Source organism: Megalops cyprinoides, chromosome 17 (assembly GCF_013368585.1).
Source record: "Megalops cyprinoides isolate fMegCyp1 chromosome 17, fMegCyp1.pri, whole genome shotgun sequence".
Taxonomy (NCBI): domain Eukaryota; kingdom Metazoa; phylum Chordata; class Actinopteri; order Elopiformes; family Megalopidae; genus Megalops; species Megalops cyprinoides.
In genome coordinates this window covers 22233291-22521648 of record NC_050599.1, presented here as the reverse complement: position 1 = coordinate 22521648, position 288358 = coordinate 22233291, and the positions used below count along the sequence as shown (strand labels likewise).

The 288358-nt window shown below is 45.4% G+C and overlaps 9 protein-coding genes across 13 annotated transcripts in view; 4 read left to right on the top strand and 5 right to left on the bottom strand.

Moving 5' to 3' along the window:
• Positions 1-17362, bottom strand: part of LOC118792579 (alpha-(1,6)-fucosyltransferase-like) — a 69142-nt gene extending 51780 nt beyond the window's left edge. For both annotated transcript variants that reach the window (XM_036550456.1, XM_036550457.1), the window contains exon 1: positions 17228-17362. The gene's annotated coding sequence lies outside the window, so the exon portion shown is untranslated. The remainder of the gene's footprint in view (positions 1-17227) is intronic.
• Positions 17363-32584: 15222 nt separating this feature from the next.
• znf395b (zinc finger protein 395b) lies at positions 32585-44017 on the top strand. Its single transcript, XM_036550555.1, has 10 exons — positions 32585-32621; positions 36816-37048; positions 37673-37875; positions 38013-38125; positions 38868-39073; positions 39442-39542; positions 39911-40133; positions 40749-40832; positions 41954-42072; positions 43876-44017. The coding sequence occupies exons 2-10, from the start codon at positions 36878-36880 to the stop codon at positions 43985-43987; spliced, it is 1332 nt and encodes a 443-aa protein (XP_036406448.1). The 5' UTR covers positions 32585-32621; positions 36816-36877; the 3' UTR covers positions 43988-44017.
• A 3550-nt stretch (positions 44018-47567) lies between these two features.
• Positions 47568-65202, bottom strand: pnocb (prepronociceptin b). The gene is made up of 3 exons (XM_036550518.1): positions 65124-65202; positions 50436-50590; positions 47568-48252 (listed from the first exon to the last, which is right to left on the bottom strand). Exons 2-3 carry the CDS (start codon positions 50556-50558, stop codon positions 47650-47652), a joined length of 726 nt encoding a protein of 241 aa, XP_036406411.1. The 5' UTR covers positions 50559-50590; positions 65124-65202; the 3' UTR covers positions 47568-47649.
• Positions 65203-76839: 11637 nt separating this feature from the next.
• On the top strand, positions 76840-84292 carry si:ch211-63o20.7 (uncharacterized protein LOC566836 homolog). The gene is made up of 3 exons (XM_036550327.1): positions 76840-77463; positions 82797-83022; positions 84060-84292. The coding sequence occupies exons 1-3, from the start codon at positions 76840-76842 to the stop codon at positions 84290-84292; spliced, it is 1083 nt and encodes a 360-aa protein (XP_036406220.1).
• Positions 84293-92309: 8017 nt separating this feature from the next.
• Positions 92310-120263, bottom strand: elp3 (elongator acetyltransferase complex subunit 3). Its single transcript, XM_036550044.1, has 15 exons — positions 120103-120263; positions 118618-118717; positions 117606-117744; positions 117196-117266; positions 116735-116798; positions 116445-116513; positions 114480-114634; positions 109766-109927; positions 109201-109327; positions 103244-103437; positions 98833-98923; positions 98669-98734; positions 96373-96600; positions 95202-95283; positions 92310-93255 (listed from the first exon to the last, which is right to left on the bottom strand). Exons 1-15 carry the CDS (start codon positions 120122-120124, stop codon positions 93179-93181), a joined length of 1647 nt encoding a protein of 548 aa, XP_036405937.1. The 5' UTR covers positions 120125-120263; the 3' UTR covers positions 92310-93178.
• Positions 120264-122401: 2138 nt separating this feature from the next.
• On the top strand, positions 122402-169360 carry kif13bb (kinesin family member 13Bb). 3 transcript variants are annotated; one of them, XM_036549432.1, is made up of 41 exons: positions 122402-122435; positions 123858-123959; positions 130159-130252; positions 138553-138565; positions 138987-139047; positions 139653-139745; positions 140026-140206; positions 140843-140930; positions 142376-142510; positions 144318-144430; positions 144970-145081; positions 146544-146756; positions 147133-147243; positions 147398-147532; positions 148285-148415; positions 149317-149403; positions 149874-150067; positions 150804-151071; positions 151438-151600; positions 152066-152212; positions 152985-153134; positions 153298-153423; positions 154105-154278; positions 154580-154737; positions 155035-155167; positions 155554-155700; positions 155909-155938; positions 156207-156306; positions 156433-156559; positions 156886-156941; positions 157738-157862; positions 158378-158554; positions 159204-159296; positions 159597-159749; positions 160132-160209; positions 161345-161398; positions 162677-162770; positions 163578-163711; positions 167179-167241; positions 167790-168705; positions 169122-169360. In XM_036549432.1, the coding sequence occupies exons 2-41, from the start codon at positions 123890-123892 to the stop codon at positions 169358-169360; spliced, it is 5736 nt and encodes a 1911-aa protein (XP_036405325.1). In that variant the 5' UTR covers positions 122402-122435; positions 123858-123889. The 3 variants fall into 3 exon arrangements, with proteins under 3 accessions (XP_036405325.1, XP_036405324.1, XP_036405326.1); XM_036549431.1 differs by lacking the exon at positions 122402-122435 and adding an exon at positions 122967-123621; XM_036549433.1 differs by lacking the exon at positions 122402-122435 and having other exon boundaries at positions 122967-123959; positions 163614-163711.
• Positions 169361-180247: 10887 nt separating this feature from the next.
• hmbox1b (homeobox containing 1 b) lies at positions 180248-203200 on the bottom strand. 2 transcript variants are annotated; one of them, XM_036549705.1, is made up of 10 exons: positions 202989-203200; positions 189778-190367; positions 188571-188656; positions 188133-188243; positions 184819-184972; positions 183554-183636; positions 182210-182305; positions 181566-181660; positions 181020-181103; positions 180248-180416 (listed from the first exon to the last, which is right to left on the bottom strand). In XM_036549705.1, exons 2-10 carry the CDS (start codon positions 190353-190355, stop codon positions 180273-180275), a joined length of 1431 nt encoding a protein of 476 aa, XP_036405598.1. In that variant the 5' UTR covers positions 190356-190367; positions 202989-203200; the 3' UTR covers positions 180248-180272. The 2 variants fall into 2 exon arrangements, with proteins under 2 accessions (XP_036405598.1, XP_036405599.1); XM_036549706.1 differs by having other exon boundaries at positions 181566-181657.
• Positions 203201-203449: 249 nt separating this feature from the next.
• On the top strand, positions 203450-221412 carry ints9 (integrator complex subunit 9). The gene is made up of 17 exons (XM_036550509.1): positions 203450-203522; positions 204386-204513; positions 205061-205121; positions 205228-205290; positions 205707-205846; positions 206762-206848; positions 207745-207865; positions 208401-208535; positions 209341-209452; positions 211159-211339; positions 211883-211943; positions 212203-212374; positions 212818-212942; positions 213099-213266; positions 214313-214411; positions 215613-215750; positions 220699-221412. Exons 1-17 carry the CDS (start codon positions 203514-203516, stop codon positions 220873-220875), a joined length of 1977 nt encoding a protein of 658 aa, XP_036406402.1. The 5' UTR covers positions 203450-203513; the 3' UTR covers positions 220876-221412.
• A 4258-nt stretch (positions 221413-225670) lies between these two features.
• Positions 225671-258499, bottom strand: extl3 (exostosin-like glycosyltransferase 3). The gene is made up of 6 exons (XM_036550391.1): positions 258292-258499; positions 230317-232997; positions 228524-228651; positions 227407-227551; positions 226492-226620; positions 225671-225985 (listed from the first exon to the last, which is right to left on the bottom strand). Exons 2-6 carry the CDS (start codon positions 232483-232485, stop codon positions 225776-225778), a joined length of 2781 nt encoding a protein of 926 aa, XP_036406284.1. The 5' UTR covers positions 232486-232997; positions 258292-258499; the 3' UTR covers positions 225671-225775.
• Between the last annotated feature and the right edge of the window lie 29859 nt (positions 258500-288358).

Below are 288358 nucleotides of genomic sequence, written 5' to 3'. Positions count from 1 at the left end.
AGAGGGTAACAGCACAGCTCGCATAATGTCTTGTGATTGTGGTGAGAGTGGACAGGAAGCGGGGTGGAGGCCGGGAGTCCTCGTGAGCGCTGAGGAGCGGAAGGAGGGGACGGGATGAATGGAGCAGGGCCGCGCCGCGGGAGAGGCAGGACACTGACAGACAGGCCATCTGGACGCGCTCACTCCACACTGTCTGTCACCCCTCTCACACACGCCAGGGAGGAACGCCGTCCAAGAACCCGGTGTGCAAATGTGTGTGTGTGTGTGTGTGTGTGTGTGTGTGTGTGTGTGTGAGCGTGTGTGTGTCTGTGTCTCTGTGTGCACGTGCGTGTATGTCTATGTGTGTGTGTGTGTGTGTGTGTGTGTGTGTATGTGTGCATGCATGCGTGTGTGTGTGTGCACGCATGGTTCTGTTGGCATGTGCATGTGTGTGCATGTGTATATACGTGAGAAATTCTGTAATTCACCTGAAATTCCAAGCCAGTCTCCCTTCCCAACTATCCGAAGGCAACTCTTCTTAGCTTCCTAGATGAGGGGAGGGGGCGGGGTTCAGGGAGAAATGCAGGTGGTGCTGCAGGTGATACATGCAAATAAAATAAACATTACTATAATTAAACTGCATGGTATTTCTTTCGCTTTTGTGTGTGTGTGTGTGTGTGTGTGTGCGTGTGTGTGTTTGTGTGCTTTTTCCTGTGTGAGACTGTGGTAGAGGTTCTCTCTGTCTTCCCCTTTAATGTTCCGCTCAGTAACGGCTCACATGGACGTGTCAGTATCCGTGAGATCAGATTGGAAGCAGTGAAGGCAGTGCAGGCTGATGATAAAGCCTTCAGAGACACGCACTCTGACTGGGGCTTTAGTCAGCACCATAGAAAGCTCCAGCTCCTAACCCACCAATCACCTGGTGTCAACACCCATTGACACTTTCATTTAAAGAGCTGGTCCCCGGTTCCTGCAGATGGATCAAATGAACACTCTTGGTTTTTGCTACAGCTCAATAGACACTTCCCCTTCCACTTGTGAGTGTTTTTGCCTTCAGAGCCATCTCTGCCTTTTTAGGTTTTTTCCTCCGTGGCAGGAAACAGGTGCCGGGACCCTATATTACTGTTTGAGAATCTTTCATTGGCTGCTTCAGGTCCTCATCAGCACAGCTTGTGAAACCCGACACCAAATGACACTCTGGCAAAGACGTTCATACCAGCCAGAAAGTCTGGGCTTATACGTGCACCCAACAGCAATTAGCATTGCTTTTAAGTCCCTTGCCTGACATACTATAGTTTAAAGATCTGGACTATTGAACCAATGTACAATTGCAGCGTGTGCATGGTAAATGTGTGACACCACCTTATTAAATTCATGACAGCTTCCATCAGGGCTAAGACAGGGCTAAAATTGTACCCTTTGCTGCTCTTGGCTCTGGGTCACAGCTCCCCAGAATGACCTCGGCCCCAGGAGTCCTGCTGATGGACAGTGATTTGCAGATGAGGCCTGTAGATCCACAAGGACAGACCTGCTGACACGCCGGACCCGAGGACCAGCAAGCTTGCCAGCTCTCGTCCTGCATGCCAAGCTCCACGCCTGCAACCACAGCACTTTACATTCCGCCCAGCGCATCGAAAGGACAGCGCGGAGGCGGCGGGAAAAACCGGGCCCAGTCACCACGGTGACCGGGCTACTGCCGACCATCAGGGGCTCCCCGGCTTCTGGGCCACAGCCCAGCCCATCAACTGGAAGTTCTCGCTGAATCTAAGGCCATTTTCCTTTCATTTAAAGTGAGGCGGTTTTGCCAAGATGTTTTTTTTTCCTCCTGCTGACTATGAAGTGCACCGAGAGATGAGCAGAGCTTTTAACCCTGAGCGGTAAAGCGCTGTGAGCTTTTAGAGTGCGCTGCACTCTGGCCTGCTGGGGGGGGACTTTGGGCCACGTTTGTTTTGAAGTGCGGAACTGCTGCTATCTCAACCGGCAGAAAGAGATCTTCTTTCTTCCTTAAATAAGTTGTTCTTTGAGATACCTGTCCAAGCCAGCAGATGGTACATTATAACTTGAGGAGAACAAGCATCAAGGAAATTTGGCAGTCAATAAATCAGTCAATCAGATTTTATTCACTACAGATTTTGTAATTACACTGTCACAAAGCACTTCCCAGTGGGAATTTTCTAGAGGTAAAGCTTTCAGCACCTAAAATCCCCAGCCCCCCAACCCCATATCCCACCCCCCACCCCAAAAAAAAAAAAAATTAAAATTAAAATAATAATAACCAGGCCTTCTACTTATGGGTGGTATGGCAGGAAAAAATCTGTATGGTATTTGTACAGAAATGTATGCAGAAACATATCAACCCACACACAGACTATGCAAATATACTTGCAGACATAAGAATAATAAAAACTACAACGCAATTATTTGATTTTCTTATTTTTTATTGTAATACCAGCAATACAACATATTCAACAAGACTGAGATTTATGTTATGTCAAATTTGCAATTTGTTGAGCTGGAGGGAAACCCAGGAATAGAAATGAGCTGTTCAGCCTGAGGGATGCAAGGGCAATGACCAACGCTTGACTCGAACATCAGTAATGGCTAAAACGTACTGAAACGCAACGATGACGGTAGTTAGCTATGGTAGCCCAGACTCCAAGAAACTGACTGTAAATTTTCAGTGTTTACACCTATCCTAGTAACCTGCCAAACAAGGATATTTATTTCTTTTAGGTATTCCTTTTGAAAGCTACACTTCATATATTGCTATCATTATTAGTATAAATAATTCATTTCATACCAGCTTAAGAACTCGGTTCTTACCACAGTGACTTTTTACTGCGCATTTGCAAAATTTCCAGTGTCACTAAGAAACCTCAAGGCATTTCAAGTCACTGCTTATACCATCAGCTAAAAATAAAGGCTTTGAAACACGGAGCGTGATGCCGGCGCATTATGGGCCGTGCCTATAAAAGTTTAACGCGATGCTAAACCTGACAGAAACGCAATTACCACTGTTTAGTAATGCATACTGGGAGGCTTTCCAGCTGCTCCGACGCTGGCTACCAGAGACGGCAACGGTGTCAAAAAACACCCCTGTTCCCGAATTCATTAAAGAGATGCATCCAAAGGAAACGGCCCTGCTATTAACCTCGAATGCGAATATCTGGCCGTGTCTGGTCTTGACCCACAGGACAGTGAGTTAAAAAATGCGTAAATGCCACGCATAAATACGACCTGTGTGTTTTACTCACTGTCGGGGTTTACTGGTTATTTGAAATAACGCCGCGTGGAAATGGTTGTAAATAGAGTCAACAACGGCCACCGCGCTTCTGCGCACTCCCGGAACGCTGGCTACGACCGCTGTTGTGTTGGAGGACGAAGCACAGAGCGTGGCTGCTCTTTGAGCACTGAGCGCTCTGGCGTTACGAGCTGGGCGTGCCATCTCTTCACGGACATCACTTACAATTACACTACAGCTGCTTAGCGGACCACTCTCATCCAGAGCGACTTACACAACTCACAGCTTTTTTTTTTTTTTTTTTTAACGTTATCCATTTATACAGCTGGATGTTTACCGAGGCAGTTCGCATTAAAAGTATCTCACCCAAGGGCGCAAGAGGCAGTGGCCCACCTGGCAATGGAGGCGGCAAACCTTTGGGTTACGACCCCTGCTCCTTACCGCTATGTCACACTGCTGCCCGTCAGTTCTAAGAAAGCTCTGCACCAGCCGGCTGATATCATCTGGATACAATGATGCGGCTATTACACTGGCGCGTCCATGAGATGGAAAGATTAGCAGATCTGCGCTGAGCTTGCTAAAAAAGAGATGCCCGTGAAGGGATTGTTGAAGGTCATTTGGCATTGGCTTTGTTATGTAGATACTCAATATTATTGGATGAAACAAAGAGATCTTTTCAGTCTACTGGCTGCAGCAAGACTTTGTGGTGCTGTGTATTTATGCACCATTCATTCTTAAAGTGACATGACATAAGGGCTCCAACTGCAGGATGCCAGGGAGTTTTAAGCCTGCACCACGACCCTCATTGCCTGAGGGTCATTGGTCATGCTGAATAACCACACGGGTTGCGGCACTCTCCGGCCAGCCACAGTGCAGATCAGTGATCGGGGCACTGGACTCTGGACCTGCGGGTTCAAACCCTGGTGGGACACAGCTGTCGCACTCTTGAGCTAGGCAGTTCGCCCTCATTGCTCCATTCATTAACATAGATGTAATGGATTGCAGCGCTTCTAATACGTACATCGGTCGATGAGTACATAGGTCTATGAGTCCTTCTGAGAGCAAATGAGGTAACTACCCTTGAAATTCATTCAAACAAAACAAGCTTTGTCTCTCGGTGCGGGTGCCCCACCCACGGTTTCATGCCATTTCTGGCTCCTCGCGAGCAGTGATGGTAACTACCCAGGGTTAATGCGACTGCCTGGTGAAGGTTAGTCGGGAGCGTTTGTCCCCGTCTTCACCTCGCCCGTGTCTAAACGTTGCCTGGCAACGCAAAAAGCTCCTCCGCTATATGCGAATGCGTTTGTATGACACGAATGCGTCTGTATCACGCCGTGCGTGTTGTGTCACGTTTAAGAGACGCGAGCATCAGCGGAACGGTGATCTGGCGCAAACGAGGTGAGGGCTTGAGACGGCAACCCCTCTATGAAGGGCCTGGACGCACACCCTGGCCAGTACAACATCCGCGGCCGCGAATAAACCCGCGTGATAAAGCAGGGGTGGGCCGAAGGGCCGCAGCATTAAGACGTTTCCACAATCTGATCTGACGGCCAGGAGCCGGCGCTGGCTAAAAAGTGTTGACCGCTCCTGGTAGGACAGTAAACAAACAGCAAACAAACCCCGGACGCTCATTTCCAGAGCAGATCTGACGAGATAAGGAGACATCAGAGGGAAACGCATCTTAATCGGCCCAATCTGAGAGGTCTGTTTTATGTGAACAGACACACAAAAAAAGCCCAGTGCGCATTGCACAAAGGGGCCAGGCAGGGGTGAGAGGGTCACTGACATAAAGGCAAAAACGGGGGCCGTCCTGGCAATTACCCTTCACTTCAGTAACTCAGTCAAGGCAGTGCCAGAGATGGGGGGGGAGGTGGGGGAACAGAATGAGTTGACTGTTTCAGACAAGCTCCAGGTGCCATTGCTGTCTCCCCCCTCCTGCGCAAGTCACAGAGCATCTGAGGACAACGCTGAGCATGAGCTTAAAATGGGGGAAGCGGAGGGTGGGAAGGAGCTGGGGGGGGGGGGGGGATTTAGGACAGAGGTGAACACTTCAAAGCTTAACGTCCAGTCGGTAAAGCCTGTGTAATTGCCTCTGATTGGGAGCGCCTCCTATACAACCGTTCAGAAAATTGCCTTTGGGTTAGGTAGCAGATTAAAAAAAAACACTTGGCACCGATAGTTCTATCTGTTCTGAATGGAAAATGAAAAGAAGACTTGTTGAACACGTACATGGGTTTAAGCCGCGGCCCTACTGACTGCGTTTTGGTGCGCTGCACCATAATTTAACTACCTGCACTTATTCTGGGGAGAACGCGCTCAGTCAAGGACAGTCAACTGGGCTGAAAGTGAAGAGAGGTCTCCTTTAAGGCTTGACAGGCAATACTTTTGACCTCATCCACAGAACCCTGAAATTCCATTTCCACACTCAGCCACTTGTTTGTGTAAGAGGTCCCCTGTGCTTTCAGAAGTCCTGACCGCAGCAATCGGTCATGGCAATGGCCGCTCTCCATGCTGGCGGTGCTCTCGCCGCGGTCGCCTTCTCCCCCTGCCTGCCGCCGCCGCTTCTCTCCCGTGGAGCACGCCGATCACCGCGCACGTTAGCGTGCGCCGCGGACGCCGCTCTGCTGCCTCTGCCTCACAGTGTTCCGCCAGTGGGGTCGGCGCCCGCCTTGCCCGTGCGGAGCCGTTGGCGGACATGTTGTTTCCGCCACCTCTGTTTCATGGCCTCTCCTCTCCGTGCGGCAGGTGCTACGCGGGCATTTGAGGGGATCACGGTGTGGGGCACAGCTAAGCCCTCCACAACAGGCTGCACTCAGGCCCAAAACCTTGCCCTAAAGCAGGCAATTATAACAGGTACACCGTATCTGCAGTGATTGGCTGCTCCAGCCTGTTTAGAGTTTGCCTCTACAGAGCTGCCTGCAACGCGGCAAGCAGCTGTGAACTTGCTGCAAGAGCGATCTCCTCTAATGTCTTTGCCAGCCTTCAAGTAAAAAGCACAGAGCCCCGAGGAGGGCGAGGGAGGGAGAGGGAGAGGGAGAGCGATTCCCCCGTGAGAGCGGCAGCTCTGCGGAACTGCTCTGAAGGTGCTTTAAAGACACTCGAGAGGAGGCGCGCTCCCCCCCGAAGCTGCACACGGTGTGTGCACGCTCACACAGGCCACCGATGCCTGAGCTCTGTTTGCAGTTTAAATGAGATTAAAAGTTAATCTCTGTTGTCTGACACACACAGGTGATACCATACAACCTCCTCCCCTAGACTGCGTGGTGCCATACCTGCTGCTTGGGTCACCCCCAACGCCACATGTGCTCCGGCCCGAGTGTGAATTACATTATCGTAAGTCTTGGGGGACTGTGTCCATCTAACTGAAAGAAAGACTATAGCGACAGTGCAAACGATGTCATGTGACCAGGGAGGCAGGGAGAAACGTCCGACAGTACCCTGTACAACCTGTGTGTTACACAGTCATTCCAGCTACATCCAATGGCAACGTGTGCAAGCTCAGGGCTGTGGTGAATAACCTGTTACTGCAACTTATGAACAATGTCAGACACAAGGCTCGTTTGGATGTACTTCTTCACAGCCCCCAATGTCCAGCCCAACCTCCCACACTCCAAATAACTGGGTAGCAAACATAAAGGGACGTGTTACCGTTAAGAGCAACGGTGTAAAAACCATAACAGCAAATAAGGGTAGGCAGCGGCTGTATAAGAAAAGCAGCTCATGACTGGATAACGCTGGATGCTGAGGTCTGATCGATTAGAAAAATGTGTTTTCCCCGTTGGCAAGGCCATGTTTTGTTACACTCCAAATTGGATTTTCCTTTAGCCTTACAACGCTTAAGCATTCACAGAAATGATCAGCTTCACAAGCCTCACTTGGATGACCTGGCAAGGTAACTGCACTGCAAAGATAAAACAATCATGAGTCTGATTGCAACTCAGAGGTCAAGCGTCATGTCCTATAGGGCAAAGACTACCTACATTGACAGTTAATGATCTTTTACTAAACATCAGCCAACACTGCAATTCAGTCAACTGTTAGCCTATGATATGTAAATGCATACCAATGCATAAATAAGAAATGCATGCACACTCAAGTACAATGATAAAACAAACCTATACGTTGCAACATAAGGCAATGCAATGTCCCATGACCTCACTGGCTTGTGGACAGTCTGGTTTTTTAGCTATATATTGGTCACATATGATTAGAGTTAACATTGGCACAGCACTTTTGTGCTGTATAGCATAAAACAGGACGGGGACCAGCTATCTGTCTACTGTAGACACAGTAATGGAGAAAGAAGTACAGTACACGCTACAAACTAACATTGCTACCAACGCTTGTCAGCAAAATCTGTGAAGAAATGCAAAAATATGCACACAGAATTTGTAGTGCAGGCGAAAAGGTCTAGGTGCTAAAACTCATTTACCAGTGTCACAAGTTTTTCTTATTTTTTTCATGCTGTAATATAAATGCACACCAGGACAGGACAGGAGTGTGAGGCAACTTCTGTATCAAAATACATGGGCAATTTGTGTTTGCTTTTTTCCTACAAGTACACAAAGTATCAGTTAAGCATTGATCAAAAGATACCAGTAAAGAAGAATCTTCCAACAGATTCACCAATATATTGCTGTAATTAATGTATTATTTCAAATGCATTGATTTCCCTTTTAAATTCATTTCAAATGAAATATGCAAATGCTTCTGTCTGTTATTTCCTTTCAAGTCCAAAATATGACTTTAAAACTTCAATTTGTCACTTACACCGTTGATTTCCTTATTTCAGTAATATTTTAATTATGCGCAGGTTGCCAAAAGGGAAATATCTGAGTCTGAGTCAGTCCATAATTACTTCATCCTGCCAAATTTGGTCAGATTACAGCAGTGTTAGGCAATTAAATGGAAACGTTTAACATGGAAACATCTCAAAAAAGGTGAACGAATGCTTCTTAAATGCTGGGCTACTCACAGACTTCTGGAAAATAATAATCTAATGATCGAACCTTGAAAGCGATCCAAGTCGTCAAAAAAAACTTGCAGAGGCACCTCACGACAGGGAAGCCAGACTCTTATTTACATTTCTGAGCGAGGGCATAACCTCTTCCGCTTCGGCCTGCTCGAAAGTGGAAAGTGGTTTCGTTTGTGGTCTCCATCGAATCTCTGCGGAGGGGAACACCGCCACCTGTCACCTGGCGATCGCAGCTTTGACCAATCAGCTCTGTGGCTCTGTGGTGGCGTTACAAAAATCCGAAACAACAGCGCTGATTGGACTAACACTGGCACCGCAGAGAGAGAAAGTACGTGGGAGCATGAGCTGGATTGCCTTTCAACATGGGGGCGAGAAGCTGTCTCATTGTTAATCCCAGTTAAGACAACCAGAGGCAATCTGATATTATAAAGGGCTTTGGCCAGAGTTTTGGTATTAAAACAAGGCCGTCCTTCCTCAGATCAGTTAATCCCGAAAAGAAAGCTCCTTCATGACCAGTTTTCCTGCCGACTCAGGCTATAATTAGTTTCATTAATGACACAGCACATGCAGATTACAGAAGAGTATAACCCCTACACTTCAACAGACTACAAAAATTAAGCAGAGGCATATTAACTGGGAACAGGATACAGAACCCATTTTGTAGCGCTCAAAAGTTCACTTATACCTAACTAACTAAAGTATCAAAATGAATAAAAATCACATATTTAATCACATCTGGTGATGTCAGTATTTGCAAAGATGCAAAGTATTAGTAGCACAGTATAGTTAAATGTTAACATTAATTACTAATGCCTTCTAGTGTAAGTATATTATATTTTTGATGTACATATAAATCACTGGAGGACAACAGGAGGACCATCTTAGACAGCAGTGGTAACATGGCACAAAACTCAAAGCAGTGGTAGTTGCCAGCTAGTCCGTTCGCCTGTGCCACTTCACAGACATCAGAGCTCAGCGCAGACCGTTTTTGCACTGCGGCATGAGCAAAGATTTGCACAGCGTTACCAAACACATTTTCAGCATGCACAGGGGGAGAGGGTTCATCTCTATTTAATTATGCCAGACTTGATTCAACAGCGTGGCTCGGGAAGATACGGCGCACTCGGTTCACGCTCAGCCGATTTCAGAATCAGCCAGCGCCACGAGGGCTAGCTCGCAAAAAAAAAAAAAAAAACCTGAGGAAGTGCGACCTTCAATGCTATGACTCCCACATGCGTATGTACCGTAATGGAGTATGTACTTATCACGGCGTGTGCGGTCATTGTGCACCTTATCTGGCGTGGGACAGTTGAGGTGTGGCTTGACTCCTCCTTGTGCGGATGTCTGAACACTGCACTGGCCATGCTGTCTCTCTGACTGCATGCTGCCTGACGGGCTTGTTCTTCCGGAAGCAATCTGGCCAAGGAGCCTTAAGGAAACCCAAGTTTCTCGGGAGCGAGGCTGTCTACCAAAGGGCTGGAAGGGTACCGGTGGAGCGCGATCACAGAGAGAAAACAGCAGCCGCTTCGATCAAAACACTTATTCGCCGCCTTCAAAGTCTACAAGTTAAAGTGCCAAAAAAAAAAATGCCTAAAGTGCTCTAACCTTATATGCCTGGGCTGCCGGCGACGCTTTCGGCTCTTCTCTTTAGTTCGAACACCGCCAAGTGAAAAAGGGGCCCCATTTTTTTGCAGATTCTTTAGTGCTGGTTATTTGCGAACACTCTGCCTTCCATTATGCTGAAATCGCTTTGGCCTTCAGCCGCCCCAGCGCCGGCACTCAAAACGTCGCTTCATAAAAATTCAGAGACGAGAGCCGGGACGGCAATGTATCCGTGATTCTGCTGTGACCTGCGCTGTATTCACGGTTCTGTTGCAACCCGCGTGGTATTCACAGCTCTGTAATGAGCCACGCTGCCGTATTAGCTATTCAGTAGTCAGCGGTGCTGCATTTGTGGGCCTGCAGCGAGCTGTGCTGTTTTCATGGTTCTGTGAAGTGCTAAGTTGTATTATGCTCCTACAGCCAGTGGTGCTGTATTAGTGGGTCTGCTGTGTTGATTCAGTGGTCTGTAAAGAGCTACGCTGTATTTATGTTCCTATAGCTTATAGCCCTATAGCCAGTAATGTTGTACTTGTGGGGCAGTAGAGAGCTGTGTTGATTCAGTGTTCTGTATAGAGCTATGCCATGTTTATGTTCCTATAGGTTATAGCCCTATAGTCAGTGATGCTGTATTTATGGGTCTGTATTAAGTTGTGCTGCACTCAGTGTACCATACAGTCCTTAGAGGTGGGAGTCAGGGCTGGTGAAATCCAATCAGGCCAATCTAACTGGATGTCTATGAATCCTCTCAACATGCTGGATCCCCCGGGACACTCAAATGACTCTGCAATGACCTAGCTGTGACAGACTGACCCCCCGCCACCCCCCCAGGCCCCCCCCCCCGACCCCCCCAGCCATCTGTCCAGCTGCGACACAGAGATCCTTCATCTCGGGACGGCTCTCTGCCCCCAAAAATCCCACCGCTGCTGGTTACTCAGCTCCATGTCAGTTGACCCGGCTTGAAAGGGTGACATCATCCCCCGGAAAGAGGAGACAGGGTGAGTCGGTGGATGCCTCGGTTTGTCGTTTGCACCGCAAAAAGCCTGATTATCTCTGCTGCTAGGGCCATCTCTGAGACAGCCATCCTGACAGGGGTCTGAAGCTGCCGCCCTCGGTCCGGCCAAGCCCAAAGACTTATCTCATCAGGACTCTGCGCTGCTCCAGATTATAGGGTCTGTGTCCCTGGCTCTGATGTCATCTCACTGGCACAAATCTTCCCCCTCACCTGTTTCACCCTCGTTCTCATTCGCATTCCCATCCACCTGCCTGATCTCCACCAAATCGTCTTTCCTCGGCGCCGGAGAGGTGAGAATTTGGGGCTACGCCAAGGGTGTTGCGGGAAGCGGGTGAAAGCCACAGCCTTGACTCATCTCGGTGTTCTTCGGGGAACTTTGCCTGAGGAAGGGCTGTTTGTTCTGTCACAGGAGAGAGGCTTGGACTGGCGCACTCCTGCCACTGACACCACTAGGATTCAGAACTGTTCATTCAAGGCTTGGAAATGCTTATTTGTGTGGATACAGTGTAAACCTTATCATAACAGGAGTTTAACAATGTATTCCTGTCCATCTGCTGAAATCCTTAATGTTCACAACTCTTTATGCGGTACAAGAGCAGGCCCGTAAGTCTGTAATGGCTCAGGATATGAGCAGAGTGTATTTAAAAAAAGCGAGCAATTTTATCCAGCGGTTATGTGAGGTCTGATATCTATTTCTGGAGTTGCTTTTACCCTAAAGATGTCACAAGAGCTACTTCCCAGCAGCTGCAAATCTGGCGCTCATCGCTGTGTAGCCTCCGCTACTGTCTAAAAGCCTGCACCCGCGATAATGCAGTCGGCCACCAGATTTTACTGACTTTTTTTTAGATCCAAGGAAAATTTGCACATTCACAAACTCTTACCAGAAATCAAGACAAAAGAGACTTTGTTTCTTTTTTAAATGCAGACTTCACACATGGGTGATTCAATAGGCAATAAAGAAAAAAGAAATCGAAATTTTAAAATGCCGGGTTAAACATAGGTGATTCAATACAATTTGCAGTCCGGCACAGCACAGTAATACATTTCTAAATGCAGTATTGATGATTTTTGGGGAGGGAATAGGTGTGAAAAATGGGAATTCCGGCAATCCCTGCTGATGAGTTTAAAGCTATCTGGAGCAGAACGGCCCTACCCGGACGAGTGTAGCCGCGCATCTCGGCATCATCCTCACGTCCCCCCACTTTATCAGCGCAAATATTCAAGGCAGCGGGCCTGTTGATAATTTACAACTGCGCTCTTATGAAACCCTTCCCGGTGACTCATTCCCGTGCACGGCACCTCTCTCTCCTCCGTGTTCTTCCCCTCGCGATCCATCAGACGCTATCCGCCGGCTGCATCTTCCAGAGACCACCTATTACAGGCAGAGGACTGCTGGGAGACTCAGAACCAAATGTAACCAACCTGCACTTCCCCAACCCCGCTCAGTTTGCCATGGAAACCCCCCCCCCCCAACAGACACACACAATAAGCCGCGTGATTGGCCGACGCCACGAGCAGAGAACAATGGGGGCCCTTGCTCCCCCGATATGAGTGACAGCCCGGCTCTGGCACGGCGCGGCACGGACACACAGCGAGTGCAGTGAGGAGGGATGAGCACACAGGCACAGGGGAAGAAGGGGAATTACATTCCGCTCAGGAGTCTGCCATTTGGGGTTTATTACAGCCTCTGTCCTGACCTTCACAGCGATGCGGGGAGAGGCCGAGGCACCACGCTGCCCCCCTCCCCCAATCCAAACTCCGGCGCTCTGCCAATTTAACCCACCTTCTGCTGGGTCAATCGCCCCGACATCAAACACCACACAGGGGGGTCAATACCCCACCATCAAACTTATTTGTTTGGGGTTTTTTTTTGCCTGTGAACTGGCATGAAAGAAGCCGTGAGGTGCGAGGAGCCAGGTTCGCTCCAGATCTGCCCTGCTCTCCACGAAAAGCCATTTGATCTCATCTGGCCCTTTCACACACCCGCCGGATCCGCGGCCAGCGCACCTGTCACCCGAGCACAGCCTCGAGAAACTCCAGCTCATGAATTTTAAGACTTCCAGATTCATCAAAGAATTCGGAGAACAAAGAACACGATAGGCTTTCGCTGGGGGAATTGATCTATCCCTCATGCAAAGCTATAAATAATTCAGAGATGAATTATATATATAGGAGAGACAGAGAGAGAGAGGGGATACAGAGAGAGAGATGGATAGATAGGTACATAATGTAAAATGATAGCTCTTCCAGCCTGGTCACAGTCACTAGCCTAGTCTATTTCTCACTAGTAACATTATTAGCGATCAATGCATTCCCACTGTCTCCTTGACCTCAAGAGGACAAAGGTACTGCATGCATCTCAAGCCTAGTTCTCAAGATGCTTCTTCAAGCGTTTTAGTCCCTGTTTCTCTCCTCTTCTCTTCAGCACTGTTAATTCATCTACAGATCTGTATCTGAGACAACAGTGCCCCTACACATGTGGAAATGTACCCCAATCATAATGATTGAGCAAGTTCAGAAAAGCACAAACACAGACCCATTAAGGTCGGTGACACTAAATATAAAGCACTGAACGATTCTAAAAAAATAGTAAAATACATCACTGAGTCATATTGCATTTCAGTTCCTTTCCCAGTGAACTCTGACTCACTTTTACTAGGATTTCACATCACTTTCCAGTCACACGGTTAATGATTCAATACAATCCATTCGATTGCTCCTGTAGTACATGTGGTAACATTACAGTCCTACTAAAAAAAACATTTGTTTGCTGTACTGGCAAAGACCAGTGTACCATCTGTGGTATGCGGCAAGGCAACCCACCATGCACCTGTCTGGTGGTACAGTTTGTCGGGACAGTGCAAATAAGACAAGCCCTCTCTGACAGCCTTCACAGGTAACGTTTAACAAGCACTTCAAGGCTTTGCAGATAAGACTGTCAAACCCCAATGCCTACTGTACACTCACGCCCCGGGGGCACACCAAACCGGCCTCGCACACATATCAATCGAACGACAGGATGTGTCCCTGTGGAGCACACAGCGAGGCAGCTTCGCCTGTCTCACGCTCACCTCGCCCTGCCAAGAGAGAACAGCCACCTCTGTGCTGATCTCTGTCCTCATATCTCTTCCCCTTAAGCAAGAGATGGAAAAGCGCTCATTGGAACAGTCCTCCAGAGCAGACATACGCCGGGGGGTATGTAAGGTGTCTGGGCCCTCATTACAGCTCCTTTGTAAGCCTGCACTCACGGTCTCCTGACAGACTGGTTGTACACTTGTATTACGCTTGTAATACATTACATTTGCTTAGCAGCAGCTCTTATGCAGAGCCATTGACACAGCTTACAGTGTTTTTCCATGTCATCCACTTATACAGCTGGATATTTACAGACGATGTTTTGGGTTAAGCACCCTGCCAAAACGTACAACAGCAATGCCCAGCGCAGGAACTGAACTGACAGCCTTTTGTTTGGGCCCTGCTTCTTACCATCACTCTGCTGTGTTCTCCTCACACTCTCCTGTGGTCTCACAGGCACAGTGTACACCACTGCTGGTGTTCTCACAAACATGGTACCATGGTTGCATGGTAACAGAGTTCTCTGTCATATTGTTCTATGGGCAAGGTCAGCTTTCGTCAGTCACTGAGGGTAACGTCAGTCAACACCATTCTAGCCTTTCCATACTCAATTCCGTCTCTACAAGACCAGTGAATATCAGTCTGAAGGATACATTTTCTCATATTATGTATGTATTTTCTCAAATCAGCAATGCTGTGACTGGATTTGCAACAAACATGTACACAGTTTTGTCAAAAGTAACACCGCATTACAAACCACTTTTAAAAGAAACAGGAGATGAAATTGGTAATTTGACCACAAATTTGAAAGAGACAAAGACTGTGTCTTTTTTTAGTTCAGTCATATTAATTTTCACCATTGCTGCCTGAAAAGCAGAAGTCCAGCCAAACAAAATATAAATAGGTGTAGAGGTGAGGTCAGATGCTGAAAATGTTCAAGAACGCATAGGTGGAAGCTAGATGTCTGTAAACAGTAGTGTTTTTCCCCTCAGGCCACATAGTAGCTACAATTATGCAAATGTTTTCCTATCCGTCACACAAACAGAGCAGCATGACATACCTGTCCCAGCCACAAGTCTAACAGACAGTATACCTGTATCATAACTAGAACAGAAGCAGTACTGTAGTTTCCAACCACTTCCTGGACCCTTTATTAGTAACTTATCACCGATGCCAAAGAACTCGTCTCCAGGGTACCTGTAGCTATGAGCTTGTCTCTAGGATACCTGCGGCTATATGGAGAAAGCAATTGTGGGAACACAGAATTTACACAGGAGTTAAACAAAACAAACACCAGTTTGGTCAAAAATTCCACACCAACGAAACAATAAAACTATAAATACGGCGGTCATGGATAAATTCCTCTACGTGATCTGTCACAACGACATTTTGGTGTTTACTTATTCATGTATGGATTAGGGCTACTTAATCAATTAAACCCCAGGCTTCGTTATACGAGACGAAATTAAAGATGTATGAGTTATCTAAAGGTATTGAGTTCCGCAGCCCTCGGAAGCCGAGGTCTTGGGGGAAACCGTAACAGCATTAGATACGACGGTCATTAGTGTTCACGCGTTGAAAAGCATTATATTGAACGTTTCATAAAAGGTTAACGCGTATGATTCATTTCAGTGATCATTCCACAAAGCAAATTTGTCACTGTTTCGGTTTCATCCAGGGTCAAACAGCTGTCACCATTTCAGTTTCATTCAGGACTGGTTACCAAAGAGAAAAGCCACAGCTAAAATGGGTCAAGAATCAGCAATGCGAGCTCCCCCTAGCCGGGCGACAAAAGCGCCACTGTGAAACTTTAAAAGTGGCTGCGATTGCACAGAATGTGGCTAGGCAACACAGACGATTGCATTAATTGAGTGTCAGAGTGGAATGCAGGCACAGTCGTAGACAGGTTTACATTAGAGCGGAGCGAGCGTGACCAGTGGTCTGGCGTACGATCGAGGGAGGCTTTCATACATGTTGTCTCTATGCGCATCACATACGTCTTTTTTGTGTTAAAAGTCACAGTCCGCCTAAGAACAAGAGGGAAAAAACCAGGATGAAAAGATAAACAGTCTGGAATTGCATGTCAGTGGGTATTAATATTTAATGATCACTTATGACTCAATCCTTTACCTCAACACCCATGATCAAAACGCGTCCACATGAACGATTCTCTTTCTCGCTCGCTCTCTTCCATGATCGCGGCCGGTTAATCGGAGCACCGGAGCGTTTCTCAAGATTAACTGAGTAGAAATGAAAACAAATGTGTTTGAGAGGATTTGGCTTGACTCGCGCTCTGCACAGTATCGAGCGTTTGAGATTCGGTCTCCGTACGATAACAAAAGAAGCACGATGGACTGATACCACTGCTCGTGTCGCACCGCAGCTCCGACCTCGCAAGAACAAAACGCCACCCTATTGTCGCCGCCAAGTCACCGCTGCAACATTAGGGAAGGGTCACCGTAGTATTAAGCCGAGTCGAAGTCACAGGGTATAGCAGCACATCGACTAAGTCGGTATTATGTTTCATCTCTGACATCGCACGCGCTCCACATACAGCAACACATTCGCAACCTGGACTCGTGTTTCGCACGAACACTCACAAAAGGCATGTATAATTTCCCTCTGAACCGCTTTCTTTGTGATAACACGTTCATTTCAATATTTCTTAGCTATATCCATTTCTTGGATCCCTGACGGATTTTCTACACGCCTTACGGAGTGGAGTCGGTGCACATCGTGTAAAGATAAGGGATTCCCCAGTTGAGTTTTCATAAACCCGTCAGGGCAACCACCAGTTTATGAGAAGCTCTGATTTGTACAAGAACGTCACGGTGTACTGGCACGAGATAACAAAACGGCGGAGCAGAACCATTCCAGTCCCGCTGTCACAGAAAATCTGAAGATTCGCATCGTTACGAGAGCTTTTGTCTCCCGCTTAATAAAATTGTCAGCACTGTTGTGTATTGCGACCATGCACGAACTAGCTAATGCATTGCATTCACTGAATAATAATGGGCGAGCCGCTAAAGTCGCAGTTCGGTTCTAACATGTACATTGTGCCACATCGCATTCAATTCGGCACATTTGGAAAAGAGGAATGGAAAACCTCGCATATGTGCTTTCCTTTTTCTTCCCGCTCATTTGGACCCTAACAAGGTTCATCAGGACCTAATTTAGTTCTAACGGGACCATGTATGTCTTCCATCTCTGACCGCTATTTTGTCATCGTGATCTCAGCAGCGACTCAGGCAACAGGCCGGGGATGGAGAGGGATCACAGACGGTTGAGACACAGATTCCTATGCCTTTCTAGATACACAGACTTGAAGGGAAAATAACCTTACCTTCACTTGGCACAGAAGAATTCCAGTAGATCCGCAAGGGCTAAGACGATACAGACTGATGCCTCAGTAATGTGGTACAAATTCAGCCGAAAAGCCGTGGCGGAAACAGGAACTGAGGGAAGCTGTAGCCTGAATAGTCACTGCTGCCCGCAGCTCCGGAGGAGACTCGCACTGACATGACGCTACAGTGCGCATGCTAGTGTCAGACTGCGGTACTGCAACCATTTTGCTGAGCGATTCAGAGGTACCAGGCGGTGGGATCCTACCCCCGCATAGTTTACCCCACAGCCTGAAAAATCATCCCGTAAATAATAGACGCCACCACGAAGCGATCCACGGCACCCTGCAGAGCGCTATTTCATGTTGAAGTTGCCCTGTGAAATTGTCGTAAAAACGCTAGATTAAAGAGTTTCTGCGGTCGCTGCGCAGAAAATGGTAGGCTACCACGGTAAGTAAACGGTCACCATTTAACGACGGGTTGAAACGTTCTCGGTGCACTGCTCTGCCATAATAATCAGTTGACTTAGACGGTATAACGTAGTAGTGTTTATCATGGTTTTAAAAGCAATGCACTTGTGTATTTCAAAACTAAGCAGACTTCAGAAGAGCGCATCAATTTACCTGCTTGGGGCCTGAGGAAAGTCAATATTTCTCCAACCCTCGCACTGAGCTGTAAACCACAGCAATAAACCCATATCGCATTAACTCCACGCTCAGGCCTCTCTGTGAGCAAACACTAGCCTTCCCACTAAACACAGGACACAAGGATTAACAGCCTGGCGAAGAGTTAATCAGGGAGCATAAAACTGCTTGACAACTTGGTGCGGAGACAGCATGTGCTTATAAAAAACTGAGAATGACATCAGACGTGTGCTCCTCATAATCAGAGCAGTAAATGCGCTGTGGCCGTATGCACTACATTACACTTGCAGCAGATACACCAACAAAGTGGTTATCAAAGCTGTAATAAACACTGGAAATTCTGTTTTATGAGTTTCATACGTCTCTGATTTTATACTCAGGAGGTGAACAGAGCTTAAAAGCCGTCGTATTTTCCTCAGCAAGGCCCCAGATTCATGTACGTACCTTTTAACGGCATCCTACTCCAAACTGTGTATGCCTTCTAATCATATGCAGACAGTCATGTCATGGGATATTTCAGCATAGGAAGTGTGGAAGTCTGCAGCTCATTCACTTACCTAGGGGATCATTCAAAGTGGTTTTCTTCACCCGCCTGGTTTGCTTGTTGGCCTTGCACCACAACACAGCCATTGTGTTTTACAGGAAGTGAGTGTGCACTATCACTGCCGCCTTATCTTTTCACAGCATCTCTGCTGCAGGTCAAAAGAAATGACTAATGGTAGATACCTGTGGTATAAGAGATACAGATGCTCCTGGCAAAAAAGAGTCTATATTATAAAAGCTTGGGGCAAAGAAGCATGTACAAGATGGCATGTACATTTAGCAGACAGAGGGAATTAAAAGACTTGACCCTCTAAAATGACAAAGAGTTGTCTCTATGATGCTGTTGTTAGATAAAGGTGAAACTGTAGAGCACTAGCCCGTTTTTTCAGCTAATCAGTTATTGTGTAGGCTGTAGAATGTAAGCTAGAGTGGCAAACTATTTAAAATATCAGGAAAGGTGTAATGTTCAATGAACACAGGAGATAATGTCTGCATCTGCATCTGCAAAACACTGCAGAGTGTTTTTGTATGTGACAGATTTTGATGAAAGTGAAAATCACAAGGAAGGAGAAACATCATGTGTCAAAATCATGTAAAAAATCATGTAGCATACCTTTAATACTGAAGTGTATGGTAATAAATGCATTGAATACTCTGAGGGTGGCAGGAGGAGCCAATGGTCATGCATAGTCAGATAGTATGTCACTTCACCAGACCAGCGAGAAGACCAAAATAAAAGGCAGCGGCATGCTAATGTATGCCCCTGTGCTGATTAAACAGTAAAGAGTTCTTTATAGAGTGACTTCAGAGGAATATCAGATTGCTACTTATTGCTCCTTTTTATTGGACCAAGAAGATACCAATGCTGCAGTGTCACTGTGTTCATTAAAAAATCGTTGACATTTATCACTATGACAAGGAAGTTAACCCTCATAAACTGGATGGGGCACAGAGCTTGCAGAATGATTTAAGGCCTAGTTTATCCCCAGTAATAGCTGTTATGAGTTAGCAACCGGTTTCCTGTGCATATTGGTGAAATTCAGTGTGATGTTGAAGTATTGTAAATTAATTTAATAGCAAAACCTTGCAGAGCATCAGGCATGTATGCTAATTACTCTTTGTAGCGTCTAGAGACAGCTAAACCTGAGCAGGTAAGAATATTTTCACCAGAACTGTGTCGGGTGTCAAGGGGCAAGGTGACAAGAGAGAACTGACAGCCAATGAAAATTGATCGTACAACAATGCAATGTTCCAGGGCTCCAGTAGCCATTTCCTGTAAGAGGCAGGAGTACAGGAAGAGAGGAAACGCCATAGCAACGAGGCACCAAAGCAAGAGCCACATTGGAGTTCTGTCACAGATGCTCCCTGTGCTGGGAGGGGGTGGAGTGCCGCAGTGGTCCCCCAGGGAACACATGACATCGGGGTAAACGAGAACTCATCTGAACTCAGTCCCTCCAATGCAGGTTTGCCATAGGGACTTTACCCCGAGACAGCAATACAAATCATGAAACAGTAATATGTGTAATCTAACATATGAGGAATGCACATTGTACATATAGCAATGCATACGACACTTGTCTTACATTTTTCGTTTCTTGTATGCATTTTTTTTAAGTGCAGAATGCATTTTACAGTCTGTCTGACATTGTGTTATATGCACATAAATTTGGCAATAGGGGGTGCATTTTTAAATTTGTGCTGTATAAGTTGATGTTTATTCAAAATATATTGGCTGGAAATTCATTTTGTTGTTTTGACATTATATTTCTGTATGATAATTTCTTTGTGAGGGCTTGTCACGTCCAGCACATTGAGTCTTTGGCAGTGCACAGTGGGATTGATCTACCTGTCTCCTTAATAAAGGATGAGGGAACACTAAACTACATTTGCCTAAATTGTTGATACCGGGCACTCATTAAAAACACATGAATCTCAATGTTCAGCAGTACAGAAGAGGAGTCATAGCACACTAACCTGTTATTATATTCCTGCATTGTACGCTGTTTTGTATTACTGAGCACGCACTGTTTGCTAATGACTAAGTGTGAATTGTCTTTAAGTGTGGAGAGGAATCTTGACTTGTAATCAGAAGACTGCAAGGTTAAATCCCAATTTGTACGCAGCTGTTCCACCCCTGCACAAATATACTTTGACCAAGTGCTTTCAGTCAGTGTGTTTAGCTGTATAACTTGTTAAATCTAAACCATGTAGATCACTCTGGAGAAGGGTGTCAACAAGTCAATGAAGTAATAACAATGTCATATGGTGTTTTGGGGTCATTTCATAATCACTCAATTGTGTCATATGTTACAACCAATTTTAAAGGATTATCCAATTACCTTTTCCACAGAAGACACCCCCCCCCAACCAAACCCTGTCCCTCAAGCACCGCCCCGGTGTCACCTCAGCTGCAATAATGCCCAGTCTTTAATGATGGGCAAGAAGAACAGTAAGAGCCGCTGTCCAGGCCACAGTGAAAGGGGGCCATCGTTCCTTTGCAGTTTAACCTGGGGTGGGGGGAGGGGGTGTCAAGAGGACCACACTCCAATCAGGAGCAAAAGCAATATGATTGCAAAGCCCAAAAGTTTCAGGTCCAATGCCACCGCGTCCTTGCTCGAGACACTTATCCTGAATTGCTTCAATAAATACCCATTTATATAAATTCATAATATGAAAAAGTCTGCGTTACGTAACTCACTCTGGATACGGGTGTCTACTAAGGAAATAAATAATGTTTAATGCGAGTGAAAGCGGAAGGGGGCAAATCACAATTCTTGTGGTGCCACCCAGTGGTGAAAATACAGTACTGCCACAGGCATCCACAGGTGGTTTAGTAACAAAAAATATTTAATCTTCAGACAGACTATAAAGAAAAATATTTAACTGATTATGCAATATCCTAGTATATGCTTGAATAGCACTGTATGATTATGATCTACCTCATAAAAAAATTGTTTAACATTTAACTGTTATGAATAAAAGTGAAGGTTTCCATGGTAGACATGGTAGTCTAATGCAATTACTTAAAAATGAGAGCCACAAAAACACATAGGTGAGACATGTAGGATGCTGCAAAATTTGTTCCACCATATTGGTGATGTGCTTCTGTTTTGACACTGGTCTTTAATCAGAGAAGGAAGTGCAATCTTTGAACATTTGTGTGTGCTTCTCAAGTGCAAGTTAGAAGAGCGAAAATTACTTGACAAACATTTCTAGTTCAAACCACTGACAATTTGACAAATAATGGTTGCTAACAAGAGAATAACCCCTTCTGTGGTAAATTCTGTTACAAGATAATTTTATGATTCACCAACCCAAAAGGACTGACACTATGACACAGCTCTGTAATTGAATGAAGTTTTATAATGTCTTTAAAATCTGCTTCAGTATGACAAAATGTCTGCAGTGAGCACAGGAACTGTTTAGTGAGATGCCAAACACCTAAACATTATGTCTGATTTAGCAACACTCCAGTCTATCAGAGTAAAATGTGCATTGCAGTTTTATTGTGCAGAACAGACTGCCTGAGGGTCAGTAGCTTCATTTGTCCCTCATTGCCAGTTTGTGTACATCAAAATAATATGAATTATATGAATGCATTCATTGCATACTTATTTTTTACTGTGTTTTTTCTTTTTTGTTGGACAACAGCAAACTGTGAGAAAACTAAAGTATTTTTTAAGAACTGTGTTGATTAGAGTGGGAAAAGATGAACAAATTATTATACTAATGCCAATATTCTTGCAATCTCTCAAAGTAAAAATATGCACATTTCAGCATGAAAGCGGTTATGACAGCTTCATTCAAACGGCGGCTGCTTTAAGGTCTCTCGGAGTCAAAGTGATTTTCTTCCTATTCAGCTGTTTTCCCCAGCCTGCTCGATCCCTGGACCGCATTCAGTGGTCCTAGACACTAGGCCTATACATCAAGGTTGTCAAGGTTACTCTGTGCCTGGGAAAGGACTACATACTCCTCAATCACTATAATGTGATTTTCAAGTTCAAAGTGTGTAGAACAACTCAAAAAAAACTCTGGACTTTATGATGGCCATAAATTAACATGTAAGATGATGGCAGTAGCCACACGCTAATGTGTTCCGTTGAAATGCCCCCAGCAGCCGTGATAAATGCAACAGCAGCCTTTTGCACTTATTCTGAGAGGTTTATGTATGCCATGATCCACCTGGTTGTAGCATATTGCATTTTGTGCACTAGCTGTTGTGCAATATGCAGTGTGGGAGCGGACCATATGTGCTTGTGTGGCAATGCTGAATCAGGGAAAATATTTTCTGCTGCTGTAGAAATGAATATACCCACACATACTGTTCCGTATTCATCCCCACAGCGAGTTATTCTCCATTAGTGCTTGTAGAAATCTTGGGGTGTGCAAGCGTTCTCATTTTTTTTTCCTGCCCCCACAAACATAATTATGCGCGTTGTCAAATCATCCCTGACGCACCGATAAAGTTTCGCAGTTAATCAGCCCGCGTTAGCACATGTCTGTGCCATCCAGAGAGGCAGGCACGTGATAAATCTCTGAGTCCTAATTAAATGCTTGACATAAGTTTGATTGAAGAACGTTGGGTAATGTGAAATATGTGAAATACCTCACAGGCAGACTCCTGTAACACTCAAATCATATCCGATACAGTGATGTTGAGCCCCGTGTAATATCTGAGACAATTTCTACACAAGCAGCTTCTATTTATTTCTTGTTTTGTGTATGAAAGGAGATGAGCATGTCTGCACAAGGCAACCTGGAGCCAAAATTCAATTGGTTGCTGACTGGAGATTGTGAATTTCCCATGATCGTGCAGGTAAGAATAACTTGCTAAAATATTTTACTGTCACCTACAAAATTGCAGCTTCCCAAAATTACTTTCTGCAATTTTACAAATTTGCCTGCAAGATATCACTGGCCTTCTTATCACAGAACAGCCAGTGTTCTTCTAAAACATCTTCATTTTCCCCTCTGAAAGCACCAGCAAGTATTTTTGGAATCAAGTGGAGTTTCATAATGTAGTTTTGGAATTTAACCGCCTGGCACAGCAGCATGAACATACCTAAGGTTTGAAAGCAAAGTGCAATTTCCCAAGGTTTTTTACAAAACCATGTTCCCTAATGGCTGCAGTGGCTCCTTCATCTCCTTGGTGGACCATAAAGAGCCTTATGGTCAACTTATTCACAGGGATTATCATACTGTAATCGTATTTACAGGGCTTCCTAATCACCAGGAGTTTGAAACAGATTCATAAAATTGAATAAAATCAGAAACAGCTATGTGCTCACATTGACTCCTTTGAAAAGTGTTATGTTTTGCTTACATACCATTGATAGTTCTCTCTTGAAAATAAGCTAGCATTCATCTGCTGCTGACATGTATGCCAGACCCACATATAATCAGCGAAATCTGTCACTGTATATTTCTTTTGTGGTCTCTCTAATGCAGGAACAAGAAGAGCAGGACTTTCAGGATTTTGTCTAATTCATGGGACAGGACTTGTTCCTCCATTATTAGATACAGCAACACTGGTCGATGTAGGCGGTGTCAGGGAAGTTGTTGAAGATGCTCCATAGTCGTCAGGAATGCACAATGCTCCATAAGGCTGCAGTGCAGGCTGCTGTATAGGGCCATGTCTGAGGGGCTCACACACAGCTGAGAGTGGAGTCCAGGCTACAGGTACAAAACTCACCTCACTTTCCATTTGCAGTATGGTTGGGGTTGATTTGGCCTTTTGTAGGGACCCCAGTGTTTCATTGTCAAGAGTCATGGTAAAACACAAATAGGCCCATTCCCGTGTTTATACATGCATGCAACGGCATAGATCCATTGCCGTTTTGCCATTGTTGGATGCAAAAAAACATGTATTATGATGTGGATTCATATACCTAATATAATTTGTACGCAAAATATGTTTACGCAAAATATGTGTAATACAATACTATTCAATAAAAATTCTGTTTCAAGATCCAAAACCTTAAAGATCTAGCTTATAGTTCCTTGTGTAATGTTTGGTTTGTCTGGGCGTTCTCATATCAGTTGTTCGGAAAAGAAAAAAATACAATACAATAATTTCTCTCACTGGTATCTTATCATACATAGTAATACATTAAAGCATAGAAGTAGAAGCAGACACATGTAGGCATTCAGCACAGTGCATATAAATGCTGAACATGCACCCTGGAGAGTATATAGACAACAGTGTTGCGCATACAGTCCCTCAGCATTCCTCTACCCCCAGATCAATGCAGGATACGAAAGACAAAACAAAATGAAAGCTTTATGCCGTTAATCTGGTCTCTGGTTTTAAAATGAGGTGCATTTGTTTAAGAGGATAAAATAGAGGATTATTCATTAGATCTAAACTACTGGCTGCGCACTGAAATACCTGAAAGTAGGCTCTCAAACTGGGAGTACAGGGGTTGAAAGGAGTCACTGGTGGTGGCCCAGGCTTTCCTGTGGACTCAGGGGTTTTCTCTGTCATGAAGCAAGCTTTTTGGGCCACCCATCATTTTGTCTGCTCTGTTGACAAGTCATGATAATTCAACATTTTTTCCCACCTTAGGTATCCAACCCAGGTTGTCATATTAACTGTAATTAAGCTCTCCACAGGAGTCTTGTGCATGCATTTTAATGTATTTTGGCAAACACCAAAGCCCTGCAGTTTCCTAAGCTAAAAAACAAATGTTGCGTTGTCTTCTTAAAAAATGAAACCAGTGTCCCCACCACAGTTTAGTTTGGAATTGACGCGCGTGCCCAGGTATTTAAAGGTTTCAACCAGCTGAACAAGTTGCCCATTTACACTCAGAGATTAAAGTATCTTAAACATCTGAAATGTTTTCTTGTTGCTTGGGACCAGCTCTTTGGTTTTTCAGGCATTTGGAGTTTGTTGTTTGGACAGAGGGCCTACTGGAGTCACAGTGTCTACACACTGTATTAACCTTGGTAATCCATTTTGGATCTTCTTCTCATCAGTATTTATGGGAAAAAAAAAACAATGGCAAAAGGACACAGGCCCTGAACTACGCCAGCGTTTAATATTCTCTGCAGCCTGTCAGCGAGGAAGTCTCTTATCCAGTGGATAAGGCTTCCATCATCTCTCAGATCGAAGAGATCTCTTGCTTTCAAAGAATGTGGGTTTGCAATGTCTTAAAAGCTGAGCCTCTAGACTGTAAAAAGCACTCACACGGAGGCTTGTGGCTGTTGTGGATGCTCAGCAATTGTGTTGAGTGGGGTTAGAGTGGCATCCTCCGTTCCCCTGTGCCTTTTACAAGCAAACTGAGAGGGATCAAGGCTTACTGTGGAGGTTATGAGACGATCGCAAACGACTCTCTCCATGCCTCCGGCCAACAGAGGGGTGGGGGGCAACCTTCACAGTTATTCTGTGATTTTGGCAGCCGTTATTTTGTGCTCACGTATGCAAGCCGAGACATTTCATGACTTTGGGAAAGAACAGGTGCTTGACAAAAAAAAAAAAAAACAGACAAGAGTGTGAGAACATTTTTCAGCTAAAGGGCACGCAAGTTGAGGAGTCTATCAAGTCCACCAAGGGCTTGTACTTTATTTAGTGAACAAGACATGCTACAACCTCATATTGTCTCCTGTACAAGAGGACATTCACATTTTATCACATTTCCTGAGTCTTGATTCATAATCAATTCACCTTTTATCACATTTCCTGAGTCTTGAGTTATAATCAATCTTTTTATGTAAAAACAAGCTTAAAGTTTTAAGAGAGTCTAGGGAGCTTGTCAACTAAATTGCTCAATGTCATTTGGGTAACAGTGTGCCATGAGGCCATATGCGTAAAACATAGTTGAATTTGTGAATTAAACATGACTGCAATTGATTTAGATTGTAATATAATCAAATGCAATGCAAGTAGAATTATTGCTCATTTTTGATGCTCTACAACTGTGTGGTGCATATTTCAATATGCCAGTGATTAGTGTTTATTTCTTCCTCATATTTTACTTGTAGTTTTGGTAAACTCAATCGATATCTCTCTCAGGTATCGATTGACATAAATGCATACAACTGTAATACCTTCCCAGTTAGGCTCCAAATGTATTACTGCATGAGAAAAGCATGAAAAAACTATTTAATTTAATCATTCTATATTTAATTTACAAAAATGAACACATTTGGGGCCATGGTTATTTACAATTACTCACTGTTCACAGCCTTACAAATATTCATTTCTGTGGAATGTTTCTTAATTCCTCATCCTTCTTTCCCTTAAGACCGAGGATGTCAAACTTAGCTTCAAGCATATCAAATCGCCACCCCCTCCCCTAAAACCCACTCCAGCAGAATTTACAATATAACCTATAGGAATCATTTGTGTTAACACATGCAGGCTATGCACACATTTCACTTGAATGAATTCTGAAAATACGAAACTCACTGTCCTCGTTCCAAAAGCTTCACCTCTGGAATGGAGATAAATGGCATGTAGCTGTTGGTGGCTGCCACAGAGCTTGTGTGATTCGGTTTCCAGGGCCTTGGCTGCGATGCAATTTGTAGGCATAAAAAATGTCAGCGCTACATTTTCACCTCACTGAATTCACAGCAATGCATTTCTCTCTTGCTTCTAAATCTCATCTGAAAAATATGCAATCCTAATAAAATTAAATGATTTCAAATCAATTCTCATTATTTCTCATCATTTGTTGAAGGGGGAGGGAAGGATTTCGAATGCAAGAAAGAAACTTATTTACTGTATGTAGTGTGCAGTATATGGTGTGATATGATGTGACGTGATGTGATATGATATGATATGATATGATATGATATGATATGAAATGATATGATATGATATGATATGATACGATGTGATGTGATATGATATGATATGATATCATATGATATGATATGATATGATGTGGTATGATATGATATGGGGTGAGATGTACAATGGTTTGAATAAAAATGTGCATTAAGGTCAAGAGCTAAACAGAGCTTTGACCGTACTGCACTGCTGTCTCTCATGATAAAGCAGTAGCATTTCCACTACTCTCTCACTAACCAAAAGACCATTAAAAATAGTTGATTTAATAGAAATTCACATTAGGTGGCAGCATTTCACAGGGAATAATAAATGTGTCTGTCTCTGAAAGTCAGAAGAGGCAGCAGGCTTGCAGCAGTATTTAAGGTGCAGAGTACACTGTAGCATACAGTATGCAGTCTGCGTTTTGTTGGTGCAGCCAACAGGCAGATCCTCTCATCCTTAGAATGCTACCCGTCCAATGATCACGCAGCTGTGAAATTCACGTACTCACTATTGGTCAGACCTCACCAAACTGTCATTCAGTAGCTGCTGGAGCGCTGATTGTTTCTTGTAGAAATAAGCCATAGAATTTCCAGTTAAGATCAGAGTAATATCTCGCCAGCTGGGATTAGTCCAGCTGGCACTGGGCAATTTCTATGGACTCACGGAAGCAGCGCTGCCAACTTGGCACTTTTATCACTAAATCTATCGACTTTTTGGACCCTGTCAGTGCTTTTTTTTTTTTTTAAAAAAAAGCACCTAATAACAATCCTAGAGCTTTTCAAGATCACTTTGAGAACTTTGGGAAGTGGATTAACTAAAAAGGCATGGTGATTATTTTTCCCCCTGCCCATCTGTGCCAGTCATTGTGGTTTGTGTTGCCCGTAAGAACAGGTGTCACTGCATGCTGTGCACAGCTGTGTACCTCTAGGGCCAGGCCCCTCCCCTCATTCAATCAGCATCAGTTAGCGGAACGGCGGGCGCCGCACTTTGATTATGCCGCTCGCTTAGTAACATCATCACGTTTAATGCGACTGGGCGTGCGACAGGAGGCAGAAGGCGCAATGCAAGCTGGGATGCAGATACCACAGCGAGAGACGACGCCACGCAAAGGTCAGGCACGTTAGGACACGTGACCAAAAACAAGTCAGATGTTCACTGCAGGTCGGTAACAAACATTCTGCTAAGGTCACTTTAAATCCACTTTTGTCACCGCAATCCTTTCCAAAACCCCCAATTAAAGTTGGGGTCTTTCAGTCTCAATGGCAATAGTGTTTAAATTTCCTGATGCCCTCTGGAGGAGACTGATGTTACACCATCATGTTTGGAGCACAGAAGGCTTAATGTCTGTTTCACCTATGTAACAAAGTTTGTCATAAATCTCAGATCAGCATAAATACCAGCATACACCATAATTATTAATGATTGAGATCTCATGCTGCATTACTAGTGCATACTGTAATTAACACAATATTAAACTTATTAAGATTTTCAATAATGAACTGCACATAACAGATACAGTCAGGAAAACTCATTAATAAACAGTAATGATTTAAAAAATCAATGATATCAAAATTTCATGTCACAGTGTTTGGCTTAAAATACTTGTCTCTTATTCAGACATTGATCAATAAAAATTACCTGTTGGTGTGGACAAATGGACTGCCACGAAATATTTAATGTCAGATGCTGACATTTACTCTAGTTAAATGATCATATTTTGATATGGATGGTCATTTGAATGGAACTCAGATTTATTTTCAGTCACTTCTTGACATTTAAAAAAGTTGTTTAAAAAAAATTGGGAGGGGAATTCACATGTTGCATAGTAAATTAATGTTGGTATGGTTAGAAACTACTTTCCATTAGTTCTGAAAATAATTGCATTTTCATTCATTAATTCATTCAGTAACCTCAACGGTCCTTTTAAACCAACTCTTGTATTAAACTAACCAGTCCAATGCCTCCATGTCTCTTTCAGTTGACTATTTAAGGTTGCTGAACTGTAATGGGCCAGGGAAATTGTGAAAAAAGGCATTTTTCCATAGTTTGGATTCTCCATCTTTGAGAATCCTCCTTACATGATGTACTTAAACAAAACAACGCTATTAAACATGCTGAAGTCCAGATGAATTTACCTTTTGTAAAGATCATTCGAAAGACAAATACCATGGCGGTCAGGTTTCACGGCAATTCCAGGGGGCTGCTTAGCCCACCAGCCAGCCAGTTTCAGTGTGGAGTGGAGCTGGGGGAAATTTTTTTGGCACTGAGATGCCATTTTGCAGAGCCAGTGGAGTGCAGCAGAGGCGTAACACGAGAGCACTATAACAAACTCGGCACAGTTTTATTTCATTCACACAGGACATTAACTGCGTTTCTACCGCCAGGCCGGACCAGGCTGTGCCAAGGCTTGATCCTGACTTTTGCTTTTCTGCTGTCTTCTTGCGGGCCTCAAGAGGGGTACGAGCGAGGCTAACTGCTTTAAGACTTATCCCAAGACCTGTTCGTTCAGTGGGCTAACAGGGGTGAGGGTGGGGTCAATGTAGCTGTGTCATTCTGGACCTTTTAACCCAAAGCACAGTCGCCATTTTATAATTTTGCTTCAGTTGTGAAAATTCCCAGCTCACCTGTGTTTTGTACTCGGTGTATATAAATATTTCCATAAGAAATGCTTTCTGTGTACAAAAACATTCACATGTGTGAAATTCTTATTATCTGTAAGTCAGAGGAAACACTTGCAATATGGAAAGACAATACTGGAAAGACATTTGAAAGCATTCCTTTTGGTCAGATGAAACAAAATATGAGCTTTTTGGGTCATGCTCATTGGCACAATGTTTGCTGTGAAAAGCTTACATCGAGAAAAAACAACCACCACTATGAAATATGTTGAGAGAGTTTGTTGTATTCTGTGGTTGGTTTCCAGCTACAGGTCTTGGCGCCCTTGTGAAGGCAATGGAGGTCATAACCACCAACATGTACCAGGATATTTGGGCCAAAATCCTGGTTCCCTCAGTCACAGCACAGTCCTGGCAATAAAAAAACAGACATTCCAGTATGATGATGATCTAAAGCATTCAGAATCTACCTCAGATAACTGGACTCGGAATACTCCCAGCTGGACAACTCGATCTCCAGATCTCAATCTATTCAAACAATTGTGGTTTGAACTCAAGACAGCAGTTAACAAGCGAAAACCATAAAATATGAATGACCTACAGCTATTCTGCCTAGAAGAATGGTCATAACCCTCCCCCCCCACCATCACCACCACCAGAATCATAAAACACTGCAGGACACAGACACCAGTACATTGTCATTGTATAATAAATCTATGTGTATATATAATCATCTCAGCATCTCACCTTAACAATTGAGGATTCAACATTTGCATAGATTTGGGTATTTCATGCTCCTGGTTCTACTCTTCACTCTCTGTCCCCAGGCTGCATAGCACCACAGCAACACAAATGCGTTTGCACTTACTTAATATATTACACCTGTTTACAAGTATACCTCTGTTAATGAAGTAGCTGTTATAGGGTCATTTTGCTATCAGACATTTATGTGTCCACAGTTTATGTTCAGCCAGTCAGAAGCTCAACTGACTGTAACACAGCACATCCGATCACTCATTATGCTGAATCAACTGATACATCCTTGGTTACAGTAAATATTAGTATTTGTATTATCAATTATTATCTTGTTCTATAAACACCAAAAAGAAGTGTGTTCTATTCTCATACTCCGGTCCCTTTAGAACAATGTTGTTAGGCTTTTTCTTTCATTGTAAAAGTTTGACGTTTTCCTGTTTCAGAATATGGGCGAGACAACTTTGTGGGCAAGAAAAACTGTTTGCCCATGCCAGCAGTCACAGAACAGTGCTGATCCATTGGCTGCCAGTGTAATTAATTTACACATCATTGTTTCTAGCATTTTAGTGGCCATGATGGATGAGGAGTCCTTATTATGAAAATACAAATAATTATACTATATTATGAATACACTTGCTTATAAATACATATTAATAATATACAAAAGATTGGGACTACTTACAACTCCAGCACAGCGTAATTTTATTCTGTATGATCAGGATACAAGCTCTGTTAGTAAATGTAATCACCCGTTTTACCCTCATTAATGTACACTGTTATTCCTGTGAGTTTGCTTTCCTGATTGTTACTGGTCTAGTTTCCTGATTGTTGCCGATTACATTTGTTGTTTTTTTTAAGCATTGTTTTACCGGTTCTCTAAATTGATCATTCACCACCCTAGAGAAACAAGTAGCAAGGAATGTTGATGCATAATTCTGAAAGCATAGGGAAATCATAACTATGCATATTTAAAGTATGTCTTTGTGTTTACACATTGTACATATTGGTGCAAGGTTTTATTAAAAGGTAATGGAAAAATCTGATTCCCCCATGAAAAATGTCTTGGGTCCGCTTTATAACAACCACTGATTTCAATTAGCAACTGTATTCAAGTCCATGTCCCGCCCTCTGAGACGTTAGGCAACGCCCATTTTTAAGACCCAACCCGCAAAGAGAAAAAGATAAATTAGCTGTCAAACATGCCATACCAAAAAAATGAATAAATAAATAATGACGATAATGAAAGCAGAATAAGAAAATGCTAAGGAAATATAAGTATCTATTACACATTAGCTTTTTGCTTTCTATATGATGTGTCCTTTCCCTTTCATTTTAAACCACAAATGCCTCCAGAACTCTAAATTTCCTTTTCACAGGGTGTGACGCTATATCATTATTCAAACCATGGAGAGTCTGCGCAAATATAAAGACGTGGATTTATTATTTTTTGAATGCACATTTTGCAATACATATTGTTCCTGCCACCTAACCAACCAAATAACATGGTTAAAGGTGTATGTGGTACAACCTATCGCTCGCATGAGGCCGAGCGACTCACGGTGCAGCCCTAGCGCACTTTTTTGTATTCCGAGCGACACACGCAGCTCTTTCAGAAACTCGTGTACAAACACGTTGAGATTGGGGGGCGTGTGCCTCGGAAAACGTGCCTGAGCCAATGGGCGCGGACATCCCTCCCACGTGGTACGGTTGTTTACTACAAGAAGTCAACGCCCGATGAAAGGGAGACAATGAAAAAGTGGAAACATCAGGGATTTCAGATGTTCAACTTAAGATAGCTAACTGGCCTCCGGTAAAGACGCCAGGTCTCGGTCAGGACGCTGTTGTCTTCACGTTCATTTAGAAGAGCGCCTAATTTTGTCCCACTCATTTAACAGACATAATGCGGCAGATTTTGCGGGAAAGAACGTACAATCCAATTGGAACTCCGTCCCAGGTTTTGGTTTATCCGTCACCACAGCCATCACCAAAGCCTTGTGAAAAAACGTTTTCAAGTTACAGCCGGTCAGAATCCAGTTCTGAAGGGGGTGTGTTGAAGATTGGCAAGGTATGTGTCTGGTCATATGCGCTGAAACTTTTGGATTTTAACATAATTAATCGTGTATTTTGCCGTTGTATTGCAAATGTTTTGTGATGCTATATTCCATCTGCACGAGGATATATTATTTCATTTAATACAACATGATCATAACATCTTGGCTATTGTTATTGTGGATCTGTAAAATGTGCAGATACACGTCGCTGCAAAAATAGGCTATCTAGTTGTAAAATTTGCTGTGTTGCTACCCGACTAAATTATTTACATCAAAACATTTCTTCTGATGTGTATTTTTTTTAATGGGTGCAGATGTAGTTCCACTCATTTTGTTTGAATTAAGTATCGAAAGATATTAATCACTGTCTTCTTTTTCACTGTAGTCAGTAAGCTTGCTAGTTAGATGGTGTTAAAAGCACCCCTCTCTGCTACACAGAAGCGGCTTCATTCAACACCTACGAAATGTAAAATGTCATGGAAATGTTGACGCTAAAGAGATAACTGGCAACAAGGCCAGTGAAAGTATTTCAGCTGTATCACCGTATGTGCGTAGAAGGCCTTTTCAGTGGAACTTTGGCTCTCTCGTCTGCAGATTTGGAAGTTTTGTGAGAGATGCTGGCTGCAGAGCGAGGTGTATCCATCCTTAGCCGGCCCAGCAAGAGTCTTGTTTGTAAGAGTCAAGGTTTTTATGGTACAAGCAGTGTAGGCAAAGTACTGTCATTGAGCCCTTCAATTCACTTTTTCAAGTTTACAGTATGTTGAAACGTGTTTTTTTCCCCAACATAGATATAGTGCTAATATAGTGCACGTTGCACTATACTTTATTCTAAACGTTATACAGCTAGAATACTTCATAAGAGAAAAAAAAATCTTTGTGCAATGTTGTATCGTATCAGACTTGATTGGAAATTTTGTTGTTTGTCCCTCAGTGTGTAGCCAAATAGGTCATTCATTATATTATGCTTCTGACCCATAAAGGTATGACTCTCTCAGATAGAACTGAAATTTGGCCCAGGCAGTATGTTTCTGTTAATGAAGTAAAGGCCAATGCAAAGCTCAACACTTGTAACTGAAATAAGTTGTCAGGCTCTGTCTCTTCTGACATTTGCTCAGGCAGGAGAATGGACTCAACATGGTACCAAAGGATTTAGTAAGATTTTGGTGCATCAGTAATAGTGGATACTTTCTGCATTACGCTGAATACCACCTGTTCTCTATCATACATAAAGGTGCTTTACTTTTTATATATATATTTATATATATGTGTGTGTGTGGGTGTGTATGTGTATATTCTGGGTGATCTACATAGTGATGGGTCATATTTCAAAAACAAGTGACTGCCTAATGGAATCAGATGTGCTCATAGAATAGTGCGTAGAACACTTGAGCATCATACCAAACAATGAACAAACTAACCCATAAGTGGTATTTTAATGATATTAATATCAATATTTTATAAAATTGAAAAATGAAAAACACACTGTCAGCAAAACCACACAGGCATTAATATAATTTGTATAGAACAAGGTGGGTTACTTAATACAGTGGTTAATGGCTCTAAAATAGAGCTTGAGGTTGCAAAAATTGCAAAAAGGTAACAATTTCAATTGATCATATTTAAAACAAAAATGCATATACTCGATGTATATGTGTGTGTGTGTGGTATGCTTAAGCCACAAGTGTAACATATTGCTCAAGGAGTCACTCTAACAATATAAATTAATGGTCCGACTGTCAACACAGTGCAAGCGGTTATGCCAAAATGGGTTTGATTTCGCAGGGAAAGTCCCATGCACAGTTCATTATGGTGAGAGTGGTGTTTGCCCAGCCAAATGTTTTGAATTACATTATTGGGTGGTTTAATAATATTGCTGTTTTGTGTAATCTAGTAATATTTATTTGCATTTCCTTGACTCTTTGCTTGCCAGCATAAAAATGCTTGTCCCTGAGGGCATAAAGGCAAACACATTAGTAATTAAGATTGGTGGTATTGTGTTTTTTTTTTGCATTATCCCCTGTTCTGTGTGCTGAATAAAAGTTGGAGAATCACTGTTTAGGAATGATTCGGGATAACATTATCAGTGTTTGTGTTTTTTGGAGAAGAGGTTCCTTCCATTCAATAAAAAGTCACACACTATGGTCATTAGAGAGAACAGGCCCCATTGGTGGCATTTATACTTACAACGTCACCACCGTTGATGTTTGTGTACACTTCGGGGGATTAGGGGTGTGTGTTAGTATGTTTGTGGGGAGGTGTTACTAAGGTGTATTTAAATAATTTTTGGACCAGTTGCTCCAGACAAAATGCAACAATTGTAAACCACCATGAACACTCAGGTTAATGCCCGTTTGAATTTGCCTGTTGAGAGGGGCTTTTTCTGCTTAATTTAATGATCGTGTCTGCAGATTTCCAAGACATTTTTCTCATGACAGTTAATGCAATCATGTGTAAAGTGATACTGACGCCCCCAAACAGCTCGAGGCAGGATGGACACCCAAAGGGTTAGCCGTCCCCTGTGCACCATTGAAATTAAGACAGATTTGTTAGTGACCGCAGAAACTTCTGTTGCAGTCCGTCTGCTGTTGAGTTGGTGAGTCACCGCTCTTACTGGAAAAGTAAACCCAAAAAAATGAGTTGACTGGAAGTCAAAACTGGTGATAAGTGGTCGAGCATGGCAACTACAAAAGCCTATTGTTTTTCCTCCAGACCCCGATAATCAGTCGCAGAAAAGTTTTCAGGCTTTTTTGAGTCTTAATCGAAGACATAGCTCTGTGTTGTGTGTTAAATGAATGTATGTGCTCCAGAGCTTGTGTCCCTTGAGTGTCTGTGCGGGGGAGCTTTGTGCATGAGGGAGTATCTGTTGCGCATGTCCCTGAAGTAAACACTTGTGTTTTACAGCTCAGCTGCAGAGTTACTTCTCAGTTAGCCAGGCAATGCATTGTATGTTACGCTGTCCTAAGCATTAAGCAGCCTGTCTCAGGAAACCCGGAAGAGCAGAGAAGGTTTGGCAGTCACCTACCAAGCCCTCGCCAATCTTATTTTGTCTAGCACCAACGCTTGCTAATTGTGTCAAAGTCCTTCGCTCTAAAAATTGCCCTCGAGAAGAACTTCCTCAAAAAAGGCTCCGATGCCTTTTTTCTCCCATTTCTGCAGTCTGCTGATGCTGTGAGCCACCATGTGATTTGATATCTGCTAAAATTAGTCATCCCCTCTTGCGCTGGGATTTCAGAATTTGCATCATTGAGCATGGTGTCATAACGCGGTGGCAGTCACGTGGCCTCGTGGTCTCGGTGCGAGTGGGAGGGAGAGATGGGGCTGCTCGCTCTCTCATCTAACACAGTTCCCACCAACAGGTGATACGCACTGGTTTCATTAAAAAAGGTCACTTTCCATTATAGGCTGTGGTGTTTTCCACACCGGCCCCCCTGCTGCGGTGGTTTGATTTCTGACACATCACTCTGTGATCTGCTCTAAATCCACCAGGGCTCATGGAAAAAGCTTGTTCTGTGTGTTATATTAGAATGGGCAGGAAATACAGAAAGTCATGGCTATGTCACTAGAGAGGTCTTGCACACCGGCCCCCATCAAAAGGGATGAATCATTCACTGAAAAACTAAACAACTGCCAAGGTTGTAGAGAAATATGAATGCTGTTTTTAATTTGAAAGACATTGTCATGTATGGCTTGTACATGCATTTGCGAAGGGCGCAGTGATCAAGAGAGCATTGTCATGGGCAAACTTTGAGGGTCGTGTAAAACTCTCAATGGCAACAAAAGAGAGGATGGAAAGGGCAGACTGAGTCTGCAGAGCGGAGGTGTGTAGAGCAGCACTCGGAGTACGCTTGTTCAGAACATCAATACTCAAGGTGAAGTGTGAATCATGCCTTTTTCCACTTAAGTGGGTACTTTTCTATTGGAGTATTGGATTGTAAAGTACCCTTTTGCAGCCGATATGTTGTGTAGATCAGTAGTTCTAAAAAAAAAAAAAAAACAAACCAAGGACTGTTTCCATATGTGTGGGTCTGGAGACAGATTTGAAGAATAGTCCCACCCCAGTTAGCGTCATGAATCCCCAAGCTAATTGAACTCCGAAAGTATTGTATGAACCAGTGAAGCCAGCGCTGAGATTTCAGAAAAAGGTAAGTGTTGGAAAAGTATAGTGAAATGGATTGAACATATACTTCTCTGCATATTCTTTTCACCAGCTCTGTCCTTCCTGAGATAACGTTCAGCCCTGCACCGTGTGTTCCGGAGCAGACAGGAAGTGATGTCGGCAGTGCACAAGAGCAGACTGGGGAAGCGCTCTCCAATGGGGGCGCTGGTGTGTGCCGCGGATGGCTTTGTGGAGCCGGGGCACCCGGGGACGGAGGCTGGTGACGGTGTGGGGGGTCCCATGATCGGGCTCGGGTGCCGGGTCAAACTGTACCCAGGACCGAGGGTGAGTGAGAGGTGGGGAGGGTCACACAGAACCGTACCTCAGGGCTATGTTGTCTTTTTCATTGAAGGTTTGAACGTGTTGACTGACAGCAAGACTGTCCATTCCTCTGGGCTTCCTGTAAGTTGTAAGCCTAGTTTCTCTTGTCTGTAACTACAAGGTCTTTGCTGGCCGTGTTCTCATGGACTGCATTAAAGAATGATACCTGCCCTCTGAGTCTCCTTGAAGGCATTTTATGAGTGAGCAAAAAAGAGAATGTTTGGACTACTTTGGTCTTAATCGGGTCAACAGGAAACGGTTATGGAAAATGCTTGAAGGCAAGTTTATGAAGGGGCATGAGAAGTGTTTTCTTCAAAGGCCTGTATAACAGAAACAGAAGCCGTTATACAAGGACATTTTGACAGGCCTACGTTTCCAGATCTTTTATTCGGATTCACAGTGGAAATCTCCTGGATTCTCTGATCTTGTCTTATCGCCCTCCTGTGTCCAGGCTGTTTGCACTTGTAAGATAAACTCAGTGCTGTGATCTGCGCGCCAACATCCTTACAGCCTGCCTGCCTGTCTGTGCGTCCTCTCTGGCTCTGTGGTTTCTCAGTGTGTCTCACTCATACCGCCATGTCCCCACAGGTGTACATCAACTGCTGTGGACAGGAACGGGCGGGTGTTGCCGAGCAACATAACAATGCGGACGGCGAGGTGTCCATCTTCCTGCCGCAGCAGGGTCATCACGCTGTAGGCAGCTTCGAGGAGGTCTGGACCACGCCCACCCGTCCGCCCCAAACCAGTCCCCTGCCCCGCCCAGTGTCCTCCAACGTCAGCATGCCCAACGGGTGAGGCCAGCTCAGCTGCAGAGCAACATGAGACTCCTATTGACTATGTTATCACATGAATTCTTAATATCCTGACCTGGTGGTACTCCAAACCTTGATAAACTCAATGTTTTCCCTCTGTTTTCCTATTCGGTCAGTTACAGCAGCCCTGAGTCGGTGGACATGGATGAGATCATGGCTGCAATGGTCCTCACCAGCCTCTCCTGCAGTCCAGTGGTCCAGAGCCCCCCTCAGAGGGACCCCACCGCAGGTGTGTGTCCTTGAGCCTGCGTCAGTCAGGATGAGGTCTCTGCATCCTCACACTGGGTTATATGGGTCTCTCTGACCATAGACGCCTTGCTGGGCCTCACTGGCGAGGCACATTTGGGTTACCATGGCTGTGCATGAGTTGTTATATCTCATGACTTTGAAATTATATTCACATTCATAGGCATCAGAGAAGTTAATGGTAAAAAAGGGGGGAAAGTTAACGGATTTTGCAAATTATGTCATGACTAGCTGGTTAACATGAACATAATCTTACCTCTGTTTTGTGTTAATCCTGAAACATTCTGCATTTGTAAGGATTTGGCCAGTCATGCTTGTACGATGAATGTCATGTTGGCTAAGCCATTGATAGCTGTGCATAACATTTCATATGAAAAACAAATGTTGTGGGGGGTAGGGAAGTAGTCATGTATGTATGTATGTAATTGACTACACGTGGAATATCAACCAAATTTTCCTGTAACTTTGCCTGCTACAGCTTCACATTGCAGTTTGCTAACCCTACCTCTAGCCTGATAATAACCAGGTCAGTGGCAGACTGCTTGTGAGTTCAGGGGTTCATGGATGGTCCAGGCTCAGATTGACAATGAATACAATGGAAAACCACACAGAGCCACATCTAGGCCAGTGTGTCAGCTTCCAGCACTGCGGTGGAAAAGCGTCACTTTAGGTCTTCCAGGTTCTTTTGTAGTCCAGCATGCTTAACAACCCCGTCTCTGTGGCAGCCTCCTGCGAGATGGAGTGTGGCGGGGGCGAGCTGTCCGACAGCGGCAGCAGCGGCTACTGGAGCTGGGACCGCGGCAACGGAAGCCCCGCCCCTTCCCCGTCCATCCCTGAAACAGACAGCTGCCTGGCCCCCGCAGTGGACGAGGGCCTCGACATGGAGCTGGAGCAGGTCCTCTTTGACGAGCCAGCAAGCAGGAAACCTAAGGTGAGGAGGCGGAGTCAATATGGGGGCCACTTACCCTAATTGGGTACAGAGTACAGCACGTGTGCTGCAGCAGCCAATGAGACTGTTAGAAAAATGAAAAATTGAGGTATGGAAGAAAAGACCACAGGGAAGAAAAATTAACATGTGTGAACTAACCCCATGTGCATAAGCCTATTGTTGATGCTGTCAACTCTGAAGAGTGTGTTCCCACTGAATGGTGTGGGTTTCCTCTAGAACAGCATCTTAAAAGCTAATTTGGCCATACTTATAATCCTGGATTCATGTGTCTGTGGCTCTGCTGAGCTCAGTTCCCATTCTCATCCGTCTCCCCCTGTCCCCCCCCCCCCCCCATCTCTCCTCACCTCCAGAGCTCAGGCAGGCTGGCGTACAGGTGCCTGTGGCCAAGCTGCGGCAAGGTGCTGACCTCCGTGGTGGGGATGAAGAGGCACATTCGGACGCTGCACCTGGGGTAAGGGGCCAGCCGGGTCGCTGGCTTTGACAGCTACACAGTGGGAGTGTTTTGGGTGGCAGCACATGGCATGTCTCCCGCAGCGTAGGATGGCAGTGTGATGCAGCTTGGATTTGTAATGTAGAGGCTGTGGGTTCGACTCCAGATGGGGCACCGCCATTGTGCCTTTATATGCACACTTTGCCTGAATTGCTTCAGTAAATATCCAGCTGTACAAATAGAAAATATGTGAGCTGTGTAAGTTGCCCTTGCATGGATTCCACTGTCTGCCGAGCGAGTATTTTAATGCCTCGGTTCTGTCCTATTTTCAGAATTGGAAATAGGGGAACGTTATCTTTGCTTTTCGACTTCGTGTGTCTCCTCTCCAGACACAGCAGTGAATCAGAGCAGTCCAGGAGAGAGGAGGACTTCTACTACACAGAGATCCACCGTGAACTGGACTCAGCGCCCGCCTCCGCGGCCCCAGCCATGCCCTGCGCCTCTCCTCCCAACCCCCCCACTGACCCAGGATCAGCCACGCCCCCACCCAGCCTGCTCAGTCAGTCTGCCCCGGACAGGTGCTGGCAGGTCCGCTCTGAGCACCTGTACCAGGTAAGGACTCACTCATTCTCTGTGGCTCTCTTTGAGGCCACCCCACCTGCAGGCCAGAAGCAGGGGTACCAGTAATGGTAATGGAATGGCTCCAGCTGCGCTGTGTTAATTCTGTAATTGAGTAATTGAATGATTGGCAGTTAAAAGGGAAATGCCCCGGTCGGCCTTCCTGTTCGGTCTGCAGCTCCACCATTAGCACGCAGGCCTCAGTGAAGGCTGGGGAAGCCGAAAAACACTGACTGCTCAAACCCAGATCCCCTATTCATTTGTGGCCTTCAGAGCGCGTAATAAATTCATAAGGAGCTCATTTTGTTGTGCGTGCACATCTGTTTATGCATATCGCACTGCGGCTCCCGCTGTGAGCACACACGAGCACAGCGCACTGTGACTGTTTCCACTGTCTGTGCCTCCGTCTGTCTGTTCTCCATTAGGGGGATGGTTGGTTATAGCAGTAAAACAGAGGAGGGGAAGAGTTACTAACTTGGCTGCTCACATTCAGAAGAGGAAGAGTTACTAACTTGGCTGCTCACATTCAGAAGAGGAAGAGTTACTAACTTCACTGCTCACGTTCAGACACGTCCTCTTCAGTGACTGTTCCTTGCTCTGTTCCTCCAGACCAGCGCCCCCATGCAGGTGACAGGGTCCCCCAGCGCCTCGTGCCGGTGGACTCCCTCTGTCAGCGTCCTCCCCAGCCCGCAGGTAGGCTTGCGCTTGTGGATATGTCAGATTAATTGATGGTTATATTAACATATCTCACGTCTGTGACAGCTGGCCCATATGGTCTAACAAGACACACTCAATCAGAGAGCCCATTAATAAAGAGAGAGCAGATTTCTTTTTGTATTTCATCAGACGTATATTCAAGGGAAGGTAAAAACTGAGTAGAAAGCAGAATCCATATATGAAACACATTTTGATATACAGATGGATACATATTTTTATGATAGATCTGCTACTTCTCTGGAATGTAAGAATTACAAAGGAACTGTTTACTCATATTTGATTTTGTGTTGCTCTTAGGATAACAAGCGCTTAGCACATTTTGTCGACCCTGTGAGTCATGGTTACATTGGTAGCCCGGTTGCATTCTGCCCGAGGTTTAACCCCATGTCCATCTGATGTGTAGTGTGTATGCACAGAGCCAGCATGTGTCCTCAGGTGACACTCCACACTGTTTTTACCACAAGCATAATCTCGTAATCTCCGCTGTGGTTCTGGAGCTCCTCAGAGTGCAGGTTAGGTCTTGTCCAAAACGTATTTCTAACCCCAATATGTTTAGGCCTACTGTAAAGAGGACAATAAGCTTGAGTCCTTACCTAATCCTTTTCAGAAGTCAACAGGGTAGTATTTTCACAGACCAGTTATTGTATGTATGTACTGTATAATGACAGTGTTGTTTACAAAATTGGTTGGTCGCTTGTCTTTATGTTAAGTATATTAGGTGTTGACTGAAAGGCAAAATTAAGATGTTTTTTCTTTCACAAAGAGATGTAGTGTAGCTGCAAATTTGTAATAAATGCCTTGTGGTTTTCCTCTGCTGCTTGCCGGTACATCTGTTTTTTATACAACTGTACCATCTGGTGACAAATGGTAGCCATTTTGGCAATCTTTTTGTGAAATGAAATGTGTGATGCCTATAGGACACCCATTACTGTGTGTTACTGTGTGTCGTATGCTGTGTGTTGTTCACCTGTTATTGTGTGTTACTGTGATGCTCTTCGTTGTGTTCTTGCACATCTGCTCTGCATCACTGCAAAGTTCTGTGCTGTGCAATGCTGAGCTGTGCTGATTGGTCTCTGCCTCCCTGACCCCGCCCCCAGACCGCCCCGTTCCGAAGCCGCTCCGTCAGCGTCGGCGAGCAGTGGATCCAGCAGCAGAGCGCCTCCCTCAGGCCGCACCCCGCCAGTCGGTCCCCACCGCGCGGGCACTGCACCTCCAGGTCAGGCCTCCTGCATGGCATCTCTTTCCCTGTCCTCCGCATCTGTTTGGCTGTCATCCTCTATCTATCGGGAAGGCCGCGGTCTATTTACTGAAGGGGTGGCGCAACCAAGCTAAGTGTCTGATGCATTCAACACAGCCATTACAGAGAGGACAGTGAGGTAGTTTTTTTTATTGAAATGCTCAGTTTGACAACTTAGGGCCAGCTTATCCTCCCAAAAAACAACGCCCCCTAGGGTAGTGAAGGCAGTGATTTATTAGATGCCCTATTAGAGGTACTTTCAAACATGCGTTTATTAATGACCAAATATTAGACCACCAGTAGAAGAAAATGAATGGAAATTAAACAAGCAGAGCGATTTTAGCATGATGTGGTACATCTTTGAAAGAGATGGTGCTTGGATTTGCATCCTTGTATAGGAAAACAGTGTACTGGGTAATAGCTATGTACTATGTACTTTTGGAACATGCTTTGTTTGCAGGTTATATGGAAAAAAGGAATAAAATATTCAAGTATTCAATAGAAAACATTATGATTCCCATCTAATTGCTGCTATGTTATTGATAAACTACTGTTTTGGAAGAAAAAGCGAGGGGCAGATTGGAAGGGGAATGAAAGTGTATCGATCTGACACAAGCTTGCGTCAGCTTCTTATCTTAAGCCTAGTACACATGTTATGATTCATGGAAATCTTAAGCAAGTGTACTGTGAGCTCACCAGATGCACATGGCAGGAGTGCTACAACTGCAGAATAGGCGGAGTCAGGGCGTAAACACCACACGTGTTTGGTACTCATACAGTCAGGGAATGGTGCTATGCGTATCCCAGGACCACTTCAATGCCATACTGGTAACTGACCCTCCCCTATATTGTTACAAAGCACTTACCATAATATCACGGCACACAAAGTCACTAAGCGTATCTAGCAGGCTGCTACCTAGCTGTTTTCTTTCACTTGAATACACTTTCATTGTTTTTAGTAGTGGCTGTTGTAGTAGTTTGTTCAGCTGATTAAATAAATCCTCTTGCCACAGCTCCATAAATTCCTCTCCTTCCGCTTCTAACCAGTGTTCATTTTTGGCACCTGCATTGTTTTCATTTTGTCTTTCTTAATCCATGGCTCTCTGCAGGAAATGCTAACAGCTTACATATTTTCTATTTTCGGTTGCATTCATTTTCATTAAGTTATTGAATGCTTATTTTTACATTGGCTGTTGGCAGTGCTTCACTCTTCATGGAACCCAATACTGTAAACATTTCAGCACACTTTGGTATTGGCTAGCGGCAAGTAAGGCACTCTGAAGAGCAGTTATTGCTGTTCACAGGACCTGATGCACTGCACAATCTAAGCTTTGAAGCTGAGGTACGATTACCACTGGAACTTGTAAAATTTCATTAGGAATCTTGGTAAACTCCTAGCATAATGATAACACAATGAAGAGCTAAATTACAGCGACAGTAGCAATAGTGTACACTATACCTCACGTGGAGCCAGTTGGGGGTTCAATCAAAGAAACAGTTGGCAAAGTTGAATGCGTGGTGAAGTCCCATATGTAAATCATGGGCCCCAATTCCAAGACTATGGAGCTGGTCTGGACTCTACTTCCCATCAGCCCATCTGCAAGAATGTTTTGCCTCTTGAGCTCACCTCTGTTCTTGCCTTTGTGTCCCAGGGGATAGGGATGTGACAGTGTGAATTTTTGGGGCAGGCTCATTACAGCGCCTTCTCTGCTTCACTGCTTTCGCTCTCGCTGATGTCACTCTCTCCCTCTCCCTCACCCTCGCCTTGTCTTTTCGTCGCAGGAGGGTCAGAGGGGAGGCCAAGAAGTGCCGCAAGGTGTACGGCATCGAGCGGCGGGACCAGTGGTGCACGGCTTGCCGCTGGAAGAAGGCCTGCCAGCGCTTCGTGGACTGAGGGCTGGAGACAGGAGGCCCCAGAGTTCAGAGGAGACGTCACCTCTTTAATAAAGATGGACATTCGGCTCTGTCTGACAACAAGAGCCGCCACTTTTTTTTTTTTTTTTTTTTTTACTTTTGTACCTTTTCCTACTGTTTTAAATGAAGTGACTTGTGTTTTTGTGTCTTTAACCCCTGACCTAAGAACTCTGACGTGGTGCTAGCAGTCAAAATTGTGGTGTGGCGGGTCCCCTCTCTGGCACCACTTGGTATATTCATTCCTAAAGTCCCCCTCAATTCAGGTACAGTCTTCCTGTCTTTAGAGATCATAGACATGTCCTGCTTTACTTCCTGATCTATACCTTAAGGGTTTCCAATCAGCTGAGCAGCTAGTCAACACTGCTACTCTCAATACTCCCAATATGCCAACTGTCTTCACTTCCATCTAAAAACTGTGAAGACAATATTAAGTCCAGGAGTTCCGTCCATAGAAGATGATTAGGCCTCATTCAGCCGATGGCTTGCTGTCATTGCATTAAACTAAGAGCTATGAGTGAATGGAGGGCTGTTTGGAGAAGGACCTTTGGCCATCTGTTTTCTGTATGTACTCCCGAGAGAGACAGATCAGGCCGGTCGCTCAAACTCAGCTACACCCATGAATCAACCAGCACTTTCACACGTAAGCATAAAAAGAAAGCATTATACAAATATTGCTTTTGGTGTTGCCAGTTTTTTTTTTTTTTTTAATTTTGATCATATCATCTTCCATAAGGGTCTTTTAGTAGAGGTGGAGCACTTCACTAGATCTGACTGAAGCCTCGAGACCCCCTTCGAATCTCCAGCACCCCTGTGATCGCGTGTTTATAAAAGTTTTCTACTTGTCTACTTATACTCTTTCTCATTTAGCTACAAGAGGAAAAATGTATGTACTTTGCAAAATCGGAAATTGTGGACCTGATGATTTTTTTTTATGTTACGTTTTGGTGGGAATATGAGAGTAGAGAGAGGCTGGATTTCTAAAGTCAGGCTGGTTTATGCCCTTTTTGTCATTGTGGAAGAAGCGTAAATATATCTTCATAGTTGTTTCTCACAAATATATCATTGTAAATTTTTTGTTTCCAGGACACAGTTCAGTATTCAGTCTTTGAGGCACCATTTTATGACTATACTATTTGCAGTATGTATGTAAACCTGCAAGATACCCTTATGTTGCTTTTTTTATACAAATGTGTACGTTTAACATCCAGAACATGCTGTTTGGGTGATTTCACCCCAGCATGGTCCCATTTAGACTGTCAAAGGACAGGACAGACTGTGGGTTGAGCCTAAGGGATCTCCTGAAAACTGGGTCAGATCATTTGCAGGTGATTTAGCACTAGACACACACGATGCATGGAGAGTAAGAGAGAAGATGATCTCTTTTGACAGTATCTACTTCACCACCTCAATAAAATGTCCATGTGTACCTTTGGGCATGAGTCAGTGTTTCTGTCTTTGGCAGGACAGATGTCAAGTCAGCACACGAAGAAAAGCAGATCGTTCCATAAAACAGCCTAAAAATGCATCCATTATGTAACAAAAACATGAAAAAAAAACTTACATTGTGGCTGCCTTTTATTCTTGTATAGTGGTGCTAATTACTCAGTGCAACTAATTTCTTAAACACTCTTTTTCTAAGAAGCTGTATATATTTTCATGCAGCACTTCATCCAAATGCTTGTTCTCTGGAATGTCATCAGTGGTAACAGAACTTTGAACACTGAATTTCATGTATTTGGCAGAATTTGTTCCCTAGAGATGTCTAATAGCTACTCGTTACAAAAACTCGTGCTGCTGATTGTCCTCTGAGTAGGGTACTTTACCCAGATTTCTCATGTGAATATCCAGCTCCATGAATGGATGATACAGTACATGAGCTATGGAAGTCGCTTTGCATAAGAGAGTCTGCGAATTAAGAGTGAGGTCATGCATCTAGTGAATGCTGCCATTGTGACATCATCAAAAACACCTGTAGTGACAAAGTAGCCTACGTTGCCTACTTTGACTGATGCAACCCTGTTTGCATTCTAAAAGCAAATGAATCCACAACATCAAAATGGGAACTGATTTTACAAACACAGTTTGTATTGTGTGCAATTGGAAACTTAAAAAATGAATGTTTGTGGTTTCTTATGAGTTTGCGAAAAACAAAGTGATTCCTCTGAAACGCATCTTAAGGATATTGTACGGCTTTTTGTCTCATCCCTTGTTTGAATCGTTCTTATTTCAGGTGAACGGGTGAGCTTTTTGGAGACCAAAACCTTTGAGACAAGTAACCATGGAGACCATGTTATGAACATACCTTTTCATAATTGGTCAATTTTTTTTTTTGGATAATTAATCTGTCTTGTTGGAAATTACCAGCATGTGTAACACTTCTGCAGAAACATACTCCTCTGGATTAACCCCAGTGAAATCTTTGGACCGTTGAGACAGAATGAACGAGGGGTCACCAATTCTATCAACATGCCAATACAAAAACCAACAACCACTGCTATACAGCCATATCCTGGAACTCCACCTCTATCTGGGACACAATTAACGCAAAGACACAGAATCAATTTCTGCATGACAATCCACAAAAGAAATAGTAAACTAATTTATTAATGCTTTCACTTCAATTTTGCTATTTACATATCCAAACAAAAGGGTTTCATTCAACAGAAAAGTTCATATTTGCAAAGTACACGTTACTCAAAAAGCAGCTGCGTAAACAAACACACAAAATTGATTACTGAACAGAGATGAGAAACCAGCCAGTGAATTTTGGTAAGGCTAAACAATGATTTAATTGGTTTAAACAAATACTTTTATGTTTCATTCAATGGGTTGACTTTAAAAATGGACGTTGTACGTTTGAGAGATTGATTTAATTACTTCTGTCTTGGTTTACTTGGAATTTAGATCAAACTGAATTCAGCACACACTCCACATGTTGCATTTTGTATATTTACAGGTAAACACGGTATCGTTGATAACATGCACAATCGAATCCTTCTGTCTGCTGGACGATTTATTGTGAAATGCGGGTTCTGACCACAGAGAAATGTTAATGGATCTTGATTCACGACTATACAAATACAGTTCCCTCCGTGAACACCAGATGGCAGCATTACCAAGGGGACAGGAAATATCCCACTCGGCCAAATGGAAAAATTGAGCAAATTAGAAAGAGCACATTTGCACAAACTGGCCATTGTTCATGTGACCAATCAACCGTAAAATGACTAAAACCATAAAGTGCTTTAGCTGACTTTGCAAAAGGGCTTAAACTCAGGAATGGTGCATAATGCTTTTGTTTTATCATGTTTTTAATAGAGTATAAAATGTAACATTAAGACGGTCCGTATTTTACTGTGGGTGTATTCCTAACAGTTATTGATCGAAAGAAAGATAATGACTTTCAGTATATTTCTGTCATGATACAACGTTAACTCCAAATGTCTTTATACTGACTGGACATTGGCTTTTACTTAAATACTCCATTTTTTCTTTTTATAATGAAAATTTTGGAATTTAGAAAAGCAAAACAATTTCTTTTTCTGTATTTTCATGTGGGCGTGGTCATAGTTGCTGTGTTGAGGTACTGCGAGCGGGGGGGAGGGGGGAGGGTAAGTGAGAGCCCTCGGGGGCTGCCAGCCGTTACACCTCGTTCTGCCGGGTGAGGTCCGCGGTCAGGCTGTTGAAGTGGCTGGAGCGGGCGGTCATGCCCAGGTACTGCTTGAGGAACTCGCTGAAGCGCTTCTGGTTGTTCCACTTGCGGGCGGACTTGCGGATGCCGATGAAGCCGCCATAGCGCTTCTGCAGATGCCGCCCGGGGTCCATCAGCTTCCTGTATGCGTGCTTCCCCTTCAGGAAGCCGCCGAAGCGTTTGGACACGTCTACGACGCCCCCCTCACCCTCCGGCCCCGCCGCGCTGTCCGCTTCCTCCTCCCCGCCCTCCTGTTCTGTTTCTTCCTCTTGGTAGTTGCTGTCGAACCTGTCCGTCTGCTGCTCGCCGTCGCCCGGCTGGTCCACGCCCAGGGCCCGCGCCGCATGGTGGAAGCGCTGCAGGGCCTCGGTGTACAGCAGCCCCCTGTCCTCCATGTCCATAGACGGCAGGGCCGGCACTTCCTCCTCCTCGCCTCTCTTCAGCACGTCGCCACCTGCTGGCAGGGAGGGCAACTGCGGTAGGTCCACGGCCTGGCGACACAGCTCCCAGGTGAGGCCTGGGGAGATCTTCCCCTCACACTCGACCAGGCAGACCTGCCAGGAGAGAGACAGCACAAAGTGGCACACAGGAGGGGGTGGTTAGCAAGGTGCTCTGTCTCACAAGCTCAGCCCATGGGCGGCAGTGTAGCATAGTGGTTAAGGAGCAGGACTTGTAATCGAAAGGTTGCCGGTTCGATCCCCGCTGATCCACTGCTGCTGTACCCTTGGGCAAGGTACTTAACCCACAATTGCCTCAGTAAATATCCAGCTGTATAAATGGATGACATTGTAAAGAACTGTAACCTATGTAAGTCGCTTTGGATAAAAGCGTCTGCTAAATGAATAAATGTAAATGTAACAGGGTGTCCAAAATGATGGCAGTGTCATCACTACTGTCAGCTTTGCTACCAAGGGTAGCCATTCTCATTCCCTTTAGCATATGTAAAATCCAGACATGAGATAAAATTCCATTTTTTAGGTTACGCTGAACGGGTTTGCAGTACACAGATTAATGTTCAAAAAATACACAACATAGCTGTTTTATCATAACATGACCGAATATATCTCTGAGGGGATATTTAATCATGCACAGCACTTCTTGTCTTGTCAAGCCTCTTTATTGACCGTTTCCAGAGACAGGCTCAAAAAAAAAAGAGAAAAAAACGCATCCGGTTCTCAGATCAGCTCTGATATGTTTCCGAAAATGCGTTATCTGGTCAACATAGTGCAGACGACACGAACACAAGCCACTCGTGGCAAACGAGAGGGAAGCGGAGGGCTTATTTATTGCTGGAAATTAATTACCCTGCGCAAATTAAACGCGGACGCTGGGGGACCCTCTGAGTCACTCCTACCCAGGGGATTTGGGGCGGGGGGGGTTAGAGGCGGGGAACGTGCCCTTACTGGTCTGTCTCGTTTGCAGAGAGCAAAAAGACCCAAGGGAGGTGCGCCTGTGGCTTGCCAGTGGCAGCACCAGCTCATATGGCGCTGCTGTTTAATTTCATACAGAGGTGATCAAATCAGTGCGGCCGCAGCTGTGTGGGACATAACGACCGCTAAGTACATTAGCGCTGCCGCTCCGTGAGGGCTCCCCAATCCCGCCCACCTGAGTAAGTCTGGCCCGGAAACTTCTTTCTCTCTGCCTCAAAACTTTAGCTGAGATTTAAAAGCCGTGTTATGGCCAGAATTCAGACAGAGACGAGTGTTTCTAACAAAAAGAAAGAAAATGAGTTCAAGGGTATCCTTTATTTGTCTGGTCAGTTAGCCATAGGTACTTGTAAGAGCAGAGCTTCTGAATGAATGAAGCCGTGAAATAGATACAGAGAGTGAACGGTACCAAGGGTGTGGTGTAGCTAGCAGATAGAGTAAGAACTGGAAATAAACTGTTATGAAAATCACTCTTTAGAGTGTGAGGAAAGACATTGTCAATATTCAGAGGGTCAGAGAGTGTGGGAAGCCACGTCATGTGCTGGTAACAGACGCTGTGTGTTATGCACAGACAGCCAGTGAGGTAAGGTAACAGAAGTGCCATGCTGTGTGGCACAGAGCCCAGTCACAGGCACACACTTTTAGGTTTGTTTTCGTATTCGATATGTGCTGCAGATGCGGTGAACCACTAACTGGAAGAAGGAGAGAAATGAGACTAGATGGAGATGTCTGTGTCTTGTTTTTGACGTTTCAGTTTCGGAGCATGCAATTGCTCTTTTGTGGGGAGACCAGTAAACAACATTCACTGAGGCTCACAACAATGTCAGTCGTTTTGGTAAACCCTGTTTGTTTCTGCCAGCGATTCGTTTGGGGCCTGCAATGGCTGCAAGCGCTTCATCGCTTTGATATGCTTTTGTTTAGTTCTGCTGGGACTTGCAACACTGCTTTTTTGGAGTCACCAATTCCCCATCAGTTCCCTGACACAGAGAGTTGGACTGTCGCCTCTGTGCCATCGTTTTTCAATAAACTAAATGGAAAACAACCCAATGCTGTGGCTTCAGCCGGTTTTTGGAGCTGGCACGAGAGAAGATAGCAAGGTTTGATGAGCTCACCTCGGCTACCTTGGTTTGGGAGGTCTGCCTTGTGCCACTCTTGGGTTTGTTAGTTTGTTTGTACACTCACACACAATTAGATTATGCTAGCTGTTTCCCTTTCACAGCCATTAGAATGGCTTGTTTTGGAGCCAGGGGGAGCTAGGGTGTAACGCATTTGCCACATAGTGTGTGTGAAGCAGAGAGGCGGCGTCTCACCAGCGTGTCGAAGGCGTGGTGCTGGGGGAGGAGCAGTCCGCAGGACAGACAGTCCCTCTGGCAGTCACACCGTCCCGGGACACACAGGCACAGTAGCAGCAGGGTCCACAGGGGGGTCTTCATGTCTCACAGGGTGGAGCTGGGAGGGGCACAGCCTGGGGAGAGGGGGGGCGTAGTGTCAGCGGTGTGGGAGGAGTCAGGCAGAGGGGGCGGAGAATCGAAATGATAGACAGAAAGCCAGACCTTATCTGATTTGATTGTTAGCTGTATACTTTTAGTAGCAGCAGTCTTATGAGACCAGTATGGTCTAATGAAGCCCTGCAGACCATAAATCTAATATCTTTATAGCATGTCTAATCTCTGCTAGTTGTGAACACATCACAAATGTGCAAAAAAAATTTTGCATTTTAAATACTACTTGTAAGATTTCATTATGAAAAACTGTTTTTGGAAACTTGCAGCCATATGCATGTATGTGTACTTTGGGGCAGAGCAATCGTTAGTTTAATCCCACATTGTCAGTAACATTTTTTGTCAAGAAAAAAGTTAACAGGTATTTGAATATAAATCCCATGGTGTTAAGTTTGATATATAACAACAAGCTCACAGATATGCTGGGTCTTATTAGAGGTCCTACGGGTGAATGTAATCAAACCCTTATCTGGAAAGTCAGGACCCTTTCCCTGCTATGTGTGGGAAAAGATTGGGGTATCCGTTACTTTCTCCTGCTCCTGCCCACTCCCGGCGGGTGACTTACATATAATTCACAATAACAACATCTGCTTTATATAAAGAGCTCGAATTTGAAGTTCATTAGCAAAACCCATCATCTGCCTTAATTGATGTATGAATTAGCGCTTGTGGCATAATGGGAAGGAAATGAAGGGGGGGAGAGAGAAAGAGGGAGAGGGAGAGCGACGTTCGGGTTTGTCGGGCATTGAGTCACATTGGCAGCTCTGCGCATTAGTCACCAAGCAGATTAGAGCCAAGAGAACACAAAGACGGCACCATGAAAGCCCTGAGACATCTTTCAATCTGCTCTCCCCCGTTCACTGTGGAAACGTAGGAAATAACTGTATTAGGATTTCCTTTTTTAGGGTCGATGGTCTTTTTTTATTATTATTCATAAAGAATTTCTAATAGCAATTTAATTTCTGTGCAGAGATAAGAATGATAAAACGGCCAGGCCATTTCGGGGGAGGAAAAAAAAAAAGATTAAATACGTTCTCCACGGCCATTAAATGTCACGCGCTATAAATTAGCTCGATTAATTTTCTATCCACATCTAAAAAGTTGCTTACTGCCCTAAAATTTCATACAACTTCTATTTCCTCCTTCGCAAATACTTGTTTAATGTGCAAGTTTGTGCTAATGGTCAGCAAACAACAGGCAAACTGCGGGGGAGCTGAGGGCAAGGCTTACACATAAAAACCTACATCTAAAAATTGCCATAGTCCACATACTTTCTAATACATGCAGTCTATTCTGACATATGTTAAAAGCATTCCCTGAATACTGTACTTCATATTGCAGCTAATGCTACTTTTTCATCATAACTATGACTTCAGTATTGGAAAGCCTTAATTTAACTGCATGAAAAGTTTATATCTGATGTACCACGGGTTCATGGTAGGGTTAGTCATTCTTGGAGTCCAATTTGGGACACCACTGAAGATGAGAATATGCATGTTAGCAACAAACGTTTAAAGCAATGCTCCCACACAGGAAAGGAAACCTTCGCGAGCACCAGTGCTTTTTCTCTGGCTGTTGCCGCTGTTCAGGGTGCTGTTGACCATATAAGGGAAGCACGCACATAACTTTGCTCCCGCATAAAAAGGAGATGTGCTGGAGGCAGTGACTTCACGGGCTGGGAGTATCAGTCAGGCAGAGTCCCACTGAGCCCAGCTGCCACTGGTTCGCCAGGCTCTGTGGAACGCTCTAGGGATGACATCTGCCCAGGGTTTGATTTCAGAAGGGGGGAGGAGGGAGCGAATCAACTTTTGCTTGTTCTCTTTTTCAACTGTGTGCTGCAAAAATCTTTTTGAGCTCGAAGATGCCTCTTGCTGTAAGACTTATTCGCCTTGAAATCAGAGCTGTACAAGCTTCTTTTTCAACCTCTCCTTTTCGTCGAATTCATTCCATGACCATACCTCTCGGACACGATTTTTTTCTTATATAATTTTTAACATTATTATCATTAGGAGGATATATCTGACTCAATCACTTTTTTTGCACTTCAGATGAATAAAGTTTGTGCTGCATATGAATGTGTTGCCTGAAGACTACCGATTCAGAAACCCGGAGTGCAAACTGAATTCAGGCATAGGCCTGAAAATGAACCCAGGGAGCAGCAGTGTTTGCATGGGAACATTACCAACGTTCACATGGTGATTTAAGGTTTTCTTTGAGCGCTTCTTAAAGCTCCGCAGGAGAGATCAAGCGTGAGTTAAAAGACATCGCCATATCTCTCAGATCCCATTATCTCGGGGTGTGGTATTTATAGCTTTGACCTCTTGCGGTGGTCATCGACCATTACATAATTACCGCTACAAGAACACAAAAAGCATTTCAAGCTGCTGCTATTGCCACTAAGTGCAAACACAAGAAAGGTACCACTTCACAATTCATTGGGTTATGGACTCAATTATGGATTGTATTATGGGCGCTTATCTGATAAGACACTTCCTTTTTTATGATCGCTCCTTCCATTTATGGACGCTTAGCAATACTGGTTGGGCACATCAGTAATAGAGTGTCGTCTGGGTGATTCAATCACAGCGATTAACTGTGTAGTAACAGTCAACCAGAAAAAACATCTGCTTCTCGATGCTTCTCGAGTTCTGGGATTTAAACTCTATTACCTTTCCTGCCCGCACCTGGAAAAAAAGTGATATTACTGGCTTGTATTTCACGTCAATCAGTCCTCCTCCAGGAAGTGGCTATGTCAGTCCATCCTGCTGGTGCAGAAGTCTAGTTTGCCAGTTTGAGGGGTCTAACCATTTTCCCAACCCTTACAATGTACGTACACAGATACACTGTACAGGTGAGCTTTCATTCTCACACAACACAGAAGCGCAAGGCTCAATTCACCCATGAGGTAGATGACAATGCAAAAAGAAGAAAGAGGCTTAATGTGTTACCAGAATGCAAAATGTCCCCTGTCATATTTTACTTCAGTTACAACCTTTGTTATTTTAAATGGAAAATACCCCACCCACACTCCCACCATTGCTCCCATAAAAGTCTGCTTGCAAATAATCTCCTGAGTGTCTCTGCTGTCCTGAGAGACTCTGCTGTCTTTATGATATTGATTTGTAGGAGCATTACATACATGCATCTTAACATTAGAATAAGAAAACAATGGCTTCTTGTAGATAGCATCAGTCTATGCTGTTCTGAAGTGGGTAAGCAGGAACACTCAGGAGAAATACAAATTTAGGCAGTGCCCCTACCCCTGCTCTCAAGGATTAAAGACATTAAGTGGCAAGGACATTTTTCTTATCATGGATCGGTCCTGGATCAGATATATTTCCTTTTATGGTTAGATCAGTGCGTTGAATGCATGGTGTTTATTCTGTAGGACCGAGTGGTTTTTGATTCATTCTCCACGCTCTGGGAACACTTTCTCCTATCATTGTGCTTTTAAAAAGGAAAACTTTGTTTACTTTTTTTTCCAAAGTGAGGAACATGACATTATTAACGTGCTTAATCCGATTATGCCCATCTGGTTGCTTCCTGAGAGAGTAACCTGATTGTGTTATCTCTGTAGCGAACAGCAGAGAGCCGAATGCTGAAAACTCGGCCTCCCCTACACATATTTCAGGATGACTTTCAAGGGAAAGGAAGGAACTGCTGAAAAAAAAGAGTAAGTAGTATTTTCACTTAAGAAACCAGTGGAAATTCCTGGTGTGGAAAAAGTCAACCTGTGTGACTGAATGAGTTAGGCAGTGCTATTGTAGAGCCAATTCATCATACTTTGATGGGGTGCGAAGTGTAAATTGTAATGCTTTCTATTGTGAAAATAATATTGATCAGTCTTTATCTATCGAGGTTGTTTTGTACAGCAAGTAATTGAGATCTAGTCACGCATGCAGCTCACTGGAAGCATATCATATGACTATGTCAATGATTACGTCAATGACTATGTTGTGCGCAACCCATGTCAATACTGATATGCAGCTGGGAATTACTGTGTGTTCTTCTTCTTATTATTAATTTTTGTTCCTTTTTTACTTTACACAAGGGAGCTTTCTCTTGTTCCTTTCAGCAAAAGCTTGTCCTATACCATGTTCCATGCTATTTTATTACCTGAAATTTGCACTCATTTATTGTAAGTTGCTTGTAAATGCAATCTAATCATTCATCAATTTAATAATCAGTTTAATACTGTATTAAAAAGTGCATCCATGATTCTGTGATCAACTCCCAGGATGTCTGGATTTATCACGCGTTTAAGGACTTTCCCTCCTGCAGACCTCCGTATTAGATGATGTCCCTCCTATTATTTTGGATGGCTCTCTTCCACCGTGGAAACGACAGACCAGCGATGCAGCACACCGGCGGCAGAAAGCACAGCGCATAAAACCAGCTGGAATTCCTGAGGGTCCCTGGCAACAGACCCGTCTCTCAATCGCTTCCATTATCGTTATTTCGCTTCACGCGGAGCGATTCCGTCGGCGGAACAGCAGAAACCTGAAAAGGGTGTTATCGGCACAGAGGGGTGCAGCAAAAACGAGGAGGAAAGGTAGGGGATGATAGGTGTCGCCACACGAGAGCGTTCGCTGTGAGTCGGGGGAGAGTATATGCCTTTTGAATTTTGCATGCTATTTAGATATCGGGGACAAATCCAGATATGGCCATGCTCTTGGTGTGTTTGTCTGCGTTCTTCCTTGTTGCCGTCTGGCAGCAAGTCAAACAGAGAGCAGGGCGACACTGACTGATTTGCTATTGTGCTGCATGAGCCATCCCGTGAGAAACACCCACCCTCAGACCACCTGGTGTCCAACTCCTGATGTTCAGTACACTTCTCCAAGCACAGTGCGGAGCTAAACGAGAAACCGCGCAGCCGTCTGTTTGCGGAGGCAAAAGTCAATGTTCGGTTTCATAGAAAGCTCTGTGATTAAATGGCATATTAATAGGCCAATCGAGATAATAGTTGATTCATTGGTTAATTAAAAGCCGCTACGCACTCATTTGTCCTCCAACATATCACTGGCATGAGGGGATACCACAAGGTGACAGCAGTGTCATCCGAGGTCGGACTACACTGTCCCTTGTTTATGGTCGTCATTGCAAAATGAATACAAATGATTCGTTCTAAGGACACAACAAGACAGAGCGTGGCTCCAGGATGTCGTCGCTTCCATTCATTATTGTGGAAACACACACATCTCTTGAGGTAAGGGAAACACACACACCAGCCGTTTGTTATGCAACCAAACCTGTTTCCACCAGCCTGTGTTTGGTTCTATGACATTGTGAAATATAAGTCAGTTTCTTTAGTTTCCCTGAGTTCTCTGCTGTCAGGGTGTATCCTAATAGCAAACACCACAAAATCAAAATCTATGGTCATATTTCCAGTCAGTAAAAACATACAAAACTTTTCTTGGAGGATTGCCTATTAAACTCTAAACTGCAATATATCAGATGAGAAGCAATGAATGCATGGAGGAGTCTTTTTGGTCTCTGTGAAGGATAAAAGGAATCAAACCCTAAGGACCCTAAGCAATTTTTCATATATGGAAGGGAACTGTTCAAGAATGTTATTCACATGAGCCTCAAAAGATAATGTTTGATGTAAAATCACTCCCACCCTGTATGGTGAGCATTCAGGCCATTAGTTTTGGAAATATTATACATCTGGGCATTGCTGGCATAAACATTATATCCCAGACCATATAAGGTAATTATATGTCTATCTAGATACTGCATATGCACAAATATATAAGGAATATATACAGAAAGTCATAAGCTAAGGCAGGGTTGGGGGATCTCCTGTATAATGTTAGGTACTGTATGTCAGGCTAGCTGTCTCCATGGGTGACAAACTGATTCTTGTACGGGTACAACTTAAACCAGCTGAGGTCACTGCTAGAAAAAACCCAAATAGTTTCCATTCATCTGAGCACAGTTTTATATTTATCAGTATCAGAAGCTGTGCTGAGGTCTAAAGCAGTAGAATGCTGGGTTAGCCAGCAGCTGCAGACATGAGCAGGAGGTCATACAGGGTGTCGTGATCATACAGGCGTGTCTTCCCCAGTGAAAACCTGCACCATCACCTCTGGTGCACCGATGAACTGCTTTCTGCAAAACCCCCAGTACAACATCTTGAAAACAGATCTCACTGTCTACATCCAGGCCTCTAAACAGCAAGAAGCAGACAGCTTTAACATCATCCAGACCATAAGTCCATGCTTTTATAACAGAGCAAGACTCTTGAATCCTACAGCCCTCTTTACCACCATCAACAAGCAGCTTACACCATAGATATGTATATTAACTGGATGGGCTTCTCATGCTCTCAGACAACCAAAGGAATTGAAACCTAGAAGTACAGTACAATCTGGCAGCCTGCACCATGCTCATCCCTGCTCCTGTGTCTAAAACAGTGTAACTTTCTCACTGACACCAATGTAACATTGTGCTGTTTAGGTAGAAGAATAAACCCCTCTGCAATCAAGCTTTGAACTCCAACATTCTAACAACAACAGCAATAATTCTGATTCTGTCAGTGAGAAACGATGTGATAGCACACGAAGGATCAAATCGTGATTGGGGAAGAACTGATTGTACCATCAAAGTATGCTAGAGCAGCATTGCTTTCAGTGGAAGTCCAATGTTTTGGACACAATGTACACAGACACATAGTACAGACTGTCTCCATTTACCTCCAGGACTTTTTTCCAGGATTTTTTTTTTATTCGATTACTGGCCAGCTTAGTGGCCCTCACACCTCTCTAGCTTTTTTTTTTTCAGTTCTCTACCATCAATAATTACTCCACGGTCAATAGTACTGATCAATGTAGTGATTTCCTCATGTTCTTTAACAATAGGATCGAGAACATAAATCTTCAATTGCGGTCCTCCTCTGTTTCACCAGTGTTAGAAACTGGGCCATTTCTGGCTTTATCAGCCCCTAGGTTCTCCTATTTCGAAACTCTCTCCTTAGCACATTACTTTGCATTTTACATCACATTATGCCATTTAGCAGACGCTCTTACCCAGAGCAACTTTCAAATAAATGCATCACGTGTCATTTTGACCCAACTTACTGCACCCTGCCTCAGTTCCCGTCATTATTACCATTAATAGCAGATCTGTAATGACTGGCTTTCTAACCTCTGATGTAAAAGAGAGCCTCCATCATTCCTGTTCTAAAGACAGCCTGGCATTAGTCTTTTCGATTTTAAAAACTACAGACTTGTTTCATATTCGTTTTTTCACATTAGTCTCAGGGCAGGTTGTGTCCCAGGTCTTTATCAGCATCTGATTCCTTTTAGACCTCTATGCCACTGTTTATTTCTTATTATCTGTTTGCATTTCCACTTTGGAACCATTTTGGAGTGGCAAATTGCACAGCATCGAGCTTGCCCCTCCACAACACCCCGTATTCACAGAAGCACTGAAGCAAGACAAATGCAATCCTCTGCAAATTTAAACACTCACATGCAGCCAATATCTATTTTTCAAAGTCCCACCATGCATGACATGAGAGAGAACAACAACTGGAGGATAAGTACATATCCACTGACATCATCCACACATCTCTCACAAGCCACTAAAGGGCAATAAAGGTAGGAGGAACAGGAAGGAAAGGAAGGATAAACTCTCTCTTCCCTGGTGCAATGAAGCCAGTTGTGCTACTATGGACTCCTAGTCTTTGTTGGTAAATGACACTTCAGACTCCAACCCAAACTGGAGGTGTAGGATTCAGACTACACTTGGGACAAGCATCTAAACTAGATGAAGTGCTCATGGCCCCCCAATGTCTCTTTTGACACTGTTGAACAGTCTATCTTATTAAAACATTTAGACACCATAAGATTCCAGTATAGGACATATCTCACAGAAAGGCATGAATTTGTCTCCTTTGGAAGTAGGAGATCTGACATTGCATTAGCTCATTATGATGTCCCGTAGGATTCTGTTTTAGGTCCCCTTGCACTTACATTCTACCCATCAGGACAAATCCTCCCTGACCATGGTCTTAGCAACAGTTTCAAGTTTGTATAAATACCAATCCTTACACCTCAACTCTACTCTGCAGTTACAAAATCCTTGATTACAAAATCCTGGATAACTCAGAATATTTTCACCTTCCCCTAAGTGCTAATTTCATGGCCATGTCCTCTCTTTTTATCTTTTTATCAAATTTTTATCATCTTTGCTCAACTAATAATAATGCACGCTTGATTGCTGCCCCAGCCAATTACCGAACCAAGTTCTGCATGTTCAGAACTCCGCTGTATGACTCATTCCCACACGGAACCCCCTCCCACCTTACCCCTTCTGCTCATGCTCAGAGTGGATACTGGGATATGGAACTCCTTCATCAGCAAAATAAGAAACTGCAGGCGAAATGACCACCTCTGACCATATCCCTTTTACTCTACTTCTATTTAAACTGAGAATATTATAACAACAGGTATTATTTGTAAATATTTGTAGATTTTAAAAATGCAGTTTATTTACATAGTGCTTATAATAATTATTATTATTATTGTTGTTGTTTATTATAATATTTTATACATTAATTCAAATGGACAATAATACAAATGTGTTAAATTTGGGCAATTGATAGTACTGTATCTTGGACATGACAGAATTAGGAAACATGTCCTCGTAGGCTTGTTTTGTAGGCTATAGGCTCCTAGACATCTGAAATTAGGTAAGGCAATGAAAAAATCATTCAGTGGGAAGCTGGACCTGAGAGGTTGAAGTAGCTTATTAAGAGCAGCGAAGATGACTTTGCAGTTATCAATACCTTACCCAATCACAGAAGATTAGCATGAAGATCTCACTGACTGAGGTGCACTTCGGTGGTCTGCATGTACTGACACTGAACCACTGAACAACTGTTTCCTACAGTGTGTCAGAGCATCAGCCAGAAGCATCAAACTGTTCAAGTGCCTCAGGCATAATGACAGGATTAACTGATTATATAGACTGCATAACGGGGCATTTCTTAGGGGGAGGGTAGTACTAGCCACGCAGACATACAAGGTGTACTGGACACCACAGAAGAAGAACATCCAACTGAATTGGCAAGATTCTGAGGTCAAAAAAGCAATCAATATAAATAAAAAAAAAGCTTGTTTCTGAAATGTTTGGCACTGTATCACCTGTGACCTGGGCCATCGTCTGCACGGTGTGTTTTCACGCCAGACTGCCTGCCAGACCCCTGAGGAGGGAGCAGACATAACTCTTCAATAAAAGGAACACCAGCACTGGAAAGAGGCAGTGGGGCTAAGACCACTCATGCGTGGAGATGAGAATCCCAGGTGCCCCCGGGCTAACAGGCTACGGCCAAGTGATCACCGATTGGCTTCCATTAACATAGATCCCTCCCTCTGCAGCACAAGAAGCTTGAACAATCATTGAGAGAATCTGGACTTGCATGCTTCACCAGCAATAACAGCACTGGAAATATGAATTCATTTATCACCAATTTAACTGATTAATCTGGTAATTCACTGATGGCCATACACTAAATTGCATACTCAGACTCACTGACTATGTACAGTACCAGTTTTTACTATTTTCCACATATTGGAATAATAGTAAAGTCATCAAATCTATGAAATAACACAGGTGGAATTAAGCTGTGATCAGAAAAGTGTTACAAACAAATCAAAACTATATTTTAGATTCTTCAAAATAGGCAAAATTTTTCAAATTAAATTTGTTTGGGAAAGAAATTCATACATAGGCATCAACTTCACACTTCATATTTCTCTGTGGAACAAATTTCAAACATTTGAGCATAAATCTTTAGATGTAATTGTCATTGAATGTATGTTTCCCATTATCTTAATCAGGTGTGTCCAAACTTTTGCCTGGTACTGTGCAACCTTTAGAAGTCTGGATGCCTTACAGGGTCGAAACTCTCTTAGTTAAGTGATGTGAGGTAGCTCGATGCTCAAGCACACTGATGTTAGTAATTATATGCCCAATGAACAAGTTCTGATGGTCTACACCAAAAATCAATGCAATTTTCTTTGCAAGTAATGGCTGCATGTTATAATTAATGGAGTTAATGGAAAAGGCCTCCAAAAATACTCGCTAAATGAAACAGCTTGCCTCTAAAGCAAGGTAGCATGGTGCAGGCTAACAAAGCATAAAGAGTTTTACATTTCAAAGGGGTTCCTGAAATAAATACTCTTAAGAGACTTTAATGAAGGCATTTCTGTGGCAAAACCCCACCTTGAGAGAGCATATGTGTGTGTATGACTGTGACAATCATGTTTTTCGTTAACAAACTCTCAAAAAAAATTGTCTACAAAACGCATACTCTGAGTTCCGCCACAAGCTGATGTATTTTGATCACCAGGGAATAGGTGGCACGGCTTACCCACCTGTGCTCACGTTCGTTAAGGGTGAAATTTGATACTTTGAAATCAAACCGAAATTTCCACAAAGAGGCTGTGCCTCTTGAGGAGCAAGCTGCAAGGGGAAGGGGGATTCTCCTCGAGGTGACGCAAATGATCTCAGTCTACCCACACTTTACAAAAATCAAAAGAGCATTCGTCAATCAGCAGGAAGCATAAAATAGCATTGCCCTGAGGCAGAGAAACAGACAAGAACCACACTACTGGTTATGATGGATTTGGGCTATTTCAAACAGCACACACTTAAAAATCTCAACATAAATTGAAAGACCTACCTGAATTTTCTGAGACACAAGAATATGTAAAAAAAAACATAAATTATCCAAATTTTATCAATGAATGAAATCAATCTAATTTTGTCAGAACGCAGAGAAGAAACCAAATGCAAAACTTAAATGGTCCGTCTTTATTTTAGAGACACCTGTCCTCTAAAACATGACAAAATTTATGTTGCTACCTGCGTAACTAATTTTTAACATTTTTAGATGAAAAATGTTCAGAATTTAAGGGCAACACCAACTTTTCCTCTCTTTTAATCAATAAACATTTGAATGGTAAAGGCACAAAAGTGATGCATTTACCATTTTATTGCATCTATTATTGCATTGCAAGTAGGTGACAGTTAAAGCAACAGCAATGATCTTCATTACCGGAAACAAGATATCAAAACTAGCTAGTAATTAGTACCTGAAAGTATAGATAAAGGCACTCAAGAACAAAGAGCTCCTCATGAAAGACAGGATTCTCTATGGAATTCCCTGCTTCACGTCAAATGAACGTTAATTTTGCAGTACAACAAGGGATGCCTCTCTGCAATGCAATTCCCAAAGGATATGAACAACACAGAAACTGCTCTACAATCAGAGGAATCAGTCCTATACGTAATGAAATTTCCATTTTCATAAATAAACTATAAATAAGCTATGACTACATATAAGTTATAAATAAATACAAGCCCTGTAATGATGAAACTAAAAAAAACGTGGTACACATACACAGCCCCTGTTGATATCTTGATATCCTCTTAATAACAGTGTGTGCACTCTGTGCTGTATCCTCAGGGTACATGCAAAGCAAGCAGAGTGTTCAGCACCATGCAGGGCTGGGGGCTGGACTGTGACCCCCCCCCCCCCCCAATTCCCCTGTGAAATCCCATTACATGCACTCTGTACCCACACCACCCTAATTACATCAACGACACAATGGCAGGAACAGCAACCCTCCAAAAAACAAATCTCTAAGTTTTTTTTTCCATTTCCATTTAGATTTTCTTATCAAGAGTGATGAGCCTCCCCCCTTCCCACTGCAGAGCTAGGGATATTTCTGGAAAGCACTGCTAATAGGACACTGGCTCCCTCAGAGTAAAACATTTGGACAAGATCTTTATTGTGGAACCAACTGTTCAATATCTATTCCAAAAATATGCAGTCTTACTTTTTCCAAGGGATGTAAAATTCATCAGAAGTCACTTATTTTTGCATTGTTTCTGGCGCCTGTCTGGATACGTGGTCGCATGGCAAAGAGGCCAATAACCTGCTGGCTGTACAGCCTAACCAGAACACCTTGGCTATAACATTGCACTTTTTCTTCAGGGAAAGATGGATCCAGTCCCTCCTGTAAAGGTAAACCCCCTCACAACATTCCTCTCTCACCCTATGAACCCTGAAAACACATATACACACAAACACACACACACACACACACACACACACACACACACACATACACACACACTCACACACATGCAGCACGCACATACACACACATACACACAGGCGTCAGAGCCACAAGCAAAAATGTGTCTATCTGTCATTACTCACTGCTGCATTACTCATGAACAATATCCCAGCAGTGTCTTTGCCATGACTCAAACATGTGCCATATCTAGGAGAAATGTCATCTTAATGACCTTTGAACTGGTCACAGTTCACTGATGGTAACAGTTTTACACATTTTTCACATCTGAATTAACATTCACTGAAACCCAGAGTGTTGGCGCACATCTGTGCATTGGTCCTAAATACATTCATTGTAATTAAGCTGATTTGTCTTTACAAATTGATTGCTATGATGCCACCCATTTTACATGACATACCCCTGAAATACAGTTAATTGTGTGTGTGCCTTTCCTGATAACATGACAAGGCATGATTCAAAGTCTTTGGCGAAAAAGGATTTATCTCAGAAACTACTGGGTTTTAAGTTCAAAAGCCCATTAACCGAGTATCTGTTTTTTTCCATATCAAGAGAATGTGTTTTACATCATTAATTATTATCATTATCATCACAATCATTATTGAATCCACGGTCGTGAGGGTGGAATTAATTGCTTTTGTGATTACATCTTAATTTCAAACACAGTGCTTTTTTTAATGACAAGAACTTCAAACACACTAGCTTACCTCTCACTCTATCGAAGGAAAGTTAATTCCTTGTATTAGATGGATATGGCAGTGTGAAATTACACCCCAGAGTTTTCTCTGCACTGTTGATCCTCCACACTTAAACTAAATGAGATTAGAGCGAATAAATAATAGAGGGGAAAAATGAGGAAACTCTTCTTTCCGCAGTGTCAGTAAAACCGAAACCATGTCTATGATTAAGCGGATTCTGTGGACTTACGGGCTACGATCTCTACCTGGAAAACCTGAACAAAATAAATAGCTTTCTACCACACATACTGAATAAGCACAACGCCCTCTGTACAAAAAGCACAAAACAAAAGCAGACAAATCAGGCATGAAATAACTTTTATGATCCGGGCTACAGCCATCAATGAAAATGCATGCCATGGAAGGTAAGGAGCCTTGTTTTTTCCTGGCGTACTACCTCAGCACAGTCTTTGAGGTTAGCGAATGGGGACTTTACTTGTCCTCATTCACTAAACTGTGCAACCAAAAAAAAAACACCTTCCACCTACACAACACAGGATAGCTGCAGTACAGTCAGGGACAGTACGGGGAGGAATAAAGACCGTGTGGACCAACAGCTGTGGATAAATGCAGGCAGTAATGATAAGCCGGCAGGCCAGTTGAAAAGAGTGCGGAGCGGAGGAAACGCAGCCAGGGAAGACGGAGGTTTCCTCTGGTGTTAAGGGCAGGTGCTAAAGGGAAGTTTGTCACACCCCTGCCCTCATGAGTAAATATTCCAAGAACAAGGAAAAGCTGCTGTGGTTTGCAGCTTGTTTGGGGAAAAAAATATTAGGGATGTTTTTTATGGGATGCACAACAAGTACGTGAGACAAGAGAAATGCATCCTTGTCATCAGTGCTGACTAATGAGAGACTTTTGTTGTTGTTGTTGTCAAACACATTTAATATACTTTCAATTCAATTCAATTCAATTCAATTCAATTGAATTGAATTGAATTAATATACTTTGCAGTATATCTATCTAGTCACCTAGGCTTGATCTCCCTCTTTAATGCCATCAGAAGGGAATCAAAAGATTCACAAAATATCTGATAATAAAAAGTCCCAGACTTACAGGAATGAACATATACACAAATAAACACATTTTGTTCCTTCTTATGAAGATAGGCATCTGTTTGATGATTTGCCATTTTGTGAGATAAAAAGTATGCAGTATGTCTCTGATCTTATGTTAAACCAGTATACATAGATAAATGGAAAGAAAAAAGATACATGGAGTGTGTAAAATAAATGAATTACCAAAGAAAAGAAGAGAAAATGGAGTTTATGGCTCAAAACAAATAACATTAACTGATTTATGTTGACTGTCTTATTTACCCACTCAATGCTAAAAGAAGAGTAAGAATGTGATTTTGAGACAAGGCATTTGTGCTGCACAAACAATTGAGCCAAACAAGCAAAGACACAGCAAAAGCAACCTGTCATTGAATATCTCATTGTTGTCAGTGAAAACAAACACCAAGAAGGAGTCCAATCTCAGATCTCGACGCGATACATAACTCCCGCAAATAAATGACTAAAGACTAAAAACCCCCGAATTCCAAACGTGGAAGCTCACGAAACACCTCACGAATCACATGGGTGCAGCTCACCTCCCCCCTGAGGATCTCCCCTTGCGTAAAAACGAATAGAAATGGCACTCAGCCTTACCTGTAATTGTAGCTAGGAGACCTGCACTCTGGTGTTTGGGAAGCCGGGGCTTGCGTGGCAGTTTTTGTCCTATCCTCAGCCTCTGGTTGTAACTACTAAGTGGATGCTGTCACGCTCCCTTCTTATACTGACACGCCCCCTCCCCTTAGCCCAGCCTATCCCCTCCTCCCCCCCCCCCTCCACTCATTTGATAACTCTAACACAGCAATGGAGAGGGAGGTTATTACGCACAATGTTCGATGGCAACACATCCCTTAGTCAATGCTGACGTATGCACCTCAGCCTATGTCACTAGTTCCAGGAACAAACTAATGGACCTAAAATTACACATTTTTTGTGCATTACACAGTGTGTAAGTGCTATATCCTGCATTGACCACAAGCCTCAGCCCACCTTTCTCAGTCTCTCACCTGTTCATGTATGGATCTGGCCTTTAAATTTAGAAAAAAAAATCCTTGTTGAATTCCATTTTAGGTACAAGGTCCTTACATCCCGTGATTAGCACTTGGTGGTTAAAATGACCATTTAGAGGAGGGCAAATCCAGACATCTCTCTGCTTTCCATCCTTTGCTGTCTTTAATTCCACAATGAGCCCTACCTGACCTTGTTGGGATAATTAAAATTTGCACAGGCTCTGCTTGTGTAACAATTAATCAATCAATTAATCAATCAACACTATTTGGTAGAGTGCTGTTTACAATTATCTGTGATGAGAATCAGAATGTGGACAACAAGAAGATGATTTACAGTCAGTGAGCAGGCTGGGTAGAAAAACAAAAATTCCCAAAGGCAAAGAACACATCTCCGAGGACCCATGACCAAATGCTGTCTCACCTCCAAGAAGAGGAGGGAAAAAAAGGGTTCAGGAAGAGATCCAGTCCGTTTTAAGTGTGTTGTCATCTGCGATCAGTTAGTTTCAAGATCAAGCCGTCTGTCTGTCTCCATGCGTGACTAATTGCCACACTAGACCCAGAGCACTGAACCCCCCGGGGGGCGGTTCAGAGGCCACATGGTTAATGCGAAAGGCCCACGCATGTGTGAGGCCAAGTGGGCACCAGAATGACAGTGACATAACTGCGGGTCTTATTCACAGATTGGCCAGGCAGACTAAGATGCCATGGCCGCTCTGAGAGACACCATATCAACAACACTTACGTCTACATCAGATTCGGATCGATGCAAAGGGCTGACCGTGCTGCGTGCCTCTTGATTTGTGAACCCATTTTCCGCAATCTTACATATCTGTGAAGTGCTGCAATATCCATCATGTAATCTTCACGCACTGAGCGGTCATGAGGCAGGAGCTGAGGTCTCTAGCGGTGGACTGCAGGTCGCAGTGGCTGGCATGCCTCAGGCTTCATCAGTGTCAGGACAGGTTGTTAGAAGCCAAGCTCTGTAAATCAGCACCCACTGACATTGGGAAGTACTGTGGAGAATGTTTTAGCTCCATTTATTCTACCTTAGTGTGAGTACTTATCTGAAATTTTCTATTTTGAGGGTTGACTGGCAGTGCAACAATTCTTTTTTTGAAACGGTGTTTGTGAAAATATTAATTAAAAGAGCTCAAACATTTGTAAACAGCCAAGACTGACACAGTATTTGTTGAATGAGCCTGTAAACCCGGGAATAATCATATTTGAACGCCGAAAAGTTATTTTTATAACCAGCTTTGATCTTTGGAAACGTCTCCTGTGTAATATATTCCCATTGTAAATGAAAATGATGAAATCCAAAAAATGAAAGGAAATTTACATCTGTGAATAATTTCAAAATGCCACTCAGACACCATCTCTACCACAATTTTAATGTATCATGTTTTAGCATGTTTCTGTGTACTTCTTAACACTGCATTCTGGATTTTCAAACTCATGAACCAATGTACATCTACTAGCATTATAGTCCTTAATGAATCAGAGGTGAATTGTTCCATGTTGTCTCAGATGAAAGTCACCTAAATGAGGCCTAAATGGTGACAAATATGCTTAAGCGGTGTTTTGTGCTGAATTGGAGACATTACTCCCTTTAGACTGCATGATATAATCTCTGGAAATCTACACTATCAACAAAATAATCTTATACCTTGTGATGCATTCAGGTCACTGTGCTACCGAGCATTTCAACACAAAAATATACGGAATGACATAGAGAGGTAAAACTTCGGAAAACGAATTCATTTAGCACCACTAAAGATATATAACAAAGTGCTGCTTAAACAAAAAGTACACATTTATGTAGTAAATGTACAGTGACCATACGTTAGTTAAAGTGTATTAACACTAAAATTTGACTTAGAAAGGACAATACAGTCACTCCTGCCTCAGCTCCAAGTGTTCACTTTCTTGCATGCTGCACAAGAGTCTTCACCTTTTCCGCCCGTTTTAAAATGTTTTTCAAACCTGAATGACTTCTCTCCATTTTGCTGTTCCTTTTTCATGATTCTCCTCTCTGGATCTGCACCTTAGTGTCTGGACAAATGGATTTTACATTTTGTCTTTTGTCCAAGAAAGCCACTTTTAGTACCATTAGATGGTTGTTTGGATGTCATCGTCATCCTGCCATTAGTGATTAATGGTAAAGGATGACGTGGGACAGGAACCGTTTATTTAAGGGGGCTTTGCAAACCTATTTATTGGCTATCGATGATGTAAGAAAACATTATTTGTTCTCATTTGCACTGTTTTGAATTGCTTCCTGTGATTTCTGAAGATGTTGAAAAAATGTGGACTTCATTGCAGATGCTTGTTCACAGAGCTATGGTGCAATATTCAACTTAAATATGTGCATAATTTTCTGTACCATTACACTGCCAATGACATATTGTGTGCTTAGTTAGAAAAAACATACATCATTGGGGTCATTTTCAAATACTGAACATTTCTATCAAAATCCACTTCAAAATATATATGAAAATAACTGTAAGATATACCATTGCTTTATTTTTTGCATGATGCTATAGGGAAAACAGTGAATCAAATATTCCTCAACCCATCTGATGTGGAGACAGCATTAATATGGTGAGGTTCATAGTCTTGGTTCACTAAAAAACCTGTTTCTAGTATGTCAGCATACAGGTGAATCACTGTAAAAAAGTTAAAATTTACCTAGAGGAATATATGTGTGAAGCATATATGTATTATATTTATAATATACTATATATAAAACATTTGGAATATTTAAGTATCAGTCATGTAATTGATTATGATACAAAGCATGACACATGTTTGAAAGTAATGAAATAAACTAGCAAATATATTCACCTAAATTATGCATTACCCGAAGCAGGCTCTGCCAATATCCTACCGTCTCTTCCTTCAGTTTCGGCACACAGCTTTTTATTGTCTTAGAGTGATGAAAACCACTGATGCAGAGCCTGGATCAGTGAGGGCCACACTGCAGGTCTTTTATTGGAGCCCTAAAGTAATCACCTGGCGGACCGAGCTAAAGGTTATTAATTTTGCGGATTTAATGAATTTAGCACAGAAGCTACACAAAGGCCTTAGATGCTCCTGAAAATAATTGCTGTTTATAAGTCAGCGGGTGATCTGGACAAATTCGTACTAACTTGTCTCACCCACCTAATTCTCATTTACACATATGTAACCCTATTTGTCAGCCTTAACTATTCGTCTGTGTAGGCTATGTGTTTATTTATCTTGCTTAATGGATCATCCTGTCTTACTTTTGTACAGGAGACAGAGGTAAATGTCCTCGTTAACTCGAAAGTGTGGTTAAAATGGCAAGTCACCAGAAAAAATACAGATTTTTATAGATTGTGGTCAAAATCAAAATATCAAAAGTGAGTAACACTGGTGATTTTTATCAAGGCAGTGCTGTCTGCTGTGCTTGGTGTGTTTTAGGGATTACGAACTAAACTTCAAACTTTGCATTATATGTAATCGAAATGACTGGTAATGTTACAGTAAACCAATGTAAGTGATGTTGAAAAATAAGCAATGGCAATGATATGACGCCCCCTCCAACTTGGAGCTACTCCAGCCTGTAATTATACATACGTGACTGTTCCTTGACTATGCGTTTGGTGTGAATTAGTTTGCAGATCCTGTGTGTCTGCTATTGTTATGAATTGGCATGATTTGTGTGTGGTTATGAATGAGGCAATGCTGCACACATTATGAATGTTGTTGATAATGTTAGTTTTTGTAATATAGTAGCTAAAGTAAGCATAAGTAGTTTCTGTATCTAGCGATTATTTTAATTCTACTTTGTGTGTGTGTGTGTGTGTGTGTGTGTGTGTGTGTGTGTGTGTGTGTGTGTGTGTGTGTGTGTCTGTGTCTGTGTGCGCGGCATTCTTTGTGATGATGTCATTAAAATAACATTCCCCCTCTAATAAAATCCCTGCTACACCACTGTATATTAACAAAAGTAGAATAAATGTCAAAAGTTTTGTGGGATCTTGAGTTGCCTGAGAAACACTGCTTTTGCACCTGGGGAGGCTGAAACCAACTACACACTGTTCCTTGTTCCCACTAATGCAGGCACACGTCATATCAGACGTTTATAGGTGCATCTTTCAGTTGTGCTACATTTACACAAGAAAGGGGAAAACGCTGGTGACGCAACTCCAGGCGACTCCTCGGCAGTGACCACGTCACATTACGCCCTCAAGAGGGTTTGAGCTTGTGGCCGTGGCGAGTAAGCAGCCTCAACCAAAAAGGCAAGAGGGAGCAATTTCACGTGATTCCCAGGGTTGTGGTAGGGAGCAGGAGTCCGGCGGAGGGGGGCGGCCTGAAAGACAAGGATTTGTGTGTGACGGTGTTTTTTTCTTTTTTTTCTTTCACTGTGGACTGGGGCTGATGGGAAGGTGGGGGTCGGCACTCATTTACTCGACTCAGCGCAGAATGAGAAGAGCCCCACGCTGAGGACCGCAGAGGCTGCGTTGAGGAGCAACAATACGGCGTAATTAATTCACTGCCAGGGATTCCACTTCTCCCCTGCATGCCGGTTCCATTTCATTTCTCCTCGCATTATTAGCCCTCGCAGGAAGGATGTGTCTGATTGTTTTCACCTTGATGCAATAATCACGAGAAAATCACAAGAAAGGGGTCTTGGAAGCCCAGGACGAGCTTAAAAAGATTATCAGAACGAAGCCTGGCCGAGAAAGAGCCCACTCTCGCGTTTGAGCCCCTCGGCTAAGAGGGGGTAGTGCCCTTCGGAATGAACTCACTGAGTTCTCATGGCCGAATGGTCCTCTTTTAACATGTTAACATCACTTCTCATATTGTGTATTCACCTTGCTGCTAAATCTACTTCATACAGCACCGCGGACATGCTGTGTAACACACTGCTTTAAAGTTAGAGACGGAAAACATACTGCTCACTTGGATATGGGGCACTGTGTGAAATAATCAGACCAAATAAAAATGATGAAAATGCTGATACAATCAGAATTGTAAAAGCAGGAGAGTGGAGATGTTGATACAGATGCACATGGAAGATATTCTCATTGGGGTTTGGCTGATATCAGAGAGAGAATGTTTGCATGTGCATTTACTTGCCTTTATAGTATGAAGTCAGTGAGAGATACAGAGGCTGCCAAAGAAGTAGATACAGTTAGAAACAGCAGGCAAAATGTACCATCGACATATAATCACCCCCAGGAACAGAAATATTGCATACTCTGCCTTGATAACAAAAACAGTTACTGTGGGGTGTAGCCAACTCTGCACGTTCCAGCAAATGTTCAACCACCAATCTTATTCGCAAAACTCTCACGGGTGCTGCATATGGCTATTCGAACAACATTCCTGGAGAATTTGATTTCTTTTTGCACTCAGATTTTACTTTCCCTACCCATTTGTCTCTAATATCACAAATCACATCCTGGGTGGACTAATGAGCAAGCAGTCTGTTCACAAAACTGTAACCACTCTTAATTATCTCTAAGCAGATTCTTTAAGAGCCAGTTATCAAACTCACAACTGGTGACTTATCAGAAAAGAACCATTCTGAAATGCACCAATTAAATGCTGAAGGCTTCTTCTCTGCTGTCTCTGTCTTGGGTAGGCTCTCGAAATAAATTAGCAACAGTGACCCCAATTTCAGAACTAATTATGAGCACTTATTTGCCAGGAGACTTGATAATTAACTTTGCCTATAGACGTACGTCATTAACTTGTCGGAATATAACATTAGTGACAAACAAATAATTGCTTTCATAACTCACATCGTTTTTTTACTATGTTACTAACTCTAAATACATGGTCAAGAAATCCCATGAGTGCATTTCCAAAAAACGGCAAACATCTAGACCTGAGGACCAATCCACGTACCCTCACCAAATCATAGAAATCAATTTTTAATAAAGATTAATTGTCAACATAAAGATTAATTGAGCTGTGTGGTGCCCAGCATTTCCCTGAAAGCCATATTTCATTTTTTGCAGCGCCAACTACACAGACACAGTTAATACAGTATTAAACCAGCACTAGCCCAGACATTCTGCACAAATCTCACCAGCAGGTTGCACCATCCTCCTTGTAGATATACTTGGCAGTGGACACCCAGGGACTCCTCCACAGAGTTCATGGCTGCTCACCAATACCGTATGTCAGGGACAATCACTCAGGTCCATTCAGAAGAAAGGCAGACCATATTAAATGCAATTATATTTTGCAAAGTGCATAACATATTGATGTCTGATCAGGCAGATATATGTATGAAGTGAGGCTTATTGCCCAAGTACTGTACAAGCACAGATTAACTTCACCTGCTTGAGACAGAGAACTCAATCCAGGCAGGAGAAGAAATGTCATGTGATTGACTAGGTCTACAGTTTCAGGTGTGCTGTCCCTCCCTGATCACCAGAGCCCGTGCCATCAGAGGTAACATACTGGTTATCAGTCTCCAGTCAATTACTTCTTTCAGAGAATGCAGTACTTCTCTTCTTCATCTTCTTTTAGTTTTTAAACAGCCATAACGGCAACCGGAGGCATTACCCAGAAAACACACTTGGCATAGTCTTGAAGCAACACAGCCCCCATTTCAGGGACAGTTCACATGGAGAAAAGTTCATGTTGCCAAAAATTAAGTACTTGGAATTTACTAAGAATCTGAGACATATTTCTTACTAACACACACACACTCACACACACACGTACAAACACATACATATATGAGAGTAGCTGAGCTGCGCTGATGGCTGAGCACAATACTCTTTAGATCATTGCAAAGAGAATAAATATCAAGTCACTGAAACTCTGATACAGGATAATCCACAAGCTTTGCAGAGTTCGATTTACAGAAAATGCAGATAGAAGAGCAAGACAGAGAAACAAATCCCTGATTATACATTTATACAGTCTTACATTCACTGTCCTGTTTTAGTTCTGAAATAATTGTAATCATCAGTTATAAGTAGTGTCCATTTTTTTCCTGAAATTGATTAATCGTGATATAGTTTAGAACTCTATGGGCACTCAAAGGCGGTAACAACACATTATTTCCAGAAATAGAATTTCCTTGGCAATCTCTGTTAAATCAATGCAGACTTAAACAGCAATTACGGAAGCATGGTTTAGGTACTCTCAAGAGAACAAGATCCATCAAGAAATGGAGGGAGAGCATTGGGCCAGGCTCATGTGGGCGATAAGACAGCTTATCTCTGTAGCTGCAGGTGTTCTGTGTTGATGCAGAATCGGGATTTTTCTCACTGACTCTTAAACTTCAGATTCAACAATATGCATGAGAAGACAGTGCTGCTATCCATTCCTATGAGAGAGTTTCATTTCTTCAGGAGTTTTTTGATTTTTCAATTTGACAGAATATTGACTGCACTGCAATAGCAACATTCCTTAAAAGGCCTGTTTCATTGTTAGAGAAAACCAAACCATTTTTTGTATGTATCAAAGATAATGAACAGGTAAAGATTGTGTAACAGTATCTTATAAATACCCTAAAGATGTACAGTATGTGGGGTTTTAAGGTTATAGATGCCAGTTTCTGTGGAGCTGATATTGGACTGGAAGGGCTTTCAAAACAGTATCACATGAGGAAAACTTCAGCCAGTCATGCATATAAACAGCCAAACCTGGCAACCCCAGTGTGTAAAATGAATCAGAGGAGCAATGTGATGCACATTCTGGTATGCTGTTAAAAGTAAATGTTGACGGGCTTAGCGGGATGGAGAGCGTGCTTACCGAAATCATTAGCAGAACTATTAACCCCTGTAATGTGGGTCTTTCAGGAGGTGGAAAGGTCTGTCATCCTTTACAAGGATGTGCTGTCCTGTCAGCATGAGGGTTGTGGCTGCTCACCAAACTCTGATGCATATTCTGTTTATGGCCTTGAATTATCAGTTGCTTTACAGGTAGAGACCTTCCTCAAACGTGACATGCACAGTTGAAAGACCTGGAAGAGGGGCTACATTGAATAAAACTGCAGTGTACTGATTGCTGATAGAGGCTGTGAAGTTCACTTACCTGGTGTAAAGCATGTTATTCAGGCTGGAATCAATAAACACTAGAGGGGCCCTGTTTAAATCCCATTGTAATACTAGCTTAACTTCAGTTACACAACAGCTTGGCCATGGTTGTTGCAGAAATTTACATTACCTCTGATCTCTATAGCTCTATCCAAGCCTGGAGTGCTTGCATTTCTGCAAGAAATAGCTTCAAAATGGAAGGAAAAGTATAAAGAATGGATTGTTGAATAACTATTTTTATTGAGATAGATTGCAATGACTAAAAATGTCACTGACTACCCAAGAATGCAAAGAGCTCCTTAACAGCTGCATTCAGTGGATGTGCCAATATAACAGCAATTGCTTTAGCAAACATTTAGTGCTTGACAATTATCCTCTATTACGATATCCATCACTCTAATGTGCGTGTGGGGCCATACAATGATCTATAAGTGCAACACCATTCATATCAATGTTCACGTGGTGCTGAACTATGATCCATAACAGCGGCACTAATTTGCATCAAAATACCATATTCATTGAGACTAACAGTGTGGCACACTTCCAAGTTGTCAAGACAAAGACTGAGTCGGAATGTTAGTTAAGGAGTGTAAGCACATATCACAAAAGACTACCAAATGGAGAGTTAATGCATGGGTATAAGGTCAGGTAATGGATTCAGGGTAAGACTGAACTGTGCCTGTCACTGCCTGGAAGGTTAACACCAGGGTTCTGAATTTAATGTACACTGCAACTCAAAGCTAGTAAAGGGAGACAAGGAGAGGTGAGGCATGTGAAAGGTCCTGGGAAAGATCTTTTGAAGTGATATTCTCTGTGTCATCAAGAATAAAATTCAAGGTGCTCTCGAGCGGCCCAGTTGACTGAGGCACTCATTCCGCACACAGACAGAGCCCCACACCTCAGACCTGGGCTCGAGTCTGAGCTATGTCATTTACCAACAATGACCAGGAGTCCAAAGTGACGGAACACAATTGGCTTCATTCCATCTGGTTTGGGTGGGTTTCATTGGCCCGGGATATCTCATCGCATCACTCTCGGCACCCTGTAACTCGTGAAGCACCTGTGAGATGCTATGATAACATCAGGGAGATGCACTTGTCCTCCATTTGGTGTTTACTGTCCTGTTGCATTATGGGACTTCAAAGGAGGAAAATAATCATGGGAGGCATGCATGTGATGGACTAAACTGCACCAACATCGTCACAAGAGAGATGGATGTAATGAAATGGTATTCCATTATGAACAAAAGCAGTACCTGTTTCACAATAAAATGGCTTACAAAAATCTTGTTTATGCCACGAATGTTGTCTTTATTCAGTGAGCAAACAGAATTTAATGCCAAAGATGTGAGTTGCATTAGCGTTCCATCACTCCGCACTGTATTGTAGCGGGACAACCTGTGTAGACTTAAATGCATCCACCCGTTGATAGACGCAGAGAAACTGCCTCAGTTTACGCCTCCTTTCCAGCCCACCTCTGACCTCGGTGGTCAAATCGTTCAGTTTGTCTTTATTCCAGTCGTCTACAGTGCGCCTTGCTCAGCAGCGAACTGAGCAGTAAACCTCCATAACGAATTTTGCGAACAGAGAAGGGCGCTCTGATACATAACTGCAACGAAAATAATAAAAATGTAGCATGCCGTTGAAAAGCTGCATTCAAAGAGATAGCGCAAATTCTTCATGGACTAAATAGCTAAACACTTGAATTCACTGACCATGACGGATCTGATTACTACAAAATACTTCTTTAAAATCGCTCAATTTCAATCCAGTCCAGTATGCCTCGCATACATTTTTACCTTGAGATTTCTCCCTGTATTATTCAGTTACACTGCAAACTCCCCGATTGTTGCAACCCATCCCAACAACTCGAAGTATACAGATTACAGAATGAATACAACCGTTTATGACAGGTGTTGATGAACACGAACTGTTGCACGGGCTATATAATAAACGATCTGATTGGTCGGTTCAAAACTTGAGTGACATCTATCTTGTTTTATGAGAAAATGTGTAGTTGAGGATAGGCTGCTAGACGTTGGTCGATAGCCAATGAGAGGCCGAATTACTCTAAGGTACGCCAAGCGGGAAGTTGGAAAATAAACTTGCGATTTAGACGGAAGTTTGAGCGATGCAGCTTTGTTTTCATTTGACTTTTGAGCTATGTCTACGTTAATAGGCCTGTAATAAACGCACGTATAAAGTTAATAAACTACATTGCTAGTTGTGAATATCTATGGGTAAGTGTATTTCTTTTCATCTATGTTGTGAATCGACTAGTCTGTCGAAGTTAGCTAGCTAACGTTAGCTAGTTAGATTTGCGAAGTCTGGCTCAATAGTAAGCTAGCTAGCTAACAATGTGTTGGGATGTTTGCTAGCCACACGTCCTAAGTTCTCTAACTAGCTAGCTGAGAGAATAAATGTTATTGCTAAATTTGCTAGCAAGTGTGACTACACATACTGTACATATATTGAGTGACCATTATGAGCTCTAGGGGGCCTTATACACATTCAAACTTGTTAGCTGGCTACCTAGTTCCCGTGAACGATTTGACTAGAGATAACGTTAGGTTACGTTAGCTAGACAGCTAAGTAGTAGTTGGGGTTACTAGCTGTACTGCTGGCTAGATTTTCTGCTTGTTAACATAGCTTTAAAGATGACCAGTGTTCGGGCTTTGAAAGGTTTTTATTCCTCCCTCATGCTGTTTGTTTCTGGTTTGAAACTGAAACTAGGCTAGTTATATAACTGACGTTACCTGGTTTGCTGTAACTTAGTATTGCATAACATTTTTCTGAGTGCTGTGATTAATCACTTGAAAATAATAATAGTATGTATCACAGTCTGTGTATGTCGATGCATTGTATATTGTACAATGTGCAGTTTGCAGTATATTGTACTTTACGTGCAGTTTGCTAATAGGGAACTTTAATTAATAGACTTTTAGATATCTTAAACTAGATCCTGTTGTTGTTATTAATTACTTAACACTATGCTCCAGAACTTTTAATTATATATTTTGACTTTATGACCTGTATACATTACATTACTGTCATGTAGCAGGCGCTGTTATCCAGAGCGACTTACACATTGCATATAATAAAGCAATATGAAAAACTATACAAACAGGACACCGCTAACCACATGTGCTGGCTGTTGTTTCTTTCCTTTTACAGCCAACGCACCTGAGTCAAACACTGGATTTAGCATCACGGAGGTGGAGCACCCCAGAGGAGATTAGCACAGTTCACACACCAGCATTGTGGGAGAGCTGAACGGATGGAGGAGGTGTACACCCTCGAGCGGGAGGTCGGACGGGGCAGCTACGGGGTGGTGTTTGAGGGCCGCGTGGCGGAGAACGGGCCGTGGGGCGCCCAGGGCGAGAGGGTGGCCATCAAACGTCTCCCCTGCAGCAGCCCCGAGTGCATCGAACTCTACCTGCAGGAGCTGTGGGCCATGAGAGCCACGGCCAAGAGCCACCCCAACGTCATCGCCCTCCACTGCTGCCTTCTGCAGACGGGGCCCAAGACCCTCCAGCCCCTGCGAGCGGGGAAGCTCCCTCTGGAGCTGGTGGAGAGCGCCCTCAAGGGGAGCGTGGCGTCTGCGGCCGAGGCCCAAAAGAAGGGGTCCGGCGTGGGATCCTCCAGGTCCCGGAAGAGGCCGGCGCGCGCCGAGCCCGTCCCCAGGCGCTGCACGGCGCTCTGGCTGGTTATGGAGTACTGCGACGGCGGCGACCTGAACCGGTACCTGCTGTCCAGGCCGCCGGACACGCGGCGGAACTACAGCGTCATCCAGCAGCTGAGCGGCGCCGTGGCCTTCCTGCACAGCCTGCGCATCGTGCACCGCGACCTCAAGCCCGACAACGTGTTGGTGCGCCTCACCCCTTCTGGACCACTCATCAAGGTACGCGGGGTCGTCGTGAAGCTATGGAGAAACGCGGGTGCTGTGGGATTTCAGCCCTGGAGGATGAACAAGAAATTTTAAGGCATTACAAATTTACAATGTAAAGAAAACAACAATGGAAAAGTTATGGTCTTAGTTACATTACATTATTGTCATTTAGCAGACACACTTATCCAGAGCGACTTATATAGCTTGCAGCTTTACTGAGGCAATTCTGGGTTAAGTACCTTGCCCAAAGGTACAGCAGCAGTGCCTGAATGAGGAATTGAACCTGCAGCCTTTCAGTTACAAGCCCGCTGTGCCCCACCGCCTCTCTCCTCAGTGCCTGGAAGCTGACTTAGGAAGCCAGAGGAAGAATGGATCTCTAAATTTAAAAAAAACTATATTAGTGAGTGTATGGGTGTTATGGCGTAACGTGATCTTTGGCATAGTTTTTTGTTATTAACCCTTTTCATGCCTTTTCTTGTTTGCCGGTGTTCATTGTGGAGGCCTGGTAAATCTAAGCAAATATTTTAAGCATGTTTTTAAAAGTTCTTCCTGACACTGTTTCACCCCCATAAAAATGGAGCATTAATCACACTTAATCAGTTTTGGGAAATTATTCATTAAGCGCCTGGCAACGTGGGGGTAAAGCGTGATGGTGCTGTCTAAACCCCCGTCTCATGTCAGGCAGCATCTCCCCTTTGATGTGACAGTGAATTAAGTGCTGCCCGTGGGCAACGAGGAAGGGTGATTCCCATCAAGCACGCGCACGCCCACACAAAATTAAGTTTTCTCATGAGGGAGCTCTTCAGTTAGGGAAACTCCATGTTCACAATGAGGATCACAGCTTAACTATTAAGACAGGCTTCTGCCTCCCTTTTTAGTCATAATGTACAAAAATGAATAACTATATGGAAAAATCTGCAAACAACACAGAATGTAAAACTATATGAAGGCACTTTTAAAAATATGCACGATATTATAGTATAGTAAAGGCAACATCAATGTAAGGGGCTAGATTTAGCAAATGTCTGTCTTGTCTAACAGATTCAGTAAAAGCCAAAACATTTGAGTCCATTAGGGTATTTTTAGATGCGTATCTGCCAGTTAAATGTTCAAATGCTTTAATTTCCCAGCATTAATTTTGAACATTATATTTCGCAGTATTTTAGCTCGCACAGGTCCATGTTCATGTTGCTGCGTCAGCCTGTGGATGCCTGGCCAACTCATTTCTGTGCTTTTGTTTGTATGTGTCAGTGCTTTGAAAGGAAATGTGTTTCCTTGGGCATCCCTGGCAATTGTTGCATAAATGAGTGATTTTAGGTTACGTTAGCCTTTCCAAAGGCCAGTTAATTGTATAGAGAGAAGTGGATTGAGCGGCCCAGGCATCCAGCAGCACACACACTCAGCTCAGCATCCAAAACCTGTAGTGTGAAGGAACCCTTGATCATCAACAGTCTTGACATTCAACATGTTAGTCACCGCATCACCTGTGCCCAGCCAACCTTTCTGACTACTGAGGTGGCACTCGAGCATCACTCTTCAGTGTATCACTGTTAGTCATGTGTGATCAGTTAATCACATTTAATCATTATCCATAGCAGTGTTTGCATTAGTGCTGTTTAGTGTTAAGGAGCAGTGCTTGTAACCCACTTAAGCTCAGAAGTCTCTAGATACTGTCTGAAGCATACCTTCCTGTAATAAAACCAGTTTGTTTTGCCATGTTTGTTCATGTCAGTATTGGCTTTAGTATCCAGGCCGAACGTGCATTTGTCTTATTCAAGCAACGTAACAGGAGCTCTTATGGTGTCGGGAAATATTTTATAATAATGCCTTAGAGCAGAGATGAATAACCCCTGCCAACATAACCACCCTTACCCCTAGCGGAACGAAGCTAATTTGCTCTGCCGCTGTGGACTCCTGGTCATTGCCAGCTGATGACACAGCTGGGATCGAACCCAGGCAGTAGAGCGCAGTTTGCACTCAGGGCAAGCACCATAACCACTGAGCTTCTCGGTAGCGTATAATCCAGTAAGTCTTTTAACATAAACTTAGACCCTGGCATTAATGCCATTGAGAAAGACTAATAAAACTCATCTGGATACACAACTAAGTCTTGGAATATGTTAAGAAGTACTGGATTCATAATGTCCCAAACTATCTCTTGTACAATAGGAGCACTTAACCTAACTAGATCAGCATTAGAATCTTGGAGCAGATCAATCATATATGAAAAAGAGTTAGCTTCCGCATTTCAATGAGCTGAGGTTCCTGTGTGATTGACCCCTTTGGAGTTTAATCACTGTTTGCGCTTTTTTAAACTGATAGAATTACTGGCTTGTGAAATGCATGCTGGGTTTTTTGTCCAGTGGAAAAATAATCTCTCAGTCTCGGCACAGTCAGGATCCAATTTGGCTCTTGTTACCAAACGTATCCAGTTACCCTCGGACGGATTTTTTTTGTGGAGCTTTTCCAAATGGCACACCTGAGCCTGCAGTATGAGTCTGGCATATGTGTATCTTTTCATTTTTGGGCGCAGTATAAGATCGCAAATGGCCACGGATGGTGGCTTTAACAGTTTCCCAGCTGATGACTCTTGAGAGCCTAATTCTCATGCATGACTCGAGTAATCATTTTGCGAACATTACTCCCGACCCAAAAGGAAATACGCCGCAGCCCTCCAGGTTGTGGTTTTAGGTTTCATTTTTCCCCCAAGGTGATTTCCAAAAGGGCATGTTCTGGTGTGCTTATGGAGTTAATGACACGGTTCGAGAGCAAACGAGGAGAATTATGGGAATGAGAAAATAATCTGACCTAATAGCAATGATGAATTGATTGTCACGCCACAGTGAGCAGATATTCAGTGAAATATAGTTTAGGGAAATGTCTGTCTATTAACTTTTTATCCCATCAGAAAGAGTATGATATTATACTCCACCCCGATATCAGCTCCCCAGGAAAATCTTAGCTCCTACCCCTACACATTTGAATATAGTGAACTGGGAAAATGCCCCACCAAAAAAGTGGCCTTCCATGATGGGTTGATGCAATTTTTCCATCAGGTTTTTTTTCTGAATAATTAGCTAGAGCAAAGAACAAGCTGTTGTTTGATATGCAAACAATGTTCATATTTCAAAGAAAAGAGGACCGTATCTCTGTGAAAATACTGATATACTGTATTTTTGAGGTGGCATTTCGGTCATAGTAAGTCTGGGCAAATGTAATCAAAATTAAGTCTTATGAACATAATGATGTAGCCTATATTGCATATGACCTAAGTACTTACTAGCTACATCATAGGCGTTTGAATAAACCTGCCTTCAGGGCGTATTAATAAGCTTGGAGTGTCTGTGATAGGGACTAGCTAACTGAGGTAGGAGATGGATGAGCGCAGTGGCACAATCACTAGCATGGAAACATACCTAGCAACCAGACAAGCCGGTGTTTCAGTTACATCAATGCAATTACATACATATCTGTAATGAATCAATAGACTGCAGTGTGGGGTAATAGTAACTGCTCTTGTAACCCAGAGTTTGCAGGTTTAGGGCCTGGGTGAGGCACCGACATTTGGGTAAAGTACTGAGTTTAACCTGTTAATGTTTTGCTGATCCAGCTAAATGGATAAGGTGTTTCTGCAAGGATATCCAAAGTTTGACCTTTTAACTCTGTGCTAAAGTCCAAAGTGCAAACGACTGGTTGTCTATCTGTCCTACATGCATTCACTAAGAAAGTGATAAACTTAGAGAATCAATGTGTGTAGATTTGTAAGAGATTAATTTTCTGAGAAAAGTGGACTGTGATTCAGCAATACCAGCATTACTTGTATTTTTCTTGTTTTTATTTTTTATTGGGTGTTTTAAGCCCTAAACACTTTGTTACTAACTTCAAATCAGACAGTTGAGGCTTTGTCAAGTATACACACAGCTGAAATCTAGCAAAACAAGTCTTCGCAGCTTCAAATAAATTACAATGTAGGGATGTTCTAATTGCTCATTTGATGATAAGGTCTAAAACGTTTTATGAATTTGAGTACCACTATTCAATATAAATTAAGCATGGTCAATGAACATGCATATCTCAGAAAGAATGTTCAAAGTCATATACATCAGTCAGAGCTGTACCAGCACAAGACCATTGACTGCTAGTAAAGCAGATGATCTACAAAGAAAATATTGTCATATGCTCAGTGACTATGAGACAGATGACTGCATGGTGGAAAGATTCTCTCCCTTCAAATTATAGTTAAATAGTTTTTTTTGGCTGTGCTTCTTACCTAACGGTGGATTAAGGTGCCAGTCTTTGCTACTGTACCATTGGCTGCATTGACTCGGTTTTATTTCCTCATTCCACAGTGAACAACAGAAATTGCAGACAGAACAATAGAGTGAGACAAAAAGCATCTGTAATTGTTTCTGTATATCATCACTAAAAGCTACAGATAACTAAATTGAAAGTGTTACATTTAGTTCCTAAAATCAATGTACTGTCCAGTCTGGTTCAAAGTTGAGAGATTCATGATGCTAATTCTGTGCGGCAAAGAGTCCAGGTGCAACGAATGGCACAGCAGGGTCATGAATCAAGTGGCTAAAAAGCTTTGCAGATGGCCGAGGCCCCTGTAAATGAGCAGGCAGCAATTGGGCACGATCCACTCGAAACATTTCGCTGTGCGTCGGGAAGGTAACGGCGGCAACAAATTGTGCTCGCGATGCAATTTCACAGAGCATTGATCCCTCTTCCTGACTTCATTTAACATTACCTTTCAAGCAGCTTAGATGGCTTTTGTGCAAGGCAAACTGCAGTCAGAGGAAGGCAAAAGAAAATGCTGAATTTTCTTTTTGACCTTTTTTTTCTGCTCACCCAAGATGAGGACAGAGTCAAACATAAAACAGCCCCTTAATGACCAGCTTCAAAACAAAGGTTTGATGTGAGCTTTCTCGGTTGTACCCAAAACCAGGTTTAGAATTTACATTTAAAGTGCGTTGCATTTCCAGCTAACACTATATCAGGGCTACTAAAACCTGGTTCTGTAAGATAGCAGTCAAGCTGGAAGCCAGTGTCAACCTCAGGCCTGAGGGTAACGATTTAAATCAGTTCAGCTGGTTAATTAGTTGTCCATCAAGGTGGGTGAAATGGTTAATTAGGCCTTACATGGATGGAACAAAAACTTGTAGTAGACACTGGCACCATCAAGGGCAAGGATTGAGTAGCGAACGAGAATGTTTTTCTGAATGCGCACAACTAGTTGTATGTTTATGATTGTAAAAAAAAAAAAAAATCCCATCCTACACCTGAATTCCCAGTTATACGGTCAACAAAAGATCCCTTAGTCATGTCCTTCTGTGCGGCAGGTTGCAGACTTTGGGCTCAGTAAGGTGACGGAGGGCTCGGCCGAGGGGGACCTGACCCGGCAGCATTTCTCCTCCACCTGCGGCTCGGACTTCTACATGGCCCCCGAGGTGTGGGGCGGCCGGAGCTACACGGCGCAGGCCGACATCTTCTCCCTGGGCGTGCTCTTCTGGGCCGCCCTGGAGAGGATCACCTTCCTGGAGGACGGCTCCAACCAGGAGCAGCTAGGTGAGCGCGCTGTCATCCGAGAGGGGAACAGGGGGATTTCGGATACAGCGGAGGGGCATTCGGGCTGCAGGAGGGAGCCGTGGCAGGTAGTATGAGACCGCTGGTGTTGCGTGAGATCAGCTGTCCTTGATCCTGCTGATTCTCTGTGCCCTGTTATTTTATTTTCCCCACCACACATGCTTTCAGAGTGTTAGTGTTATGAGGAACATGGAAGCTCAGTTGCGTTTTTCATATTAGTGCCTCAATGGCGGTATTTAGTGATAGACTGAAGACAAAAAAAATCAACAGCTAAGCTCATTCTGTACATCCCCAAGGTGTCTGTGATCTGATTGTTTCTTCCTGCTTTAATTTCAAGTCTTCTGTTAGCAACACTGGTCTGTACCCACAGATTACCTTTTGGGACTTTTCCACACTTATTTAAGGTGATGTTAGTCTTAATGGGGGGGACATGGCGTAAGGTTTTATCAAATTCGAATGCAAACTGCAGTTGAGGCCCCATTTCCGCGGAGCAGTCGCTGTGCAGTGCAGCCATGCGGAGAGCAGCAGAATCCGCAGGCCGAGCCCACCAGCAGTAAAAATGATTAAATAATTACACTGCAGCAGATCGTCTGCCCCGAGAGCTGCCGGGGAGATGAAAAGGTCAGCTGTTTGGACCTTCATACATATATATATATATATATACACACACACACACACACACACACAGCAATTTGTATTCTCGCTGGATTTTTCCTCTTTTTCATTAAGTTCATGTAGTGCCCTCTCTGTGATTTTTCAAGTGAGTTTGTCTTACTTGCGTCTCTGTGTGCACGTCCTACCTTCCTTTTGTACCCTGTTTAAGTGTGTGTGCCTGTGTGTGTGCCTGTGTGTGTGCCTGTGTGTGTGCCTGTGTGTGTGCCTGTGTGTGTGTGTGTGTGTGTGCGTGTGTGTGTGTGCGTGTGTGTGTGTGTGTGTGTGTGTGTGTGCCTGTGTGTGTGTGCGTGTGTGTGTGTGTGAGACCTGCCTCTGAGCGGCGCCTCTGCTTCGCACCCATGCAGGAGCGTATGTGTGCCGGGGCCGCTGGCTGGTGCCCCTCGGGGAGGCCCTGTGCGAGAACCCTGACCTGCAGCTGTCCATCCCCATGAGGGCCCGACGAGCCCCTCCCCTGCCGGCCCCGCCCTCCCCGGAGCTCTGCGCCCTGCTATTGGACATGCTGGCCTCAGACCCTGCCGCGCGACCAACGGCGCACCAGCTGGAGGACAGGGTGCGGCACATCACACACCCGCAGTAACGTCATGGCGGAGCTCGGAGGCTTCCCAGCAGCCTTTGCTCCTCCTCACATGTGTTTAGGACAAACGGACAGCACTTAAAGGCATCACAACTGAGTTTTGTCAATCCTTCTCTGCCCTGTTGGAGACTACTCTTTTTTTTTTGTTACAATGAGCTTCTTGAGTAAACGTGGCTTTGAAACGTGAATGTGATATTGTTATGCTTTATTCAAAACAAAAAGTAGCTAATATAATTAAATCAGCAACTACACTGAACTGCTTCTGCAGTACTGTTTCCTGTTTTGTGTCTCTGTATCTGTAGCTGTTGTCTTTGCTCTCCATATTTATGTAAAACACAGAGGTAATAAATACAACTTCAAAGAATATCATAGACTATGGCACATTCTTGGCAGTACACTCATCATACATGAACAGTAATATGCCTCGTTCAAATGAGATCTAAGACTTCAGCCTCATTTACTAACTACACAGGATGTCTTACAAGCCCAACCTCAAGGGTGTGTTACTTTTGAACATTTAATTAAAAATAAATACACTGACAGTGAACCAGGTTCAGCTTGACATCTTTATATTATGTGAAGTTCGAAACTGAAGTACACACGCCAAAGTCAGGTGTGAGCTTGGACATTTTCACTTTCTTCAGTCTGTGGATGTTCATTGGACATTGCTTAGCTTAAAAGAAGTGCCTGTTTTCAGAAGGACTGTTCAAACTTAGAAAGGATGATGCAAGCTAGCTTGGCACTACATGAACATTTACAGTGAACAGGTACACATTTTGTGTTGACCATGCTGGCCATGGAGGATAACAAGTGGGGCATCATACGCATGGATTACACTTGTGTTCATGTCATTGTGCACAAGATTTTCTTCCACTGTTTGCCCCAAATCGTCCTATCTTTTCCACACAGTGTAGTTTTCAGGCTTCTTACAGCTGGATTTGGAAAGGTTGTTTATTGTAGAGAGCCAGTGGGTGAAGATGTTCTTCTGCTACTTCCTGATAGACTGAGCGTGACAAATGTCACATTGAGCTGAAACTTCACAGCAGGCCAAAAACCAAATTCGTGAGACAGTAAAACAGATTGCACCAACCTGTCTACTTTTGACAAGTGTCATCACTTGGGAAGTTTTATCCCTACTTTGGAAGTCACTCTGGATAAGAGCATTTGTTAAATGGCAAAATGTAAATGTAAAGCCACTTTGTGACACCATAGCAGTGGTCGTTTTGGTGGTCCTAAAGGGCACCATGTATATCTCTCATCTCTCCCTATAGCTATATACTATATAACATTCTCCTGAGACAGTCATGCTCTTTAGAAAGTGATACTCCACTGATCGGTTACATAAAATTAATACAGATAAATTAATTACACAATAAAAAGAACTCCTGCCACTAATCAAACCAGACACCAGTTAGCGAGCCCTTCCTTCACATCATCTTTTATTATTGTGTTGTAACCCCTGTAGCCTCCACCTGTGAGCCAGCAACGGTGGCGTGCTTTGGTCACACAGCAGAACTGGATGGAGAGGAGCTTGGGGCTCATTGCACAAAGCAGGCAAACTGGAATTGCTTTCAAAATCAGATTTGCGCTGCGCACGTCCGATTGAAAACGGCGGGACAGTCAGAGTGGTTTGTCACCGATGGTTGGGCGATAGAAGCACTTCAACGATAGAGTGATTTGCAGCCTGATTTATCTGCGGGGTTCAAGGGGACTGGATATGTGCTTTCATTCGGCATCTCCAATTTGCCTGGCCGGTAAACACCTCAGCCCTCAAGTCTAATTTGAGTCGGGACTCAAGGAAGGTGAGTTTTATCCTAGACGTGATTTGGGTTCACCTTTTTCCCCTCAACCTGCTTCCGTCTTGCTGAGTTTTATAGGCACGCACACCTGTACACACCAAACTTACCTTTGCGGTTTTCGTTTATAAGTGCGGTTCCAACATGGCAAGTTTAGAACTTTGTCTGATAACTTTGCCAGCTTACACCCATCTGCAGGTTTGGCTCCAGCATTTGGGTCAACAAAACCCTTTTTCCATTGCATGCTGATATCATCATCCACAAATGTTCTATTGGATTTTTATTGTGCCTTTGATGTTATAATTGTATAATTTCAGTAGAGATTTGTGTGCCAGCTGTGGCACAGAAACAGGAAATTCAACCTGGTTACACTGATAGGGATCTGTTTTTAACGGACCGTTCTTTTTCCCTTGAGGCAATGTGTAAATTTCAACCAATCAGATTGAAGGGTGTGAGGCCAACCGATAGACCATGTCCAATAACATGGAGGAGGGGAACAAATCAGTTTCCTGTGAGGCTGGGATGATTCTGAGTAGTGTTCTCTGCATCTGACAATTTTGCTCCTCTGGTTCACCCCTACCATAAATAACATAAACACAAAATGTACAACTAACTTCTGAATTTGAAATGCATATATCTATCAGTGCCATCTTTGTGGCCCTATTTTAATCCTGACTTAGAGTGTTTCCCCTAGTACCGAGGCTTCCAGTAACACCAGTAACAAATAAGTTATGTTAAATAAATTCCAGTATTCTTACATAACATTAAGTAAAACATAACCGTAACTCTTCAAAATATATCAAACCGTATAAATTGACAAGAAGAAATCAGTTTCATGTCTCATATCATGTTCCTAATTTCCTCCATAATTTCAGACAATTTAAGAAAAATCACATTTTAGAATGGTAAGCAACTGAATAGCAGTTTCACAGCCAACCACACAACACATGCAGCTTGAACATCGATTGCAGGGGGCGCTGGTGAGCTCACAGGAGCAGGAAAAGGAGAACCAGTGTGTTTCTCAGTACATTAATTTTTTTATCATCATTTACAGTCACCAGATGTACTATATGATCCACTAGTGAAAGTCTTTGTCCAAATCCAGCTAGGGTGCACAGATCATGTAAAATTCAGTGATTCTATCTTCAGAAATGTACCGCGTTCATGTAGGCCTACATCTCATCTTTATTTGGTAATGCTTTATATTACCTATATTTTTATAACACAAGCTTTGTAATAGTAAGCCTTATTTGTTGTGTGGCTGCTACACACTACACTTAAATCATTCGACGTCAACCAGTCATTACTTACAATAGGATCTCTCATTTGTACTGTCAAGTGTGTATTAACATGAAAGGAACACATAAAGTTGCTGTTATGTCATTCTCATGAATGTACTATGTAGCTACTTTAGGGATGCAGTTGCTTTAAAGTGTTACCCTCTATTTTTCCATGTCCTTCACCGTTTACCCACAGAGAAGAAAGCATCCTGGAAGAAAAGAAAAGGGGCTAAGGCCCTACAAGGGCCTGCGCTTAGCAGGGTTAGCCTGATTGCGTATGCAGAAAGGGTCAATGACTGTGTATTTTAAACACAGTGTGCTTTTCCTAAGATATCCTAAGGAGGGCCACCTGGCCAGCAGCTACACCATGGAAACAGTCCTGTCGATACCGGAAGGATCTCCAAACCATTAGTTCAAGAGGTCAAGCTCTACGCCAGAGTGGTATCAACATGGCAGAAAATACACAGCGCAGTACTCTGTACTCTGACAGAAAGATACATTAACTTAATGGACAGCAGCTCACTGTATTGAAAGAAAATGGGGCGGGGGGGGTAAGAGGAGGGGGTCAGGGATGAGCAAAGACGGATGGGAAACAAACTGAGAAATAGGGGGCAGGCACAGTAACCTTCTGGCTTCCCCTTTGGAATGAGATGACACACTTGAGTGCCTTTTAAATGAATCACATCTGTGACATTTCCTCCTCGGAGAGACCTTGCCCTTTTCTCCATGCTCTGCCACCTTACAATTGAAAGGCCCACCACCTCCATCTATGCTCTTTCTCAGACGTCATCTCTGTCAGCGCACTGGCGACGGTTCGGACAGAGTGTCCTATCTGACATACTCTGAAGAGGGATAAAACAATATTGTTGTTTTTAAACTTAATATTCACAACTTTCTTCAAAGAAATTAGTAAAAAAGGCAGTTGGGTGTTAAATGTGAAATATCCAGTTTAGCCACTGATGTTGTCAATGCATTTGTGCATGCCACAATTTTACATAACTTGTTTATCTCACTTTATAACTTCCCTGTCACACCTGACTGAGAGGACAGCAACTGCATCCTAGATAAAAGTGAGCGGTGTATCATCATCACTCATATACTCAAGAAATAAGATTTGCAGCGTTTTGATAATTCCATGCACCTATACTGTGTGCCAACTCCGGTATTTATAAATCTCTAAACAAATTGGCCCCTCTTCCCCAGAAGGAATTTTCTCCAGTTCCGATCAGATAAAGCTGCCAGCTATTTTACTGTGGCAGCTGTAAGATGTGACTGTCTCATAACTGTGCCGAGTTTCCACAGCCTGCTCTCTTGGCAAAAGTCACTGTGTTACATTACCTTTGCTTAAAAGATGCTCTCATCCAGAGCAACTTAAGCAGCGTGAAGTTTTTACAGTATCCATTTGTACAGACAGATGTGTACTGAGGCAAATTCAGGGACAAGTGAGGGTTTACCAGCGGTGGCCCACCTGAGAATTGAACCCACAGCTTGGTTATGAGTGTTTTTTCAGTCTTGTTCTTTGTAATTCCGGGTGAGACTTTCACCTGTCCAAGGACTGGGATTGGATGTTACCGAAATACAATGGCATGTGTACTCTAGTGCAAACCGGGGAGAGTTTGGCAGGGTGATGTGTGACTAAAGACCTGTCAGAAAGACAGGTTTCACTGGGGAATGGTTACGAAATATCAAACATTTGCGTTAGTCTGTTAGTCCAGACCTACCAGAAAAGTGTAACCAACTATGATAAATACATGAGCCCCAGAATACATACCACAAACTTTGCGTATCATACCTATTTTTAAAAGTCATGCTAAAATGGAGTAAACCAAGAAAGCACTAAAATTACTGTTTGCCATCTTTTTTGGCGTGTGGACAAAAATTGGTATTCCTGTGTCATCTTTCAAAGGGGGATTTCCTCATTAAAACCCCACAATTTACAATTAAATCATTCTGACCCACTTTCTTTGCCACCCGCATGAAAAAAGGCCAAAAGCATTTGAAGATAACTGCCTATCACTCTGCACATAATGACAAAGTTTAAAATGAATCACTTTTCCCAGCAAGTACAGTATAGCCATTTAGAGCATCTCATCAAAGAGGAAATGGATTTTAGTCATGGCTTGCTCACCCCTATGCAAGCGAGAGACATTAAAATGAATCAGTCGACTGAACGAATCGTATAAATCTACATGGTATACGAGGACGAATTGAAATGACAGGAAAGCTCTATTAGTCCTGGGCGTAATTGATAATTACCTCTTGCGACCGTATAAACCACGCAGGTCTGTTACATTCCACTACCGGTGGCTGTTTCCCGGCACGGTGATACAGAACGAAGTGGCCTTCAGGACCGTGACGCACCAAAGCACGCACCGGCTGTCTGAGCCTCCCTCAGCCACAATCCAGCTCTCTGTCCAATCTCAGTTATCGGGCATTACCTGACCTCGACGATCAATGATTGGACAGAGGAGCACCCTTTCCCGCCAATATACGATCAGCGGATGTAATTTTCCAAACTGATTAATCCACCTTTCCTTTACTTTTCTTTTTCGGAACCAGTTTAAATCAGGGGGCATTACCAGAACCGTCACGTTAAAAGGAAATGAGTCATATTTTAATAATGTTATATCTGATTTAACAGCAGGAAATATACAGGAGAATTACCAGGGGAAACTTGTTAATGCCTGCAGCAGAAAGTACAGGTAAAGGGGTTTTACTTGTGGAGGCTTTTCCAGGGTTGAATATGTGTCTCTGTAAGCCACAACTTTATCCTAGCGCAGGGATCTTCAGCAATCTTTGCGTGAGGCTGCCGAGTGCGAAAGCCTGCTCGCTTCCTTTTTCCCCATGGATGAAATCAGCACTATCATCAATGATGGAATATCTCAAGTAAGACGCTCTGCGTACTGTATCATACTACTGCACTTTCCATGGCAACATGAAGAAGGGAGGGAAGGGAGGGGAGGGAAAATAATTATTTCAGACACATTCCATTCAGTGAAGACACATTACACAGACGCATTAAGCGAATAATACTTCGATGTATTAATACACACATCAATGTAATTTGGATACGTTTGGACGAGAACAGAGAATGTAATAGATTTTCCACCGCTCCACCACAACCTTTCAATGATGATAACCCATTTACCCTGCATCTAAGACAATTTTCCAACATAATTAGAACAACAGTATGAGGGACCTCTTCTTTTTGAAGAATGGCTATGTACAAATTATATGGCTAAAACAGAAACAGATTCAACTTGAAATACAACAGCTCCGCCAATGAAACGTCATAACATAGAATACAATTTCCTTGTTTTTAATCTTTTACAGCTTTTATAGAGCTTTATCCACCAGTGCATGTCTACATGCTTATATTCATGGCACATCTAAAGGCATCTGAGCTGTTAGTTTCATACCCACATGTTGGGTGGATGTACCTGGTTATAGAAGTATGTTTGTGGTCATGGGTTTTTATTCAATCTGTACGATGCAACATCTTGTTTTAAAATGCTGTGCATGAGAATACATCCAATCAATCATTTTTACCAAAAAAATCATATTGTATTTGACAGCCCTGTAACAAAGAGGTATCAATCAGAAAAGGGGATTTGGAAAGAAAACATGGTGCTGAGATTAATCTTATTTTCAAGAGTGCGCCAAATGTTACTCTAATTTTGGAAGAAATTCATCTTGAACAAGACCTGGCTCACGCACAGGAACCGGGTGAGCGCGTCAATGAAGATTTCAAAACAAAAGGAAAGAAGCAGATGTGGCTCGATGACACATCGCCCGTTGCTTTTGTCACAACAGGTTAGCACAATAAAGACACACACTAATCCACTCCACGGAATTTACGAAGGTACATCAATCGTTAGTCATCATTACACGGTGAATGAGTGCTGGGAGAGAGAGAGAGAAAAAAAGGAGATGTCTTTACACGCGCGAACGTTTCCTGTTTATTGCGAGCCATTTCTCGGGCAACAAATCGCCCGCAGCGGTGCAGTGACGAGGGCCGAGAGGAGCGGAGTTCACTGGAGCTTAGCGCCACAGCGCAGACAGCCGTCATCCGCTTGGCAGGTACAGTGGCGCTCTTTGCTGCAGCCGAGATAGAAATTTAATTGGGTATTACTGTGTCAAATGAACCAGCGAAGCCCATTAGCAAGACTGTCCGATGGGGTCTCCTGAAGAGTTACTCCGGAAGGCATGTGACACAACATGCAGCCATGGCCACAGCTGGACTGGAACATATTTTTTGTGGCTGTGATACAATTTTGAGCGTATAACCTCGCTTCCCCCGCTTTTATGGAATCAGCGGGAAGAGTTTCCGCCAAAAACCTATTTTTAAAAAATCTGGAAGCAAACTCAGAATGACCTGCAGTTAATTCTTCAGTGAATTCTCATTTTGGTTGATTAATTTTAGGCAATTAATTTGCATGGAAATTGTTGACTGTTTCAATAAACCATGTAATGTTATTAAGAGTTCCTTACAAATTGAATAGTGGGTCAGAGCCCTGATTCACGGCAATTCTCAACGATAAAAATGGTACTTAATCCAGGAAAAATCCCAAAAACAAGACTAAGTATTTGGCTATGTGTCATAAAGTTTTTCACAGAGATTGTGAGTGTCATTTCTGCATTAGAAGTGGTGACACCAGTGCGTGAGCTGGCAAACGTAGCCATCGTGTGTATTCCTGGTGTCTGTACTGCAGTGCCTTGTTTTGCCATATCTAAATGCATGGAACTCGTTATAGTGAGTGTCCAATTGTAATGTCTGATCTGAAATCAGTTCTTTGGATTACTTCTATGTGAACAGGTAAAATACCTACAGTTCTTTGCAAAAGAACTGGTGAATTTGCAGTCAAAAATATTCACTTCGGCCCAAAATGTCTCAGTACATGATTTATGACAATATCAATAAACAACCACGGGTGGATGATCTTCTGGTAAATATACTTTATTCCATAACTTACAAACTTACTCAGTGAGAAAAGTATTTATCAACATTAAAATAAAAACCCCAGCAATAAGGGTGATAAAAAGACATTTATGGAAGCTTTCAGTCACACTGATTTCAAAATGCAGAAATTAAAGGTCTTATGAGAGAACTGAAATGGAAATGGGGCAATACAGGAATAATTGTTGTTCAGAGGTAACTCAAGAGAAACAAACTCATCAGTTTCACTCTGCACAGTAACCCAAACAAATTTCACACCTTTTAAGAGGGCAAGGGCTGAACATGTCAGTAAAATAAGCACAAGGGCTATTTTCCTGCATCTGCCTTCATTGCGGAATGAGCTAATTTGTTTCATGCTTAATTAGCAGTCTACAGACACTTGAATGAAACTGTATTTTACAGGAAACTTTAAGCTCATCAGAGGACACAAGATGCTTATGCTGAAGCTGCTACTCACGCCCACACTTCCTTGGCCGCTGTGTTAATAACGCTGACCGGATGGTGACCGGATAATGACCAGTTAATGTCTGGAAGGCTACAACAGTAACCCTCGTTCTACCATCTGGGGAAAAAAACATGGGTATGTCATACGGCCCCTGGGACAGCATTTTGCTGTCCTCTTGCTACCTCATTTGCTGCCAGAATAAACCAAGCATTCAGTGTATTGCAGTGCATGGCTTCTCCTTACAGGAGGAGGCTGTGTTGAATGAAATACATGTTCTTTAAAATGTTCTCTTTTGGTGTCAGGATAAATTGCAGTTCTGTAAAACAGTTCCCGGTCAGGAGGGAGCGTGGTCCTTGTGGCTGACCCGGTCGGTCCTCTTTGCTCTTAACCCACACTCTCCCATAAACCACCTCAGTTCAGGAGCTTGACCATGTACGGCCCCTCCAGCTCATAGCCCATCTTCCTGTAGTAGTTCCTGGTTCCAACACCTAAAACAAGAACCCGCGTCAGAAGTTGCTCTAAGATTTAGCATCAATTCAATTTAGCGACAATACAGCTTGTACAGTAGTCCTTTGCATATCAGATTGGAGATTCTGAAATGGGACTGATGCAAAGTCACAAGTCACTGAAAAATAAACAAGCAAAACATTTGGCACAAAGTAGAAATTCTGTAATAGACCAAGCTCAAACATAAAAACAGGCAAAAGTGCTTCAAAGTAGTGGCACAAGTTGGTATAAATATTTAATCACTAGGACAATACTGGTACATGTCAAGATATGTACTGAAAGGTGCCCATATTTTTGCTTTTTCCACAATCTTAAAGTGTAACTTATGTAATGCTAAGCTCTTGTCTTTGAGCAACTTAAGCCACTCTGGGTCAACTCAACAGATTCACTTTGCGAGCTGTCTGCCCCAGCAATGAAGGATCATGGGAAGGCACCAGACAGACAGGAATCACCCTGTGAACTCGCCGGCTTGTCTGTCAGAGGGGCTGCTAATCGCAACGGCGGCGGGCAGATGGAGAGAGAGAGAGAGAGAGCAGCTGGGGAGCATGAGGAGGGAGCTAACGAGGGGAGAGGGGAGAAGACAGCAAGGGGGGGTGGCGGAGCGGACCGAATCCTCAAAGGAGCCAAAATGGCGGGAGGCTGCCGGAAATGTCACCGCTCATGAGGACGAGGACTGCGCCAAAGTGAAGCAGTTTCTGACTGGCTTCCCAGTGCACGTGTCATCGCACATGCATCATGTGGCAGTGGAATGAGATGCTGAAAGATGCAAGAACTGGAACCTTCCACCAAGGATGTGGAGCATAACAGTCTCAAAAAAGTACCACACGTCAAAAAAGATGTGACGTTGAGGGTCTTAGCTTATGTTCTGGTGGTTGCTGAGAAAACAGAGGCAGAGGTGGGCTTGTGAGATGAAGCTTTTCCCTTGGTTCCCTTTTCCCTTGGGTGGTTAAGATTACAGTATATTAAGATCTCACACTGTGTTCAAAGACATCTGTTGCAGGCAACGTCCTCCTTTTTTAGGATTGTGTTAACAATTTAATAATCTTCAGAGAAAACTGGCCTCCACAGCCGGTTACACCCTGGACCACACCAGAAATGACAGATATTTTCTTGAAGGACAGACACAGAGGCTGGAACCCCATTTGATTGCATGATTGAGGGGATCACGCAGTCAAGTACGTAAGTTACATTCCAATACCATCAAGAACCAGTTTTCCTAAATGAGACTGCATTTGCATTTTAAACACACATTTTTTTTCCCCTGTGTGAATTTCAAAAACCTAACAGCTGAGGTGAAAGGGTGATACGGGCACCTGTTAAGAACCTGTTGTGACCTGTCACCTCACACGTCACATTACGTTACTGGACCATTCACTAAGAGTTAGTGCCATCTCATTAACTGCACCCTCCCGACGGTACTGAGGCCACCTCTGCTCTTCCACACTTCATTTACTGATATCCGCAGCAACTGCCATGTTGGCAAGAGTGCACCGTGTTGTAACTGCAGGGGACTAAAAGAAAGGAGGTGAAACGTTTGGCCAGAAAGGTTATGACTAGAAGATAAGACATGAAATGTAGGGCCAATGAGATTACAGCAAGAAGAGAGAAAGTGAAACTTGTGACCAATGAGGTCAAGGTGGGCTTGGCTAAGGGTGCAAACTAAGTTAGTTCTGTGCGTCATGCAGGTAATATAATGTACAGAGTTTATTAAAACACTTGAACAACCATGCGCAACATATGCATAGGGAAGACAAACCATAAACTCAAAGCAGTACAGTCTACATTCAGAATGTACTGGCGTAAAAATGTACTGGTGCAATGATCCTCTGTCTCTGTAGTCTCTTCGAGGCTCCACCTGAGATAGGTGCAATACACAAGACACAAGCGGCAGAGAGAGTCCCAGCAGGTGTGCCGAAACACATCTTACCGGAGATGACGGCGAGTTTTCCAGACCCGTGCTCCTCCCTCGCGATTCTCTCCGCCTCCTCCATCAGCATCATCCCGAAGCCCTGGAGGAAGAGAGGGTGAGGGGAATTTCCATGGGATTCATTTCCCTCCTTCGTTTCTGTCATGCAGACTATGATGTAACTGCATGCGACCCCTGGGGTCCTGTAACTGCCGAGGCACTGACTAAGCTCGGCATCTCTGCTCTTGGATCTGGGAAGAGCTACAGATTTAATTACTATCACACATTCTAACAGCTAGCCACACGAGAATATATGTACGGTGTACATATTTTCAGCGCTTCCAAACTTAGAACATAACTGTTCTCTCCAGGTGACCTGAGTCTACTGAGTCTACAGGCAGCGCAGAAGAGATCCCCCTGCTGTAATGTCCGCCTCCACCAGAGGCCAAAGCTGGGGTGGGAACAGGCTGTCTGAGAATACCAGACAACGTAAAGGAGGAGCGCCCCTGCGCATAAGCTTAGCCTCCAAAAGATCACCGATGTGGCCCCTGTCACCGTACTTCGTTATCGCCATGTTATGCTTGTTTGCGGCAGTGTAGCATAGCGGTTAAGGAGCAGGACTCGTAACCGAAAAGTTGCCGGTTCGATCCCCGCTGGGACACTGCTGCTGTACCCTTGGGCAAGGTACTTAACCCACAGTTGCCTCAGTAAATATCCAGCTGTATAAATGGATAACATTGTAAAGAACTGTAACCTATGTAAATCGCTTTGGATAAAAGCGTCTGCTAAATGAATAAATGTAAATGGTAAATGTAATGTAATCTAAAAACATATCCAGCTAATGCTATGAAAACTAAATATCTAGCTAACCTATCACTGAACCTTTACAGCCTTAACAAGCCAACTAGACATCTCTACAAACAAAATTAAAAAGATAAAACCTCAGCATTCTTTTGATAGGACAAGTGAAAATACATTAAATTCAGTTGTGGAGCAACAGACCACTGGAGGTAAGCAGTTGGGCCCTCCATTTTAGCCAGCTTAGTTTCCTTCTGGCAAAACAATAGCAACAAACTCACTAATAGAAAGGAAACAATCAGTATATGATGCAGTTTGTTGTAATGTAAATGTTTCACGATACAAAGGCTGAGCCAAGTTAAGTTAACACTGCAGTTGTGGCCCCCTGACGTACCTGGTGCTGGAATTTGCCGGGGTCCCGGCTGCTGACGGGCACCACGCTGCCGTAGACGTGCAGCTCGCGCACGATGGACACGCCGCCCTTCAGCTCGGGCCGGAAGGACTGCGCGGAGCACCTGCGCAGACGCAGCAGGCCGATCAGGATGTCCTGCTCCGGGTCCTCGTACGACAGGAAGGTCTCCCAGCCCTCGTTAGCCACGTAGTCTCTGCGCACTAGCTCCACCTGCATTAACACGAGCACACAAACACGTCGGAGAGCTCTGAATATTACACCTCTGCATGACGTTCAGAACATTGTAACGGCTTGCCTGACCGCATTCATTAGGTGGTCATAATTAAATGTCGCACCATATCACGCTGTGAGGTCAGCATGAACTTCAGTGGATTTTTTTTGGCCAAATATAATGGAATGAACTTTCTTTCGAAGATATATTCTTATTTAATTAAGGAGCATGTTAGAGGCTTTTAGCTTTTAGAGATGCTTCCAGCTTAACTGTAAACTGTAATGATGTCAGAAACATCAACCATCCATCAAATGTTCATGAGCTTAAGTGGATATAAGGCTGTTTTATGATGGCGGATGCCAAGTTACCAAAGAGGTAACAGCAACCATGAGTCTGAGTGAGACAGACAGGCTGGAAAATTGCATGTTTTCCCCTCCATGGGGCTTTGATTTACCATCTTCTCTTTCCACTGTTGTTATGAAACTGTAATTCCTTTGATATCAATGTTAAAAAAGTGACCACGCTCGTTTCCGAAATAGAAGCCAACCCGCGTCCCATGACAACCATCCCTTCTGGTGGCCCATCTGATCGCTGCCACCGGGGAAAGAGGGCGGCCGACGACCCCCGCCCATTTTAGACATTCGCTTATTCATCTGTCGTTAGCCTTGTTTAGCGACAGTGGAGACTCGTTAAGTCTAGACTGCAACAAACCCTAACAGGGGCCGTACCCTCATCTCGGACCCTCTGCTGCGGGAGTGTTGATTGCTTTTAGCTGATCATAAACACTTTGATTCCCTGTTCACACTTGCCCATCTCATAATTAAAGGGTAGCATCAGTGCACTGCACGCTACCTCTCAAAGGCACGAGTGCAGAATAGCCACTTGATTATAATTGATTGTAATTCCCTGCTACAAATGTATTTTTTTTCCTTTTGTGCCTTCAAGATGCACAAAGGTGGCTGTCCTACAACAGGTAGGCTACTTATTTTTAAATTAATGATGACATTTATCATGGATACATTAATCTCACTATTTCTCAGTTTTCTTTCTGTCTGTTTCATTACCCACAATACACTGAGAGGCTGGTTGTGGCAGCGCCACTTCTGCCTGTTAATGCACTAATAAATGATAAATGGTAAATGAAATTACAATTACAAATTACAGGAAAGAAAAGTCTCTGTCTACACATTAGGTAATGTGTAGGGGGTTGTTTTTATGTTAAATTGGCCAAGAATGTTTTTTTTTAGATGAGCAACAACACCTGGTTGTACTAATGTAATCTCCTTCAATACAAACAGAGAAGTAGATCAATGTATTCTGGTCTTTGCATTAGGGTTAGGCAGCCCAAAGCATGAAATGACGAAAGAATTTCAAATTAGGCCACATTTTTGTTACTGAAAACAAATAAAGACTTTTTCAATCTGGATACCTGCTATTTCACAGATAAGGAACGACATAATTCATTTCACATTTACCCTTTAACATGACTTTCACAAAAGCCAACTCATCAGCAGCATATCCACCAACAAAACTGAAACCTTAAACAAGGGAGCCACCTTTTCTTCTCTGAGGACACTGATGACAAGACTCCTGGGAGTGGGGGGGGTTGTCTATGAACATAAATTATAATGCGTCTACTCCTTCACCTGCGTAAGTCATTGCCTGTGGAGGCAAATCCACCATCAGCACTGCCGCCCCCCACACCCCTCCTCCACTGCTGTTGTGTCCTTATCAGCGGGGCAAGGTGTGATTTCTCCCCACGTCCGCGCTCTGCACCTCCTCTGATCCCTCAGCGGGAGGGAGGGGTTCCTCTCCGCCTCGTGCTTATGTGATCTCTCCCCCTTCATAACAGCATGGCTTGCGTGTTTGAGTTACCCTGGTATTTTTATTGACTGTGTTTTTCTGTTGCCAGTCAGCTAACATTTGACAGAAACATCCAGCAGCAGTTTATTTCAGGGTTACAGGATATCTGCACGCGTTGAAGTTGGGAGTCTCGGCATGGGAAAGCAGCACGCTTCGGTGAACAGCCTCACTCCCGTGTGTAATTCCGTGTGCGCAGGGGTTTACCTGGTACGGACGGACTTTGTGATGGATCTCCTGGATGCCCACCTCCCTGGTTCTGACATCGCGACACTGCAGAAAACGGCAGTAATAATTAATGTGTGGACCTGGGTAAGAGCTGTTGGAACATGTCACCAAGGTGCACTGTAGCCGGTGGCACGGTGACTCACCTCCGTGCCCATGTCCTTCATACGCGCCAGGGCCAGCTCCCTCAGGTTCCCGTGCTCTACCCCGGAGCTCACCAGCGGCATGGGGATGTCCCTGTAGAGGGGGGGGTCAAGGTCAAAGGTCAAAGGTCAGTAGCTGCTAACCAGCAAAGCATTTAATAGGCTATCTGGATTGGATCTGACTGAACAGCACACCACTGGTGTGGAGTTTACTACTAAGTAGCTACTACTCAAATGACTCACAATTTTATCAGCCTGCAACATATGGAGAAACAAAAGACAAAGTGCCATGTGTCATCACTGTACAGCTAGCCAGCCTGCTGCATATTTAGAAACGGTGCTTCACCAGATTGGATTGTGATACCAACAGAAGGGAAGCTTTGGCCAATGATCAGTGAAGTTATTTATGTGTGTGCGCTAGCTCTTATTTAGCTTACAGCCATTACCGGAAATATGTTTCGGCAAGTTTTCTGCAGAATTGCTAAGGCAACAAAGCACTCCTCTTGAGTGCAGGCTGAGCCCAATGGCCCGGAGACCCCACCAATGGAAAAAAACTGGCTACACTCCGCTGGAGATAGGGTCGGGTGTCGGGGAGATGGGTCGGCCAGGGTTCCGCTGTCTGGGAACCCTGCGATTTGTCAGGCGCCTGTGAGTTGCTTGGATGACGTCAGCGAAGTAGCACCTATCGTCCTATTAGCATCCACTTCACTATACTGCACCGTGGGATTTGCAGTGTGGAAAATAGCTGCAATGTCATGCTGATGTATTGGAAGATTACACTCACTTCACCCTGAGCTCCTGAACAAGTGCAGAGGTAGTCTCTCATTGATAGATGAGCTTAAGGAATACAGTTAGTGATTAGCAAATTCGGGTGAAAGAGGGAGAAAAATGCAAAATATGTTTACTAAAGCAAGCTGGCTCATAAGAGGACAGCACGTGGGTTTAACCTGTGCTCCAACTGGTTAACTAATGTCAGTTTGGTCCGCTGGTCCGTTTCAAGGAGGCAGACAGCTCCTCGGTTGGGTCTCGACCTACGTACACAACCCCCCTTGGCGAGAGGCTGAGGGCACACACTGTTCCTTCCCAGCATGTACGCAGAAGCGGTCAGGTACCAGCTGTGAGGCCTCGGCACTGAGCTGTCAATAGCCAGCGTCAATGCTCTGATGTAGAGCAGCTCGGCAGCTGCGGTTCCCTCTGGAAGAGGCGATTTATCGTCCGCCCTTTACAGAGCGCATATTAGCCCTGTCAGAGCTGCTGGAGCCCCAGCGCTGCCTGCCTTACATCATTTCCACTCCAGAGTAACGCGCCTCATTGTTCGTGGATCTTACAACCTGCTAGACCTCGCTTCACACGGCTTTTCTAATTAAACTGCTCTTGAAACTCACAGGAACTTCTGAGGAGAATATCGTCCCCACCTATTGATAACCTTACCGTGCAATTTACCAATTCAAAGCTTCCTTCAGTTCTTCGCGTAATTAAAAAAAAAAGAACAAATGAGCATAAAAGCCATTTCCTTAAACAGATTTCTGAGAGGGGTGGTTGGAGCCGAGTCCTGATTAATACAGACAATTTGCTTTCTCTTTGGTCTTAACGGCAGACGCTCGATTTCTTTGTTTCCGCGCATGCGTTTGCGTGTGTACCTGACTGCACGTCTGCGCATCTTTCTCTTGACGCGTGTCTGAAAGCCCCTAATCCCCTCTCTCCGCCTGCCTGCAGGCAGCTGATAGGGGGACTCTGCAAACCTCAGGCTCAGAGGGCTTCTCTGAGATGAAGGTAACAAGGGTGGCAGGCTAATGGAGTCCATCACCGCCTCGCATCACTCCGCGCCGACACACGCGCTCTTGGCTGTAATCCAAAGTGAGGGATCTCGTTGCAGAAAAGTTCGGGAGAGCGCCCGGCGACTTTCACGAAAGACGGATTGAAGGAGAAGGGCGATTCAAGGCGGGAGTTTGTCCCATTTGGCTGCTTACCTCTCAAAAGCAAGACAGACATCAAATGTGACTGAGCTCGCATCACCGCGGTGTCCTCTGCACTCACGCTGAAGCACAATGAATGTGAAGCTCTGATACGCTCGCATGCAGCCAAAAGCAGTTTTTCCCACACTACAAGTCCCACAGTGCACCAGGAGTGCAGACGCTGTACAGAGGATGAGCGCGTCTCCTTGACGTCAGCCGATTGACTCACAGCTGCACGACAGGTCACAGGGTGCATGACAGTGGTGAGGTGAGGGCACCCTGTTGCCATACCGACCCCCGTCTCAGCAGAACAAAGCCAGCTTTGTGCCACTGTGGGCTCCCACAAATTGTCAGCTGATGATATGGCTGGGCTCAGACCCAAGCCTATTGGCAGCACCACAATGGTGCCCAGCAATTGGATTTATAGGAAAGGTCATAGGAAGGTCACAGCAAAAATGCACCTTTATATATATATTATATATATATATACATATACATACAATGAGATTTTCAAAACATGTGTTAAGAGTATAATCCATGTCATTTTTCAAACTGACATGAGAAAATTCCAAAAGTGTAACTTTTCACTTACAACTCTGGCTTCTCTAACTAATCCAATAACCTGGTGACATAAAGGTCACCTCTTAAAATATCACAGGAAGACAAAAAAAAGATTCACCCAGGACAAACTGTTCACAGGAACTGATGAATGTCAGAGATTACTCACGGCTGGGCAAGCTAGCTGTACTTTGACTGCAGCGAGGATATAGTTATAAAGGTTCAAATTTTATCCAACACATTGTCTTTGAAATGTACTATAGAAAATGAACTTGAGAGTCAAGTGCGACAAGTTTAATGGATTTCATTAGGGCTGCAACGAATAATCGACGTAGTCGACTAAAATCGATGACCAAATTAGTTGCCAACGAATTTAATTGTTGATTAGTTGGTGACATCATTGCGTGTGTTTTTCGTGCTGACTCGGAATGCTCAGACATGTAGCCTAAGCTACGTTGCTTTACCAGAGTGAACAACAGAGATGGCAACACAATCATGACCAAAGACCTCAAAAGTGTGGCAGCATTTCACTCTTAACCCTTTTGCACGTAACTTATTTTTTATGCTCTGTAGCACACGTTATGTTACATAGTTTGTTATGTTTTCATTAGTGTTATTAAGTTTTCAGTTAGCATTTGCTATATTAATTTGCTATGTTAAATAGCCATTTCCTCAAAGATAAAACTAGCCAGAATTTTTCCAATCTAGTTCTCTAATCGCACCGGTTTTAGCATATGCGTTAAACAGCTAATCACACCGGTGTGACCGTATGCACGAAAGGATTAACTCTGCCAAGAAGGTTGTGAACAGCAACATTTGCAAACCTGACCTTGCCTGGCATGGGAGCACATCAGTTATGCTCGAGCACGTTGGCTTCCTGGATGATGAATACTCGTCTCGTTAAGTTAGTTAGTTAGCTGGCATAGCCAATGTTAATGTTAAAAGCCATGTTACTTCACGTTATGAGCTGTAACGTTTTCTATTTTGAAATACATTTTCTCTTGATCAATAAATTATTAATGACGTTGAACATACTATGCAGCAAATAATAGCCTCTTATTCACAACGATCCTGTTCACATTCCAAATGTGCCCTAACTTTACAATGTTAAACCAGAGCCCGTCTCTAAAAGCGTTGCATCGTTGTCATGGCGACGTTTATGGCTGGAGATAGTGTTGCTGCCGGGTGCACAAGCGAACACCGGAGAATTTGATACTTTGTAAATTGCGAAAGATTTCTACAACTCGTGTCTATGCGTGTGGGCCCAATGTGGGTTGCATTCGAATTAGTGAGGTTACGTTTGCGACCCATCCGAGCCTTTTGAACGGGTCCTTGGTACGAACGAAGGGATCTGAGTCGTACTTGAGAGCCGTTCTTTTTATCATTGCGCCCAAATTTCACTGCCTGCCCTAAATTCATTCAGTGTAGCATAGTGGTTAAGGAGCAGGAGTTGCAACCAAATGGTTGCTGGTTCGATGAGAGAGAGAGAGAGAGAGAGAGAGAGAGAGAGAAAGAGAAAGATATTGATTGTTTTGTGGCGGTTATGTTGTAAAGCACAAATTCACACAATGACATCAGGTCTTAATTTGAATGAGTTATGGGTTTGTTGGATCTCCATGGATGGCTTTTTTCAAAGGAAGCAGACTCCCCAGCAAGCAAGTGCCCTCACTGAATTAGTCCAACCTCAAGCTAAATTTAAAAGGCGATAGATAAATAAGAGCCATTGAGTAATTGTGTGCTTTATAATCCGAAAAGTCGATTATTCATTTCAATAATCGATAGATTATTCGACTATCAAAATAGTCGTTAGCTGCAGCCCTAGATTTCATCATTTTGAAATAAATCAAGTAGATCCTGTTTTCTTTTTTACACTCCTTCACCCCAATCCCTCCATCCCTCACCTCTGGACACGGTACACCCGGGTCCACGGCGGAACCAGGGCCAGGATCCGGGCCACCAGGTCCACCAGGGCGCTGGGCGAGTAGCTCTTGTAGCGGCCCGTCTTCCACAGCTCATACAAGCCAGTGCCCCGGATCACCAACGTGGGGTACAGCTTCAGCCCGTCCGGACGGAACGCCGGGTTCTCAAAAAACTCCTGAGGAGAGGGATGGGGTGGAGGGGCAGATCAGTCACAAGAGCAGCGGGGGTCCGTTTGACATTCATGTGATGTCTGCACTTAATCACCCTGCGTTATTGTCATTATCGCTGATATTATTCTGTTTACCTCTGTGCTTTGATTGAGCTGGCTTGTCGATTAATCTCTCTCAGAAATGAAGTTAAATGGTGATGCTGATTACGACCGACAGAACATTTTTCTCCACAAATGATGGCCACTGCTCTCATTGCACTTTCAAAATTGCAAATCAATTTATTAGGCTGCAAAATGAGAGACAACAATATTTGTAGCAAAAAAAGACAAACATTGGGTCCCCAAACATTTTGGTGAAATAAAAGCGATAATTAAAGTATTTAATATTAGTATTAGTATTGTTATTTAGTATTACCTTTGATACTGTAATTTATAAGCAATTACTGCTTGCGTGGTGTTTTTATTCCATTACTTTATGGTATCTCAGGACTAATGACAGAATTTACAAAATGATAAAATTCAATTTTATTGATGTACATGTGCTATCCCTATAAAACGAACAGTATGTCTCCATTCTGATACATACAGTGTGAAATACTGTCACCGTGTTAATTATATTCCCTTGAGCTCAGAATATGCAACACAAATATCCTATGATGAGCAAATAAGGTTGTAACATTTGTAAGGTTGGGCGGCAGTATAGCATAGCGGTAAGGAGCAGTACTTGTAACCAAAAGATTGGAGGTTCGATTCTGTAGGGGTCACTGCTGCTGTAGCCTTGGGCTAGGTACTTAACCCAGAATTGCCCCAGTAAATATCCAGTTGTATAAATGGGCAACATGTAAAAAAAAAAAAAAAAAAAACTGTAACCTATGTAAGTCGCTCTTGATAAGAGCATCTGCTAAATACCAATAATGTAATGTAATAAAATATTGAGAATAGTTACTACGACCATATTATCCCCATTTTAAATGAGAAACTGATGTGACGGTTAAACCGTGTCATCGACTGAGAATGAAACCATTATCTCAACCATAACCATCATCCATTGATTAGGCCTGGCCGTGAAGGCGGCACAAGGAAGGGGAACAGAACTATCGATCTGATACCGCCTGCCGGCCTCGCGGTCACAAAACAGCGGAACCTTTCCCTGCGCCAGGCCAAGGGCGGAACGGCGTCGTCGCTGCGCACCGCCCGTGTTCGGTTTCCATTCGCTCTGCCTCTTCCCGTAGCGGAGGGAAAATTAAAGCACGGCATCACTCCTCCTGGAGCCTGCACCGAGCCTGATAAGTGCGAGCGGGGATTGGGTGCTGCGTAATGGGATTTCTTTATCGCTCTCCTCCTGCCCCCCCCTCCCCGTGTCCCCGCTCCAGGGGCGATAGAAGTGACAAGCCCCCCGCGCTTCAGGTGAGCGAGGAGCGGTGAGCTCTCGGCGATAAACGCCGCTACGAGCCCCGTGGCGCCGGGCGGGGGGGGGGGCAGGGGGGCGAGGCGGCCCCCTTTTACGCATGAAGCTTCGCCTCTCGCTGCTGCGTCAGACCGGCCTCGCTCGCCGCGGCATCTGTTGGAGCCACGTGAACGTCCTAACAGACGCTCGCGCCGATTCAGTGACAATCCAATGGCTTCTCGGAGATCATTTCAGACGGACCACTTGCCACTTGAGCTGATGACTTCAGTGCTGCTCATTAAATACACAAACATCTACCAAAGCACCCCCACCAAAACAAAGGTCATGACAGCCCGAGGGCGGTCTGAGGAAACTGTTGTTTCTGAGGTCATCTGGTTCTGTTTACATAAAAGGAGATCATTCCATATTTGAACCGCATGCAGCCTTCACCCAGTGTAAATTATTTTGCAACATTGCTTTGATGTCCTCTCACCATCACACAGCACACTTCTTAAGGCTTAAGACCCCACATTAAAACTTCGCGGCTCATTAAGCTGGCTTTTTTCAAGCACTAAAGCAGTCCTACAGGGAGAGAGCATCGCGCTCATTTATGGGGTCTGTAATGTCCAACTTTTTCAGGGGGCAAAGATATACGGCTCACGTGGACACAGAAAACAGGCACAAATAAATGGGCTCGATTAATACAGTTTCAATACAACATGCAGTGAAGTTGTGGTACCTGAAAATGGAAGGATTATGTATAAAAATGTTGTAATTTCTGAAAGGTTCATCCAATATAGATGAATAAATACCATTAGACTAGACAATTTGAATTTTAACCCCATAGTAACCCCATGTATCATTCCAAATACAAAGCGCTTTGAACTTTGAGAGTGCACTACAACACTATGACACTGTAGGGGTTCACTGCAGGTGTGATTGCTACCTACTCTTTGGGTAGGAGAACTAATGAGAAAATTTTATGGCAAAACTAAGGTACAGAAAATAACTCCCAAAGATAGAGACACAGATAAGTGAACAATTTTGAAAAAAAGATTTTGAGATAGATCAGTCTGGAACAGTACTGAAACGACTGAATGCCAGATGTGCATTAGCTTCCAATTCCAAGGTTCCCACAAAGGAATATTCACAAAACAAACTCTTCCATTTCTCCCCCTTAAGCAATGGATGAAACTGGAGTTCATTATGATGTGTAAATAATGACTCACAGCAAAGAGATATGCATTTAATCATGCTTACTCTGGAAATATATGAAATCAACGGAATAGCTATGCATTATTATAGACTCTCCTTTATGAAAACTGGTGGTGAAAGCAAATAGTTTTATTATGTGTTAAATTACAAGTGTTTGAGTACTGGTTTGAGGAATCTATTAGTGATATTATGAGCAATTATTCTCGTCCCCACTGGCCATCCTTTGACAGGCAGGAATATATTAGGAATACATATTCTCACTTCAGGACAGCTACCTGTGGACTGGCCCGAGCCCACTCCCTTCTGGTCCAACTGACTACAGTACATCGGGACACGGACGGACCCATTAGTCATAGCTGAACTGCGGGGCGCAACAGACTGACCCCAGAACAGCGAAGGCGCTCCGCTTCAGCAGAGCGTGGAGAGGAAGGGCAGGAGCAGGGCAGAGTTAAAGAACTTACGTTGGACGAGACTGACTAATAAACCAAAGCTCTGCGCTCAGCAAAAACAGAGGTGCCAGCCCCTCCCTTCCTGTCAATCGCCTCTGGGTTGCAAAAAAAGAACAGAAATCATCAACAGGTAATCGTGTGTTGAATGAAATATTAAACCCGTGTTTGGCTTGGCACTTTAAAGGTGTGGAGGAGGACCCCCCCTCCTTTACTGGAAAGGGCCACGCTTATTTAAATGGGACAGCTGGAAATATTTGGACTTCACATGCTCGCCGTTGCCAGACAATTTGCAAATGTGCCGCGCACATAAGGAGACTCATCCTCTCTGCCCTGCAAGATCAACAGCACAGCTGCATTTGATATTCAAATCCGCGTCCTGTGCTGGGCTCTGAAATTTCTGCTGTGCAAATCAATTCATCAATCTGACACATGACCGGCTTTTAAGAAAAAAAGAACATAGGAAATAAAGCAGATCTTCAAATACCAGCAGCAAAGGAAGCTTTGTAAGCACAGTCCAAGTCAGTTTTTGCAATATATTCAGATAATGAGATGATATATATTCTATCAGGATATGCATTTCTTAGATCAGTATACATTCCCTTCAATCTGTAGCTGGCAAGATAGTTTAGGAAATGAACCAAATGTGTAAACAGTAAAGTACCACCATTAGAGTCCAGTTTCAATGATTTTCTTTCCTGGTTTATTATTTAAAGAAATAACCTGTACGTTAGGTCATGTCAATAACACGTACAGCATGAATGTAATATGAGATTTTGCCGATTTGTATTCTCAGTTTATTATAACTATAACAGTCTGTAGTTACACTGAAAGTCTAGCTATTCTCCTTATTAAATAAATTAAAATTCTTACAATTCGTACACATTCATATTGCCTGGTGCTTTTACTAACCCAGTTTTGCTAAGATTGCTATCCCCTCCCCCTTCATTGCCCTCAATGCCTGTTAAAGACTGCAGTGGAAACGCTGGTAACACCAGCAACGTCACCAAGAGAACCGCAAACTCCAGCAGGGTTCCTCTTAACTACTATTCATCTCGCTCGCATGAGCTGGAGCCGCCGAGTGTTTCTTCTTGCCTCGGTAATGACCCCCGCTGTAACGCATAACACTCATTGCACATTATAGATTCCGCAGTAATGTGAGGCAATCTTCCACCACGGGGGCACCGAAATGCCCATTAAAACCAATACTGCAAATCGCATCTCCGAAGCTTCGCTCCGATTCAATTTTCGCCCCGCTGACTGGTTATTATCGGCTTCTGTGCAAACAGAGGAATTACGCTGGAGCATTTTTAATCTGAGGTGCACCGCTGATGGGTACAGGGGCTGCTGACTGTGGCGTGGATGCCTCAGAACCGAAGACAGCAAGACGAGGCTCCGCTCGGAAAATGCCGGTTTGAGGATGACATCACAGAGTACAGCAGGCCAATCAATTACCGGCGTCTGAGAGTGAGCCCACGGCGTTATTCAGTGAGAGTGAGGGACGGAGAGCAGCTGGACACAGCTTGCAACAAAGAACTTTCTTATTTTCTCATCTAAAGCCTAGAAAGATCCAGAAAACACGTTTCCTTTCTCAAGTGCTGTCAGGGATTCAGAACAACTTTATGTGGCAGCAACCTTCCATAATACGTGTTTTCATTTAAATGATGAATATCCTCTGTAAAAATACAAAGCAGCTGAAGAAAAATGGCAGCCATAAAAAAATGTTTTAAACAATTTTAGAACCTACAAGACCTACAAATCCGCACTGTGCTTCTTCTAGTACACTGAATGCCAAAAGTAAACAAGTTAAGTCATTTCCTCAACAACAAATATAATTTTGATGGTAGTGGAATACATACTTTTAATTTCTGGGTAATCACTGTCAACTTACTTTCAGCAATTTTTTTTACATCTTTTTTTATTAATTCTTTAATTTTTACTCCTTGTTCTGCTAGTGTTTCTGTCTTTTGTAAAACACTTTGAACACCTTGTGCTACATTAGTGTACATAAGTTATTACTATCACAAAATGCAGCTGTGTTGTGGTGATAATCAACAGAGAATATGACAATGTACTTATTTTGGGAGTGAGAAATGTATTAGAAACCATTTTTATACTGCAGGTACAAAGGTGAAGGACAGGTATAAGTGAAAATATAGGACAAGGTAAAAGTGAAGGTACAGATGAAGACATAATAAAGGGTAAAGGTAGTGGGAAATGTACATGAGCTAGTATATTACATTACATTATTGGGACTGAGCAGACACTCTTATCCAGAGCAACTTACATAGGTTACAATTTCTACATGCTATCCATTTATACAGCTGGATATTTACTAAGGCAAACTTAGGTTAAGTACCTTGCCCAAGGGTACAGCTGCAGTGCCCCACTGGGGAATCGAACCTGAAACCTTTCAGTTATGAGTCCTGCTGCTTACCACTATGCTACACTGCTACCCCTGTAAAGGTGAAGGTTTGAGAGAGCGTACAGAAAAAGGTAAAGGAGAAGGTGTAAGTGAGGGTATGGGAGAAGATCAGGGTGTAAGAGTAGGAGGGTGTGTGATGGAAAGTCCAGGAGAAAAAAATGAAAGAGTAAAAGTGAAGGTATCGTGTAGGAGAGGGTACAGGTAAAGCCATTGGAGAGGGTAAGGTGAAGGTACAGGTGAAGATACAGGAGAGGACACAGGTGAAGGTGTAGGAGAGGTCTGGATGAAGCACTTACGATGAACTGCTCCACGTCTCGCTCCATGCCCACGTTTGGCAGGTCGGGCATCATGTGGGCCACCACCTTGAAGCCGGCATCCTTCGCCAGGTGGAAGGACTCGCACACCGCTCTCACCGTGTGGCCTCTGTGCCAACCGACACAAAGCCACCGTCACCAAGGGGTAACAGACGGGGAGTCTCAGCCAGACAGAGCACAGCCACATCAACACGCAAACAGTCTGCCATCACAGCATGTACCCACTAACCCGTACCCACAATCACACTGGACCACACAGAACTGAAGAGTCTGGGACTGTCGTATTATAGTATACTTGGCTTCTGTTTAGATTGCACAAGTTAACTTGTGGTAGGGCTTGAAGAGTGTTAAGACAGTCTGGGAGTGCTGTTAGCCTGGTCTGACACTGTCGCTCGTTTAAATTGAATGGATACACTTATGTTCTATTGTGATGGAAGTCGCTCTGGATAAGAGCGTCTGCTAAATGCATGTAATGTAATGTTATGTACAGAGAGCAACCACAGCTGCAGCTCGCGCACAGCCAGGCTCCTGACCCCGGCGCTCTGACCTGTTGGTGTCCCGGGCCACGTCCTCGTACACGCTCTGCACGCCGATCTCCAGCCGGGTGCAGCCGTAGCCCAGCATGTCGCTGAGGTGGCGCTTGAGGCAGTAGTCCGGCCGCGTCTCGATGGTGATGCCCACGCACTTGGTGTTGCTGCGCTCCGAGTACCTGAGGGAGAGTTCGGTCCTGTCAACCCACTGCCATCGACCCACCGCACGCCCGCAAAGGGGTCACCGAGGGGGGTCATCTAAGCACTCTCGATTGCTCTGCAGCAATCATCGCCCGGAACGCAGATGCATCTCATCCCAGGAAACTCCCACTCGCCCTCACTGCACTGGCACATAGCACCCCACTCTGTTATAGACTCTGAAGACGCAAGGTCCCTCTGGGAGCCATATCAAGGGATTGTATTGTAATTGCTTTGGACCTGACCCCAGAGGACAAGCAGGGAAATAACGTCCATTGCTGACACAATGAGGTTCATTTTTGTTAATAATCTGTAAGGCTCATCTTCACAAACACCCCCACTGTTTGAACTTAATGCAGTTACAGAGAACATGATGTACAGAAAAGAGAATTATAAGAGCTCCTAACTGAAATATGGAGCACTCTGCAGCTACTACTGTAATCGTGTCTGTTTGAAAAGTTCGAGTACGACTGATGAACTCCCAGGTAATATTAAACTGTTGTATTTGATTAATATTCATTCGGTGACCACAATAATAAAGACTTAAATCAAAATACCCCCCAGCCTGCACCACCGCTCCTGCGCAGAGGCTCTCTGTAGGGCAAACATCTGGGCTCTGACAGTGGAAAACGAAATGTTGCACTGCGTCAGGCAAAACGGAATTCACTGCTAGCCGCTCAGACAGTGGAACATCATTCAGATGCTTAACTGCCTTCCTGACAGCTGCAGACTTGCAGGTATGGAGATGGAGTGATGGGAACATGGTTCTAATTTAGTCACTCAGTGTTGCTGAATCACAATCTGAGACAGGTACTGATACGTTTTTGCCAGTGCTCAAACACCCCAATGGCAGTGCAGGTGTATAACAGATGTGCCATGTGTGTGACAACACAGAGGCTGACACGGCTCTACACATTTTGCTGACCTCTGCTGCTGAACGTGTAAAGGCAAGTCTGCTGTTGTTTGCGATGCAAGGAATAGTGCTGGATCCTAGTGTTGGACAGCGCAAACAGACACAGACTGTCTGAGGCAGGGGATGAATGACTCATTCTGATAGCATATCTATCTCCTTCTGTGCCCGATGGGCTAAGCCTGAAGAGCAAGGCCCTGTTGGCGAGAGTGCTTCTACTTGGCATATTGGCAAGTCTTTTCCGCAAACTCCTCAAGTGCTCAAGTATATTTCATTGGTAAAAACGTATTTAATCAGAATTTAATCAGAACTGTGTGACCGCGCTGTTCGTCACGCTGTGAGCCTGGCCCTGAGGGCGTTATTGCAGCTGCAGGAGCTCGATGTAACGCAGTGATACCTATGATAGCCATTATCAGGGTCACGGATTCTGTGAGAGGTGAACACTGTGTGGAAAAATGAGGCACAGAGTCCTACTGAAAGTGGCAGTGAATGCCAAATTCTTTTTAAAGTGTGTTTAGTTTTTGCTTTAGCTTCCCCCCCACCCAACTTAAAACTGCTAAAAGGACTGCAGTCGCACTAGAAGTTACTCAGTGTCACCGATTAGAGGAGATATGCATCTCCACTGACATCATCTGAGCATCTTGCAGGCTCCTGATGAGGCACTAGGGGGCGCTACAGGAGCAAGATGAAACCCCATCCTACCCCAGCGGTGTGAAGCAAATTGCGTCACGCTTATACAGACTCCTGGTCAATGAAGTCAAATAAAATTCTTTAGACTCAGACTGGGTCTGAGCTTTAGGGCTTAGTTTAGGCAGAACATGTGCCTGAGCTAGCTGACCCCCTTGGAAGATCTCCAAATATTTAACATTTATGAGTGACTGAAACAGTCCAACAAAGACTTCTGTTCTGCACAAAGTTTTCCCATTGAGATCTGTGCTACAACATGCATCTTCAGAGTTGTAACTTTTCGAGGGCAGATAGACACATCATGTTCAAAGAAGACTGAACAGTAATCTCATAATCTACTGTTTCGAGTCATTTCAATTAAGAACGGGTCAGCTCCCCTTCCAAATCCTTTCTCAGTTCTTGGATTTCTCTTGGTTTCTCAAGTGAACCAGAAAACATATTTGACTGAAGATTCACACCAGCTGAAACGCTCCCCCTTCTGTAGTGAAGTGACTGACAAACAAAAAAAGCAATCTGATCCCCTTATAGCTTGGATTAGTGTTTCATGAGCCTCTGTCTGCCCATCACAAAACAACAAAATGAACACAGACTTCCACTGTGACAATCAGAGGAACACCCATCACTGTCCCTCCCTCCTTCTCTCACACACACACACACACACACACACACACACACACACGCACACACGCACACACGCACACACGCACACACGCACACACACACACAAAGCTCCCTCTAACCCTCTCAGCGAAGATAAGAACGTTCTCTGGAATCGAACCCGTGTCCTCCCGCGTTACTGGCTGATTAGCAGCCGGAACAATTACCCTAATCGTGTCATCTTAACGAAGCTGCTGATAAACAGCGTGGGCCCAGTAATCCGGGGGACCTCCGCCTACGAAGGCCATTGTTTCTTATCAGGCCTGGAAAATAAAGACACTGACAAACAAACAAAACTCAGCCCCTCCGGGGCCGAGCTCAATTTCCCATCTAACAATCTTGTTTCCTTTATTTCTTGTTTTTTTGCTTTTTCATCTTTGTCAAACCTTCCCCAGCTGAGACAAAGTTTTTCTCCCGACCCTGGTGCTGCCTAGTCCCTATCCCTCTGAGTACGGACCAGGCAGGAGGCCAAATTACCTTTACCTGCTGTTACTGCCAACTACACTGTTACTGAGCATACCCACACCAAAGTGTACCCACAACCACTCATCAGAAAGGAGAGGAAGAAAGTTCCAGAAAGTTGCTCTGAAGGTGACAATGAATGCCACTCTTCCCCCCTTTGACAATTGTGCAGTCATCCCGCCTCAATCGCATAAAAATGAGTGTAACAATTATAATATGATAAAGACCGTGGAGGGAGAACTGCTCCAGATGTTTTTTTTTTGCTTCTGTCTCCTGGCAGAGCACGTTCCCAGTTGCGGATCTCCACTTTCGGCAGCTGGCCTGTGTGGGCTAAGAGGGGGCAGATGGCGCGCCCCGTCCCAGCTATCAATTGCATTCAGTTACCTGGAGCCATACCGCTGAGCAAACATGCGCTGGACCATTGAAAATGACTAAAGAGTCGTGCTTCCCGTAAACTAGCGTGGGAATGACATCTGCGCGTGAAACACGCTGCGGTTTTACAGGGGCCCTCTGACGGGGAATGGCGGCGGGAGCGGGCGATGACAGCTTGCGTGGCAAACGCCAAAACCTCCACCGAATAAAGCTCCCACGATTCAGAGCGCCCAGCGCAGCCATTAGGTCCTTTCACGGAGCTTCACAGAAAGAGGCAGCTGCGTCTCCGTCACGAGGGCGGACTCCGGGGGGGAGGTTAACGAAACGTCCGGGGGCCCGTCTCTCGCACCGCACGCCCCTAAAAACGGGGGAAGGGGGCGTCTGGAACCTCCGACCATAATCGTCTCCAGCTCCTTTGTGGCGGGGAGCTGGGAGGGGCCGAGGGGGAGGGCGCCCCCCGCTGCCGCGCTTTCGGGGAGAGGAAGCGCGACTTGGCCACCCTGAATGGCGCCATGGCCTGACTCATGCGCAGAAATGCCAAACCGGCTGCACTTCAAGCTAAGTGCACTTAAAAGCCCCTGTGCCCCGCCCGTGCCACTTCTCCGGGAGCAGCTCTCCCGGCTTCCTGCGCAAGTGCCTCGGCTTTGTGCTCAGCCGCGGCCTTACGTGGGCCGCACCTCCCTCCAGAAGGGCACTTTAACCCTAGCGACGGAGAGCTCTGCTTTTCGGCAAGAGGAATGGAGAGGTATTCCATTAACCAGGTGTAGGACTCTATCTTAGCTATTTTGTCTTTCCATCTCCTTCACCCTCTATGTGGGAAGGATACGTTTTGACAGCAGACAGCGTCAGGCCACTGGGTAAATGATAAGATTATCGGTGTAAACAGCGTGCTCGTTTTTAGCGGTAACACTTTCCAGTTGAATTCCTTCTTTTGCGATCACAGGGGGGTGTAAACAAAACTTTTCTGATTCCTATCTCGGGGAAAAAAAAAAAAACAAGTCTGACTCCGTGGCTGTGTGGAGCATACTGGATACACAGTGCCCTCTAGTGGACAGCTCTCTCCTCGAGGAAGAAGCACTTGCCGAGGAGGGGAATGACAATACCGCACTAGCTCTGAGGAATACAAGTAATTCAGTGTCCCGATAATCCTGATTCACTCTTGGGAATTTTCCACACACTGTGAAGAGAGCTATTTGTGTGGTGATGAAAAAAATGTGACTCAGAGACACTTTTCATGGGCTGCTATGGGCAGATACTTGTTTCTGTTAATAAGGTTCAGGGTAAAATCTGACTACACTGGAAAAACATGAAGGACAAGATTTCAGAGCTAATGAAATGGTGCCTTACGTTTAAGAGCTTAAGAAGTTTAACGGCAGGAACAGGCCACTCAGCCTGATGAGGCCCGTCGCTTGGCCTGCAGCCTGAGAGCGCACCCTCTCTCCTACCTGACGGCCTCGGCCACGCAGTTGGAGGTGTGTCCCGACAGGGCATCGTGGAGGTTCCTGATGAAGTAGTCCCTGTACTCCTCGGGGAGGGCCATGAAGGTGCCGCCCATCACGATGAACTCCACCTTGTCCACGCTGTGGCCCAGCTGCTTCAGCTGCGCAGAAAAGGACACGGAACAGTTAGGGTGCACAATGTTTCTCGATACAACAGGAATGCAGCACAATGCTGGTGTAAAGACATGACAGAGTGCATCGCAGATGGGTGTGAAATGGCCTGAAATACCACAAGGAGCCCCAACTTATCCCCTTTTACCTGACATAAGATACAGAATGCTAAACCAAAAGACATAACACGCTAAAGTCTGAGGAGACCCTCCTGAAATGGATCATTGCTTGTTTTATATGCAGACTAATAAGTGTGACAAGTCAAGACTATTCAAATTTGACAGCATTTTTCCAATACAAAATCTAAATATGAACTCTACAGATTATAAGACAGATATACCAAACTTCACTAAATTACAGTTCATTATCTAACTCAGACTGCTTTTTATGTTTGTTGGTATATTTTTAGTGAGCTATTGTTTTGAATTTGTAAACGCTACTGGAACTTCAGTCAACCCACGCCGCCATCCTGAGGCAACTGCCCGGCCAGCCAAGCAGCTGTTGATTTTGAAAACACTGCCCCATTAGCTAATTAGCCCGGCATCTAGAAAAACCCTCAGGTCAGCTGAAGTACTAATGTTGCTGCTGAGTTCTAAAGTTGTTTGTTGTATAACAACAAACACATTCTTCAATAACTAACAACACACACAATTCTTTGTTGACTTTGTTGACAAAAAAATTCCAGTACCACTTTAGCTATCAACTCTTAGCATTATCAGATACAGAAGTAGCAACTGTAGCCAGCTAGTCAACAGTCCAACTTGCTGCAATTAGCCAACTAGCTACACGTTACTTTCAATATATCCATTATACACTTCCACAAAGGAAGCTAACAGACCCAAGAGAAGTGAGTATAAACACAACACATATCCAAAGACAGTGCTCAGTGCATTGGCTAGACTAGAGGCTTCCTTTCAGCACTGGAAAACGCAGTGACAACAAAAGGCATATATATTGCTTCAGGTCTATTTGTTAATGGAATTAGTGTTACATAAACTCAGCAAGCAAACTGTATAAAGCTGATCATTAGCTATATGGCTAAAAACAGCCATTAGTTATTTTGGTTTGCTAAGCTTGTTTGCTAACTTTTCCCCTTCCATGAGTTTAAAAACAAGGCCCCTTGTTTCTTCAATATAAGTTGCTGAAAAATCCTGCTGTTTGGAGCAAGACAGAAAAGTTCAGACAGGAAATGCCTTGACACCTGGTTATGAGAATTGTGTCATAAACATGAGGATACATAGCAAAGCTTGAGGAGTTTCATCTTAATAATGCCTTCATCAAAGGCTAGTAAGGCACTACATTAAAAAAAAATGTAAAAAAAAACATAGAGCCCGATAATTTGTGTAACCAAACACAGACACACACTCACACAAGTACACACCCACACACACTTGCACAAAATAACAGACATTCCAGCTACAAATTCATTTCCGTCCCGGTACTCCCTAAATTCCAGCAGATCAGTGGAATGTGACAGAGGAAAGTGCTTTAGCACGGTGACCACAAACCACCAAGTGAATGAACACCGAATAATGTCCCTAGGTAAAATTCTGACATTGGGTGTTCTGAGTGACATTATACAATGAACAAAAATGTATTGTATCTTAAAGACTAGGATTTCACAGAATTTACAGCACAAGTGGACAGAAAACAACTTTCTTTGAGGTCTATGGCCCACCCACATGCCTGACTCGCCAGTCACGCCGGTACCTATAGGGTCCTCGAAAAGGAGCGTTCGCGATCGTGAGCACACGCGGGTACCCCCAGGCGGAGAGGGTCATGAGCATGCTGGACACCCACCTGCTCCACGCGGTGCCGGGTCTGCAGGTAGGGGTCGTAGCGCGCCCGGATGGCTCTCATTGACGTGGGCTGAGGGACCGCAGAAAGGACAGGCAACGTTAGAGGGCGGCTAACGGTCGCTAACTCAGACACAAACAACACTCAAGTGTGGGGGACGATGGGAGAGACAGATAAGTGCCATCAAGAGATGAATTAAAAAGCAAGACATTCTTCTTGACGTAGGCTGGACTGATTCAGGGCCTCGTGAGAAGAGCATACAAAGGAGATGTGGTGGAAAGGTGACTGCTTACCTCATAGCCCGTGTACGACTGGGTGGAGTATTCAAAGTCAGAGTCTGGGCCGCCTGGACAGTAGCTGAAACGGGGAGCAAAGCTTACTGAAAAGTCTAACAGAAACGGCTGTTCCACGTTCAAAACTAAGGGTGCAGCACCAAAACAAACAAAAAGCCTAATGCCACTGGGTTTCATTGCTCAAGAATTCAAGCAGAATCCAATCACGATTATCCTAATTACAGCATTTTCCTAAAACCCCATATGTGGGAAATGTATTCACCCACGCTGTCAGCACCCGCTAACAGAGACTACGTCTGTAATATAACCATTGTTTAGGCCAGCATCATTTGCCGTGCCGTTTTCTCCCGTGGCGACGCGACGGCTGAAATAAAGAGTAATTTGCGAGCAGATGAGCGGCGTGCTGGCGTCCCTTGTGCGTGACAGGGAGCAGATGCCCGTTTGGGTTAGGCATTACTCACACACAGATGTTCCCTGTGAAGCTGATGTGGGGGCAGCGGTGGGGCTTGCACATCACGGCGACAACGGCAATCTGTGCGGAGAGACGCAGAGACGTGCGTCAGCCACACACGCGCGCACACCTACGCACGCACTCACACGAAGACACTCACGCACATAGCACAGGTGAACAGAGGGAAGGTACCTACCCCATGCACAGACGCACAGGTGAATGGAGTGAAGGTACCAACCCCATACAAAGGTACGTACACAGATGTGCAGGCGAATGGAATGAGGCGGGCTACCTACCCCACACACACACAGACACACAGGTGAATGGAGCGTGGCAGGGTACCTATCCCACGCACGCACAAACACACACGCAGACACGCGGACAGACATACAGGTGAACGGCGCATGGCAGGGTACCCACCCCGCTGGCCGTGCGGATGGGCTTGGCTTTGAGTTTGGGCAGCAGGGCCCGGCGGTAATGTGGCGGCACGGCGGCGATGATGTCCACCAGGCGCGGCTGGGCCGACAACCCGTACTTGGCGGAGGTCTTCGTCTTCACTCTGAGAGGGGCGGGTACAGAAAAGAGACAGCAGAAAATGAAGGCTGTTAACACTGTCAGGAGAGAGGAAGCAAGACCAGCACTGACACAGCGCATACATGGAAAAGAACCTCCAGTTAATTTCATTGTCTGCTTGTTAATATTAAAGAATGTATCATTTTCTTCTTTATGGCACTTACTCTTTCAGTATGACACTGGTTATTGTAGCATCATTTATATTTTCATGTTCATCTGGCAGACTTGCTTATCGAGAGCATCTTACAAAAAGTACACTCAACAGGGTTCTGCATGCAACATACACATCATTAAAAATAAATTAGATAAATATACAGATAAATCATTTGTGCCATACTTGTAATACAGTGCCATTGTGAGGAACATTTTCAGTCACCAAGCTTGCACTGCCACAAGCTTCTACTGTCACAAAGTTTTGACCACAAAGCATTTTGCTGCAGCAAAGGCTTGTATTGCTTCTCACGCTTGCAGCTTACATCCCACTAGCTTTTACCACAGTGTTAGGAGGGGGAGGGGCCAGAGTTTGGGGAGACAAGATGCAGTCTGAATATGTGGGTTTTCAGCAGTATTATGTGAAGGACTGACATATTACAGTCTATGGTTTTCTGTATGTACTGATGGTCATGTGGCCTTATTATATACACTACTGTACCTTTACACTGTAAGTCACTCTGGATGAGAATGACTGCCAATTTGCAAAATTTACATGTAAATGTAACTGCTTATCTCCCCTTACCTTTGAACTCTCACTGTGTATTTTATGAGGTACACTCAGGCAAACTATCATTGAGAAGGGGGGTCGGGGTGTCACATGACTAGTGCCAATCTCTGCATTGCTGACAGTGTGGGAAATACTCACTTGTTGAGGTTGATGTCCTTCCCCTCCTCGTGGGCTTCCACCAGCTGCTTGATGACATCAGCGATGGTCATCATCATCAGCTCTGCCCGGCTGAGTTCGCCTGAGGAGAAAAGGCAGAAGGGACATACTCAAGACTCCTCCACTATTCATAGCTCTGACCAATCAAAGGCAAAACACTTAGCATAATATTAACCTCTATGGATGACAAAAAACAATATTGTTGTGTCACCAAAAGGTAGTGTTGAGTTCAACTGGCAACTTTTGAGTCGTAAAAACTACACAGCAACAAAACACTTTAGTTATGGAACCTGACTCTGATGATCTCAGCCTATATCCTACAAGGCTGTAGAGTATAATCTGTAGGTTTCATTCACCCCATCAAATCAACTTGATAGCAAGCGTGTTCCGTTGACTTGTTTGTTGTTTTGCAACACTTGGCATTTTGTAATACTTACATTTTATCAAGCAAACTAATCCTGTCTGGTGCAATTACAGGAACCAGTTTTAGGAAACACTGATTCAGGTAAAGAGGACTGACAATCTTCCTGAACTACAACCAATCAAAAGCCATGGGGAGGCTTTTTTCCTATCATATTTTTTCTTATCAGCTATTTCCTATCAGACAAACAACCACAACCTCAAGTATAACTGAGATGGCAGATATGCCAAATTAGGTGTTAGTGGGACATACACAGCACTGGGAGTTAGGAAATTAGGCAAGAGACTCTGAGGCCGGAGTCCTTGGAAATATTTCTTTATGTACAGCCTAACCTTGTTCAAAAACACAGAATTCACGTACAATGACATAAGGTTCTACAATGTATTTCCACAATTACTGTGTATTCTTTTTCATTATATATCATTTCAGGGCAGGTGCCTTGTTGACATTCCCTGGCATCTGAGACTTGAATGTAGCACATAAAGTCTGAGACCACACGGTCTTAACACCGTAGGATGAAAACACACAGGACCCAGTCCCATAGGTAACGTGCAGCAAATTCCTTTATGTAACTTGGCTTCACTTTCCACTTTCTGCTATTTTTATTACTCAACAGGTAATAACTGTTTTGTATATGGATGTAACTTGGTGGCTTTACATTTAATGTATGACGTATGACGGTGTTATTAAGCATTGCTAGAGGTATGCTGTTCACTCTAATTTATAAATGACAATTTAGACTTCACTGACTGCATATCACAGAAATAGACAGAGAACAAACGCTTGCTACCGCAGGTAGCTAATTAGCTGAAATTGATCTCGTTTATCGAAGCTCTTCAGCTAACCAGTAGGTTCGATGAAAGTAAGATGTCATGTCAGCATCTCGACAGCTAGCTAAATGTTGCGAGTTGCAACAAGCCATCATGTGAAAACAAATCCGGATTAAATAACGTTAAGCCTAAAATTACAACAAAAATTAACTAGCAAGCTAGCCTGACAGCTAGCTAGCTAATCCAAATATCTTCTTCCCAGATGAGTTTACTTACTTTTCTTTTTCGGCTTCCCCATTTCAGTGGTTTTCTATATGTTATAAATAAATTCAAAACAAATAATTTAGCGAATATTAGCAAACGAGACACATCGTACTAATATCAGTTTTATAAAACATCCTGCAGTCCAAGCAACATGCTTCGAACCGTAAACTGACAAGAATTGTCGAAAAACGTGTCGATCTGAACGGAAACGTGTTTCACATATTGGATTCGATGGGAAAGCAGAGTTTTGAAACAAGGTTCTGGCAAATCCAAACCACCTGTAGGTTGATGTTGTCCTATTTTATGCATTTATTTTTTAATTATCACTTTTCAAGAAGAAGACAGATATCGACATTGCAGGCAAATCATTATGCCCTCTTGTTTATCTTCTACCGTTTTTATTTACAGGGAGTGTGAGAAGGCAACCTCTAATGTGCTGGTCTGTGTTTTGTCTGAACTTTGAATTTTCACATGAAACCAAGCAGATTTTCAGAAGAAATCTTACCATAGGACTTTAAGGATTTAAATGTAGTCAGGGATGTGTTTATCTGGCATTGGAAGTAGCATGATTTTACATTGATTTCAATGGGTACAGCTCAAAGAGACCTGTACTGTGTTGTGTTTCAATGTTAGTTTCTGTCCTGGGCTACAGCAGGGCTGCTTGGATGGCAGATGTTCCATCCCCCAGGCTATGTGTACAGCACTGACAACAACCCCCCTCTGCTTCTTTTTCTTCCTCATTTTATTCTTCCTGCCCATTACTGCAAATCATCCCATCGGCTTACCTCTAAAACGTCCAATCATTAGTATCTCCTATCTGGAAGGTCAAACTTTTTATTCAGCCTGTAGAAACATGTGTCCATTGCATTTAATTGCAAATTTCAACACACAAAGCAGTATGTTCAATATTTCAAGCACAGCTACCATGCATGTGATAGTAAATTGGATTTTTGGCACAAGAAGTATGACTGGTGTGTACACCAGAATCAGTGAGGCCTGATCACTAACTGTAGTAATAACATATTTGGAAGTGAATGGGGAATGATGGCAGCTGTAGGCCAATACTGAACATTTGCCGTGTAGAAAGCTGTAGTGCCAGTATCTTTTGGGTCCTGATCACCTGGATTATTAATGCATAATCCAAATGCAGTTAGGGGCATATTGTGAATGTGAAATGTACAACAACCACTTTGAACGTGCTGGTTTAGAGGAAGAAGGAAGGAGAATAGAATTAGAGAAGACGCCAGATAACTTTGAGATAGAGTGGGAGGGAAGTATTATAAGCTAAGTAGGCTATTATGAGCTTTCACTCAGGATTTTTTTTAACATGGCATTAGCTGGAAGGGGCATGTGAAAATGGAGGATGATTACAAAATCCAAACCTCATTTGCTTTTGGTTTTTTCTTGGTTTATTAATTAATTTATGTTGTTTATGTATGTGTATGTGCATGTGTGTGTATGGTGGAGGAACTTTAATGGGTGTTAGATGATTTCCTACTCTCTTTGTCTCTATTTCATCAAGGTGGAATTTCAAGTATTTCAGTGTTTTTTAAATGGTGATTTCAAATAATAGTCGCAAAGGGTTTTGTGAAAAACATTGTGATTCCTTGTAACAAAGAACAATATAATGGAACTCATTGGAGCCACAAGTGTAATGTTATTAAAAATGTTAAACTTGTAGAAATGGGGAATGGGTAACTACATATTTGAAAATGTAAGAACTGAGCATATGAAAACAAACATTTTAAGGAGGTTAGATCATAGGCCTAAATGAAATTCTTTTGGACAATCAACCTAACATTTTCCTCTGTCCTCATTAAAATGGCTCAATTATTGTTACTCCCTGTCATTCGACCTTCTTTGTCGGAAGAGGCGGTGGGGATGTTATTGAGGACACAGATTCTACAATGTAACCCAGACTATAACCTTCCCTTTTTTCCGTCTTCAGACTCGTGGGGAGCGGGAGGAAATTTGGGGGGTCGGTGTGCTAGGGGGTTGTTGAATTTTCTTTTCGGCGAGGCCGACAAATTCATAAATTTTGACGTGCGGGTGGTATTTTGCTGAATACTAAAGAAAATTCAAAGCTGATAAAGTTACATTTGGGTATTAAAAGTGATGCACTTGTAGCATGCATGTGCTGAGCGAGGACGAACAGTTCTAAGAAACACAGTTGCTCTCTGCATAATTTATTTCTCGGGGCATGCGTTCGGAGCAGATGATTTCTCTTGCTGAAGACTGGGGTAGACGAGAGTAACTGATCTCTTAGTCATCATTGTGTCTGTGCTTCAGGATAAGATGGCTACAATGACCATTGGAACTGTGTGTGGATTCAGGAAATGAAACAGGTGGAAATTTGTCATCCTGTTGTGGAGCTGTTTTTTCCTAAGACAGAGCTGAGCCTTCGCGCTGCATATGGAACTATATTAAGACAGAAACTATGCTCTAACTTAACTTATTATTCAAGCTCCACGAGGCAAATTTATGTTTTCACAAACTGGGGGAACCTTGCTGGCAAGCAAGCTAGCTACTTCGTTGGCGAACCTTTAGTGGATTCTGGCTATGTACATGCAAGCGGGTTGCTAGCAATAAGATAAGAAGGCAGGGAGAACGCTGAATAGAAGGCTAAGACTATCTTTCGATGAGTTGGACTATTTACTGATATTGCTAGCCAACTAGTATCTACAGGTTTAATTTGCTGCTTACGCTTTATTGTAGGCTACAAGCAAGCCATCAGACCAGCTGCATAGTTTGAGCGCTTGATATTTGTTCAGCTAGGAAGTTGGAACCGATACAAGTTTGAGCTCCTTTCACCGGTAGCTTAAGATAGCGCTGCATAATTCAGTTTTAATTTGCTAGTTTTTGGAGGTAAAGTTGGAGGTTGTTGATGATGGTCAGCAAAAGAGTTTAAATAGCGAACGATGATGTTAGTCGTTCGCGATGTCTCTAACTAGGTAGCTTTTGTGAGTTGGCTACTTAGCTAACGTCAGCTAATTTACATGTAGCTGGCAAATCATAGCCAACTATTTTGTGCATTTTAGTTACTAACATTAACGTAATGCAATCGTTTAGCGAGCAGCTAGCTAGATGGCAGGTTAGCTTACTTGTCTAACGCTAGCTAACGATATTCAATGAGATCGTCAGCAACGTTTAAGACATATTACGGCAAGCTAGCTAGTTTGATCATGTGCTGAACGATCAGTAGCTAGCTAGTTAAGGTGTCAGTCAGTATAGTGCTAGCTAAAGGTATAACGTTAGATAAAGTCAGATTTGCCTAGCTAAATTGCAGACCTGGATTTACTGAAAAATGCGGCGAATACATAAGAAATGAACAAACCAGGTCAATGAGCTGTAGTTGCTAGCTAGTAGGCTAATAAATTCGTTTTTATGTTAGACCAGGGTAGCTAGAATCACCTTACTGAAGTTAGCTAGGTTTAGCTAGCTACCGGTTTAGATGGGAGAGTTGTATGGTTGTGGTTAATTAGTTTGCTACTTTCAAAGAGGAAAGAGTATCAACTTCAGTGACTTGCTAAGGTAACTATATTACCGACTAGTCGGACGGATCGGTGTTGGTTAGTTCCTCACTTTTTAGCTGGCAAATGACGTTACTGCGCCCGATCTTGTGTCGTAACGTTAAAGACACGGGAGTAGCTAGCTTGCCAACTTTTCAGGAAACATGCTGGACGAAAAATTGATGTAAATGAATGTGGTTTCACCACGAAGAGTGTGACCGGGTTTTGTTTTATTGACTATCAATTTATCGTGAACAGACAGACGGGCGGTCTGTCGGTCGGCGAGCACCATGGCTGAAACCAACCTGAATGACTCCAATGTGAAGGTCGCCGTCCGAGTGCGACCAATGAACAGGAGAGGTGAGTGATAACATTAGTTAGCCAGCTAGCTAACCCACCAAGAAGAGACAGTGTATTGTGAAATCTCCGCTGTGTAAATCTCGCCCTGCTTTGTGGTACGTGGTGTAGCGAGCGTTTGCTAGCCCAATGTCCAGGTGGCTGTTTTGAGACTCTCGCAAGACCAAACGAAAATCGATGTTATGCTTGATAAACTTATAATGACCTGTAGCTTATTAGCTGTTCAGCAACTTTCCCCCCGATTTCTCGTATTGTTATATGCAGAGTTTCGGGGTTTTTTGTGTGTAGTGTCTTGTAGGATTGGAAGACTGTGAAAAGTGCTAGGGCTGAGATTTTGAAAAATAGGCAAGTTTTGACTCCCGGGAACGCCCAAACTAGCGCTTTCCTTGCTTTCTCCCATCCGTTGGGGCCTACTGAGGAAACAGCACAACGGCTCCCTTCCCTAATAGGGATTAAACAGACAATTTACATTGGCTACACGTATTTGTTACAGGACTAATTAGTAGGAATGTTCTTGTTAATGCATACAAGCGTAAAACACGCATCACTTTTGATGAAACGGAGAGAACATAATCCCCCTTTTTACAGAAGAATGATAACTTAAACACAGATGTCGCCCCTAGAGAAGCGAAAAATGCCGTGTACAGTAGACGCGAACCTCTCACGTGACTGTGACCGACTTATTCGGTCACAAGGTATTCGGTCTTTTTGTTTTGTCCATATCACTAAGGCGGATTGTAAGTTACTGGATCGATCGAGTTGTCCAAAGCAGTTTTGAAATACTGACACAAGGTAGAATGTATTGAATAGTGTAAATGGAGCAAAACGTACACCGAAGAAAGTCAAAAGAATACGGGAGCAGGTTTTGTGCATCATTGCCTTCCAATTGTGACACGTTACATGCAGTGTAACTTTTGAGTCCACATCGCCGGCCCCTAAAACGAAACGAACTGACGCAGTTAATGCAATTCTCCTGCTTCGTTGCCGTTTATTAGCAAGCCAAACCACACTTTTGACGTGTCCAACACAGTGCAGACATAACCTGCAAAACGAGTTATTTGTGTGTCTGTCACCCAAGGATCGGAATGTCACACAGTCGCTGTGGGAGCTGCCGGCTGTATCAACGTTGTATCGGACCTTTATCATATTAACTGGCGCGGACATATTTGTGTGTGTGTGTGTGTGTGTGTGTGTGCGTGTGCGTGTGTGCTGAAATGCATTTGTCAGTCAGTGCACTACCCTGGAGCTGATTTTTGTAGCCTACCATACTTCACAAAGGCAGGAAAAGAAGCCTGAATGTCCGGCAGTAAACACCGCAGCGACGCGCGCGTTCCCATGCACATAAACACTGTCTACGGGACTTGAGATTTCCTCACGTTTACGTTGTGTTTGTTTCGTATGGTAAAAAAACCAAGCGCAGTGAAGATACACTTAACAATTGTTTAAGATGTTCGTCTAACACAGTTCGATACGATTACACAACTGAATTCATCTGAAGTGAAAAATCTGGAATCTACTTACTCATACACAAAGACTGGGTATAAATTTCTTGGTGATTTGCTGTACAGATAAATAATGTAATGTTAATAAATAATTATGCTGCAAGCTTGGTTTGTCTGGGTCCAGAGAAAGAAGCTGCGCTTCATATGCTGGTACAGTGCTCTCAGTATTCTTTGTCAGCATACCATCCAGGATAAACTGCTTCACCCTTAGGTCCAAGCCCAACCACTTTGTGAAAGAAATGGGTACTGATCAAGGATCATTAGTTGGCAGCAGAAATCTACACCCTCTGTTGCAGTCTACATTTTTGCAAAGGTCACCTGAAGTTCCTTTAGCCTCAGGGTGTGATAAAGACATTCTCTCTCTCCCCTTTCCAGGTTGAGAGTTAAAGACTAATGCTTTTTGTGCTTAAAGTTAGAAGGTTTTCACTAGGTATTTCACAATATCCTTAGGTGGTCCCCATACAATACAGCAGTCTAGTATCCTCTATCACATGACGTGGTTCGTTGGGGTCGTGACCCTCCTGCACTTCCTGTCTCGGTACCCAGAGCTTGCGTTTCAGTTGCATTTCCCTTGCTGGTCTGGGTTGTACAAGGTGGGTAAGGCTGTATTATTCCTAGGGGCATGTTGTATATGTCATCTTTCACTTTTCTTGGAGCATGATTATGGCCATGAACAAGTTTAACTGGCTTTTATATATGTGTGTCAAATCCTATAAAGCAAGTTCTGGGCATAGTACTGTTTCTTAAGCAATTCATGTAAGCCTATATGTCTGTAACTACATGCTTGGAATGTCAGTCCCAGTCAGGGCTTCAATGAGTTATTGACTGAGAACCTGAAAGTCAACATGAACATCATGTTAGCAGTAATTAAGGTGTTGTCATGTTCAGCTGCCCTCGTTTTCATGTGAAAACAGAGCTGAAGTGTTGGCGATCATGCATCAGCAGATAAGATGCTGAACAGGGTTTAAGAGGAACTGCAAACTCTCTGAATGTTATCACCATGCAGTTGATAAAGCTAGCTCTGCTTACATTTTCCCTTCGCCATCAGTTCTCCAACGGACAGCACAAAACGGCCTTTCATATATGATCATAATACAAATGGCTGTCCATTTGCGCTTGGGGCATGGATAGTGAGGCTAGGTTAATTTGGAAACGGAGCAAAACGGAGGGATTTGAATTCTAGGCCTCTCTTGGAGGCAGAGGAGCAAAAAAGTTCTTTAGCAAATGCATTTTGTGTGGAAGGTACTATAGTTCACACTCTGCACATTAGGAGGTGGATTAAATTTGACGCTCTCCAACAAATCTGTCAAAAAATGAATGTGGCCCATATTTCAAGAGCAGCAGACAGACAGCACGTAGGCTAACCAGACAGATTTTTGCAAGACATTGGTAGATGACGGAGGAAGCAGAAGTGGGTTTAGTGCTGAGTTTAGTATCAGAACCCTGAGATTCGTGTTCTGACTGAGACACAATTTTTCATTCTGTTCCCCCAGCTTTCTGTAATTCATTGTGACATGAGTCTTGAAGCATTTTCTGATTTTGGCTTCTGTGGTCTGAAATACATTGAGGCCTTTTTTGCCAAATCGGGACCACGACACATTCCCTGACAAAAATAAATAAATAATAATACAAGGCCACAGGGCACTGCGATGTTCTTATGCCATTTTCATTATCTGGGCCACAGTGAACTGCTTTGGGGCTGCTGGAATCACTAGTTTGGTTGGTGGCCAGTGGCACAAGATCTTCACATCAGATGCAGTCGTGGGAGTAAGATGAGTCTGACTGCACACTCCGTTTACCAGCGGAAGCGCTGCAGTCTAGGTTCCCGGTCTTTGCCCAACAGCGTGCCCACATGGAACTGAACAGAGAACCTCAGTTGATGTCTTAACCAAACTGTTCTGAGACAGTGTCAGGAGAAGGTCTGAGTTGGGCGCTGAGTTGGGTTCTCCTGGAGTGTTCTCACTGAGGGAAACTTACTTGTGTTGCAGAAACGAAAGGGCTAAGACAAGCAACTTGTGCCCTTGTGGAGTATCTGCTGTCTTGTGACCGTAAGAACATCCCTCCTCAGATGAGGCTTGGCTAAGATTTGTGTACTCAACATGTGCCTTTTGCAAAAATGTATTCGTCTCAAGTTTAATGTTTCCTAAATTCTAAAGCTTCAGCCACAGCCCTTTCACAAGAAATGACTGTATGGACAGGCCTGAATGGTTATCACAAAACACACATGAAACAGTATTTCCTAATGCTTAAATATCTCACTTGTTATATTTATACAGATATCATGAAAGAGTTGCCAAATTATGTCATGAATGTTCATTGACATGGTATACAGCCGTAGTCTAACACAAACATTTAGCCAATGGGAACTGAGTAACATAGCCTTTGTAGAGCTGTGGGAAATTTAGGTGTGACACTGTGGATGGGTTTGGGTTTAATATTTGACAGGTATAATCACAAATATTTTTAGCACCCTTTATGTATACAAGATTTTCGTAACTACAGTGTTGTAGAGGAAGCAGCAGCTGAAAACCATCCTTGTTCTTGCTACTGTGCTGTGCAGATGGTGTAATTATCTATTGCTTTTCAACATTATTTGATCTTTGATCGTGTTAAGCATGCAATCTGCACAGGCATGTTTCAGAGGTCAGACACGTTCGCTCTCTGGTTTTGGGGGGGGGGGTCATTTTTTCGTCTCTGAGAACGCCGCCGGTCTCCTCTCCTTAAAGCCAGGCAGAAAGTGTGTCAGGGTTGTGAGTCACTGAAGCGTATGCACCAAAAACGTCCCTTCCTTTAAATCAAAAAAAGGGAGACGGAGGACCCAATGCCCGGTGGAAAGAGGAAAATTAAATTCCAGCTTTTCACTTGACGGTGAAAACACATTGACGGTGTGTGTCCCATGGAGTTATTCCCCCCCCAGCACCGGTCTCTAACCACTACTAATTCAATTATTTACACGTGGTAACCTAGCCTATGTGTTTATTTAGGGCAGTTTGGGCTGGAGAAAGATTGCATGCTGCTGTGGATCAGGTTTATGGCATCCCGCATACTCCTTTCCAAAGTTACTCGCTGTGGGGATGTTTGTTTACGGTTTTTGCGTGACCGCGTCCCAGACCTCGCGCAGGAAAGGAGCGAAATCGAACACTCACGTCTTTGTTCCCGAACTGTGTGCCTTTGACATTACAGTAGGAATAAATGAATTCATGCCACATTATTGGCTGAACAGGCGTGTGGCACAGGAATAGGTGAGTCACGGAGCCTGCTTGACACAGTGTGTGTGTGTGTGTGTGTGTCTCATGTCCCGAGGCCGTTGCTGGGCAAAGGCATCAGCCACTGTGTGGGTGTGGCAGCACCGGTTGGCGTGTGGGTGTGGCAGGGGTAATGCGTTCCGGGTACTTTTTGCCGACAACTGATCCAGGACCAGCTTCCCCGTCGCTAAATTTAACCCTCGCTGCTGTGTAGCAGAACGCTGAAATGGACCCAGGGTTAGATGGGTAAACGCGTGAGGAGATAGCTGTTGGGTGTGGGATTGACAGAGTCAACACAGGCAGAGGAAATGGGGGCAGCAACCCTGTTGGTGTGGCAGTTTGGTGTAGTGGCTACAGAGCTGAGCCTGTAAACCAGAGGTTTCAGGGTCAATTCCCAGATGGGGAACTGCTGTTGTACTGTCAATGAGGGTAAACCTGAATTACAGCAGTGAATATCCAGGTATGGAAACAATGTTTGCTGTAGCGTTCCCTCTGGATGAGGGTGCTTGCCAAGCAAATGAATGATGCAGTAATGTAATGTAATATTTTCTCAACTCCTACAGTGTCTCCTGTAATTACACCTTAAAGAAAAAAATAAGCACAACAGTGAATGATAGGCAGTTGTGGTGATTGAAAATGACAGTTAAATCCTAACAGATGTTGCTGGTGGTGGAAATCTGGGATGGGTGTTTCCCGGTTGAAATGACCTGAGAGGAGAGAACCCCGAAGGGGACTGCGGTAACGATAAATTGATAACTCCATTTCACTTTCGTTTTTGTTACGTCAGTGATTTGCATAACCTACTTTAACGGCACCTTATCAAAATATAGGCTGAGAGAGTTGCTTTATTTTATTTGCTTGCTTTAGGTGACTTATCCACAGCAACTTTCTCTTTAGGAAAACTAATGCAAAAAAGGTTAGTTAAAAACAGCACCCTGCTCCATTGAAATGTTTCAGCAATCCTGCCTCACAAATAGATAAAAGAACAAATGAATTAATGAAAGCATTTGTCTTACGCATACATACACTGGCCTTGGAATGCTCTGTCAATTTTCAGCAACCAGTCTGTATTTCTTGCTGGTAATGGTACCAGTCATGGCTGCTGTTATTAAATCACTGATAGTATGTTACCGCTGAGACTCTGGTTTCCAGCGCTCGGGGTCCAGCAAGCGTGGTCCGCACGATAGTGAAATTTGCACGGAGATGGAATGGTTTCATATTCACCCTGCTTTCAGTGTTCCTTCTCTGTCCTCTGCGAAACGGAGGCGTCCCAGAGACGTAGGGCGGGCAGTGAGGTCAAATCCTCTGACCGCCCTCTGAGGAGCGCGTGTGTTTACCCAGCACCTTTTAACACACCATTAACCGGCGCTGAAGGAAAACACAGCCATGTTGTGAAGACTGGCCTTGTTTTAAAATGTTGTAACATGTGCCCCCTTTTTTTTTTCTTTTCAACAGAAAAGGACCTGAACACGCAATGTGTGGTGGAGATGGAGGGAAACCAGACCGTGCTTCACCCTGCCAGCGGGAACCTGGGCAAGGGAGACACCAGGTAGGCAGGGCGGCCAGCGGTAGTGGGGGGAGCAGAAGGGAAAATGGGAGTGCTGTGCTGGCAGCAGGTGAGTGAGAGGCGGAGAACTGGAGCAAGCTAAGTGGGGCGTGAGGTGGGCTGGGGGGTAGGGAAATTTAGGAGACTTTTTTTTCAGGGACTGTCCAGCTGTTTGATGCTCACATAGAGAAACGGGGCAGGCGGTCTGCTTGAATTGGGATGCATGCTGAAATTTCTTCCATCCTCTCAAATACAGATGCATTAAACATGGCCGCTGTTGCACTTTCATTATCTTCTCCGGTTTTATTAGAAAGAGAGGTCCGGGGCCCTGTGAGCATGCTGGCTTTTTTTTCCCCACATGCCTTTGCTGTAAAGGAATGATGGCTTGGATCCTCTGCGTTCTTTGCGTTGGTTGAGTGGACAGAGGCAGACTGCTGCCAGCTGCACCTGCTGAAATGGAGAGGGGAGTCAGGAGCCGGAGGAGAAAAGGCAGAGAGAGCGCGTGATTTAGCGTTCTGCCGGAGGTGCAGACTTTCAGTCGGTGTTACCCGCTGGGCGAGGGGCGATGCGCGTGGGGGGGGGGGGCGTGATGGGAGGGGGCGCAGACGTCCGCCCTCCGCGGCTTTCTCAGGCCCGCCGCACGCCAGGGCATAACTCTCTCCCCGTCTGACTTCCTCTCCTTTCTGTACTCGCCGTCGCCGCGGCAACGGGGGGACGGGGTCAGCCTCGGGTCAGCCGCGGAGCCCCTGTTCCTCGGGAAGGGAGGTGGTGGTGGGGGGGGGGGGTTAGCACGCTCTCGCTTCAGCATCTGTCGGCCATAAACATTTCCCGTGACTTTTATAGGGGTAAACAAGGGAACAGAATGGCCGACCTGCCTCTCTCTCTTTCTCTCTCCCCCCTGCTCCGTCTCTCCTTGGCGCTCGCACAAAGAGAGGTGAGGCGGGCTTTAAACTTGGAAGTGAATGCCTGCGGTCGCCCGCTGCCCGCTCGGAGGAGGGATTTTAACTGCAGCTGCCAGGATCATGAGTCCTGGTATCGTGAATTACAGTCTGCTCTCTCTGCTTGGTAGCTTTTGAGGCTCATATCTATGAAACTGGTTACAGAGGTGGCATTCTCACAAACATGCAGTTGATCGGTAATTCTCAGTGCCAGTTGTAGCTTCAGTTTGGAGGCTCATAAGACTCGTTTGAAAAGAATCTGTAGCTTTTTGAGAGTTAATTCCGAGTCAGTGAACTGAACGGTGCGTAGCTGCACTGCAGGTGAACGGCTGACAGAACCGGTGGCTTAAATTACTCTCATTAACCATGAACTCAGTCTGTGATTCTTCCGCATGGTGAGAGTACTGGCAGTTTTATCGGCTGAGAAAGCAGTACCTCCCGGTATGTATTGACAGTAAATTCTTTAATAGCAGCCAGATACATCAAACTTGCATTAGGATTATCAGAGTAATCTATTCATTGTCCAAGGCCTTGTCATTGTTCAGTGTAGGCCTCTCTGTGTACTCAGTGAGTCAGTCCACTTGTGGTGTCAGATGATCAAACACAGCTCCCCTTCGCGAGGGCCTTTTCCCGTTTGCCCAGCGGATAACTGACCCGCGGCTGCTTGTTTGAGCGGCTCCCGCGTGGGCGGCGGAAACGAGCGCACTCCCTTCGCCCTGCCCGGCCTCGTATCTGCTGTTTGCCAAGGGCGCGGCCTGCCGCCAGCGCAGACTCACGGAGGCCTTGGGCTTGGCTGCCTCTCTTTCTTCTGTACGTTCTCCTCTGCCTTTACAGGTTCCATTACCTGCCGGGACACGTCGAGTCGTTTACTGCGCCGTTTCCCTGTCTGTCTGCCTGACAGCTCTGTCTGTTCTCTCAGCACAGAGGAGAAGGCGTGCGTGTTACGGCAGTGGAAACCCCTGCGGTCTTTAATATATGTCTTGTTCCAGTTGGGTTGTTCTTATTGTGTCAGATTGATAGCTGCAAATATATCCCTTCACCTGCGTTGAGAACAAGACCGAAGCAGTAGGTGCACATACTTGTGTAAGCGTGTGTAAATATTGAATTCCAGCAAACCGTGGTGATTTGACACATGGGACCAGCCCGTTTTCTGAGTATGGGGATGTCATAGTGAAGGTGTCCTTGTCACAGCTTTTGCCATTGAAATTGTCTGTCGCAATAAGTTGGTGCAGCAGACTGGTTGGTGGTTATTCATTTTTGAGGCAGTTTGAAGTAACAGTGGCTGAACGTAGTTTACAGTGTGTGATATAAAATGAGGCTGAGGTCAGCGGCTGGGCGGGGTCAGGAGTGAAGGGTGCAGCAGTGGGCCGAGAGACACATTGCACCGCCCACCTGTTAGGCACACTGCTTTCCATGTTCTGTGGTGTTCTCTACCGACAGTGGGTCAATGGCCAAGTACTGTGGCATATTACACATGTTCCCTGCGTGTTGTCGTCTGATGATGTTCAAGAATTACTTTCTTAAACCCTGCCATTGCACCCTTCAGGAGGTGCAATATCTTGATTTTCCCCAGGAGAAAAGGCCTTTAAATTGGTTACACATTTGTGTGAAGAGAGCAGAATTATGGGTAATATGTAAATTGTTCACACTGTGTGCCTGGGGCGGAGCTGAAAGGGCAGAAGGTACTTCACATGTGATAATATCAAGCGCACAATGTTACCCCAAGCACACCGCTGACCTCAGCTTGTTCAGGAGCATTATGGTGGGCCCTCGTTACTGTGGTAATGAATCGATGAATTAATTCTCCAGGACGTGTCTGGGGGACTGTAATATAGGTCAGGCGTCACGGCCGCCATCTGAGGCGGAAACTCATTTTTTAAATGATGCCGGCAGAAAGAGAGAGAGAGGGAGGGAGGCGACGGAGGAAAGTGCGGCCCGGTCACGTGGGGCCGTCGCTGTCCCCGAGACGTGCCGGGGCGCCTGTCCGTCAGCTCCGCTGACAGCTGTCACGGCGGCGGACGGGAGAGATGAGAGAAAGGGGTTTTGATGTCGAGCACCGGGCGTCTGGGCGCGGCTAAACAAGGAAACGCCACAGGGTCTGGCCACAGAGTAGCGGATGGGGTGAGTTTGATTCCTGCCGCTGGGAGAAAAAGCTAGGAATAGACAACATAACATTGTACCTTGTATGTTAAAAAAAATCACAACAACTTGAAGGGAAATGTCAAGTTGCCACGCCCGGCATCAGGTGCAGAATCTGTGAGTAAATGAAAATAAACAGCCGTAATGTGCTATCTCAGTCCCTCTGTTGCGACACGCAGATGATCTGTTGTTGATGTTATCAGAACAGTGGCACTATCTCTGTAGTATCTAAGGCTGCTGTACAAGCAAACATCCAGTTGGCTTCCCCTCCCATCACCCTTTATATGCAAAACGGAAATCATAGTGATGGTTTAGGTTGTAAGTCGTTTTGAGCGAACAAAATTTTGACTTTTCAGGTGTGAAAAGCTAGTAAAATGCTTCAAGCACTAGCTGAATTTCATTTCGGTCGTGTTAATATAAATTGTTATATTGCTTATCTGTTAAGACCCGGTTTAGTTGTTGCAGGGTAGCTTCTGCACACTCCCTCTAGCGCATCCAGCTGGCCTGTTGTCACGGCAATACTGATCCGAGGAGCGCCTGGTCGAGGCGGTAAAAAGAACCGCGGCGGCCAGCGAAAGCCACAGGACCTTGCAACGGCACCGCAAGCAACGCATTCGTGATCACGAAGTTTGAACTGATTAGATTAACTTCAATTAGGAAGTGGACGCAGGCGGCCGCCCAGAGTTCAAGTGTGCAGACGAATCTGCCAGCGGGTGCTCCCGGGCCCAGGATTCCAGCGCAGCCCGAGACGGAGTCCTCCGGAGCGAACAAACGCCGTCTGTGTTTGTGAAATACGGCCTGGCGTTCGAGAAGGCGCACGGCAACAAGGAAGCGTCGGCATGAGCCCAGGGGGAACAGATGGGAAAGTCCTCGCAGAGAGAGAGAGAGAGAGAGAGAGAGAGAGAGAGAGAGAAGAACGCAGTCCAAATGAGTTGCTGATGCTGATCAAAGGAAGTGTATTGTATGCAATATGAACATATAGGGTTCTGCTGTCTGTTTCCGAGTAGGTTTTACTGCTTGATCCCCATACACATATATGTTCTAATGGAGATGCAGACTCATGCCAACCAAGCTTGTACATTCACATTACATTATTGGTATTTAGCAGGTGCTCTTACCCAGAGTGACTTACACAGTTGACTATTTTACATGTTACCTATTTAATCAGCTGGATATTTACTGAGGCAATTCTGGGTGAAGTACCTTGCCCAAGGATACAGCAGTAGTGCTCCAGCAGGGAATCGAACTGGCAACCATTCAGTTACGAGCCCTGCTGCTTACTGCTGTGCTCTGCTGCTGCCCCCGTGGTGTTAGCACTTGCACTCCAAACCCCGCTTTTGTCTTGTTGCACATGGTAACTCAAGGTCCTGCTAGGGATACAGGAAAGGATTGAGTGGGGGTGACCCCTGAGGCACATGGGTAAGAACACAGGCAGAGAACAGGGAATTCAGCTCAGTGGTTTAGTTACATGTTGAGTAAGCCATTACGATCCCTGACACACACAAGCTGCCTTCGCATGTGCCGCTGTGGTTGACCCATGTCGTAAAAAGAATGCTGTCCTTGCCCTCTGGTCTCTAGTCACCTGCACACTGTTGGAGAGTATTGCACAGCACTGAAGGCATGTTATAATCTAGCTCTGGAATCCAATCAGAAACTGGGCAGTTCACAAAATGCCTAATGGCTGCCTAATTACTAATTTACAACGGTTGGCCAATGACACTGCAAAGAACCTGTCTGGTTAAGGTGAACTAATCAATCACCCAGCACAGGCTAGACACAGAGATTTTGTACATATCCTACATGCTCGTATATACTGTACATTAGAGCCTTGACACTGGAAAGTACCCAAGACTGGGTGAGACTGAATTATTGTCAGAGTCAGTGGAACCGCCATATGCCTTTGCCTTTTCTGTCTTTTTGCCAGCTGGTAGATGCAGTCCAGAGACAACCCGAATGAAGGAAGCTGTCCTTTTAAAATTCTTTTAAACAACTGTGTAATAATTTGAATACAGTACTGTAAGCAAGGCAGCGGTGGTTCCCTTGTGAACAGCCAGTCCCAAAGTTCCCAATATGGCAAGATAGCCGCTACAATAGTGAACTTCCCACCGTTGACCGACAGTATACAGCAGTCCATATAAGTTTCACTTTTGTGTATTTAAACACCAGAGATCAAACAGTAAGTAAGCAGGCTCTGTTAGTGCAGTTGCTGCCGCAGCACGTTGAGAGGCCCACGCAGGCATGTCTTATTTGGTATGAAATGACACGAACGCGCCCTGCAGAAAGGAAGACCCAGCAGCTGCCAGCCCCCCATGAACCCTCTTCCTCTGGCCGTCCGGTGCAGGAAGCGGAGAGGCTCGGCCGCGGCTCCGAGGCGCTCGGCCTTGAGTTCGCTCCCGCCGTGTCCTGCCGGGTCGCACGTTAGGGCCCTGGAGAGGCCCCCGCCGGGGGCCGCGGGGGGAACCTCGCGCGGGGCGGATCCGGCGATTGTCGAGGCCCGGGGGAGAGGGAGGCGGGGCGGCGGCGCTCGGAATGCACGACGAGGGGCACGAAGGTTGGAACAGGACGAGGTCTGCAGGGGTAGGAACGGGGCCTGCGGTCGGCGTCACGCAGGAGGGGAAGCGCTGATCAGCTGGAGCCTCCCGTCTCTCTGCCCTGTGCCGGCTCTTCCCCACACTGCTCTGCCTGCCGGTTCATAGGAAGCGCGCAGTGGGCGTAGGCTTTGGCTCCAGCTCGCAGGAATCTCCGCCTTGGGTCTCTGTGGGAGCGCCGACGAGGCAGTGTCTGACAGGAGAACGCCCTGTTCACCCTGCTTCTGCAAGCCAGTCTGCAAAACGAGCTCCTGAGAAAACATTAGCAATATCTCGATTAGAAATAAATCAACCCGCACAGACACGTGCGTAGAGAGAGAGAGAGAGAGAGAGAGAGAGAGAGAGAGAGAGAGAGAGAGAGAGAGAGAGAGAGAGAATATATATCCTGCTGTGCTGGAACAGGGTGCCTTTAGCATGTTAGACACACAAGCCGTCTTCCACATCTCGGGTTCGGCTCACGGGCAAGTTGGCACGTGTTGTGCAGATTTGTCTGAATGACATCGGGCAAATGTAGGGTGACATTTCCCAGACTGGGGCGTGGCTCTCTCAGCTGGTCCCCGACCGAACTGCGGTGCACACCCTGGGTTCGACAGCCCCCGGATTAAAGGGCGAGACGCGTCTCACGGCGGTCGGGTGACGAGGGGGACAACCAGCTGGGACACGGAGTAACAACGTCTATCACAGCGATGAGCACACGTGTGGTGGGGTCTAAAAAATGAGTTCAATCGCAGATATTAATTCGGATATTAACCGGAAATGTCTTTCACAAGCCTCAGGCGTGTCTTTCAAGCCTCGGCCGCAGGGGGTTGGTCTCGGAGAGCCGCTGAGAACAATTCCAGTTCTGCCATCCCATCTGCCAGCGGCAATGAACGAACAAACCCCCCCCCCCCCCAAACTTAAGGTGAAATTCCCTCCAGCACGCACTACAGCAGGCTGAATATCACCCAGCAATGTCTGGAATGTGACAGGAGACCCAGATAAGGGAGTCTGTCGTTGGCTGGGTTGCACAGCGAGCGCTTTGTGTGGTACTGCCAGATCTCCAGATGACAAGGCCCCAGGCCGTGGGGACACGACATGCTTAGTTTACCTCGGCCTTTGTGACATCGGAGCATGTGCTTCGCTTGATTTGCACGCATGCCTATGCCTACGTATATTTTTAAATTTGGGGTTACGTGTAATGACTGCCTCATTAAAATAACGAAAAATGTCGCATTTTGACATACGGGAAAGCAAAACGCAAATGGCCATAACTGGGCTTCATTATTGGTGGGTGTGGCAGCACAATCCGGTTGGCAAACTGTGCTTTTGCACACGCACTTGACTAACGGTCTCTCTGTTGTGATGGCTGTCCTATGTTTGCGTGAATGAGCTTCGGGATGATTGGTTGTTTATTTCCGTTCTCGATCCGAAACGAGCAGCCATCACGATATGTTGGGTAGTGTCCTTCCGATGGTCGTGGCATTTACGAGGCAAAAACATGCGGTGATTGAAACAACCCCCCCCCCCCCCCCCCCCCTTGAGCTCCCCAATTGGATTAATAAAGGTCACCGAATTCACATGTCAGAAGTGAATCTGAAGAGGCTCTCTCTCTGAGCTGGGGGATCTGATGGCGTCCACGGATTTAGACATGAGACGTTTTCTCGTTCTAGCTTTTCTGGCCGGCTCGAGGTCTGTTTGCGGCGTGGCTCGGCGAACAAAGTACAACTGATGACATGGACTGTATGATATGACAGGCGCTCTGACACTCATCCCCTGGGTCCTAGCTCCTGTCCAGTCACATGTGAGGGTTAATCCTCTGGAATCTCGTCGGCCGGGCCGAGGCACAGTTGTTGATCAGCTGTGGCCACACAAGAGATCTGCCTGTCTCGTGTACTCCCATGAAACAAATTCCATTCGACTACATTTAGCTTGTAAGTCGTTTTAATGAAGGAAGTGTCACATTCGTTTTGATCAAAAGCTTTTTTTTTTTTTTTTTTTTTACCCCTCTCTGAAATCATAGCACCAGTATTTGGTCATGGGTATGCCTTCATCCCCAGTGTCTTAAAGGCTTACCAACATTTCTTCATGAATTCATGCGGTCGACCTTTTAGATGCCATGCTTTTTTTAAATTAGACTCTCCTTAAACATTTTATTTCCCGAGAGTAGTTAATGATGGAGGGATATTTTGAGTCACACTCTTAAGCAAACAGATCTGTAGTCAATTATACTTATGAAATATTACTTTGGGTGCCAAGTTATAATTGCTAATATGATTGCATATATGATTGGTATTTCCTATCATCATAGCAGCTGTTATATGTCCTTTCAGTTGATGCTGAGTCCTAATCAGTCCACTTTCCTTGAATTATTAATCAGGGGCATCTTGGCTGTATGTGGAGATATTACAGGTCTTACAGATGTCAGGCCTACTTTGTGTTTGTTTAAAAACACCTCCATCACCAGGTCCAGCTGGCTTTAATGTGCATTGCAGACAGGGCTGTGTTCATCCTCGATGTAGTTGCTGTTGGCTGCTCAGCGTTTACCAGTATTACACATGGTGTTTGTGTCATTTAAACTCTGATGGTGATGTTTCAGCGTGCACTAAACTCTCCATGTGTTCTTTTCCCCTACATATATCCTCCACGTGAACACCACCAGGTGTCAACCAAAGGTAAGCTCTGGCGGCTCCACATCAACTGTTACTTTAACAGTGTCTTTCTTATTTCCGCTGATTTGTATGACATGTTTGTGTGCTATTTAGGCGATTTAGGAGCATTGATTTTTTTTTCCCCCCCTCAGTTTATTGTCAGATTATATGTAAAATACGAGTTTGTTCACTTTTTATCTTTTTATATTTGAAGTGCATTTTCCGAGGACTAGCTGCAGCACTCTGATAAAAAAAAATAAAATAAAATAACTCCCCTTGTCGGGAACCGTAATGTGTCAGGATTGTATCAGATTCTGTCAGTTGCAGCCAGCAGCCCTCGGTATCAGAGGCCTGAGGTTCTCGGCTTAGGGAGTCTTTGCAAGTTGTGACAAGCGTGACCTTGGTGCCAGGCTCAGTCGGGTCCCTCTCCTCTCTCCCCCTCCAGGTCTTTGCCTACGATTACTGCTTCTGGTCGATGGACGAGTCCGAAACGGACAAGTTCGCGGGTCAGTTGTTTTTCCACTCGACGTGCGCTTTGTCCTCCGTGTTCATTCAGTACCGGTTTGCATCAGATTGGATTAAAACGGTCCGCAGTTCTGCAGGCGCCCGGTCGAATTACAGCTACGCCGTCATTCCACTTGTTTCGAAAATATTAACACATCTAATGCCTGTACAGGAAACATAACTGTGAAAGACATCAATCCACTCAAGCAACATTTGTGACACTTTATAAATTAGTCGTACTATCATGTCTATTATTTATTACTATTAAATACTACTGTTGATAACATTGTTAATTCTTCAACCAACAGTTATTTAGTATAAACACCAATTTATTGATTGCACACTTATCCATAGTATGGCAGGTGACACTAGAGAATGAGCCAGTACAATTACATATAGTGAAGTTAAGTGTAACCTAATACAGCTAATTGGGTGCCAGATATGCTTTATTATAGTCTATGCATATGCGACTGCAGTTATGTCGATGACATGCAGAATCATTCGGATGATCATTAACCCATATCAGGGTGCTTAGAGCAGAACCTGGGCCAGTGCTCCGTGAGGTGCTGGGGGTGAGTGACCTTGTTCGCCCTTGTGTACGTCTCAGGTCAGGACGTGGTGTTTCAGTGCCTTGGGGAGAGTCTTCTGAACAATGCCTTCCTGGGCTACAACGCCTGCATCTTCGCCTATGGACAGACAGGTACATGCTATGGGAATGGCAAACGTTAAGTTGCCTCAGCTCATAGCAATACCTCACATTACTGTCATTATAGCATAGACATTATTGCAATAAGCACCTGCTTGGTGCTTTAAAACAATGTATCACAAGTTAGGGTGTTCATTTTCAAGGGGAATCCTGCATTGAAATGTTTTGTTTTGTGGGCGTGTCGTATGCATTGCTCGCGCTCTGATTGGCCGTGCCCGCGTGGCCCTCTGCCCCCGATTGGCTGCCTCCCTCACCGGTGGGTGTCGGCCCGCAGGCTCGGGGAAGTCCTACACCATGATGGGCTCGGCGGACCAGCCGGGCCTGATCCCGCGGCTGTGCAGCGCGCTGTTCGAGCGCACTCTCCAGCAGCAGCGCGAGGAGGAGAGCTTCACCGTCGAGGTGTCCTACATGGAGATCTACAACGAGAAGGTCCGCGACCTGCTGGACCCCAAAGGGTGAGGCAGAGCGCCGGGGCGACCAATCGCGGCTCGTCTCGCTCCTACAGGCGCCCACAAACGGCCTTAACGTCAGCAGAGGATTACAGAACCAGTGGAACAGTCACGTGTTTTAATTTACACTTGGAGGTCCCTAAGCTGGGGTACCAGAGGTGTCTCCAGAGCCCTTGAAATATGACTTATGATGAGAAATTCACTGAACGCCTCATTCGGTTTGCACACTGTGCCTTTCACGGCTCAGGAGCTGTGCAAGCCTCTTCATGTAGGGGGAAAACAAAACAAAACAAAAAAAAAAAGTATATAGGCAGCTGATGTATAATTTAAAGTGGGTAAATATAGATATAATTTGTACCCATGAGGCATGTAGCCATTAGGGCAGGATGCATGCCATTATCTGCCCTCTTTGTTTTTATTCATTATTCAGCATGGTTTCAACTGTTCACCCCACAGTCAGGTGCTCATAGTGATTTTTCAATAACGTGTGCTTGTATCGGTATGTTGAGCTCTGCTGTTTTCGGAGAGACGCATTAAACTAAAAGGAACCATTGATTTAAAGTGGAAAGCCGTGCTCCTGTGTTTTATGCTGTGTCATTCTAACGAATCTGACCCCCCCGTCCTCCCCGCTTGTTCCCCAAGGAGCCGGCAGGCCCTGAGAGTGAGGGAGCACAAGGTTTTGGGGCCCTACGTGGACGGCTTGTCGCGCCTCGCCGTGACCAGTTACAAGGTACAGTCCCGCACCGACCGTCCCAGACCCTGCTTATTTCCTTCAACATTACAGTTTTTGTAATGGGTGGTTAAAACCTGCTCAACCAGATGACCTACCCTCACCAAGGATAAGCAAGGAATTGTCTGAAACTGCACTAGTTGAGTGAAGTGTGAATAGACAGCGGCAATGAAGCTTTTTTAGGATTTACCAAATGCTAAAGAATGTGGCAGTAGCAAAGATGGAACACATGCCACTTGACTTTGTGGTAAAACAAAGTAGTTGTGTACTTACTATATTGTCTTTAAAACCGCTGCCAGCTTCGCTAGCTAGTTATCCATATAGCCCGCAAGTAATGCTAATTGGATGTGTGCAGCAGGGCAATTACACTTCCAAACAAGGTGAATATCTTAAATGGCTAACTCTTAAGAAGGGAGTGTTTTCCAGTTTGGTTTCTTTATAATACATTAACTGTTAACTTTTTTGCCCAAGCAAAAATACTTTTCTTGTTGCGCCCACTACGTCAGACACATTATTCAGTCGAGTGGCCCCTGTTAATATGTAACAATTTATTAGTATGATTAGGATTTAAAAATGTATTTTTGTCCTCAGATAAGATTGTATGGCGATTCATGTGACCCTGTCCACCAATCACCAGACTGGTTGTATTTAGCTGTTCAAACAAACACCTCTTGCATTTTTGACTCTTGTCCAGCTGTGCCACAGAAAAGCTAATTATGCACAATTTTGCACTGAGGCTGGACATTTAAATGAACCATGTCAAGCAGAAGCTATTTCACAGGACTGTGCTAATGGTGTTCCGCCAGCGCAAACACGCTCTACTGATGTGCTGATAAATCACATCTCCCTGTTGCCTTTGGTCTCCTTCTGAATGCCAGCGACACCGTAGTATTTACACAGCACATGGGACCTAGGCTGTTATTTTAGGGGAATTACTGTTATTATACCATGCATGGATGTTTATTTTGTTATTCGATATTTGGTTTGGATTTACATTACATGCGCTTTACACTACATGATTTAGTATTGGATGTTTGTTATTGGACATTACTTAAAGGTCCAAGGTACTTATACCAAAATTGCTTAGATGGATAAAATTGTAACCTACTGTATGTCAGTTGCTCTGGATAAGAAAGTCTGCTAAATAACAATAATGTACTGTAATTATTACAGTGATGGTAACAGTAGGCAGTTGTATTAGATGGTCAGCTGTGGAAAGCAGAGTCAAAGCTTTCACAGCCTTGTCACAATCCCCCGTTTCAGCCTGGGACATGGCTTTGAAGAGCTTGGCTAATGCGTGACACAAGCATGAACTCAGTGCCGGGCTCTGGACCGAGGGAACCAGATGTGAATGCTGCTGATGCAGTGAGCAGGCCCATTGTGCGGGCCGCCCAGCAAGGCCCACTCTAACGACTCCCCCTCGCCCCCTGTTTCTTTTTTGGCAGGACATCGAGTCCCTGATGTCGGAGGGGAACAAGTCGCGCACCGTGGCCGCCACCAACATGAACGAGGAGAGCAGCCGCTCGCACGCCGTCTTCAACATCATCCTCACGCACACGCTCAAGGACCTGCAGTCGGGGGTACGTCCGGGGGGGCGGGGTCGCACTGCATGCTGGGATACGAAGGGTCACGTCCGGTCCAGCGGGATTAGTTAGGCCCCCTGAGAAATTCCTGCACTGTAAACTCACAACTTCAGGTGAAAGGCATTTCACCCTTAGGATTATTGTAGAGTAAGGAAAGTTGAAAGAAATAACAAATATGGTCCAATTAAGAAAAAAAAAAGTTGTGGGATGCCATTATGCCATTATGAATTGGTATTTCAACTCTACTGTGATGGCGTTGGCTTAGATCTCCCTTCACTGAGTTCCTGAGTGCCTCCCAATCCCTTGATGCTGTTCTTGAGCCCTGGCTCCGATTACCGTCACACGCGGTGCTGGAAAATCAATCAATAAATAATACTCTCCCTGGGCCCAGCCAATCAGACGATTGGCTCTGTTTTAACACTGCGTTCCTCTCGTTGTGTCACCCTCCCCCCGCGGTCACCCAAGCCTCGTTACCTGATGCAGCCTGGTTCTCCGCTGTGTGAATAATTCAGCAGTGGACCTGCGACGCCCCCTCCCTGCAAGGGCCGGAATGTCACACTGTCACACCCAGGACAGCTGCTGCATGGCTCTGAGATGTCTGTGGGTTCATTGGGTCGCTTTTGCCAGGGGTCCGTCATCTTCACCTGATGGCAGATATAACCAGAGATACAGACAGATATAAACCCGTCAAACATGACATCTTGAAGTTGGGCAGCTTGAAAGAAAGGAGAACACCCCAACAAAGAGGGAAGACTACGGTGTTTATGATTACAGTTAAAATGAGATGAATCCGCTTTTATCATATATCATATTCAGAAGTTCTGGAACAGCACACTGGTATTCTGCAGCCCTACTGATCATGTGACTGTCACCCGGATTGGTTAGAAAGCCAGCCTGAAAGCCCATATGAAGAGACTTCCGTGTGCTTACCAGGTTACCATAGGGGGATCTTTAGTTGAAGAAAGATCAGTATAGCATTCCAGTAGAGGCAAAGCTTAGATTTCCTGCGCAGCTGAGAGAGGGCATTGATTACTATCGGCTGCAGTCAGTGGGGCCATAGCTCCGCGTCCTTTAGGACAAGGCTGCCCATTGTTAACACTGTAATATCCCCCAGCATGTTCCTACACACCCCCGCCCTGTCCTGACCTCTCTCCCTCCATCTCTCTCCTCAGCTGTCCTCCTCCCTCTCTCAACCCCTCTCTCACTCTCTGTCTCTCTGCACTTCTATATGTCTCTCTCTTGCTTTTTCCTCTGTCCTTTTATATGTCTCTCGCTTTGCAGAGCTCTTTCTCTGTCAGCGTCTCTCTCTCTCTCTATTGCTTCTTATCTCTCTTTCTCTCTGTCTCTCTCCTCTATCTGTCTTATATCCTTTTCCACCCCGCAGGTTTGATTTATTCATCTGAAATCAGCTCATGTACTGCAGTGTGGATGTGCAGTGAAAGGAGGCCTGCCATAAAAGCAGCCTTATTGCGGTCCATCTGAGGCGGCCCCTCCCCTTCCTCTGCACTAAATCCGAGGCCGCGGAACAATGCCGCTTTGTCCCGCTGACTTTCCGCACAAAGGCCATTGTTCCCGCTCGGTGCTGGAAAACTGCATTTTCTTCTTAATTAATTTGTTTCTATACACTGACGGTCCGTTCAAATGAACTGGAGGAAGCAATTAAGTTGCGTTAAGGACGCGTATAAACGGGTTAGGGAAACGTTTGCCTTGAAGATATTCTTCCTGTGAGGAAATGCTGTGCGGTAGCGTCAGCTACCGGCTCGGTGTCCGGCGGGGTCACGTGACTCTGCGGCGCTTCCTGCAGACGAGCGGGGAGAAAGTGAGCAAGCTGAGCCTGGTGGACCTGGCAGGGAGCGAACGAGCCGCCAAGACCGGCGCCGCAGGGGAGAGGCTGAAGGAGGGCAGCAACATCAACAAGTTAGTGAGCCCTGTGGCCGCTGTGTCATGCCGTGCCGGCGCCCCTCACACTCCCTCTAACACAGCATAATGGTGCTCCTGACACCCTTACACTGACTAAACCCGTGCCCCAATGCATACCTTCACTCTACACTAGTGCCCCAACGCATACCTTCACTACACTAGAGCCCCTGTCACTTACTGTCACTCTACACTAGTGTCCTTAACACATACCTTAACCCCTAACGCATTTCTTCACCGTACACTAGTGCTCCTCTCACATACCTTCAGTCTGTACTAGTTCCCTTAACACACCCCTTCACTGTACGCCAGTGTCCCTTATACATACCTATTCTGTACACAACTGTTCTTAAAGCCTACTTACTCTCTACACTAGCGCCCCTAACACGTACCTTCACAGATAAAGCAGGCTGGTACCCCTGATACATGTTCAGTGTGCTTTCTGTGGCAGTGTGTAGGTGTCTGTGTGATGGCGTGTTCGTCTGTCAGTGTGTGTGTGTGAGTAGCAGGGTGTGACCGTGCTCGCTCTCCCCATACAGGTCTCTTACCACCCTGGGCCTGGTGATCTCGGCGCTGGCGGACCAGGGCGCGGGGAAGAACAAGAGCAAATTCGTGCCCTACAGAGACTCGGTGCTCACCTGGCTGCTCAAGGTGAGGCCTGCGTCACTGCGGTCGTCCTGACACACCCATCATTTCCAACATGGACAGCACCTGTTCTCCGTGTACTTAGTAAAACAAACCCCACTGTCGAGTGGTCAGGGATACACTGGCTTTTCCCAGTGCCTGTACAAACACATCACATTTGCACTGAAATTCAGTCAGTAGCCATCACAGGTTACCTAGAACTTGTAACGGCTTTGTCATCGTATTGGGAAAATGTCAAGTAATGTTACCAATTATGAGTAAATAAAGCTTTATTGTATTTGAACATGTGTTCACTGTGTGTGAAATGACTGGAAAGGAAGTGTCTGCTGAATGTGCCATGTGACACATTGCGTGCTTGTAAACCGTAAACAGCCGAGAAATGCACTTGGTCTCTTGCGGTTTGGTGTCAGTGGCCTAGTTTGAATAAGTCACCGTTAACATCCAGACCAGATGACTCCTCTCTTTAATACTCTGTGTACAAATCAATTTGTGTTGGAAAAATTGGCTTTCAGCAGCTGTATTGTTTTAGAATGGGGAGGTAGTGCTGTAAATGTGAACTTGGAGAAATGCTCACAAGGCAGATGCAAAGGTAAGTGTAATTGATATGTGCCCAAAATAAGTTGAGGCCTCCTTTAAGGCAGGCAGTGGTGCCACCTGACTGCAGATCAGCGTTCATCTGTGCTTGTGACGCATCGTTACCATATCAAAGCTACTTATACTTCAAAGCCACTTATTTTTATCGCTGCCGTCCTTCCCCTCCCTCTCTCTGCGGCTCCTCGCCCGCTGTCCCACGCTGCCTCGCTCCTCCTTTCAGCCTCTTTGAGGAATGAAAGTGCTCGAGTGGTATGTGGAAAGGCTGTGGTGCCAGTTGAATTGTGGCATTTGAAAATGTCTCTCCTTCAGGCCGACCCTAACCCCCCTCCCTTTGAGGTTGCCCCTCTCCCCTCTTCTTATAGATGGCCCTGTGGCTTTGGCAAAGGAAAATGTCCTTTCTCTATGGAGGGGACCCCTATTCCTTTCCAGAGGTGGCCCTCTCTCCCTCTCAGAAATGGCAGTCTACCTCTTGGTGGTAGCAGTCTCTGTACATTACATACATTATTGGCATTTAGCAGACACTCTTATCCAGAGCGGCTTACATCAGTTACAGGCTTTTACAGTGTTATACATTTATATACCTGGATATTTACTGAGGCAATTGGGCTAAGTACCTTGCCCAAGGGTACAGTAGCAGTGCCCGTATGGGGAATCTAACCGGCAACCTTTCGGTTATGAGTCCTGCTCCTTAACCAATGTGCTACACTGCCGCCCCAGTCTTCCTTGCGGAGATGACCCTCTCAGAGGTGTCCCTCTCAGAGGTGATCCTTTCTCTGTCTCAGGGGTGACCATGTTTACTCGCCCCCCTGTTGGAGGTGACCCCGTCTCTGCCTCAGGGGATGACCCTGTCCCCTCCTCCCCTCTGCTCCTCCAGGACAGCCTGGGAGGGAACAGCCGGACCGCCATGGTGGCGACGGTGAGCCCGGCGGCCGACAACTACGACGAGACCCTGTCCACCCTGCGCTACGCTGACCGCGCCAAGAGCATCGTCAACCACGCGGTGGTCAACGAGGACCCCAACGCCAGGATCATCCGGGAGCTGCGGGAGGAGGTGGAGAAGCTCAGGGACCAGCTGACTGAGGCTGAGGTAGAGCACTAACACATCAGACTGTGCCAGCTGTACTGCCACCCTGAGGCCTGGATGGATCACTGCAACAGCAGCACCTTTTCCGCTTCTTACATTTAACAAATACATCATAAGATGTGATTTTAGCTTTTCTGTCCAGTTCTGCACATCCAGTTATATCCATCTACCATACGCAACCTGTCTACTGATGGTATATGTTGTCAAGTCGTAGGCCTTTATACTTGCATGCTTATTTTTAAAGTTTAGTTTGTCTCAGAAGGAAGCTGTTAAGGGTGGTTACTCTCAGAAAGCCACAAACCTCCTTTGTGGTTGCCTGCTTGTGATTACACTGCTGTTGGGATGTGGTGGTGATGTAAGAGTCGTGTTGCTCCCCCAGTCCATGAAGGCCCCAGAGCTGAAGGAGAGGCTGGAGGAGTCTGAGAAGCTGATCCAGGAGATGACCGTCACCTGGGAGGAGAAGCTGAGGAAGACCGAGGAGATCGCACAGGTCACTGTCACACCATCACTGCGACACACGCATGCGTGCGTGCACAGACAGAACTGTCAGCCACGGTGCTGCAGGGGTTAAATGTATGTGAAGTGCTTGGGAAGGGCTGCTGGGAAAAATGAGCCTCAATCTTTGGTGACGTTCCCTCCTTCAGGGGAGACAGAAGCAGCTGGAGAGTCTGGGCATCTCCCTGCAGTCATCCGGCATCCGGGTCGGAGAAGACAAGTGCTTCCTGGTCAACCTGAACGCTGACCCCGCCCTCAATGAGCTGCTGGTGTACTACTTAAAGGTACAGCGCCTATAAATTGATAAATAAATGGAATTCCTGCCTGTCTGTTTTCAGAAGTTTGGTTTTGATTAAAAGCAACTTTGATTTCTGGTACTTGGTTAGACCAGTGCAACTGTAAGCCCTCTGACAAAGCTGCCAAAAGCCAAATTTGCTTGATGTGTGCATGGAAATTTAGAATCTGTGCCATCCTTGGTCTAGGCTAGACAGGTGACTTTAAAGCAGACTAATATAGTAGTATTCTGGATATGCTGCCACAAGGGAGAGGTGTACAGGGATTGCCTGCTTTGCAAAACAAACTATGCAACATAAGGCAAATTATTCTGGAACAGTCAGCACTTGTGTGTGTGCATAAGGAGATGGGCTTGAAGTTTTCTATGAAATTGAAACTGTAGTGTAAGATGAAATGTTAAACCTTTCCGCTTTTATGTTTAAAAACACATGAACAGGACATCATAGAATAGCTTCTAAATGATGCATGGTTAATTTGAAGTTGTCATCAATAGGTCATTATAAGACCTGGCTTCAGCTTTGGATTGCCAGTGAAAATGCTTATGCAACATTTGCCTAGACTAGAATAGTGAATTAAAGCCATCAGATACGTAGCAGGAATCTGGTAAGTCTCTTTTAATGGGTCCAGATTTATTCATGTGAACTCAACTAAAATTTGTCAGATGTTGTCGTGGTGATATGCGATGAAAGCGGAATGTTCTGGAACGTCCCGGGCGGTGATGTCATTGCGCTCTGTCCTGCAGGAGCACACGCTGGTGGGCGCGGCCGACTCCCAGGACATCCAGCTGTGTGGGATGGGCATTCAGGCAGAGCACTGCGTCATCGACATCACTGCAGAGGGCATTGTGATCCTCACCCCCCACCGCAACTCCCGGTAATCACATGTGCCCGCTCACAGATACACACACACACACACACACACACACACACACACACACACACATACACACATTCACACGCACATGCACACATACACACACACACAGACACACACGCACATGCACACATACACACACACACATACACACACACACAGACACACACAAACATGCACACACACACGTGTAGACACACATGCACACATACATATGTACATGCACACACATACAGACTCACACACACATATATACACACACACACACACACACACACACACACACACACGCACACACACATGCACATGCAGACACGTACAGACACACATGCACACATACATATGTACATGCACACACATACAGACACACACATACATACACACATTCACACGCACATGCACACATACACACACACACAGACACACACGCACATGCACACATACACACACACACAGACACACACGTGCAGACACACATGCACACATACATATGTACATGCACACACATACAGACTCACACACACATATATACACACACACACACACACACACACACACACACGCACATGCACATGCAGACACATACAAACGTGCATGCACACACACACACATGCACATGCAGACACGTACAGACACACATGCACACATACATATGTACATGCACACACATACAGACACACACATACACATGCACATACATACAGACTCGCAGACACACACATTCTCACATATTCAGAGGCAGAGAGATGCGCTCACACACACAGTTAAACAGACACAGAGACACACAGTCACATATTCACAGGCTCAGACAGCGCTCCATTGTTGCCCTGCCTATTGTCCTCATTGTGACGAGCCGACTGAAAGAGCCGCAGTTCTCACCCCGCCGTCTGTCCCCCTGCAGCACGTGTGTCAACGGCTCTCCAGTCACAAGCCCGGTGCAGCTTCACCATGGCGACCGCATCCTCTGGGGCAACAACCACTTCTTCAGGTCCGCACTGCAGCGAGACTCGCGGGGGGGTCGTCACAGTTGCAGCACATGTCTGCACACGTCTGCATTCAGCCAGTCGCATTCCTGCACTGAATTTACAAACTGAGACATACAGATGTTTGGATGATACATCAACAGCATAGACTTTTAGCGAGTCTCTTATATAATATGCCATCTGTTATATATATATGCAGTGTGGGGTAGTGATAAGAAACAGGTCTTGTAACCTAAGGGTTGCCAATTTGATTCCTGGCTGGGGCACAGCTGTTTTATCCTTGGGAAAGGTACTCAACCTGAATTGCTACAGTAAATATTCGGCTGTGTAAATGTATCACATATGAAAATTACGAGCTGTATAAGTGACTGAAATGTAATGTAACGCAACAAAACACTGACCATAAAGTACTGAGACCCCCCCCCCCCCCCCCAAAATCCATCCCTCCCTCTCTCTCTCCACGCCTCTCCCACAGGATCAACCTGCCCAAGCGGCGCTCGCGGGGCGGGGCCGAGGAGGAGGAGGGCGGGGCCGGGGCGATGAAGGGCAGCAGCAGCAGCGAGCAGCTGGACGCTGACGGGGACACGGCCAGCGAGGTGTCCAGCGAGGTCAGCTTCAGCTACGAGTTCGCCCAGACCGAGGTCATGATGAAGGCACTGGGGAACAACGGTGAGCGGGGCGGGGCGGGGCGGGGGAGGGGCGGGGAACGTAATCCTGCCATCCAGCCAATCACACAACACCCCTTACAAACACAGTGTGGCGTAGGGGTAAGGGGCAAGACTCGGGAGCCAAAGGCCGCTAGTTAGCTTCCCAGGTGAGGGTCTGCTATTATACCCTTATTCAAGATGCTTACTTCAAATTGCAAAAAATATCCAGCTGTATTACTGGATGGTATTTGGGGTTTTTAAGTTGCATTAGGTAAGGACGTCCCCTAAACAAATAGATAGGAGGTAGTAGTAGTAGTAGATGGATGGATGGATGGATGGATACATACATAGATAGATAGATAAACAGTGCTATTCATTTTGAGATGAACCACAGTGTTTAACGCTGGTGTGTGCTGATGTGTGCGAACAGTACTTACCCCAAACAGGACTAAATATCCAGTTGTATAAATGGCTGGGCTATTCAAGTTGCTCTGGGTAGGGTGTCTACTATGCAATTGGGTAACAATGCTATTCATTGTGAACACAAACTATGCTGATATGTGCAAAGAACAGTATTTACCCTAAATTTAATAAATATCTAGCTGTGTAAATGGATGTTAGTGCTCTATGTAAGTTTCTCTGGGTAAGGGTGTCTGCTAAGCATATGGGTAACAGCATGAGCTGTGCTGGTATGTGTGAAGAGCAGCAGTGTACCTGTCTGTATTTAAATGCTGAAATGCGTCTGGGCCTCGTCTCAGACCCCATGCAGGCGGTGCTGCAGAGCCTGGAGCGGCAGCACGAGGAGGAGAAGCGCACGGCCCTGGAGCGCCAGCGGCTGATGTACGAGCAGGAGCTGCAGCAGCTGCGCAGGCGGCTGACCTCGGACAAGCAGACGCTGCAGTCGCCGCAGGCGTCCCAGCAGCAGTACCGCAGCATGGAGCGGCTGAGCCTGGGCGGGGCCTCGGCGGTGGCGGTGGGGGCGTCGCCCGGCACCCAGAACCGCCTGCGGCAGTGGAGCGAGGAGAGGTGAGCGGGCGCGGCCGATCGCGGCGTTAGCGATGACGAGGGGAGCGTGGTGGCTGCCAGCGGATGTAACTGTCATGTCAGTGGAATTTCAGATTTCAGATTAACGGCAATAGTGATTCTGAGAGACCATAGAGACCGATGAAGTTTTTTGCTCTCACGATAAGAACAACAATCAGGGGGATGCTATAATAAGCAGTGGACCCAAAGCTGTGCTGTAGCAGCTGAAGGAACTGTGTTAGTGTTTGTGGTTGTGATGGTGTCATCAGTGCTGATACTTTTCCCCCCGTCTGTCTCTGCCTCTGTCTGCGCGTGTCTATGTGTGTGTGTGCGCACGCGTGTGTGTGTGTGTGCGCGCGCGTGTCACAGGGAGGCCGTGGTGACCCGCAGCCTGCGGAAGCTGAGGGAGCAGATCGTCAGGGCCAACCTGCTGGTGCAGGAGGCCAGCTTCATCGCCGAGGAGATGGACAAGAGGACTGAGTACCGCGTCACCCTGCAGATCCCCGCTGCCAACCTCAACGCCAACAAGAAGGTGGGTCACTGTCCGCGCAGACCTGGGACTGTGTCTGTGTGTGCCTGTGAGTGAGTGTGCCTGTGTGTGAGAGAGTGTATGTGTTTGCAGAGTTTAGATTTTGGTGGGATGTGGGCGTGTTTGTTTGACTGTTTTTTGCTGAGTGTGTGCGTGTGCGTGTGCGTGCGTGTGCGTGTGCGTGCGTGTGCGTGCGTGTGCGTGCGTGTGCGTGCGTGTGTGTGTACGTGTGTGTGTGTGTGTGTGCGTGCGTGAGTGAGTGAGCGTATGTGTTTGCGTAGTTTATATTTTGGTAGGATGTGGGTGTTTGTTTGACTGTTTTTTGCTGAGTGTGTGTGTGTGTGTGTGTGTGTGTGTGTGTGTGAGAGTGTGTGCGTGCGTGTGCACATGTGTGTGTGTGTGTGAGAGCGCGTGCGTGCATGTGTGTGTATCGTGCTCGGTGTGATCCCCCGCGTCCTCTCCCGGCAGCGTGACGCGGTGCTGAGCGAGCCGGCCGTGCAGGTGCGGAGGAAAGGCAAGGGCAAGCAGATCTGGGCCCTGGAGAAGATGGAGAACCGGCTGGTGGACATGAGGGAGCTCTACCAGGAGTGGAAAGACTACGACGAGGACAACCCCGTGAGTACAGGCCACCTCCGCCCGGCCCGCGCTCTTCACAGGCACACCAGCTCGGTGCAAAAGCTTATCTGCGGGGCTCTGCGATAAGCAGCTCCTTGGAACTTCAGCCAGTTTAGAAAGATGGGCCTTTTTATGGGAATATTCAAAAAGAACGTAATATTGAACCCTTTTTCTCAAATTTCCAGTCGGTCAGATTCAGACTTTATTAAACTGATAATTCTCTTCCCTTTTTGACACAAGCCATACATGGAAAACTGTCAAATCACGCATCATGTGGGTCTCTAGGGTTACACTCACACGGTCATGTGATTATGCCTTAATGTCTTACGTGAAAATGTTTCTGTGGGACTGTCTTGCTTGTCCGAAGCAAGCTCTGAAGAGCTGGACTCCTACAGGTCATAGCAACTGATTTCTCCCTCGTGTGAATTAGTGGTTTGTGTTATTATAATTGGGAATTAAGTGAAAACAGCTGAATGGCCTGTGGTGTTTCGACACCTACAGCAAGGTCAGTACAAACTGACCATCAGGCTTTAAAGGAGTGATTGCCTATCATCAGCCTGATTAGCCGGGCCAGTTTAGTTAATATTCTCACCAAAGGAAGTCGATAAGGGCTCTTAACCGGTGATAATGTGGTCATGAGTCCAAATGCTTGGACTGAACATTTACTCACTGAAATTGATGCTCGTGGTAAATTCTTAGTGTGGGGAGTACCATGGTGTTACTGAGTGGTTCATGAATTAAATTAGGGTGTCTGTCCTGTCTATCGTTGCAGTTGATGCGATCCTACTTTAAGAGGGCGGACCCCTTTTTCGATGAGCAGGAGAACCACAGTCTGATCGGGGTGGCGAACGTCTTCCTCTCCTGCCTCTTCTACGACGTGAAGCTGCAGTACGCAGTGCCCATCATCAACCAGAAGGGGGAGGTAGGGAGACAGTTTGTGTGCTGCTATGCGAGGGGCATCGGTTTGCTGTAAATCATTAGACAGGATAAGAGAGAGAGCCGGGTGCGCAGGTGGTCATGCGTACTTTGCTCGCTCCGGTGGGGTTGTCACGCCGATGTCACGGCGAGGTCATGTCCCCCGTCAGGTGGCGGGACGGCTGCACGTGGAGGTGGTGCGGGTGAGCGGCGGGTTCGAGGACGGCGTGGCCGGAGGGGAGGAGCCGGAGGCGGTCCCAGAGGGAGAGATGCAGGAGCGCAAGCTGGTCTGCATGGTGAGCCCCGCCCCCCTCCTTTATGACATCACAGGTCACCTCCTCATCCTCCCGCAGGGATAGGCTGTCTGCGAGGGACAGGGGGCGGAGCAGTTTGATGGCTTTTCCAGTTCACATTTTGACCACCCAGAGTGCATCACAATGTCACTGCTATGACTTTGCAGTACAAATGTCCTGTATGACCTCTCGCACACGGGACTCACACATTGATAATTAACAGCACACACGGGTTTAGTTGTGATTACTTGTTTTCTCCTAGTTATCCACATGCAGTACCAGTCAAAAGTTTGAACACATGTATTCACAGAATGGTTTTTATATCTACTGTTTACCACATTTTAGAATAATAGTAAAGACAGCAAAACTATGAAATAACACAAATGGAATTATGCACTGACTAAAAAACAAATCAAATCATACAACAAATCAATCATATTTTAAGAGTCTTTAAAGTAGCCAAAAAATATATTTTTAAACTTTAAATGCTTGGAAAGAAATTCATACGTAGGCATCAACTTCACTATTTATATTTCTCTAAGAGAAATTTCAAACATTTAATCTTTGGTCCAAATGCATTTGAATGCATGTTTCCCATTATCTTAATCAGGTGTGTCCAAACCTTTGACTTTGCTGCTGAATGCCGATGTGTCTCATTATTTCATTTTCTGACCCCGGTCACAGATTAAGATCCTGCAGGCGACCGGGCTGCCCCAGTACCTGTCCAACTTCGTGTTCTGCCAGTACTCCTTCTGGGACCAGGTGGAGCCCATCATCGTGGCCCCGGAGGTGGACCCCTCGGCCTCCTCCCCCAGCAGCAAGGACCCGCAGTGCATGGTGGTGTTCGACAGCTGCAAGGTGAGCCGGGCCGTTGGGCGGGGTTAGACTAACGGCCAGTTTCTCATGTCCCTCAGGGACTCATCTTTTTCTGTGCTGCCACAATCTAACTAGGAAAAATTGTAAAGAGGAAATCATTTGTTTTTTTTGCTAAATTGCCTCAGTTTATTTGCTTGTGACTGTTATTTGTTTATGAGTCTTATTAACAAGTATCGTACGCTCACGTATATACGTGGGTTTGTAGATTTTGGATCTTGCGCTGTTTCTTATTTTGTGAAGCCCTCATCTTGGTTGAGACCTTTTCACTGTGCTGTGGTTTCAGGAGCTCACCTCGACCGTGTCGGAGGACTTCATCGAGTATCTGACCGAAGGCGCGCTGGCCATCGAGGTGTACGGCCACAAGCAGTCGGACGCCCGCAGGAACCAGGCCCTGTGGGACCTGGGCATCATCCAGGCCAAGACGCGCACCTTGCGGGACAGGTACGACCAGTGACTCTACGGTTACTGAGTAACTGTGACTCGGTTCAGTCACAGTTACCCGGTTCAGTCACAGTCTGTTATGCATTGAATTCGTGGATACATGCGCCGCTTATCCCTAGTTACAGAGAATCAGGGGAACAGCATTGCATTGTGCTGCCATCCCACACACGGCTTGACACAAAGGGGCAGGCTGAAATGCAGAGTTTCCCATTGTGTGGAATGGAGCCTGCAGAACCGGGGCCCTCTGCTGCCCCCTGCGGGCGGAGCGGAGTGTGACGGTGCCGGTGCTGTCTGCAGGTGGAGCGAGGTGACCCGCAAACTGGAGTTGTGGGTGCAGGTGCTGGAGCTGAATGAGATCGGAGAGTTCATCCCCGTGGAGGTGGTGCCGGCCCGGGATGTCCGAACCGGGGGCATCTTCCAGCTCAGACAGGTGAGGCACTGCATGTGTGAGTGAGTGAGATGCTCATGTTCATGATGTTGTTGAACTTGTATGGTGTCTTTTTTTCTGTTTTTGTCTTTGGCAATGCAAGAAGCAACTTGTCGTGCCAGTAAGCCAGTCTAAATCGAACTGAACTGAAAATTGAGTGAGAATGAGTGAGAAAGTGAGAGTGAGTGTCTGCTTTATTGCCTCCCTGGACTCAGGGTCACCCAGCTGAAATGGTTAACCTGCCCTTTAAATATTCAGCACTCAAACCCTTCAGCAGACCCCTCTGTGGTGAGGTGCCACGGTCACTAATGGCCTCTGTGTCCCTCCAGTTGTAAGTAATGTGCGTGTCTCTGAGCTTTAAACACGTGACCCCCTGTGCTCTCTCTCAGGGCCAATCCAGGCGTGTGCAGGTGGAGGTGCGCTCTGTGCAGGACTCGGGCACCATGCCCCTCATTGCCGAGTCTGTGCTGTCCGTATCCATTGGCAACGTGGTGATCCGCCAGGCACGGCCGACCAAAGGCAGCGAGTCGCATCAGGTAGGCCACGACTGTCCTCTGATGTAGTCTTATGGGTACCTATTACTGAACTAACACGGTCCATTTCACAACAGCCTTGTTGTATGCACTTCTCATTTCAAAGAAGTAATTACACTCCCTCTATTTTTCCCCGCATTGTAGCTATCTGGTCCTCTTTTTTTGCGAATAAATCAACCAAGCTCAAACATGTCTGTCTCTTTATTTGAAGGTGGAAGATGATGACATGGACAGCTACCAGGTAACTTCACTGTTCTCACATGTATTATTGTATGTTAATGATGTTCTTAGACATGTTGTTGCCTGCATGTCTGAGATAATATAATTGTTTCTTGGATTTAATTCCGCCCTCTGTTTGTGACTGATTCTGCATTGGCGTCTCCACTCACCCTGTTATGTAACAACTTAATGCTGCGTGCGAATTGAGCACCAGAGGGCAGTTCAGTGAGCGTCTCGCTGTGGTTAGCGGTTGGAAGGGTAACAGATGGCTGGCGGTTTCTGCCCCTCAGGAGCGGGATCTGGAGCGGCTTCGGCGGCAGTGGCTGACGGCCCTGACGAAGAGACAGGAGTACCTGGACCAGCACCTGCAGAAGCTGGTCAGCAAGACAGGTGAGGTAGAGCGGAGCGGTCCGATTCGTCGGCCTCTCCGCGTCTGACTGGGAGAGATCGCTGCGCTTCAGACAGAATGGGTGCGTATGGCCCAGTAATCCCCCCCCCCTCTCTCTCCGTCCACAGACAAGTCGGAGGACGACATGGAGCGCGAGTCCCAGCTGCTGGAGTGGCGTCTGACTCTGACGGAGGAGCGCAATGCTGTGATGGTGCCCTCTGCCGGCAGCGGCATTCCTGGAGCCCCTGCCGAGTGGTGAGTGCAGCCCTGGAGACCCGTCCTGTTTGTGCTAAAGTGCGCATCTGAGTGTGCGCTTTCTATGTGCCTGAGTGTACTCTTCCTTTGTAACCGAGCGTACCCCAGCGCACATGAGCACGTGTGTTTCCCTCTCTGGGTGGCATACGGCTGTGCTTGTCATCTGTTTACATGCGACTCCTCCTTAGTTTGTGAACAAGTGGAGTTTAAACTTTACATTAAGACTTCCCCAGAGCTCTGTGTGCTTTGCATTGATGGATAGTAAAACTAGCAGTCTCCTGAAGTCTCACACAGGTGTGTTCACAAGCTTGCTCATATTCCTCCAGGATCCCTGTTCCTGGAATGGAGACTCACATCCCGGTTCTCTTCCTGGACCTCAGTGGTACGTTTCGTTTGCCAGACGTTTTTATCTCGGTCATGTGACAGGGGTGAGAATGGGTTCAGATTGGCTCAGTCAAGGAGAAGTGGTCACACACCCCACTGTTCTCGGAAAAACAGAGAGTGGCCTTAATATAAACAAATGAAGTTAAATGTTCTTGGAGGTATTTAACAGTTGGCAAAGTGTATTTGCCCAGCTCATTAACTTGATGCCATTTATTGTCAGGTCTTGAAACATCAGTGTGCTTAACGTCAATGTCAGTCTCTCAGAAAATTAGGCTAGCTCACTGGCTTGACATTAAGCCCACCGCCTAAAATCACTGACTGCTAATGGCTGCCAAGTGCGTCTGTAATTCCATCCACTAAGTAGTGCAATTTCACAGGAATCTGGCTGCTGCAGCAATAAAAACAGCCTTGAAATGTTATGCTTATCCTTGAGATCTTTGAAGTAGTCGCAGAGCATTCAAATCTGGCCCTATGCCGTGATGGAGGGTGCTCTGGTCTCAAACTCAGAGCTCTCGCTCAGCATGTGGTCTATGGGCCTCTCCAAACTCACAGCTGTCGCCCGATGTATGTTCTATGGGCCTCTCCAAACTCACAGCTCTCGCCCGGTGCCTGTTCTATGGGCCTCTCCAAACTCACAGCCCCTGCCCGGTGCCTGTTCTATGGGCCTCTTCAAACTCACAGCTCTCACCCGATGCATGTTCTATGAGCCTACCCAAACTCACAGCTCTCGCCCGGTGCCTGTTCTATGCCTGTGCCCAACCTCACGGCTCCCTCTTCCTGTCCTGTGTGTGCAGCAGATGACTTCAACTCCCAGGAGAACCTGGACGCTCCCGGCGCGGGCGGCTGGGATGCCACGCTCAGCGGGGAGGACGAGGACGAGTTCTTCGACCTTCAGATCGTCAAGCACCACGACGGGGAGGTGAGCGGGGCGGGGGCCTGGGAGGACCCCAACGGCCCTCTGGGATGGGCTATCAGAGTGACGCCCAGGGAGTCAAACTCCATTCACAGTGAACAGTCTCCATCATTGTGGCGTTCACGCTTTTTCATCTGAGCCTCCCTTAAAATTGCTGTTAGTTCCTGTTTTTTGGTTAGCTTGGTGAGCGTCTTTGGCCCACTTGCCATCCCTTAAATGGAAAATAAGAAAGAAGTTTAGGAGTTAAAATACACGAGACAAGCTATGTGGACTAAGTAATTTAGTTTTTTTGTAAATTGTTTGAGTTCTCATTTTTTATTATGTTTTATTTATGTTTTTTATGAATGTTTTATTATATTATTTGACTTGTTTTATACAATGTTACAAAACGAGGTGGTATGTATATATAAACCTCTGTACAAACGCATTCATTTGGTGGAATTCAGTTTGTAGCGCTCCACAACCCACCTGCAGTTCCCTTCTGTACCGCTGGGATTTTGACACCCCCCCCCCTCCCGCAGGTGAAGGCGGAGGCGTCCTGGGACTCGACGGTGCACGAGTGCCCGCAGCTGAGCCGCGGCACGGCGCCGGAGCAGCGGGTGTACCTGACGGTGCGGGCCGCCGTGCAGCTTAGCCACCCCGCCGAGATGCAGCTGGTCCTGCGCAAGCGCGTCTGCGTCAACCTCACCGGCCGGCAGGTCTGGGATCAGTCCCCCGCTCAACACGCCCACTCTGTACACATCAGTGCTCCGCAGGCAGGGTCACCCAGGGACAGCCGGGAGGGGGGGCGCTCTCAGGGACGCTAAGCAGGCATTTAGCGCAGCAGCTGATTTCATTTAATTCTGAAGTGACCCTTGTTAAGGTGTTTAGGGACTCTTATTTTGTAACCGTGTTCATTCTTTAATGTGTGCAGAATGTCAGTAGATCTGGGTAACAGGACAGTGTTAAATGAGTTTAGGTAGCCACCGCTACACATCGTGAGTTCATTTGTGTGGAATTGCGTCTGTGTTGTGTGCATAAATTAGGCCGGCTATGCGAGCAGACTGCTGTGCGGCGTTTCAGTTGATCGGTGTTTATGAGGGTGATTGCAGCTGAATTAACTGCAGCTCGTTTTGCGTGCTCAGCTGTAATGTAGCTCCTAGGCTCACTGATCTGGTGATGCGGTTCCATTGTGCTGTAAGCGATACAAACATTTGCACTGTACAGTGAAAGGGTCTGTATGTTGCGTTATAGTGTAACCGTTGAGGATTACCTATATGATCGTGTGGTTTGGATTTTGTGTCATAATGTAGCCGATTTCATGAGGATGTTCTGATTGTCCTGCTCTTGTTTCCGGCTGATTCACAGGGATTTGCGCAGAGCTTCCTGAAGAGGATGTCCCAGAGGAGCACTATTCCCGGCTGTGGGGTCACCTTTGAGATCGTCTCCAACATCCCTGGGGTGAGGGGGCGGGGCTGGTTATGGGGTGGGGGCAGAGTGTAGGGCCTTTTAAGAAAGTATATTCAAGGTGACCAAGCAGGAGAATGAGGCGAGAAATTTCAGTCCTGCAAAGACACTAGCTTCTGGTTTTAAGTTTGCTCGCTGCAGTCTTCTGTATACTCAGCCAGGCGAATTGCTGCTCTTTCCACGGTTTGTATAACACTGTGTCTGTGTGTGTGTGTGTGTGTGTGTGTGTGTGTGTGTCTGTGTGTGTCTGTGTGTGTCTGTGCGTGCGCACATACATGTACACGCGGCCTCCAGGATGCCCAGGGCTCAGAGGACAGGGAGATGCTGGCCAGGATGGCCGCCAGCACAGACAACCCCCAGTCGGCCGACAGCGAGGCGGCCATAGAGAAATACCTGCGCAGCGTGCTGGCCGTGGAGAACATCCTCACCCTGGACCGGCTGCGGCAGGTCGGACCTCAGAACCTCCTTATACCACAGTGATTATACCGCAGGGCAGCACTGGGGTGTAGTAGCAAGGAACAGCGCTTGCAATCTACAGACTGGTGGTTCGATCCCCCGCTGGGGCACTGCTTTTGTATAATTGGTAGAAGTGCTTAACCCAGAATTTCCACAGTAAATATCCAGCTGCGTGAATAGATAACATGTAAAAATTGTAAGCCATGTAAGTTGCTCTGTATAAGAGCATCTGCTAAGCAGTTAGATGTAAATTTGATTTAGAGTATGGACATTTTTCCGCTGTAAAGGATGTGTGTTTGTAGCACAGCAGTTTGCTGCGTACAGCAACGGTGAATGTGTTTCTCTGTGTGTTTATATGTGTGTGTGTTTGTAGGAAGTGGCGGTGAAGGAGCACTTGGCAGGCAAAGGGAAGGGCCACAGACGCAGCCTGAGCTCCCCCAACGTGCACAGGGTAAGCCAGCCGTATCACTCCTTACCTCCTCTAACCAGCCCTGCTCTAACACGCAATCAACCTCCACTAACCTGGCCGCCTCTATAACACACACTCCACCTTCATTAACCTGGCCTCCTCTGTAACACACACTCCACCTTCATTAACCTGGCCTCCTCTGTAACACACACTCCACCTTCATTAACCTGGCCTCCTACACACTCCACCTTCATTAACCTGGCCTCCTCTGTAACACACACTCCACCTTCATTAACCTGGCCTCCTCTATAACACACACTCCACCTTCATTAACCTGGCCTCCTCTGTAACACACACTCCACCTTCATTAACCTGGCCTCCTCTATAACACACACTCCACCTTCATTAACCTGGCCTCCTCTGTAACACACACTCCACCTTCATTAACCTGGCTTCCTCTATAACACACACTCCACCTTCATTAACCTGGCTTCCTCTATAACACACACTCCACCTTCATTAACCTGGCCTCCTCTATAACACACACTCCACCTTCATTAACCTGGCCTCCTCTATAACACACACTCCACCTTCATTCACCCGGCCTCCTCTGTAACACACACGCCACCTTCATTAACCTGGCCTCCTCTGTAACACACACTCCACCTCCGCTAAGGAAGGAAAAAGACCCAAAGTGCAGAAGTAGATTTGTAGAAGTCAGTGTAGCGTTGGAAGAGTTGCTGCTGTCAGGTGACCAGTCGGTGCATGCTGTCCATTCTGTGGTATTTTACTGCAGCTGCCGTTTCAGCTCTGAGTCAGCAGCTGTTTATATTTCCGCAAAATAAATTATAATGATTGAAAGGTGCGGTTGGGAGACGTGATTCGGACAGCAGGTATCCTGAGTCAGAAACCATGCATACTCAGAAACAACCAGCAGGTTGCATGTTCTGTGTCAGCAGCTCGTTTCATTTATGGTTTGTTGGGGTCAGCAGAACATGCTATATCATATGTGTCATAAAAACAGGACAAAAATGTGACAAAAGCTCCTTCACATTTTCCTCTCCCCTTTCACTTACTGTGAAAGCTCGGCCAGTTTGCCCTCGTCCAAGGGGTGGCCTCATAGGTCAGTCATCATCATCTCCCTGTCATGACGGATTTTCCCTCTTCCCTCTCGTAGTTGTCCGGGAGCAGACAGGATCTGTCTCTGACCTACATGTTGGAAGACAACAAGGTGAGAGAACCATCAGACAGCACCTCAGTAACTCTGCAGTTAATATTCCCCTTCACTATAAATTCACCAAAATATGGAATACATGAATATGTCCTTGTGTAAGTCTCTTAAGTCCCTCAAAATTGTTGGTCCCACAGAAGTATCAATAGAACAGTACAGTATAAACAGATATATATTCATAGAGGGGATCTGTACATGGGGAACACACACACCCGCTGACCACTCGCTTCACAGCGCAACACTCGGCCAGGGGAGATTCTTAACATAGGTGGGTTTGCCAAGATTGTGTTACAGAGGAGAAGCTGAATGGATACACGCTGTAGACACGGCGGCTCCGAAGGGCTTTAACACAGAGCTGGATTTCACTCGTTTGCTATGATCTCGAGGTCACAGCATCATCTGTGTGCCACTAAAGACCAGAGTCTGCAGGATAATGTGCATGGCATTTTCTCGAGGGAATGGGTAACATGTGGCCTGCAGTGTCACACTAGATCTTGTTTTGTTTCTTTACATTCTTTGACCCACAAGGAAATTATACCTTTTGTAGTGTCTGGCTGTATCATGCTTACGCGGTATCTGGCTATATATACTTATGTGGTTTCTGACTGTATTGTGCCTATGTGGTGTGTGGCTGTCCTGTGTGTATCGTTAAATTGTATGCATGACTCGTAATTCATTCGGTTGCGGGTGATTTCATCTGGAGCAAAATGTGGCGATATCATACGCTTCCATGTGCTCTTTACTACAACAGCGAGCGAACAAGAACGCTTCTCCTATTGCATGCGTTTGAAGCCCTTGGTAATGGTGGAAAGACACTCATGGTTTAAGATGATCAAGACTCATGGTTTTGCCCTATAGGCTGTACAAATCTAATAGTACTGTGTCCTCAAACAGACCTTGCTCTCAGCTGAGAACTGTCTCGTTGTGGAACTGTACACATCCTGTCCCCGTACTGTCGCTATACTTACTGTATGCACTTTTGTAAGTCGCTTTGGATAAAAGTGTCTGCTAAATAAATAAATGTAAATGTAAATGTAAATGATCAGATGCGTGCTTCATAAGTCTGATCTGTGTCTCTGTGTGTGAATGAGTTTGTACGCATGTGGTAACCCGCAGTTTGTAGCGGATGCGCTCCTGTGCATTACTGTGTGCAGTAGCACTGTTGCTAGTGAGTGTGTTTGTATGCGTTAGCGTGTTCAGCAACACGCTGTCGGCGGCGGAGGCGTCTCTGCGTCCCCGTGTTTTTCCGTGCCCCGTAACTCTTCCCCCGTCTCACAGGGCCGCTGGGAGAGCCAGCAGGACATCTCCATGGTCTCGCCCCAGCTGAGCCGCACCCTGCCCCGCCCCTCCCAAAACCAGGAGCCGGAGCCAGGTAACCCCCCCCCCCCCCCCCCCCCCCCGTTTCTCCCCGCCCCCGTGGAGCAGGACGGAGGCTGACCTCACAGTTTCCCTCCTCCCTCTGTGTGTGCACGCTGCATCTGATGCACCGGTGCCCTGCTCTGGCTGCTGCTCGGCACTGCCTCTCCGTCACAGCGTCCCTCTTTCAGCAGCGGCGTGCACTGCTCTGTACGCCTTTACAAGCAGGAGCCACCCTGCCATTTCATTGTCTTTGAAAAACGATGTCTGATTCAAGCATTTTCCTACCAGTATGTTCACTGTTGTTGTTGTTGTTGTTTCTTCTCCATAGTCTGACTCTTCTGTTTATTGTGTGCTGTAATTGCATGTGTAATTGAATATCGTTTTAATTTCTTTCAAGCTGGTAATCTGGAAATTTTGACAAAAAAAGTTAAAATAAAAAAAAAATAAATAACAATTCTTCTCTCTGTCCCTCCCACCCGGTCCTGCTTCATGTACACTTCTCTGTGATTGGCTGCTATTGGTGTTCCCTGTGTCTGTCCCCTCCCCGGACTCCTGTTTTCTGTCCTGTCTTCATTGTGGTCTCACTCCTCTACCTGTCCCCAAACTCCATTACTACCTGTCTTCTGTTTTACTCACCCCTCCGGCTCTTAACCTAAATCTTCATCCTCACCTTCCTGCACTTTCCGCTGTTCTGTCTCTCCTCCTCATCCTGCTCCACCCACCCCTTCTTCCTTTTACTCTTCCTGATCCTCCTCCTCCTCTTCCTCCATAATCTTCCTCCTCCTGCTCCTCCTCCTCCTCCTCCCCCCCGGGCCCCCAGGTCTCTCAGGACTGGCTGCTTCTTATCTCTCCCCAGTGAAAGCCCTCGTCCCACAGATGCCCAAGCTGCTAAAGTCCCTCTTCCCCGCGCGGGACGAGAAGAAGGACTTGCGCCCGTCACCCCTCGCCCAGCAGGTGGGGACCTCCGTCTGCCCTCTCCTTCAGCTCGAGCACCGCAAGGGTTCCCGCCCTAAAAGAGACCACGCTGGCCGTAACAACCCAATTTCAGATTCATGGGTCAGGGTGATGCCTGTCTGTCTGAAGACTCGCGTCTGGTCAGACTGAGAGTGTGAGGAATGCACTGGCATTGAGTGGCCTAACAGTTATGCAGTGGAGACTGGAGTAAAAAGACCATGTATCACTTTCCGGTCCTTCAGTTCTCTCTGTTTTTGTTTTCATGGAAAGCACAGTATCAGACACCGCACAGGGAACCAGGCTGAAGTGAAGGAGACTGAAGGCAGAGAGACCCTCCCTCTTATTCCAAAACCACCCCAACCCCGTGCAGTCACCCAATAGAAATACCCTGTAGATCAGTGATCCAATCCCTGTTTTGTTCCTCTCTTAAGACTCCTCCCCCAGAGAACCTTATATCGATACCTGATAATGTACATGTATTCATCAGCTTCTGTCACAGCAGACCCAGGTGTTTCTTTGTTGGTAGGCAGAAGTCTGAAAGTGGCTCTCAGCCTGATAGTCTGTACCCTATTGCAGATGTACTGCCATATTAAGGAAATGTGTGTTACCACCTTTGATATTTCTTCTGCCAAATGTACAAGTCAATAGCACTGACACTATAATAAACACAAATTAAAGGCAAAATAAATGCTAATGGTAAAAAAAGGGCAGTCCAGTTTGTAAGGCCAATACTGTGGCTGTGTTCAAAAATCCAGCTGCCATAAACTCAGAACCCTTGTCTTGAGCCTTTTGAATGACTCGGCTCATCTCAGCACGGCTTTTATTTAGTGTAGCACCCTTTGCAATGAGATTGTCACCGAGTGCTTTGAAGAGCTGTGTTTCCAGAAGTAATCAGAGACACAGAAACAGTCTGACGTGCTGTCTCTCCCCCCTGCCATGGTCTAAACAAGGCAGAAATAGAGCCCCAGGTTTTTAATGCACTGCTAACACTGCATAACGGTGATGAGAGCATAATATCGCTGCGTGACGCTGTACGCATGTGGAGGGCTGACCAGGGTGCGTGTGCGTGTCTGTGTGTGCGCGTGCGCGCATGTGTATGCGTGTCTGTGTGTGCGTGTCTGTGTGCGCGTGCGCGCATGTGTGTGCGTGTCTGTGTGTTTGGAGCATGCCATATGTGTGCAGATGTGGGAGTGAACTTGGTTTTGTTGCAGGTGTTTCCCATCGAGGGCGACATGGAGCCTGGGGGGGACAGGATTGTAGTGTTTGACCTCTTGGCCCAAGGCTCAGTAGGTGTCGGCCTGGCGAGCGCCCGCCAATCACACATCGCGGCCTTGATCACCCCCCCCCCCCCCCCCCAATCCTGATTCCTGGATCTCAGATCTGATCTGGCCACCGAGCTTCACTCTTACCTGATTGAAAGCATGGCGTTGCGCTTTTTTCTCAGTCTCTCGTGAATCCTCACAAAACCACGGGCAGTTAAACTGATGAGCGGGCGTTAATTCAAGAGCAATGTCTACAATGACACACTTTCATGCAGATAAGATAATCAGCGCATCTGATGGCGAGGGGCCGAGAGACTGACCGAAAGCAAAAGCGGCAAGAATCTGTCCCGAGTTCCCTCTTTCTGATGCGCAAATAGACACTCGTCGTGAGGGGTGGGTTTATCTCCAATCTGGCAACCTGAAATTTGGCACAGGGACGGTGCTCTTCCATCAGACACTTTGGCAGGTGGACGTGATGAGATGGGCCGCTCTCTGCTGGTCTGTGGCTTTGCGGGAGTGGAGGAACTCTGGAGTGCTGATTTACTCTACCATCATTAGCGTTATTAGCAGGAGCACCTTAAATGTCAGCTCCTTATGAGGCCACTTGACTCTGCATATTGATGTGAAATTGTGTGCACAGTCTTCCGTCTCGATCAAGAGGGAAAAATTGCTACATAAAAGGAACATTTACACCATGTGCCAATCAGATGACAGCATTATAAATGAATACTTAATTGGCAATAAGCTACTACACAGCAATTTAAAAATTTTCACCTCTGTGAATATGTACACTTGTCAGTAATATTTCATGTGCTCAACTGATCTATAATGGATCACATGGGATGTCAGTCAAATTGCTTGATTCCTGGTCATTGCGGGTTGCTGATACGCATGTTTCATTTTATTTTGTACTTAATATTAATTTTATCCAGGGTCTGTTTGTGCAGAGACTTAGCAGAGTGTTTGTAGATACAAGGCACGGTTCACAGGGCAGGAAGAGACCGAAGAGTTTAATTGCAAATAGCACTTAATAAATTACAGTTCCGGGACAAGCAATGGCCTTATAATCCAAAAACAAAAGCAGTCGGATTGAGCTAATTTGAACACTTCTGTCCTTTTGTGTTGGAAGTCAGTTTGGATAAGAGCGTCTGCTAAATGCACATAATGCAATTTCTCTGCTGTATCCCTCCAGTGGTCAGTTTTTGACACTGACATGTTTTTCAGACAGACAGGCGGACAAACCAAGTCAAGCGCAGTACTCTTGGGCGAATGTTCTGCAGCTACTATTTTAATTATCCTGAAGTGACCCAAGGTTTGAGCAGATACTATGGAAAAAGAAGTCGCAAATTGCCAAATACAGGAAAATGAATTATAAAACCAATTTCAAGTTTACTGCTACCTGCAGTTCCCTAAAGTAAAGTAAATACATCTGAATAATGACATCTATCCATGTAATACACAGGAGGGAGTTGAACCAACAGTCAGAATAGGCCTGCCCAGAGCCACCAACTGAGAACCTATTGAGAAATGCAGCAGAGGGGATCATTTGTAATCATATAAAGGGGGAATCGCAATCACAAAACCGCAGATATAAAACACAATTACATTTCTGGTACTCTGCCAGGAGCTATTTTGCTGCCCTTTCCTAAGGAAGAAAAAAAAAATAAGATTGTGTGTTTTTTTTTTTTTTCTCTGATTAATATTCCTCTCATATTTTGCCTGAAGAAATAAATAATGGCTCCTGACAGACTAATTGCATTGAATTAAGATGGATTTCAGATACTGCTGAACACCGCAAACGCTGCCTCAGCAAGCTTGGACTTCCACAATAATAAAAAAAAAAAGAGAGATGGAATAATATTTTAAGCCGCGCTCAGTGTTGTCCATGTCTGCGTTTCGCGGACCATCTTTCGTTGTGATTACATACTGAGAATGAGAATGTTAGTGACTGGACATCCGTCTTGCCCTCTTTCACGGTGTCCGTTTGGTGAAGGAATTATGTCCGTCTCTGGTGGTGATTATATCTGAAATATGAAGAAATGCAGGTTCATGGAAAGCTTAATAAAGGCGCCTTCGTGATCTCGAAAGCCGGGGGTCTTCGTGAATATTCGTCCTGAGCCGAGAATGGTAATTATTCTGCAGGCGTGCTCCGCAAAAGCCCCACAGCGGTGTCTCTCATTCCTCTCTCTCTCCCCCCTCTCTCAGACCATGCCTCGTATTATGGTGCAGTCTGCAAGCGTTGAAGAGGGCCCACTCAAACCGAAGCTGGTGAGTCTGGCGCAGACCGCTTAGTACCTGACCCGGGTGCGCTAAACACAGGAGGGCGGCCATTTGCAGGAGATCTCTAGTTTGGAGCACTGTTGGAGGACATTATTTCAGCACTCGGCTCTGTGCGGCGACAGGCGTAACTCCACAGCTGACACTAAGTCAGCAGGCAGCTTTTGTGTGCTTTCGTGATTTCCAAGCTTGGTGCAGCAGATGGTGTGTCACATCTGTAGGCAGTTTCCATAGGTCAGCCTTCGGAGAGAACTCATCTCTGATTGGTTGTGCTGCTGCTAACGTCATGTTACCGTTGTTAGAACATTAGATATTCCTGTACACTGATATTGCCAGAGGAAAAATTTTATTTTGGGCTTGGAGTTTAGTCTGATAACAGTCTGCCTGTTTTGTCTATTCTTCTTCTGGTCAATTAATGCATTAAAATCTACTTTGTGCTCTGTTGCACATATTTCTTGCACATTTGCCATTTGGTGTGTTTGTGTAATGCCTCTAATGTACTTATGTTTGAGCAATGTGTGGGGTCATATTTGCTGTAGATGGAGGGGCGGAGCCCTGCAACTGACAGACTATCGGAGAGCCCCGAAGCTCCGCCTTCCTTCACTCAGGAGACACACGACACGCCCCTCAGCCCCGTGAGCGAAGCGTCAAGCGGCTACTTCTCTACCAGCGTCTCCACAGCAACGCTATCCGAGGTCTCCATGGCGAGCGGGGACCCGACTCCCGCTGCCAACTTGGCTCCGGCAAACATCACCGCGCCGCCCAGTCAGGGAGGCCACGAGGGCGGTGACATCACGGCAACCTCTGTTAATTCCACTGCTTGCGTTGAAGCTGGCGAAGAGAGCAGGCCGTCCGAGCAGGCTGACAGAGAGGAGGTCCCTCCTCAGAGGACTCGCGCCCCCAAAGACCAGCAGACAGCAGACAGCAATGGCCACGCCTCTCCCCTGCCCCCTCAACCACACCATGCCTCTCCCCCTTCCACTCCCCCCGAAACACATGAGGCCAGCCCTCCTCCCGCACGAGAACAGCAGGTCAGCCCCCCTCCCCCACAGGATCATCAGGCCAGTCCCTCTCCCCCCGAAACGCAACAGGCCGGCCCCCCTCACCCCCAAACGCAACAGGCCAGCCCGCCTACGACATCGACACCTCAAATGAAATCATCGAAATCCGCCGCAGCCAACCCCTTCAAAATACAGAAGGTGAAGACGTCTGACCTCAAGTCCTTCAGACGCATCCTGGATGAGGAGGAGCAGGGGGCGGAGCAGGCCGAGGTCCTGGAGAAGCTGGAGATCCTCTCGGACTCGGAGGAGGGCCGGGACCAGGCCGTCCCCGATTGGCTGAAGGAAGGGGAGCATGTGATGGTGGGCACCAACAAGAGCGGCATGGTGCGCTACGTCGGGCCTGCCGATTTTGCTGAGGGTGTCTGGGTCGGCGTGGAGTTGGACACCCCTGCAGGTGGGTGCGGCCCGGATGTGATGTCATACCCTCTGCTTGTCAACTCATACTTTACTGTGTGATATTAGGTAGCATCGAGTCAAATGTTTTTCCTACTTTAAGTGCAATTCTTTGTCTTCCATTAAAGCTGGCTCTAAAATGCCAGCCAGGCAGCTAGTCCTTTTTGCCAGATGCACAATTGCAGACGCCACTTTGGATTGAATAGGTGTCGCCTGATAACAAACCGACAGATTTCTTTTCAGGTCTACGTCCATATTGGACTGCCAAAATAGTACTGGTCATATGTGCTCATCTGAGAGAGACAAAAAATAAATCCTAATTTAATTGTATTAAAAATCACCTGACGGACTTTGTGAGCATGATTGCAGAGCAGATGAGCTGCAGTATAAGCCGGGTCTCGCTCCTCTGTCCCCCAGGTAAGAACGACGGCTCAGTGGGCGGGCGGCAGTACTTCCACTGCAACCCGGGCTATGGCGTGCTGGTGCGGCCCAACCGGGTGAGCCCTGGGGGCGGGGCCAAGCGACGCGGCGAGAACCGGCGCAGCGGCAACTTCTCCGGCTCCAGCCCCAACCTGGCCGCCCTCACCGCCATGGCCAAGGGCGAGGGGGGCGGGGCCACCCGCCGGGGGGAGAACCGCAAGTCCTGGAACAGCTGAGAGAAAAGGGGGGGGGGGGTGGAGTTCAGACGGGAGCGAGGAGGGACCCTCCCCTCCTGCTGACAAGATGGTGCAGGAAGGGTTGGCATGGGGCCCGCCCTCATATATCTACAGAGGAGGCTCCTCTGTCCAGACTGCTGCTTCTTAACTGAGGAGATCGGCGCAGGCGTCTGATTGGCCGGTCCCCAGTGCGTCGTCATCCGCACGTGACGCACCCAGGGACAGCGTCGCTGCCTTCACTGAACGTTCCTGCCAGCTGGAAAGCAAGGCCGCGTACGCCATCTCCTCTCGTAAACACAGACATAATGCACTATGCCCCTGAATGCGTCCACTCTAACGCTCAGTCCGGACCTCCCACACACCGATTTTGTCCCAGCTGGCCCGGTTTCATTCTCCTCGTCATGCTATCGAGCTAAAAAAAAAAAAAAAAGGTGTTATCCCACAACGTGCCTTTAAGAGTTTGTCGTTCACATTTTTTCCCCCTTTTGAAAGAAAATGCCTTGTTTTTTTTCAATATGAAGTGATCTCTCAGGGACGGGTCAGAGGGTGAATGTGCCTTTGGGAGAATAGTGTTTACTGCCAGGGTCAGCAATCCCAGCCCTTTGTGTGTTTTTTTTTTTTTTTTTTTTTTTGTGGGGGTGACTGACGGTGTGAACTGAAAAGGAACACCACAAACCTGAACACCTGTGTGTGTGTGTGTGTGTGTGTGTGTGTGTTTTAGGAGGAAGCAAGGTTGTTTTTTCTTAAATTTTTACAAGTCCGTTAAAAATTTTTAAATAAATGTCAATATCTGGGGATGAATTGCACAATGTATAACTGGACTTTGGTTGAGGGTTTTTGTCCTAAATATGGTGTAAATTAATTGGATGTGTTCAATGGATGTGTGGGATGGAGAGAAACGTATATCCTGAGATGGGCCTTAAAGCAATACTGCACCTGAAATGGGTTCATTTCATCCCTCCCGATATCATTTTATGTCCTGCATGTTTATACGATTGTGGTATGGAACGGTTCTGATGTGTGTGCTGGGTCTGTAATATGATGGGTTGTTTTGGGTTGCATCGGAAGAGAACCTTCTCCAGCTTCCTTCAGATGCAATGCTTTGTGGACTTTTTATACACGTAACTTCTACTTGCGTTTTAATCATGTCTTTGTGCTGACTCAATGATTAGGGCGCCCGAGGACTAAAAGCTTTTATTACTATTTTTATCTGGGAAGGAAGCTCCAAATCTGTTTAAGCGCGGCAGCCCGCAACGGCTTGCTGACACGGTGAGAGCGAAAATGAGTTTTAACACTACCGGACTGGGCTCTGACAAGTATCCCCACGACGCCTGTCGCGGTCTTTTTAATGCGGCGAGACGGGCACAGCCGGGATGATGAACGGGCCGGTTGAGATAAGCTGTCCGGTCCACAGCATCAGTCTTCGGGACACAGAAGCGCATTGTTCGCAGGCTGACTCTCACGGAACTCTGGGTTTTGCGTCTCGAGCGGGACAGAGAGGCCGTGCTGCTGTATGACACTGCAATACCTACAGATTTTTTTCTTTTTTTTTTCCAAATCTTTTCGGAGATGTGGTCCAGTGAATTTTTTTTCTCCTCTGCACAGTAACGCATGTTAATGTACTCAATCAAGAATTTAATGCTTGTATATTAATTTATTTTGTAAAATGGAAATGATACAAAGACATTTTTAATTGTACTGAGAAAAGATGTCGGAATGCACAGTTGATTTTATTACCATGGGGCTCCCAATAAACATAAATGTAAAAATCGAAAACTGGCTCTACCACCTCTCCTTATTGGACACAGTACATGTAGCAAGCTGTCCCTCGCCTCAGTCTCTCATAAATGATTTAGCGGTGTGATTATGTGCAGTGTGTGAAATTCTCATCCAAGAAGAGAGAGGGTTATTAAAATGCAGTCAGGATTACTCAACGGACACTGCAAAGTGTGTTTGGTTCACAGGAGTGGCAGCATAGCATAGAGGTAAGGTGCAGCGCTTGTTATAAAGGTTGCTGGTTTGATTCCCCACTGAGGCACTCCTACTGTACCCTTGGGGAAGGTAGTTAACCCACAATTCCCTCAGTAAACGTACAGCTCTATAAATGGATAACATGTAAAAATTGTAACATAGGTAAGTCACTCTGTTAAATGACAGTAATAGAAGATGCAAGTGTAGATATTTTTTATGAGTATTGTTTTATGATTATTGGTTATTAGTTGCAGCTGTACAAATACGCCATTGCCCTTTATTCATAATGATGCTAGCAAGATGTATGGGAGGGTCATGCTAGACCCTGCACCTAACCTCTTTTTGTGAATCATTTTCTCAGTGCTTTGGTCACGTGATCAGCGTTAGTCTTTTTGGGGCGGAGGGGGGGGGGGGGGGGGGGGGGCGCAGGAGTGAGTAAGCTGTCATACAAACACACCAGTTTTCTTCTCAGATCTGTGTAAATTGTCATCCCTTGCACTACCAAAATAGTACAGGTCATATGTGCTTATCTGAGACAATAAAAAAAAGAATCTTAATTTTATTAAAAATAAGCAGGATAGATAACCATTACTGAGGAACTGTATTATCTTGTTGCTATGTTTCTCAAATTGCTGTAGCCATAATAACAGTTGTCTTGCTGACATGGCAAGCTGGCTTGCTACTGTAACTGATTTTACTTTCCCTTAAACACTGTTTTGTGTCCATTGGGAAAATTGTTCTTATTTTTGTTGCTCTCTCTCTCTTTGGACATGAAGGCAAAAACCATTACTACCGCTTAAAGGCTTTTGTTGGCCATTGGTTCTAGCTTTTATTTCTTCATATATTTGTGGATAATGGTGTGTGTTTAAGTTTGTATCCCAGTTATGGGGGAGCAGTGTACTCAAATGAGAGTGCCAATCCATCTGACCGCCTGCCCAGTATGTATTTCATTTCAAGAGAGTGAGAAAAGCTCTTTGTCTCTCTGAGCTACTGTAGTTTTTGAGTCTGGTGGAATAGGAATAGGATAGGAGTGTCCCATAAGTAGGCAGTGGGAGGGGCGGTCTCATCTAACCCTTTGTTTCCAGACCTCGACCGCATGTTCTTGTCTTATCAAGAGCCCAGGTTGTTGTTGGTGATTGTCGTGTCTCAGGCTGTTGCTAGGACACCGGCGCTATGATCTGTATTCAACTTAATCCACAGCCTCGTCGGTGGAAACGGGGAGGCACTGAGTGTGTTCAGGATGCATTTTTACATTATTGCATTACATTATTGTCATTTAGCAGATGTTCTTAGGCAGAGCCACTTACATACAGCACATGCAGGTTACAATTTCATCCATTTATACAGCTGGATACTGAGGCTTCAAACCCTACGCTCCCTCAGGATCGCTGCACTCTGCATCTACGGGCCAATTGACTGTCCCGACGCAACGGGGGGGGGGGGGGGGGGGGGGGGGTCTCTTCTCAGATACAATCCCTGTCTGTACTGGTCCTTCAGTGGTGGAATGAGCTCCCCGTGGAGACTGAAGACCCACCTCTTCAGACTGCATCTCAGTTGCACTTTAGTCCCCTCTCCCAACATCTGATACCTCTAGTATTTGATACTTATTTTACGTGTAGTATTGCAATGCATTTTGGATACTGTGTTCTAGGGACAGATGTGTTGTAGTATACTTGTCTTCCGTCAGAGTTGCCCAGTTAACTTGTGGCAGGGCTCAAATGGTGTTATGCTCACACTAACTGGTCTGGGAGTGTTGTTAGTCTGGTCTGACACTGTTGTTTGTTTAAATTAAATGGATACACTTACATTCTATTGTGCTGGAATTCGCTCTGGATAAGAGCATCTGCTAAATAAATGTAACAAGGCAATTCTGGGTTAAGTACCTTGCCCTAGCGTACAACAGCAGCGCCCCAGTGGGGGAGCGGAGAGGGACTCCATCACCTTTGCTGATTGTTACTGTACCTGCATGGGCCTTGAGCTGGCCGGTGTTTTACTGTAATACTCTGTGTTAACATACTTAAACTGTATTACTGTGAGAGAGCTTGCTGGCAGGCATTATTATCCAAGGTGACTGGTGATACACTCACCTTACAACGCAGCTGTAATTTCTGTAATTTTTCTTCTCACCAGGCAAATACTGTAGAAACTACACATTCATGATGCTCAGCCTTGCTTTACAGTATACAGAGATTCAGTTGTGCAGATTTTGCCCTGGGGCATGTTTATTGAAAGGTATGATATACATGGAATCTGTAGGCCCGAAATGTAGTTACTCATGTCAAAGTAATTGGATGTAACACCCCACTATCAACTGCGAGAGTAGTTACTAAATGCAGATAATTTTTCTTTTTTAGCTCTGCTGGTAAGGGTTATGGTCCACTAATCTGAGAAAATGGGGTTTGTTGATTTTATCTGATGTCAGGCAATGCAGTCTGTGCTTTTTTTCTCCATTCCAGTTCAGACTCCCGGCTGTTTCTCACAGACCCTGAAATGTGGTAACCAATCATGGTTTGTCCTTGTCTGACACACGTTGTCCAATCACAATCCTGTCCCCACCCATAGCTCCTCCCCCCATGTATTCGAGAAGCTGATACCCTTCGGACTGCTCTTTAATGTCCTTAACATCGTGTCTGTGCTTGCCTGGCCCTAGAGGTTTAATTATTTTCTTGTAGAGATTGTTGTCATATGGTTAGCTGCAAAATGGTCACACTCTTAATAAAAAATGAAGTTTCTCAGTAAATTCAGATGTGTAAATGACTGCTTTTATCTGTGTTCTTATAGGTAATTTAATAGCAGGATGCTGCTGATTGGTTGTTTTAGCTTAAATTTAGTGTAACTGAAGTAAATTCTGACTGGCCTGTTACACATCTGTCTTACCTGCTGTACCAGCAATCCCAGGAGTTCCCCCAAGGACAGCTCCAGGTTGGATGTAGTACATGTGTGTATATATAGGCTATCACTTCTGTGAGCTGTCAGCTAGACCTCTCTCTCAAACACACACACACACACACACACACACACACACCCTTGGCACCCATTGGCCCAATCACCAGCCTGTTTCCCTCAGCTTTGTTTCAGGTCTCCGAGGAGTGTGGACCCCACTTCACTTCCCCTCCCACCGAGTTTTTGGACCCACCAATCCTGGCATAGAACCCCTGCCCCAGCATGGGACTGATGGTGTGACCAGTGAAGGCACTGCTGTATTTCCTGTGATTGCTACTAGATCAAGGGAAGGGCACATCAACACTTTTAAACGAGTATGTCATCCGCCACCTGGAATGAGTCTCACAGCAGCATTCATTTGCACCTCAGAAAAATGTGAAAAGTACTATTATTACATAGAGACAATATCCCATATTTGCTTGTCTTCAGGGTCACGCTATGATCACAACTTCGGTTCTCAATTAGATCCCCGGATACTGTGGTCCTCTTTGAGTCTTGGTCTAAAAACACATCTTGGAACTCCCCACCACCTCAGTCCTTTAAGCTTGTGGAAGGAAGAGGCGATGTCCTCTTTCTCCAAGTCTGCCTGCAACTGCAGTGAACAGCAGATGTGAAAAATGGGAATTTAGTGTTATAACATCTTTCAGCTTAAAGACCTCAAATATCCTGTTCCCTCCCGTTTTTTCAGTATGGTAGTGGACATGAGCAGGACCATCTTCCTGCTGAGAGTGTTAGCTCCAAAGCCCTCATATGATCCACTGAGAATGAAGCCTATGTTGCATGGCACCCCCTGGGAATCTCCCCGTGTAGCTAAATATCAATAATTTCATTATGCTATCGATGAAACCAGATATTACTTCCCTTTAGCTGTATAAAAATGTCTACTGTATGATGCCTTTAGATCTGAAACGGTAAACTATACCTGAGAGCCCCCTTGAAGCTGGATTTAGCATTGGATGTGAGACCTGTGGTCCCATGTGTCTGCTGTGATCATATAAGGCCTGTGGCAGCTGAGTATATGGAGGTGGGCATGAGCCTACATTGACTTGTAGGTTGTCGATGTAGAAATGCAAAGACCAGGGGATGTTTTTTGAAGGAAACGATTTATCGATTGGTTGACGTCAAACGCACTGACTCAGAACCGAAAAGGCCATCCACCACAGATTTTCAGATACCACACTCCATATAATTTGCAATAGAATCTCACTTTTTTTTCCAACATAACTGCAATGTGATTTTTATTTTTAGAAAATGTTAATGAAAATCAAAACATTTTTTTTTCCATGAAGCTTTTCCATTGGGACTCTGGCAAGAGATATTTTTTATGGCAACCAGAATATGTACTAGATAATTGCTCTGAGAATATGTTTGTTATTTTGCAGCGAAGGAGAAACCCACAGAGAATGACCTTTCAAGACTTTTTTTCCCCTCATTTTTAATGTTTGCCCATAACGGAGCAGCACTGTAGAGTCTCATTCCACACTGGGCATTTGCTGCAGATTTGTTAGCTCCTATCCAACATGTCTAAAATTAGAGCAGTGGTATAATCAAATAACACAACCAAGAACTGCTGTACTTTTCATTGATATACTTTTATTCTCTAGTAGGTACAATACTAAAATAAACACAAGTTTAAAAAAAAGTTTTCTTAAACAAAGAAACTGTACAAAAAAAGTTTATATATACTAGTTTAATTACAGAACAGTCTACTGTCCAAAAAAGGCACTAAATTCTGAAATAGGAGATACAATGATATACAGTAGGACTTAGCTATTTCAATTCGATACAACAGTTTTTAATCATCATTATTTTTTTCTGAAATTTCTGGTATTTTCCACATATTCAACAAGGACAGGTGACACTCAGGGACACGTGAGCTCTGAACCCTGGAAAACAAGATGCAAAGCACCCCCTTCAGAAGGGCTGGGTTTTTGGGCGTCGACACGCCTTGTGCCCCAAATCTCCCCCCCGTGCGGGCGACACTGCCGGTTTATCGGGACATGCGTGTGCGTGAGCGCATAGAACGCGTGACCGTTTCTGCCGCTGCGGTTGGGTTGGTGCAGTTTAAGGCCCACCCATCCTAGCTTATTTTCCTGTTTCGCATCAGGCTATGAAAGCGCAGGGGAGAACATCTCTGTACCGAGTTCAGCTGGGTGCAAAATTCTGCCATGATAGTGCAATTCTCAAAAATATATTTATTTTTTCTGATTGCAGTAAAAGCTAAACAACTGATTTCACTCTGGATTAAAGGGATGAGAGACTTTAAATTTTGACAGGAAGTTTATAACTTTGATAACACCTGGCTGGGGTGGCTGTCATTTAGCTCACCTGTCATCCAGCTGTTTCAGACCAGATTATTTGGTACCTTTTATCAATAATGAGATGTATAAATCTCTGGTGTTTTAATCTTCTATCCAGCTTTGCGAATAAAGAATAGCAAGACGTTGACAAAGGCATGTTTGACTGTGATGTGTGGTTCTCGAAGCTAGACACAAACAAAAGGCTACTTCTATGACACTCCCACCTTTCCAAAACGTGCCCACGGCATTTGGTTTCTGTATATCTTTTTAAATATAGATATAGCTATATATAAACCACTCTCTTTCCACAGCGACATACAGTACATAGCAATATTACAAATTGGGTAATCAGTCAAGTTAAGTTGAATGTATTTGGCAATTGTGTAGGTGCCTATATTCCTTTATCTGGGGTCACACATGGATTTGCCCCACCAAAACTGTGTGGAGGCACAGCGTGACCTCATCAGTTAGCGCTGATTGGTGGGGACTGCTAGCAAGCAGGCCCCTGGTGCACTTAGGCCCACAGGCTGGGACACGGCCCCCCGGAAATAAGAACCGAGGGACCCTCAGGATGCCTGACAGCACTCGCTTGTGTAGGCCATCATCCTGGCAGTCCGCTTTACTACTTATGAATGTCTGTCTGCCTGCCTTGCTCACACAAAGGCAATGTAGACTCTCCGCTAGGGAATAATTTGTGGACAGCCAGGGAATCATTACATCGTCACCGTTACACACCTCAGCTCTCTGGGTGTTTTCCTTTCTTCTCGTACATATGGAAGCTCACAAATAATCGTTAATACATTAAAGTACAACACGTGCTGCCCTCTGGTAAGTTACTATGGAATGAGAGCAGAGAGTAACTATGACCACGACGAAATTAAGGCTGAATGTTTGCAGCCAATATATAATGGATTTGAATTCATAAATAGAATACATTAGGACAGTAAAATCCGGCCCCAGGTCTGCACCCTGTCCTACCCGTAGCAGGTGAAGACCTCTATGACATCAAGGCACACAGCAAGGAAATGAGGTGTTAGAACTGATTGTAGGTGATTAACCCTTTCCCTGCCCATGCAGCAGGATGTTCAACAGCTCTCACTGGCCATCTTAGCTTGAATATGTGCTAGAGTCTACCGATACCTTAAAGTTGCATTAAATGTGCTGCACTGCGATGATCATCAAAATCAATGAATAAAGCTTATGTTAAAAAATATAAGGGCATTTTATAAAAAAAGAAACTATATCTAGTGTACCTCTTAAGGGTGTCTGCTGTACTCAGCAGTGCTGAGTCTTTGTTTTCAGTAATCTTGAACATGGTCCTGGCGAATGGGGAACTGGCAATTTTATTAAGCTACGAAAGCCATGAGGTGGTGTGAGCACTTTACACACCTGGCGTAAGGACTGCAGTCTGAACCTTGTAGAGGGCAATATTTACCCCTTGCCCATACAAAAAATATAGCAGGAACAGTGCCTTTTTACACAGCGCCCCCTTTGCCTGAGAGGTGTAACTGCACCCCATGTCTGGGAACAGGCTGAGGAGGGGTTAAGTTGTTCCCTGTGTCTTGAACGGGGGTGCTTTGCCTTGACAAAATATCTCACAATTGGAAACACTAACAGGCAGATTGCTCTTACAACAGAATGGATAACAAACACAAAAAATAACAGTTGAAAGCTGAAACAGCTAGAAATGAAAAAAAAAAATCAAATTTCAAAAAACAAACCAAACTCAACAATTAAAAGGTGTGTGGTTTCATTTCTATACAGTTCTGAGTAACAAAATTTTACACTTTGGGGGGGAAGAAGCCAAACTAAAGAGAATATTAAGTACTTTTTTTGCCAGCTTTTCTTTTGAACAGCCTTTTTTTCCTCAGAGGATACATATTTGATAAGGAACCGAGCGCGAGGTTAGTTTATAGCGGAACTTCAATGATTCTCAAAGCTCTGAAAGCAGCGGAACGAAAAAAGATATACCAGTCAGCTTAACTGTCATTCAATAGCGAGTAGTTTATGTAATTTCACATTAAAAAGCAGCATCCTATTAGCCGGGGGCTGTGACGGCTCGTGGGGAGGAGTGGCCATTTTGTGGCTGCGAACGCGGGTGGGAACTCCCAAACCCCTCTCTACCCCTGACCTGTTCCAGTGGGTCCGCCTCACGCCTCCGCACCAGCCGCCGGGTCGGTCAGACCGGCGTGAGACCTATGCGTTTGAGGCCTCTGAGGGGGGCCGCCTTGCGGCTCCTCTATTTGAGAAACGCCATTTGCAGAATTTAAAAAAAAAAAAAAGCGACCACATCCCGGAGACTGGCGTTTCACCTTGAGGGGCAGCTTAGCTGGCTACAGACCTTTGCACTGTACATAAACAGAAATAATAATAATACACAAAAAAACAGCTGATGGTAATGGCATCTAAAATCACTTTGGGTAAAGCTGGGTAAAACAAAAAGAAAAATTATCCTTAAAAAAACAAAAAAAACAAACAAGTGTAGGACACTTCCTCATACACTAGGGGGGCTAGAGCTAGTGTTGATGTCCCCATTAGCTCTGGGCTGCCCCGCTCTCACCCACCCATGGCTTATTTTTCCATCCGCACTCCCACACCCACTCCTCTGGCTCCAGAAAGCCTTCCCTGAAGTCAGGTTCTCGTTTTTTTGGAAGAACTATGTAACTAAACAGAGTGACAGCAGGGTATGGTCCCCCGTGTCCCATTCCACATCTCCCATTCTACATCACAGACGGGGTAGCCATGTTGTGTCTTTGCACAGAGAGTACAGCTAAATAAAATGGAAAGATATACGAACGTCATAGCTTATGCTTCTCAAATCCACACAGGGGCGAAGGCCCTGGAGTATCTGAGACGCCGGACCACCAACAGAGCCCGACTTAACCCCCTCCACGCACACCCCCCACCCACCTCCTTCTGAGTCCACTCCCGATATGTCCTCGTCCCCACGCCAGCTCCCCCTGAGCCAAAAGTAAGCCCTCCCCCCCCCCCCCCCCCTCGCCCCCTTCTCCCCTCGCTGTTCGACAAGGCTAACTAGGAGAGGCCACCGCTGCTCTACCACAGCATCGCACACGGACACAAAGTTATAGGAAGCACAGCGACAGGGAGAACACGGATGATTAATACTGAGGTTCCGGGACGGGGGTGGGGGCAGGGATTGGGGGTCGGGGGGAGGTAGGGGGTCAGGGAGAGCTCTCCCACCCATGAGGAGTGAAGGGGAACAGGATTTTGGCGGGGTCCGCAATTATTTGTCACGCCAGCTGCGTGGAGGGACAGAAAAAAACAAAAAAAACAAAGCCAAGACAAACGCCACCATGCCATAGGGAGAATTTAGATAAAATGTTCTATCGTCTTTTTCTGTTAATTCTTCTCAAACAGACATGAGCATATACAAATCTGTTCTAGCCAGCAGAGGAAGCCCACCTGGGAGCAGGCAGGGGCGCTGTGGGAAGGGGAGGGCGGGGGACGAAAGAGGGAAAGAGGGAGGTTAAATTCAAGACGGAAAACTTCTAAAGCCTATGGGATTACACATAGTTTTGGTCATCCTTTAATGCCACCGCCCCACCACCTGAACGCACACGCGCCACCGCGGCCACACCCCCCAACCCACCCCGCCCTGCCCACGCCGTCACACGCGTCCGCGCCCTTCCCCCCCGCCCTCTGGCCCCCCGGGGCCCGCCTCCTCCCCCGGGGCCTCTTCAATCGTCGTCCAGGGCCTCTGTCTTGATGTCTCCGGGGACGCCGCCCTGGCGGGAGAGAGCCAGGATGGTGTGGTTGACAGCGGCCATCTCCACGGCCAGGGAAATGGGGTCCTGGTGGTCGCTGTGGCTGGTGCTGTCATCCTGGATGGGGGGGGGTGAGAGGTCAGGGGTCAGGGGTCAGTCTGGAACACCTGCCCCAATCTGTGTGCTCCCACCCTGCAGGGGGGTTACATCAGTTTGAGGAAAGTTCTGTGACCATGACAAGCGTGTGATGTCACAGGGGGGTCCATTCAAGACAAATTAAACCAAGGTCACCGCACACAGCGACATTAGGAAGTTATCACGACACGAAGAGTTTGGTGACTCACCTCAACAGCTGGATGTTTAGATCAATCCAAATTAAACATGCTTTCCCTCCGTACATTGGCACCTATTAAGACTTATTTTTGTAACATTTCTAAATCTGGTGCATTTAGGTGAGATTTTAGCTCCCAGGCGACCTTGGTGAATTGCCTTGTGCTGTTCACACAGTCATTTTAATGAAATATACCCAGCAGCACCCTGTCACAACCAACACAGACATGCTATTGTTATTCAGCTGCTAACACTCAACCGGCAGCCTTTTACAGTAGCGTGACCACTACAGGCTTTAAAGACAGATGCAGTTTTTAGTTTATTTTTCCCCCCACAAAGACAACCTCAGTGTGTGACAGGAGTGAGGGCCGTGCACTGACCCGCACGTACCTGTGTTGGCGATGAGGGTTCAAGTCTGTAGAAACCAAAGGGTCTGGGCAGCGGTCTTTTCTCGAAGTAGGGGACGTCGCAGCCCTGTGAAACGGGTTTTATGAATGTCACTTTGTTGGCCGTTATGATTAATAATCACTGCACACAGCTCTGTGGAGACAAGGCAGTGAATGAGACAGCCGTTGTCAGCGTGAAGTCTGCCGCGGCTGCTTATTTGCATGGGCTGATCGGCATAAAGCAGGCAGCATATCATCTCATTTTAATGCAGGCGTCGTACCAAAACAATCACCCCCCTCCCCCGAAAATGCTGGTCATGCCCCGCTCAGACAGAAACCTTGTGATCCGGGGAGAATGGATTGTTAAATGATTATACTTCAAAAAGCCATCAGGTAATGGACTCTCCTCACAGCTGTAATGTAGTTATAGATATTGCCGGGTGTAATCTGGTACAAACCCCTCCCCTGCTCTTCGCCGCACCCCCCCCCCCCCCCCCTGCTCTTCGCCGCACCCCCCCCCCCCCCCCCCCCCCCCGCAGGTGGCAGCTACCTGCTCAGCGTAGTCGTTGCCGTCGATGTCGTCGCTGTTGGAGTGGCCTCCCGGGCTCTGGACGTCTATCCCATGGCTCTCCAGGATTGTTGCTTCTTCGAAAAAACAGACCTTGCCATGACACATCCGACACTTCACAGGCACCCCCAACCATGTGTTTACTCAATACGGCGTCCCTATCAAATCGCTCTAAAGGTCTAATAAAAAGGGCAAAAGAGTTTTGCCACTTTAGATGGACCTGAGTCCATTAGCCATGATGAACCGTAACCTTACTGCACTCTACCAGCTGGAGGTGTGTGTTCAAAATGGCAGTTTGCTGTTTGTTGGCTACTACTTCCAAACAAACAGATGAACCCCAAGCAGCAAACTCCATCAGTTGCAAATGGTCTAATACATCCCCAAGTTTTACATGCTAATGACACCACTTCTTCAATTCTTCAGTACTTCAAGTCTTTCTTTTAAAGGTGCTATTACGTAGTCGAGTTTCTGAAATCTGGTCCTAAAAGCGACAATTCGAAAAGAATGCGACCGCACGAGAGGTTTGGAACGTTTTAACGTCAGCGTGCGTGTGTGAGCATAGCCCCTCAATCTCAGAGCCGCACTCGCCCCCCTCCCCAACCCTCCCCCATGGCCTGACACGTTACCAATATTGGCTCTCCTCTTGATCTCCTTCCTCCGGTTGGCGAACCAGTTGTACACCTTCAGGGACGTGACTCTCTCCAGGTCGGACAGCTTCTTCCCTGTGGGCGGGGCCGTAAATAAGGACAGTCGCATCAGGTCACTCGGCCAGAAGACAGCTGCTTCTGCATTTAGGTTATCACAGGTTGTTACGGTTTAGTGGGATGGGCTGCCACTCATTCAGTTCTGGTTGCTTTCGGTCTGTACCGTTTGCAGTAAATGTGCGATATCATACGTGCTTTTGTACCTTTGCTTTGTACACCGGTCTGGATGAGAGCATCTGGCAAGTGACGAATTGTGGAAAAAAATGTAAAAAGACAGCCGGTGCGCACTGTGGGACAGCAGTCTGCTGGACACAGGATAGGTGTGAACAGAGCCGGGGACTGCACATCAGCAAAGACTGAATCACAGCACAGAGCTACACGCTAAACCTTGACCGCCGCTCACTACTTTCAAACAAACTCTGTAAAATTCTGTGCGATTTTACAGTCCTCCAGACATTTGCTTTCCCACATACGTGGCTATTTATAGCGGCAGTAACTGCGGTTCTGGGAGGGCATATGATTGAGGAGGCGCAGAATAGCGGAGCTGGGTGTTGTGGGAAGTTGTGCTTTTTGCTTTATGTTGCTGTATGAACGCAGACAGCACCGGCTCTGGGAATATGTGCTACTCTGGTAGCATCGCTTTCATTTTTCTAAATGAATCAATGGATAGACACTGACAAACACAATGATGAAAAAAAAAATCAATTATTCTATATAAAGGGACGATGGAAAAAATAGTCTTCGATTAGTTCAGACTGAATTCTAACCACTCCTACAAAAATGAACAGTTTTACCTCTTTATGCTTTACAATTATAGAAGAGCTGCACTGAACTCTGATGAAAGCAATCAGAGACTCCCTACAACAAATTACATTATGCCAATACAAGCCTCCTAAAGCCTGTGGAAGCCGGCCATCAATTTCAAACTAAATTGCTCATACTAAAGTTTTAGCTGGAACATTAGTTTTCCATGTAATATCATTACTATTTTCCTCCAGATCCCAGAAAGCAGCATCAAACTAACAATGCTGTTCCTACCTGTTAGCACCGCTAAAAAGAACATTAGTTGAAATTTGAAATAGTGAGACATAAACCAGCTTATTGTACAGAGAGTTGACTACATCAGCTACATCTAACTCTTAACTCACAGGCATTTACACAAATTAAGAGCTTTTGAATGTTTATTTTTATTACTGCAAAGGAACAATATATTCATTTTTAAATCGACTGATTTGATTTCCCCACTTTAAGCGTGACTTGTCTCACCTGGTTTCTGTATGACAGCGTTGCAGGCGTTGGCGATCTCCTCTCTCTTGGCCTCGTCAGGGTACTGGTTTTCATTAAAGTAGCTGGAGGTAGAGGGGAGAACATTATGAATCATTGCATTGCGTTACACTCAGTCTTATCCGGAGTGACTTCCAGTACAAAATAACGGAAGTGTATCCATTCAAGCTGAATGAGGATCAAGCTGAATCCTGAGAAGATCAGGTCAATCTATATGATCATCTATACCGTTCCATCTGTCTATCCATCACAGCTCTGAGCGGCTGAACGGTACCCACCACAGCCTGGAAAAGCCGAAAGGTACCCATGTGAATTTGGTAAAGCTGGGAGGTACCCATCACAGACAGAATGTATCCAACAGAGCTTGGAGTAGTGAAAAGATACACATCACAGGTCAGCATGGCCCATCACATTTGAGAAAAGCCAAAAGCTAGTTATCACACCTTGGAACGGCCATCACAGCTGGGTGTGCACTGCTAGCATGCCTAGTATTACTACATGCTGCAGAGGACAGCAGAAAGAGAAAAACTTAATCCAGATTCCATTTTGGATTTGTCCGAACGCTTAAAAATCGGTGAGCCTTAGCCAACCCTTATATCCTGGTCCTAACAAGCTAAGTGCTTTCTTTTAACAAGAGTATGACACTGTAAATACTTCAGCATTTCAAACCCAACAGAACAATGGTAATGAATGAGAAAAAAAATCCCTGATAAAGCTGGTTATCACCACCCGAACATAAAGGTTCCTGTTGACCTAAGCCACACCACAATAAAGCTCTCAGCAAAACTGTATACATTTTGCATTATTTATGATATCATGTGCAGCCTTATATTTGACTTTGAAAGCATTCATAAAGCATGTTTCTGTGCAGCTGTGAAAATAATGGTTTACATCAACTTAATTCCCTCCACGAACAGTCCACAAAATAGCCATGTCGCTGGTAGAATACAGGCAGAAAGTTAATCCTGACATCAGCACAAATTTATAATGTAGCGATAATGACTACAGTCACAGAAGTGCAGTTTCAGTACGGCGTAAGGCTTTCGAGAAAACAAACACAGTGGGACACATCGTAGAGTCGTGAGTAGAAATGTGCATTTTTAATGCTGAGTAATGGGTTCACTTTTCAGTTTATTACTGAATCCTCTGTGCTGGGTTCAGTGTCCCAGTGCAGAACAAGCACACGGCACCTCTGTATTTGAAGCGCCCCCTACTTTCTAACCCCCCCCCCCCCCCCCACCCCCCACCTCTCCATGACGGCCAGGCACTCCTTCCGCCAGGTGAAGCGGCTGCCCCGCCGCAGGCGGAAGCTTCCGGGGGCGGAGCTGATCGGGGGTGGGGTTTGCCTCCACTCCACGTCCTCCAGGGCCATGGGGGCGGGCCGCATGTTGAGGGTGGCACCTGGGACCAAGCGGAGACAGTTCTCAGCACGTTTCAGCACTACAGCATCAGCTGGGACACGGCCATTCCAGCCCCTGTCATAACTAAACACAACTGTGAAAACACACCTATGCAACTATACTATATACAGTGGGTAGCAATGTAGCATGGTGGTTAAGGAGCAGGACTCATGACCGAAAGGTTGCCAGTTAAATTCCAAGCTGGGGCACTGCTATTGTACCCCTGGGCAATTGCCTCAGTAAACATCCAGCTGTATAAATGGATAACATTGTAAAAAACTGTAACTGATGCAAGTCGCTCTGGATAAGAGCATCTGCTAAATACCAATAATGTAATGTAATAATGTACAGTACTAGTCAAAAGTTTGGACATAACTTTTATTCTTTATTTTTACTATTTTCCACTTTTTAGAATAATAGTACACATCAAACAGACATCAACAGACATCAAAACTGTGAAATAACCCAAAAGGAATTATGCAGTGGCCAAAGTGTTAAACAAATCCAAACTTATATTTACATATATTTAGATTCTTCAAAATAGCCAAAAATATTTTTTGGAAGAAAAATATGATTCATATGTATGCATTATGTCTAAGAATCAAATTTCAAGCATTTTAGCATAAGTCTAAAGAATGTCCTTGAATGCATGTTTTCCCATTCTCTTAATCGGGTGTGTCCAAACTTTTGACTGGTACCATACATACCTACATACTATACACAACTATGTACCAGAAATAAACCGAAGTACTAGAGATATTCTTTGTAATCACGTTTACATCGGCCAAAGAAAAGTAATATCTTGATGAGTCAATGTATTGGCACTGCCGCCAATGGGTTTGTGAGAACCTAAGGCCTTATTTGATTTTTATCGACTTGATTCTTTGAATCTGTTATCTACTTCACATGACATTCTACGGGATAAAGGTCATCTGTGATATATCTCTGCAGAGAGGAAAAAAAACAAGTGGTAAATTTTAGTTATAATTTAATAAAGACTGTAGACCTAATTGAACCTTGAGGAAAAAAAGAGTATGCTGTCTGGCAGCGTGCATGTAGGCCTCTATCTAAGTGTTTGGTTGGATGCACCCTCCTTTCCTACCATCCCTGTTTTAACTTTACATTACATTCATTTAGCAGATTCTCTTATCCAGAGTGACTTCCAGCACAAAAGAACAGAAGTGTATCCATTCAAGTAGAATGAGTAACAGTGTCAGACCAGGCTAACAACACTCCCAGACCAGTGAGTGTGAGCATAACACTATTTAAGCCCAACCACAAGTTAACCTGTGCAATCTGACTAGACAAGGGAAGCCAAGTATACTGCCATACGTCAGTCACTAGATCACAGAATCCAAAACACATTGCGATTCTACATGTAAAATAAACAGCAAGTAATACAAGTAATACAAATAGCAGGTGTTAGGGGGTGGAGATTGAGGTGGAATCGAGATGTAGTCTGAAAAGGTGGATCTTTTTTAATAATCTCTGCACTTTTCTCAGACTGTACTTTCCCCTAACCTCTCACCTCTCTTCAGGGACAGACCACATATAGACAGCCAAAACCAGAGCGACTTGCACACACTTGGTGTCAGTGAAAGGGCATTTACCAAGATAGAGTTTTATGGTGCATTTTGCCACTCCCTCAGAAAACGGCTCAACTCGTGAGTCTTACTGAAATTCTGCATTCGTTACACACAGACAGCACCCGGGTAAACAAACAACAGAGGGAGATCCACGGCTAAGTCACGTCAATCATACACGGCTATTTATGACATGCGGGCTGTTTTGAAATTCTAAATTGCCATCTCAGTAACAGATGCAATTCCGTGATGACAGATCGTTTTAAACCCTTTCAATCATTCAGACGGGCAAAAATTTCTGTTAGCGGAAAGTCTGGGCCCTCACTGCGGCGATTCAGTAACACTCATCGTGTCCAACGAAATGCTTTCCCTGGGTTCCTGCAGAGGGCTTTCAGTGACCCTCTGTCCCTGCAGTATTAAAGCAGGTGATGATTCCTTTCTCATCATCTACACACCACGCGCAGGTTTGGGGAGAGATCGTGCCCAGATAGAAGCATCACAGAGGACAAGAGCAGGAAGTGTCTCCATAAATAATGTAACTACTGGTGCCAGGTCTGGCAGCACGCCACTACACTGAAGGACACAGCCGCAGAGAGAGGGTTAGAGGACGGGGGGAAACGGAGGATGTGTCTATAACCACACACACACACACACACACACACACACACACACACACACACACACACACGAGTGCACGTACACGTACAAACATGAGTGCACGTACACGTACACGTACACGTACACACACACACACACACACACACACACACACACACACACACACACACACAGACACACAAAGTATGCATAAACACACAGACACACACAGAGACACACAGAGACACACACACACACACACACACGCAAGCACGCGCGCACGCGCGCACACACACACACACACACACACACACACACACACGAGTGCACGTACACGTACACACGAGTGCACGTACACGTACACACACACACACACACACACACACACAAAATACGCATAAACACACAGACACACACAGAGACACACACACACACAAATACGTGCAGATGCGTGCACACACACTGCTTATCATCCAGTGTGCAGTCATTTCAGAAGCTGGTGGTGGTTTCAGTTTTTTAAATTTTGCTATTGCCTACTGTTACAGACAGTACACTATGATAATGACTTCTGATTAGCATCTGATATAAAATGAAGCATCTGTATGTATCCCCTTCTGCTCTGGCTATTGTGGAGCAGTTGGGGAGAAAAGCCACTTTTTTCCTTGATATCCACAAAGGTGACATTATAATGAGATTAAAATAGAACATCGTTATAATGGCAGAATTCAGTACACAGACAACAGCTCTGTTAAGTGTGGGTGGCAAAGTAATTCCCAGGCTGCAGCAGGAGATTAGTGTACATACATATTTATATCACCGGGTCAGGCAGCCCCTGCCCTGTAAGAGAGGTCTTGGGGGTGTTGGAGTCTCTACTGACTAAAAACAAGATTCAGGCCAGTCTGTACCAGCAAGCACAGACTTCACAGTACAAGCTATCATAGGGGAGCTGCACCCAGAGGCAGGGGTGGGGGTGGGCATTACCGGGCGTGGTCTTCTCCAGCTGGTACCAGCGGTAGAAGGCCCTCTTCTTCTGCTCGCTGAGGTCGGAGCCCTGCTGCAGCAGCCAATGGGAGATCCGGCTTTGGCTGATACCTGTGGCGGAGGGGAGGGAGAGCAAAAACGGGCAACGGCTCAGCTAAACAGCGCTCACAGTCACAAACAAGCACACCTGCGCTCACACACGAAAAGGTCAGCGCTCAGCAGTTACACACACACTGTGCATATGCGCATACGCAGACCACTTGGCTAAAGGGACAGCTAGAGACTCAGCTGGACAGACATACGCCAACACCCACCGGAAGGGGTGGGGTGGCACTAAAAAAACATACAAAAAAAAGACATCAATCTTTATTATCATTCCAGTAAAGATACTACTCCTCAGTGTAATGACAGCTTCATAGAAGGGGGGCCCACACTCACCTGTGACCTGGGCCACCACTGCCTGTGAGATACGCCTGTTCCCCAGGAAGGCCTTGATCTCCTCCTTGACGATCCCGCTGTCCCGCCTGAGGGAGAGGAACACAGGGAGAGCTGAGAGGGGAGCCACCCTGGATTAAGGGTAGATTAGCACTTGGCTGCAGTTTGTAACCGAGGGTTCATCATCAAAGACAAGAACCTGTTCTACTTGCGACTCTCTGCGCCACATGTGGGTGTGCACGGGCATGAATGTGTGTGTGTATGTGTGTGTGTGTGTGTGTACGTGTGTGTGTGTGTGTGTGCGCACACTCTCAAGATCACAAAAGAGCAGAGGTGAGATGGACTGCCGTCACCTCCGCAGTGTGTTGACAGCTTCGAATGCCGTCAGTCGATACCCCCTCGTCTCATCAGACAGAAAACAGACTGCGGCTGCCCCCCCCCCCCCCCCAACCCCCCGCCCGCCCATCCACATTCCCATCGATTCGGCTTGCCGGGGAATATGCCTAAAATTAGGCCTGCGTGCGAAATCGACGCGGGCCCTTCCCCGCCTCGGCTTTCCTTTCTGACAGAAGCAGATCAATACTCCGTATGTAATTATGTAGAGGCTGCAGACTGCTGAGAGGAGGAGGAGGAGGAGGAGGAGGAGGAGGAGGAGGCGCGAGTCTGTGTTCATTATGCTGCAGCGGAGCGCGGAGGTGCAGGGAACGCTCCCGTTTCACGGCGCTGCGGCCCTCTCCACTTCCCACTCGCTGCATGTGTGCGCTGCGGAAGCCACCTCTGTAAACTCCTGATGTCAACATGTCCTGTCATTATGTGAATTTACAAGGGCAGCCCTGTTATAACGGACCAAAGTGCTGACCAAAGGAGCATGCTTCGTCTTTTTGGTCTGATCTATTCAGTGCATGCATAGCGCTCTTGAGTGAATCCTGCCAGGGTACTTTCTAATTCTAATTTCTTATTTTATTAGTTTCATTAAATTCTTTCCCCATTACAGTTCAATTACAATTACAATTACATTACACTACATTATGTAATGTAATTACAACTGCAAATACAATTCCCTACATGGATAATGTGCATGGGCATGGCTCGAACTTGGCCAGGCACCCAAAATGCCACACTGTACCATGCGGCTCCTAGCCTGCCCCCAAATTCCCGCCCAAGATCCCACCCCCCAACCCCCTGCGGGGTCCCAGCCACGCCCGCTGACCTCATCAGCTCCTCCACCTTGTCGTCGATGTCCAGCTCCTCCTCGGCAGCCTCGAAGCTGTACCCCCGGGGTCCGACGGCGCTGTTGACGGGGTAGCGGGGCGGGGACAGCTTCCCGTTAGGCGTGGCGGCCGCCACCAGGCTGTCCCGCCCGTTCTGCGCCGCCACCGCCACCAGGGACACGGCGGAGGAGACGGCGGCGGGCGGCGGTGGGGAGGTGTCGTAGCTGTTGCTGGGCGACGGCGAGAGCCCGCCGCGGTACTGCGTCTGCGTGGCGGTGGTGGCGGTGGACGAGGAGGCTGCCACGTTGCTGGAGGCCGAGGAGGAGGAGGTGGAGGAGGTGGTGTTGTTGCTGCCGTTGTTGCCGGCGCCGCCCGCGGCCGAGATCCCGCCACCGCCGCCGCTCCCGCCGCCGTAGGCCGGGCGCCGGCCGAACTTGTCCCCGTGCTCACGGTCCAGCCGGTCCAGGGTGTCGAGCGCGTGCAGGATCTCCTGCTTGGTCATGCCTGTGCGCCGTAGACGCTGCAGCAGGTCGATCTGCTCGATAGTGAAGCGGGGCTCGTCCGTGTAGTGCGACATTCTGGAGAAGAGCTGCGGGGGGGTCAGAGGGGACGTGGGACAGAGAGATCGGCGGGGACGTCAGTTACCCATCAACAGTGATCTACTGCAAAAACGCCACCTCATATCTCAGCCTTTTTTCTCAACACATTCCTAAACTCCAAGAATAAGAATGAGAGTAGCCCTGGCTAAACGAGTCATTTTTCATCACAATTTTTTCATTTTTCAAAACAGGATGCAGCACATAAGATAAAGATGAAAAAAAAAAAAAAAAACAGAACTCTGCCAAGAACATATGCAAAAACATAACCTGCCCAGTTATGACAGCAGCTGGTTACTGAATTAGGCCATTTATTCAGTTACTTAGTAACAAAATATTTACTTAATAAGAAGCAATATCTTCCTTTCCCAAGAGTGTACTTGCAATACGCAAAGTCCCGGTGGTACAATTAATAAAGACGACTATTAAGTCAGCCAGGCTACAGGTTTGGATGATTCTTTGCAAGCCATTCGTTCTGAACATCCCTGTGCAGAGTCCCACAATTCAGTTCATCACAAGAAACTTGTTGCAGGGAAGCTAGTTTTCCAGCATTTAAAAATGAAAATTTTTACAACAAAGGACACCCCTGTTCCCTTCTCCCAGACTGAAAAAGTGACAAAGGAAAGATGATAAACTGTCGTTAATGATTACCTACAAATGCAAATGCTTCTCGCCCTCTCACTTGTGACATCTAATATGTTTACGTTTTCAAATGAGCTGCGGGTGTGAGTAAAGGTCATTCAGCAGAGGGATTCTTGACTGACACCCCTTTAGTTTTCAGTGGCTTTAGGTCTTTTATCACAAAATACACTACAGTCCCACTCAGTTTCTTTCCTGCCATCTACAAACCACTCTGATTTTCTTTTTCAGCTTTTCCAAAGGCTGCGAGTGCAGCTCCTGCATGTTTCATGCGAAGCGCCGGGTAAAATATGACCCAGATTTAGACGGGTCTCCGAATTGATTCTCCAAACTCATTAAAAATGAACCGCTCATAAAGAGCAAATCCTCTTCAAACTACGAGCCGCTACCGAGTGCGCTCGCAATTAACGCCACGATTAATTTCAGCTGGCGAGCGGCGCGGCTGCCGACCACGAGAGCCGGCGAGCTAACGTTAGCCAACCGGCTCTTCCCGTGCAGTTCAGACGAACGCCAACCGAAGTCCACGTCTATGCCCCCTGCTCATTTAAATAGTCAAATCAGATGAACAATGGTTCCTATTGACCCGAAACAGGACTGCGTGGCTGTTTCCTGCGCCAAACGGTTTTTAGACTGCTCTGACTGGAAGCAACTGCTCAATGGGGAATCCATTCTCAAAGCAGAGCTGCACTCTTCTGTCTGGGACCCTGTGTAAGCCACCAGGCTAAGGCACAGCTCGGCAGGTGTAGTCAGTCCCAGTTTTACTCTGGCTTGAGCTGCAAAGCCTGGTAGAAAGACTTCACACCCACTGCTGCGTTTTATGGACCTGCATGTGAGAGAGTGTGTGAGAGAGATTCTCAGGGGCACCCTGCCAAGAAAGATTTCCATCTTAGGCATCAAACCCAGATTGTATTTTGACAAGAAAATGAGCAGCTGGAGAGCGCTTTGTGACTGAAAACGGGTTGCTGAGCTGAACAGGGTTCAGCGTGAACCCTGCACAGGGGGTGGGGTGCATACGTCCAACGCCTATTTTTCACACTACAAATCCCAGAATGCAACACAGAGGATGAAGAGAGAAGGGCCTGCTGGAAACCACTCTAGCCTGGTGACACAGCCAGGATGCCAACTTGCGACATCTCAGGCTGTAGGACTCAGTCTGGACAAGTTCCTCTAGTGAATGAGCCACCTGTTTCCTTGAGCATTTTACAGGTACACTGCAGTTCCACAGCTGTATTTGAGAATACCATGCTCATTCAACAGGACTCATCAACAGAATTTGGGCTTTGGAGAAAGATTCAGAAGCACAGGTGCTAGTATCACTTTACAATATTGTCATCTTATTAGGTAACACACATCTCTTATATAACCTGGTTGTGATCAACAGCAGGTAAGCAACTGAAATAATAATGACTAAATATTTCATTGTGATCCTGATTTTAAAATGCGCCAAAAGAACTCCATAGCATACTTCCAAGGAGTAGGAATTGTCTTCAGCGGAAAGGATTTTGCCACGAACCATGACCTTGACAACCAAATGGAAGAGTAGAGTGGAGTAGGATGAGGATCGTTAAAAATCCCTCCAACATTAACCAACGTATACTGTGTAAACTGTAACCTATGCAAGTTGCTCTGGATAAGTGTCCGCTACATGGCATTAATGTAATGTGTACTCACGGTAAGAAAACATTAAACGAGTGCTGACTTTTTCAGTAGTTTCACTTTAAAGAAAAAACGGTCCTCATAAGATAAGTCAGCAGTGGGAAATCTACACAGAGTATCCTTAAACTGGTGTGTCTCCCGAGGCGGCCAAGGAATCAGATTGTGGTCTACATTCTGCACTTAGCCCTTTCCCTGGAGGACTGTGGCGTCATTCCGGCCAAGCTTTTAACCACCCGATTTAACTAATCATTGTCCTGAGTTAGCCAACCAAATTAGTTTTCCCTTCTAGGTTCTGAGCACGGCGAAAAAGCTGCTGGATTGCGCTTCTCCTGTCCCGAAACTGAGAGGCCCCTGCTTGGTCACTGGTGTAATGACTTGGCTGTCATGTTACATTTTTCAGTCTCAACGTATTAAAGTCATTTAGTACAAATCTCAGCTGTTTGCAAAATGTTTCACTGAAATAAAGTGAAAGGCAAGAGGTATTTTTAGGTCTCTTTAACATTTATCAGAATAGCTACCTTAAAGAAAATATCTACCCATAAGAATGCTACACAAATAAAACTTGCTTTTTTTAATTTCACAAGCAGTCTTATGTTATATCCTGTAAAGGCTCTGAATAATTTTGCGTAAGAGTACACCCCTCTAACATACTCTCAGTAGAACCTTACTTTTTTGGAAACATGAATATTCCTTTGTAACATAAACCATGCAAGGTACAGAGGTGTCAAAAACTGAACTGAAATAAGTAGACAAAACTTTAGTTATTACACTAATACTGTAATTTTAGGAGGCTAAGTAATACAGTATGCACAATACTACAATACTAGCCAGCTTGATACCTGCAGATGTCTTAATTCAAACAGCTAGCACAATTTATGGAATTGGAAAGTTAGCAAACAAATTTACAGTAGCACCCATTGCTAAATCTGTTTCAAATGTTAATATTAGATATGTCAGTTAATCTAATATTAGCTAGGAAGACAGTGAGTATAATACTGTTCAACAGAACGTAAGTGTTAAAACAATACCTTTCACTTATATGCTAAATGAAACTGTTTTGATTGATTCACTTCTGACGCAAAAGAAAATCAATGATTCAATGTCGTTTTTTTCAGACCTTGATGCATCAGTGTAAAAATGGCCCAAGTCCCAACTCTACTGTGTTTTTCCCCATGAAGCAGACAGAAGATCCCTTTTCAGAACGCATCTCAGTTTTTTTGCTGTCGATAAGGTTAAACGGGATTCCCATGGAAACGGAATCATGAATTATTCACTCGGTGAACTTTTCACTGTTAATGACTCACGGTTTACATTTCAACTGGTTTAATCGGTAACCGCTTTGAGTTGCCTCTCCATGCTAAAGAGGGAAGGTTTCGTGCGTTCTGGGTCAACACTCCCAAAATCACTGTGTCGGTCCCTCATCAGTTTTTCCACACTCTCGAAAAGCACCTCGAGGAGCTCTCAAGCGTGTGGGCTCCAGGCAGAGCTTTCAGATTCTATACCCAGAGCCAGAACAAAATGCCTTTGTAATTCGTGACATTCAGCTGAAGGTTTTTGGTCAAAGAGGCCCGGCACTTCAGAATTTCAGCTCACTGTCAAAGCCATTCTGAAACAGCATTCGCGTACAATGCTGCCATTTTCATGCTGCACGTGACATCGCAGCCAAATACGTGCTTCTGCGCTATGTATTTTCTCACTCTTTATTTAAGCGCTGATCTGAGATCTGTAACTGCATTTGATTGGGTGGCCATTAGCATTGTAGGAAAATGTGCCTGTGGGTGTACAGAGAGAAGGTCTTCGTGACTGGATGCTGAATGGGGCTTACCGTGTAATCACGGCTGTCTCTGCCACATCACGTGGGCATTGAACCATTGTTCCTTCGGCAAGAGTCTCCTTTTTACAAGGTCAGAAATAGAGAGTAATGCTACACATTCCCAAAGCCTGCTCTATATAGCCTTTGCCAGATAAGTCCTGCAGTGAGCATAACGGTGGGGTGGGGGGGTTCACAATTCACTTTAACGGTGATTAATGACAGAAAACATCCAGCACTTACAGCTACAAAGCAAAGCTCTGGCTTATGAGTGCATGCATATGTCTGTGGTTGATCTGATTATGAAAACTGTGTATAATACCTTGCTCCAGAAATCCAATAAAACGCTTGTTCCAAAATCTAGTTGGGCAGGGTTGGCGGAGCACAAAAATCTCTCTGTCAAGGGAGCGTACTCCGCACGTCAGCTTTTTAACGATTAAGACCCTGCCTTCTTTGTCAAAGTCAAACCGCCGTTAATGCTTTCAAATGAACCTACCCGGTATTCCAAACGGGATGCCAGTATCGCAAAGAGAGGCGGAGGTCATGGCTCTTCTCTCTGCAACTAAACTGGTGTTCAGATCATTTCTGTTTTAATTGCTTCCTTATGCAGGTACTCATGCAACCTCCTCTGACTGAATGCAGCTGGACAAAGAGCTCCAAACTGCTAATCGCCAAGGTGGACACAATGCCACCAAGAGGTCCTTCATTAGACTCCATTGGTCAGGCCCTGGCCCCTGACACTGAACCCTAAACCATCACAACCCTAAAGCAGCATGTCCCATGGTCACCCTTTGTTTTAGTTCTGTTTATTCTCCATTTATCTAGTGAAGAGAGTAAGAAGACCACCCCTCTGGCTGCGAAGAGCAATCTAAGCATACCAGCAACGGAGGTGCAGGCAATCTCAGACTAAGTTTTTGACAAGACAACGGCTGATCTGCTTTCTCCTCCCTTTGTTCTTCCCTCCACCACTTATTGAGAAACCTGCGCCCCCCCCTCCACCCCCACTGCCTGCTAATCCGTCTGTCTTTATCACATCAAAGGAAAGATAAGAAATAACTGCATTGTAAAGGATCAATATTAACATCTTCTGCACAAAAAGGACTTTTTCGAGCGAGGTGAGGGCGCAAAGAAGGAACAAAAGTAGCCTTAAACACTGAAAGGCACCGTTTCTGGGCGCTCGGAGACGTGATTGTGAACACTTTCCACCTGGCTCGTTCTCGTTTACAATTTGCAATAGTTAACTACAGGTCACTGAAACTAGATTCACAGAACACAAGTTTAACCTAAGGGGTACTGTCATACAGGTGAAACCAATATCCGGTTAAATTCAGTTTTCGACGTCTTATCTCCAACCATCCATCAAAAACAAAGCGGGGGCCCATGTATGATGTAGGGCTGTATTTCCCTGTACCAAGGTTTAAAGCTTCATTAGAAAAGAAAACAGAATGCAGGAAATAGTGTAGCTTGGTTTCTAATGAAAAGGCAGACAGAACTGATTGCTTGTCTTCACTGTATTTTTTCACTTCCATTCCAACGGAATGGTGTCAGTGCAAAAGGCCTTGGGAGAGAAATGCGGGCCGAACCAAACGTTCAAAAGCAGGCGCCCCACCGCGCACGGGGAAAAGTCTACGAGATGTTGGCTAACGGCCGCAGAGAGATGCACTCGCCCGCTGAGTGCTGAACGGTTCAGCTCGAAGATCCGAAATAACCGGCGCAGCGGGAACCCCATCGCCCCTCCTTCCCTCGTTTCCCGGGCTCCATCAGAGAGCTTCCAAAAACCAAGCGTCGGAGAACGAGGACCACAGGAAGGCGCGCTGCCCGTCGGAGAGTGCTCTGCGCTTGTCCCATTCCTCCAGCCCTGTTTTTCCTTCCAAAACTCGTTCTGACCCGCCGGTCCGGACCCTACCGGTCTCGCTCCCTTGCGAGGGACAAAGCTCCGCATGGGCCGGGCCGGGGAGTGGGGGGGGGGGGGGGCGGCGGTGGGGGGTGGGGCGTTTGGAGAGGTGGAAAATTCCTGCTGACTGCCGCCGGGTCAATTTGTTTATGGACCTTGGCTCAGCAGAAAGAGAAGTGTCGGGGGAAGATTTATGCACAGACAAGCGTGTGTTGCTACATGGCTTTTAAACTTCTGCGGGACTTTTGAGTGTTTAGCAGTGCTGGATTCGGCGACTCAGCAGTAATGAAAAATAAAAAAAAAAGCCGCCCCACCCCAGCCCCCAAAAAGGACAAGGACTGGTTATACACAGCGCTGAGTGCTCCTAATAACTTGCTATCTGCTATTCAAAACAAAGGGGCCTTTGAGAGAACCTCTGGGATTCCATGTAAGACAGCTTTATATCTCAATCTCAGCTTGCTAAAGGGAAGCAGCAAGGGCCCTGCCTTCAGCCCTTACAGCTGTGGGGTCGCGGCCTTTTTTTAGCCCGTGTTGACTCACTGGGTCTGATGTGTTAACAATTTCAGCAGCTCTGCGTGAAGGCACGGAGGTTTCGCACTACACCGAGCGCACTGCACTCCAGGCCGAACGGCACAGACGTGTTTCACGTTTGTGTGGAGGATTAAACCGTTTCCTGAGTGCAGCCACACAAGCATTATGGGCGCGACTCGTGTGTGAAACCGGTCACCGAAACGCTCCGCCACGCCGTTCCCCTCACTCGCCCGGGTCCGCCCCGTTTAACTCATCCGCCGGATTTAGCCTCCCGAAACGTCCCAGCTGTGAGTGCGCATATCTCTCCCCTGACCCGCGGAGCGAGGCAGCCTGCGTCTGAGCCTGGCGGGACGCTGCCAGGAGGGGAGGGTGTAATGTACAGCGCGGCGGGCCTGCACACTGCCACGCTGGCACGCATCCCGAAACGGAAACGCAATCGCACGCCTGTCCGCCTCCCGGCAGTGCCGCAACAACAATCATAATCATGAAAGATATATGAGGGCCTCCAAATTAAAAATATCACTATTCTGTTTGAGGCAAAGACATGTTTGTGATGGCTCTGTAGCATACTAAAGATCTGAACTGACTCAGCCATGTCAGCACGATGGACTGTGTTGACTTCAAAAAAAGCAGATTTATGAGCTAAAAGGCATCAGTTTAACAAGTGGACAGGTACTGACCAAACACTCTGCCAGCCTTCATTCATATTTTATTCTGGCATCTTCAAGTATAGACACACGTGGTCCAGTTTAATGTGTTTCAGATCCAGTGAGATTAAAATGGCATCAGGAAACCCATCCAAACAGCCATAAAAAACAATACTTAGGTAAAGCTTGATCCCATACAAATTTAGCAGAGACCACTCTAAATGGAGCAACACTGTTACCGGGGATCGACTGGACACATTTGTTTTAAATCACACTCAGGAAAGACCTAACTCCTTATCTTTTGATCACATTCACCCAAAACATTCAGACATCTTGTCTTTATAAAACTGGACAGCCATCCAGTTATGGATAGATTTTTCCATATTTTCTGTTGCCTGTGGCAGCAGTGCTTTTATTTAAATAATTACTTTTAAATTTGGCAGACCGTACGCATGTGCGTGGGTATTCTGGGAATGGCCCAGAAAACCGGTAGACCCATTTCAACACTGTTTGACTCAACCATGAATGAGATGTAACCATCCGTAAACCATGTACAAGTGCTGTAATTTGATTGGCTCTGCAGAACTACTTCAGTAACACAAACACCTCCTATTGGTGGAGCTAAAGCACCCACTTATTTACAAAAAGACATGCAAGGTTGGCGGGTGTAGGAGGTAGCAGAAATAACATTCCAGGGTCACTGGCACTTAAGTACTGTGCGAGACCCAATCATTTGAAATGTACAGTTCCTTTCTAGCTTGTGTCTGAGTCAGCCACACAGCTGCTATGGGTCGCATGAAACCTAGCTTTTCCTATCTGCGGACTGCCAACTTACTATCAGCCTGGGTCAGTTTCTTGAGGAGATGCCTCTGTCTCAGGACAGGTAGAGCTGACCTACAGCTAAGGTGGGACAGTGGAAACACAGCAATATTACACCAGTGACAGCAGGAAAGATTTTGATTGACACTTCAAACACAACATCAGAGGATGTCAAATAAGGCCATTTTCATGTGAAACTTGACCCCTTGCTCAGAATAAGTTCAAAATGATCCTTTCAGCCAGGATTGCAAAACTCCATTGTTCTGCATCCCCTACCCCCAGTCTTCAAGTATGAGACATATGAAAGATTTTAAAAGTTTAATTATTTAAATTATGTGTAACTTTTACTGTGCATCTGTTCTGCTCTGTAGTTTTGTGTAATAAATGATCGTGCTTGTTATGAGAGTTACTCAGTAATAATAATAGGAAAATCATGTTAAACATGTGTACACTTGTAAGCAGGTAACTACTCTAAGACCATTTCTTCTGAGTGAACCTCTGCTCCTTGTGAGCATTTGCGTGACCCTGACACTCTCAGACCTCTTGTGTAACTAAGGGCACTTTCACACCAATTTCACTTGCATGTTATCTGCACCTGGTGTCCTTTCAAAAAGAACTTTCTGTCAGGTTCGGTTTGCTTTGTTCCAGGCAGGGTGAACGTGAAGGAACCTGAATTTGTTTCTAAACACATGTATGCCTTTTTGATTCACTTCATGCTGCATGCAGACTAGAATCCTGTTGGTTGCATATTGCAACTTTTCAATTGTGCTTGGTTTGCTTGCTGCTTGCCCTCAATATGAAACAGGGTATATCTGGGGAATGCAGAGGCAGGTTGGAGGAAAAGACTGTGTGCTGTTTCCTTTATTGTGTGTACCTGGCACTTTTATCAATTAACTGCAGTGGAAACGCTCACTAAAAGAGTGTTGCATCTGTCTTTGGGGGGGGGGGGGGGGGGGGGGGGGGGGGGACACACCGTCATTTTTTAAAATCTATTCACAAGACACACCTGGAGGTGGCTGACATGAAGGCAAACACGTCACTTCACAAGACGTCATGTCCACTGTTTGGTGCCCTTCTTGACCTTTTAGGACCTGATTGCTTTTGTGCTGCACTAATTGTGGGTGGACTGCAACCACGAACAAACTTCAGTTCCGCTGGAGGGTGGTGCTGGACCATCACTTCCACGCGGCCCAACGCCACCCTTTCATGTGGTCTCTGTTTGATTGCTTTCATTTGCATGCTGGTGTGACCGTGTCACTATCAAAGGTTTCACATGCAGCTCCGAATGAACTGCGCTGCGACTGAAATTGTCGAATAAACTCGATATGGAGGTGTCTAAGATGGCAAGTGAGATACAAAGTTCAGCACTGCCTGTGGGTGTTGTGTATACTCTTAAAGGGGAAGCACAGTACATTACAGCACATAATATGCTAATACATGTTTTATTATAGCATGCATTCACATTTAAACAATGTTAATTTGCCTTTATAACTATAAATGTCAGCCAGGGTTGTGGTTGCAGACCCTACTTCTGGCTATTTGACCATCATACAAAGACCATAATGCATTGCTCCACATGCCCATCTACAGATTGAAGCAAATTACAATTGTGAATTGTGTTGCTGTTACTCATTCTTTAAAAATCCACCTTTATCAGTTAAAGGCACACATACTACAAAGGCTTGGTTCAGCTTTAGATATAGTTTATGCATTGTAGGTTAAGCTGCTCTCTGTTTTACTCTGTGAAATTGAAATCCAATTACAGTGTGATTGTAGCATGCACATGGGCAGTAGAGTAGCCCAATCAAAATCACAGTGCATTCTGGGTACTGGGGACACACAGGGAAAAAATGTAAACTGGAGTACACTTGGTTATAAAGAAGCAAACATTTCTACACAAAAAGACTGGTGGAACTGAACTGTACCCACATACAGCAGTGTGGAACAGTGGTAAGGCACAGGGCACGGAACCCAAACTTTGCCAGTTCAATTCCCAGGTGGGTCACTACTGTATTACCCTTAAGCATTGCACTCAACCTGAATTGGCTCAGCAAAAATATCCAGCTGTATAAATGGATGACATGTCAAAAACTGTGAGCCATGCAAGTTGCCCTGGATAAGAGTGTCCCCTAAGCAACTGTAACGGCTCTGAAGACTCATTTGGAGCCTGTGTAACAAAACGAGTCTTTGGGGAGTTATTGCCTAAATCAAGTGCCCGTTTATTGATTGTGCCTCAGAGAGGAGCACAGCCCTCTCCATACTGATGTCAGAGCTTGAAAAAAATGTGGAAATGGGTTTCTCCAAGGTAAAACCAGTTTCTTCCTTTGCAGTATGCATACATGCTAAACCAAGGCAAGGAACAACATCTTAAATACAGGTACGTGTTTAGACTGTAACTTGACACTTCAATAAGCCTACACCATGGCTCCTAAGCTGTGTATACACAATGACTTCCTGCAACACAATCTGCAATCCCTACACTTTCAGTCAGGAAAATTACTATCGCTGAATTATGTTTTTTTTTTTTTGCATAGTTTGAGCACTTTCCTTTATGAATACTGATGAGGGAAAAATGCAGGCTGATTTTTTCTCTTCATACTTGGAACCAGCAAGGATTTGAACACTGATCCCAGTAACAAATGGCTGAACTTGTGACTTGAAAAGTAACCACAAATTGGGGGATCCCAGTAACGAATCACTGAACCTGTGACTTGAAGAATAACCACATACTGGGGTCTAGTCCCTACCGTTAGGCTACATTTCAGGAGAAGTTCTGCTTTAAAAATCGCAAGTAAAGTGGCAGCAAATCCTACAGCCAGCTCTGTTGGCTGGCCCCATTGTGATACAGACCCAAAGCCATGTGCACAGATGGAAGGAGAGATCAAAGCAGATTGCTGGGCGCAGCCACGTCCTAAAACACAGTCAGGAGCTTGTTAATGGATAGGTTCTGCCTGTGGATGTAAAGCAGACAGCACCATCCCAGCTTCATCCTGTCCTGAGAAGTAGGCTTCTCACTAAGAGGGCCAGCACACCAGGAACATATTCCGAGAGATGAGGTATGAAGCTCAAAGGCTGGAGGTTTGAGACTGCACAAATGAATTATGAATAGAACTCAAAGAGATCAGCTTACTCAAGAAACACCAGTTCCATGACCCTGGACTGGGCTGTCAAACCAGTGTGTTAACCCCGAGAAAAAAAAACAAAAAAAAAGGGAAGGAGTACAAGAAATATGTATGATAGGCAATGTGAGATTGGGGAGCTCTTGAAAAAATATAATGAAGTCAGTTTAAAACAGATGATATTAAGAGATATTTTGGAGAAGAAAATCTCAAACATCTGGCTACATTCTATCTACATCTATCTCCCAGTCTTTACTGTCAGTTGCAACACTGGTTAGGAAAAGCATTTTAAAAAAGTGTAAAAACCAGGATAACGTCTTAAACATCACAGGCTACATTGCTTTTAAGGAAAATTCTAAAATGTAACATACATGTAATGAACCTTGATATTTGCAGTTGTCATTTCTTATTTCTGTCTTTCTGTATACAGTAAGGTTAATGTGCAAGCTATACAGTGAAACAATGTTTCAAGAGAGGGCAGAAAAGTAGGAAAATGCATCGGTTAGAGTCGTCTTCTCGGATTGAAAAATCAAGTCAAGCACCATCACCATCATCATCACCAATAAAATATTTACATATGACTGCTCATAGGGGAGTACTTGAACACAGACATTGTACAACGGCTAGCAAGCTCCACGTTAAATTAAACGTCTCAGCTAGACGGCCACAATCGTAACTCGGAGATTCTGTTTATGGTTTTGCTTGGCTAGCCAGCTAGCTACAGACATCTGGTAATACTGCGGAACGCCCAAACTTCGTCCCAAAATAACCACAGACACAGCGACCAAGCTGACTATCAAGGACAGTCAACTAAAATAATGTCACATCGCACTTCAACAAATGAAAATCAAACAGCTGGCTGGCTCTTTTGCAAACCTTGCAAGGCTACCTAGTCTAGCTATCCAGCCAACTGGATAATCGGTTAACGCCCTGTTTGCCCCATTTAGCTAGCTAGCTAACGTCAGCTATGTGAGAAAAATGAAGCGGTGGCAATCAGTGCTTGCTAGCAGGTTAGCACGCTAGCTAAAGCTACACATGCATCTGGCAACATTACTTCTCCAGAAAGCAAGCAAGCGGGTTCGCTCGCCCGCTACACTTAGTAGCTATGGTGTGTTCACCAGCTAGCTGGCGACTTAACTGCAATGTCTTCCGCCTCGCCATGCTAAAACGACAGCAAGTTCGAGTTAATCTGGATGGCATCTTACTTGCTGGCTAGCTAGTTAGCGAGTTCAGTTGGTCTTAATGCACCAACAGAGACGAAGCTAACTAGCTTGCTAGCTCGCCCTACCATCACAACTGTATCCAGAACCGAGCCAACCCAGTCAATTTGGGTTACTCAATATACACACATTTAGCGACCATGCTAGTTTACCAGCCTGCTGGCTAGCCAACTAGCTGGTTGTATTTCCCCAATCGGGTTGTGCATGCAATTTGGAAAAGAGCAAACTAGGTAGACATCGTCCTGGACCATAACGCAAACGTTAGCTGCAGTTTTTTACCTTTATCTGTGAATCTAGGCAGGGCCTCCGTCCAGCACAGCATTTAATAACAGGATTATATAGTAATCTCACAGAAATTGCCTCCTTTGTCGCCAACGCTGTGCATGTAACAATGATGTTTTTTTCAAACCCCTTCGGCCTTCTTTTTCTCCCCCTGATTTGATTTCAGTCAGAGGCGAGACTGACTTGCCTTTGTCTGTCTGACAGCAGCCATATTGACATCAACATTAGAAGGCTGAACGGCAATTGCATGGGAATGGTAGTTCTTTTTTGAGGTATGGGAGCAAAGATTTGTAAGTAAGAGGTCATAAAATACTACAATTCCCATAAACTGTGCGCGCTCATTCCAATGAAACTACAAACTGCCTGCCAGGCTGCGTTCCCTGCTTCGGTAACCTAAAACTACACATCCCGTCAAACACATGCTGATCGTAAACTAGTGCTGTCGCTTCATGAAAGTCGTTTTACGATACGGGGCTGGCATGGTGTAAACATATAATTTGAAGAGCAGTACATCAATTAAACATGAAACTGGTGAGTAGAATAAAAAACTGTGGATTTAGTGTGACTAGTAGCTAACCAGTAGCTACTCAGCCACGTGGCTGTCTTGATTTTGTGTAGCTAAAGTTAACGTTAAACATACTTTTGAACCAGCTGTATTTTGCCATAGCCATCTCGTAAAGTGCATAGCTAACGAATTGTACAGATCTCAGTGCTATTTTCCATCCGCTAGAACTTACAATCAAGCAAGCTAGTCTAAATAGCTATAGTGTTATAGCCGTTGTACTAATTAGAGGTATGGTCGACTCAAGTACCGCTTGATGGATGTCTTGTCAATCGCAAATCATAGGTTAGGTATCTCACAATTTCATTCATTTGTGGCTAAATATGACAGGCAGGTAGATTGCTAGCCAGCTGCGCCTCTCTGGAATGGTTTGACTAACTAATAACTTTCTTAACGGTGTATTTTTTTAGTTCGTACAATTCTCTACCTAGGTCCAAATTAATAAGCTAAACAAGGTCTGCTAGCGAAGTTAGTTGGCTCATTTTGAAAGACAACTAGTGGCTAGCTAATAAGCTGATTTCAGAATTTGAATTATATGCATAGACTCTTTACTTTTCGCGTTTGTCTGTTTTATCTAAGTGTTTCTTAAACATCCAAGTGGCGCTGACTGAAAGCAAGCATGAACCTTACATAATATTATTGTCATTTAGCAGGAGCGATTATCTAGATTACCTACAAAATGCATCCAATAAATTGGCATGACATGTTGCACAAACATACTAACCGTGTTCGCACATGTTAGTGCCAAACGCAGTGGTGAGAGCACAAGTGTGTACGAGTGAATGTGATTTTTACTGATTGTGCTGTATTTTCCTGAAACCCCATTTCTTAGTATTGTTTATCGGGTCACCCCACGCTGCCCTGCAATGTCCTTAAGTTCAAATCCACCACCATCATGCTGGACTGTGGGCTGGACACAACTTCCGCCCTGCATTTCCTGCCGCTTCCTTTGGTGCATAGGTAAGGAGTCTACCACACAACAGAATACAGTAATGACAGTGTGAGGTAGCCTGTCAGTCTCATCTTGTCTTTTAATTTAAAGTTAAACCCAGGATTAAAGTAACACTACGAATGAATCAACGTCAGTTTGAGTCATTCCAGGTTTTGAAGCAGGTTGGTTATCATACAGAGTGTGAGCCTCACGTTGGTTGTATGCTAATGTTCTTTCAGATAAACCTTAAATAGTTCATACTGCTACACATCAGGAGTGCTATGGCTCTCTCAAGTTAAATCGTGATCGTAGGCAACGTCAACAAATATGTTCAGAATGTGTCAGGTTGGTACCTGCATACAGCCAATTCGGCCAGTTGAGTTAATTACATTTTTGAGCCTCACACAACCTATGATGGTGTCTCACATAACTAAAGTTTTGTCCAAGGTAAACAACTTAATTTCACAAGTTATTATTCCTGACTAACAACAGGATGACATTTTATAGTTTTCATTTATGATATGAGTCAATGCATCAAGTATTATAAACATGCCATGTTTCTTATCCTGATTCCAGTCCAAGGTTATCAAAACTTCCCGGATGGGTTTCTAAAGATGGCACCATTAACCTGGAAAAGGTAAGTCTGACAATGTCAACTAAGTCAAATATTTTTCAGATGGATGACAGCCATGGATGATGTTTTTTCTCAATCTCTTTCCCTGTCTTGACCCCACACTGATCAGGAGCTGAAGGAGTGTGCAGGCCGAGTATTTGTGGATTCTCTGCCTGAGTTCTGTCTCCCAGAGGTAAAGCAGTATTTTCTTACCCTCACTGTGTTGCTAACAGAACTTTGGAAGCTCAACATTCATGTGTAAACATGACTGCAAGTAGCACTTGAAATCACTGGCCATGTGACTAGTATCCAGTGAGAGTGCATTATAGTGGCTGCAGGAGGAGAGAGGGAATAGGCCTGTGAGCTGGCAGATTTAGACTTGCAGCTGGTTCGTAAACAGGCAGGTGACAGATTTGCTCATAATGAGACCAGCATCCTCTGCTCATGTTCCTCTGTACCTGTCTGAGTAAATCATAGGGGAACACAGCGCGTATTGTCTTTCTATTATTCATCTGTCAATCTTTCAAGTGCTCTGTGAGGAGCGTATTATTGTGAAAATCCCAAGAGGAGGTTCATCTGAGGTGCGCTGTCGCTCGTGTCCCCCCTCAGAGAGAGCTGCTGGACCTGTCCACCATCGATGTCATCCTCATCTCCAATTACCACTGCATGATGGCGTTGCCCTACATCACCGAGCACACGGGCTTCACCGGGACTGTGTACGCCACGGAGCCCACGCTGCAGATTGGCAGGTAGGAGGGTGGGAGGAGCCAGGGGGTGGGGCCAGGGAGGGTCTTCTTACCGTGGCAACTGCCTGTGTGAGTGTAAATCATTACACCGTTTTAGAGAAAGGAGGTGGATTCCTCCACTAAAATTCACAGAGGCAACCATGTAAGAGATGGCTTTAGAATGGTAGTTTTACCAATACCATCAAGTAGTTTTATCAATACCACCAGAGTGTTCCCGACCACTCATACTGTCCCTGTGAGACTGCAGTGTAATTATCTACTGGAGCCACAGGATCAATTCATAATAATCTGCAGAGTCAGGCATCAGTTCTGTCTGCATACTTTTATCCCACTAATACTAATAAAAGAGCTGGCATTGATAGCAGGGAGAATTTGTTTGGGGTGCGAGAGCTCGCTAAGTTTGAAGACGGTAGTATCATGGTGTAGAAGCTGTTTTCATGGTTAGCTTTTGTATCCTTGACTGGGACAGGAGTGTTCTTGTTCAGGTGAGTGAAGTCCATAGATTTCAGTTTTTTAAGAAGTGGGCCGTCTGAGCTAATCACAGCAAAGGTTAAGGCTTTTGCCTTTAGGTACACAGTGGATCTGCAAGCAAATAAAACTCAGGGAACACATTTGGTTGGACATGCAAAACATTCATAAGTTACCCTTGTCAAGGCCATTAATTTGATTTGAACTTATGCTCAATCTAACACTGTTTCGGGGGGTTTGTTTTCAAGTAATTTTTGAATGCCACGTGAAGATTCAATTAGATTTACAGTATGTGTTAATTGATCATTGTAAGGTGAACCGCAACCTAATCATCATTTTTTATAGAGGAGGTCAAGCTGCATTTTGAAATATGCTAAACCCAGGGGAATATTCAGAAAGCAACAATGTCTTTACATCAAAGAAAATGACCTTCCAACTGTCCTCTGTCAGGCTGCTGATGGAGGAGTTGGTCAACTTCATGGAGAGGGTACCTAAGGCACAGTCTGCCACCTGCTGGAAGAACAAGGAAATCCAACGGTATGAAATGCGCCCAGATGAAGGGAAATCTGTCTCACTGATGAATGGTGTTGCAGCACAGGGTAATATGTGTGTGCTGATGCCATACAGGTGTGTGTTTGTGTGTGAGAATATGTGAAGGTGTTGATGCCACACAGGTCTAATGTAGTAATGTTCTACAGATATTTGGGTGTGTTAGTGGAACAGGTGTGTGTGTCTGGGCATGCAGATAAAGAACATGTACACTATATGGACAAAGGCATTTGGCCACACCTGTTTTTCAGGGTGAAGGGCAATCTTAATGCTTCAGCATACCAAGACATTTTGGACAATGCTATGCTTCCAACTTTGTGGCAACAGTTTGGGGAAGGCCCTTTCCTATTCCAACATGACTGTGCCCCAGTGCACAAAGCAGGGACTATAAAGACATGGTTTGATGAGTTTGGTGTGGAAGAACTTGACTGGCCCGCACAGAGCCCTGACCTCAACCCCATCGAGCACCTTTGGGATGAGCTGGAACGGAGATTGCGAGCCAGGCCTTCTCGTCCAACATCAGTGCCTGACCTCATAAATGCTCTACAGAATGAATGGGCACAAATTCCCACAGAAACACTCCAAAATCTTGTGGAAGCCTTCCAAGAAGAGTGGAAGCTGTTATAGCTGCAAAAGGGGGACCAACTCCATATTAAAATATATGTATTTGAATACAGTGTCATTACAATGTAATGGTCAGGCGTCTGAATACTTTTGTCCACATAGTGTATGTGTGTGCTGATGCAGTACAGGTATGTGTCCATGTGGCAGTGCAGTGCAGATATGTGTGTTTGAGCGTGTGCTCCAGGTATGTGTGTATGTGTTGATGCAGCAGCACTGGTGCGTGTGTGCACATGCGCGTGTTAATGTGTGTGTCTCTCCAGGATGCTCCCCGGACCTCTGAAGGAGGCAGTGGAGGTGTGGACCTGGAAGAAGTGCTACAGCATGCAGGAGGTCAACTCCGCCCTCAGCAAGGTCCAGCTGGTGGGCTATTCTCAGAAAGTGGTGAGCACACCACCGCCACCCCCGCCACACTATCAGCTGTCTCTCTGACAAGAACACAATGTTCCCTCTGTTAATAAACTATCTCTATGTCCTACACCACCTTCATGTCATCTCTGTTCAGGTGGTAAGATGCCAATCGCTGGTCTTTGGCTTTAAGCCAAAAATGGCTACAGTGTGTATATTATTATGCAGAATGCAATATAGTTATAGCTACTGGCTCTACAACTTTTTGTCTACCTGGAGTAGTCTGTGTACCTTATCTGAACCTTACAGAGATACAAAAAAACTGAACTATCCTGTTCACTGAAGTCATAAAGAGATTAATACCCTGCGGCACTATTAGTCTTTTTCTGTGGTGGCTGTGTACATTAAATTGTGTCTTTGCAGTGTAGTTCCACTTTAAAAGCCTGGCCCCATAATGCACTTGAACCTTCCCACATCTACAATAAGAATATGTAGCCACCTCTTGAATGAACACAAATCTATTTGGTATCATTTTCATATAAGCATTCTTCATCTCCCCTTTACTCTTCAGGAGCTTTTTGGTGCAGTCCAGGTCACACCCCTGAGCTCTGGCTACTCATTGGGCAGCTCGAACTGGATCATCCAATCGCATTACGAGAAGGTGTCGTACGTCTCTGGCTCCTCTCTTCTCACGACACACCCTCAGGTAATTAAGCCCGGTGGAGCCACCAACAGCCAATGAGAGATTGCATCCACAGACTACCGGTGTTTCTGTGGCTATCGGCGGTGAACACATGGTGTTTACCTCTTTATGCTTCCATTGTGGTTGTGTGGTGTTGATCTCTGTGGATCAGTTAAAACAGACTGATATTGATGATTGATACTTATAAATGTCATCTTTTTTTAAATGGTCCTTTAATGGACCCTAGTATGTTCGCCTCCCACTGAGTAACATTAGTGAAAGTCTTCTTCTGAAGAATCAAGTAACTACCTGTGGTCTGTGCATTGATATTTCCTCCAGCGATTGATAAACCCAGTCACTTTCACTGCCATGTGAAACACTTCAGGTTGAGAGGCATTTTGTATGGAAAAAGGAGAATGACACAGTGTCATACAGTATTAAATAGAATAAGCAGATGTCCCAGTGTGCTTTGCAGCTTTGATGTAATTAGTGCTTTTTATGCTATAGTTGTGTGCTAACAGGAGTATGACTGCCTGTTAAGAGTCTATCAGAGTTTTGCCACTCTGTAGACAAAAACATTTGACTTAGAACCAGATTAAGAGCTGGAGGCTTTGAACATGTTAGTTTGAAACTAGGGTTTATAGTGTGTTGGTACCCTGCTATTGAGACCTCAGTAATCACCTGCATGTGTGTTGGTACAGTACAGGTGTGTGTCTGTGTGCCTGTTAATGCAGTACAGGGGTGAGTGTTTATTCACAAAGCACGGGTGTGTGTGAGCAGCCACCTGCTTCGGTCTGTCAGGGTCACGTTCTGAATGCTTGCCTCGCAGCCCATGGACCAGAGCTCCCTGAAGAACAGCGACGTCCTCATCCTCACGGGCCTGACGCAGATCCCCACCGCCAACCCGGACGGCATGCTGGGAGAGTTCTGCAGCAACCTGGGTAAGGGGGAGGGGCCTCAGGACCTCCTACTTTTAGGGGTGTAAGAGCTGCAGGGTAAAGGTCGGTTCCATGGTGAGGGATGCTGTCTGGTACCGTTTTTACAGCCTTGGATTTATAACTGAGCCTGTTATTGTAGATTGTAGATGCTTCATTGCAGAATCCCTTTTCAAAATTGATTGATGTGGGCATGTGGGATGTGCTGTTAGTGGGAGGGACCAGTGGGGGGTTGGGGGGTATGAGAAGTCACATCGCAGACACACTTCATTTGGATGAACTCAAAAAACACAAACATGCCCCCCACCCCATCAAAGCAAGCACCCCCCCCCCCCCCCCCCCCCAAAACAGAAAAGGTTTTTAGAGAGAGAGACAGAGAGAGCTAGAATAGCAGCATGGCTATTCTTGTCTTGGAGAGCAGCCCTCAGTGAATTAGGCTTAGACTGATTCTGTGATTAAGCCATTAACAGTTAATATTCAGCGTTAAACTGTGCTCAAATCTATTTCCGTCCAGAGCATCTTCCTTTTTTCGGTAGGCCACCCACAGCACTGAATCCAAACACAACTTCAGCATGCATGTGCATGTGGCCCAGTGAGTCCTATTGATTCAGCAGACTGTGTGTGTGTGTGGAGTGTGGGAAGGAGGGGAAGGGAAATGGCTTCTGTGGGAGGATAAAGTAAAGCTTTTAAATGCACTCTGTGCTTCTCTCTGCATCTCGGTTACTCAGCCCCACTCCCAGAAGGCTTCACTTCAGCAGCTTTTCCACCTCTTCTTAACACACCGGCTGTCAGGACTAGGAGAGGGAAGCTGAGACTGTTTGGTTAAGATGAAGATTTGTTGAATCATGTGGTTAAATGCCTGCAGACCCTGACCAAAGTTGAGTAACCCTGCAGACACTGCGGCCTGCTTTGACCATGGTTGGATAACCCTGCAGACACTGTGGTCCGCCTATGCCAGGGTTGAGTAACCCTGCAGACACTGTGGTCCTCCTAAGCCAGGGTTGAGTTACCCTGCAGACATTGCGGTCCTCCTAAGCCAGGGTTGAGTAACCCTGCGGACACTGTGGTCCACCTATGCCAGGGTTGAGGACCCTTGTGTATACTGTGGTCCTCGTATGCCAGGGTTGAGTAACCCTGCAGACACTGTGGTCCTCCTATGCTAGGGTTGAGTAACCCTGCAGACACTGTGGTCCTCCTATGCTAGGGTTGAGTAACCCTGCAGACATTGCGATCCTCCTATGCCAGGGTTGAGTTACCCTGCAGACACTGTGGTCCTCCTATGCCAGGGTTGAGTTACCCTGCAGACACTGTGGTCCTCCTATGCCAGGGTTGAGTAACCCTGCAGACATTGCGGTCCTCCTAAGCCAGGGTTGAGTTACCCTGCAGACACTGTGGTCCACCTATGCCAGGGTTGAGGACCCTTGTGTATACTGTGGTCCTCGTATGCCAGGGTTGAGTAACCCTGCAGACATTGCGGTCCTCCTAAGCCAGGGTTGAGTAACCCTGCAGACACTGTGGTCCTCCTGTGCCAGGGTTGAGTTACCCTGCAGACATTGCGGTCCTCCTAAGCCAGGGTTGAGTTACCCTGCAGACACTGTGGTCCTCCTATGCCAGGGTTGACTAACCCTGCAGACACTGTGGTCCTCTTAGGCCAGGGTTGTGCAGTCCTGCTCTGTGCTGAAACCAGCTCTCTTCGTCCCATCGCTTCGCAGCCATGACGATCCGCGCCGGGGGCAACGTGCTGGTGCCCTGCTACTCCTCCGGGGTGATCTACGACCTGCTGGAGTGCCTGTACCAGTTCATCGACTCCGCCAACCTGGGGACCACGCCCTTCTACTTCATCTCGCCCGTCGCCAACAGCTCCCTGGAGTTCTCGCAGATCTTCGCCGAGTGGTGAGTCCCGCAGAGAAGGAGAAACTGCCCCCCAATGGACATTCGCTGCAGGGGGCCAGGCTGCACCCATCACACGCCAACCACTGTCCTCTCACGTTTACTCTGTGGAAATGCTCAACGTACTGCAACCCAACACATGGCAATCAGCTCAAGGAGAGGCTTCCTTCCCTGGTGCCATAACTGCCTCAGGATTCAGGATTCATTGAAGTGTTTCCTGTTCCTCTTGACTACATTGCTGAACATCTCTGATTCCTCTGCTGCTTGGGCTTTTATTGTTCATCCTGAATCCTGAAATAGTAAATCTGTCTAATAATGTTGTTAAGCTTGCCTTTTTTGTTGTGGAATTTGGTTTCGTTTCTCATTCAGACTCCTGTCTTCATGTCTGATACACACAATGAGTTGATTGCGGTCTGAATTCTCACACCCCTCACGCACGTGTGACACATTCTGCCACTCTGCAGATGGGCTTGAGTCCAAGCCAGTGTCTGTCCCATTCTGAGTCTCCTCACTAGGGAAAGTGACCCTTTTCTCCCCCCCCTCCAGGCTCTGTCAGAATAAGCAGTCTAAGGTGTACCTTCCGGAGCCCCCCTTCCCACATGCTGAGGTGAGTGTCAGCAGTCACTGTGTAGCCGATGGTGGTCTTCTCAGCCAACTGCTAACACCATTAGAAGCTGTAAAGAATGCTTTCCCAAGGGGTCAAGTGCAGTTCGAAAAGCATCTTGTACAATGACGTGTCACGCACTAAAAGTTGGGGCAGTGCCCCCAGAACCCTGATGCCTTCTCTCTCTCTCTCTCGCTCTCTCTCTCTCTCTCTCTCTCTCTCGCTCTCTCTCTCTCTCTCTCGCTCTTTCTCCCTGTTCCAGCTGATCCAGACCAACAAGCTGAAGCACTACCCCAGCATCCACGGCGACTTCAGCAACGAGTTCCGCCAGCCCTGCGTGGTCTTCACCGGCCACCCCTCCCTGCGCTTCGGGGACGTCGTGCACTTCATGGAGCTGTGGGGCAGGTCCAGCCTCAACACCATCATCTTCACCGGTGAGCCGCGCTGACCCCGGATCAGTGAGACGCAGCCGGTGACGAGAGATCCCTTCTGATATCACTGAATGATGGCTTGAACGATTCAGAGTGACACGACGCAACCCTGACTGCGATTTTTAATCTGTATCGAGATGCACCGGGCCAACATGAGCCAGACACGCTCAATAACAAGGGACGCTCAAGTTTGTCGCCGGGGTGACATTGATCAAGTGGGTCTGGCTGGGAGTCTTTTAGCGTCCGTCAGTTAGCGTTTTGAATGATGGGGATGAAACGATATAGCCCTGGCTGTTGGGAGAAGCTGGCTCATTCAGGTTTATCGGTCTTAATAAAGAGACATTGACATTTGGCTAACATTCATTTAATGCTATCGCTGGTGTTTTCGAGTGATACATAGTGAGTGTTCTGAATGATTTGGCTCAGCCTGCATGCGCTCTCCACAGAGCCTGACTTCTCCTACCTGGACGCCCTGGCCCCCTACCAGCCCCTGGCCATGAAGTGCGTGTACTGCCCCATCGACACCCGCCTCAATTTCCACCAGGTCTCCAAGCTTCTGAAGGAAGTCCAGGTAACTGTCATCCATGGTTGATTTATGTCACACTCCCTGTGTGACCACTGACCCCTCACTCCCTGTGCGACCTCTGACTCCTTACTCCCTGTGTGACCTCTGACCCCTTCCCCCCTGTGTGACCTCTGACCCCTGTCTCCGCCCCCCCCTCTGCAGCCTCTGCACGTGGTGTGCCCAGAGCAGTACACACAGCCGCCCCCCTCGCAGGCGCACCGCTCTGACCTGATGCTGGAGCTGCAGCCACCGCCCATGCCGTACCGCCGCTGCTCCGTGCTGGGCCTGCCCTTCCGCCGGCGCTACGAGCGCATACAGCTGCTGCCCGAGGTGGGAGAGGGGAGGAGGGGGGGGCACTTGGGGGAGAGAGGGGGGGAGAGGGGGAATGACGGGGGAGAGAGAGGGAGGACACCCGGGGCAGAACCTGGGGCGGAGAGGAGAGACACCCGGGGGAGAGAGGGGAGAGAGGGAAGACACCCGGGGGGGAGAGAGGGGAAGAGAGGGGAGACACCCGGGGGAGAGAGGGGAAGAGAGGGGAGATACCCGGGAGGGAGAGAGGGGAGAGAGGGGAGACACCCGGGGGAGAGAGGGGAAGAGAGGGGAGACACCCGGGGGAGAGAGGGGAAACGAGGGGAGACACCCGGGGGAGAGAGGGGAAGAGAGGGGAGACACCCGGGGGGGAGAGAGGGGAGACACCCGGGGGAGAGAGGGGAAGAGAGGGGAGACACCCGGGGGGGAGAGAGGGGAGAGAGGGGAGAGGAACCCTGGGGGGAAAGGGGGGACACCCAGGGGGGAGAGGTGGGGAATGCTGAGGAGGGAGGGACATTGAGGAGTGGGGGGGACACTGTGAGCAGAGAGTTGGGGTGGGGGGGGATTCTGAGGAGAAAAGGGGTCTAAGCCAAGGTCAGGAACAGGTAGGGATGTGCTGAGTTGCCCTGGTGTAGAGAGGGGGCCAAAAGTGGGCTGGTTAAGGACAGAACAGAGGGGGGCCATAGGGAGGCTCAGGGGTTGGGTGATGGGGAGTTGCAAGGCATACAATGACCACTAGGTGGCAGTAATTTATCAGTTCAAAGAAAGACCCTGTACTAGAATCATTTGTATAACATCATCATACCATGTTTCACGTATAAAAGGGCAAATTGCCGTAGTCCTGTGGATGTCCACTTCACAATACATGTTAAAAATGGCATTTCTTGCTCTGTGGCCCTGTCTGTCTTTTGGTGGTCATGCATCAGCCTATCAGTGTATCTCTTAATAAAGGTGATGGTGTACAGGTAGCGAGGTTGAAAGTGGGCGGGTTCCCCCGTTTCATAGACGTGTAGAGAGGACACGTCTGCCATCTGAAAGCTGCAAACAGCCCGCTGCTCCTTTCACAGCTGGCGAAATCGCTCGTCCCCACCGAGATCAAACCTGGCATCTCCGTGGCAACTGTCTCCGCGGTGCTGCAGTCCAAGGACAACAAGCACGTGCTGCAGGTGAGCGGATGCGCGGGCGGCAGGGGGGCCGGGGGGAGCGAGGCGTGGCCAAGGGGCCGGGAGGAGGATTTTTATCCGGAGTAAGCGGTTACTGGGAAGGCTGTGACACTGCGGATTGGCCAGACATACCACTTTAACCCTTCACATGCAGAGTATTTTCATACTGTAATGATTCATCAATGCAGGACAGTATTAATAGGTAGTCATACACTGTATCAGTCAGCGCTAAAGGTTGAAGGCAGAGCAGTTTACCCAGGCACTGGTCTTGGCACCCTAAGTCTTCTAGAGGCACCCATCTACATTACATTACATTGGAATACATTATATTATCGGCACTTAGCAGATGCTCTTATCCAGAGTGACTTGCATAGGTTACGGCTGGATATTTACTGAGGCAGTTGTGGGTTGCCTTGCCCAAGGGTACAACAGCAGTGCCCCAGGGGGAATCGAACTGGCAACCATTAGGTTACAAGCCTTGCTCCTTACCACTATGCTGTACTGCTGCCCTGTAGTTTTATGGTTCAGGACGTGCTCCGCTGTTGATATTGCTGTCGTACAAGCGTTTATGAGCAGCCTATGGGAACCCATGCTGATTGCCTGTTCAAACCTCACTGGGGAGGAGACTGAAAACGCAGGGGCGTCATTAATAACCAAACTCAATTTTCTCTCTTGTAATTGTGACGTTCCCACCTTCCGGTAACCTCCAGCTAAGCTTTGCACGGGTGTCTGACAGGATAATGAAAGCCACAGAAAAGCCCTCGTGCGTACTTAGCAGTTTTCATTTTTGTCCTACACGAAAAACGCGATCCATCCAAACAACTGACAAGCCGGTAAAGGCCTTTTAATCAGCAGATTTGAGCCGTTAAAACGTGTTGCCACCGATGTTCCTACTAAACAAGGACAGCAGCGATATAAAAAGCCAGCAGTTCGCTCCGCGTGTAATTATGTTTACTCTGTGAAATGGAAAAATCGCGGCGGTGTGGTTTCAGGGCTGAAAGGATTAAACAAGGACTCTCCCCCCCACCGCCACCCCCCGCAAATGATTGCAGTTCGGTTTTAATGGACACTGAAATCCCATTTAACGTTTTTTTTTTTTCTTTTCACCCCATCGCTTTAATTGATCTCGTTAACGTTTTGCGTGCCTGTGTGTGAGCGGAGCACGAGGTGTGAAATGTCCCCCCCCCCCTCCCTTGTCCTCCAGCCCGCCCCCAAACCCGCACCGGCCCCCCCGAGCAAGAAGCGGAAGCGCGTGGTGGAGGAGCCCCCCGAGCTGCTGACCCCCAAACCGCTTCTGAGCGGCGCCGTGCCCCTCGAGCCCTTCCTGGCAACGCTGCAGAAGGTGAGTGATGCCCCCCTCTTGTGCCCCTCATACGCTGCGTGGGGTAGGAGACACGCCCCTTCACACAGGCTGCACAGCATAAGAGATGTGTCCCTTTCATTCCTCCTGCCCCACATTATGTAAAGTTAGAGGCACACCGCTTTGTGTGGGAGAAGAACCCCTTTCAGGTTGCAGAAGATGAGATATGCCCCTTTCACATTATACAAAATGATATGGGCCCCTCCAGCACTGCTCATGATGAAAGACATGCCCCTCACCCCCTGAGCAAGGTGATAGATACGCCCTTCTCACCCTGCACAAGGAGAAAGACGCACCCCTCTCACCCTGTACAAGGAGAAAGACGCACCCCTCACACCCTGTACAAGGTGAAAGACACACCCCTCACACCCTGTACAAGGTGAAAGACACGCCCCTCACACCCTGTACAAGGTGAAAGACGCACCCCTCACACCCTGTACAAAGAGAAAGACATGCCCCTTACACCCTGTACAGCAGTGTTTCCCAAACCTCTCCTGGAGGGAGAGATCTAAACCATACAGGACAAGGGGTCCTCCAGGAGAGGTTTGGGAAATGCTGCTGTACAAGGTGAAAGACACACCCCTCACAACCCTGTACAAGGTGAGAGACACGTCCCTCACACCCTGTACAAGGAGAAATCCATTTCTGATTCTCATGCTTATTATCTGCTCTGATTCTCGCCAGGATTTAGGCTACCGAGTGCGCAGTCTTAGCGCAAACGCCTAGAAAGTACCAGGGAAGCTGTGAGAGAGGAAGGAACTGGGGGGAAAAGGAGGAGGCAGCGCGGCTCTAACTGAAGAAATTTAGATGGGAAATGAGCTTGAACAAAAATCTTTTAATCTCCTGCTCCCCCAGGAGGCCACTGGCAGGCTGCCACTGCCAGTCACAGTATCGATCAGGCTCTAATTAAAGCGAAAATAAAATGCTGGCTGCTGTATTTTCCTCAAATGATTCAGAAGAGGTGGGCTGTCAGTCGCCGTATGAGCTGGAAGACGCTCGCATCTCAAGGTGAATCGTCATCATTAATTAGAGCCAATTTGTATCCGTAAATCATTTATTGCTTGTGCTAGCACCGCTGTTTGTCCCAAAGGGAAAGCAGCACTTTTCATTTTTTTCCCCCCCTCCCCAGCCAGACTGGTGGGTATTCGCACACCCAGTGAATATTCAAACTGACACGGAGCAGAGACGACGGAAAAAAAAGAGGGAAAGGGGGACAGATGAATGCACTTCAGCAGAGGATGTTAATTTTCCCTCTCGGTTTGGTTCTTCGACCTAATTCCCTATGACAGCGACAGTGGCACTTTAGTGGTGTTGGGGTGATGGTGCCCCCGCAGGAAACGGTGTGCTGAGGTATGGCATAGACCAGAGCGAGCGGCCCAACACCAAGCAACAGGAAACAGCCCCAAGGCCGCTCACAGCAACATTGCATAAGAACTGCAAACCAGCACAGCAAACGCAGATCGGCACACGAGATATCAGGGCGGACGAACAGCCCAGCTAACATTAACATTAACATTACTGGCATTTAGCAGACGCTCTTATCCAGAGCGTCTTACATCCGTTACAATGTTAGCCATTTATACAGCTGGATGTTTTATTGAGGCAGTTCTGGGTTACCTCACCCAAGGGTTCGTCGGCAGTGCCCCAGCAGGGAATCGAACGAGCAACCTTACCGCTATGCTACACAAGCTGTAATGAGCAGATCCACGTCAGGGTTTGACTTGTGTTTCGGTGCTCATTAAAAGCGTAACCCCTGTGCCGATAGTGGCTCTCGCGCTTGCGAGAGGAATGGAGGCGCGTCAGCAGAAGACACCTGCCACTTTCTGTCATGTCAGCGGGCGGATTTGGGTTTTAATCCGGTCTGGCCCGCTGCGTCTGTCGTCGGTTTGGAGAGTGGGAGCTATTTTTCGCGGGCCAGCTATCAAAACTCAGAAGTCGAAAATGAAAGGAAGGTCTCTCGCTCCAGTGAAGAAGTTGGCAAGTGGCCACACCCTCCCTCTCCCCCCCCCCCCCCCCTTTCCCTGTTCCCACTCCCTTTAATGAATCTCGCCGCGTTCCAGCCCTGTACTTCACTTCAAAGGGTGGTGGATGAGAGGGAGGGGGAGGGGGGCTGCCATAACTTTTGCGGATCTCGGCAGCCAGCGATTCTCTGCCGAGCGCACGCACGTCACAGACGCGAGATTCCCCCTGTCCCTGCTTGGCGATGGATCCTGTCTCACCCCCGAGGCACACTCTGAGCACCCCTAACCGGCACAGTCTGCCCGCTCGTGACCGGCACCCTTATTTGGACGATGACCGTGCTGTGTTTGGCAAACTCGCAGTACAGGCGCCACCAGACCTCCCCCCCCTAAGGCTTTTCACATACTACCAAACCTCACACACCGTCACCATTCAACCAGATAAGCCCGGACACCTTAACTGACAGACAGGCAGGCCCGACCCTGCCCTTCCCCCTCACATAATGACAGCCTTCCCCGGTGAAAAAACACAGAGGGTTATTAAAGCGGCAGAACACTTACCGGACCCCGGAGCCATTCACGTCAACTCTAACATTCCTGCCTCCGACATCACCTGTAATTGCACCTCACAGCGTGCGGCCCGGGTAATTTATTACCTCCAGTCGTGGCGCGGACACGGGCCCACCTCGCCGCCAGAGCGGCCCGAATTAAAATAGAACGTATCATTAGACCGCAGCCTTTCCGCCGGCAGCCTGTGATTTCCACATCTTCGCTTCTGATCTAATCCCGCACATTCACCGCGCTCCGCTACCTGTGTAAGAATCCGTGTGTCTTTTCATGCGTTATACCCGCAGTTCCTTTGCTTGAACCTGAGTTGTACGCCGTAACAATAATACACTTTTGATTGGTTTAAATGAAACAGTTGTTAATTGCTGACTCTGTTCATGCACTGTACGTCCACCCTTAGTAAGGGACAGTGCTTAATGAAATGATAACGACAGGGGGCAGTGACGGCGACGGGGATTGATGGCGTTGTGAGGTGACGGTGACCTGTATTTGCAGAAATGTCGAGAATGCAGCAGGCCTCCTGTAAAAAATAAATGATAAAAAACCGTTCCCCCTCACCGAGCCGCCCTTCTGCTTGCGGCCCGGAAGACGAACGCCTCGTTCATAAATCACATTTTTTTTCTTGGCTAAGAAAGTGTGAAGGGCTTGATTCACGATGCGCGGCCCCCCTGTAATACCCCGATAAGTGGAAGCGTTTCCTGGAAACGAGAGCTACCGCGAATGGGGCAGCGGCCATTTTTTCAGTGATTACTCTGCAATTAGGTGGAGATGGATTTATTACGGAGCTGTTCTCTATGGCCTCGTAGACAAAACCCGAGTGGCCATCGGTACCCCTCCTTCTAACTGCGATACTGCGTCTTTGCCAAAAGCAGTTTCAGTGTAACGGGAGCCGTGTTCCCCGCACATGTAGGCATTCATCTGCATTCATTAATTAATACAGGCAGTCCTCTTCATGAGTAGACTGAAATGATACTCAGTTGCAAATGCAAAGTGATTAATGCGTGGGGCTTATCAAGAACGTCACGAGAAACTAAACGTGATTAATTATATATTACGTATTCAGCAGACGCCACTTGTGTCCTTGAATACCTCGTGCTGGCTCCTGACGGACCACTCATGAGGAAATAATGATAATAATCATAATATGTGCTAGCATACTCATTAGTTAGTTCAGCCTCCCTGTTGGACCCCCTCCCCTCCCCACTTATATCTGCAGAACCTTGCCCTGAGCAAATTGTGACAAAAGATAAGCAATAATAACTTATTAGCTAGCTAGCTAAGAAGCGCACTCTTGATTCTGTGCCCTTGATGTCCTTCTGCCCACACTGGCTCAGTTCAGTCTAACACAAGTGTGTTGTGACTTTGTGAGATGGAAAACAACTTGTTGCCAGTATTCCTTGTTTTTTTTTTAATCAAAACAGTACAGGTGTTTGTCTGCTCGTAGTTGTTTAACTTCCATAAAGGCCACCGTGTCTTTGTCGGATAAATTCCAGTTCGTGCAGTTACGAGAAATTCTGGACTTCTGAGCACTGCGGGAGGGCGGATGGAAGAGTTTCAGTGATCGGGCTCCAAGAAGTCCTCACTCTAACCTGCGTTTGTATATCTCCACAAGGTTAAATTTGAATATGCTTGGGAATGATCAACACTTGGATCGATTTGTAAGGGATTAATCTCACAAAAAAGTGGACTGATTAGGATTCAGCATTACCAGGGAGGATGCTTTTGTGGACCTTTGCCAGAAACTGCCTCGATCTCCATAGAAAAGTCTTTTGCAGTTTGGCACCTGAACAAAAAAAAAAAAGCTTTGGATATCTTTACTGAAAAAGGGTGGGCAAGACAAAACAGATCCTACCAGTATTAATTATATTCAAGGTGAGGAAAAAGTTTACCGAACCTGGAGCATGGAGTAAATGTGGAGTAACTGTGGAGTAAGGGTAACACTGTTGTAAAAACCACGGTGTAACCATGGCGAAGGGGTAATACTGCAATAATCGTTTTCAACCGTTCCACCAAATTGCTTCAGATTTTTCAAGAGAGACCAACAATTTGACAAGATGCATGCAATTTGCAAAATATGCCATGCCGCTATAAAGTACACAGGCAGCACTGTCTGCTTAAGAAGAACCAAAGAAATAAAATCAGTCTATCTGTACCATATTGAATTGCATAGCATCATATTCTTTTGCATCGCATCGTATTGCGTTGAATCGCATCGTGTCGAATTGCACTGCATCGCAATAGGGGTGAACCATATCGTATCGCATTAGTAGTTGCTTCATACGTATCTTTAATGTATCGAATCCTTGGCAATGCATTGAGATGTGTACTGCATCGGCCTCTGTGATGGAGATGCACATCCCTAGTGTGTGTGTGTGTGTTTGTGTGTGTGTGTGTGTCTCCTCCAGCACGGGATCACGGAGGTGAAGGTGGAGGACACGGCGGACGGTCACATCCTGCACCTGCAGGCCGAGGACACGCTGATCCAGCTGGAGGAGGACGGGACGCACATCGTCTGCGACAACAACGAGCCGCTGCGCACCGCCCTGCGCGACCTGGTGCTCCGCTTCCTGCAGAAGCTCTGAACCTCCTCCTCCTCCCTCCGCCTCGCCCTCACCGCGACCCCAGCGCCACGGGCAACGCGCTGCTCTCCTCCTTGTCTGGACACGCAGCCAAGCCCAGCCGCCTGTCCCCCAGCATCGCCTCAGAGCTAGCCCTGCGCAGTTCCACTGATCTGCATACGGTCAGGATGGGATATGGTGGACACAGGCGATTGCATCACCCCATCCATTTGACATACAGATACGTGGATCTGTACAGCGCCCGGTCTGAGGTGATGTTGATGGCCTCTCCCTCACGACCCTGACTCCTGTTTCCTGTGAGGGGCGGACAGGTGCAGAGGGGGACTTGGGTGACATTCAGGTGTTTCGCAGCCAGCGAGTCCGAAGACCTTGCCCCCCAAATGGGCCTGACACGCCTGCCAGTTTCAAATTTGTACTTCTCAGTTCATTCAGAAAAAGGGTCAGGTTTTTGGTATGTTTTTAGTGAGAATGTATGAAAACATTGAGGTTTCAGAGGGAATGAATTTTTGTAGTGCTGTAATTATGTATGTTTGGTCTCATGTTCCCTCATAAATTTTCTTTTCTCGAGAGCTCAGCTGTTCTTTCACTTGTACTTTTATAATAAAATACTTGATTTAAATCCTGACTGAAATGTTTAGGAATCATCAATTTACACCAATTACAATTTACACACTGAATGTGAGAATTGCTGTTAAAAAATAGAAATCCCATCTCATGAGAAACAAATAATTTGTTGCATTGGTTACATGGAGACACCAGGGGGTGGGAGTGAGTTGTACAGAAACAAACCCTTCCCTCCTGAATTATTCAGTTGCGTTTTAATTTGAATCGTGCCTCACGGTGCGGATGAGACAGAAACATAAATCTGTAACGCTGTTCTAAATTGTGCTGTGACCGAGGGTGTCTTGCATCATAGCAGGTGAGCCGGGGTAGATTAATTCCCGTCGCCGCTGTAATCCCAGGTGAGTTCGAAGCGCGGCTCCCACGGGGATGCACCTGGCTCAGGTTCCAGCACCTGCCTCAGAACGGCTCAGCTCAGAGTGGCAGAGATTAGATCGATGGAGCGCTTTAGTTGCACAACTCCAGGAAGCTCACAAGCCTACCTGGGAGCAGCCAAAGTTGATTTCAGACTGCAAAAAAGGCGGTTTTTTTGGTTGAAGTTTTAAGTTGGATAATAATACACCTAATATAGGACAGTAGTGCAGTACAGTGGTAAGGAGCAGGACTCGTAACTCGTAACTGAAAGGTTAACGTTTCAATTCCCTGCTGGGGCACCGATGTTGTACCCTTGAGCAAGGTACTTAACCCAGAAATGCCTCGGTAAATATCCAGCTGTCTAAATGGGTAACTTGTAAACAATTATAACCTATGCAAGTCGCTCTGGATAAGAGTGTCTGCTAAATGCCAATAATGTAATGTAATTCTAGCGAATTCAAATTAGACCATTGTTTTGGCATTATCTTCAGCCACTGTATTGTTTTGTATGCATTCTGAACTGAAAGTGGTTCTTTCACCATACATTCGGAAGAATTTAAGACGGGCATTGTTATGTTGCGTGACAAAATTTTCCCACCATCGTAAAGTGTCTTACATCCATCCATGTCTCTGGATGTCTCTGACGTGACACATCCACAGCACTGGAAATAAAGGGAGCTGTAAAACCTGCTGGATCGCTGCTTTCCAGGACATGGAACAGAGGACTACACCCATGTTAGAATGTAACACGAGCTCCTGGCTTCCTTTCACTGGGGCAGAAGGGAGTGGGGACCCTCCCTGTGACATCAGTGTTTTTGGAAGACGACCCCCGGAGAACTCTGGCCCCTGGCTCCCGGCTCAGAGCGGTGCAGCCAGATGTTGGTCCCAAACACCCCCAACACGAACCAGCCCTGCTCTGGCTACCAGCTCCTGCTGCAATGAGTGTTCATGAAGGTCCATGCTTACATTCACTCCATCTGCCCACCCAATCCCGCTGCTCACAGATGAGGATTCCTCTGACCCCGCCCACTCAGTAGAGCTGCTCAGATACGGATTCCTCTGACCCTGTCCACCCTAAATATCTGCTCATAGCCGAGGCTTCGTCCGAGAGCAAAGAAAACCGCTTTCTGTTGGAAACACAGAGACAGGAAACAGTCCACACAGCGGATCTATAACAACGTTCAGGGTTTAATTCCAAGTACAGTTTTTGGCAGGGCTCTTCCGCCCCGTCGTCAGTCTGGTACAGGAGAGTGTTTGCAGGCGGTGCGTTGCTGAGGGCAGGCCAGCTGGGTGGGACAATCCCTGGGGACGTGGGGGGGGGGGGGGGGGGGGGGGGGGCAACTTCAAACAGAGAATGTATCAGACCCTCCCACTCTCCCTCCACCACATACTGTGCTACAGGGTCCAAGGGCTGTGTGACACTGGTTAACATCACAGACATCATCACCCTTGGACATCCCCTCCGCACCCCCCACCCCCCACCCCCACCCCGCTGGCCGGCCCTCGGTTATTCAATATTGCTTTTGGACACCAAACAGAGGCAGTGATGTGAGCACACAACAAATTACCCAGTGACAGGGGAGAACGAGACGCGCGCGCTGACCCGGGGTCAGTCAGCTGACGGCCTGCCCGCGGCGCCGGGGCCTACGAGTGATATCACCATCGTACTGTCCTCTCATCTCCCCAGATTCCGTGAACAAGTCCGTCAACATCTTAAAGCGGTTTTACTTTTCAGATAATCCTTTTCAAATTCCTTTAGTGATCTCAGACAGCAAGTGTGTTTTTTATAGATATAGATATATTTATATAGTGAACTATCTATTTGTAATATATACTGCTGATAAAGGACACATTTACTATGAATTCTAACCTTCCTGTCAGATTAGACTCAGATGCACAGATTTGTTATGGGACTGACAGCAGAGGGCATTCTGGGCCTCTCCTCCAACCCGGCGTTCCACGCTGTTAAATATCTGCATGGGGGCCGCACCGAGCACCATAAGGTGTCACTGCTGCCACAGAGATACAGTTACTGCAATCGCCATGACGGGACAGCGAAATGCAACAAGGTGGAAGCGCACGCATGTGTGACCTGCGTGATTGGGGGTTGTGGGAGGAGGAGGAGTTGGTTCTGGCCAATCAGAGTCCCAGGAGACCTGCAGTCATCTGGCCCCCCGCTGGTGCACTGCTGCTCTGAGAGTGGGGGGACCTCTCGTTCGTGTGGTGCAGCGTGGGGACACCAGGGGGGTCAGGCCCTCGGGGGCCTGCCGTTAACCCTGAACCTGCAACTGTGGTCTCGCCTAGTTCTACAGCGAAAGGGTGCCGTGGATCTGCCAGTGCTGTGTGCGATACAGCTGTGCTTTTCAGACAGGGACTAAACAGGAACTCCTGCCTGGGGAAATCAGAGGTAACATATCTGAGGGGTTGTGAAAAGTACCCACTTATGTTAGACTGCATTCCTTAAAAAAAAAAATAATCACTTTGGAATACACACTCCATGTACTGTCCACTGGTAGAAAGCGTACCTTTTGGCATTGAGAGGGCAAATGACATTCAAACAGTGAAAAAGATCTGACACAGGAGCTGTGTGAGGTCGAGAGAGGCCCCCTCTTCAGAGACAGTCGGTGAATTAGCATTTAAAATATTCATATCTCTGTTCACCTTTGACCTTAAAGGGCTCTGGGAAAAGGGGAACTTTACATTCTCTTAGCGCTGAGACTGTGGAGGAATGCAGAAGCTGTGTATCCTTTCAAAATTAGGTCTGTGGCCATTTTTTTTCTTAAGTACCATCATACCAGTACTCTTTTCAATGGGGGAGAAGGAAGTCACCAATATTTCAGCTGACAGCAGCATCTTATAATTTTACAGTTGGTCTACAGTGCAAAAGAAGATCTCGATTTGACATTGTGCTTGTGTGCGATCGACATACAGCGACTTCCTGTTTGCGTTTAAACTTTTGCAACTTTAGCAAACCGCGTTTTGTTACCTAACTCTGAGGTGGACCGCGACTCGCCGCTCCCCTGCCCGAAACCTCCAGTCGCGTCTCAGACCCTACCAGCCGAACCCAGAGCGGTGACACGCAACAGCAGCAGGGCCACTCTCACGTCAGTCTGCGACATCGTCCCCCCCCCCAAGTTTGGGCCAAGAAACACAGAAAGTTTGATGACAGTCCGTGACACACAGAACTTTGTACATTTAAACACCACCACATTTTTCTTTTTTTAAAAACTCGTCAAATAAAATATTGAGGTGACCATCAGTGCTTTCTTCAACGTTCACGTACGCAGTTAGAGTATATATAAATTTAAAATGTCAGAGTAAAAAGGACAAAATGTTAAGAGGGCAATGACAGCTGTGTGCCTTCGCACACCCACTGCTCAAGTCCTTGGTGGGCGCGAATGCAGCACTTCCGCGCAGAAGTCCGTGCCCCTCCCCGGGTCTCTGTGTCCGTTCGGGGAGGGGAGTGAGGGCCGCGCCCCCCCCCTGCTCTCCGCAGACAGGGTCGCGGTGTCAGTTTGAGATGCGTTCTCCGGGCGCGCTCCCTCCAGACGCCGCGGTCCGTGCGCGTGCGTGCCGCCGCCTTCTCGCGGGCCGCCAGAGTGGTTTGGATGAGATCTGTAGTGGTCGCCGATGTAACACACGCACAAACGAAACGATGAAAAGGCAGCAGTGTTTTTTATTTTCTATTTTTTTCGTCTCCCAGCTTCCCTGTCAGTTCCCTCACTCTAAAGCCACAAGCTGGAAGCTGAGCCTTTTTTTTTTTTTTTGTCTTTTTTGAAATCCCTGGGGACTGCCGTTAACTGTGCTCCCCCCCTCCCCTTCTCCCCCCTTCCCAAACGGACGCTCAGCTTCCCGTCCCCACACCCCCGGGGTTTGTCCTCCTCTGTACGGGCCGCTGTGACCCCCCCTCCCCTCCCGCGCCCTCCCCCTATATGAACTTGAAGCACTTGGTCTTGTCGTGGGGGAGGCGGGTCTTGAACAGCACGGAGTCCACGCGGAACTGCGTGTAGAGCAGCGGCATGTACCCGTACACCTTGACGAAGAAGTTGATGCACTTGTGGCGCTCGTGGAAGTGCGAGTCGTCGTGCGACAGCGCCTGCGGGCAGCCGGGACAGCGGAACGTCCACCGCGACGTCACCTGCGGAGGGGACCGGGGACGGGGACAGACGAGGGCGGAGTTAGAGAGGCACAGAACGCAAGGAATGAAAAGAAACCGCGACAATGAGAACGATGGCGGGACAATGAGAACGAGGGCGGAATCGGACCTTATTCCGTCTCCCGAGCACTTTTCAAATGACAGTTTTTAATGGGCAATTCACAGGAGTGCTCCCTATTAGATTCATGAGTGCATATGAATGAGAATTCAACAATACAAAAGCCTGAAGAGGAACTGCTGACGCCAGCAATCAAAACCCCGGCTGATTTATTCACACTTCCGCGGCCTTAGTCAGCAAATCTGAAATAATGCAATCCGGTCGCTGTTTAGGATAAATTTGCATACATTAAAAAATGGACTTTGCCACCCGAGGAATACGTGGCATAGCGCAGAATGCCCATCAAGCTCGTGATGCACAATTTCCGGTCATTATCATTGACAAAGACGTAGCTGATCTGCGAAGGGGGAGGATGGCGCGGCGCTCTGACCTTGATGGGGGGCTTGCGCGTGATGTGGGACACCAGGAAGTTCATGGCGATGTCCTCGCAGTTGATGTACTCGTCCACCATGTCGCGGATGGCCTGGGGCATGACGTACGAGTACAGGTAGGCGTAGTACTGCAGAGGGCGACGGAGAGAGGGACGCGGGGAGGAAGGGAGAGAAATAAAGAGAGAGACAAGAGAGCGCGAGTGAGGGAGGGAACGCATTTGGCCACAGTGGGAAGAGAGGAGGAAGCCATCCGCACATCTGATCCCACTTATAATACCAGTCTCTCATTCCACTGCTTTGGACCCTAATCTAACAAACTGGTAACTAAGCCTTGCTTACTCACATTAATAAACAACTCACATTAATAACAACAGTATCAACAACAACAATAAAATGAAGCAGTGACTTCAGGTAGTTGAGGAGGGCTCAGATGAATGGGAACAGCAAGTGTTAAAGTAAATTCCTGCTTGATGACAGAAGTGAAGAGCTATGTGTTAGGGAGTGGGTCCCCTCATATGCCTGTCTGTAAGTAGTTTGTGGCTCTGTGCGTGTTCGATGGAGCGCAGATGTGCAACCCTGCCCTGTCCACAGGGAAAGTCTCTTGAGAAAGCCCACTGAAAACATAATCATTAAGATGGGAGGACCTTCTGTTTCCCTCCATTAGCGACACATCCAGCTCCTACTACCCAGGTCAAAGTCTTGCACATGTTACATTTTCCATAGAAGCTTTACCAACACAAACACGGGAGCAACCACAAAAATTCTGCCGTCTCACGCCTCACCCCAGTCTATGCAATGGGCTGGATGCAGTCCAGGTGACTGAGTGTTTGCAGAGTGTGGGGGTTGAGTCCGACGGCGTGTTAGGATCTGTGGTGTTAGGGTCCCGTGCCCAGCATGCGGGTGCGAGGGCTCACCTTGTGAAAGAAGGCGGCGCCCGTCAGCACCATGGAGAGCTCGCACGAGTAGTTGGAGTTGTAGAGCCAGGACTGGTGGTTGATGTCCCAGGCGTGGTACCTGCCCGGGAAGCCCACGATCCGGTCCCTGGCCTCACGCCACACCCTGGAAGACGTGGAGGGGGGAAAAAGGGCCAAGGGGGAAGGGAAAGGTGTAAAAGAGTGAGGGAATAAGAAAGAGGGAGAGTACGAGAGAGTGAGAGGAGGAATAACTAATGTAACTAGGTCATACAATGCAGAGAGTAAAGCGGTACCTGGGTTCTGAAAAACGGTCTTGACACACGCACTTGCTGAGCTGTGTAATTCGTTCGTTCTTTTGCGCAGTGTGCTAAACCCTAGAGACCAGGCCGTGAGCCTGGGATTTGTGCATGTGTGTGTCTGTCTCTCTATTTGCCCAGCTGAAATTAAACATCAAAGTATACCGTTCACCCACTTTTCCTATTGCGCAGACTTCTTCACAGGTAATAGGCGTTTGAGTGTGAGCGCATGTCCCAGGTGCACAGTTGCTGCTCACAGACTGAGGTACTCTGCACTCTAATGAGATTCTTTATGAGATTCTTCAAATTCCTGCTTCTCAAACACCTCTGACCCCTGACCCCTCCAGAGGCACACACTCCCACACTGCAACTACTCACATGTAGGCGCACGCACACACGCACGCGCGCACGCACGCACACACACACACAAAAATGCATTCACAAGTACGCAAACACGCGTGCAGCCCGTTGAATGTTTTGGGGGGGAGGTGGGGAAGCAAAAATCCACAATGCTGATGTTAACTACACCTGACAAATGACCCTGTTCCCACACAACTCCATTCTGCACTTGCCCAGGCACGTACTACAGCGGCTTAAGATCATTTCAGCTCTGCGGAGATCCAAACACATTCACACGCGCGCGCAAACGGGAAAATGATTTCCCTGTAGGCCAGATGACAGCCAGACCGCTGCAATTCCAAAAGGAAAAAAAAAAAAAACGAAGGGCTCGAGACACATTAAAGACTACAAAGGCGTGCTTTTTGTAAAGGAGTAGCTTTAAAGAGAAAGTGCGAGCCGGCTGTGGCACGGGATGCACTCACCGGAAGCCGAACATTATTTCGTCGTGCCGGAGGTGCGCGTCATCGTCGATGGACAAGATGGCCTCCGTTTCCACGGCGTCCCAGGGCAGGAAGCGATTGTTGAGGCTGTTCTTCTCCGTCCGAACCACCTGCACACCGGAACAGACATACAGCGGTTTCTCAGCGTGACCCACAGGAATAAGCAAAGGAGCGGGGACTTACCATTCAGTACAATGTGCAAAAAGTCACATATCATACTGTTTTGTGTACATGCACAGATGTAACTAATTCCAAAAAAGACAGAACCAGACATTAACAGTTCTTACAGACTACAGTATGTACTCGCAAATGGTTTTAACGGTCTTGCAAGTATGCCATTTTAAACCTTTAACCACCGTGTTAACCACACGCACGCGAAAAGGGTAGGCCTGTACTAAGTGCTCTGAGCACTCTCTGACATCCATTTTGATATTACTGCTCATTTTGCCGTTACATATTTCAACCAACGTGCAGATATAGCAACGAACGAGCAAAACAAAAACAGAGGGGGCGGGGGACTCTGAACATCCTGCTTGATGAGCTCCATTGGGACAGAGAACTCGAGCGTTCCTCTCTGCTTTTAACCAGCAGAATAAACACGCTGAACTCAGACGCTCTTCCAAGCAAACAAAAAGGCCTAATCAGGTCTATCACAGGAGGTAACGCCAAGCGCCCCGCTCACTTTCAAACCGAAGAATTGTGGGAAAACGACAAATTCCCCTGTTGCCATGGTTCTCTGCAAGGAACTCATACCACGACACAAGAGGAGAAACACCTGCGTCTCGAGAGGATTAACGATAGCGACTTTTATATGCTATGCCTGACAAAAACTGTCAGTACTTTTCTTATGGACGCAAGCACGAACTCCAAAACGTACGCTCTATCAGCTATTTCATACTTTGCAGTTATTTTATAACAGCTGCCTCCAAGCAACAGTGTTGGGTCGTGTTATTGGATATGTGACTATCGAACCCATTCTATAATCCACAGCGAAGGACCTTGGATCCTGAAAACTGAATCCTGTCAAATCGAGTGATGTTCTCTCTGTAATGAAGCGCTTTCTCTCCCCTCACATTTGCTCTTCTCCTCACGTCTCCCAAACCAGAGTTGTGACTCTTCATATATTATCGCCTTCTCTATTTGTTTATGATAGCAGTGAGTGAAGATTCTGCGCTAGACACAGCAGGCAGCTCACGCAGCCTTGGAGGGGGGCTGTGGGGGGGGGGGGTGTCTGAGAGGCTAATGAAGGGATTCCCCTTCCTTAAGGGTAGAAGCCAGAAACGCCACAGGACAGAATCTGCACAAGGCTGGTGGTGACTGCACAGCAGGGACCAAAACAGCAGGTGCGGTACAGAGGACACTACTGATTAATGGAAAGAGATTTGGCTTGAAACTTAACGAAAATCACCTGTTGGTGTAGAAGACATGGCAGGGATCTGGATTACTTCTCCAATATGCCATAGCTCATATCACAGCAAAGACCTGCCTTTCTGACACCACACTACCCACCCCATTTTGAAATACATTGGTATTACTTCACTGAACAGCACACCTGAGTATACTGAGCAATAGAAATGCATCAGATTATCTTTCCTCAAATACACTGAATGTATGTATTTGAATGTTTATAAGCACTACTACAGTGACATCTTTTAGTCTATTTTATGAAAATCATGTTATATGGAATAATTCTTGTTTTAAAAAAAGGTATGCATTGACTTCTGCTTGTTCAGCTTACACTGCACTGAAAAAGTACAGACTGAAAGAGCACTCACCACAATGGGGAGCCCAATGTCCGGCCACAGCAGGTCTTCAGAGGGAGGTTTCGGGGAGTTCCACACCACCACCACCTTGTTGAGGTACGGCAGCCCGTTCAGCCTCTCAAGAGAGTTCATCAGCACCTCTTCCCGCTCGTACGTCAGCATGACCACCGTGAACTGCTCCCTCGGGACGTTCCCGCCTAGTGCTGCCTGGAACTCCTTCCCCGAGCCCCCTGTCCCGCCGCCGATGGGCCGGAAGCCTGTCCCCGAGCCCAGGAACTTGGCCTCGGAGGGCAGGACGGGGTCCAGTGGGGTGTGGGGGAAGAGGTGGAAGGGCCCCGGGGGCCGGTTCCAGGCGCGGTAGGTGTCGGCGGCCGTGTAGGTGAAGTTGCGCAGGTAGCGGGGCGAGGCGTAGGGCGGCTCCGTCTCCACGGGCCCCAGGTCCAGGTCGCCGTTGTCGGCCATGTTGGGGTCGGTCCCGGCGGCCTTGCCGGCCTTGTGGGGGATCTCCTGCGCCGGCTCCTCGCGGATGGGCGCGGCGGGGATCTGGATGCGGGTGCGCACGCTGGCCAGGATGGTGCTGAAAACGCTCTCGGCCGTGGAGAAGTAGGTCTCCCACAGGAAGCGGCCCTGCCGCCGCATGGCCAGCAGGTCGTTGTCGGAGACGCTGCGTAGCAGGAAGTGCAGCTCGGTGATGCGCGGCTTGGGCACCAGCAGGGCCGCCTCGCTCCAGCGGATCATCTGGTGGTAGGGCAGCCGCGAGTGGTCGCCCAGCACCACGGGGATGGCGCCCACCTCCAGCGCCTCGAACAGCCGCATGCTGCAGCCCGCCGACGCCACCAGCTGCCCGTTGCCTGGGGAGATGACCAGGGCGAAGGTGGAGGCCTTCAGCACCTCCAGCCGCTCCTCGCGCTCGCCGCACAGCGCCCACTCCGTGGGCAGGCTGGGCCGCGGCCGGTTCTTGCAGGTGAACTCCACCAGCACCTGGTCCAGGCGGCTGTCCTGCACCGCCTTCAGGGTGCCGATGATGCGGTCGTCGTAGTCCGCCGGCGGGTCGCCCTCCATCTCCTCCTCGAAGGACTGCGGCGGGCCCTCCTGCAGGCTGCTCCGCAGGGACTCCACCTTCTCCCCCTGGAAGCTGAAGAGGTACTTCCTCTTCACCGGCACCTGCGGGGGCACCTCCAGGAAGTTGGGCTCGGACAGCGCGTGGACCAGCGGGGACACCACCAGGTCGAAGCCGGCGCGGTACTGCCGCTCGAAGAAGGTGGACTGCGCCACGGCCGCGCGGCCTGTGCTCACGTTGTACAGGAAGTTCTGCGTCATGGACTTCCTGGACAGGTGGACCAGCAGGTGGTTGTGGCCATCGGTCCTCCAGTACGGCAAGGCGTGCAGCTGCTTCTCCAGGCTGGAGGGGGACATAGAAGAAGAGGAGGAAGGGGAGTCCTGCAGCTCCCCGACCAGCACTATGTACAAACAGGCAATGCTCGGGTTGTCCGTCACATAAATGCTGCTTTTAACAGAGGCGGCGAAGGCCTGCTTGACCAGCGGGTCTATATTCTCGCCCCAAGGGTAAGTGCCAGTGTCGTACACGTAGACCGGGAACCCGGAGGTGAGAGGGCAGCGGGAGTAGTCGAAACAGGAATGGAGGCGGCAGGACCGCGGGGATTTGGGTAGAGGGAGCCCCGCGTCGTCCTTGTCCGGCAGCAGCCGGACGGGCAGCGAGAGCTTGGGCTGGTTCTGGGCCATGAGCTCCTTGTAGGAGTGCTCCGTCTGGCTGATGACGTTCTTGAGCTGCAGCAGGTCCTGCTTGGCGTTGTCGATGCTCTTCTTGCAGGCCTCGATCTTGAGGTTGAGCCGGGCGATCTCGCCGTTCAGCTCCTGCCGCTTGGCCTCCAGCTGCAGCAGCTCCTCGCTCACCGACTCGCGGATGCGGCACAGGTCCTGCACGTGCTTCACCTCGCACAGCTCGCCGCCGGGCCGCGGGCCGAAGATGCGCTTGTCGGGCCCGCCCGCCTCGTCGATGGTGGTGAGGTAGTAGTGCGCGATGAGCGGGAAGAAGACCAGGATGAAGAAGAGCGTGAAGCTCAGCCAGGTGAGGCGGATGCGGTTGGACCAGCGCAGCACCCAGGGCTGGCCGCCGTTGCCCGCGCCGCCGCCGTTCCGCGGCATGTTGTATGCCGTCATGTCCGGGTCGAGCGTTCGCGATCAGGCCGGCGTCATGGGGGATCGGCGGCCATGACGCGGGTTCATCTGATACTGCGAAATGTAAGTCCACCGCCACATAAAGTTCTTCCCGTTTGCTTCTTTCAAATTTGAGTCCTTCCTGTTGTCCCTGTGAAGCTTTAGTATCGTGGGTGATTTGGAGACCAGAGGAAAGGACATTTCATCTTCCTCCCTCTGGCATGACATGAGCTACACACTCTGTCCACCCCACCTTCCCTGCCGTTTGGAATATCTGGACTCCTGGCTTATTTAAGGACTGAGAGAAGCCTAATGAAATCAGAGGAGGAGGAGAACCCATGGTGCTGAGTAGGAAAGGGGATATGACCAGGCACAGACCTGCACAAAACCATCATGGGTCCAGTGCACCTGTACCTGGGAAGTCCATCTTAAGGGGTCAGATGAGTTTTTGTGAGCAAGGTTCAAACCATTCAGGTGAACTGAAGTCTCCTATCTTCTTCTCCAAGGTTGCAAGCCTGAAAGAGAGGGATACACATTCAAGTTTCCCCCTTATGACCTTGTAACAGACAAAGTTTCAGGAAAAACATGCAAGAGCTCTTAACACAAAGGTATGTAAGTGTTTCATTGTGTATGGTATTCGGAGTATGGTGAGGTGAACAGGATAGGACATTAATAGAGTCATGTTACGAAACCGACAAATGAGATGAAAAGTATGCCAAGAGTTAATGTATAGATGTCATGTAAGGTTGCCATAGCAGCACAGAGTAGGAAAATTATATAGACTAATAGGGTTTTTCATCTAGCTTTGAGGTAGTTTATTGTTTTTATAATTGCACTTGTTTGTTACTTGCTAGGTAGCAATTTATAAAGAAACTGGACAGATTTTATTATTGTGGAAAATCCATTACTGACTTTGAAACACTGCGAACTGGCCTGGGGCCACATGGACACTCAACATTCTCAGTTCTGCTGATGTGTCCAATGGTAGCAGCCAAATTGGTAAAAACAGAAGCAGAAGCACTACAGCGACTTTTAGTACAAAGTTTCTACCACAAAAAAGGACTTAACTCGTTCATGGTTCTTCACATAAGCTAATTTCCTAGATAGGTAGTTACCATAACTTACAAACAATATCTCTTACATAATGTGCCATTTGAAACTGAAAGGTGTGATGAATCAAAACTATTAATTACTGGACAGTAGTTATGCAACATCCTCTTAAATAGTTCACAATGTTTGCATTTACCCAGCTATACAGTTGGACAGGCAATCTTAGTTAAACACCTTATCCAAGGGTACAACAGCAGTGGTCCACCTGGGAGCGCAGCCAGCAACCACTGGGTTACGAGCTCTGCACCTTACCACTACACTAAACCACACCAAACACAATTACTCAAGCAAATTTTTGTAAACATTTAAATGTTCTATAAAAAAAGCACAGTAGATGAGAAATGTCTGCACTATTCAAACGTGCTTCAAAATCTGTCATTGCATTACAAAGAATTTACAACAAAAATGAAAGGATAAAAGATTAAAAAATGAGGCTTTTAAAAGTAAATCACTATTTGAATGCAAACATTTGAAACGTCTGAGCACCGTACTTCCACAGACATATTTCAAAAATAGCAAACATATTTCTGTGCTGAAACTATGACACACTTGTTACAGTAGGTTAACAAGCAGATAACTATTAGCCAATGTGAAATCACACTTCCCTAATCCCGTTTCACATCTAAAGCATGCATCAGATGGCCACCGGCTGAAAACTGAAAGCCAGTTCTGAAAGGGCCCTGGAGGATTTGTTTCGAACAGATAGGTTCTCCACAGCTTTGGCTGCCAAAGATCAACACACTGCACAAAGCTTCTGTCAAACAACGTTAACGTCACTGTTAACATTTCCACTTCAAAGCACCTTAATTTGCACATAAAGTATAACCTTTAATGAGCTTTGCCATAAAGTGCTTTTTGAGTTTGTGCGCTAATTAAATCTTCTGTCAATGACTTTAGCTACCAGTGTTTGTATTCTCAAGATAACTATATCAATATTGACCTTCTTAATGGCCACTGGTGCATAATTAGGTTTCTGGCCAAGTGGTCAAGCTGCAACAGTGTAGCAAGTTGGCAAGGTAACTATTTCAACACAAGGCGTCTTAACTGCATTCCACTAGCTAATGACCTCACCATTTTGTTTTCACTACAGTCTGTTAAAACAGAACCTGCTACTACAAACCAAAGCAGGGCATGATTCTATGTTACAAAGGTAAGGTCTGATATTCTGGGCTGCCAATACAGAGGCATTAGGAGTACAGGCCATCTCTACTCACTTCCTGGGCTCCCTCAGCTGAAATGAACTTCCAGCAGAATCAGCCTGCTCTGAGTGCATGCCTATGGCCTGTTCACCACAAGGCCAACAGCATCCGGAAACACCGTTATACCCCTGAAATTGACAGTGATCTGATTATACAAGTATTTTGCCTTGATGTATTAGATTGCTTTTCCACAGCAGAGAACTGAGTGTATATGCAAACAAAGCCACCTGCCTAGTTTCCTCCAAAAACCTCTTTTCAGCATGCTCCACAAGCAAATTGTGAACTTAAACAGTAAATTGCCTAGATTTGAGGAATTGTGCTTTCTGAAAGGTCTAAAAAACTATTTAGCCAAGTAAGAGTATGGTGACGTTTCTATGTTGTTTGAGTCTTACTTTTTTATGATGTTTTTACACAACCCGGTTTTGGAACTGCGAATCGTACACCGTGACAATCTGTGCACTCATGTAGGAGAGCTCAAGCAAGACGAACGCAACCCTCTGGTACATACAGCCAATGGCTATTTTTCACAATACAAGCCTCCACTGATGTCATCCAAGCAACCAGTAGGCGCCTGGCGAGTCGGCAGGGTGCCTGAACGCAGTGAGATGGAGAAACCCTAGCTGACCTTCTCACCCCTGTCCCTGGCGGAACGAAACCAATTTGTTTTGCTTTTGTGGGCTCCCAGTCATTGCTGTGCATGACTCGGCCGGCTTCGAACCCAGGCTGTAGGGCGCTGCTTGCAGTCAAGAAGAGCGCCTTGCTGATGAGTCTTACATTTTAACTTGCGTTTCAAAAAGGGGAAACTCCTGTCTGTGTGTGATCTGAGTCCTGGAATACTGCCACTTCCACCAAGGAAATACATGCTTATATAAAGATATCAGTCTTTCCAATCTTGTTTAAGGGAATCACCAGGTTGTACGAGAACCTGTGGAAAGCCTCACCAAAGTCCAACAAAATAAAGCTGAGCAAAATATGAAAACACCACGAGAAAGAAAATGGACCAACTATTTGAAACAGGACCAGGGAATGGCACTACAATAATTACCTGGCTGAGGGAAAGATGAGCATCATGCTCAGGGAAAAGGGACAAGAGACGGGTGCCAACACCTCCCAAAATGCTGAGCCATCCAGAGGACTGAGCGAGAGTCTTGAACATCAACGACTACAGCCAAAAATGCCAAAAAAAAAGTTGACAAATATTACCTGTCCCAAATACAAGGCCCACTGGAATTCCATATGAATCAAGGGAGGCAGTGGAAAAATGTCACAGAAGTGATGAGATAAGCTGAATAACACCTGGGAAAAAAGATCCCATCTTTATCTGATGGACAGAAAACGGTCTGTGTGTCCAGAAATGGCTTTTGCTGTGCAACCAGAAAAAAATTCAGCTCCCCAGTTTGCTGAATTGAGACCCAGGGAGAGTGTTCTTGCTGGAGGCAGTAGCACACACACTCAGTCTGTGGTTGTACCAGCACTCCATTGCTGCCATCATTTGCAATCCAGCTCTTCCAAAATGCCACCTGGGAGAATGCAATAAATGTGATGGCAGAGATGTCCATCGCAAAGCAGTCTGGGTATGAATATGACTGAAGAATACGAATATGACGTGAATATTACTTCAGTTCTGCCAGACACCACCAGACAGTTCAACACTCCTGACACCATTCATGTTTTCTGAGTTTTGAAAGAATATGAAAGACTTGCAGCTCTTCAGGAACATTATTTTCAGGCTGCAGACAACCTTATACAAAGAGACACAAGAATCTCTTACACCAGGCATATATCTTACCCTTGTTGATTTTTGGCAAAACTACTGCTGTTTTACCAGATGCTGTCCAAGGTTTTGGAAGGGTCTTGGGATAACAAGCAAGCAACATTAGGCCTAGATCCTAATGTTTGTTAAGACAACAAAAGAAACATTCTTCAATATTTGAGTGTAGCTGTGGTCTCAGACTGCATGCTCCATGAAAGTGTGACAGTTCACCTATTTAAACAGAGGCTCATTACTCATCTGTGTGAAGTGATAGAGCATCCACAAAGTAAGAATTTCTGCTTCACAGATGGATCAGCCACACAGTACAAAATCCTCCTCAATATACACTACTACGAGGATAACCTTGGGATAAGAGTGGTGATGTCATGGTGTTGCGAGTACCACAGAGATCTGCAAAATCAAGTCTTTAGTGGCCACAGGGTGACAGGATCATGACACCAGAGCTGCTCTTTGACTTCAATAAAACAGAACCTAATGCCTTTTACATTTATTCATGTGAATTCATGTGACAGATCCTCTCATCAAGAGCAACTCCAAGAACAGAGTGACATTCATGCACTCCACAGTGGCAGAGTGGGAGGGTGGAACTGCTCTGACACGAGACAGATTCAGCGCTTCCAAGACAATCGCAGGCGCTCGGAAATGACACACATTCATTCCAGTGTCAGAAGCCAAGCAGCAGGTGAAGGCTTACTGAAAACGCTCTGAATCGTATTATGCCTAGGCTGCCCCTGCAGATTCAGAAAGGCCAGCTGAGGAGAATGCTGGGACCTTCCTTACTGTTGAGTATGATGGGAAATGGTGGCTTGGTTGTGTTCTGGAGGTCTACCACAACACCCGATAAATAGAAGTTAGCGATCTCTTCATGGTCGGCCCATTTCACTAATCCTCATATCTGAGGATCAATGACAATCTTGTGATCAAGTGGGCAGTGACCCAAAAAGCACCAGAGACCCCATTCTGAACACTTCTTGGCTCATACAATACAGAGTATAAAACATTCAAAAATGAACTTAACTAAAATGGTATGTCTGAAAAATATATAAAGTTATAATGAATAAATCAGTGAATAAAAAACTACACAGAATTGGGACATATCTTCTGAATCTCAAAGCTTACAATTATTATGACACTAAGGTTTTTTTTGTACCATGTGTGGTTAAAAACCACAGGGTCTCACAGGAGGCATGCAGAGATGTGACAATTGAGAAAAATGACAACTTCACAAAAGCTCTCAATAACTGCTTTTAACATAAACGACAAATACGTTTCTTTGAGGTGAATTTAATAAAAATCTGAGAGACCATAGATATTTCTGTCTTGCGCTCTCTCTCTCTCTCTCTCACACACACACACACACACACACACACACAGACATACTTATGGCACAAAATGTTTACTTTTAAATTGTGATAATCAGCCTTCCACTGTTTTTTTGCCTGGACTCCACATTCACAGCTTCTGAAGGATGGTGTCAGAAGCGTTCTGAAAATAAAACCCTTGGGCCAAGCAAATGCCATTGAATTTTAATCGTTGTCCCATAACAAAAAAAAAAAAGATACCACTGGTGCTGGCTTTGTATGCCACAATTAGCAAGTGGATGAAAGTGTTAATTGAAAAAAGGAAAGATTTTAGCACATCATTACCATTACAGATGGGAAAGTGGACTGGAAGTTCTCATGCATCTCCGCTTGCTGCAATTACCCTTTCGGCACATGGGGTGGACTCCCCCGAGACATGGGACCTTTCTCATGCTGGGATCACAGACATTCTGTTTATTTTGACCAGATATTCAACTACAGCATTCCTTCCATCCACTGCACTTTCCTGTCTAGGTGGTTTCTGTTGGCAACAGGAGGTTCCAACACCATCTGCACTGCTCTGCTAGCTACAGATGCTTTATTCTACACCCAGAATATTCATAATAAGCGCACAAATCAGAACGCTTCAAGAGTTTCAACAGCGGCAGACCCTTCAATGCAAAGCACACGGAGCAGACTATCTGGGCACAATATAGAGGATCTTTGCACTGCAGCTCTGTTAAGAGCTGGTTCTGGCAGTCTGACACAGCACAGTCAAAGCTTCCTTTATGAAAGTTAGCCATATTAAAACGTTCACACCAGAGGTGTGTAACAGAGGCGCACAGACGGGAGGGCAGCCTCGTGTCTAATCAGATGTTCACACGTTCCCTCCCTCTGACATTCTGTCCTTTGATAAGGCTCGAGATAGCGCTGCCAGGAAGGAACACCGAACTGCGCTCGCATTCAGGTCACTGTAGCAGTCTGTTCTCATAATACTCATAATACCGGCTACACTTTCATCTATAAAGATGTGAAACTAAAGTGTAGCATAGTGGTTAAGGAGCAGGACTCGTAACCGAAAGGTTGCCGGTTCGATCCCCGCTGGGACACTGCTGCTGTACCTTTGGGCAAGGTACTTAACCCACAGTTGCCTCAGTAAATATCCAGCTGTGTAAATGGATAACATTGTAAAGAACTGTAACCTATGTAAGTCGCTTTGGATAAAAGCGTCTGCCAAATGAGTAAATGTAAATGTATAACTTCTACCAATAAAATGTAGCCAACGTTACAGAGCGAGTTCAATGTAACAAAACGGAAGTGTCAAAATGCAAAATGTCAATGCAGGACATCAACTGAAGGTTTGCAAATAGAGAAGAAATAATGCGCTAACTACAGGTCACTGCACTCCTCAACTGCTAAACTGGGACATTAAATTAATACCCTAAGTAATAGCTAAGCACATTTACCGGTAATGACTCTCATCGTGAGGCCAACAAACCTACATTTCCAGAACACCAGGAAATTACCCAAAATAAATACGAAGAGACTCAACTGCCATTCAGAGCATATCTCAGTACTTGCATCATGAGGCTTCAGGCTCATGTTTGTTGTATTTCGGTTTACTGGTCAACTGAATGAGGGCAGAGACACGTCACGACTGTCACCCTTTGAACCTTGAGCAATGTTTTTCATTGGTCCCAGCAATGTGCCACCCAAGAAGCGAGGGGAAAAAGGACAGCTTCAGCAAACAAGGCACACCAGATGGGTTTTTTTGTTTTTTCAAAGGGAAGGGAAAATTTTTAGTTTCTATTCTCGGGGCGGTGGGGGGGGGGGGGGGGTGCTATTTTGAAATCGCGACTGCACCTGCCACGGCTGCAGCCACCCCCCCCATACCCAACCCCCCACCCGCCACCATCGGCGCCGTTTGAACCAGAGTACAGCCGAAATTAATCCCGCGACAAAGAGCGCCATCAGATAGGGCAGGTCCCCGCCGCCGCGGCTGACACAGCAAGCCAGGGCCCCGGCTCCGCGTTGAGCCGGAGCTCACACCTTTCCGCGGCCAGCAGACGCTCTCTCCCCAGCTTCTGAATTTAGACAACAGCTGCAAAATGAGCGCACAGCCAGCATTATGCGCAGGTAAAGAGACCGTTTCCAAAAGCTGTGCAGAGATTTTTCCCGTGACCCAGTTTCAGCGGCGCCCAGCATGGCAGCAGATGAAAATGACCAATTCCTGCACTGTTTCCTACCTGCTCCACACATTTCGGCTCCCGCCACTGTGCAAACTGCTGCTGCATCGCGGAAGATGGACAACATCACTAAGGCGCTCATGGTAGGTACCAAGAAACGAGAAGTGCGACCGTTTGGCAGTTTGGCTTATTCACCGAAACCTTATTCACTGAAACACACAAGAACAAGTGGCGCTTCCCCAGGTCAGATTTCTCAATAGGTCACCGTGTGGACTGGCCGTTATTCAATATCAGTTTATATACGTTAGACTTGAGTCATACCCGCGGGCGTACACTGAAACAGACCATCACACTTCTCGTTTCTTGGTATCTGCCATGAGTGCCTTAACGATGCTGTCCATCTTCCACGATTTTGGCAAAAATGAATGACTATGAAAGCCCTTTGCTGTTGCTTCAGTGCTCGGTGAATTGTGACTTGAAGGGCTTGTTCCCAGTCCCCCGCCGTCATCGTACCGCAGTGCAGGGCAGGGACGCCAAATCCCTCAAAGGCTGACTCACAGCTCCTTCAGCTTAGGATCAAATACGCTGCCCATGCCCATAAGAGCAGTCTACCTGTTCAGACTGGCACCCCACCGCACAACTGAGGCCAGCACTCCTTAACACTCCAGGCCCACAGCTAAATGATATCCGAACAGGAGAGAGCATTTTTCACATGGACAACCTCAGCAGAATCATCAGTGCATAATCTGACTGCATCATGAATCAGCCCAATCTTATTGCTGAATCACTGCTAAATTTCTGCATGCTTAAACATGCTAAATCTAAGCCAAGGATCACTCTCCCCTAATCCTGTTCTTTGCCCTGCCTTGTGCCCTTGCTGGTGGGCTAATTCGGGAACATAACCCCTGCAGCTGGTGAGGGACTGCTGAACTGCCAAATGGGGTCTCCCCAATTGCCCAATTAAGCAGGGGCCTCTTCACTCTCTACGCTGCAAACATCTCTTCTGCATTTTACAGTAGCTGATCTCGTTTAAGAGGCGCTGAGCACACTTCAGTCGCACTCATAACTGGACTTAAACTCACTCCTGCACTTGGCACAGAGGCTGTTTCTACAAATGTTATGCAGGACGTGCATGGCTTTTTGCCTGTGCCACCTTATTAAACTCTCTGTGGGCCTAGACCCTTCATGTTTGACTTCTGCACCTGCTTATATATTAACAAATAGGTCACTTACATGTCTGGAACCTACTACCACAGCTCACAGCTGACTTACTGACATCACCCACAGCACTAATCCACACTTAGTGATGTCACCCACGGCACATATCCATAGATACCCCACTGAAATTGCCCACAGAACGTATCCATAGATACCTACTGACATTGCCCACAGAACGTATCCATAGATACCTACGGACATTACCCACAGAACATATTGATAGATACTTACATCACCTACAGTATGTATCCACAAATATTTACTGACATCAGCCATAGTACGTATCCATAGATACTTACATCACCTACAGTATGTATCCACAAATATTTACTGACATCAGCCATAGTACGTATCTATAGATATTGACATCACCACCAGTGTGTCCTCTTTTATGACAAGGAAACTAATTCCCCCAGACTCCATCACTCTGCGTTTCGTCATGACGGATTACACAGAGGAGGGGATTTTTAGGCGTGGGATGAGAGACCGCGTGCTGCTCCACTCAGCCTCTCCACATCTGTCCTCCCGGGGGGAGGCGGAGCAGAGGAGGTCTCTTCCTCCAAAGCCCGCTACTCAGCCCGGGGCTCCGGGAGCTAAACCCCCTCCCCGCGCGCCCTCCTCCGACCAGCCAATCCGGCACAGCTGTCCGGCCAAGCGCGCCAAACCCCCCGCACGATGGCCGATAATCTGATTCCTCAGATTAGTTACCCCGGGGCAGCAGAAATTCCGCAGTAATGGGACACAGATGCTGACGCCGCTCTTGCCGCTAATCTGGGCCGCCGGTGCTGTCATTTAGGGCACGTCGGGCTGGGGCCGGGCGAAAAAAAAAAAAATTCAGGGACGGCACGATTTCTTATTTAAATATGGACATTAAAACGACCCAGTGTCGCTGTACAGCCAAGCTAAGTCAGGACACACACAGGGTATTTCTGTATGCAAAAGCAGGCTGTGGATATTAGCAGCGGATCAAGGCCTTTTTTTGTAAACTTTGGATCCATTTCTGTCGCCTTCTTCATGTGACTCACATTTTTCCCTGTGTTGCGCCAGAACATGGTCCCTCTTATCCGCGGGGGTAAAGAGACAGTCCAGCTGGGCTTCACGCAGGCAGTCTCACGACCATATTGCCTTGAATAAAACATGCCAACTACATTAGACATCTCTGCTCTCGCATTAAAAAAAACCCTCTTCATTAAATTGCGAGAAATGATACTACATTTCATTACATTCCTGCATAAAACATGCCTTTGGACGCTTGTCTATGTTCTATGCAGATGGGAAATAATAGTGACGTTACTGAGAAAAAGTACACTGATGCGTAAGGCTATCATTATGTTAAATTATTAAGCCTCAGAGTTGTGTGATTATTGAGCAATAAATATCAATTAATTTAAAAGAAAATTGTCCTTCAAGTCAAGTCAACAACGCAGCCATAATCCTGCTGACAGATTTATGATTGGAACAACAAATCATAACATATCAATCCATTACATTACCATGAACGAAACCAACATGGCAATTAGTAACAACACATCAAACATCATTATGATTGAGACTATAAAAACTTGGAAATGTGGAAAATATCATATTGCCAGGAGTGGCAAATGCATAATAACCTCAACGGTTCAATCCTTACCCAGAACTCATTACTGTTGCGCAATTATCTTAATTGAGGTGATACTTTAATTATTGCCCCTAACTAATCAGGGTTTCCATAATGCAGGGAACAGCGCCAAAGCTGTAGTGGAGACTACACCGCCCATTCTCCATCAGCGTAAAACAGGCAGCAGCTCAGAGACTGCACTGACGTCCCTCACCCAAAGTGTTATTTACTTCATATAAAGCAAGCATGCACAGACACACACACACACACACACCCACACTCATTCACATACACACACTGACACGTCATAGACCCACACAAAAACACACACACACACCCCCCGTTCACACATACTCACAGATATACGATACATCACAGACCCCCACACACGCGCGTGCACACACACGCACGCAGACGCCAAATACAATGAGAAAATGTAAACTCCACAGAGAAACTGATAAGAATGCATGTCTCTGCCTTCATCCTAAGGAGCTACAGGAATGGCGCATTATTATGCTTCATGTACTGGGTGATAAGAAGCATCTCCCTCCCTCTCTCCCCACGCTCCGTAATTACATGCAAGGGGCTGAACTCACGGCTGAAGGGCTGGAAACTCTGCCACACTGGCGTGTCAGAAAGACTCGGCTCCCCTCCGAGGAGACAAAGCAGAAGTGCAGTTGATTAGGTGACCTAGATAGCTGGGTATTTTCATTTATGCTGAGCAGACATGAAGTTAGTCAGCACATCGGGAGCCAGACTTTTTTTCCCCCCCTCTCTCGACAAAGCAGAATCTACGCGGTGCTCCAATTGTTCTCCCTCGCGGGTTAACGCACCTGGCTCCTGCTCGTCTGTCTGTCTCCATCAAAGCGGACTTTCACCACCAAAGGTCCAGGATGACTCACAGCGGTGAGGGTCTGCAATCTCTCACAGTGCAAATTCAACACTCCGTGTCACTGGCTCACCTCTGACTGGAACGTGTAACGGCCTGCTCTGTGCATCAAAGCAGCGAGTCGCAGGGCTTTTTCCGAACCGTGAAACAGAGACTCCGCGGCCCCGCTGCGCTCTCCAAGAGAGCCGACGCCAACGTTCTGCCATAGCTGTGGCAGTCATTTCTATCACCCTGTGGCATGTTTCCTTGTTTGAAACGATCCTGTCCTGCTAAAACTACCTCATTCCTCTTTTCTGAAGAGCCTGTCGTGTGAGGCGGTGTTTAATTTCGGCGGGCCGCACGCCAAGGCTGCAACCACGTCTGCCTCTCAGTGGGACGTCTGCTGAAGCGCGAGCAGCGGCATTAATAAATCTGGAGGTGAGGACCTATGGGTTTCTCTTTCTGTGCAACCAGGTTCCTGTGGGGAGGCGGTGCTGCTAAGGGAGACCAGAGCCGTAACTGCCAGGAAGAAGATCGCTGGCGAAGGCGGGTCGCCGATCATGACGCCGATAAGGGCTTGCCTCTGACCACACCTTCCCCACCCAAGCTCCGCAAGCGATCATCGACTCTGCGACTCCAGGCAGGGAAAGGGAGGTTAACTGCGTACTGCCCTTTTAAGTTTGTTACATTACGCTTGTTTACCACACACTCTTACAGAGAGATTAAAATAGTTTACAAATAAAGAGAGGTAAACCACATAATTTGCCATTTAGTTCATTACATTACTTTACATTTGCTTAGCAGTAGTTCTTATCCAGAGCCACTGACAGGGCTTGCAATTTTCCCATGTTACCCACTTATACGGCTGGATGTTTACTGAGAGAATTCAGGCCAAGTGTTTTACCCAGGGGTACAACAGAGGTGGCAACCTTTGGGTCACAAGCCCTGTGCCTCACCACTACCCCACACTGCTTTCCTTGTTATGTGTGCTGCAGATGGCAGATATGCTTCTTTCCCACTACGAGTCTTGGCAACAAACCTACTTGTAATGCCAATAAAGCAAACAGAAAAACAACTGTACAAACTAATCTCTTATGCGAGTGCTTTTCACTGACAGGTATGCGATGCTGTGAATTACGATGTACCCGGCTGGTTCTACATCTCTATTACTGTTGCAGACTGGTTTCTGATTCCAGATTTCCAGAGAGTGAAAGAGAGAATAAGGCTGTAACATTGGAGGGTGGAGGGGAACAAGGACAGTTGTACAGATGAGCGGGGAGGGGGAGGGCAGCAGCTGTGCGGGGATCTCTCACGCCAGTGCTGGGGGAGGCTGAGCGAACCAGCCATCTGTACAGGGAGGCCTAGCAACCTCCCAAACCTCGCCCCGCCACCAACATCACGCCGCACGCCGTACAGCCCCAATGCACAGCGCGGCCCGGGGGAAGCGTTTACGGTTAAAAATAAAGCGCGAGCGACAGCCGTGGGGGTACCAGAACGCGGGACCCGGAGCGGTGCTTCGGTTTCTGTTGCTGTGTTAGCCGGCCCCGCCCTCATGGACTGTGTGGAAACTGGGCTGCTGGCTGTGCCGAAAAACACTCGGCTGAGGGACTCTCTCAGGCTGGCGAGGCATGCAAACAAACGCACGCGCACACACACACACACAGACATACACTGACACAGACAAAGAGGCACACCTCCCCACACATATACATCCATGTACGCACACACACACACAGACATACACTGACACAGACAAAGAGGCACACCTCCCCACACATATACATCCATGTATGCACGCACACAGAAACACATACAGCCAGGCATAGACAGAGATAAGAGACAGGCGTGCGCGCACGCGCACGCACACACACACACACACACACACACACACACACACACACACACACCATAGACCCACACAAACACACACATGTGTACACACACACACACACACCATAGACCCACACAAACGCACACACATACACAGACAGACAGGCAGAGATAAGACAGACAGCTGCGCACACACACACACACACAGACACACACACCATAGACCCACACAAACACACACACGCACACCATAGACCCACACAAACACATACACGCACACACATACACAGACAGACACACAGCTGGATGCAGAGAAATGAGGCTGAGCGGGAGCAGGGCGGAGAGGGAGTGCATTTCGTGGGAGGCGAAAGACATTCTTTAAACTCTTCTCATTACGAGGAGGACAGACCTCGGCGGCAGCACAATGCCGCCAGTTTGTAACGTGCGTCCGTTTCCAGGCACTGCGGCAGAGTAATTAGTGTTGCTTATAATGGGTTTCTTCTTACTTAATATCTGTGGACACAATGACAAATGGGACTCTGTGTCTTGTCTACTGATTGCGCTCTTGGTCAGTGACACTAAAACCTGCAGCTGAGCAGGGGACGTCAGCAGAGCTTAATTGCTGCTTTCAGCTTTGGGCTGGTTGTCCCTTCAAGCGCAGGGATACACACAGGGGCTACTGATGAAAGCATACCAAGATTTAGCAAGGAATGCCGGGGAAGAACTCCAGTCCAATACCTTGAGGTAATGGCCAAATCGGCCAAATTAAAGCTAATAAAGACTTAATGAACAGCGCTACGGCAGAGTCATGTGATCAAGCGATGGCACTGAATTACCATGTAGAAGGAAGAGAGTAAACCTGCCTTTGAGCACTCTGGGGCAGTATCAGGATAAAATGTTTTGTTTTTTTTTTTAATACAAAAAAGAAGGTGAAAACCAGTGGGACAAATGTCTCCCCACCCACCGCCCAAAACAAAAAAAAATAAAATAAAGATTTCTGTAGTCCAACTAACATGACACAAAATCACAGAAGTGGAAAAAATCCCCAAAAATGGACTTAATCCTACAGTTGCTCTCTGTATAAACAATCACAGGCTCATTCTGTTAAACTGTTCAGGAGCTCAGACAGACCAGCCAAACGCACAGACTCAAGCGCTTTTCATTTCAGGTAGCGAGATCTGGCAGCCATCTAGCTGCCTGGCTTGACATTTGCAAGCCAACGCTACATGCCCAAAAGCACGTGCAGCCTTAACGCGTTGCTAGCCAGCCAGTCTAACGTCAGCTACCTACAGACACGCTACATGGCAGGTGCTACCCTTCGGGCTTGGACGCAGTGCACTAAATCACAGCAGTAACAGCACAGCTCCCGCTGTCCTTTTTCCACAAACCGTAGCTGTCTGGGTCACGCTGTCTTTTAGCTGAAAACGAAGTCTAATTTACTCAAGGTCGTATCGACTCCGGTCTGCACGCGCTCGGTGCAGAAGGTGACCGCACAAACACGCCAGCGATGACATATTCGTTAGCAAACACTACAGGGGTGCAGTATTTCTCCAGCAGGTTCCAGATATTTGAACGGGACGCAGCAAGAGGGAGTGCGCGCCGCTCTCTCACTGAATTTGAGCGCCATTCTCTCGCCGAACTTGACGGCCAGACGTGCCGCGGGAATGCAGCGTGGCGTTTCTGCAGCCGGGGAGCTAAAACAGAGTCTGCAATTAATCACCTGCTGCAATGGAAAAAAAAAGCGTTCGACGCGTTCCTGATTTATCTCAGGAAGGAGGAGGGCCAGTCCAGGATGAGCTGGGGAAGGGGAGAGGAATGAAGGGGGAGGGAAAGGGAGGGAAAAAAGGGCGGGAAAAATATGCAAATGACACAAATGTCCACTGAGTATTCTGCGCAGCTGTTCGAACAAATGCAATTGACCCGCTATCACGGGGGGGTGGAGCCACATTGTAGCAATTATATAGTTCCTGCCGACTTCCCCGACAATGTGGAGAACCACAAAAAAAGGGTGAAAGCCTCTATTTAAATGTCTCACGCCTCAGGCTCTTACAGTAAATTACAGCTGTTCTGGAAACACCTCGTGTTTCAAGGGCGTGGCGGACAAAATGCCTGGGCATCCCTTTACAGACCGGGTCCCTCACAGCTAGGCCTGAAACAGCCTGCAGGTCCTGGAAACGCTAACCTGCCGAACCAGCACACGTGCAGACACCCGAGACAGAAACAAGAGTAACACTCAGCCCGTCGGGTCCAGGGCAACTTCTTAGGGAACGCGTGCATTCGCCAAGGTCACAGTGGACACGGGTGTGCAGACAGGTAATACTGCAGAGATTAAACCCCCATGCGTTTGTGCTGTATCAGGCCACAGTCCTGCTATGACACGGTGCTTACACCATCCCCTTCACAGTAATGGGTCATTTCACGCCAAGCGTGAGAGACAGGTACCCTTACAGTTTCACAAAAAAATTCACCCGTTTAGTTCTTTTTTTTTTTTTTTTGAACACACCAACTTCATTAAATTATATTTACTTACTTTAAATTCAACTGACAAAAAAAAAAACATACAGACCATGTTTGGAAAAACCACCCCTGGCTAAATGCTAACTCTGCAGTCACGCATGTAGCACCTCATTTACCTCACTGACAGGGAAAACCCATTTACTGTCACCTTCCCAGCCAATTACAGCTTTGTGCCCTTTAGATGTAGTTTTACATTACTCAATTGAACCAATAATACCGCAGTTCACTGCACAAACACTGTTAACTGCTCGGGCAGTGGAACCGTGATGCAAGGTAATGTTCCAGGGTTATAAGTGGCCAAAACACCTCTCATACAAATAAGCCATGTGCGCACTTTTATTGATGGTTACTATGCAATAAATAAAATGGTGCATTAATAGATCATTAAGACTTTTACATGGTCAGTGGTTTCCCAATTTGGCAAGGTTCCAGCCCATGTAAAACATAACACCAATCAATATCTGGAAGATATTAAGTGTACTGATATCTCAGCTGTAAAATAGATGTGATCAAGGCATTGCTCCAGGCATTTAAAGATCAGCTGAATGACTGCCAATTAGCTCGATGCTACATTAACATTTCCAACATCTTGTACAGCTCACCTGCAACCATACATCACAACACATTACACTATACCAAACACTACCACAATTGAAAAATGACATTTCAGAAACGTGTTTTGACTACATTGCTGTAATACTTCAACACAGGGCTATAAAAGGGATTCATTTTTATTAATTCATTATTCAGAATCTGCTGACAGACCGAGAGAATCGCAGGGATGATTTTCGGTGACAGGGCGTACCCTTCCAAACGAAGCGTGCAAACAGTCTCTCACTTCCCATCACTGTGGTGGAATCTTCTTTGTGCGCTGCTCCAAATGATCATCGCAACAGCATCTGTAATAAGACACTGAAGCAACCCACAGAGCTGCATCTCATCTGATTGGTCTGTGCTTAGATTGGTCCCAGTGGGGCCCTGCTCAGTGAAGCCCATCTCCTCCGCGGGAGGAGAGTAATGGTCTGAGATAACCGGGAGAGGACAGCCGTCTTTCTCAGCGGGTGGAACGCAGCCCATCCCTGCGAACGCGGGCAGAGAACATTCGGCCGTGGATGTGAGTCGAGATGGACGGGTCTGAGAGAAAGCCATGGTGCGAGGCTAGGAGTTAGACACAGAGTGTGGATATGAAGTCTGTGACGCCATGAAGACTCTGAACTTCAAGCACGAAATGATGACAGAAAAATGAAACATGGCGCTTGTTCCATGTTGCAGGAGGCCTGCCAGGGTTTCTCGCCTGCCTTAGGTTAGGTTAAACATACAAATACGGAGGGGAAAAGATTCTGTTGCCAAGGTGCAGTAAGTGGCCACCACTGCCCCATGAGAGCAAAGTGACTCCATAAGAAACAAACTGAACATTTTACAAGAAATAAACCGATGCCTTGTACACCAGGTAATGCCCTTGAAAATTACAAGCAACAAGCAAACTGCAACAAACAGCACCGAATTAATAATCTTGCCAACTGAGCAAGACTCTTCAGTGATAAAACTGACTGCCCATTGACTGAGTGAGCCAAGAAAACTTCAATAAAACCTCCGTTTGATGTTAATGCATTCCTACACAGGATAGGAAAAACAACAATTTCTAGTTACGTCAGTTGTGGCCGAAATTAAACATTATGGCTTTCTGGCATTTTTGCACTGCTGAAAAACTGCCAGTGCTACCTCCAAAATGTTTATTGGTGTTGGTGAACTTGTGGAATGCTGGGCATCTTATTTGACAGACGTTTATGAGACAGATGTATCCAAACACCTGGTGACACTGCAAAGCGCCATTTCAGAATTGAGAAAAGCTACAGACAGCCTGACACCAAAAAGCAGGTCTGTGTTAGGAAAAAAAAAGTTATGGACCGCAAGCAATTTAAAAAATTCCAGACAGGTGCCAGAAAATTTACATCATGTACAAATATTTCTGTGAAACACTGCTTATTTCATCACACCGTCTGTAAGGTATACTAAAAATAGGACCCCGACATTTCCATGAAATTAACCTCCATAAACACAACTTCCATTTTCAGACAGAATTGGGAATTTCTAAATGAAATCACACAGTTTCTATGGCCACATAATTCCCTACATAGCACCTAGCATGATATGAGTTAAACCAGGAGCACTGTTCAATCACATTCACCAATAAAACAGGGGTGTGTAACACACAGCCCTGCCCTGAACTCAAGGGCTAGCGGCATGCGGAGGTCTTGGTGCGTGACTTCCTCAGCACTGATCTATAACACACACGCATAAAGGCACCAGGATTTCTTACTATAGTGCAGCTGGCAGCTTAGCTACAGCGAGAAGCAGGCCAGTCATGAGAAATGAGTCAGCCTGCACCCAGAAGAGGGCCCAGAGGACTACAAATTCCCAACGCAAACATTGTAATTATAAACAGCTAATGACCATTTCGTTGTAATTAAGTGGCTTGTTTAATTTTGCGTTTATTATTGACAGTGTGTCCCAGTTGAAGTCTTGAACACTTTTGCCCTTATTTAATAAACTGTATTGAATGCAGATAGAACAAGAACTGGCTAAATAAAAACCCAAGACAACCACCCCCAACAAACAAGGACCAAAAATACAGTGAAAATGTCCCTATCATTTGGTAGAAATTCGTGACTGAAAAGCATACTTAGCAATTTTTTAAAATGTTATGCGGTAGTCCTATAAAAAATATATGCCAAAATCATAACCTTGCATTAAAAATCTAATCAACTGACACCAATGGTGTCATAGGCTGGCCCATGGTTAAGCCTTCAGCCTGCAGTTAAGCATTGTTTCTCAGCTGTCAGGCTGGCCTGTTGATCCTAGTGTGTCCTGCTGGGCTGCAGTGCATTGTGGGAGAGGAGCCAGCGTGATTTGCTGGTGGCTCCCAGGGGGAATCAGCGCTGTTGACCGCACTTTAGAGACTGTGATCCACGTCCCGGCGTTGGCACACGTGGTGATACGCCCAGCCACACTGAGCTGCAGGCAGACCCCTCTCATAAAGGTCTGTGCCACAGAAAATATTTACCCTTCTCTCCAGATACATCTATTCTTGCATAAAGAGAGACGGAACTTTCAACTTAACATGCGCTCGAGTAAACTTGCCCTGCACTGGGCCTGTAATAGATATCTGCAAGTACATCTACTGCGTTCACACCATAGAAACACAAAAACACCACGTATTATCTCAAAACGACCAAAAACCACAAGGGAAAATGTCTAAAAGTTTCATTACAAATAAGACTTGCTTTCACTATAATGTGTTAGACCATAAAGACACATGAGAACGTATTGAAATTGCTAACCAAAACAGTAAAAGACTGTACTTATTATATTAACATTCAAATTAATATTGCATTCAATATTGGTTCAAGGACTACCTTATAAGAGCTGCACACATCCAAATCCCATTAATGTTCAAACTTCTTGCGACTATCCCAGTTCAAATGTTACAGGACTGCAACTCCTGTAACAATAAGTGCTCTTGTATTAAGTCTAATCCCTTTTCAGATGCCAACACCACCTCACAAAGAGGAGAACAGTCAAACAGGCAAGCGAGATCACTGGCAATTACCTGGAGGCAGCCATCCGCTTATATCAATTATTGATATGCAATGATATTAAATCAATACTTTCAGATGATCACTATTCCGCCTCTGTAAATTGCCCTGGGAAATATCAAACCGGCTGCTTGTTTCAGTGGAGGATAAAAGGAAAACGTGGATCCTTCGTGGCAGCAACCATTAGTGTGCAATAAGAAGCTAGAAAGATTAAAAAGCATGCTTTAAAGGATATGCATTTTAAGTCCTTTAGTGTGTATTACTGACATTTTGCCTTATTTGTGAAAATGGCCAAGGAAATATCCCTTCTGATGACCAGTGTTATAAAACTATAACTGTCAGTGACGTCAATGATGAAATTTCAGGGAAGAAAAGATCCCAAATGTAGAGTCACGGTAACATAGGATTTACCCTGAATTTGAAATCTGAATTAGAGATAACCACTCTGAAAACTGACTATGAGAGAATTAATTTTCCGATTCAGCAAAGCAATGCATTGCTTATGGATGCTTCACTTGATCACAATTTTTTGCCAAAAGCCAAAAAAAAAACCCCAAACCTGTTCTCAGCAGTCTTTTATTTCTAAATCAGACAAAATAGATTCAGGGATACGACTACAGACTGCATTTAAGACTATTCGTGACCAATTGGGCTTAGGGTACTGGGCAGATTTCAAACTTGCCCCTGTCAGTGGCAGATTTGGATTTTGAAGGACATTTCAGAAACACTCCCCCCATTTCATTTCAAATTCCTGTACTTACATGTGGAGGGGGTTTAGACTTTCTCTTCTCACGTGACAATAGCAAGCAAGCCTCTTTTCTGCTTTTTTCTGTGACCATTTTGAATCAAACAAGGAATGTCTACTTTTTATTTGCTGGTCAGATTTTGCCGCCTGTATTGTGATTTTCAAGGTTTCAAGCACACCTACATTTCATGAAATTGTAGCCTTAATTGTGTACTCATGTGGGTATGTCATGTAGTATTTTTACCACACCCAACCCATATGGGACACATTTTTTTAGCGTCATTATCAGGCTTTGTGGCTGTTCGTTAGCCTATCGACATCATCGCTCACAGATGAATTAGCCCATTAGAGCTGGGATCCCCGGCAGCTCATTCATTTGGAGAGAGCACTGAGCGTGCTCCTCAGAATAAGAAACCCAACATTTCCTTTTGTTTTCTTTCACTTTGTTCACTCAGTCCTGAAGCTAAATCCCACCATAGACCAGGGACTATCGGAGTTAAGCAGAATGACACAGCTATGGGCAAGAGAAGGAAAGCGATTAAAAACAAGGGGAGAAAAAAAAATCTTATGATTGGTTTGGCATTTTTAAAGGTCTTACGAAATGTGGGCCCATTACTTGAGAAAGCCACTAATTAACAGGAGCCTTCACTCCCAGAAAAACCAAACTGTGTATTTAGCTCAAAGCTTCCCATGATCAAAACATTTTAACATCCACAACACAGCTACGCAGATGCTGGGAAATCTGAAATCTCTTGTCTGTCACAGCATGTGACCCTTTCAAAAGATGCTGCAGGAGTTTCTCTCCCCACCTCTACGTAATTATGTCCATTTAGCCAGACAATAGACACACTGCTGTAGCGCTAAAACGAACTACATGAGAAGAAATGGTTTACCTGAATTGCTCCTATACAGCAATCTTTTCCATGTGACAGTAAGCCAGTTCGACCGCCACAACAATGGAGATAGAAAAAAAGACTGAATAAAATTTTCACAGCAATTAATAGCATCTTAAAGACATAGTACTGTATATATGGGGAGCTTTGTAAAATTATAAAGTGAGAATGATCCCCAGTTGGCTTTGCACACAGCAGAGCTGTAACATTGCAGGGGCTGCCAGGTTCTGTCACGGCCGAGAGCAGTCGTTTTCATATGGAGTCGCTCCCAGTGACTCTGCTAAGTGTGTATAAAGTGTGTTTGGGGTTTATTGCGGCGTGTTCCTCTTGCAGTTAAGTCCACGTCCAAGGCGCCCCCCCCCCCCCCCCCCAATCTGCTTTCATTAAACTGCTGAGGGCTTTGCCGCCCTGGCGCTGCTTTAGGAGAGCGTCATGTGACGCTCCTTATCGGGAAACCCCCGTGCAGGAGCTCGTCTTTTAATGTCGGCTGAAAACGGACTCAGATCGGCTCAGCGGGCCTGCGGGAACAGATGGCGCATCGCTGATTACGCGTTGCTCTGAGCTCCCGGTACAAGTCCTGGCGAAACGGAATAAGTGGCCGGTCCCGCCGCCTGATGCAGTCCGCGATGTCCCGCCCTCATCTCGAGGAGCTAACGGCCGCACTCTGTTTTGGGGGGGAAAGGGGCCGCTTGTTTAGGAAATCCGGCTGGTCGGTTATGGGGATACCGTGTAAAGATGCAATTAAGATAATGTACCGCAAGGAGTCGTGCCAAATCAAACCAACGCGTCATTAGCCGAAACTCTTTGAAGTTCTAGCGAGCGAGAGAAAACAATCGTTAACCAGCAGAGGGCTCTAGCAGGAAGTACGGCTACACAGCGATTCGTGATGTTACATTATGTATCAGTGCTAAATTATTTATCCTTGACTAGTGTTTGAACTTCAAGCAAACATGAAATGCAATTATATACATTACAGGAGTTTGCACAACTGGTTGGAAGCACACCGGAATAATTAATTCAGCTATTATAGGAATTTACTTTTCACTTTCACTTTTCATGTTCCCCCTTGTCATTCGTTCCCAACCACCCCCCCCCCCCCCCCCCCAGCCAAATAAAGTGGCATATTAAAAGTAGAGCTGCAAAGTAGCTATGTTTAGCCGTACTGAGACAACATCAGAGACACTGCTTCCGTGGCAACTCCCTCAGGCACGTTGGAATTAGACCCACAGAGGCTGACGTTAACAGCAGTAGAGGGGCATCTCTCAGATTTTACCAACTTGCATGGGCCCGCTAAGGCGTTAGAGGGTGCGAGAAGGAATGAATGGACCCTGCACAACATGCCAAACCGCTCTGCATCAAGCATTTCCTGGCTAACTGCCACATCAGAAAGACATCTAACCGTTCTGAACTTTAAGCATTTTGTGAGTTAAACCACACCCAAAGGTGTGAAACAACACCCTTGTTATCTCAGGTTTTTTCTGTTCCTTAAGAATAAGAATGAATGAATGAATGTGAAGCAGAATGTAAATATGTACAACTACACATGTACAGCGTCCGAGTTTTCAGCAAATCAGAATGAAGAGAATATGCAGAGGGTAATCGGGAAGTAGTCTCAGAGAAATACATTTAAATTTGGCTGTCCCAGTAGCCTTCATTAGACAGAAAGTGATAAAGGCATTGTGCGGTCTCCTGTGTTGCACTCTGCACTTCTGTGGCAGAACATTGTCTCGTTTGCCTGGAGAGGTTCCTGCAGGGCAGGGGGTGTCCAGAACAGAGAGCTGCTCATGGTCCACTACCTCCGGCAGGCCAAATATGTCCCTGCACTAGAGCTCAACCAGGCCATGAAGATGAACCTGGCATGTCCTGCTCCAGCAGTGTCACTTAGACAGTACAGCATCACACAGGTGCTGGGCTTACTGATGGAGGCTCCATTAAAAGCTGCTTGTAACTACAGTACATGGAATATGTGTGAAAATAAATTTGTGTAATTCTCACACGCAACCTCCTTTGTTGAAGTTATTTTTACATTTGTGTATGTTCAGACATTGGTAAGCTATTTTAGATATGCTTGTTAAAAGATTTTCCACACTTTCATTTTTGTCGTCAGTTATTTCCAAATGTGATGATTTCAACCCTAGAATAGAGACACAGAGCTTAAAGAGAGGCTGAACACCAGGGACTTCATACTGAACCTGTGTAGCAAGCCTCTCCCAAACACAGCAGTGAAACATACTTCTTAACACCTTTAAAACAAATTCTTGAATTTCCAAAACTGCTAAATCTTATAACCTAAGGAATATGGATCTGCCCAGAAATCAAGACGTACGGCTTTCTGTTACACCGATCCTCGACTGCAGCCGCAATATCGGAGGTGGAAATGGTGCACTAGTCTTTCCCCCAGTAAGTGAAAGATGATTTTTGCCGGTACGAATGACAAGTGCTTCAAAAAGCTCACTGCCACGTCCTGTGGATACGAAATCCATTTGCGGCAGAGGCAGGCATGAACAGAGGTACACCTCCAGAAGTAGGGGAAACCCTGAATGATATCTTGCACATTGAAGCTGGGCATTCGTGGACAGCCCCTTGCCGATCTCTGGATCTCATTATGAGGCAAATGCCGCAAACTGTCAAACTCATTTGAAAAGCCTGTGCCATTTGCTTTGTGTGTGAGTCTGGCAGCATTGGATGACTTCTCTAAAAATATAGAAACGCAGAGCAGAAGAAATTATTTGCCTCTTCCTCATCCCTTGCCTGACCCACGTCACTAACCTATGCTCTCCTGTTTTACTCGTTTCAATCAGCTTGTTTCATTAGCTTTTATGTTTGTTTTTATAATACCCCCATCACCCCCATTAGGTGAAACTATCTTCAGAAATGCTCAGATATGCACACAAAGTCATGTTCTGAAAGTAGTACGCTCAAATGAGAAAGACAATTATGCACATGTCTGCGTAGCACACGATACAAAATTTTATTCCTTGTGTGTTTGTTATTAGCTCTTGGCACCTTTTCTATATATCCCACATGGTTTCAAAAACTCACAAAATTAGAAATTTGGCAGAACCCCATTACCGCAACTCGACTTAATGCTGTAACAGTCGACTACATTTCCAATTAAAAAAAAAAAACTTTTAAAAATCATTTGATCACAAAACCCCAAACATACTGCACAGGTGCTTCTCATGAAGAACAATTCTGCCCCAGGGAACAATTATGTTCGCCATGTTGTTCTCGACACTTAAAAAACATTTCCTCCTAGACCGTATTAAGTACTGACATAGATGGGACTTTCACTAAATTGGGTGCTCCTCTTTAAATATTAGATTTTGTTCCTGAATCCAGCACAATAGCCACAATACGACAATCATTTCACCAACTAATGCATGATATGCAAACTGATAAATCGGAATCATTGGGACGGTATTCAAGTACATATGTATTTTCTGTGCCACACATGAAAGGTATCCAAATTCTTGTTATGAAATGCACACAGACATGGCAAACACTAGCCTTTAAATTTCACCCTTTTTGGCGAACATTACTTAACTTACATGTAGCAATTAAGCAACAATCCAGTCCAAAAATGACTGATGTACAGCTTTCACTACTGTGTTTTTTGGGGGCTGTTCTTAAAAAGACCTCATTAATATAACGTTAGTGTCAAGAAAAACTATTTGGGCGTACAGCTTGTAGGTAAGTAGCGACTGATAGTTACACCAGCGGTGCCAAGCTCTAAATTAGCTAACGTTAGCTAGCTTGTATGCATGTTGACTCAGGCTGCAGTGATTTCAATTAGTCAGTTAGCTAGTCTAGCTACCTAATTACATTTTTCGTCTTTACAAAACTTCATCTGCTACCTACCTAATTTACGACGACATGCATTCAGCAATGGCCATATTTAGCTAATTAAGTGATCTATCTCGCCAGCTAGTGGGTAGATTTGCAAGGTAATGTTAGATTAGCTCTCCTACCTAGCTGTACGTCCACCGACCAAGGTTCTCAGCTATAAAGAGATAATAGTAAGCTAGAAACCACTACAAAGTAGTCTAGCTGCCTACCAAACGTTAGAAAACGACATGAATTTTCAACTTAATGAATTATTTAACTAGATACATAGCCTTGCCCAGCTATTAAACTAACCAGCTAGCCAGTGGTCAGTTTAGTCTCCCAATACCAAATCCCCCACAACAAATTCTATCTGGTGGCCAGCCAGCTATGCTAGCAGAATTAGCCTGCTTCCTAATCGTAGACAGTCAGCTAACGTGATTTCTCTCACATAGAAAGCTAACCAACACGTATCCTCATCGACAGCACGAGTAACACTAGCTTGCCTTTCTTGCAAGCTAACAATCTTAGCGACAAACGCTGATTTTTTTTTCAAGTAACGTTAGCGCTGCATGGAACAGCGTAACGTTAGCTACTTGCTCCCTAGGCAGTAATCTGTAAACTATCTACCAAATGAACAACATAGCTGTTAGCGCTATGTGAAGATGAACCGATAGACAGCTAACTGCTTTAGTCTGCTTCACTAGCACGATGAAGTTAGCCCGATCCAGTGGCCAGGTAGCTACAAAATACGACGGCAAAACTGCAATGAGAGATCCCGCTAGGTATCTTATTAGCTAACTGCTTTACGAGCTGTGGCTTGTAGTGGCTAGCTAGCGAGCGATTTCTAGCAAGCTGGTCTATAATCTCTGAGCAGAAATCATAGTGGCTTGCTTGTAGCTGTATTTCAAGCTAAACACCGTTACAAGTGCACTGGCGACCAAACACGCCAGCGTGCGAGCCTGACATTACAATAGCCACTGCCATCTTTTTTTCCAAGAAGGCAAATGGCTAAGGAGAGGGAGGTTGAAGGGGGAAAGGAAAGGGCGACATGTCTCATCTGGCCAATTAGCCGCTCAGCTACCTACCTAGCTAGCTATCCAGCTAGCCAGTCACAAAACGCTCGTTCGGCTAGCTAGCTACTTACCCGGTGTTGCTTTGCAGAAAAAAATCCAAAACGTTCCTTTCAATTGGAGTGCAAAAACGGACCTCAGCGGATCGTCTTGGAGAGACAAAATCTGTATGATAATCGCTTATCTCTTCTTCTCAAATATTGCTCCATTCCTTTGCTGGGTTCTGAAGATAACGCTTGCTACATGCCGTGTACACACAGTGAAGGCTGCATTGTTGGAGAAAGGCTGTTCGGGCAAACATTGCTACCGGTGCATTCTGGGTACCTTTGGTAGTTTTGCGGCCGACTCGCTCAACTTTGAGAAGATGGCCTCATCTAGTGTTCAGCAGCGAAACTACAATGTAGTGTATGTGTGTGTGTATTAGGTAGGTCGGCATCGCACGATACGTCAGTTCTAAAAATTTTGCCAAGCAGCCCAAATGACACAAGAATCATGCACCATGAACTCCAAACAATGCCTTATTGTATTCAAAATTGTTTCCCTTCCCAATCCAACATAATCACCTTCTGATTTTTAAAATATCAGAAACTCACCCATTATAGCACCAGTGCTTCCACTTTCTCAGACAAGCACGCTCACTGCATTGAGCTATTCATAAAATTGTAACAGGAAGCATGTATGCCCAAACTGCTTTGCTCCTTGTGGGATTATATGCTTTTCAGGACAGCGGCTGCACTTGTGATTTTGTTATTCAATCGGTGAATTCTGTGCCAAATTCTTTGATATCTCAGTTTTACTCTCATTTTCCAGTCTCCTCCGTGTTCCTCAGCCTTTCTGACAGCACAGCAAGCAGTCTGGCCTTAATGAACAGTTGGAAGACACGCTGTTTGCCTTGCAGCAGGGAAATCCCCCATGGGTCATGAAGACCAATGAAGTTTTAAATAAAGGAGTTCCCTCACTGAATTGACAAGGCATGCTTTCATCCACACCCTCTTAATGAGGGAACTGAAAGTCCAACCTTTCTCAACCTTTCTGCACCAGAGATAATGTTTCTTTCAAATTACAAGAGACAAGAGATTCCTCATGCATAACCCTCACACATATTTCCAAGAATATAATAAGACATATATGAAATTCAGATGAAGAAAGGGAAAATTGCATAACAAACACACCATGGTATTACTCTCACAGATATAAAATTTAACTCATGCTATAATAAAGTACAAGCGCCAACATCACAGCAATATTATACATGATAAATGAACAGTTAGACCACACTAAAGCTAAAGTTTTAAAGATGATGTCTGTATAGTTGAACCAGAGCAAGAGGCAGGTACTGGGGTATGTGCAGTGAGTCATTCCTCAGTCAGCCAACGCTCCTCTGAATAAAAAAGAAACAAATGAAAGTAAATGTCAATCCCAACCCCAATCTCAAGCATGCAGCTGGCAGGGAAAGATAAATGAGTGCAGAATGGCTTTTGTCAAATGATTAATGTTGTTGGATTAGTGACCAGTAGGACTCGTGGTGTGCAACATTTTTCATGATACATTTCACCTGTGCTCCAGTGATTGTTGGTGAAATCAAAGGCTTAACCAGCACAAACCCTCAGCTATGTCTGCCAAGCAGCAGTATGCCAAACCACCACTACCACTTTTAGTGGCACTTCAGACAAGATGTTGCATTGAAAAATACATTAACATGATGCTTTAACATTGATGTCCTTGCTCATTTTCATTCTTTTCATGTAGAACTCCATTCCTGTGGTCCATTCCCACCACTTACAGTGGGTAAAAGAAATAATGGTGTTTTTTGAACTTGGGAAGGTGAATTTCAACCAGCCACACACTGCCCGGCCATTTCTTATCTCTCCCTTCCTGCTCTAAGCTGGTGTTTTTCATTGTTTGCATTGCCAGAGCTTGTTCCCGTCTGTATCACGAAAAAAGGAAGAGAGCCTTAGGGTAGGTTCTGAACAGTAAGTACTCTGTCAGCCACTATAGCTACCCTGTAGACTGAAGGCCTCTGGTGTTCAAGAGCCTTACGGGGCTCCTTCAAAACTAAGCACTGAATTAATCTCCCCCACCGCAGAACAGAGACAGATAATTGAGCAAGCTTGCTCTGAAATGACACTAGAGAGTAAGAGTAGGTCATATCAAACTAAACTCATTCGTAGAGAATCTGACAGGCATATATGGTTAGTTATGCTCACATCACCAAGTGTTCGGACCTTTCTTTCTAATGGCAAGTGTCAAACACTGCACCAAAGACACTGCCCATGATTTCTGTTCCCAACATATCAAGTTCTCATTTTTCTATTGGATGCATGCTGCCATCACCTCTTTCTAATGTTTGAGAAGTGCCTGACTGCAGTAGTACTTAAACCTGCCATATCATCGCGTACACGTCCTTATGGAGACAATGTTGATATACACACAACTTAACAGCACGTGTAAATCTATAACTGATATTACAGTTATGCATATATAAAATATAGGTTTCCTTGACTTTTCATATCCAAAATGTGATTTGTATTTCTGCAAACATAAATGGAAAGGTATTTTCCACTCATTATAATTTCTGTATCCTGCATATGGGAATAAAGGTTAGTCTCTTGCCTGAGAAATTCATAGCATGAGACTGATTGCATAGATTTGGCCAAACTGTGTGACATCACAGGAGGAAGGGGCGTAAAATGGCATCTCTATCCAGGTTATATTGAGAACCCAGCTCTGGGCAGGGTTTCTGAATGCTGGTCACCTGATTAACAGAGTACAGGTTGACTCTGTGACAATGTAAATGAAGGAATGAGACACTTTGGATGTGTGCCAATTTGCAATAAATTGCACTGTCATTACCGCTATTCCAGATTCCAGTGTGTAATCGGTGTGACATTTTACTGACATCACCGAGCCCTTACCGAACTTGGGGAGGCAGCGAAAGGGGGTCGGAGCAAAAAGAGTTCAGTTTGGGACAAGCCTGGCAGCATCTGTCCTTGAATATTCATCATCAGTGAGTGTCGTTAGCGGAGATGTCTATACAAACCGCAGAGATTGCTGTGTCAGTGGCTTGCATGTTAGGCACTCTATATCTGCAGTGCATATAAACTATGTTTCGCTGTACGCTGCAATTTATAAAAGAAAAAAAAACCTCTAGCTTGTATCTATCATTTCATCAGTGATAACAATCTATTTGTTGGGTATCAAGCTAGGCAGATGCCACTTGGCTCCCTGTAATCGGATGATAATTCCGAAGTTATGACTGATTTTATTTTGAGAGAATTTAGGCAGCAGCTAGCTTTATATATATATATATATATATATATATATATATATATATATACAGTATGTGTATAATATATTACATAAACTCTGGTGCTCTACATCTTGTCAGCTACAGGTATTTGTGTTTTATGGTTTGCTAGATAGATTTAATCAATTATATACATATCCCAGCTACCCCATCCTTCCGCTCTCAGTCCCCATCCCACCTAACTACTTGAAGTGTCACCCCTGCTGTGCTGTATCTTTACTGTATTTAATTGGAGATGATTGTATATACATAGCTGAATAACACTGAGTACTAATTAGTGGTTTCGTGTTAAACCCACTCATGCTACGGGGAATTCTGCAGATGGTGACTCCGGCATAGAGTATTTCATCTCAGAATTACATGAGGTGATATTCTGTGTAACACCAGCTAATTTGGCATTCCTCCATTTTGTGTTTTTTGGGCTGAAAATAACTCTTTCAGCATCCCGTTGCTATTTTGCTACACTATCCTATCCTGTGAGAAGAGATGCTGAAGCCTCTTTCCAGTGATTCACGACGTTTAGTGATGATAGAAATGATGAGGAAGACATTCTTCTATGCCAGAGAGTCCACTGCTGGTGAGGTGTCCAGTGATGTACGTTTATGTGGATTTTACAGCCTCAAGCCTCAGGGAGGAGCATTTAGAACTCCTGTGAGGGTGAAGCTTCCTTGACTCACCCGCGTGTGGATCAGGATGGCCCTCAGAGGGCACAAACATTTTGCTGCTTGCTCCTAAAACCAGGGGAGTTAAACAAAGGAAACACAAATGATGGATTGGGATGCAGCATGACTCAGTTCTTCCTTGTCTGCTGCAGACAATGGAAACAGGGCTCTAGTGAACCACCGCAATGAGAAGGATATGTCTGGAATTTCTTGTTTTTCTTCTCACTCTGATACTCAAAGGTTTTGATGGATTTGTTTGCTTATTGTTTGTCTGGGAAGAGCCAAGAGTTATGAGCTCAAAATAAGTGAATGCAGTGGTTTTGTCATGTTTTGGTTTGACAAGTAAACCTTATTTTTTCTTCCCCAGTCTGCTGTGATGACTGTCTGTACCCATTAGGCCTGAAACATTCACACACCGTGGAGTTAACTAGCCTATCTTACAAATGAAAGCAATGAATGTCAATGATGCCCTACATTATTATTCCACGTCAAAGCACCTGAGGTTGCAAACTTACCAAAATCTGACCTTAGCATTATCATCTATAATATCAGAAGTTTTAAATTGATATTAGTGAATTTCCAAAGTTGCCTGGAGAACAGCCAATACCCATTTGAATATTGCATGAAGGGAAGGAGCGATGCAATGTGCCCTTGAATGTGTTGAGGGGGCCCTGGAGTATTTGATCTCCTCTGCATGTAAATGCCTGTGCATCTGATGAACGAATGATACCGCACTCATCTCCCGAGGAAAACGGACAAAGGGGAAGTGGGCTCCTTTTTTCCGGGACCATGAACGTTGTCACTTCAGAACTGTTTGAATTACATCTTTGTTATTTGTCTGAATTACAACTTGTGACGTGTCTTGAGGGCATCACATGTAGTATCTGTCTCTAAGGATTTTTCACAGGAATTCACATCTCTTGCAGTACCCTCTCTATTACATTAGCTTATGAGCAGATGCTCTTATTCTGTATGATTTGCATAGTTTTTACAGTTCACCCACTTTTACAGCTGGATAGTTACCGAGGCTGTTCAGGTTAACTACAGCACTAACTCTCCTGGGAATTGAACTGGCAACCCTTTGGTCACATGTTCTGCCCCTTACCACCATTCTGCACTGCTGCCTGAATTTCTTCTTCATTACCATGTAATTAGGTAGAATGTGGGAAACCCAGCCAATTATATTTCTCAGTGTCACTTTAATTGCATGTTGAGAATTCCATGTTTGAAAAGCCTTGAATGTTGTTGGAGGCACACTGAATCCCTCCAGTAGATGGAGGTGTGTAACTGTATAACATGGTTACTGTGCCTCACTGAAAAGCCTAGCCTTTCCTTCATTTCAGAGATGCTTCGGGTAGAATCCTCCTATGAATGCCTTCCCAGAACAAAGAACAGCCAGTTCCATAGCAGTCTATGGCACTCCATCTGCAAGCATGTGTGGGGAGCCTTAACTGTGCTCCAAACTGTAGGACCCAATCAAACACACACACACACACACACACACACACACACACACACACGTACACACACACGTACACACACACGTACACACACACACACACACACACCATAGACCCACACAAACACACACATGTACACACACACACACACCATAGACCCACACAAACGCACACACATACACAGACAGACAGGCAGAGATAAGACAGACAGCTACGCGCGCACACACACACACACACACACACACACACACACACACACACACACACACTTCATCAAGTTTTAATATTTGGCAGAGGTTTTGTTTTATATCTGAGCTCAATGACTATTTGGTGAAGGTACAGTTACTCTCGCAGAAGGAACTGCCTTTCTGAGACCTCAGCAAAGGGTCTGCGGAGGAAGAACAGCAGAACCGACTGACATTACTCTCAGTTTAGGAGTCTCCATTTAGGAATAAACTCAAGCCATTTATACATCACCTTTCCAAGATACCGGTGTGAATGAGGCATGTGCCAATCTGCACACCACCATAAAATGCTGCAGAAGAATGAATAAACACACCACACCCTCTCCTCATGAGGAAGGATATGGACTGACTAATCATGGGCTCTTCCCAGTCATCACCTGTGTGATGTGTACAGGCAGGGTCAGCTGAGATGACAAGTGAACAATCCCTGCTGGGACACTGCTGCTGTACCCTTGGACATGGTACTTAACCCAGAACTGCCTCAATAGATGTCCAGCTGTATAAATGGATAACATGTAAAAATTGTAACCTATATGAGTTGCTCTAGATAAGAGTGTCTGTTAAAGCCAGTAAAGTGATGTAACATATATGGTAAAGTTACATTACTATCTCTTCTTAGGTGACATGACCAACAACAATCATTTCATTTTTAGTGACTAGGTAACAACAAAGTACGTTTAAAATCCGTTCCTAACATGTTCAGGAAATAGTTTGACAAAGCTCCATGGTGGCAGTCATTAAACCACAGTGTATTCCGTCTGTGATAACACATCAGCTGTCTCTCAAAACAATACCCTTTTAACCTAATGAAGTTGAGAATGGCACCAGTTTGAACTGGTCTTTGGATTAAAGCTCCTGATCACCTGATCTAAATCGACAGAAACACCCCACTTAACTTTCCTCACTACCCTTTTGTTTCCTGCCTAGAAGTTTGGAGCTGACAGAGGGCAAAGTTCCTCTCATACAGTGCAATGTTTGTAGACTCATTCAAGGAAATGGCAGAGGAGCCACCCTGTATTATGAAAGCGGTGCCCAAGGTTTTGCTCCTTGAATAATATCAATAGTTGATCAAAATTTCCCTTTGTGCTCTCCTTTTCAACAATAGCAATGAACACTGTTAGCTCTGCCACCAGCACCCCCAAAGAAATGTCAGAGCTTTTGCAAATCAAATCTTTGACCTATCATCCTTGATGTATTCTGCAGGTGTTTCGAGGATAGTATTCTGAGGTGCTGAAAGTTTCCATGTCATTTTCCTGAAACCTCTCTTTGATTTCATGTTTAATCCAATATTGCAGACTGAATTCCTCTGTGAAACTGGACAACGTCAGTTTTCCCCCGCAGCGTTTGACTTTGCGTGGGCTAATCTTGGCCTTGGCTACGGGCCTCGGTGGTTGTTCTGCCTACACAGGTTGCTGACACGGCTCCACAAGCGCAAAAAGCAGTTGGCCGTTTTCATGGGCGCTGTCGTTTCCATTGTAACGGGTGCCACTGTCTTCAGAGCGCCCGTGATCGAGGTTGGATGACCGTAAGGCTTTTAGGAGATCGTCACACTGTGATAGGACTTGCTGTGGCAAGGCATGGCAACAACAAAACTAAAGCCGGTGATCGATGTCATCAGGCAATCTGAGGGACCAGTCAAAGGGGCACCCTGCTCTGCGATTTCAGCCACCAAATCAACCCCCCTGAAAATGATCTGGGCTGCGTCTTACTTAATACTTAACCAGGACAGGTCCAGCTCCTATCACTAAGGGACATCAAAGTTGCAGCATGTCTGGAAGAATTCTCCCCTTCTGCTGGGGGAGAACAGCATATGCTTTTAGCTGAGCGTTCAAAACACTTGTGCAGCGAGGACAAATTTGCTATCATGTATCAAATTGCTGAAACACCGCGTAGCACATCCACGGCACGGAGACTGAGAATGAGGGCATGACTGCGCACGCACCTCGCGGGATGGCTCCGACTTTCTCTCACATTAACCACGGTGTCACAACAACAGGCTCCATGTTTCCCTTTAACAAGATCAAGGCTGCCCGGCGTGTTTTTTCAGGAGCAAAGCCAACGTTTCACCATCTGTTTTTGCTGTCCAGTCGAAACCAACACAAGCCCTGCGTTACAAATTCATTGTCGAATTATCTAAGCACAGCTACAACTGGCCCACGTCCTCCAGTGTGTTGGGTTTAATCTGCAATAATGGCAGTATCCTGCACATGCCGTGTAGTTTCTCCTTTGCCCTGGCCTGCCTGAGTTACCGAGATAAGTACATATTGATGCCTGCTCAATGTGAAACTGAAAGCCTTTTTTCGGCGTTAAAAAAATTCCCTTTATTAGACGACCCCGCTGTTGTGTCATGTTCACACTGTACAATATCAGCACGAGCACCAAAAATAGCATTTCTGCAGATTGTTCTCTCAGGTGTTTTCTGTGTGTGATTTTTTTCATATGTTTGCCATTCTGTATTTTTCTTATTGAGGCACATTGTTGGTCACTTGACAGTGGTTGGTTACTGACAGTCTGTTGAGCATCCTTGGAAACGGAAAGCTTTATATATATTCCAGAGAGAGAGAGAGAGAGAGAGAGAATGTTTGAAAATATGTAAATTATTGTAAATTATTTTGGTACAGTGAAATATATTCTGCTTTGCATGAATGTCTGTTAAATGCATTTTCAATATAATCTTGGGTTGAACAACATATTTGTCAATATATTACAACATATTTTATTTTCATATGGGTGATTATATAAATGTACACATTCCATTTCTGCTGATCATGATTTTTCTTCTTGATCCCTTCCCATAATTTAAAAAAAACAGGTGTTGGAAAGGTTGCTTCTGCATGTCAATCCCTGGGGGTGGTGAGGGTGGTGGTGGTGGGGGGGTAGTATTGAAATTCTAGACATAGTGAGAACCTTTGAACAAGCTTCAGAGCCACAGTGCTTTATGCAATGTGGTCAACAGGCTGATTTTTAATCGCTTAAACAAACATTTTAAAGGTTATTATAGTAATGCATTCAGTAAAACCACAGACAAAGTCTCACATGCTTGGAAGGCTTGGAAGTTATTTTTGACTAAGCGACACAATTGAAAGCCAAGGTGAGATTAACTAAATGGCTGGCAATCTTTTCATGGCATGAAAATGTATTTTCACCCACAAAACAAGGCTAACTTTCATTTATTTTATTATGTATCTGCTTCGTGATCCTTGCAAAAGGGCCACATCACCCTCAGTGTAAAGTCAATTACCTGGAGAACTGGTAAATTGAGTCGTTGCTAAAACACAATTGTTTTTAATTATGCATCCATGTATAGCCATAATATCAGCCACAGCCTTTCATTAGAGTGACCGGACAAATGCTAAAATCCTGCAGAAGAAAGAAGCTTTTTCTGCGGTTAGCTCTCTGACCACTTAAACACAGGGAGGCGGCCGATGATGTCACCACTGAGGGGTCAAATCAGAGCGAAAAGCACGGCTTCCTCTTTCACCGAGTCATCCTTCATTGAGACCATTCGTGAGTGTCATTTCCGGGTTCCTTTTCGTTTTGCTGTAGTTGTCCAGCTTTTTTCGGATTTCGATTTCTGTCAAATTTGAGGGGGCTGGCTGGCTGGCTTGCAGATCGAGCTGACTGGACTATCTGATGATCAAGTTGGGTTTTGAGAAGCCTCCAAACAGCATGGGGTTCTGTCAACGCTTATAAACAGACACATACACAAAAATTCACATAAATATTCACAAATTCATAATTCTACATTCCAGCAATGGTGCCGAGGTTCCATTTCACTCCGTTCAAATGCAGAGTAACCTCTGCTCATCTCTACACTACAGATGGATGGCATAAAAAACAGAATGCTTTATCAGCTGCAGGGCTGCTCTCAAGAGAGGGACGGATCCCGCGCCACTCTTCCTCTGAACTTCCTCCCTGCCGTCACTGGAAATGAAGTAATTGCTTGATAGGCTTTCCGACAAATCTCAAACTGCGTCCTACCCCCCAAACAGGGTCCTACTCTGCAGGAGGTCGGGGCTGCGCCAGTGTTGATAGGAAGTCTGGTTCTGTAATGTTAGGCCCAGCTGAAGGCTCCCGCAGTGCATAAGTAGATATTTTGTTTTCTTTAGGACTGGGAGCAACTGATACTTCCTCATATATTCCAGTTTTGCCATGCTTTGCTTTTTTAAACGAGGCCAGGGGTGGCCAACCCTGCACCTGGAGATCTGGCACGCAGTGGGTTTTCCATATCAACCTTAATCACATGAAGGAATAGAGTCACATATCAATCACAGATAATTTAATCCAGTTACTTAATTATTGAGTTCCTCTTTTCATTAACCACCAGTAATTTAGCTAAGCAGGTTACATTGGTAAATGAGTAATACAGATTTCCCCCTATTGGTAAATGTAATTAATTGCTGTCCAAGGTACAGGTGACCAGACAGTGGTGTGTGCAAGCTATTTGAGTGAAAGTCATCTCAAGCTCCCACAACTTTCTCACTGTGAATCTTAAACTGCAGAAAATGTGAGTCAGCTAATGCCCCCTTGTACCCCTCCCCCAAGGTCCCACCCACAGTGGCTGCAGTGCCTTGTCATCAAAGCCCATAACAGTTGTTTCCCCTATGGGCTCTCAGTACAGCAACTTCAGTAGCTCCTGTGGCCATGTCAGGAAGGGCCATTCAATCTGATTAGAGCTCTTTGCTCCTAACCCTAGTCCCATCAGTGCTGCTCCTTTGGTGCCCCCTGTGTTCAGTTTGCTTCCTCACTGCATCTTCCACTTACTTATTTAGAAGTCACTCACTCAGAGTGACTTACACAGTACATTTGATGAGACAAACACAGACACAAACACAAAGTTCATTCAGAATACAATTGAAACAGTGTCAATATAATGAACGTACTGTTTATACACAGGTGTCATAGTGACAAACACAACATGAAATGAGACGATTATGGAAGTGCTATGAAAGCAATCACAAGATTCACCAGTAATCGAGAAAGAGTGGCATTAATGATTTTAGTGCTAGGCAAGATTAGAGTCTGTATTCAGGAAAAAAAAAATGAAGTCACAGGTTTCCAGTCTGTGCCAGAATGTGGCTGGTTACTCCATACATTTACATTAAAGTATTTACCTTCTCCCCCAGGCAGGAGGTCAAATGGTGAGTTGTCCCCTCACACCATAGGCATAATGCAATGGTTTCAGGCTGAAAAGAGTGCTGCATTTCTCATGCATGGGAGGAACTGGCAGTCCCCTGTACTTCACTCTCTCTTCTGGGTGGGTTTTGCATTGACTCTGAGGGCAGCGTTGTCATGTCCCATGCTTCTGACACTCGGGCAGAACAGCTACAGCGGTGGGTCATGCGGAGCAGGTGATTAGCAATTTAGCAAAGTGGGACCACCTGGGTTCTCTCAGTCGTCCCGCACGAGCGTGCGATCTCTGTCCTCCTCAGCCATTGGCCGGCTGTTGTCCTGAAGCCCCCAGAGAACAGAGCGCAAGCAGAGGGGTGACCCACTTTGTCCTGCCAATAGACCTGTGAGGAGAACACGTTGCAGTAAAGCAGGTGGTGTCCCGTTGTCGCAGTGGAGGCGCCAGACAGGGGGCAGAACGTTTTAGGAATCGGGGCATGGGGTCGGTTAGCCAGGTGAGTACAACACAGTTGCCATGCGAGGCGTAGGAACCAGTTAGCTATGTGGAAGGGAAATCATAACCCTTTTCTCACAAACAAAGGCTGTTTACATTGCCATTGGTATCTGTATATAACTGCCTGTGGTTTCCTGTGTAGAGTTTCCTGTGTCTCCAGCTCTCTGTGGCACAGTTGAACAGCAGAGATGGTTCTTGTGGTGATGTGAAAAATGAATCAACATAAACATACTGGTGACTGAACTTCCTGGGTGGAGAAAATGTGGTCCACCTAATGGGGCCGAGGCTGTGAGAACCAGTGGGCCTAGGGTCATGTGACCTCACAATTTAGTTATCAGCTGTCATGTTTAGTGCTACAGGTTTGCCTTTGCGGGCGGGGGGAAAGAGGGGTATTAGTGATATAGTCAATATAGCAACTGCACCATCTCTGCAGAGGACGAACATTATGTATCACCTTTGTGTGTGGAGGGAGAACGTCAAAGGTTGCTGTGGAAAGTGTAGGTGGGTCATATTCACCTCCTGGGAACGCTACTGCCCTGAAGTAACCTTTACTGGGGAAGGGAGATGTGTTAAGGCCATTATACATGTTGTAAGGAGAATTTTAATTGCTCAATCGTTGCTTGGCTGGATGCTCACATTGTTCATCTCTGTCATTCCTCGTATCCTGTTCTCTGCGTACCCCCACCCCCCCTCCTCTCTCTCCGTGGTCTGTGCAAATCTTCTACAAAGGGCCATTTCCACTGCCTTTTTGTAACAGTCAAAAAACTTTCATAGCCAATGAAACAAAATTGGATTTTATCACCTGAGTGGCTTGGTCTGTAAGTTTCTCCTGTCTTCTCAGATGAGGAGAGTAATCTCTTTGTGCCATTGTCAGTGCTAGCAGGATAGCTTTAGAGTGCTTCGTTGGTGTGCCTAGGACAGAGATCCCCCAATTATCCAGAGAATGGCAGCAAGAGGGATGCTGAGGTCCAGGGTGTCACCCACTTTTGTGTAATGGATTTGCTCAACTGGGGAGGGGGGCATAGTCATCTCTGCCATCGCTATTACATTAAGAGCATGTGTCAGTGGGATCGTCCCATCAGAAATAATTTGTGGTTAGTAAGGTGAACCTTGCATTGTGTGAGCTGGGGTTACGAACTGTAAGATATTGAGTGCTCTGAATGATAGTTTCCCAGGAAGGTCTGTTTTCTGTAATCGAGATGACTTTTTCTCTGCATTGTCCAGCAATAAGTGATACAGACAGATTACTGTGGGCAGAAACGAATGTGAATATTTTTGTCTAACAATTCTACTGAATTTTAGGTGGGGTGTAGTTATTACGGTAAATGTGTGTGTGTGTGTGTGTGTGCTGGGGGGGGGGGGGGTAGGGGTACTGTAATGTTGATGTTATTGGTATGAAGGGGGGGAGGATGGGAAGGATGTTATTGGGGAGAATGGGAAAACTTCTTTCATCCTGAGATCTAAATCTCTGTGTGTTTTTAGTTGAAAAATCAATCAATTTAATCAACTCCTGTCGACACCGCATCTAACACTCCTAATTTGCTGTCATTATCTGTTGAAAACATTTTTGTACTGTGCAAACATACTTCATTTCAATTGTTAGGTTGGATTAATATCTGATGACATTTCAGAATATCCCCAGTATCACTTTAATTTTAACTTCAGATATATTTGCATGAGAATAAATGGAAGTTAATTACTTGGCCAGTATTCTTCCATTTATCATGCTACAGAAATGAGTCTGTAAATTGGATTCTCAACTCTAAATCACACTTGTATGTTTACAGAAAAATCCACAGCCTTACAAATGAAGGGGCTTGGCAGGGAAGCCAGGAAGGCCATTCTGTGGCTAAATGTAGAACTATGTTAGGAATTGCCAATCATGGGTTTCCATGACTACCAGCTGTTCTTAATTTGTTAATAGGGGTGGGGTAAATTAAAGGCTTAAGTGCCAACATCAAAAGCAACCAGAGGTCACAAAGAAAGTGCTTCATATATACCACTTTGTAGCCTTCTAGTTAGTGGGTGCTTCAACTAAATGATGGCTGAGGCTCTTGGAACCTATTTAAAGTAGGTTTTGGAATAATTTGCCTTTATATCTTCCTTCCATTATTAAAGGTTTTCTGACTTAGAGGTAGATGGTTAGAAATTGCAAGTATGACATTCCACTGACTTAAGTGCTCTAACATGTTTTTACCCTTCAGAGTTTCTTTGCTGCTTTCAGTATCTCTCGTAGGTGTACATTGTGGTGGTGCATCGTGTGCTTCTAAGAGTCGTAAGCAATTTAAGGAATTGTTCTTTAATCATTTGTACTTTAATTTGTCCCATTTAAAAGCTAGTTCCACACCTGGCTTGGATGTGGCTTATCAAAACTAATGCGAAACCTTGGGTATCAAAGTGAGAAAAAAAAATCTGTGGCGAGTGCCTCACCAACCAAGGCAACAGATTTGAAATGCCCTTTTTGCAAAGTTACCGCTCTGGAGTGCAGACTGACCACAACTTTGTCCCTGCACAAAGTGTGGTTAATCCCAGAAGCTACAAGCCTACAAAACCCATCCCTCACAGCTACCCTGCCTTTGGCTATAGCCAGAGTAGAGGTATCCCCAGAAGCCATGAGCCTAGACAGTCTGTTCATTACAGCAACCATGCCTTTGGCATTGGTGAGGGTATGGGCAGTCCCCCGAAGCTATAAGCCTAGCAAATCTGTGCCCTTCAGCAGCGGCTACCCCTCTGTCCATTACGGCCCATTCAGGAGTGGTGTAGTAGGCTACGCACCTGGTGTGACTAATCCTACTACTGTCCAGACTGGGGGCTCCTCCAGGCCATTCTATAGTGGTTCTGCTCCCAGTGGAGGCAGATGGCCCAAAGGCCGCAAAGCCTACACCTGGCATGAAAATGCTCCCGGTGCAGTTAAATTTGTCCCCATCTACTATGGACTTGCTCATGCTGGAAGCATCGTCAGCTGCCCTGAACAAGGTGAGTTTGTCCACAGCAGTCGTGTCCCCAGTGAGAAGTACTATGCCCTCAACTATGTGATCCTGCTCAATATTCCAACCTTCTCTCCGCAGATCGAAAAGGCAATCGAGACCAAAAAAAAAAAAAAATCTTTGCCACGGAATGAATGCAAGACCAACAGCAACTGACAATCCCAATAATTCAATGTGCTCCAGCTCTCGATGCAGCTTGGCTTGGCTTTTATAGGTGCTGCATTTTCAGAGTCAGCTGGGAATTTGTCCCTGACCTCCAGCAAATGGTTAAAGAGTTGCATTTTTCCCATTTGCATCCTAACTGCAGCGATGTGTTGGGTTGGGGTTCTCTTCTAGATTTATAGAGTGCAGGTGGCAAGGTCCTTCCTTAACATAGTCACTGATAAAGTTGGGTGAAGTGACTTTTGAATGCCTGGTCCTAAAAGAAGCAGAGGTCATGACTGGAGTTTGTGCGTAGAAATATGGAAATGTGGTTAAGCCTCAGGTCTCTTAGACTTGAGGGAAGAAATTCACCTTTGGCTCCATTTCTGATGGAAAGGTCAGCTGGGTGGAGAACAAAATCTTTCTTAGCCCATTTTTCATGGATGCTTTGCTGTTTGTGCAAGTCATGCCACGTTTAAAGTTTTGGGAAATGTCGGTTATAAAGGGGGAATTATGGGTGAAATTAATCTGCCAGATTTCTTTTCTTTAGTTGCAATACTTTTTTCCAATATGTGACCTTTTCATTAGCTATTCCCTTTCCAAGGGACACATCTTGGATTATAAAAAAAAACCTTGGCTCTCTGGAGCTGAATGGGCAATTGTGTAACAGTGCATTGAAAAACACACCCTAATAAATGTCATCTGCCCTTCTGTAAAATCATTTTCTTGTTGGTGATTGTAAACGGGGATTCCGTATTCAGACTGCCGTTGATTGCTGCTGTTTGTTGCCTGTCTGGCTGAATGACACACAGCAACCTTGTGTCTAACACCTTTCCTATGCACACAGGGAAGTGGTGAGTTCACGGAATGTGTGTGTTCTCTCTCCTTTTTCATTACTCTCCAGAAAAGTCCAGAGGGTGCAGGCCCATGCATGCTCGGTGAGATGCACACAGGGTGTGAGAGCATGGTATATCACTCTGTGAATTCCACAGTAGTCCAGAATGCATGCCGTAATGGAGGGAACCAGAAGTACATGGGGGGGATGGGAGCTTCCTGAACTGAGCACTGGTGTGGTGGGGAGTAGCTACGCCGACCGATGTGCTGCTAAAGAGTGATGTCGCATCGCCTAGCAACATGCAAGAGGGGTCTTCACAAACCTTTTTGCTCTGCATGTTGGCTGCACTCTTCAAATAGCCATGGTTAAAGCTGTATTATATATGCTGGAACACATCTCATTTCATTGACTAGTGTTTGGCACCCACCTGCAACAACCAATACAAAACGGATACCTAGAACCTTTTTTTTTTTTTTGCACAGATGTGAATCTCTTCAATATTTGTGCTGACGTGTACTGGTGTGTGCTTTGGTTTTACTAGCAATAATATATTAGCTTGCTATTTTACCAGCTTCTATGTATGTCAACATCTGATCGCTCACAAATAAGATACTGACTGATGTTAGAATTTGAGTAATGTACAATAACTGTCAAGGGTAACTACTGAAATCGCATGCTGCTTTTATTATCATGTAAAATTGTGGAATATGCTACGGTATCATTAATAATCCTACACATGATATGAAGAAAGAAACTTAAAAATTGACACCCACAGTAAACTCTTCTTGAGATTCCAGCATGGACACGTTTACATGGAACAACCTCATTCAAATTTATGAGTACATGCATTGGACATGTAGTTACATCATTGCTTCGGGAGAAAGGCTGAGGAAGAAAATATTTAGATGTGTAAGCTACTTTAAAAAGGGCTCTTAAAAGAAAAGGAGGAAGAAAGCAACTGAGAACCTGATTTATGAATTGTAGGTAGCTCATGATCGATTGATGCCGTCCCACTCTCTGACAGGGCTGAAGTGTAAAACGTGCTCTCGTTACAGGTGCATTAACATTCCTTTCTTTGCGCTTTATTTCATGCATTTTCAGCATCCTGATAAACTGATGAAAGTGAGCAGTGACAATGGCAGCCACAGAGCTGCTAATGTATATTCTGAAGTAATGAACTTTCCCCCGAAAACTGAAGGATAGGGCGCGGTGCCTGCCTTCTCTTCCGTGGCTATCCTTGAGCTTAGGTCTGAAAGCAAAGGCTTCATCCAGCAGAGATGGATAAGTGGGGGCCGCTCAGGTGCAGCTGGGCAGGAAAGCGGTATTATAAGTCATTTCATCGTTTCTCGTGTGCCTGTGCCTGAGAGTTCGTCTGCTGTGGAAGAGGCATGGCCATCAAGTCTCCCGATCTCCTCGCGCTGAATTCCCAATGAACGCGTTTGAGCACGGTCCGCGCGATAAGGGCTGCCTATCACATTTCAGCTTTGCATCAAGGAGAGTGATAGAATTTGGTGACTCACCAAGATGAAGCATGAACAGGAACATAAGCATCTTTTTTGTCACAGAACAGGAGAGGTTGCAAATAAGAAAATAAATTATTACTATAATACAGGTAATGAATTTAATGCATTATTACCTCAGAAATGACTTGCTGGTTACCAGGAATGCTGTGTACCCTGCTCATTACATTATTGTACGGTTGCCAAGATAAAACCATCATTATTTTGCTTTTTCAACACAGATAGATATTGAATTAGATCAATAGGTCAATAGATGGGCATATGTTACCCTCAATATTGTTGAGTGTGTTAACCACGTGCATCCAGTTTATGTGGTTTGTGAATAGAGTTTTATTGCAGCTGGCTCTAAAGTTTATTGAAGTGATTTTATGCCAAGCTTAAATAGCCTTGCCACACCATGGTGCCAAGCAAAGCATTTTGGCTTGATGTGTGACGAATCGAATGATCAAGGAAGTTAAAAATATTTAATGAACGGAGATGTGTGATATTCTGTTCCATGAACTGGATGAGGTACCAAAGCCAGTAATACTCGATAGTATCTCTGTATCAAGCTGTGTGTTTCAGTACTTGGAAAAAAGACTATGGAGCTGCATCAAGGCACAGCAATAAAGGAATATTGATGCATTAAACAGTGTGATGTATCAGTAAAGGCCAGGCGTTATTATCTAAGATGTGTAGGTTTAATTCCCAGATGGGCCACTGCTGTTGTACCCTTGGGCAAAGTTGTAAATATCTGACCATACAAACTGATAATATAAAAACAGTAAGCAACGTTGTATGTTGCTTTGGATATTGCTGTCTGCTAACCTAATGTAATGGGACTTCTCTCTTTTCACATGATAAGCAACCCATAGGATGGACATGGAATACATTTGTCATCTTGGGAAAAACATGGACCCTTTCCTTTGGAGGGTTTGTTGTGGGGATATTTGTTTTCACTTCTACCTTCTAGGGTATTGTATGCTTTAAATGAGCTTTATAAAGGGCCAACACCATAATGACCACCAATAATTTTGCCAGGCCAACCCTTTAGAAGATTTAGAAGTGTTGGTCCACTAGATGGCTGTCACTTCTGGGTTGCTCAGTTTAACAATGGCCCTCTCCTCAGGCTTATTGCAGCACTCCTAAAGACTGTGGGAAAATGGAAAAGACTGCAAAGGATAGTTGAGCTGCTCTCTGATCCATAAATGTGACCGCACTTCAAATGTCTAGCCTTTATTCAGGGACCTCAGGCATTCTTTAATAGCATACTGCAAAGCCTTAAGTATACCTCATAACTGCTGGGGCATGTGCTGGATATGCTGTTATATTCTAGTGTGATAAGTATAAGCAATTCTACAATATTAGACCTACAGTGATCTCAGTTATACCTTAACGTCCTATAACTGTCCTATAAGATGATGTCCAGCCTGCTGAGTTGCACCAGCGAAGTGATGAGAGATCCGATCTTCAGTTGTATCCTCTCCGTTTCTGTCGGTCTTTTGACAGAAGAGAACCACATCCATCCTGTATGAGCTGTTTGGAAACAGCTGCCTGCCTCGGAGCACAATGTCAGACAGGAGGTTCGTCTGATGCTTGAAATGGAAAAGTTTCCTTCAGAGGAAAAGCTGTTTTTTAGTGCGTAGTGTGGAGTCAAACTAAAACATTCATTTTGGTTGATAGAGGATTAAATCATGAAGCACCCCCGCCTCCTCACTCACTCAAAGAGTTCTTCATTGTCCTTCCTAGTTAAATATATTTTTTTGTTTTGATAAAGTTACCAATTGTCATGACAAAAAAAGATTTTCTTCTTGGAGTATGGAATATTCTTCAAAAGGAGGGGAATGTCAGGACTGCTTTATTTTCAGGCCAGTGAGGGTTTATATATATTTCATGAAACAATTAATATATGTAACATTAAGTGGAAATTCTCCTTTATATTTTTAAATATGAATATCATTCAGATGACATTTATAGTTGAACTCCCTTTGCTAATGACTGTGGCCAGGCAGGTTCCCCAGGTCACTGAAAAAGAGATCTGTACAGCCTGAGGGGAGAAGAGAACAGCATCGGCTCACAGACGCAGACACTCCCAACAGACATCCCGCATGTGCGCCGGGCCAGAGAAGCAGACATGGAAATTGGGGCTTTATGTAGGTTTCTGCTCCCTGCAAACTTTTGAAGGTTCTGTTGGTCATTTCACACTCCAGTGCCAGCAGTGAGAGAGCATTTTCAGTCCGGAGAATGAGGGAAAAAAAAGAAAACGACACAGACTTCGGGGTATACTTGGGGAAAAGACACAATTAACAGCCTGCTGTCCTGCAAAATCAACTGTGACAGCTGCTGTCACAACAGCACTCTCTCAGACAGGCACCCGAGGGATGCGAGAGAGCCACATGGCGGTGCGGCAGACTCCCTGGATAAGCAACGAAACGCTCTGTTTTTCAAATTTTACCTGACATTTCAGTAATGTAACCCATTATCTAAAACTGAGGCTACAGTAAACAAAAACTTCACTGGAGTGGTTATTTCTTTCTCTTTTATCACCAGTTAATCTTTCACTCGAATTGAAGTTTCGCCTCAACTTGCAGGTAGTGAGAAAAGTTCCGTATCAAACCCCCTGGAACGATTCATCGCGTCAGAGTCTTTAATAAGTGAAAAGCTGTTACGGTGACGCGTTTGTAAATCAAACGGAATTGATGAAAACATAAACCTTGATGGAGAACAGTTGGCGTGATTGCTGTCGAGCGGCAAATGCAACCCTTTCGTCCGGGGCTGAGGCGCATCGTTTGGTCCGCGGGCGTCGCTCGGAGACGCCCCCCCTCTCCGGCTCGCGGCGGCGCTGAATGGAGATTTTGCCCTCTCTTGGAGGGGAATCAATCCATTTAAAATTCTCAGGGCCTCTGATAACCCTGCATCCTACTCACAGAGCTTTTCCGGCACAGTCGGTTCTGCCTCATATACTTTACCCATACCCATATTTCCCGTGTTTCAGTAATAGAGCTTTCTCTGGCTTACCCCCCGAAGCAGCAGCAGTCTCACAGCATAAGTGCGCTCAAATATATGAAAACAAAGAAGGGATTGAGTGCAGTTATCAATTCAAAGAGGCTATCCCGCCTGCTCAAATATAGACATTACATTATTGCCATTTAGCAGACAGTCTTATCCAGAGCAACTTACATAGATTACAGTTTTTACATATCATCCATTTACACAGCTAGACATTTTCTGAGGCAATTTTTGGGTGAAGTTCTTGGCCGAAGGGTACAGCAGTAGGGACCCAGCAGAGAACTGAACCAGTAACCTTTCGGTTATAAGCCCTGCTCCTTACCACTATGCTACACTGCCAGTAGTTTAATAGAAGGGACTTCTCGTAGACCGAAATTCAAACACACATCTTGCACTGCTGTGCCTTCCTGACTTTCATCATTGAATCCAGTGTTGCAAAGCTTGAAGTATTGACACTTCGTTGTTATTTGTCATTTGCCTCAGACTGTGATAATTACAGCTAAAAAATATCTATCAGCTTCAACCACTGTCCCACAATGTTGATTCATGAAAGAACACATTTCCCCATTTACCCCAGTGCCTCTTATCCTGTATGTGGAAAATGTACAGATTGTAGGTCAATAATGATGCATGGGACACAGTCTTTTTTTTCTGTATGTGATGCTATAGTCCTCAGGTATGCTTCAGAAGCAATAGCATTTTAGTGCAAATAAACATTTGTCAATAAATTCCAAGGTTAGCTAGTAAGGTTCTGCAATCCTCATGTTGCCTTTAGATCACAAAAGACAGTCAAGGTCGCAATGCTTGGCCATATCCATTTTCTGCCCTATAGTACATCTACATTGGACTTTCCAATGGTCTGTGCAAATGGAAAGAGGGCCGCATACCTGAAAAACAGGGTGGTATTCAACAGTGTGCCTGTCTCCAAATGGAGCCCGCGTCTGCTGTCATGTTTAACTTTAATTATAATGCCATACCATCAAATCAACTTCCAATAATGTACTAGAATAGTAACCAGCTTCCTATAAAGTACTAGAATAGAACTGCAAATTAACCAACCCCTGCAGCTCTGCAAGGATGTCATCAAAAGGTAAAAAAAACCTGTCACATAACAGCAACATCTACTTTTCTTCCTGTGAGTGAGATCATTCAGTGTGGTGTGTTTCACATGTCAACTAATCCCCCAGCTAAAATCGTCCCTGGCATTTACTTATGATAGGGGGTTCACTTTGCTGAAAACAGGTTCAGATGTTGACCTTTTAAATGAAACATTTTTTTGTGTAGGAATTCACAGCCGACTTTAATTTAAGCTTTAAATGTTCTAAGAATCCTTTTACTTACAGACTGATAATTTTATAGATATATATTTCCATACAATCGAAGTGTAAGGGTTACTTTTAAAGAGAGAATAAGGGCACTGGTCTTTGTATTACAATCCCATTAAGGGATTGGACCTGGCCATGGGCCAAGGTTGTAGATGACCTCCCCCAACCCCCCTCCACAAGTAATTTTTAATATTACTCACGTAATTTCTAGTAAGTGGGACCAGTTTATTAATTCCGCTGGGATTGTCTTAAAATTCCCCTTCACATCTGTGCATGGAACTGCAGTAATACAAATCTATTAACCTAATCTGACATTAATCTATTTTATCATTTGTGTTATTTATTTTGGGCTATGGGGCTCTGGAGTGGCTTTAGGGACTTCTGAATGATGGCTGCATGCTACCTTGTTGGTATGATCACAGCAATGCAGACAGGATGTGATTAGTTTTTCACAAGATCAGGGTGGATTGCCTGGGGTTGGAGTATCTGTACATGCCAGTGCCAGGTGGTGATGGGGGAAAAGTGGTAGAAGATTTTCGTCAGCTAGGGAACCCCAATGGGAGAAATACATCATGCTATGTGTTCCAGCACTCTCTAAGTGAGAGGGGGCCTTCTCCATTGTCCTCCTTGCAGCAGTTGAAGCCCTACGTAATTTTGTCCTACGTAAAGGGTTGACGGTAGGGCCTATGAGAAGATGACTGATGGCAGCATCAGCGCCTTTGAAAGGCTGTCAGGGAGGGAAGCCCAAACATCCCTGCAGACCCCCCTACTTCCCTGGTGCCAACCGTCTGGGACCAATGTCCCATGTCACTGTGGGTGAAGAGGCCTTTTCCCCAACTGCAGAAACGCGAGACCTCATCACCAGAGCATGACAAGCATTCAAAAACCATCCCCTCTATGCCTCGAACCAGAGAATGATTCTGCGTCCCACAGGCAGGTTTATAGGCGGGTGATTGGCTCATCTGTGGAGATGGTCGTGAAGGCCACCTGCATTCCCCTTGCTGGCAGAACCCTCAGCTCTCTCCAGCTGCACACCAGAACAACGTGCTCGATTTGTGGGACCTCCCCCCTGTGTAGCCAGTAACCACTCATTAAAGATGGGGGGGCTGGAGCTTGCTGTGAGTGAGGCATTTGCCGGCTATTTCTCCCCTGCAGCTGGAGAGGTGTCCTGGCAGCACGCAATTGTGCAAAGCCTCAATCTACCATCAGCTTCCAGCTGACACAACCACCTGCTGAGTGGCACCCACTGACATATTCAAAGGCTTTTTTTTTAAAAGCTAACCACAGAAGAGACAGAGTCTCTATTTCAGACATATATCTCCTTATTGAGGTAGACTGATACTGTTGCTAATAAATCATAAAAAGTTGCTGCACACAATAAACTCATAATAGGACAGGACTCAGAACCTGATTCATTAAATGGATACATTTAGTACCTGGAGACATAAACACTAGAGTTAGATTACATTTTTTTCCGGTGTTTCTGTGAATAGAGGCCTGTCTCATAGAATATGTATGAAAATGACAACAATCCTGATCACATGATCAAATGACAAGGGCCTTTTGGAAAGTCAAAAGGTAATGTTTGTCATTATGAGCACACATTTAACCTATAGCTGCACAATCAAAATCGTATTAACTGAAATATAATTCTAACTGACAGATAAGTTCACCTGAAACTGTGCTTTCCACTCCTCTGTGAGTCTGTTTTATTTATCTTCCAGCTTGTGACTGTGACACCAAAACCGAGATCTTTCGGGATTTGTTTCAGTTTGTTCCACTGAAGGAAGGCACTAGCTTGCATTCCAATCAAAAAAATGTACCCTTCCAAGCTCTGTCTCCTAAATTGCTTCTTACATTTCGAGATATCTTTGCCAGTGGTTAATAACACATGCAAAACGTGGAGCAGAGGCCACTCCTCTTGTTACAAGGAACCACATCAGGCTACATCAGGTATTTTAAGTGAACTCACATCCACTCACCCCCTCTCTGGCGTTCTTTGCTTCTTATATCCTTACACACACAGCTTGCGAGTACTGTGATGGCAGGGACACGGACCCCTGGGTAATTTCAGGGAGAGACTAAAAATATGAGTTTGTTTCTGTTCTTCCCACAGGCTTGTATGTTTTCTTTCAAGTAACACAATGAAATTTTCCAGGCAAGGAAGTCAATTCACTGAAGGCATGGCGCACATCCACCAATCTTTATATTGACTGAATGGCTGAGAGTTGACACCAATGATTATAATGATGTATCCTGTGAACATTCGTGGGTCTTAGCAGTGTCTTCTCCAAACTGATGCCCACGAACAAGCAGCGGGCCTGATTTTGATTGCCAATAACGTGGTGTAACTGGCATCCCAACCGTATTTGCCACTATGAACAGAGATAAAATACATCACAGAGCTACCTATTTTTATGCTGATAGACCTAGAGCTTTGCCCAGAGGAGGAGATGTTTTAAAATTTAAAGGCATGGTTGTGAAAGCATAAGACACTGTTATAGTATCTTGGACCTGAAGCATTATGTGTTTTACCACAGAATACGGAGGGAGAAATATTGACCATTCCTGAGCTCAAAACTGCTCTGACCATTCAACAGGGGATGTTTGTTACAAAGAGAAATCGTGGGACGATGCCTCATAGTCTGTGCAATGGCCTGCCTTCTTAACTCTACAACAGGCTATCACATAAAAAAACACTAGAGAAAGCTGAAGAAATGTGCTACTTTGTATCTTGCTTTTCAGATTCATTTAATGAGAAGTAGCTCTTTTTCATTATAGGAATAGCCTACCAATACAAGCATGTAGATGACAGGATTTTAACCGATGCACTGACTTCAAAACCTCTTTTCCCATAGTCTCTGCTACTAAAAGGTCGTGACTGGGATAAATGCTTGCAGATTAAAAAGTTAGTTTTGGGATTTTTTTTTTTTTTTACATGGAGTGCTCCTGCATGCTTAATGGGGATTAGACCCACTCGGAAGTGTTCTGTTGCAGGATAAGTTTTTTTCCATTTACAAATGTTACTTTTCAATATTGCAGTCTGGAGAAAAGTGACGGAAACACATTTATCAGTCACTTGAGTGTACCAGTGGTCAGTGTGGAGCTGAATGACATTGATAGATGGCAGATTAAATGCAGAGACATACAGATAATTTCAAATAAAGGAAGGCAACAGTCTTGTAAGATTAAATATAACAAGGTGCCAATGTCTTTTAAATGCAGTGCAGCTCATTCACATGTTTCATATTTAACAGCCTAAGCTTTGCCTTGTTTGCTTATTTTCTCATGGTTTTATAGTTATTCTGAGAAATCTGAAGAACACTAGCTTTCTCAGTTTAAAAATAAATGTTCCCCCTTCGGTTTTGTGGAATTAATGGCACAAGCCTTTGTGTCCTGTTTAAACTAGGTTTCTCAGGCTTAGTTTTGGAGTGCAATACAGAACACAATGGCTGGCCAAAAATACAGTGCACTCCATTTATCAGAGATACTGATAAAAGAATCAGCTGCATATAGGGAGCAAAAACACTTGGACAGAATCTTTCCTATATTAATGCTGTTTAAATACTGGTATTGTAAGACAAAAGAAATCTGCTTTCTTATAGGTTTTTTGTGAAAGGACTCAATCAAACATAACACATGAAATATAATTATTGAAAAAAAAAATAATTTGAATACACTGAATCTTGCAGTGATCACTGTAGAATGTAACAAGTTTTTCAAGCATCCTCAACATGTCAACATGGCATATAAAGAAAACTATCTGCTAATACTAGACACTGCCCTCTTGAGTTTTACCATAGTCATCTTAAATCCAACCAGAGAGATGCAGCTGAGAAATTGGCCATTCCACAGTCTATGCAGTCAGAATCTAAAATACAGGGTGAGCATACCTTTGTGGGTAGTGTATGACGTTAGATATGGAGATATTTTTGTTCCTTGATGCAAATAAATTTTACTTTGGGACTCTAATGTTGCCCGCAAAGCATTATCGGTGGAAAGATTTGATGACTTAGCACATCAAATAAACATCTATTTTTAGCAACATGTGCTGTGAGCTCTTAAAGTTACCAGCACGCTGTTTAAATTGAATCCCTGCGCTTGCACCTCACTAAATGGATATCAGTCATTTCCTTGGACACATTGAACTCTGGATGAGGTAAGAGATCAGCTTTGATGCTTCTTTCCCTATTCAGGGTATGTACTGTACAGGAGAGAGGAGAGAGGATTCACCTGCCTCCTTTCTGTCTCTGCTTTTGTTCCACACTACCGGTCCCGGAGGGTGGGAGTGCACCATCGTACACATAAGGGTTGTGTAAACTAGCTGTGATATCTTTGCTGCTATTGCCATGGTGTACAGCTCACTGCATGCACATTCCTGTCTCACTCTTGTGACTGAGGCCTGGTTTTGAAAAATGGGAACCCCCTGTCACTCCAGGGTCACCTCTACTTTTATCGTCTTACCAACATATGGTCAGGCTCGCCCCCACCCCTCTCCTCTGGAAAGACACAGATACTGAACCGAAAAGTTTGTATTGTAATGATCATAAAATTTAAAAAAATGACTGAATTATGGGCTCTTGGCAGCACTTTCTATGATTTTCCCAGCAGGCGGTAAGACAAAACTCCTAGATGGGCTGTCGGGAATGGAAATAGGCAGGAAACACCCTGGTAGAGATCACTTACATTCCCGCTAACTCCGGTTTAGTTATGGGCTATGTAAATGGATATGTAAATATGCTGCAAATATATGCAGATGACAGACTTGCCAACTTGCATGCTAAGAGCCAACAACACGGTGTTTCAGAACTAACCGTTGCTATAGATGCATGAAGATGACTGAACGATTCTTATTTCCATCTAAATTGAAGCAAACTGAAGTTCACCAACTTGAAATGCATAAAATCAAGATTATGAAACATTTAAAATATCTATATAATATGTAATATTACATAATTATGGATTACAATCTCCAAAAAAAAACCTAAAAAATTGAATGTGGTAACTTTTTGATTTGTTAGAAGTCATGATTCAGCCAAGCTCATGCCTTCAGTGACCTTGTTTTAATTATCTTAAACCACAGGAATCTAACACATTTAAGGCCTATCAATACTTGTTAAAAAAAAAACAAATAAGCGTTGAACACATTGGACAGAGAAGCAAATAATCATTACTGGTGCTGTTAAAATAATGATAGGTTTAAGAACTGCTGCATTTTTAAAATTCAACATTGTAAATTAAAGGAATGCTTCAGCCACAGGGACTATTAGAGGAGGTGACTGTAGTGTGTGATAGATAGTCTAAGTCTAGCCAGACGGCTTTTTCATAAAGAGCCACAAACCTCTGGACTGCCTTGTCTGTTAAGATAAATAACCAGAATTTCTTGTGTTTGCTTTTACAAGTAAGCTCTAATCCTGAAACTACTTTATGCACTCACTTTCCCATATGCAAAGTGATTCTGTCTAAATGTTTTGTTTTGCACTTTATCCTTAACCTGCCAAGGGACCACAGATAAAAATTTGTTATGTAGCCAGCTGCAGTACAACACACAGAAGGCATGTTCTTTCATGCTGAAAATTGTCCCTGTCAAATAAATGAAAGAAAAGAAATATATGGGTTGCATTAACAGTCTAGCAACAATTTGCATGAAACATTTAGACTTTCACAACACTGAGCGGAGGTAAAAGGATTGGTCGCACAGTTTGGCAGACATGTTGATAACATAGAAACCAAAAAGAAAAAGAAAACCTCAACATCAGCATGGCCATTTGCATATTTGAAGAAAATTCCTCAAAGCATATCATACATACCAGTAACAATGTCTGCTATACCATCGTTCCATTACTTCAGAAGAATCGCTGCCCCACCGGTTGCCTTAAAATTAAAAGTAGCCATTTTGTTGTCATATCATGGTACGGGATTAATCAGTCAAGGTCTTTGAGGTCAAACTGAATGCTTTCCTCATATCCAGGCTCACAGCCACTGGATTCCGGTGACTAATGTCTTGAAATCTTTAAACCAATTTAGCTTCCCTCCCAGGCTCTGGCAGTGTTATCGGGTAAGAGGGCTGGAAAGCCTGCTGGAATGTGGCCATTCTCGTCCAGAGCACAGAAACCTCCTCACGGGACACGATGACCAACTGCCTGAGGGCCACAGCCAAGTCTTATCTTTTGGTTTAGACTCTGGTTTGGAGGGATGACAGAAGTCCACAGATGTGCGGGTCATTAAAACGGCATTATCTGTCGTAAACGTTTAATGAATTTTACATTGTCAGTTTCAGTCTTTCTTGATCATGTAAAAAAAAACACACACACATTTGCTGAATGGTACGTTTCTCTGCCAAAAAGAGTAAAATGAAAGCAGTTTCTTGTCATTGGCAAAACTTCCAGCACAGTTCATAAAGTTTGTTCAGATTTAAGTGCGAAATAAAATAATCACATATTTTCAAAGTGGCCATCTTGTGAACTTTTTAATAATGGCACATTTAAATGTATTCAGATGGAAACAGAAAAAAATGCAAAAACACCAACCACACAAACAAACAAAAAACAAAACTCAACAATTCTATTAACCAGCATCTGTGCTTGACTCCTGCTGATACTGATGCTGAAATAAGCCTAGCTGGTTGGAACTGGCTGAAGGTAATTCAAAGTTTTATCTTAATTCACTCAAAAATAGCCAAAGGCTGTACTCATAAAAAATAAGATAGCTGTTTAGTTGAATAAAAATAATAGGCTATACAAGAATCACAATCAGACTCTGAAATACATACACTTTTCTCTTTGTCTTCATTCTGTCATATTGTCTTATGCACGCTCTCATCTGCTGAGGTCATATGCTAGCAGGCTGTCTCTGAGTGTTCATTCTTCCTCATCCTCTTCGCTCACATCTTTGATCTTTGTCTTCACTCCTTTCCCAGCAGTGGCACTGCCTGTTCGTCTGCATTAGGGCTGTGAAACCTCATAATCTTTTACCTTCTCCAAAAACTTAGCAGTCTGTACAGCACATTTTAACTGCCCTCAGAGTTCTTTTCTTGCTGGTCATGTATTAAGATATACTCTTGATTTATTTGATATTTACAATAACTTCCATGACTCATTTTTTCCTGGAACACCAAGTTTTATCCTTAACATTATGGTTTCCTGTTTCAAACTGGCAATATTTTTTATGGCTCCCGTGTTAATTGTCATTCTCTTGGCCTTCAGCTGATATATTTGGTTAATATTGTGAATATTGTCATACCTCAAGTGTTACAGAGTAGTTAGTTATAACAACAATAAGCACTGTAATAATATTGAAACTATTCAGCACACCAATCAACTTTATGAAATTGAGGTTACTAAGTGCATTATTACATTCACAGCCTTTTCATATTAGTTTTATTACAAACTGAGCCAACAATTTTAATTATCCAATTTTTTTTCCTTTTCATAATTATTCATATGGACAGGGATTTGAGGATTAATTAACTGTGACACTGCACATTAACAGCGGTCTATCGCCTGAAACACATGAGAGGGGCAAAATGGAACACACCGTACTTGATAATTCCACATTAGACAGGGAAGGACCAGATAAGGATGTGCATCTGGGAGAGGAACAATGACAGACCCTCCGCAATCAAATTAGCCAATTCACAAGCAGCATGGTGTGGGAAGTGGAAAAAAAAAACGGCTGAGGGTGAGGATTTTGCATCGCAGTGAAATATTGACTTTTGTTATTCTTGATGCAAATTCCCGAAAGTGGTTTAAGGATTAGGGTTAGGTCTGTGCTGCTATTTCGCGGCGCATGTGTCGTCCAAAGGGATCCCTCCAATGCCTCTAAAACCGCATCTCTGAAACTATGTGGACATGAGTTGACACATGAGTTGCTTATTATAACAATATAAAAATTAACAGTATCAATAAGTGAATACTATGTCATAGCAGAGACTCAGACTGGGAAATAATAGCTGGATGTAGATTTTGTTCTTAAAGTTTACATTTGTACTGTATGTATATTCCATTTTACATACCCCTTCACAACAGATTTTATCAAACCCCAACAGAAAAAATGTCATCCGTATATCTGTAAAAACACTTCACTATTAAATAGTGAAACACTTTAGCAGTTTATGATAAAATGAAGATGCCCTTAGAATATATTCTTAATGGATTCTTGTTGATTTCTGGATGAATACATTTTTTTCCCTTAAAATTGCCCAAGGAAAAGATTGTGATCAACTATTAAACATCTTGACCAAGTTAAATATTCGATGGCATATACATGTCTAATGTTTTCCTCACAGTATCTGTCAGGGCCCCTAGCAAGAGAGAAACGTATCTGACGGTCATGCTTTTGCATGCTCTTGCCATTTCCCTGCACCAATCTAGTATTTTGACTCATATTTTCTCATAAGTTTCCCCCAAAGTGCTCATTCGGCATCAAAGGTAGGTCATATCACAATAGGCCAGCTTTGCATCTAGTTCAGATTTAGTATATATTCTATTCTAGTGGCTGCTGTGGAGGAGCACGAAGGGAGCCCAGTCACGTCATGCACCGGCCAATGTCAGCCCATCTGCAGCAAACTACCATAATAACTGCTGTACGCGGGCCCCCAGAATTTCCACGCGTCTGGGTTGTGCGCCAGGTTTCCTTCACCCTGGCATCACGATTTCAGTAGCTCTTGTTGTTCGCTAACGAGGGTATGTTTTGCCCTGTGAAGCAAATCTGTGGCTTTTGTTGATAAAATATCCTGATAAATATTCAAGGATGGCAGCGCTCTGGAGTTTCATCAGGTTATGAAAGAAGACTTTGGGGGTGGAATTACTGATGGTTTGTGTGAGCGTTTCGTTGAGATAAAGGCTCACGAATACTTGTGTGGGATTTGCCAACCAGTTGTAATGGGTGAAATTCATATTTAAGAACTGCATCTGGGATAGGATGATTGTGCGCCCCTGTCCTCAATACATATGCAATTCTTCATACTCATCAGTGTAACTGGGACATGCAAGCTAAATGAGGGACAGGACTGGGTCCATTATGTCCATTGCGTATTCATGCACATTT

Coding starts and splice junctions, on each gene's coding strand:
- ints9 (XM_036550509.1), top strand. Junction 205,291..205,706: donor CTGAGTTCTGTCTCCCAGAG/GTAAAGCAGTAT, acceptor GTCCCCCCTCAG/AGAGAGCTGCTGGACCTGTC. Junction 212,943..213,098: donor AGCTTCTGAAGGAAGTCCAG/GTAACTGTCATC, acceptor CCCCCTCTGCAG/CCTCTGCACGTGGTGTGCCC.
- si:ch211-63o20.7 (XM_036550327.1), top strand. CDS start 76,840: ATGGAGGAGGTGTACACCCTCGAGCGGGAGGTCGGACGGGGCAGCTAC. Junction 77,464..82,796: donor CTTCTGGACCACTCATCAAG/GTACGCGGGGTC, acceptor TCTGTGCGGCAG/GTTGCAGACTTTGGGCTCAG. Junction 83,023..84,059: donor CTCCAACCAGGAGCAGCTAG/GTGAGCGCGCTG, acceptor GCACCCATGCAG/GAGCGTATGTGTGCCGGGGC.
- elp3 (XM_036550044.1), bottom strand. CDS start 120,124: ATGGGGAAGCCGAAAAAGAAAA. Junction 118,718..120,102: donor GGGGAAGCCGAAAAAGAAAA/GTAAGTAAACTC, acceptor TTTTCTCCTCAG/GCGAACTCAGCCGGGCAGAG. Junction 95,284..96,372: donor CCGGCAAATTCCAGCACCAG/GTACGTCAGGGG, acceptor CTCTTCCTCCAG/GGCTTCGGGATGATGCTGAT.
- hmbox1b (XM_036549705.1), bottom strand. CDS start 190,355: ATGTCGCACTACACGGACGAGCCCCGCTTCACTATCGAGCAGATCGAC. Junction 188,657..189,777: donor AAGGTGGAGGAGCTGATGAG/GTCAGCGGGCGT, acceptor CCTCTCCCTCAG/GCGGGACAGCGGGATCGTCA. Junction 180,417..181,019: donor AACCCTCATCGCCAACACAG/GTACGTGCGGGT, acceptor CCCCCCATCCAG/GATGACAGCACCAGCCACAG.
- znf395b (XM_036550555.1), top strand. CDS start 36,878: ATGTCGGCAGTGCACAAGAGCAGACTGGGGAAGCGCTCTCCAATGGGG. Junction 38,126..38,867: donor TCAGAGGGACCCCACCGCAG/GTGTGTGTCCTT, acceptor TCTCTGTGGCAG/CCTCCTGCGAGATGGAGTGT. Junction 42,073..43,875: donor CGCGGGCACTGCACCTCCAG/GTCAGGCCTCCT, acceptor TTTTCGTCGCAG/GAGGGTCAGAGGGGAGGCCA.
- kif13bb (XM_036549432.1), top strand. CDS start 123,890: ATGGCTGAAACCAACCTGAATGACTCCAATGTGAAGGTCGCCGTCCGA. Junction 159,750..160,131: donor CCCTGGACCGGCTGCGGCAG/GTCGGACCTCAG, acceptor GTGTGTTTGTAG/GAAGTGGCGGTGAAGGAGCA. Junction 160,210..161,344: donor GCTCCCCCAACGTGCACAGG/GTAAGCCAGCCG, acceptor TCCCTCTCGTAG/TTGTCCGGGAGCAGACAGGA.
- pnocb (XM_036550518.1), bottom strand. CDS start 50,558: ATGAAGACCCCCCTGTGGACCCTGCTGCTACTGTGCCTGTGTGTCCCG. Junction 48,253..50,435: donor ACCACGCCTTCGACACGCTG/GTGAGACGCCGC, acceptor CTCTCCTGGCAG/GTCTGCCTGGTCGAGTGTGA.
- extl3 (XM_036550391.1), bottom strand. CDS start 232,485: ATGACGGCATACAACATGCCGCGGAACGGCGGCGGCGCGGGCAACGGC. Junction 227,552..228,523: donor GAAATAATGTTCGGCTTCCG/GTGAGTGCATCC, acceptor CACGTCTTCCAG/GGTGTGGCGTGAGGCCAGGG. Junction 225,986..226,491: donor CGCGCAAGCCCCCCATCAAG/GTCAGAGCGCCG, acceptor TCCCCTCCGCAG/GTGACGTCGCGGTGGACGTT.